At 41.7% G+C, this 288,358-nt stretch overlaps 6 protein-coding genes, 2 non-coding genes and 2 pseudogenes across 11 annotated transcripts; 4 read left to right on the forward strand and 6 right to left on the reverse strand.

Annotated features, from left to right (window-relative positions):
- Nucleotides 1-6,822: 6,822 nt before the first annotated feature.
- Nucleotides 6,823-56,020, forward strand: EGLN1 (egl-9 family hypoxia inducible factor 1). 2 transcript variants are annotated; one of them, XM_004620326.3, is made up of 5 exons: nucleotides 6,823-7,885; nucleotides 44,442-44,561; nucleotides 50,067-50,203; nucleotides 54,314-54,381; nucleotides 55,463-56,020. In XM_004620326.3, exons 1-5 carry the CDS (start codon nucleotides 6,959-6,961, stop codon nucleotides 55,525-55,527), a joined length of 1,317 nt encoding a protein of 438 aa, XP_004620383.2. In that variant the 5' UTR covers nucleotides 6,823-6,958; the 3' UTR covers nucleotides 55,528-56,020. The 2 variants fall into 2 exon arrangements, with proteins under 2 accessions (XP_004620383.2, XP_055002888.1); XM_055146913.1 differs by lacking the exon at nucleotides 54,314-54,381.
- Nucleotides 47,172-47,300, forward strand: LOC129399008 (small nucleolar RNA SNORA72; annotated as a pseudogene).
- Nucleotides 56,021-67,648: 11,628 nt separating the features above from the next.
- SPRTN (SprT-like N-terminal domain) lies at nucleotides 67,649-84,398 on the reverse strand. Of its 2 annotated transcripts, XM_004620325.3 has the most exons (5): nucleotides 83,846-84,398; nucleotides 82,881-82,980; nucleotides 79,727-79,855; nucleotides 71,409-71,676; nucleotides 67,649-69,852 (listed from the first exon to the last, which is right to left on the reverse strand). In XM_004620325.3, exons 1-5 carry the CDS (start codon nucleotides 84,064-84,066, stop codon nucleotides 69,113-69,115), a joined length of 1,458 nt encoding a protein of 485 aa, XP_004620382.3. In that variant the 5' UTR covers nucleotides 84,067-84,398; the 3' UTR covers nucleotides 67,649-69,112. The 2 variants fall into 2 exon arrangements, with proteins under 2 accessions (XP_004620382.3, XP_055002723.1); XM_055146748.1 differs by lacking the exon at nucleotides 79,727-79,855.
- A 144-nt stretch (nucleotides 84,399-84,542) lies between these two features.
- On the forward strand, nucleotides 84,543-89,804 carry EXOC8 (exocyst complex component 8). Its single transcript, XM_004620316.3, has one exon. The coding sequence runs from the start codon at nucleotides 84,669-84,671 to the stop codon at nucleotides 86,847-86,849; it is 2,181 nt and encodes a 726-aa protein (XP_004620373.2). The 5' UTR covers nucleotides 84,543-84,668; the 3' UTR covers nucleotides 86,850-89,804.
- A 2,544-nt stretch (nucleotides 89,805-92,348) lies between these two features.
- GNPAT (glyceronephosphate O-acyltransferase) lies at nucleotides 92,349-132,001 on the reverse strand. Its single transcript, XM_055147093.1, has 16 exons — nucleotides 131,684-132,001; nucleotides 121,169-121,351; nucleotides 112,134-112,310; nucleotides 110,426-110,555; nucleotides 107,114-107,241; nucleotides 106,723-106,798; nucleotides 106,303-106,454; nucleotides 104,365-104,495; nucleotides 102,478-102,701; nucleotides 101,483-101,725; nucleotides 98,468-98,547; nucleotides 96,646-96,786; nucleotides 95,468-95,564; nucleotides 95,289-95,382; nucleotides 93,943-94,004; nucleotides 92,349-92,630 (listed from the first exon to the last, which is right to left on the reverse strand). The coding sequence occupies exons 1-16, from the start codon at nucleotides 131,984-131,986 to the stop codon at nucleotides 92,587-92,589; spliced, it is 2,265 nt and encodes a 754-aa protein (XP_055003068.1). The 5' UTR covers nucleotides 131,987-132,001; the 3' UTR covers nucleotides 92,349-92,586.
- Nucleotides 124,035-124,138, reverse strand: LOC129398989 (U6 spliceosomal RNA). The gene has a single exon (XR_008626844.1). It is a non-coding gene; the product is annotated as a U6 spliceosomal RNA (small nuclear RNA).
- Nucleotides 131,986-159,570, forward strand: C9H1orf131 (chromosome 9 C1orf131 homolog). Its single transcript, XM_055147094.1, has 7 exons — nucleotides 131,986-132,118; nucleotides 141,806-142,155; nucleotides 153,069-153,122; nucleotides 154,582-154,677; nucleotides 154,781-154,867; nucleotides 155,946-155,998; nucleotides 157,015-159,570. The coding sequence occupies exons 1-7, from the start codon at nucleotides 132,037-132,039 to the stop codon at nucleotides 157,145-157,147; spliced, it is 855 nt and encodes a 284-aa protein (XP_055003069.1). The 5' UTR covers nucleotides 131,986-132,036; the 3' UTR covers nucleotides 157,148-159,570.
- Nucleotides 159,571-166,902: 7,332 nt separating this feature from the next.
- LOC129399016 (small nucleolar RNA SNORA15) lies at nucleotides 166,903-167,035 on the reverse strand. Its single transcript, XR_008626864.1, has one exon. It is a non-coding gene; the product is annotated as a small nucleolar RNA SNORA15 (small nucleolar RNA).
- Nucleotides 167,036-167,619: 584 nt separating this feature from the next.
- TRIM67 (tripartite motif containing 67) lies at nucleotides 167,620-232,712 on the reverse strand. Of its 2 annotated transcripts, none has more exons than XM_055147306.1 (10): nucleotides 229,047-232,712; nucleotides 190,272-190,367; nucleotides 188,607-188,729; nucleotides 187,539-187,649; nucleotides 186,241-186,394; nucleotides 183,392-183,537; nucleotides 180,314-180,452; nucleotides 177,687-177,990; nucleotides 174,507-174,669; nucleotides 167,620-173,531 (listed from the first exon to the last, which is right to left on the reverse strand). In XM_055147306.1, exons 1-10 carry the CDS (start codon nucleotides 230,100-230,102, stop codon nucleotides 173,466-173,468), a joined length of 2,358 nt encoding a protein of 785 aa, XP_055003281.1. In that variant the 5' UTR covers nucleotides 230,103-232,712; the 3' UTR covers nucleotides 167,620-173,465. The 2 variants fall into 2 exon arrangements, with proteins under 2 accessions (XP_055003281.1, XP_004620372.1); XM_004620315.2 differs by having other exon boundaries at nucleotides 186,235-186,394.
- On the reverse strand, nucleotides 209,215-214,227 carry LOC105943416 (small ubiquitin-related modifier 1-like; annotated as a pseudogene).
- Nucleotides 232,713-288,358: the final 55,646 nt, after the last annotated feature.

The following is a 288,358-nucleotide window of genomic DNA, read 5'->3' on the forward strand; positions in this document are numbered from 1 at the left end:
ATTAACTAAGCAATTTGTAATAATCATTTCACTTTATCTACATTTCTGTATACTGTTCTATTCTTTTTGAGGGCATGGTTGTAACCAGAAGTGCTCAGGGCCAATTCCTGTGCTGCTGGTGCTGGAGATGGAACCCAGGGCTTCCACATGCAAATCACGCACTCCAGCCCTTTGAGCCATCTCCTTGACACTATGTCATGCTCTTTTTTTGTGTGTGGAGGCATACCCGGTGTTTCTCAGGGCTTACTCCTGGTTCTATGCTCAGAAATCAATCCTGCAGGGTTCAGGGAACTATATGAGGAGCTGTGTATGGAAGCTGGGTAGACTGTGTGCAAGGCAAAGTGCTTATTTTGCATACAGCTGATTACAGTTCAATTTCTGGTACCGTATATGGTCTCCTGAGCCCGGCCCGGAGTGATCCCTGAGCAAAGAGTCAGGAGTAATCCCTAAGCACTACCAGGTATGGCCAAAATCCCCCATCAACGTTATATGTTAGTTATATCTCAATTTTAAAATAATTTTAGAAAGACAGTGAAGAACAAAAGTATAGGAATATTGGTAATTACGAAAGTTGATAATTATCAAACTAATGACAGTTGGATTGATTACATTATTATCTCTATTTAGGGATGTTTACATTTCTTACCAAAAAATGTTACAGAAAAAATTTGCTTAACTGATCTGATCTGGATTGGTGTAAGTTACTTGTTGGGGCTTATTTGGTTCAGGAATAGGGATGTGATTCACCAGTGAGTGTGTGTCTTGCCAAAAATTAAAACAAAAACAAAAATGGTTCAATAGAATATTTTAAGCCATGTTTTTAAATAGTAATTTTTCTGTAATGATAAATAGTTATAAACTACTGTATCTCTTGAAATAAGATGATCAATTTTTAACTGGCTTTAAATCATAAACTGATAATGCTGCATAATAGGTGAATTTTCCTGAATATATAGGAAGTCTATTTAAAAATTTTTTTCCCCTATGGAAACAACCTTAAGTGGTCAGTAAAGTTGGCTCCACGTACTGGGGAAGCACATGGCTCATGTGTGCATCTGGCAGAACCCCCAGTACAAGAAAGAGCAGGTGTTGTTTCCCATTGACACCTACTTGTACATGTCCTAATACTATAGTTAGAAAATGGCTTGGATTTTTAGTTGCTTTTCCCAGAACTCAAAGATCATCTTCCTGTTTATCTTGGTGTGATGCCTATGTTATACTTGCGATTTTCCCCCCCATTCTCTCTTATTAAAATAAGATTGTCACAGATGGGGGAAATAAGAGGCCATTACTTTTTGAACGAGAGATAGGAATATGTGCCTGAAAGCAATTCTGTTCAACTGAGCTTTACTCAAGAATAAACATGGTTCTTTCTAAATTAATTTCCTCATTTAATTTGTCCTCTGCATTTGTTCTCAGACTTGCCACCATTTTTTAGTATCTAAGCAGTTTGCTCTGTTTACTATTTATAATTTAAGCAAATATTGCCAGAGGAGCAAAGGGAAACTAAATTGGAAGTCAGTTAGTTTTGGTCCAAGTTAGTGTGGCATGGAGATGATGGCATTTATATTATTTCACCCTTTTGAAACAGTTGATCTTCACTAGGAAGGAGGCAGGAAAATTAATAATTCCTGGCTTAGGGAGAGGAATTCCTGGCTATGCTTTTGCCTACCCAGAATATTGGCTAACCCACTTAGTACTATGATAGTCTTAAAGATTAGTAGGTAGGAACACTCATTGCATTACCCTTATTTCATCTGTAAATGGGCATTATGATAGTGTTAACTTTAAAGCGTTGTTATGAGGATTTAATTATTTTTTATTTATAAAATTCTCAGAACAAAGATAGGGACATTATAGTAAGCACCATGTAAGTGATTATAAGAAAATTATAAGAAAATTTCTTGCATGAACCATGGACAGGCAAGAGCTTAGGAAATTCATAGCCTTAAAACTAGTTTTACAAGAAGCATTAAAAGAGCTTGTTTAAAGGACAGGACAAACTTCCCAGCAAGTGGCACTAAGTATGGTGGTTATGGTTGCCTTCTAGAAAGGTATGTTTACTCCTAGCTTGCTAAGATATTTAATACATTTTTAAAATTATTTTTTATTTTTAAATTTTATTTTTATAAGGTTGTTCACATTGATTACATTCAATATTTCAACACCACTCCCACCACCATTACACCTTCCCACCACCATGATTTCAAATTTTCCCACCACCTTTCAAGCCTGCCGGCCATAGGCAGATTCTAGATAATATATTTTCTATTGCTTATTATGAATATCATGAGAGGTCCCGTGGCCATGCTCCTGGAATTCTAAATATGTAAATGATTGGGGTCCAGAGACATCTCTGTAGGGAGCTAATCCATTTTAAGATTCATTTGTGAGTCTCTGGATCAAGGCTGGTGGAGCTTAAGTATGGCTGGGAGGCACTTTGTGGGTGTGACAAGTAGGACCTCCAGCCCAACGGGTGGGAGGGGGGACAGGAAGGGAAGAACCAACGTCTCAGCAGCCTTGTGGCCAGTCGTTTCAGACCCTGTTCCCATGTACCTGGGTTTTTTTCTGAAAGTTTGTGACCACCAGGGATTCCCCTGGAGTGGGCAGAGAGAGGACACCCGCTCCACCTGAGGAGCCAGGGTGACATCTGCTCCACTCGGGGTCCAGAGAGACCTCCTGCGAGCTACTGTCTCCTAGGATTCACTTCTGCGTCTCTTTTTAATACATTTTAAATAATGAGTAAACATCTCATTTATATTGAATAGTCTACGCTGTATCAGTTTTCTACATTCATAGAGATTTTTATCATGATCTCTTGCCTGCATTATCAGACACGTAAGCAGTATCTAATATATTTTCTGATACAAATCATTATTTCCTTTCTTTGGATAAAACTCTTTGTACGTTTATAGGCCTATTTTGATTTTCCCTTTAAAGTTTCTTAGTTCTCTTCATTCTTCCTAAATTTTACATTTATAGGCTTTCCCTATTTCAGTGAACTTCAAAATATATTAGCAAGAAATTAAAAGCCTTGTTTTATTAATGACAGGAAAAACAAAAAATGTATATGGAATATTCCCTAATAAAAGGTCTAAAAAGAATTATATTCTACTTAATTAAGTTTGTATTTTATATATAACTTATGTATATAAAAATTTTAAGGGCCAGGTACCTTGCACAAGTTCAAGCCCCATCACTACAAAAACACACACACAAATTGAATAAAAGTTTGACAATTTTATAAGACATATAAGCTGCCTTATATTTTTAAGAATTTATAAGTTAATTTTTGTTCACTGGACTCTTGATTAATGCAAAGAACAGGGAAGGGTACTTACTATGAACTCTATTTGATTTTGAGCGGCTGTAGTGATAGCACAGCAGGTAGAGCACTTGCCTTGCACGCGGCCGACCCGGGTTCGAATGCCAGCATCCCATATGGTCCCCTGAGTACCGCCATGAGTAATTCCTGAGTCCAGAGCCACAGTAACCCCTGTGCATCACCGGGTGTGACCCAAAAAGCAAAAACAAAAAAAACCCAAAACCCTCTATTTGATTTTGACTATTATTTACCCCTACTCTGGCCTGTGCACCTCCTAAGTGTATGTAGTTTGACTAATTCATTTATGAAGCCATGATAATGACTCATAACAAGCTTTAGCACATTTGTGGTGTAGTACTAAATGTACTAGTACAGCCTAGTTAATAATATTTAAATTTTTTTGGTCTTTGATAAAGCTCTGGGGAAACTGGAGACATCAAGGTCTTCTTTACGGAAAATTGAATTTTTAGTTTGGTTTGTAGTTTGAGACTGTGAGATATTAGTATACAAAGGTTAAGACAATTAGTATACTGTCCATTTTCACCAGATTAGTTCTGTAATCTGGTTGCTGTTTATTATATAGCAGGATGCAATGAGAGTTTAAAATTCTGTATTGTTGATGAAGAATTTCTTTGGGTTAAAATTTGGGTTATTTGTTAATTTGTTAATTTGTTTTCCATTGCTGAGAATGAAGAGATATGAGGTCAGGAGGCCGCACTAGCAGCTGCACAGTTTTGGATTTCTGTATTTCAGTATTTTACTAAGTCCAGAGAAATATCTGCCAGAAATAGCAACATTGTGAGCTTGTATCTCTCAGCTACTTTATATTCCACATATGAGTGCAAATTACCAAATGCTTTCTTTTCAGCAATTTTCAAACTAAAAATTCAACTTTCCGTAAAGAAGACCTTGATGTCTCCAGTTTCCCCAGAGCTTTATCAAAGACCAAAAAAATGTCTTTCCCCCCCCCCTAGACCTTAGGGGGGAGGAACTCCAAATCAATGATAGTGAATTTTTTGTTGAAATATTGAATGTAATCAAAGTAAAGTGAAAGTAAATTGAAATTTACCAGTTACACATGCGGGGTGGGGGGCTGGGGAGGTGGGGGGAAGGAGGGAGGTATACCGTGATTCTTGGTGGTGGAATATGTGCACTGGTGAAGGGACGGGTGTTTGAGCATTGTATAACTGAGACTTAAACCTGAAACTTTTGTAACTTTCCACAAAGTGATTCAATAAAAAAATAAAATTAAAAAAAAAGAGAGAAAAAAAAAAAAGAAAAGAAAGTCAATCCTTGGCATCCCACATGGTCCCCTGAGCACCACAAAGAGTGCTGAGTGCAGAGCCGGGAGTGACAAAAAAAATAAATAAATAAATTTGGGTTATTTAATTTTTTTACTTTTGCGGGGGCGGGGAAGGTTGGGCCACACCTGGTGATGCTCTGGGGTTACTCCTGGCTCTGTACTCAGGATACCTGAAGGTGCACAGGGGACCTATGGCTTGCCTGGGATCCAACCCCCGTAGACGTTGTAGAAGGCAAATGCACAAACCATATTGCCCACTGCACTGTCTCTCCAGCCCCATGGATTTGGGTTAATTTTTAAGAAAAATGTCTATAATGTGATTTATTATCATCTTTTTTCCGTCTTCCTCTGATTTCGTGTTGTAAATATGGAAGGATTTCATCGTCAGGACTACTGTAGTCACTTTCAGTCTATAGAAATGGTACATAAACCTACACAGTATTTTCTTTTTCTTTTTTTTTTTTCTTTTTGGGTCACACCTGACGATGCACAGGGGTTACTCCTGGCTTTGCACTCAGGAATCACCCCTGGCGGTGCTTCAGGGGACTATATGGGATGCTGGGAATCGAACCCGGGTCGACCGTGTGCAAGGCAAACGCCCTACCCGCTGTGCTATCGCTCCAGCCCCCCTACACAGTATTTTCTAATAAAGACTGTGAAAATCTGAATTGCTGCTTTTTTAATTCTTAGAATTAATGACGGGGCTGGAGAGATAGCACAGTTGGTAGGGCGCTTGCCTTGCATGCGGCCAACCCAGGCACGATTCCCAGCAACCCACAAGGTCCCCTGAGCACTGCTAGGAGTAATTCCTGAGTGCAAAGCCAGGAGTAACCCCTGTGCATTGCCAAATGTGATCCCCCCCCCAAAAAAAAGAAAGAAAAATTAATAACATATGGAAATGCCCTTAGCTTATTTTTGGCAAGGTGTTTATTAAAAAAAAAAGAAAGTATTCACCTGCTATTTTGCTGTTCTATTTGCTCTGTTCCTCAAATTCTTAAAATAAAAATTTGAAAAAACAAAAAAACAACCAAACCGTAAGTCATTCATTAATGTTCATTTCCCACCAAAATCCAATTCTCGTTAGTTCCATCAGTTTGAAATTTAAGTGCCTGAACGTGGATACAGGAACGAGCATTTGATTACTCAAGTACGGAAATTTTAACTGGGCGGGATTTCACCGGCGTTTCAAAGGTAGAACAAACAAATACTCCACATTTCAGTATGTTTAAATTCGACTCAGAAGCGCAGAGGGCTTTTTTTTTTTTTCTGGATGAACGCCTCCGAGAGTTATTTTTATTTATTTTTTTAACTATTTCAGGCCTTTTCCAAACAAGACGCCGCCTCGACGTGAAGGGGAAGAGCCGACCTGGAACCTGACACTCTGAACTCGGTCCCAGTCCTGCGTGACCTTGGCAAGTCACTCGCCTGAATTTCCCGTGCAGAACCCGGGGACCGCAGAAGCCACCTTGCAACCAGGGCTCGAGCGCCTAAGCAAACAAGGGCCGTGTTGGGGTCCACCACCCCACACCCCCCCCGCGCCCGCTCCGCGCAGCCCTCGCGCCCGGCGCTCCCGGCAGCAGGGGTACACGTCCCCGCCGGCCGCGGCCAGGCGCTCCCCGCCCTTCCGCCGCTCCCGGGCCGGCCCCTCGGCGATCCCGCGCAGGCCGTAGCGGGAGGCGGCCGCGCGCCGACCTCGTCGCGGCTCGGGCCCGCCCAGGGCGGAGCCGGCCTGGAGCCGAGGGGCGGGGGCAGAGCCCCGGCTCGGAGGCCCGGCCCAGTGGAGCGCGAGGAGGCGGCCGCCGTGCCCGCGAGTGTGTGTGCGCGCCCGCCCGCCCGCCGCCCCTTCGGCCCTCCCCCTCGGCCTCCCTCCGCCCCCTCCGCCCTCGCGCACCGCCCGCCCGGGTCGCCGCGGGGCCGTGGTGTACGTGCAGAGCGCGCAGAGCAAGTGGCGCCCGCACGCCCTACGCTCCTCCACAGGCCGGGCCGGGCAGCCCTGGACGCCGAGGCGGCGGCGGCGGCGGGGGGTCGAGAGGGCCGGCCTCGCGCGTCGGGGGCCCCACGGCGGAGCGGAGGAGGCCGTCGTCCGCCGCGAAGGCCGCGCCGCCTCAGCCCGCGGCGGCGATGAAGCTGTGAGGCGGCCGCCGCCGACGCGGCGCGACCGGCCCCGGACGACGAGGCAGCGGCCGGGCTAAGAGCGCCGGCCCCGGCCTCCCTGCGACGAGGGGGAGACGGGTGCATGGCGCAGTGACCGACCCCGGCCGCGCCGCCCGCTCCACGGAACCGGGCGAGGCCCGCAGGCCGCCACCCTCAGCAGCTGGGCCGCCGCCGCCATGGCCAATGACAGCGGCGGGCCCGGCGGGCCGAGCCCGAGCGAGCGAGCGTACTGCGAGCTGTGCGGGAAGATGGAAAACCTGCTGCGCTGCAGCCGCTGCCGCAGTTCTTTCTACTGCAGCAAGGAGCACCAGCGCCAGGACTGGAAGAAGCACAAGCTCGTGTGCCAGAGCGGCGAGGGCGCCCCCGGCCACGGAGCCAGCCAGCCGCCGCCGCCGCCGCAGCCCAGCCCCGCGCCGCCGGCCGCCGCGCAGCCCCGAGCGAGCGGGGCCAGGGCCCGGGAGGCCCGGAAGGCACCGCGGCGCCGGGACAGTGCCGCGGCCGCCGAGGCTGCGGAGGCGCCGGCCCCGGGAGACGCGAGCAAGGCAAAGGCCAAGCCCGCCCCCGCGGCCGAACCCTCGACGGCCGCGACCCAGCCGCGCAAGACGCCCGGCGGCCAGGGCCCGGCGGCGGCGGACTCGGAGGGGAAGGAGGAGCCGCCACCGGGCCGCCCGTCCGTGTACCAGGAGAAGGCGAACTTGTACCCGCCGAGCAACACGCCGGGCGAGGGGCTGAGCCACGGCGGCAGCCTGCGGCCCAACGGGCAGACGAAGCCGCTGCCGGCGCTGAAGCTGGCGCTGGAGTACATCGTGCCGTGCATGAACAAGCACGGCATCTGTGTGGTGGACGACTTCCTGGGCAAGGAGACCGGGCAGCAGATCGGCGACGAGGTGCGCGCCCTGCACGACACGGGCAAGTTCACCGACGGGCAGCTGGTCAGCCAGAAGAGCGACTCGTCCAAGGACATCCGAGGCGATAAGATCACTTGGATCGAGGGCAAGGAGCCCGGCTGCGAAACCATTGGGCTGCTCATGAGCAGCATGGACGACCTGATCCGCCACTGTAACGGGAAGCTGGGCAACTACAAAATCAATGGCCGGACGAAAGTAAGTGTGCGCTGAAGGTTTTGCCGGGACATCCCGTCCTCGGCGGGCAGCCCCGGCCCCGCGACCGGAGCCGCGTCGGGGGAGGAACGCGGCTCCTCGGTTTAAAGCGCTGTCCTTGACCGCCCGCGCCCTGTGAAGTGGAGAGGGCTCGAGCCTCAGCAGCCCGGTTCTCCGTGTCCACTGTGGTCCGCCTCTGCCCGTTCAGACTTTGTCTGAAGTTCTCCCGGCGAAGCTTTAGGCTCCTTTTTTTTTTTTTTCTCTTTTCCTCTCCTCCTTGGCGTTGTGAATTCATTCATTCGGATTTGACCTGCTGGAGTTTAGTCCCCTCCGAGGGGGTGGGGGTGGGGGTGGGGGTGGGGGTGTTAGGGTACTACCCACAGCCAGGAATGTTACCTAAGTATGCAGCAGTCGGCCACCTCTCAGATTCTCACTCAGAAGTTTGCACGTTGTGCCTAGCTGAGCCCCGAAAGGAAAATTGGAAAGAAGCGTTTTGTCTAAAGGATGCCTCATCTTCAGGAAGAGCGCGGCCGCTCCCCTCCCCCCTCGTCAGCTCTTATCCTTCTCCCAGTCCCTACTGTTTTGAAACTCACTACAAAACGGGCTTCCGTTTTCAGACCTCTCAGTGTAGGTACGTTACATTTTTAGCATAGGTTTCCTTTATTTGCTTTGTTAATGTCCTTCTGTTGAAAAAGAACTAGTTTGTAGCTTCCTGGGAAAAACCATGGAATGGGAACAGGAAGGAGGGCTCATTCTAACATCTCAATTTGGCGAAATCTCTTTGTTTTCTCCTTGCTATTGTAGTTGACCCCCAGTGGATTCTTCAGTTCCTACCTACTCTAATCCCTCTTTCCTCTTCTGTGCAGTAAACGCTCGGCTCTCTTAATGCTCTTGCAGTTCTTTTTTCATTTTACTTCCAGATCTTAATCTTTTCTTTGTGTCCAGCTCCCCCCGAGGCCATCCTTCTCCGCCCTCCTAGACCATCAATCTTTGCCTGATTTCGTGGAATTTTAGAGGTTGTCTTAGGAGACATCACACGTGCATGTTTGTACTCACACAGACTCATCCCAGAATTCTTTTGTGTATGTCAAGATTATTTTTTTATAGTCATAATGTGTGACTCACAGACTGAAGGAACATAGTCAATGAGGAAAGTTTTGGACATGAAAATTGGGAGGGAAGAGTACAGTGTCAAGTCTAATTGTCACTTTATTGCTGGATGGAAGAAATGTCTTATCTCAGGGAGCCTCAAACAAAATGAAGAGCTACTTAATGTTAAGATGGAGGGAGGCTGTATTAAACACTAGCTCGATATTTTTTTTTTGGGGGGGTCACGCCCAGCGAGGCACAGGGATTACTCCTGGCTCTGCACTCAGGAATTACTCCTAGCAGTGCTGGGGCGGCCATATGAGATGCCAGGGATCGAACCCGGGTCAGTCTCATGCAAGGCAATGCCCTACTAGCTGTACTGTCGCTCCGGCCCCACACCAGCTCCATCTTAAATGAGATTTTCAATGGAACAGAAGGTTATTTAAGGTGAAGTCATGGAAAAGATAATGTCCAGAATTTTCACCTACTCTTTTGATTTAGCTTTCTAAGTCAAGCTCTTTTCTCTCTCTTTATTTCACTGTTTTGTCTAGTCCTCAGGCAGCCTAGCTTTTAGAGCAGTTGCTTTTCTTAGGATTGATGTTAGAAATTAGACTCTTCCTCAGGAATCCAGTCGCTGATGGAACGCAAGGTTTAAGTCATTTGACTATATTGTATATGATTGTGATGACAGATGAAGGAAGGATGGTTTTAAACTCTTCAGCTTCGTTTTATGCAAACACAGTTTCAGGATCTGTATCTAGTGATCTTAGAAATCAATTTGTTTCATCATGCAATGTTAAGTATTTCTATACACACAACACACACACACACACTGCTTGCTTTTGGAGAATGGGAAGGGGGAAATGATCAGCCACTACATATTAAGCAACCACATTGTGTTAGGTACCAGATTAATTAGACTCAGTGCAAGTGTAGTAAATGATCTTAATCCTATGAGAGATGTAGCATTTTTCTGTTTTCTATTTGAGGACATTATAGCTTGGACTTGGCCATAGCTTACAGCTTTATGATAAACTAGCTAGGATTCAACAAATTTAAGTCATTCAGATACCGTTTTGTGGGTGGGGGTCACCATTTTGTGGGTGAGGCCGGGGGCATGGAGTAGTGGTCAGGATTTACTCCTGGCTCTGTACTCAGGGATCACTTCTGGTGGTGCTGGGAGGACCAGATGTGGTGTCCAGGATCGAATCTACATTGCAGCCTGCAAACCAAACACCTAACTTGCTGTACTGTCAGTCCAGTCTCTCAGATACCACTTTTGCACTATGCTGGTTGTAAGTTAGATATGAAGAGAGGTTACTTAGAACTCTTACGTAATTAAAAATTGATATATGTATTTTGTTGATAGTAATATTAGCCTTATATTTGTGCTTATGATTGTGCTTATATGAACTTTTTATTAGTGACTTAATAACATTTTAGGTAGTGCCCGCTCAAGCAAATCGATGAACAATGGGACAACAGTGCTACAATGCCTAAAAAGCACTTTATAGATTGATATGTATATATAGGTGATTGAATCATACTCATTCCAGTATAACAGAATATGGGTACTATAGGTAACTGCAGAATCTTCAGTTAGAATTTTCTCCAACAGCATAGTGATTAGAAAAGTTGCATGAATGTATATTTTGTCTTAGATTTTTATAGCATCTCTCTGTTAAGTAGTAGATTGGCAGACCTTTGGTATGTTACTCCTATTTATTGATTTAAGAAGTGAGATTCAGGAACACTTACTGGGAGTCATACAGCATGCCAGGATTTAATTTTATTTTTGTGTGTGTGGGGGGTTACACCTGGCAATGCACAGGGGTTACTCCTGCTCATGCACTCAGGAATTACTCCTGGCAGCACTCAGGGACCGTATGGGATGCTGGGAATTGAACCCAGGTCAGCCACGTGCAAGGCAAATGCCCTACCCGCTGTGCTATCACTCCAGCCCCCCCCAGGATTTAATTTTGAAGGTTTTTAAAAAAATTTTTCTTTTGAATTATGTATTCTATAAATTTCTTGTTTGTTTCTGTTTTTATCTTTTGGCCACACCCAGCAATGCTCAGGTGTTACTCCTGGCTCTGCCCTCTGGGATGCTCTGTGAACCCTATGGAGTGCCAGGAACATCCTGAATTGGCTGCATATGTCAAATGCCCTACAGGCAGTACTGTTTGCTCTGGCCCCTACACTATCTATTCTGTATGGTCATTGTGTGTGTTAGGACCTGATAGGTGATATGTAATTGGCTGTGGCTCATTCGAAATAGGCTTTGATTTTACCGCAAATTTATGCTTCAGACTATTTATCTGGCTATTATCTGACCAACTGCTTTAAAAAGCTACTATAAGAGATGGATTAAGTGATAAAGAGAAAAAACAGGAACATGAATGTTGCCACTAATATAATAGCTCCAGTTTCCACTTTCTCTAGCTTTATTTTAGGGACTTCCCCCTCATTTTGTACTAACACTGACCCTTTGATCTATTATCTAACCCTTTTTACTGGCAAAAAGAATTGTAACGATGTCGAACAGGAAGGAATCTGCTACTGATCTGTAAAGAGTAGTATGCATTGTGAGAAATTTTAGGTGCCTTTACTTGGGGATAAAGGAGAAATACAGAGGATTAAAGATCAGGAGGAAGTGTTGAACTTCTTACATAGTTTCTTAGCAAATACGAAGGGAAAAAATTGGTGAGATAAAGATACTAACATCAAATACATATTTTTAGAATTTAATACAAAATGTAAATGTGTTCAGTTAGGCTTGTTAAACTGATCATAAAAGGAGTGATAAAAATGATTGAGAATAAGAAGTTGATTATTTTTCTGAAAATTTTCACTAGAACTCTAGTCAACTCTGGTTGATTAGAAGGAAAATCCTCTTCTTCATCCTCAGTACCGTAGGGGTATGATAATTTTTCAAGTGTTACGAACAAGACCAAATGAAACTTACCTCTCGATCTACTTTCTACTCCTGGTACTTTATATGTGCTCTTGGCACCCAAGATGTACAATTGAAGCATCTTTTATTTTTTATTTTTTTGCTTTTTGGGTCACACCTGGCGATGCACAGGGGTTACTCCTGGCTCTGCACTCAGGAATTACCCCTGGCGGTGCTCAGAGGACCATATGGGATGCTGGGAATCGAACCCGGGTTGGCCGCGTGCAAGGCAAATGCCCTACCCGCTGTGCTATTGCTCCAGCCCCTGAAGCATCTCATTTATCTGTAAGGTATTTAATCATAAAGGAGCTTCATTTTAAATCAAAAGGTTTGTAGAGTTTAAATTTTTAAAAAACCTTGGTTACTTATCTACTTCCTAAAAAAGCCACAAAAAACACAGGACATCTAAATGTAGAAGGATAATGGACTTTTTTTATTTTCACCAAGATACATCGCTTTGGTGTATATCTTAACCTTGACCAGTTACAGTTATTCTGAAGCCCTCAGTTACTGCATTTTAAAAGTGGTATTAAATGGTACTTGTCTTTCTTATGTGTCAGGTTTGTGGTGAAGAGTTTATATATTCATCTTGTAATCTCTGATTCTTGAAGAGTTCTAAGCTTTTCTTTTATTCCCCATCATAAACTGGATGAAGAAAGATGCAGAATGATGACTGAGTTCTGACCCAGTAATCTCCCTCCTGAACCTCCCCCACTCCTTTTCCCACCACAAATACCAAACACAATGCACACATGTTGTAAATAGGAAGTCTCAAAGAGAATAAGTGGTTTCTTCGTGTTATATGTATTTGGTTAATGGAAAAAGCATTGGACTGCACTTTCTTGCTGCACCTTCTCTAAAAATGATACATTTTTAATTAATTTTGGTATATTTCTCACCTTTCTGTTGTGTATAGTGGTAGGGATCAAACCCAGACATGTAAATTGTGTACTCTTACTTACTCTGTTTTGCGATATTCTTGAACCTTTATGATTCTATATCTTTTCTATCTCCTTTTTATACTACTACTGCAAAATTTGGTTTACTGGACATTCTATTTAACTTTTCTTCATTTAGATAACTTTTTATTTTATTCATTCCTGTGCATTTTCTTAGACATTAAGGTCATTTTCTCTGAAGCAGGCCTATTCTATCATTTCTTTGGTAAAAACTTTTCTTACTCTGTGTTCTAGCTTACATATTTATTCTGTTTTCTCTATTTTTTTTCTGACCTGAAATCTATTTTTGTTCATCTTCTCCTATGTCATATGAAGCATGTGCCTTTCAGATAATGCCCTTGGACTCATGCTGTCAGCTCATAGTTTCTGTTTAATTTTTCACTTGAAACATTTATGCCAAATATTTCAGTGTGCTACCTTTTAGTGAGCACAGTCTTGGGTAGTTTCTATAAGATGTGTTTTGTCATTGTTCTTGCAGTTTTCTTGCTGTACCACTATGCCCTGGTTTTTGCATTTGAAACATCGTGACTACAGTATGACCTAAGATTATTATTGAACCATGTTCATAGCTTGTCATTTTGACTTACTCTAGCTGAAACCTTTCTGTTAAAAGTAATAAAAGAGTGTCAGGAGAGATGGTACCAGAGTTAAATGCTTGCCTTGTGTGCAGCCAATCCCAGTTTGATCCTAGCACCACATATGGTGTGCCTGTCTCCGCATCCCGAACCCCTCAAACACCAGGTGTCCCTCCTAAGCCAGATCCAGGAATAACCCCCCTGAGCTCTACAAAGTGTGCCCCTCCCCCCAAAAAAACTGATAGATGGTTAAAGCCTTTCTTGGAATAGATACTTCACACTTGTATTTGTTGATTCTAATCCTGAAATCCTGAAATGTTTTGCCACTGTATTAGAATGCTTTACCCTTGATTATTTCCTTTTCTATTTTTGGTTTTTGCTGGTACTCACTCAGGGGACCATATGGGGTGCTGGGGATTGAACTCGGGTCAGCAGCATGCAAGGCAAGTGCTCTACCTGCTGTACCATTGCTCCAGCCCCTTGATGATCACATTTTTTAGAATCAAGTCACAGTTTTAATTCTGAGAGCTTATGCAGTATCTGTTATCTCTCATTTAAATCACTAGAATTTATTGGTTTGGAATGCTTATTCTCCTTTTCATACCCTAGTCTATGTGACTTTACTAGAGAAAGCTAAGATTACAAAAAATTTAAGAGTTGGCATTGAGACTTTTTTTAACAAAGGTGGACACAAAATTGACAAAGTGCTGGTTGTATTGGATATGTTATTTATGATTACATATGATGAAGATTAGGCCTTCATTGCTGTCACCTCCTCCCTTCTCCCATGGGAGCTTCAGTTTTCCAGTGTGAGCCAGAAAATCTTAAACTTTACCTTCAAGTATACAGCCAGCTACTTCCAGTGTAGCCAAAGCCTTCACCTCTCATTGGCCTCAGTCTCCAGAGATAGCCTGTTAGGAGTAGCACTTGATACTCTGGAGTGATGCCCTCCAGCATCTGGGTGGCCATCATCTTCTAGCTGATCACTTAAGCTCATGGGTAAGGACCGATAGCTGGAAGTCTGTGATTGAGCGTTGTCTGTTTCTGTATAGATGGAGTCAAGAAGGAGAGGGGCTGGAAAGACAGCTTGAAGGGTTGAGTTCATTCTTTGCACGTGGGAGACCAGGGCTTGATCCTCTAAGCACTGCCTGGAGTAGCTCCAGTGCACTGCTTGGTGTAGCACAAATCTCTTCTCTTATCCCCTAAAATAAAAAGAAAGAAGAAGGAGCAAGGACACATGTTCTCACTGCATCCTGTTTTACTCCCAAATCCCATTCTTTTTCACCATGGCAAAATGCATGTACTTATAACTTTTTCTGATTACCTTATTCGATGCTTGTTTTGATGATCCATTCATTCAGCAGATAGGAAGTAATCACAAGTGTGGATACTGTTTTAGAAGCTAGAAATATATGATTGCTAATAGAAAATCTCATTCATATGAAGTTTAAATTCTGCCTGAGGAGTTGAGGACTGGGAGACAAATGTGTAATTCCTGGTAAATATTAAGACAAAAACTATCAGTGACTGGAGGGTGTTCCTTTGACAGGATTAATTAGATGGCTTTTGATTTGGTTTGTTATTTTAATCACATCCTGCAGTGCTCAGGGGCCACTCCTGGCTATGTGTTTAGGGGTGACACCTGGTGCTGCTGGGGGAATCATGTGGGTGAGGATCTAAACTATTGTCACAGCCACATACAAGGCCAGTGCCATAAGCTCTGTACTATCTCTTTGGCCCAAAATTATATAGTTTTAAGATAGAGACTTGAATGATAAGGAACTGGGTTATGCGGATATGTGGGAAAAGAATGTGCCAGTATTAAGTTAAAAGAATACAGCAGCCGTTACATGGAATGTTGTTGGTGTGTTCAGAAAAAAGTAAGGAGGAGGTCATTGTGGTTATGGTGAGGTGAATGAAGGAACATGAAAGAAGATGTGATCAGTAAAGAGTTGGAGTAGGAAATAGGATTTTTGCTGTATATGCCATGGTGAGAGCTCTGGTTTTGATCCTGGGTGATATAGGAGGCTATGAAAAGTTTGTCTTAAAAGATCTTTGTGTCTGTTATGTGGGAGTAGACTAGAAGGAGCAAGAATGAAGTAGGAATATGACTTAGGAAATTTTTTTTTTTGGCATCACACCTGGCGATGCACAGGGGTTACTCCTGGCTTACACACTCAGGAATTACTCCTGGCGATTGAACCCAGATCAGCTGTGCAAGGCAAACACCCTACCAGCTGTGCTATTGCTCCAGCCCCACGGTTAGGAAAATTTGTTTCAACCTTTTAACACCTGCTTATTGGTTAATAGTCTGTAGAGTAGTGGTTGATGCTAGCTGTTTGAACTGTGGATTGTGGCCACATATTAGATTGCACAACTTCATAACAATTTGTTATAAAATAAATTTCTGTATGGGTTATTATCAGTTAATGTTTGATTTGTATGCCTATTTGATATACCTGTGTATCTGAGTTTACATAAAAATTTATTGGGGAAAAAAGAGATTACAGATGGGAGAAGTTTGACAAGTGCTGTTCTTGACAATCGTGGTTTAGATTAGAGTAGTCGCTACAGGAGAACGAACTGTATTTTGGGTGTTTTAAAAGTGAGTCACTTAGACCTGCTAGTGGACCAGATAGGCAAACTGAGAGAAAGAAAGGAGTCAAGAATGATTACAGGAGTTTTGACACGAGCAACTGAAAGGATATATTTTTTCTTTAATCTTTTTGTGGAGAGGGTGTCTCGAGCAATGCTCAGGAGGCCCTTGAGGATACTCCCTGTGATATTTGGTCAGCTGGACCAGACTTAATGCTTGGGCGCTGTGATGCTTTTAGCCCAGTGGTTACAGGGATGACATGGGGGTAGGGGCACTAAGGGCTAGATCTAGAGATGGCCAAGTGCCTCCAGGATTACAGTTGGCAGTGACTGGAACAGCAGGGCATGCAGTGTTGGAGATAGAACTGGTCCCTGTGTATTGGTCATGCAATGCATGACTAACCACAGGAATGGTTATTTTACCTTGCTCTCTTTGTTTTTCTTTTTTGTGCTGTATTTTCTCAGTTCTCATTTATAGTAGCTTCCCCACACTTATTTTGCATAAAGGACTAGAGGAAAAGAAAGTTCTGTATTTTATTTTATCCATATTCCTTCAAATTTGATGTGATTTTATCTACTGTTAATGATCTTATATCCCAGTCCTTTATTCTCTAAAGACTTCTCAGCTTCTTTAAACAGTGTGCTTTCATCAGCTCACCACTAGAACTACCAACAGGAGTTACTACAGGAAATCATATAGCCTCCTTGTGCTGTCAACAACAGTGTCTCTGCTTTCTTGAGCAAGAGCTGCTCAGTTTAGATGTTTTATAGATACAAATCTAAATAATAAGATATGAATAAGTTTTTATTCATATCATATTCAAAGGGCAGGGAATGTTAGAAAATCAACCTGAGAAGTGATCATAAATTAAGGTCTGAAATGAAGAAAATGAAATGCATTTTTGTGAAGGTAAAACTCAAGTCTTGACAAGACAGCATGACTATAAAATAAAAGAAAATAGTTCTGTTGTCATATAAATACAGATGACTGAGGGATAAGGGAGTAAGTTAGTAGTTTAGGGACCACATTTATGAACTGAGAAGATATAAGAGAAATAGGAAATACTTAACCCCCTTGTTATGAAACTGACCCTGAAATCAGAAATAAAAATAACCATCAAATGAAAACTGCTATTATTAGAATTAAAATATAGTAGCCAGGGTACATTATCTATCTTGAAAATTTGCCCACATCTCAACCCGAGATGTTGTCTTTTTTTACTTCTGTAGGTAACTCGCTTTCTCTCCTCTCTCTCTTCTATTTAGGGATTAAAATGCATGATATATGTATATATGTGTAATCTGAGTAAGAATTTGGAGTTAAAAGACTGACCATGCACGAGCATGTTATACATGTATATATATAAAACATAGGTTATTCTTACCTCTAGGCATCTTTTGGTCTTTTATTCTTCCTTTACTGGCATTCATAAACCATACTCCTCTGAAATTAAATATCAGAGTCTCAAAAATTACTTTTTAATTAGAAAGTGTAATTTGAAAACAAATTTTGGGGCACTATTAATCACGCTTCTATGCTGTGCTTAGAGGAACATAGGGTACCAGGGATTGAACCTGGGAATCCTGCGTGCAAAGTATGCACAACAACCTATTGAACTGTCTGGCTCTCCCTAACTCTCTGCTACAATCTTCTTTAGTTTATTAGATAAGCCTGAGCCTTTTTTCAGTTTTACTTTTATTTTTATTTTTTAATTTTTTGCTTTTCGGGTCACACCCGGCAATGCACAGGGATTACTCCTGACTCTGCACTCAGGAATTATTCCTGGCAGTGCTGGGGGACCATATGGGATGCTGGGAATCGAACCTGGGTCAGCCGTGTGCAAGGCAAACGCACTACCCGCTGTGCTATCACTTCAACCCCAAGCCTGAGCCTTTTGATAACTTTTTCTCATTATGTTTTCTTATTTGTCCTTTTTTTCCTCAATTTCCAACAGTTTTCTAACTTCAGTTCTTTTTTTAATTTTTTTAAATTGAATTACTGTGAGATCATTACAAAACTGTTCATGATTGGGTTTCAGTCATACAATGATACAATACCCATCCCTACATCAGTGTACATTTCCCACCACCAGTGTCTCTTATTTCCCTCCCACTGTCCCCCAACAACCCCCTTGCAAACCCTCCCCTCCTTGTCTCTATGGCAGGCACTTTTCTTCTTTCTCTCTGTCTCTCCTTTTGTGCATTATGGTTTGCAATTATAGGTATTAAGAGGTCATTGTATTTGATCAAGGTATTCAGTATTTTATCGGGAAGGTAAGGCTGGAATAGCTTTTTTAACTGGGTGGCAGCTTTGAGGTGTGGATGTGACTTCCAAGACAATACTTGAGTGTCGGGGGAAGAGGGGGAGAGCAGGGGAGGCGGGAGACATTGCCCATCCCAACTCCAAGAAAACTTGGAGATAGCAGTCCCAAAACCTGCATATTCAGATTTTTAACAGTATCTCTCTCAGGTCCTTAGATGGTGGAGTGTGGCTGGGGGCATGGTGCTGATTTTAGATTGTGGGAACAAGTGGCTGCCAGGGGCTCTGCTTGGGAGGGCATCAGGCAGACAGTCCCACTCCCCTGGTCTGTTCAGCCTTGCGTGGGTCTGAGATTAACTGCAGCTGTGATCTCTTTCGAGATTTATTACGGGTCTCTGAAGCGAGACCAATAAATGAGCTTAAATAGCTGTGCCAGATGTGGTATGTGGGCGTGGCTCCCACATACCTAACTTTTGGCCTTTTAATTTCTCAGAAACTTGGTCCTGAGTTGTTGTGGTCCGTCCAGAGGCACAGCACCAATTTTGGGGTATCAGGAAACCTGAAGCTTCTCTCTTTGGCTCTCATACTTTTTGTGCTTTGCTGACTACCTGTGCCATTGTTTTTTTGAGCTCATTAAACATAGTGTCACTGAAGTTGTTCTCTGAGGATTTAAAGAAATGGTTGATGTTTTGGGAAAAAAAAAACTTTTCATTTCTTCTGGACATTTTTCTCCTTAATGCTTCCCCCTCCTCTGAACACATCTGTGAATTCTTTGGTTTGTAATTTTCAGATCCCTGCCCCACAGTTCAAATTATATATTCTGTAGGCTCTGGCTTAACCTAAAGTCTGAACCACCAAAAACTTTATATTTTATTCCTGAACTGTCTTTTCCAGAAAGCTTCCCCCCACTCCTTTTTGTGGGGAAAAGGGCCCTTCTAAGTAGTGCTCAGGGACCCCAAAGGCTCCTCTTCAGTAATTCTAACTGCTAGGTGGCTCAATGTCAGGGCGGGCCTAAGGATTCATTGATGTTAAAACTCCTCCCATGCCATGGATTTCTTGAGCTACCCTTGAGGTACTTGGGGACCTCCCGCACCATATCTGGTATTTCTCGGCCATACACAAGGCACATGCTATACGTAAGTAACTCTTATACCTTTTCTTTGGTCCTTGAATAGCTTTAAGGGCATGGGAACTGTTTTATACTGTCTTGTCCTTATGATTATTCTCCTAGTGATTATTCATGTTAACACTTGGTGAACTGATTGCCTTGAAATTACCTTCTGCCCTGACCCTCACTTCTGTTTTTAAAAATCTCTGAGGATTTTGAACTTGTGGTCAACTCTTTTTTTTTTTTATGCTTAGTATGCTGTTTCTAGACCCTATTTTCCAGATAAAAATAACTCAAGCCAATATGACTTAAATTATTTTTAACTCCAAGCACTGGGAAAAAGGTTTGCTGCGAAGGTAAAATGAAATTGTACAACACTGCTTAGATCTCATTTGATCAGGTTACAGATTGTTGCAGAGCACTTGCATAGCCTTGAATATCAAGGATACCAGCTTGTATATCTTGTATCCCTTCCCCGTCAGTTATATGAGGATCCCAAAAGAACACCTCACTTCCAAACAAAGCAAATAATATTGTTGAAAATGATCTCTTATGTGCTCTTCTATGTGACCTTGAAGAAAAACACTTGTGATTAACAAGCTGACATAAACCTCAACATTCTCAGTAATGTTGCTATAGCATGATTGATGTACAAAATTAAAATTGTCAAGGGAAAAATAATTTTTTTGGCTTTTTAGGCCACACCCAGAAATGTTCAGGGGTTTCTCTTGGCTCTGCACTCAGGAATTACTCCTAGAAGTGCTTGGGGAACTATATGGGTTGCCTGGGATTAAACCTGGGTCGGGCACATGCAAGGCAAATGCCCTCCCTGCTGGATTATTGCTCCAGCACCAAGGAAAAAAATTATTTTGGAGAAAAAATTTTAACTTATAAAATTATCGTAAGTTTGATTTGGGTTTAGAAATATAATTGAAAAATTTCTAGTAACTTTATTTTTGTGTTTATTTTTGAGCCAACAATACTCTGGTTTCTTCTGATTCTGTACTCATAGGTTTTTCCTGGCAATGCCTAAAGGACCATGCAGTCAAAGGAATCAAACCTGAGCCTCTAGCAAGCAAAACATACATTCCAAACTGTGGCACTATCTTGTTAGTCTCTCAGAATTTCAAATAACTTTAAAGGGGGATTTACAGTTACTTGACATAAGAAAGCATGGCTTAAAAAAAGATGAGAAATGCCATATTTTTAAAATTTAAGTATTTAACCCACTGGGAGAAAACTCATTTAACTGCATTGAGGGCACTAATAACCTAGACAGTAGAAACTTGATGCTACCAGATATTTGAATTTGGTCTGAAAATGCATTGTTACATGCTTGGAAAAAATTTTATCTTCCAATTTTGCTTAATTTTGGTATTTAAAAAGTGTTTACATGGGATGGATTGGTAGCTCAAAGGGCTAGTACTTACGCTTTGCATTCTGGAAGCTCTCAGATGCTCCATGCAGCATAGTGGCATAGCATCATGGGAACTAGCACCTGACCACTGCTACCGCCTCCTCCACTCCTCCCCCAAAAGGAGTAAAGGTAAAAATAAGTCAAATATGTGCATTCTCTTTAGGTACAGAGTTTTTAAAGGGACTAGGCTGGAGTGATAGTACAGCAGATAAGGCACTTGTCTTGCATATGGTCAACCAGGGTTCAGTTCTTACCACACCATTATGATCCCTCAAGACCTGCTCGGAATTACCCCTGAGCACAGAACAGGGAGTGTGGCCCCAAAACAAAAAAGGGTAATCACAGTGATTCAGTCTCGAGTATTTTAGAAATAAGTCTCTTGTATAAACAAAATTGTGACTACGTTGGGGCTGGAGAGGTAGTGTACTATATTGTAGTGGATAGAGCACCTAGCCCTACATGCAGTCATCCCAAATTCAATCTCTTGCACCTTATATATTCCCCCAAGTCCCACCAGGAGTGGTCTCTGAGCACAGTCATAAGTAAGCCCTGAGCTTTGCTGGGTATAACCCCAAAACAAAAAATTATGGCTCGAAATTATATGTGATAATAAAATGCCATCTCTCCCACATAATGCAGGTTTTTCATTTAAGACCCCTTTGGCGATCTAACAACTATATACCTTTTTTGTGAATATATAAGCCAGAGAGAGAATTTAGCAGCTGAGCGCTGCTTTGCATGCTGGTGGCCTGGGTTCAGTCCCTGGCACTACATGGGTCATTGAGTGCCGTAGGGTACAGCCTCAGAGAGTTGGGAGTTTCTGATACTGCAAGGTGCCCTCTTCCCCCAAAAAAATCGTATACAGGGTTTTAATTTTTTTTTTTTTATTGAATCACCGTGAGACATAGTTACAAAGTTTTCATGATTCAGTTTCAGTCAGACAAAGATCGAACACCTCCACCAGTGCACATTTCTACCACCAATGTCCCCAGTATCCCCCAGCACATGAGGGAGAAACCGTGAAGCCATCCTCCTAGCCCTTGTCTCATTTGTCTTTGGGTGTTAGTCTCATGTTATGTTATTTTATATTCTATATTCCACAAGTAAGTGCAGTCATTCTATGTCTGTCCCTCTCATTCTGACTCATTTCACTTAGTATAGTATCATTTCACATACTATACTATACTCCATGACCATCTACTTATCAGCAAATTTCATGACTTCATCTTTTCTATCAGGTGTATAGTACTCCATTGTGTAGATGTACCATGGTACCATAGACAAACCAGTTGTCTGTTCTTGGGCACTCAGGTTATTTTCAGATTCGAGCTATTGTGAACAGTGCTGCAATAAACATGTAAGTGCAGATGTCATTTCTACTGTGCTTTTTTTTCATCCCCAGGATATATTCCCAGAAGCAGTATTGCTGGGTCATATGGAAGCTCAATTTCTAGTTTTTGGAGGAATGTCCTTATTGTTTTCCAGAAAGACTGGACCAGACATTTCCATCAGCAGTGAATGAGAGCCCCTTTCTCCCCACATGTGTACCAGCACTGGTGGTTCTTACTCTTTTTGATGTGTGCCAGTCTCCGTGGTATAGGAGGATATCTCTTTGTTGTTTTGATTTACATCTCCCTGATGATTAGCCTTGTAGAGCATTTTTTCTTGTGCCCTTTGGCAATTTGTATTTCCTTTTTGAGGAACTTTCAGTTCATTTCTTTCTCTCCATTTTTTGATGGGGTTGGAGTTTTTTTTCCTTGTAAACTTCTACCAGTGTGTTGTATATCCTAGCTATTAACTCCCTATCTGATGGATATTAGGTAACACATTTTTTTCCTATTCCACAGGCTCTGTCTGCATTTTGGTAACTGTTGCTTTTGAGGTGCAGAAGCTCCTTAGTTTAATGTAGTCCCATTTGTTTATCTTTGTTTCCACTTGCTTGGTCAGTGGTGTTTCATCCTTAAAGATGTCTTTAGCATTATACCACCATTATACCTTCCCACCACCATTATACCTTCCCGCCATCATTATTCTGAATTTCCCACCATCATTCAAACCTGCCGAATAGACAGATGCTAGATAATTTATTTGTATTGCCCACTATGAATAACATAGATGTCGTGTGGCTGCTCTAGCGGCCACACGCTCCTAGAAATTTAAAATTTTAGATAATTAGGGTCAGAAGAAATCTCTGCAGTGAACTGCTCGGTTCCAAGATTCTTTTGTGTGTCTCTGGATCATGGCGGTAAATGAGCTTAAGTAGTTGCTGGAGGCAGCTTGTGGGCCTGACATCCAGGGTCCCATGGGGCAGGGAAGATGGGAAGGGCTGCCCCATACCATGAGGCCTGCAGTTTGCCGTCTCTAATCCTGAGTACATGGACTTTTATTAGGTTCTGGAAGATAGCAACCACCAGGATTCCTAGTGGGCAGGTGGAGGGACAATGCCTGCTCCCCTCTGAGGCATCCCAGTGAAGCCTGGTGCTTCGGAGTCATTTCTGTTCGGAGGATTTCTGCAGCAAGCTTTGTTCCGAGATTCTTTTGTGTGTTCAAGGATGCTCCTTTATAAGCAGTTTCTTTCTTTGATCTTGCTGCTTTCAGAATTTTCTCTCTTATCTGTGGTTTCTGTCATTCTGATTAGGATGTGTCTTAGAGTATTTCTATTTGGATTTCTTCTAGCTGCTACCCTTTGGGACTCCTGAATCTGGGTGCATGTGCTCTTTAGCTCTGGGAACATCCCAGCAATGGTGTCTTTGACAGCTGCTTCTTCATTGGGGTTTTCCTCCTGTCCCTCTAGGACTCCAGTGATTCTTATGTTACTCCTCTTGGCTTCATCCTGATTTTCTCTTGATATCTGTTGGTTTATTTTGAGACTCTTTTCCATCTTCTGCCGCTGTCTGGAGATTATCTGCACCTCATCTTGGAGCTCATTGATTCTGTCCTCAGCAGCTCTTCCTTGCTGCTGAGGATTTCCACTAAGGTTTCATTTCCCCTACCAAATTTTTTAGGTCTAACATTTCTGCTTTTATTTTCATTTGCATTTTTCTCATTTCTGCTCTTTATCCTCTTGTACTTTATCAGCAGTGCATTCCATTTCTTCTTTGAGCTTCTTTTGCATCCTTAACTGCTCCATTTTAAATTCCTTATCTAATAGGTTATATCGTTCATTATTACTGTTTGATTAATCTGGACTAGTGACTTCACTCACAAAGCCTGAGTTTCTGTGCTGTTCAACCATTGTGCATTGTGACCTTTGCATTTTCTAGTTTTTCCCTGTGTGTTGTTGTACGTTTTGGCCTCTGCAGTTGGAATGTCTGGTTTGAGAAGTTAGATCAGCGCATTGGGATCCATGGCTGACAGGGGAGGGCAGGTCCTGGGAGAGATGTTTTGGGAGGTGGAGCTTCCCTTTGGGTGGGGGGTGCCGCCGGGCTTCACACATCGGTTTGAGGAGTTAGGTTGGTGCATTGAGGGTGACAAAATGTATACAGTTTACTTCTGTTAAAATATACATTTTATCAAGAAACCCCTGCTAGAAGAATTTTTTTAATTAAATCATTGTAAATTACAAAGTTACATAAGTAAATTACAAACTTATTCATGGTTAAGTTTTAGTTGTACAACGTTTCAGCACCAATTCCTTTACCAATGCCCACTTCTCTCCACCAATTTCCCATTTCTCTGTTACAACCAAGCTCTACTGTGTAGCAGTCACTTTTCTTCACCACCATTGTCTTACTGTTCCCTTCCCTGACCTATCCCCCCAACTCCTCACCCCAGGGGCAAGTTTTCTACTGAAGACCATTTTCATGTTCTTTATTTCTATTATCTTTGTGCATATGCTATTCTCCTACTGTGCTTCTTTTTATCTTGCATATAACAGATATATTCTGTGTCTGTCCCACTCCCTCAAACTGACTTCCTTCAACATGATACTCTCCAGATCCATCCATGTAGCAGGGAACTTCATGACTTCATCCTTTTGTTTGTTTGTCCGGGTGCCACACCTGGCAGTGCTCAGATGTTACTATTGGCTCTGCCCTCAGGGATCACTCCTGGTGGGCCAGAGAACTGTATGGGGTGCTGGGCTACGAACCCAGGTTGATAATATGCAAGGCAAGTACCTTTCCTGAGCTGGATTAATTTTTTGGCCCCCGCATGCCTTCATCTTTTTATAAGAATTCTGAAGAACAAAAAGGCTTTTAAGACATTTCTTATTTATGGTAAGATAAAATTTCTTTTTTGGCCAATTGTTATTACCCAATGTCTTTAGAACTAGGTTTTGAAGATTTTTTTACACGAAGATAGTTTAGTTTAGAGTTGCACATAAAGGAGTATTTTAATTATAAACTTGTGCAATATGTATGTACAGTTTCTGAAATGAGGCTGTCTTACATAATCTACTATAGAACAAAACAAAGTTAACTGATATGTCAAAAATGGAAACCATGTCTTTAGTGAGATTGTTTTTCCCTGGAAGGCATATTTCCAAGCATATCTCTTAGGTTAATCCTTGCTTTAGAATTCTAGATATGCAGCTTTACAGTAAAAGAACAAGAACCTTTATAACTAGTGATTAAAGCTAGAGTTTGATTCTTTTTTCCTCTTCCACTTCACACTGTCCAGTTCCTGTTTCATGTGTTCATATGTATTTTGCTTTTGATTTTTCAGTTGCAAATGACATTTCTTCAGTAGCACTGTTGTCCCATTGTTGTTCATCAGTTTGCTCGAGTGGGCACCAGTAATGTCTCCATTGTGAGATGACTTGTTACTGTTTTTGGCATATCGAATACGCCACAGGGAGTTTGCCAGGCTCTGCCATGCAGGCAGGATACTCTCGGTAGCTTGCCAAACTCTCCAAGAGGGAAAGAGGAATTGAACCAGGCTTGGCAGGGTGCAAGACAGACGCCCTACCCGCTGTGCTATCGCTCCAGTCCATTTCTTCAGTAAGAGTAGTTAAATTTTTTAAAATATAGGCTGGGGAGATAACTGCAAGGGATGGAGCACATACTCACATGCAAGAGATTCCTGGCTGTGCTGTACTCCCAGCACTCCTGGTGTGACCTTGAATGTTCCTAGCACTTTAAGGCTTTGAGCATCACAAGGAGTTGGATCTTTGAGCACTACTTCGGGTGGCCACTATAAGTCATCATTGTCCCGTTGATCGTCGATTTTCTCGAGCGGTCTCAGTACCATCTTCATTCGCCCAAGCCCTGAGATTTTAGAAGCCTCTTTTTACTTGTCCATCCCAACGGTGCCGTATGGAGGCTCTTTCAGGGTCAGGGAATGAGACCCATCATGTTACTGGTTTTGAAATATGGAACACGGAGCTTTCCGAGCTCTCCCATGTGGGCAGGAAACTCTTGGTAGCTTGCCAGGTTCTCCAAAGGGGAGAATCAGACTATAAAATGTCGAGTCCATGCGCTTCTGGGAGCTTGGTTTTATAGTCTCTGGATGTTGGCTGTTGGTGGGATTACACGGCCCTGGGGGCAGTTTCTGGGTGTGACAGCCTAGCTACTGGAAAATGGGGGGCCTGGGTGGAAGAGGCCCGGTCCCGATCCAAGCGGGCTTGGAGATCTCAGCCCCAGGTCCCACACCTGGGTTCCTTTGCTGATTCCTTCGTGTCTGAGGCTTGTCTGAACATGTGGAGAGGGGCCTTGAGCATGGCTATGGCTGGGTTCCAGAGGTCCTTGACTGCGGGGGCTCTGCTTGGGGTGGGGAGGGAAACTCAACCCACCCCCTCTGAGGGGCCCCAGTGAAGATAGCCAGGCGCGGGGGCAAGAGACTCTGCCACTATTAGTAGTAATAATGAAAGCATTAGGGATAACCATATATCCATGATTGTACGTGTATATGAGACAAGAGTGGGGTGTCCTGACTAACAAAATGAAGCTGGTATAAATATTGATTGTGTTTTGTTTGTATTTTTACATTCAAATACTTCCTGGAATTGTTAGATCTGAAGCATCTCTTTTTGGGCCACATTTGGCAGTGCTCAGGGGTTACTCTTAGCTTTGCATGCAGAGACCACTTCAGGTGTGCTCAGGGAGCCATATGGGATGCCAAATAGATAATTAGGAAATAAATCAGTAAGAGCCAGGTTGTGATTACTATGTGATTTTGATCCATGTAAATAAGAAAATTAAAACCATTTAATATAGTAAAATGCCTATTCTCATTCACATATATACATTTTCAACTCTGGAATCTAAAGTATATTACATTAAGTTTTACTTTATACTTGGATCTCATTATGCTAATAATTATGTCTCACCTGTCATTACTAAAACTTTTAAAGCAATTCTGTGTTAATGTATTTTGGAGTTTATATTGAATAGGTAAGGCCTACATACGTAAATTTCCCCCCTACACTTTATATAAACACTGTGGTTTACAAAGTTATTGATACTCTATTACAGGCATTTAATATTCCAACACCAATCCCATCATTACACCTTTCCTCCACCATTGTCTTCAATTTTCCTAACCACCTCTTAAGCCTACCCTCACAGCAGGTCATCAGTAATTTATTTTATATTGCTTATTAGCAATAATTTGCTAGCAGAATGATAAAAATTGTTTCCTTAGAAGAAAATTTGTGTAAATTATTCTGTCTCACCATGGGAGACTTTAGGTCCTGGTATAAGAGATTACTAAGATATTGTTACAGGTTGCCTTCTGTGTTTGTTTTGTTAATTTAGATTGATTGCCTCCTACATTACATCCCATCCAATCTGGTGTGCTACTATTTGTGTGGTAAAAGTTTGAGATGTTGCACAGCTGCAAGTTCGGCTGGCTTCATGCTTCAGGAATCTAGAATTTTTAACAGGTGGTACAGCTGTAGTTCAGTTTTTAACTAAGTTGCAGTTTGGGGGTTTGTGTGTGTGACTGCCAGAGCTTCTGGAAGTACAGGGAGCAAGTGAGTGAGGTTGGTAAGAGGGGGAAGGTAACCCAACTCTGCTACGCTAAAGCCTGGAGATTTCAGTCACAAAACTCACATGCCCGAATTTTACAGCAGATTAATTTCAGGGTGAGGCTTGGTCTCAAGAGAGTGGAGGCCGGCCAGAGGCATGGCAGTGATTTTGGAGCATGAAAGCAAGTGGCTGCCAGAGCTCTGTTTGAATGGGCCAGGCCAGAGTCCATCTGTCTCCAGGTGCCCTGGACATCTCAGCCATGCGTGGGTCTACAGAGAAATCTTTTGCAGTTTGGTGATCTCTTTTGAGATTTGTTTGTCCTAGTATCTTTATTTTTAAAAAAATATTAGTTATAGTAGTGTTAAAATTCATAGCATTGATACACAAAATAGCTGCACTCCCCCACCAAAGTGCCCACTACCCTTCACTGCTGTCTCTGTGTCACCTCTAGTCTGGTCTTCTTTCCCACCCACCCCCTTCCCTCAATACTTGGTAAGTGATTTAGCATTCCAGTGATGTCTATTTGTCATTGTTAGGTACTGCCTAGTCTCTTGTCTACACATATTCCACAGTTACTAATAGTTCCCCTCCCTTTGATTTATTTGCTTAATATAATGCCCTGCCCATATTGTAGTGAATTGCATGATGTTATCTTTTCTTTTAGCTGCTTAAATACATACTAAAATTTCTTTATCCAGTCATCCATTATTGGACATTTGGTTGTTTCTGCATCCTGGTATTGTATTAAGTGCTGCAATGAGCATAGGTGTGCATCAAAGACGTATGTCTTTTAGTTTTTGTGTTTTGAGAGTAGATGCCAGGAGTGAAATTACTAGGTCATGTGGGAGTTCTTTTCTTTTTTGAGAAAATTTTAAGACTGCTGAGCCAGTGGCATTCCCACTAACAGTGAATGAGAGTTCCTTCTCACTGTCTGCCAAAAGTGATCATTTCCAGGCCTTTGAATAATGCCATATTCATTTTTGTACAGTAATATCTCATTTTGATTTCCATTTTGATAAGGTCATCTTGAGCTGAAATGTGATAGTTGAATTATAATTGATTTCTGAAGAAGAACATTTTTTTCATGTGCCTTTTGGCCATTTGAATTTCTTTTTTGAGAAAGTTTCTGTTCATTTCATCGCTCCATTTTCTGATGGGCTTGGATTTTTTTCTTGTAGAGTTCAACCTGTGCCTTGTATATCTTTGATATTAACCCCTTATCAGAAGGGTTTTGGATGAATAACCTTTCCCATTCTGAAGGCTGTCTTTGTATCTTGGTCACTGTTTTGTTTGAGGTGTAGAAGCTTCTTGGCTTAGTAAAGTCCCATTTGTTTGTCTTTGCTTCTACTTGCTTGATCAGTGGTGTTTCATCTTTGAAGATTCCTTTAGCTTCAGTATTGTGGAGGGTTTTGCCTGTCTTTTCTTCTATGGCCTAAGGGTTCCGGTCTGCTGTTAAGGTTTTCATCTGTTCTGATCTGACTTTTGTGCATGGTGTTAGAGGTCTGAGCCCATTTTTTTGCATGTAGCTGTCTAGTTTTTGTACCACCACTTTGTTAAAGAGGCTTTCCTTGCTCCATGTCATATTTCTTGCTCCTTTGTCAAAGATTAAATGATCACCAATTTGAGGATGTGTGTAAGGATAATCAGCACTATTCCACTGGTCTGCGGGTCTGTCGTTACTCCAAAACGTGCTGTTTTAATGACTGTCGCTTTGTAGTCCAGTTGAAGTTGGGGAAGGTGATGCCTCCCATCCTCTTTTTTCCAAGAATTGCTTTAGCTATTCATGGGGCTTTATCGTTCCATATGAATTTCAGGAGTATTTTACCAATTTCTTTGAAAAATGTCATGGGTATTTCTATAGGGTCCACATTGTATCTGTATAATGCTTTGGGGAGTATTGCCATTTTGACAATGTTAATTCTCCAAATCCATGAGCAAGGGATGTGTCTCCATTCCCTTATCTTCTTTTCTTGAAGTAGTGTTTTTTAGTTTTCTTTGTACACATTCTTTATTTCTTCAGTTAAACTGATTCCAAGGTACTTGATTTTCTGAGTCATGATTGTGAATAGGAGTGTTATTTTCATATCACTTTCTTCTCTTTCATTATTTGCATATAAGAAAACCATGGACTTCCAGGTATTGATTTTGTAGCCTGCCACTCTGCTATACAAATCTATTGTTTCTAGGAGCTTCTTGGAAGAGGCTTTAGAGTTCTCTAAGTATAGCGTCATGTCATCTGCAAATAGTGAGAGCTTGACTTACCAACTTTCCTGTCTGGATGTCCTTAGTATTTTTTTCTTTCATAACATCTATGGTAAGTACTTTCGGTATTACATTGAGTAGAAAGGTTGAGAGTGGGCATCCTTGTCTTGTTCCCAATCTTAGAGTTTTTTCCCTATTGAGAATAATGCTTGCCATGGGCTTGTGGTAGATGGCTTTGACTATATTGAGGCAAGTTCCTTCAATTCCCATTTTGTTTAGTGTTTTCATCATAAACTTGTGCTGGATCTCATCCAATACCTTTTCTGCACTTATGATATGATCATATAGTTTTTATCTTTTTTTTTGTTGGTATGATTAATTATAGCGATACCACAGTGGGTAGAGTATTTGCCTTGCATGCGGTCAACCCGGGTTCGATTCCTCCGTCCCACTCAGAGAGCTCGGCAAGCTACTGAGAGTATCCTGTCCGCACGGCAGAGCCTGGCAAGCTACCTATGGCATATTTGATATGCCAAAAACAGTAACAAGTCTCACAATGGAGACCTTACTGGTGCCCGTCGACAAATCAGTCAACAACAGGATGATAGTGCTGCAGTGACAGTGCTACAGACTTGTGAATGTTAAACCATCCTTGCATCCCCAGGATGAATCCCACTTGGTCATGGCGTATGATCCTTTCGATGAGATGTTGGATACTAATATTTTGTTGAGGATCTTTGCATCTGTGTTCATCAGAGATATTGGCCTATAATTTTCTCTCTCTCTCTTTTTTTTTTTTTTTTTTTTGCTTTTGGTATCGGTGATGTGTGCCTCATAGAAACTGTTAGGGAGTGTTCCTGTTTCTTCTGTTTCCTAGGAAAGCTTGAAAAGGACTGGCAGTAGGTCCTCTTTAAAGGTTTGGAAGAATTCACTAGTGAATCTATCTGGACTTGGGCTTTTGTTTCTGGGGAGACTTTTAGCTACCATTTTAATTTCCTTGATAGCGATGGTCTATTCTGGTATTCCAAATCTTAGTTCTACCTTACTGGAGCAGTAGCACAGTGGTTAAGACGTTTGCCTTGGACATGGCTGAACCGGGTTCGATTCCCCCGTCCCTCTTGGAGAGCCCAGCAAGCTACCGAGACTATCTCGCCCTCACGGCAGAGCCTGGCAAGGTATCCGTAGTGTATTCGATATGCCAAAAACAGTAACAAGTCTCACAATGGAGACTTTACTGGTGCCCGCTCAAGCAAATCAATGAACAACAGGACAGCAGTGCTACAGTGCTACATACAGTTCCACTTTGGTAAGTTATAGGAACCTAGGAATTTATCCATTTCTTCTAGGTTCTCTTGCTTCGTGGCATACAGACTCTCAAAGTAATCTCTGATGATCTTTTGAATTTCTGTGGTTTCTGTTGTGATGCCCCCTTTTTTCATTTCTGATTCAGATTTTATTGAGGTATGTTTTTTGGCCCAGTGTGTGGTCTGGCTTGGAAAATGTTTCATGTGCATTGGAGAAGTGTGTATATCTGGCTGTTGGGGGATGAAAAGCCCTTATATATATACTATCCCTCTCTCTTCCATTTCTTCCTTCAGGGCGAGTACATTAATCTCTTTGATCTATTGAGAGGTGACAAGGCGGTGTTGAAGTCTCCAACCATTATTGTGTTGCTACCAATGTCCTCAGAGAAGTCTATTAACAATTGTTTTAAGTATTTTGCTCACCCATTTTTAGGTGCGTATATGCGTATATGTTTCAGAGCGTAATTTCTTCCTGATGGACATATCTCTTGATTATTAAGAAATGGCCTTTGGTATCCTTTCTAATATTTTTCACCCTGAAATTTTTGTTGTTGGCAACTAGTATGGCCGCTCCAGCATTTTTGGAGGAGTTGTTTGCTTGAAGAATTGTTTTCTGTCCTTTGACTTTGAGTCTGTGTTTGCTACGACTATTCAGATGAATTTCTTGTAGGCAGCAGAATGTTGGATTCAGCTTTTTGATCCATTTTGCCACTCGGTGTCTCTTAATTGGTGCATTTAGACCATTGACATTGAGAGAAATGATTGTTATGGGGTTTTATGCCATCTTTCTGTAAGAGTGTGTTGTGTTTGTAGGTGTTGCCTTGTCTTACAGTAGCCCCTTCAGTCATTCTTTTAAGGTTGGTTTGGATCTGTGAAGCTCCTGAGCTATTGTTTATCCGTAAAGTAATGTATTGTTCCTTTTAGTCAGAGTGAATCTAGCCACCAGGATAGATATTCTTGGTGAGGCATTCATTTCATTGAGATTTTTCACTATATCCCACCGCTGTCTTCAGGCCTGGATGGTTTCGTCTGATAAGTCTGCTGTAAATCTAAAGGATGCTCCTTTGTATGCAATTTCCTTTTTTGACCTTGTAGCTTGCAGGATTGTGTCTCTATCTGTGGTACTCGTAGTTCTGGTTATGGTGTGTCTTGGAGTCTTTTTATTAGGGTCTCTTTTATCTGGTACCCTTTGGGCTTCTTGGATCTGGATGTCTGCATTCTCCAGCTGTGGGATCTTGTCAGCAATGATGACTTTAACTGTTACTTCCTCACTGGAGTTGCCTCCCATCCTTCTGGTACTATGATGATTCTTATGTTGTTCCTCTTGAATTCATCCCATAAGTCAATTTGCTGTTGAGCTATTTTGAAATCTTTTTCCATCTTCTGTTGCTGCCTCTGTCTTTCTGCAGCTCATCTGGAAGCTCACTGATTCTGTCTTTGGCTTGTGTCATTCTACTTTTGAGGGCACCCACTGAGTTTTAAATTTCATCTACCAAATTTATTATTAGTGATACTTCTGTTTGTAGCTTTTTTATTTCTGCGCTCATTTCTTCCTGTTCATTCCACTGTTTCTTTCATGTCCTCCTGTATTTTAGTGGATGTCTACTCCACTGTTTCTTTGATCTCATTGAGTGTCCTCACCATTTCATCTCTGAATTCTTTATCAGAGAGATTGTTTATTTGGGTATTCCCTGTTGAGGCTTTAGGACCTTTTCTTCATTCATTCCTCATGGTGGGGGTCTGTGCCGTTTCCCCATGTTGCTGTAGTAGTATGGAGGTGGAGCCCTGCAGTTGACTTCAGTGTCCCCTTCTGCCAGGGAGGGCTCTGGATGAGTTAAGTCGATGGTTGTCTCCTCTTTCCTCTTCAAGGATATTACCTTCCTCTTCCATGCTCCTGTGTGACTTGTGTGGGGCCTCTAGTGCAGCTTCAGGGACATGTCCTTTTAAATTAGGTATGTACAGATTCTTGTGTTTTCCATTATTTTTGTGAGTTTGGGAGTATTTTGATTGGAATAGGCTAGTGGACCATTTGCCTAGTGTGGTTTGTGTAGCCATCCTGTCCTTGTAAGAGTTCAGTACAGGAGACGGAGATATGAGTCCAGTGCACCATGAAAGGGGAAATTAACTGGCAGTTCCTGGAGGCCCCAAGGGGCCCTATGTTATCACGGATTCTGGTATAGTACCGAGTCCCACATTTAAAAAAAAAAAAACATAATAGTTGTAAGCATCTGGTTTCTTGTCATTTGGAGAAGAAAATAATGTGACTACAAGGATTCTAGAAATATTAAATCTCATTGCTATCTATTTGAGTGGCATTTGCTAATTCAGATGCTAGTAGAAGCATATGCATCTTTGTGAAACAGGGTTACCTAGAAACTCTTTCAGAAGACAGCTTTACTTGAAAAAAACTTACCAGTTTCTTCAAAACCTACTTTGATCTGTTTCACCTATCTCATCTCAGCCTTTTGAATTTCACTAAGTGATGAAAGATATCTTTTTTGGCCACTCTCTCTTTTTAGAGCTGGCCACTCTACATCGATTTTGTTAACACTCCTCTCAGTTACCACCTTATGTACTCTAGGAAGTCTTCCTACCAGCATTCTAATTCTTAAAGTCAAATGTTTTTGTGTACTTTTTGTTAGATCTGTGCTGGGGACATAAAGAGAAGTAAAAAAGTCATCCTTATGATATAGAGTAGAAATTAACAGACTTTTCACAAAAGGCTGAATAGGAAATACTTTAGTTACTATATCTCCATTGTAGTTTTCTTAATTCTAACACTGTATTTTGAAAAGAGCAATTGACAATACATGATTGATTAGGCTTGATTCATTCCATTGAAATCTTATTTACATGGGACCACAGAGATGATGTAGTGGGTAAGGTGCCTGATTCAATTCCCAGTACCATGTGTTCTCCCAGCACCACTGGGTTATGCTCTGGAGACCACCAAGTACCTCCAGATATGGTCCTGGTGGTGCCTGTCCAGGTTGACCAAAAATTCTGTCACTTTACTATACAAATCTATTGTTTCAAGCTTTTTTGTATGTTCTTTCAGATTTTCTAAGTATAGTATCATGTCATCTGCAAATAGTAAAAGCTTGTCTTCTTCCTGTCCTACCTGGATGCCATTGGTATCTTTTTATTGCTTAACTGCTATGGCAAGTACTTCCAGTATTGGATAGCAGCAGGGAGAGTGGGCAAACTTGTCTTGTCCATGGCTCTCATATGTACAAATAATGAAAGGGAAGAAAGAAATACTAGAAAAACAATACCATTCACAATCATACCTCAGAAAATCAAGTACTCAGAATCTGCCTTACTAAAGAGGTGAAGGACCTATACAAAGGAAAGTATACAACATTACTTAAAGAAATAAAAGAGCCAGCTATCACACACAGTTGCAGAATCCAGCCTTGAAAGACCAAGTGAGTCCTTTTCTTCTCAACATCCCACTAAGTTCTGGACCTCTGGGTTTGCTTCTTGAGCTGAAGAGGAAGCAGCAAGGAACATATGCTAGGGGTGAAAACTACATTTCTAGACTATACTAAGAAAGACCTGGTTGACTTCAGTTCTCAGAGAATCAAGTTGAGGTCAAAGGACAAAAAACTTCATTCACCTGAAAGCCTTGACAAGGTGCATCTTGATTACCGAAGAGCAGACTGTATGCTGAAGGTTTGTGATTATTTCCAGAAGCCAGCCAAGGACCATTTTCATCTCAGTTAGTTATCAAGGACTGACTTTCAGACATTATGGCCCATCGTCTGCAGAAACAGGCAACTTGTTCCATTTGTTTGGAAATATTTTCCAATCCCCTTTCTACCGTCTGCGGACACACATTTTGCTCTGCTTGTTGGAATAAATGTGAGGCTAATGTGGACGGTGCAATACCCTGCCCCTTCTGTAGAACATTAAATGGGGGACCAGCAATTGAGGAAAGGCAAATTACAATGTTATCGGTTCTCGTCAAACAACATGGTCCCTTTCTGGAGAGAAAATTGCACATCAAGAGAAGTGAACTCCCAAATTCCCCAAAGGACCTGAAGCTGGATGCAGCTTCCGCCAACTCCCTTCTTGTCCTTTCTGATGACCTAAAAAGTGTCCGGTGTGTGAAGATCCATCAAACAGGGATGAAAAATCCCCAGAGGTTTACCTGCTTGCCCTGCGTCCTGGGTACAGCATCTTTTTCTACTGGCTGCCGTACTGGGAGGTAGAAGTCGGAAAGGGGAAGGGTTGGTCTCTGGGGGTGTGCGAGAGTTCAGTAAACAGAAACAGAAAGAGACTTTCTTCAGAGTGTGGCTTCTGGACCATCACCAAGAATGGAGAAACCTACACCAGTTCTAACCGAGACATCAGTGTTTCTGCAAGTCCTGACCTAATCCATGTTGGGATTTTTCTAGATGTTGAAATGGAAGAAATCAGTTTTTTTGATGTCAGGAGTAATATCCTTATCTGTTCATTCAGTCAGGTCTCCTGTTTGGAGCCATTGCGTCCATTCTTCTGTCCTGAGATGCCTGGAAAAGGAAGCGATCTGGGTGCTCCTTTGACCATCTGTCCAAGAGAAGTTGAGGCTTTACCTTGAACCATTTGGAAAGATAAAGGATAAGAATCATCCTTTGTGCAATTCAGTAATAACTCTATTGTGTAATTGTAAAAGTGCTATGATAGAGACAAGAGGCACAAAAGGTGCCCATAGCTTCAACCAGAGAATGTCAGATTTCTCAGATTCTGAACTTGAAGTTAGTTACAAAGATAGGAAGTGATTTTGGAAGACCAAGTCACTGTGGGATGTTCTGAGATGTGAGAACATTTTCTGGCAGAGCAACCACTTCTGTCATATATTCACTAAAAAATTGTTTTCCAGGTTGCTATGGATATTTATTTACTTATTATTTTGTTTGAGAGCCACACCCAGCAGTGCTCAGGTTTTACTCCTAGCTCTGTGCTCAGGAATCACTCTTGGTGAACTTGGCAGACCATATGAGGTGCCAGGGGTCAAACCCAGGTTGATTGCCTGCAAGGCAAATATTTTTCTTCAAATAATATAATGTGTACACAATACAAATAAATGTGTATTATTTCTTCAGCCCCTGATCTTACCTTTTTAAGTAATAGAAATTTACATGTTATTAAAATTAAATTCATAAAAAAAAAGAAAAGAGGACACGAGGAAATAGAAACACATCCCCTACTCAGGATTGGGGGGATTAACATTTGTCAAAATGGCAATATTCCCCAAAGCATTATACAGATTAAGTGCGGTCCCCATAAGAATACACATGACATTTTTCAGATTCATACAGAACGGTAACCTTCCACAAATAGCTAATAGGATAAAGAAGATGGGAGACATAACTTTCCCCAACTTCAAGTACAACAAAGAAGTGGTAATCAAAACAGCATGATATTGGAATAAAGACAAAACTACAGATCAGTTGAATAGATCAAGAGTTGAATATCCTGACCCAGACCCTCAAGTATATGATTACCTAATCTTTGATAAAGGAGCAAGAAATATGACGTGGAGCAAGGAAAGCCTCTTTAACAGGTGGTGCTGGGAAAACTGGACAGATACATGCAAAAAATGAAGTCAGACCTCTTTCTGGCACCAAGCACAAAAGTCAGATCAAAATGGATTAAAGATCGCAGTATCAGACTTGAATCCATAGATACATGGAAGAAAACATAGGAAGACCCCTCCATGACATTAAAGCTAAAAGCATCTTGATGAAACACCACTGACCAAGTAAGTGGAAGCAAAGATAGACAAATGGGACTACATTAAACTAATAAGCTTCTGCACCTCAAAAGAAAAAAATGACTAAGATACAAAGACAGCCCACAGATTGTGAAAAAAACCCTGATGAGGAATTAATATCCCAGAGATATGTATATATATATACATATGTATATACATATATATGTATATATAGCACTGGTAGAGTTTTTCGGTGGGGAGGAGACACATAGATGACCAAAAATATGCATTGGTAGAGAAAGAGGAGGGAAATATGTTGAAAGAAAGGGAAAAAACAGAACAAAGTTCGTGTTAGAAACCCATGAAAAATTAGAGGTATAAGTGCAAGATGAATAGTGTTGAGACCTTGTAAAGGAGTAATTCTGATTATAACTAAAAGTTATTTATTTTTCATTATAGGGAGGAAAGCTTAATTATTTGTGCAGGGTAATTTCACCAAAGTTATGAAAGCAAAAATCAGAAAGCATTGAGTTGAATATGAATGGTAAGTGAAGATTATGAGCCAAGACTGCTGAAAAGATTGAGTGTTATCTAACAGAGAAAGGTGCCTGCTCGAGCAAATTGATGAACAACGGGACGAGAGTGCTACAGTGGAAATTTTATTTTATTTATTTTTTAAATTTTTTATTAGTGAATCACCATGAGATACAGTTACAGACTTAGAACCTTCCGTGCTTACATTTCAGCCATACAATGATCGATTACCCATGCCTCCACCAGTGCCCATTTTCCACCACCAATGGTCCCAGCATCCCTCTCACTACTCCCACCCCGTCCCCTCCACCCCACCCCGACTCTGTGGCAGGGCATTCTCTCTCTCTCTCTCTCTCTCTCTCTCTCTCTCTCTCTCTCTCTCTCTCTCTCTCTCTCTCTCTCTCTCTCTCTCTCTCTCTCTCGCTCTCGCTCTGTCTCTGTGTGTCTGTGTCTTTCTCAGTCTCTGTCTTTCTGTGTGTCTCTGTCTTTCTCTGTCTCTGTCTCTCTCATTAGAATGGAAGAGAATATGGTAGGGCACTTGGCTTGCAGGCATGAAGCCTCAAATTCAGTCCTAGGAGCTCAGTGTCATAATAAGTTCCTATCTCTGGCAGATGACAACCAAAATTGTGTGTGTACCACAACAAAGTGTTTTGACTTCTAGTCATCACAGTGACCAGAAAGGAAAGGAAGACAGGTATGTTATGTTTTGAGGGAGGGAACAGCTATAAAGAGTGGCAGATGTTGAATATATGGGAGTTAAAGATTCAGGTTTATTATTTAATTATTTATTTTTATTGAATCACCGTGAGCTACACTTACAAAACTTTCAAGTTTAAGTTTCAGTAATCGAATACCCATCCCTCCACCAGTGTACATTTTCTACCACCAGTGTCCCCAGTATCCCTACCCCTTCTCCCCCTCCTATTTGCAGTCTTCCCCCGTCCCAGTGGTAGATAGTTTCTCTCTTAATCTTTCTCTGCTTATGGGCATTATGGTTTGCAATACAGTGAGAGGCCATTATATTTGGTCCTTTATCTACTTTCAGCACACATCTCCCATCCTGAGTGATCCTTCCAACCATCATTGACTAGTGATTCCTTTTCTATCCCAGCTGCCTTCAAAGCCCCAGCTCATAAGGCAGGCTTCCAGATGTGGAGCAATCTTCTTGGCCCTGTCTGTACTCTCCTTCGGTATTAGTCTCATATTATGATATTTTATATTCCACAAATGAGTGCAGTCATTCTATATCTGTCTCTCTCTCTCTCTTTCTGACTCATTTTACTTAGCATGATACTCTCCATGACCATTCACTTAGAAGCAAATTTCATGACTTCATCTTTCCTAACCGCTGTATAGTATTCCATTTTGTAGATGTACTAAAATTTCTTTAACCAGTTGTCTGCTCTCGGGTGCTCGTGTTGTTTCCAGATTCTGGCTATTGTGAACAGTGCTGCAATGAACATACAGGTGCAGATGTCATTTCTACTGTGTTTTTTTGCACCCTTGGGACATATTTTTAGAAGTGGTATTGTGGGGTTATATGGAAGTTCAATTTCTAGTTTTTTAAGGAATGCCCATATTGTTTTTCAAAAAGACTGGACCAGTCAGCATTCCCACCAACAATTAAAGAGAGTCCCTTTCTCCCCACATCCGTGCAGGCACTGGTTGTTCTTGTTCTTTTTTGATGTATGCTAGTCTCTGTGGTATGAGATGATATCTCATTGTTGTTTCGATTTGCATCTCTCTGATGATTAAAGATGTAGAGCATTTTTTCATGTGCCTTTTGGCCATTTGTATTTTTTTTTTTTTTTTTTTTTGCTTTTTGGGTCATACCTGGCGATGCACAGGCATTACTCCTGGCTCTGCACTCAGGAATTACTCCTGACGGTGCTCGGAGGACTATATGGGATGCTGGGAATTAAACCTGGGTTGGCCGTATGCAAGGCAAATGCCCTACTCACTGTGTTATGATTCCAGTCCCCCACTGTATTTCTTTTTTCATGAAGCTTCTGTTCATTTCTTTTCTCCATTTTTTGATGGGGTTGGAAGTTTTTATCTTGTACAATTCTACTAGTGTCTTATATATTGTAGATATTAGCCCCTTATCAGATGGGTATTGGATAAATATTCTTTCCCATTCCATGGGATCTTTGTATTTTGGTCACTGTTTCATTTGAGGTGTAGAAGCTTCTTAGTTTAATGTAGTCCCATGTGTTTATGTTTGTTTCCACTTGCTTGGTCAGTGGAGTTTCATCCTTACAGATGCTTTTTGCTTCAATGTCATGGAGGGTTCTTCCTACATTTTCCTGCACATCTAGAGGTATAGGTTTAGAGTAAACAGTCACAGAAGTGAGACAAGATGGAATTTAGATTCTACTGTTTTAAAGTTTTACCCAAATAGAATTGATTTGTTGGAAGGAATGTAGACTCTTATGGCCCTCTATAAGTATTCATACTAAGCCAGAATATGAACTCCAGTAAGATGCCCAGAGATTTGCATGTCTGTTAAAATTTAAGAAAAAGGGTAGAGTGCCATGGAAGTGGAGAAGTGAAGCCACAAGGGAGAATGAGATGAGAAAAGGGAGGAGGCAGGTTTAAGAAAATTACAGGTCTTGGTCTGGAAAGATAGTATAGCAAATAGGGAGCTTACCTTGCACGTCGCCATTCCAGGTTTGATCTCTGGCACCCTCTGTGGTCCCCCAAGCCCACCAGCAGTGATCCCTGAGCACAGCTGAATGTGACCCCAAATGTATGGGCCACTTGTCTTGCATGTGACTGATCATGTTTGATTCCTGGCAGGGTTCTCTAAGCCTGTCAGGAGTGATCCCTGGGCACAAAGCCAAGAGTAATCCCTGACTGCTGCTGGGTGTGGTCAAAAAAACAATAAATAAAATAAAAGATTTAAGGTCTTGAAACCAATGAAGAGGATATTCCAAATGAATATCTGGAACTGAAGGAGTCCAGCTCTTATCCACCAGGAAGAGAAAAACTTCACTGACAGGCTGCAGGACATTAGCAGTCCTTAATGACTGATTAGCTAACAAGAAAAAAGTCTTGTCCTAGGATTCAGGGATATTTAACATTGCTTAGAACACACCTCTCTCTTGATCCCCCGCTCCCCAGCCCCCAGTAGGTGTCATACCGAGTGGAGGTGGGTGGGAGGATTGGGTGACTGGGAATGGTTGACCAGTTTGGACTGCAAATTTGGCTCAGGGAAATTACCAATCTTGGAATTTGTAGAGAGACATAACTAAACAACCAGTGGTGTTTAGGGGTTCTACCAAACACAAGTATTATGGATAGAGGCCATGCAGTGTTGGGGATTAAATTCAGGGCCTCAAACATATTAAGCATATACTCTACCACTTGAACTGTCTCCCTAGCCTGAGGACACATTATTAAATTGTGATTTCTAGTATGGTAGTTTTTTGGTTTAAGAAGGGAGGTATGGAAAGAAGCAGGACAAGGTGATGTTCAGAAATGCAGAATTTGAGCTCAAATAGGGAGCTGTGTAAGTAGCAATGTGGAAATACTGGGTAGAATGTATTAACATGAAAATTTAAAACAGATCAGGTATAAAAATTGATTCAGGAATCAGTGATACATAGCTTTTAGTAATTGTTCATCCAGTTTTAGGTGAAACAGTAATTTATATACATTATCACATGTATTCCTCATCAACCCTTTGATGCAGGGATCAAACTATTCTGTAGATGAGCAAGTAGAGTTAAAGAAATTGCCCACAGTCTCACAGACAGTATGTGATAAAATGAAGATTAGAAGCCTGAGCTCTCTAATTCCAAATCTTTGCTTTCAGTCTTATGTTCTACTACCTCTTTGATCTAGAACTTCTGGAAATTATTGGTAACAGGTGTGCCTCACATACAACTGATGAAACAAATGAAAAAAAAACTGCAATGGTTAAGAAGGCCAAAAGCAAAATTTATTGTTCCCTGTTACTATATAGGTCAAGTGTTTGATCTGGTAGAGTTGGAACCAAGTGTTCAACGGTTATCTTCAGATTTTGATCTCAGGACCAGAAGTTTGCTCTGACGTAGAGGACCTATTTTGCAGGCATGCTGTACAGAGTGTGATTCTGGTGGCACTGCTCTTTGGTATTCTCCAGCATTACAACAAAGTGCAACTTTTGCTGTAACCCAAATAACTATTATTCTTTGTTAACAGCACAACTATTGGGCAAGCACTGCCGCCAAGTATGTGCAAACCTCTCCATTTTCATTGCAGCAAGAACAACAACAAAGGGAAGAGGGGGGATCATAGAAAAATGCCTCAACTATCTCCTCAGTCTCTGTAAATCAGGACAAAATTTTCAAGATGTAGTTTTCAAGATTAATTATTATTATTTTTTTGGTAGGGCTAGGGATCTCATACTCTGCCACTGAACTACATCTCTTGCCTGATTTTTTTCAGGATTTAAAAAAATTACATATGTTTGGTTCTTCCTCCAAATAAAATTTAAAAACTAATATACTTTAAGTTTTGGAGATAGAGAAATACAACAGTGGGTAGGGTACCCTTGCATGCAGCCAATCAGGGTTCAGTTGCTGGCACAGCATATGGTCCCCAAGCCCTGCCAGTTTTGATCTCTTGAATATAGAGCCTGGAGTAAGCCTTGAGCACAATGTATGTGGCCCCAAGACAAAAATAAACTTGACCTCGAGGCCCTTGCATTGAACCTCCTCTTGCCCTGTTCACTGAGAATAGCTGGTACCCGCTCCCAGTGGTTTTTTTTTTTTAATTTTAATCAATCACTGTGAGATACAGTTACAGAGTTACAAACTTTCATGATTTATGTTTCAGTTATACAGTGTTCAAGTACACATCCTTCCACCAGTGCCCATTTTCCACCACCAGTGTTCTCAGTATCTCTCCTGACACACCCATCCCTTCTCACCCACTGCCTCTGTGGAAGGCACATTCCCTCTGACTCTCTCTCTTTGGGTGTTAATGGTTTGTAATACAGGTACTACGCAGCCATCATGTTTGGTCCACAGTCTACTTTCAGCATACATCTACCATCCCGAGTGAACCCTCCAACCATCATTTACTTAGTGATCCCTTCTCAGTCCCAGCTGCCTTTCTCCTCACCACGTGAGACTGGCTTCCAAGCCAGGAAGCAATCCTCCTGACCCTTATCTCTACTGTGCTTAGTTGTTAGTCTCCTATTATGTTACTTTATAATCACAAATAAGTGCAGTCATTCTGTGTCTGTTCCTCGCCCTTCTGATGTTTAAAGGTAAAATTGATATACTTAAAATTTTCCTAAATTGTATACAAAATGGTGTCTCATGTTTGATACTCCACATTAATAATTCCTATAACATTCTCTTCAAATTAGATCCAGGACTGTAGTGATAACGCAGCGGGTAGGGCATTTGCCTTGCACCTGGCCGACCTAGGTTCGATTCCTCTGTCCCTCTCAGAGAGCCAGGCAAGCTACCGAGAGTATCCCGCCTGCACGGCAGAGCCTGGCAAGCTACCTGTATTTGATATGCCAAAAACAGTAACAAGTCTCACAATGGAGACTTTACTGGTGCCCACTCGAGCCAGAGATATACATCAGCAATAGAGCACTAGCCTGTGTTCAATCTGGGTTCAACCTCTAGCATCTGTTATATACACATAGTATATGTATTGTATTTATCATGATTGTCTCAATCATGATTCAAGGCCTGCTACATATGACTTTCTTGAGTAAGTCATGACAAAAGAATTGAACTTGGGGAATTTTTTTGTTTGTTTTAGGGGAGTTTTAGGAGCTATTTCCAGCTTGAGAGTTATATCCAGCAATGCTCAGAGGACAGTGTGGTGCCTGGATCGAATGAGGGGCTCCTACTTGCAGTCTATGATTCAGATCTTTATTCTATCTTTCCAGCTCTGGGTCTGTCCATTACTGAGTTATTAAATCTGTCATTCAAGTCTAAAATCAGGAAAAATAGACATGAAATGATGACCACAAATTCTAATTTTGATGTAATAGTGTGATGTCTATTAGAATGTAATTTTAAAACAACAAAACTGGGGCTGGAGCAATAGCACAGCGGGTCGGGCTTTTGCCTTGCACGCGGCCGACCCGGGTTCGAATCCCAGCATCCCATATGGTCCCCTGAGCACCGCCAGGAGTAATTCCTGAGTGAAGAGCCAGGAGTAACCCCTGTGCATCGCCGGGTGTGACTCAAAAAAAAAAAAAAATAAAATAAAACAACAAAACTGAAAGATTAAAAAAAAAACCCTTAAAAACAAAGAATAAAGAAAATGTCACTTCAGCTCAAGTTTCCACACAAAATGCTCTGAAGATAGAACACTGGGTAATTTATTTACTATTCAGTTTTCTATACTTGTCTATGAATTTTTTAAAAACAGCATTTGAGGAACCGGGCATAGCTCAGTGGTAGAGTACCTACCTTGCCAGGCACACAGCCATGAGTTCAATCCTTGACATTGTCCCACATTCCAAGTGTAGTCTCAGACACACCCAAGTCTAAAAGTACTATATTCAAATGTGTATTTTTCTTCCTCCCTGTCACTGCCAAACAACCAAAGGGAAAAGAATGAGGGGAATAATATGACTTTCCCTATAAAAGGTCTTAAAACTAAGTCTTACAATCTTTTGACTTGGGGAGGGGTGGGTTGGTTAGGCAGGAACATCTGACTCATGGCAACCAAGAGTTCCTTTCTGATTCTTTGATGCTGGTTCTTCCCATCACTAAAGCAGAATTCACCAGGCCTTGCATTGTTCACAGGCCTGCTTTTAAATTCTTTATAAATATTAGTATGGAATAGCTTCGTGTCTATAAAATACTGATTTTTATAAAAGCATTTAAAGTCAGAAGAGCCAAACATCAGTGATCTTGTTAATAAGCTGTTTTCCCTTTTTTATTCATACATAAACTTCTGAACTCTTTATTATTACTAATCATTACTATTTTATTACAGGCCATGGTTGCTTGCTATCCCGGCAATGGAACAGGTTATGTGCGTCATGTTGATAATCCAAATGGTGATGGAAGATGTGTGACATGTATATATTATCTTAATAAAGACTGGGATGCCAAGGTATGCAACTTGAGTATGTATTATTTTCTCACAGGTATTTTTCTTCTCACAAAGATGAGACTTACTGAACACATGAATAGTTAAAAATTTCTCTCAGATTTGTTTCAGTCTCTGTGGTTCTCTGTAAAGTGAAGTAGACACAAGTACAGCTTAAAGAGTAGGTACTTTTATTTCAAATACTAAAATGTTACTCTAAAAATTTATTTTTAGATACTAAAACATTCTTCTAAAAATTAACTTTAAAACTAGGGAGATAGCTCAGTTGGCTTTGTACATAAGAGACATGATGTTTGATCCCTGACACCACGTGGTCCTCTGAGTACTGCCTGAAGCATCCGCTGTGCACAGAGCGACCAGTTGTGGTTCCTTCCCCCAAATGAACTTCTACAGACGTGTTTCACTGAAATATTTTCCTTTAGGTCATTTTTATTTAATTTATGCCACTGCACTTTTAAAAATTGGGTTTCGTTTTTTTTTTTTTTTTTTTTTTTTTTTTTGAGGTGGGGGTTTCACACCTCAGTGATGCTCAGGTGTTATTCCTGTTTCTACACTCAGGAATTACTCCTGGCAGGGGATCATATGGGGTGCTGGGATCAAACCCTGGTTGGCATTGTACAAGGTAACTGTCCTATTGTACTATCACTCTGTCTCCGCTTTAGGTCATTTTTAAAAGATACTTCCAAGATTATTTTATAATTATTTTTTTATGGAGATTGCATATAATCAATGGGGATTTTTTTGGGTATTGTATTACTATAAATATATGTCATTAAGGTGTTGGATGTTGGGAAGCAGGATTCTTCCTCTGATCCTAAAAAAAAAAAAAGCCAGATTTATTAGTACAAACAAATCTTTTAAGAAGTATCTAAAGCATATATTTAATCTCTTGTTTCAAATACATAAATTTTTAAAAATACGTATTTGTAATTTATAATCTTTAAAATGAGCCTGAGTTTGTCTGGAGAGGGATAGTATAGGGGTTAAGGGGCTTGCCTTGTATTTGAGCTGTCACAGTTCAATTCAGGATACATGTTTTCCTCAAGCACTACCAGGAGTGTTCATCAAGGAACACTGCCAGATCTGGCCCCAAAACAATTCAAAACAAAGTGAATTCGATATACACAACGGGATAGATTTTTACAGTAAATACATTATGTAGCAAGGTTAATATTTTTCAAATCAGCCCTTAAAATACCACACAGTAAACAAAACAGAACAGTACACCACTCCCTACAATACACATAGACATAAAAAAAATTTAAAAAAAAAAACAAAAAACAACCAGGCATTTTAAATTTTGCCACAGAGATTTTGTACAGAGGTTCAGGTGCAAGCTTTGTGTGGCCCAGTCCCCCATTTGATCCCTGCCACCATGTGGTATACACTGCCAGGTAAAGTCCTGAAGACCCTCAGGGTGGTGCAGATAGTCTCTTGGCACTTGCAGGGCTTAAGTGGCACTGTATCCTCAGGCTTCACATTGGATCACTGGCCTACCTCTCTGAGAATGAACAGGAGACCCCAGGCCTCCTGGGGTATACCCCAGGCCTCCAGTGATACTACTGCATCACTGTCATCCTGTTCATTGATTGCAGGAGCAGGCACCAGTAATGTCTTCATTCGCCCAGTCACATTCTAGTGTAGCCCAATGGCAACTGCTCGTGTTACTGTTACTGTTTTTGGCATATTATATATGTCACGGGTAGCTTGCCAGGCTCTGCTGTGCAGGCAGAATATCCTCGGTAGCTTGGTCAGGCTCTCCAAGAGGGACGGAGGCTTTTGGGGCGACTTCCAGTGGTCCTTACGGGTGTTTCCAGTCTACCGAAAGCAAGCTTTTGGTCAGCTAGCATGTTGTAACGATCTGCATGCTGACAAACATGCACATGCCTGCATTTCTGGGCAGCACCTGGGACGTCTGCGGCCACAGAGGTTGTTGAGGTTACTGAGCAGCTGGCAGAGCAGGACCTTATCGAGGAGGGTCTGTGCCAGGTCAAACACCCACGCCAAGACCCAGGTCACCCACTGGCCAGTGGGCAGCACCCTGTAGTGAATGAGCCACTGCACACACCGCTGTCACAACTCCATGCCCGAGGGTGCTGCGACAGTCCCTTTATGCCCTTCCAACACCACTCCATCCAAATCTTAAAAAACAGAGTTCCCTTCCTGGCGTGTTGAGCCGAGGGCTGTCTAAGGCGAGATGGTGAGCTGGTTCGGGCTGCGGAGGCGCCATCTTGGAATGATGGCTGGATACTATTAAATAAGAAAACAAAATAAAAATTGAAGAAAAAGAAAAAAAGTTTTATATTAAAAGTACAGAAAACTTAGTCCTGGTCTAAAAAGAAGAAAAATCGTAAAGTGGAGGCAAGCTAGTAGATTTTGAGGGATTATATCAACAAGCATGATTCTATCAAGGTTAAAATAGAGAAATAAATCTGATAATTCATCTTAAACGCATGGCACAAAATAAATCGTCATAGCTACCCGTGGCGTATTGGATATGCCAAAAACAGTAACAAAAATAATTCTTACAATGAGAGATGTTACTGGTGCCCGCTCGAACAAATCGTTGAGCAACGGGATGACAGTGACAGTGACAGCTTCAGTTATAACTTGATGCAAATACTCTTGCTGTTCTAATTTTATAATAGTCAGGACAGGCTAAACATTTGCTATAATATGATAAAGTATCAGATCTGGTACTTAATCCGTCTAGGTCTGGTCTTTGAAATGCTGGTGATAAATTAAAAAAAATATTTTTTTCTTTTTAAATTTAAAATTTGGGACCAAAGAACATAAAAGTTTAAAACATTTGCCTAACATGTGGCTGATAGCTACAATCCTTGTTTGCATCCTGGCACCACATATGATCCCAGTTTACATCCAGGAAGTGGCTCTGGAGCACAGAACCAGGTGTGCCACCCCTGCTCCCCTAATTTAAAACTGGACTTTTTTCTTCCAGATTTTGTGAATATTTAGAAAACTGGAAATAATTTTCTTGTCCTGATTTCTGTATTTTGTTAGGCTTTTTCTAGACTGATCTGCCTAGCCAAGGTTTATATATTACACATAAGCAGGAAAGTTTGTAGTTTTATCTGTAGAACTAAAAAAATTTAATTGCAAGATTGCACTGAATAGCAGTTTGCAAAACATTATTCTTGGGTACTGTGGAGACACCACAAAAGTAGAAATAGTCTCTGACTCAGCTGAGTCAGCTAATCTATAGTAGAGTGACAGTTACAGTAAGTTCTGCTCAGTGCAGGGCAGATGTGGGAGCATGTAAGGAGAGTCACTAATTTAGAAATCAATGGAGGTTTCCCAAAGGAAGAGGGAAGCTTCAACCATTGCTTTTTGAAATCATTCTTAGTAGATCACCTGTGATATTCCCAGTGACTCCAGTCAAAAGGACTGGGACAGAGGAAGTAAAAAGACATGTTTGGACTTGAGACCAAGTACAATGGGTAAGGAGCTTTCCTTTTACTCAGCCAAACCCAGTTCAATCCCCAGTACCACGTATAGTCCCCCAGAGAACCCCCAAAGTAATTGCTTAACACTGCTAGGTGTGATCCAGAACAGAAAAGAAAAGTGATTAGTCACAGTCTAGAGCAAAAATTGCAGACTTTTTTGGAACCAGTGCCTCATTTTTGGAGAATAAAAACAGTGCCACATTCTACCTTTTAATTTTAAAATTTTTGTGGACTGTGTCTGGCAGTAGTTGGCAGCTATATTCAGAGGACTTACTTTGAGGGAATCAAGCCCAGGCCTCGTGCTGCAAGCATATATTGCCTAGTGAGTTCTCTTTCCAGCCCCAAAGTAATACCTTCTTTAAGCCAACTGAAAGTGTTCCCCATTTGTACCTTAGGTTACTAATACTGTAGCACTGTAGCCCTGTTGTTTATCGATTTGCTCAAGCAGGCACCAGTAATGTCTCATTGTGAGACTTGCTGTTACTGTTTTTGGCACATTGAATATGCCATGGGTAGCTTGTCCAGGCTCTTCTGTGTAGGAAGGATACTCGGTAGCTTGCTGGGCTCTCTGAGAGGGACAGAGGAATTGAACCCGGGCTGGCTGTGTGCACTCCTAGGTTAAGTCCTGCAACCCTGGAGGCCTTGGGAAAACACTGGTCAGAGATTCTTTTTTTTTTGCTTTTTTCTGTTGTTGTTGTTGTTATTGTTGGGTCACACCCAGCGATGCTCAGGGGACCATATGGGATGCTGGGAATCGAACCCGGGTTGGCTGCGTGCAAGGCAAATGCCCTACCCGCTGTGCTATTGCTCCAGCCCCTGGTCAGGGTCTTGAAATGTTTACATAGTGTATCTTAGTAATCTCTCTGAACCACACTAAAACCCAGGAAGTCAGGCCAAGATAACAAGTTGCTTGAATTGAACAGCTTCTCTAGGGAGCCAGGGATGAAGCTCAGCGGTAGCACACTTGCCTTCCTTGTGTAATGCCTAGATTTGATGTTTGGCACTATGAATAAACAAACAGCTCTTCTAACTGTTAAAACTATTTTAGGAATAGGTTTAGTCTCTGGTATGCCATGATATCAGGTATTAATATTCTTTTAGTTTAAGATCTGCTAAGGGATTTCATTTTTTAAAGATTAAGGGCTACTCAGGTGTGTTTCGTTTTGCTTTAATTCTCTCCACATTATGAATATCATAAGGACAAGAACGGTCTACATTATAGATAGTCAGGATTGGAATGAATAGCTGAGTCTAATCTCAGAGAAGGGTGTGTGTGTGTGTGTGTGTGTGTGTGTGTGTGTGAGAGAGAGAGAGAGAGAGAGAGAGAGAGAGAGAGAGAGAGAGAGAGAGAGATCCTTTATGGAGGTTATTCAGTTTATGAACAAGTAATGATTAGTGTTTTCAATGCACTCCGGACGGAGAGGTGACAGCTACAGTTTCTAACAGTGACCACCATGGTGACAATAATAGCAGGGAAAAGGGTGGTAAGTCGTTTTTAATATGGGCCTTGATGATGGTTGGTGCTTTGAATGAAAGATAATACCTCCTACTGACATACTGAATTTTGACTATCCGATTAACTGTTCAGCTTTAAAATAAGAAAACTACCCTACCAGTGCCAGAATGGCCCTGAGCTCACTGGGTGCTTTTTCCCCACTAGAAAATACAATAAGCTAACATATTTAAATTCAGGGTGATTTAAAACTATCCATTTTAAGTGTGGGTTAACCATTAGTGTACAAAAAAAAAACCCATGCATGCTATATCTTAAGATGTAAGTATACATCTTACAGTTTTCAAATTTAGGTAATATTTGTTTTTCAAGTATTCACAGAAACCCCTAAGAAGTGAAATTTTCTATGTATTAGTGGATATACTTAAGAGTCTCAACTCATTTTATATCTTGACATTCAGATATATTTGTAAATAGCACCGTTAAGAATTTTTGGTCATTATAAAGGTTCTTCTCCCAGCCCCCCAGTCCCAATACTTAATTTAGCATTCTTAGTTTCTTATGCTATTATATATTTGGCTCTTTTTTTAGGTAAGTGGAGGTATACTTCGAATTTTTCCAGAAGGCAAGGCCCAGTTTGCTGACATTGAACCCAAATTTGATAGACTGCTGTTTTTCTGGTCTGACCGAAGAAACCCTCACGAAGTACAACCAGCATATGCTACAAGGTAGTATTCCTTTTAAGAAAAAAAAATGGTTTAGTAGAATAGGAGGGGATACATAGGTAAACTTGAAAGCTTTTAAATAAGTTTAAAGGTATCTTGTTCTCCAGATACTTGAAAGCTTTTAAATAAGTTTAAAGGTATCTTGTTCTCCAGATACCTTTGTCTTGTAGTGCTTCATTTATAATAGATTTAATTTGAATCGTTTTTAGGTTTATTTTTAGTCAGTACTAAATGTTGTGACTTTCTTTGTATGGCTGTTTATTGTTTAGATAAGAAATGAAAGTAGATGCCCTCTCATCTTTCCAACCCCATCGTCTTGTTTTGTGAATCTCTTAATTATTATTTGTTCTGATTTTGTGAGGGGAAAATGTGTTGGAGGATTAGAATGGTTATGTAGAGAAGAGAAGGACATATTTTCAGAAGGTAAGGTGGGGGAAAAAGAGAGAGGAATGGTGTAGAGAAAGAGTAGAAAACTGAGGTAACCACAGTAGAAATGAAGAGAAAAGTGAATAAGAAAAAGAAAATAGGAAAAGACATATGTAAGAACCAATGTTAGAAAAATAAGCCTTCATTTTTAATAACAAGTATCTTTAAGCCATATTCTTTGTACATTATATTTTATATCTCAACATTGTGTAAAGGGTATAGTATCATAAACCTATTTATTATTATTTATTATTTGTAATAAATGATTTGTTAAAAAAAATAAGGGTGGCAGAGAGAATACAGAGGTTAAGGCTCTTACCTTGCTTTCAGCCAGTTGGTTCAGTCCCCAGTTCAGTATGATCCCCTGAACATTACAGAATCAGCCACACCCCCAGTTCTTTTTTTTTTTTTTTTTTTTGCTTTAACCAAATATCAGAATATGTTGAGACTATCAAAATGATGACCAGGTTCAAAAGATAGCATAGGGGATAGGGCGCTCACCTTGCCCTCATCTGACCTGGGTTCGATCCCCAGCATCTCATATGTTCCCCCAAGCACCATCAGGAGTAATTCCTGAGTACAGAGCTAGGAATAATCCCTGAACATTGATGGTGTGGGCCAAAATAAATAAATTAATTAAATGACTAACAGTAATAAATAAATTAAAATTTCAGGGTACAGCAAAAAACTGTTACAGTAGATATTATAGACGTTGCTATGACCCCTGAATACAGCCTGGGAGTAAGCTAGCCCCTGAACATCACCAGGTATGGCCCCAAACCAAAACAAATATTTGTAAAAATTAGTACTATTTGTAAATACCCATTTTTTACTATATACAGAATTTGAACATTACAGTGGTGAACTACTAGCACTTAGTTGATTAGATCTGGTGAGAAGTGGCATACTCTTCCTTGCACTTTGAGACAAGTCAGCGTTTGAGCAAACCTTTGATGGAATTCAAATTCTAAAATCTTTTTTGTCATCTCTCCCTTTTTTCTTGTTTCCTTCTGAGCTAATGTTACCTACAGACTAAGTCACAGAGTGGGTAGCAAGCTGAGCTGTTTTGCAGCTAGAGATCACAAGTCATAATTGGAAACCAAAAGAAGGATCACTGTTTATCTGCTGGCTAGCATTACCCATCTCTGCCCCTGATACTTCTTTAAGAACTTTCCTGATTTCAAATCATTAAAGTTTTATTTAAAAGTATTAGAGAACCGGGGATGTGGCTTGGTACCTTGCATGTGTAAAGACCTGGGTTTCATCTCCTGCATTGTAGAAGCAACAACAAAGCAACAGCAACAATAGTAATGAATCTAAATATTACGAGAAAAATTTTTTGATTTAAAAATAACTTCACAAGCCTTTTTTATGGAATCTTGAGAATAGTTTGATTGTACTTTGTTAATGGAGCAATAACACATTTTTAAAATGCAAAATGATTGTATAGAATATGTGCTAAAGGAGTATGAAAGAGAGAGAAAGTGATAAATTAGAAAAGATGTGTGAGGTGTTACAGTGAAGAGGGGGCTTGACTAAATGCAGTAGCAGGGCCAGAGAGATAGTATAATGGGCAGGGCATTTGCCTTGTACACAGCCAACCCTGCTGGGAGTGTCCTGAGCACAGAGCCAGATGTGGCCCCTCCTGCCTCCCCCGCATAAAAATAATAAAAGAATAATAAGTAAGGAGTAAAGCTCTGGGAGCACATGGCAAGATTAATGATTGAGTTTCATATATACTTTTTTTTTTATTTTATTGAATCACCATGTGGAAAGTTACAAAGCTTTCAGGCTTAAGTCTCAGCTATACAATGCTCGAACACCCATCCCTTCACCAGTGCACATATTCCACCACCAAGAACCACAGTAAACCCCCCCCAGTCCCCCGCCCCCCACCCCGCCTGTGTAGCTGACAAATTTCACTTTACTTTCTCTTTACTTTGATTACATTCAATATTTCAACAAAAAACTCACTATTATTGTTTGGAGTTTCCCCCCGCCAAAGTCAGACCTGCTGGAAAAGAAGCATTTGATAATTTGTTTTCCATTGCTGAGAATGAGGAGATATGAGGTTGTGTGGTTACACTAGCAGCTGCGAGATTTTGGATTTCTGTATTTTAGTATTTTAGTAACTAAGTCCAGAGAAATTTCTGCCAGAAGTTGCATCATTGCAAGCTCATACGGTATTCTAGTACCAGTTCTCTAGTTTCCGTCTCACCCCCGAGTCTGCCTCTATAGCAGGCAACTTTTTATTTCCCTTTTAGGCACTGTGATTTATAATATTGATAAGATTTCATTCATAGCACTTTACCTTCTTTTAGTGCCCTGTCCTCCAGAGTCACCACTTCCCTCACCATTGTCATATGATAGAGCTCTGATATCTCAGTAACTAAAAGCTTAGGGCAAAAGTTCCCAAATTGATTTAGCCTCCTCTTCCTTTTCAGGAAAAAAAAAAAAATTACTAACTAGCCCCCTTATTCTAAGAAAAACATACTTCTTTTTTTTTTTCTTTTTTTTGGGTCACACCCGGCAATGCACAGGGGCTACTCCTGCTTATGCACTGAGGAATTACTCCTGGTGGTGCTCAGGGGACCATATCGGATGCTGGGAATCGAACTGGGGTTGGCCATGTGCAAGGCAAATGCCCTACCCGCTGTGCTATTGCTCCAGCCCCGAGAAACATACTTCTCTTAATAAACAGAACAGAAAGAGTTCTCCAGTTGTATCTAAAGCTACACCCTGGATCCGTGGGTTTTGTGGAATGGGGTGAATAGCACCACATATGATCTCAAGTGTGCCACCAAAATACCAGAAGTGATGCATGAACACAGATCCAGCAGTAGGCTATGAGCCCTGCTGGATATGGCCAACACACTCACACACACAAACACACAAATTGCATGATTTAGTTCTGTCACCAGCTCTTCATTTGATCAGTTTTGCTTTCCTCCCATGAACACTGTCCAGGATCTTAATGATAATTTAACTAATTGCTATGTTCTACTAAGGAATCATCTGTAGTGTGCTTCTTACTTCCTACAGTGTATTTATGGTTTTTCCCATTAAACTTCTTTGTAGTTATTAGTAAAACAAAGTTCTCATTTATTCGTGGAATAAAATATCAAAATAAGTGGAATTTTCAGAATAATCAAGTTTGGCTAAAGTTTAAATGTCACAGTTTTTAACTTTTTCTTCATGATACCTGGTTATAAAATGGTAATTATCTATTAGCAGTGATGTCCTCGTAGCTGTTCAGATGTTAACCCTCTTTTTCACTGACGAGCTCTGACCTCGAATTCTTTTCTGTTTCTCTCCTCTTCTTCAGTATTTATGCAATATTGACAGGCTGCTTTTTCTATAACAGCTGTTCTTTCACCTTCTTATTGCCTTTGTCTGATCTGCTATGGGTTTGCAAGTGGGTTAAATAGGTATTAAAAAAAATCATAAAAACACATACGCTTTGAGGCATCAATTTTACCCACACCTGATTCTCTGCTATACTCTTGATTGATCATTGAAGTTACTAGGTGAGTGGTTTGTGACTGCCCTCATTTGTCCTCTGATATCATTCCAATTTAGGCATTATTTTGGCATTACAAGTTTTAATAAACCACTGCAACAGCATACCACGTCTCATCTCCTCCCCCCAATGTGATCATTCTTACCCTATTCTAAATTTTCTTTTAGGTACGCAATAACTGTTTGGTATTTTGATGCAGATGAGAGAGCACGAGCTAAAGTAAAATATCTAACAGGTAAACATTGTTTGGGGCCAGGGTACACTGGAAGGAAAAAGCCCCACAGGCAGGGATGCTTTCAAGTGAGCACAAACACTCTCTTTATTAATGCTGTGAAGACGTGCTCCTTGTTTCTATTCAATTCCTTAGTTCCATTAAGAGAATTTCTCTTAAGTCTTCTTTGCAGATATCTTTAATGAATGAAATAGTCCAAAGATTAAGAAGGTCTGAAATAAGAAAGTCTAGGAAAAGTATAATGTGCAAGCCGAATTTTTCTATGATTCTCCTTTTTAATCACAGGTTGCTGAAGTCTTGGTGACCTTGTCTGGCTTCCTCTTATTCTCCCCTTAGAAAGAAGTTAATATTCTTTCCTTTCTAAACACATATAAATACTCCGGGTCTTCTGTGTTCCATAAAGAAAAATAATACAAGGGAGAGTAATTGAAATGCCAGAACTAGTAAATCAGACAGGCATGTAAAAGTCCTTCTCTGCCAGTGGTGTCCATAGGTCAGCTTATTTGTACCAGGTCCAAAGGTCCTGCAGTGTGCTAGTTCCTCTGCCTCCCCTTAAGGATCATCACCTAGAGCAGGGGGTTTTAGTTCTCCATCAAATGGACCACATACCTGTCTTTCCTTTAAATTCTACTTTATAACTCCCAAAAATCTGTTCAGTGTTCTCATTACTGATTAATTAGCTATATTTTCACGAGCTATTGATAATCCCACATCAGCCTTTAAAAATGTTCAGGCATTTCTGTTTTTTAATGTCATTATTTGTGGCATATCAGACCAGCATCTATTTTTAATGTTGATGAACATTGCTGTTTTAGAGTAAGCCAAACTGCCTTTAAAATAAGGAGACAATCATCTCTGTTTAGTAAATAGTTTTTACCTTTGAATGGTTACTAGCTTCAGATTCTTAATATTCAATAATTTTTAAATAATAAGATGTTAAGGGTTGGGTTGGAGATGCAAGTTTTCACCTGATGAATGGTTTGCAAAGCCCTTAATAAACTATTAAGAACTTAGTAGGAAGCAATAATTGAAACTCTCTAGTGCATGTTGAATAAATGATTGCTTTTTGTTTTTTACCTTGCAGGTGAAAAAGGTGTGAGGGTTGAACTCAATAAACCTTCTGATTCAATCAGTAAAGACATCTTGTAGAGCATTTGATCCAGCAATAACATCACTTCACCTACGATTGTTGACACACTATTGGTTAACTTGTGGGATAAAGAAAAATAGACGACCAGTTGGTATATTAATAAGAAAACAAACAACTTTCATGTGTTGCATCAAGAAGAAGATTTTTGACTCTGTAGCTTTGTCCTGCGTGATTGACTCCAAAACTGTGATTGCTTAATGGAAAGAATGTAAGCTGTCAACTGAAAATGGTATTTACATCTGGACATGAAATAAGTGCCCTAGGGTAGAATTTTTCTCCATTCTTACACTTTGCCAGATCTTTCATCTAGCTGAGTTAATTTCATCTCTCCCTTTTTTATATAGTCAGGTTTGAATTTGAAGTAATTTTTGTATCATCAGGTACAATTTATCAAAACTGAATTGAGAAAAGATTACAGTATTATTCCCCCAAAATAGCATCAATCTATTTTTGTAAACCTCTTCATACTATTAAATTTTGCCCTAAAAGACATCTTATGATTGTTGCCAGTGACTGATGATTAATTTTCTTTGTACTTAAAATAAGCAAAGGAGCACTTTAATTACCAACTGAAAAATCAGATTTTTTGTAGTCCTGCCTTACACTAATTTGAACTTTTAAAGATTGCTGCTGTTGGTTGTTTTGTTTTATTTTTTAGACATTGTTGATAATGAAACATAACAGTAAACCCACCATTTACTACCAGTAACTTTTAGCTCATTTTATAAGAAAAAATAGTAAGAAGGTTTATCTTTTAAGTTAATTAAAAAAAAAAAACCTAAAGTGACTGGCACTAATGAACTTGAGATTATCTTTAGTATCAAGTTCCCAAGATAAGGGCTTTCTAATGCATTTCAGGTGTATTCTGTAGATATAGTAGATAACTTCCTGTTCCTAAGACTTTTCCTTCAGGTTGATTGTACTTAAAATTTTGCTATAATGTTTCTTTTCTATTCTTGTGGTTCAGCTGATCTGCAGATCAGAACTGTTGGATAGCATCTAGGGGAGACTGAACTGTGTCATGTATACATATAGCGAGTGACTCCTCAGACATTGCTGAGGCATTCCTCAACTGTGATGCTGGCCTCTATCAATCCTGGAAACAAATGTTTAGTTTAAAAAAAAAAGAAAAAAGAAAAAACATTATTTTTATGTTTTATGGGTTTCCTTTTTTTTTTTACTTTTGACAAAAAGAGAAATATTGCAAAAATAGTGAAATATCACACAGGACCTCCCAGACTCCTATTATTTAACAAATGAATTGGGGTGGATGTTTTAGACTTCAGTTTCCTAGCCTCTTTACAAAGCCCAGTGGTATCTATATTTTGCATAAATTATCAATGTAAGATCTTGCCCACTTCAGTTTTCTATCTCATTTCTTGATCTTCTCCGCCAAAATAATGTGAGTGTACAGAAGTTATTCTGTATATTTCAACTTATGACCGTTTTAGCATCTGTATAGTTTGTATTCAATTAGAGTCCTTTTCTATGGAAAGCTCAGTAATTTTTATTAAAAGATTGCTATTGTTCATGTAAAACATGAAAAAAAATTGTTTAGTGAAACTGACAGTGTGGACCTAGGGTGAGATTAAATATTCAGTATTAAGATCTCACTTAGAACTTGCAGGAGAAAATTATAGTTTGTTGTTGTTTTTTCCTTGCCTATGTTTAGTTTTGTTCCTCTTGCTCTCTTTGTTCTAGATACTATAAGGTAACATCTTTACAGTAAGTGCCTCTGCCAGCCCTCCTGGGAGTGCAAGTTGTCTTTGCCATCTGGCCCACAGTACATTGTACTGTACAGGCCACAGCTTAAAAGAGCTATCATTGTTAAGTCTTGTAGGAATTGTTACATTGATGGGAGGCTTGTTCGATTGTCAAGGTCTACATAGCAGTGGCCTTTTAATCTGGGAGCCCCTGTGTCATTCAGTTGTGCGTTTATCTGTGCTGTTGTGCAATGGTTCAGATTCTATCTGTGGGTTGTGCCTGCCAGAGAGGTCTTTGTGTTGGGGGGGAGGAAATTGACATAATGTCTTAGAGAACAATATGGAAAAAAAATCAAGACTTTAGGATAGTCATTTCCTTAATACCCATTTAAAATTTCATTTCATGTAAGTGGGACCGTTTGCTTGTCGAAGCTGGATTCTACTTAGAACAAAATGTGAAGGTATTTGTGGCCTACATATATTTTAAACATGGTTAAAGATAAAGCTTCATGATACTGTTTCTCTTCCGTACATTAACCAGCTGTAAAACACAGACCTTTACCAACAGCAGGCAAAGAATACCAGAATTCTTACACTGATAGACTAAAGTCTTGTAATTTGAAAACTGGTGTTTCCATTATGAAAGAGCTCTCGAGATGCTTGTAAAGCTAATCTGATTAAAGAGATGTACAAATGTTCATGAAAAGATACGGTTATTTCCAGCTGTATTTGGTTTTTAATTCATCAACTCTCCTAGTGAACTCTTCTATTATGAAAGAGCTCTCGAGATGCTTGTAAAGCTAATCTAATTAAAGAGATGTACAAATGTTCGTGAAAAGGTATGGTTATTTCCAGCTGTATTTGGTTCTTAATTCTTTATCATTCACTCTTTTAGTGAACTCTTCTATCAGCTAGTGTTTTTCTGTCACATCTTTGTCATGCTTAGACCAGAAGAATGTTCAGTGCTGCTTTTTTCTTTTAATAGGGGTCACACCTGGTAGTGCTCAGGGGGACCCAGGGCCACTCATGGTGATGCACTGCCCTGTGGTACAAGCTCTAACTCAGTAATACAGTAATACAGTGATGCTCTAACTCAGTAATATAGTGCTTGAACCAAGCATTACACAGAGACCAGACACCAGGGCTATGGCTAGCAGTGCTTGAGGTATGCAAATATAGCTTAGGGCCTGGCACATGAGATATTTTCCTGGTCTGACACCCCTTTTTATAAATAATAAGGGAAAGAAAGAGAGTCAGCATAGGCGTTATCAGTTATAAAAACAACTGGACCGTAGTTGGACTGTGTGGGATCCATGAGCTCTGTTATTTGGATTTTCAGCACTTGGATTCTTGGATGTGACTCAGTGGAAGAGCACATGCCTTTATATGTATGAGGCCTGAGATTTAATACCCAGCTCCACAAGGAAAAAAAGAAAATGAATTCTTCCCCTTTTAAAGGGATTTTTAAAATACCTCTGACGTGCATAACTATTGAACATACCTGTACCACCCCTTTGCTGCATGGGTGTTAGGCATTTCTCTCTAATTGTCACAGGTATCCTATTGTATTTAATGAAGTTTGTTTGGTCATGGGCTGAAATACAAGAACTCTTATAATGTGAGGTCAATATACAATTTTCATTATGTATTTAAAAAATTAGTGTGATGGTTTTGTTATCTTCTTTAGGATACTTGAAGAACTTGTACTGAAAGAAGTGAGTAAATCATTTGAGATGAAAACCAACATGTATAATAAAAAGAGCATATCCAGAATTGACAGACTTCTGTTTAATTCTGTCAGACTTTAATTTGATCTTCTAGGCCTTTTTGATTTGAAATTAAACATAGCATTTCCAAACTTACAACATTGTATGTATAATAGTGATTACTTCCCAAGGTGGTCATGTCCAAAATGAGAGCTATAATTTTGGCCTGGATGCAGTGATTGACACTTACACCATATGACCATACACATAATGTCGTTTTATCCTAGAGATGTTTTCAGTTAGCTTGTAAAGATCAGAAATAAATGCCTAACCTCCATTGTTGCAAGGGAGGTTTGTTTTTGTTTCTGTTACCATCTAAGATCAGGAATACAGTTGTCCAGCCTCTGCCTTTGGTTTTAGTGCAGTTCATGCTCACCTTCAAGTAAATTTCACTTGGAAATCGGAGATTCTCAAGGATCTGTACCTTGGACCAATGATACGTTTCATTGAATGAGACCATGCTATTGACATGATCTCATGAGCTGTAAAGAGTTTTCAAGCAGAGAACACTTAAATATAAGCCATTTCATAGAATGAAGAGAACTAAACAGCTAAAGCTCTTTTTTTTATAATCAAATGATGCATTTGATAAATCAGTAATTTTTGAAGAATATCATAAAGATTACTAGATAAAGGAGTTATTGTGTAATGTGTAAGGCTTTCCTTGTCTTCTCCCCTCCTCCCCGTCAGGATTGTTTTTCTGTGTTTTTTTTTTCTTAGAACATACAAAGTAGGCAGAACAAACTTTATTTCCATTTACAGATGAAGTAGTATCAGATAAAATTTTTCTTTGCAGTTATAAAGCTAGTAAAGAAAAAGTCAGGACCTTAACATAGGCTTTCCGTTTCTGGTTGAATTTTTTGTAAGTTGGAGTTCTTGTTCTCTTAAGAGTTCTAAAGCAAAATAATAATTCCTTGTCCTCTTCCTCCAAGAATGAATTTCAACTCTTGTAAGTGATTCTTTGGATATTTGCCCACTTCTAAATAACATCATTATGCCTCTACATCTTGATTTTACAGTATTGGACATTCTCTAATTCTTTTAGTAGGAGATAAGACTATAGACCTTGGGGTCAGAGAGACAACACAGTGGGTAGAAGACTCACCTTGCACATGGCCACGCTGGGTAGGACCCCCAGCATCCAGCCCTTCCCCAACATAATGTACCACACAATTACAAGCATATTTGTCTCCATAACATATATAAGTTGTAACTTTGATTACCTTAACAGTGTTTTCTGTTAGGACAGTTTTATACTATGCAGAGCTGAAACAGTGAATCATCATGATTTTTCTTTTACAAAGTTTGCTTTTTTTAATGTCCTAAATTTTCATTTTCCTCATGGTTTCTAACCTGCAGTTATCTGCAATGGTTGTTTTCCTGCCAGGTTGATACATATCTATCTTCCTTAGATCTCTTAACCATTGTTCTGGACATCCCCTTGATCACTCTCTCTATTGGAGCCAGTATCTTCTTGGCTTGTTTCCTCATTTCTAATAGAACAGGTCCTTCAGCACTTCCTATCACTGTATCACTGTTATCCCATTGTTCATCAATTTGCTTCAGCGGGCACCAGTAATGTCTCTATTCGTCCCAGCCCTGAGATTTTAGCAGCCTCTCCTCACTCATCTTTCCCAGTTTTTGGAGGCTCTTTCAGAGTCAGGAGAATGAGACCTGTTATTGTTACTGAATTTGGCATATCAGATACGCCACGGGGAGCTTGCCAGGCTCTTCTGTGCAATCCACTTAAATAGTCGTAGTCACTTGGCTTCTTACAATATTTCTAGCAATGTCATTTTGTATGAGCACAGTGAGAGAGATAAGCTGAAAGTTTGGTTCTTCCTGGGGACATCTCACTCTTTTTTCCAGACCACAGTCCTCAGGCCAGGTTAGTCTTTCTTAACCCCAGCAGGGTCCTTATTCAGTTACTGCCTTGGGGTCATGACAGTTTGTCCATGACCATGCTTTTTTACTTATAGTTAAGTATTGGGGTGCTTGGCCTGGACCTCACAGCTTGCCTTGGGTCCATTTAGGACCCTGCTATTGGAGTGCTAAGAACTAATGGCATCTGAGGCTTAAGTCAAGTAAATATGGATGCCCAAGAGTAAATGTTATTTTGGAGTCAATTCACTCCCATGTTACATAGCATAGCATCAACTGTCTTCTTGTGCCTATACAAAAAGGACATTGGTAAAGAAACCATACAAATGACATCAAGGAAAGAGAAAAGCAATTTAGGATTCTTAGTGCCTGATGGAATTGGGTGTGCCTCAGATGTGTGCACTGTTACGGGAGTGGCTCAATAAGCCTTAACCTCCCTTTGCATGTAGAAAGGACAATCCAGTGTTACTCAGTATCTCCCCCTCTTCTGTTTACGAAACAAAGAACATTGAAATTTCAACCCACCCCTGAACCCAGAGTATATTTTGTTAGAAAGTTTCCAGTCATGACTCAACAACACGGTTGACAGTAGTCTGCACTGTCCAGTGGTGGTGAGAGTCACTTTGCCATGTTTTGATGAAATCATGTGTCTCGAGAAGGTGAGTCTGGATGACGTTTGAACAGCTGTGAGCTGTTCCGGCAACAGCAGTAGTGGTCACAGCATTGACTGTCTGGAAAGGTTCAACCAGAAGTCTAACACTTTCTGTGAAAAAAGTATTTTGTTGTTAAATTTTCTGAGATCAGTGCTTTAATTACTCTCAGACAATTAGTAATTTGCTTCTCTTTGGTGTTGTAATTTAGAAATCATTTCCATTCAAGTTTTTGAAGATACTGCTTAATTGACCCTAGAGATAAAATTTAAAAAATAAACAAAAACCTTTTTTCTCATATGGCATCTGCTTTTTCTCTATTACAGATGTTACAATTATTCTTTGGGCTCTGGTTTGACTGTGGATTGCTTTCTTTGCTTTTTTTTTTTTTTTTCTGAATTGTGGCCACACCCTGTGTCCAGAACCAGAATTCTGGATCATATGTGGTACCAGGGATCAAATGGATCAGATTGCATGCAAAGCAAGCACTTTACCCATTGTACTATCTCTGGCCCTATTGTGGGTTGCTTTGGACTGTGCCTGTTCTTGGCCAGTATGCTACGATATAAACTGTAAATTACTCTTCTATATTTGGGGACATTTTCTTAAATTATTTATTTCTCTCTTCCTTTTTATGTTCTTCTGAACTTGTATTTACTAGTTTTAGCCTGTCACTTAGAAGTACTATTTGTCTATTTGTCTTTGTCCTCACTTTGAAGTCATTTATCTTCCAGGTTTCTGGAGATTCTCAGGTCTTTAATTTCAAGGACTCTATTTTTCAGATTTAAAAAATATGTAGCTACCTGTTTAATGGATATTAAGTTTATTTAATGGATATTTAGTTTTCATGTTTCATAATAGAAATTTATCTATACAGTTTTTATATAAGGAGGCCCTTGGGCTTTGCATTTTTCAGGCTATATTGGCAGCTGCAGAAATCTGAATTTCTTTCATAATCTTTCCAACATCATAAAGACAAAGAGAACAAAGTTACCTAGTACCCATACTTCTAGCATGACTGAGATATGGGGGGTGGGGGTGGGAAGCAGTGGAGGAGTGGGGGTTAACTTATGCAAAAGCATCATAATTTTAAAAAACTCTTGAAATTAGAGCCAGCATTAGAACTCACACAAAGAGTAAGGTAAAAACTATATGGTAAAGGGACCTGCATGCTTAGTGACATCAGTATACAGGGAAAAACTGACCCACCAGCAGTGATGGAATTATCTGGCAGTAGCACATCAGAGCACTGGCCTTAGGTATCAAGAGGATGAAGTTGATTTGTTTGGGGGTCACACCCTGCTGCCCTCAGGGGACCATATGTGGTTCTGGATATTGAACTTGGATTAGCAAGGCCCAAGAGAATGAAGTCAAAATGAAGTCAAAAATGAAAGTTCATTAGATTGAAGGTTACTGGAGAAAGAAGGCAACATTTCTAAGAAAGGATGAGATGTCTCCTGGAGATTTGATAAGATGAACTAAGGAAGCAAGATATGTATGAATGGAATCTGAAGAGAATCCAGCCCTTTCCTACCTCACAATAGAGTTACTTTTCAGGAATACTGTTTTTCACTTTGTTGACCCTGTAGTATACTCTTGAATCAGAATCTCAATAAGTCACACAAATCCCTTTCTCTGTCAATACATGAATTAAATATCCCCAATTAGGATTTTTCAAAATACACTAATATCAGAAATTAGGCATTGAAAATCTGTGAACAAAATAAAAGAAAAAGTAAAGCTAAGAAGATGGAAGAATAGTTGATGGAAGCAAAAAAAAAAAATGATACTAATCTAAAATTAAAACAATGAAGTATCCAGGATTAAAAAAGAATGGATAGATGCATTGTGATATACTAACACAATGAAATTCTATTCAACTTACTCCTGTACCTCCACACTACATATGGTCACCCTTAACAGCTTGGAGTGACCCCTGAGTACCACATGGGTATTCGTGTTGAATTTGCAAGGAATGCTTGTAACTTGGAATAATTTTTGGTTCTGAGTATTCTAGCTAGAGAACACACTTTGATTTAGTGGGGGGCTGGGGGAGGAAAAATGTAGAAGAGTCAGTGCTCATTAAGGTGTTTTTGCAAAAGCCAGTAACAATCAAACTTGAAAAATGCCTGCTCATTTCATTCACTACCAAAAAATCTAAGAGGAGGGTCTTTGTCAGTGTTCCTGATGAGGGGGAAAGGCACTGTATCATAAGGAAGCTTTCAAACTAGACTGCATGGAGCACAGTGGTAAGTATTAGCTATTCAAAGACATTTCAAAGAAATTGAAAAATAGGTTCTGCAGTGTCTGGAAGACTTCCTTTTGGGATTATGTTTTTTCCATTCCTGGTTACTTGTTTGGAGACTATTACGTGTTCAGAGTGAAAGATAGAATGAGGGGCTGGAGTGACAGGACGGCCGATAGGGCATTTGTTGGGCTTGCAGCTAACCCAGGTTCAATCCCCAGTATTTCATATGGTCCCCCAAGCACCATTAGGAGTACCTCCTGAGTACAGAGCCAGGAATAACCCCTGAGCACCAATGGTGTGTCCCCCACCAGGAAGGAAGGAAAATAAGGGGGAGAGAAGGGAGAGGTGGGAAGTGAAGGAAGGGAAAGGAAGAAGGGAAAGGAGAACTTTGGATTAGGTACCCTATAGATCTTATTTTGAACACGCTCACATTCTCACATTCCTGGTCCGCCTTGATCCCTCTCATAGGACTTGAGACTAACCTATCCTTTTCTATCAGAAAGTGCCAGTTATTGTTTCAGTTGTCAGCAAATCTTTCTGACTTAGCTTCAGTTTTTCAGAAGAAAAAATCGTACCATTTGGTGTTCATGATGGGATATGGGATATCTTGTGGTAGGTTTACCATTAACACCAAAGAAAGAAAAAGCATTTTTTTCTGTATTACTATTATAAAATGGACTGAAGCGATAGCACATCAGGTAGGGTGTTTGCCTTGCCAACCCGGGTTCAATTCCTCCGTCCCTCTTGGAGAGCTCAGCAAGCTACCGAGACTATCCTGCCCAAATGGCAGAGCCTGGCAAGCTACCCATGGCGTATTCAATATGCCAAAAACAGTAACAAGTCTCACAATGGAGACGTTACTGGTGCCCGCTCGAGCAAATTGATGAACAATGGGACGATAGCTAGCTCAAGTGGTAGAGCACATGTCTAGCTTGTTCAAGACCATGATTTGATACTGGGCCTTGCCTGCCATTATCCTTACCCAGTATTGCTGGATATGGCCCTGGTAACTTAACAACACCACAGAGCCCCATCATAAGTAGTAGGAGTATTACTGGGGTTCCATCCCACTGCTGTAGTTATGCTGTGATGAAGCATGTGATCATAGAGCTTTTAATATTCTAGTTGAATGTTAAGGAAAAAAAGCCAGACCTAACCTATTCTTTCCTGTTAATTCCCTAGGCAATTAATTTGCAATAATTGTAAGCCTTGAGTACCCATGGGTGTGACCCCAACCAAGCAAAAAACAATATATATGATCTATGGACATTCTATTATATCTATATATGATATGTGTAATATCATATATAGATATAATAGAAATATATATATATATGAACTGAAGGACAATAACTTTTTTAGTCTGGTTTTGTAAAGCAAGTATTCTACTGCTGAATTACATTACTAGTCACTGGCCCACAATAGTTTGCTGTATTTTCTCACCAATGTTTGAATTTACTTTTTGTTTCTTTGTGAAGCAAGATAGTTGTTTTTTGTTTTTGTGTTTTTATAGAAATTTACTTTGATATGGGGGGAGAGGATATACATGTTCAAGGAAGAATACAGGATTCTCCAGAGTGGAAAAAGCAGACATGAGTCAAGCAAGCAAAATATGAACATGAACTTGAAGACCAAGCCCCAAATGCCTTTTGGGAGCTTTTATAAATTCTCCCAAATTTTTTTCTTGAATTTTGCATGCATAAAAGTTAACTTGGGCATTATCACAGAGAAGCCTTGCACTATTAATAGTGTTTTCATAACCTCATAGATTCTCCTGTAAGTTCTGAGGGGCCCACCCTTTTGGGATGGGGCTTAGATTTATGCATCTGGATGGTGCCTCAGTCTCTCCTCTCCAAAAAACTCAGGACTTGTATTTCAGAGGGATGTGCTCTTCATGCTTTGGGGCTACTTCAGGGCTAGACAATCTGCTAAAATTTTGTTTCCCCAAAATACATGTATACTATGGAGGGGGGCTGTCTGACTGCAATATTCCCCTCATCCCATGTTTGAGTTTCTATTTAAGAAATTTATACTCTGGAAACAAAATGAAATTTTCTTAGGTAATATATAACCATGACTCAAAAGCACCACATTTTAGTAGAAATAAAGAATACTCCAGTGGGGGGAAGTGGGGGATATCAGATACTCCATCCCTGGCACCCCATATAGTCCCCTGAGCCCATCAGGAGTGATCCCTAAGTGCAGAGCCAAGAGTAAGTCCTGAGCATCACCAGGTGTAGCCCAAAAACAAAAAAAAAAAAAAAAAAAGAGAATACTGTACTGTGTAGTACAGGGTAAGGCACTGCTGTGCAAGTGACTGACCCACATTGGATCCCTGTATCCAACACTGCCAGGTCCCTACTAGCACAGGAGCCAGGAGTAAGCTCTTGTACCACCAGGTGTGGCCCCAACCCCTCTTCCCCACAAAAGACTACTTCCTGAACCCATCTCCCTAAATTGAAGGGCAGTAGCAGTAAAAGATTTTCCCAGACTAGCTGTTGCTAGGGTGGAAAAATTTACTTATTTAAAAGAGAAAAAGAACAGCTTTTCAAGTCTGTCTTCTCTTGAACACATTCTTCTGTCCCTTCACATCTCATCTTAATAAGTATTTTGCTTCACTAAATACTTAATAAGTATTTTGCTTCACTAAAAGCTAAACCAGTAACTGTTACAAATGTCAAGATTTTTGAGTAAGTAGAGTTCTTAGGGTGCATTTTTTTGCAATATTTTAACAATTCCAAATTTTAAGTAAGCTTCAATTTTGTCTATTTTCATCTTCCTAAGCCTCATCAGTTTCACCATCTTAAGTATTATTCAAACCCATTCTCTTGCCTCCATTTCTGTCATTACTCTTCCATCTACTGCCAGAGAATTCCAGAGAATTCATCAAAACACTTTGAATGTTTACAAACTTTCCCAGTCTTTTTTTTTTTAAAAAAAAACTTTTCCAGTCTTATGCACAGCTATGTTGTTATTAGAGACTACACAAACTGCCCTCAAAAGTCGTCATACCTTACTTTATATCTATTTGGATCAGCTTGAGTTTCCCAGTAGAATTTGCTAGTTTGTTTCAAATTTTTCATGTTCCATCTCTGCAAGACCTTGGTAAGGGCCTTGAATCACAAAAGATTGAACTCATGTTTTTCCAGGAAACTTTGGGTTGTGCCTTAGTTTCCATTAACATTGCGGAACCCATCGCTGCACTTACTTTGATAAATTTAACCTACTTTTGTCTCTTTCAACTAGACTGGAAAGGTCCTTGAAAGCATAACTGCCTGTCAGAGCCCCAGAATCTTGTACATTAGGCTCAAAAACTGCACAAAATTTGTAATAATGAGTGAAAATCCTCTATGAAACTCTGACAGCACATATTCAATATAGTACATATTTTATAAATTTTGGTTATTTATTATTTATTCAGTTTTTGGGCCACACCTGGCAATTTTCAGGAGTTACTACTAGTTCTACACTCAGGAAACTCCTGGCTGTGCACAGGGACCATACGGGATGCCAGGGATCAAACCTGGGTCAGCCCTGTGCAAGGAAAGTGCCCTAATCACTATACTCTCTCTCTGGCCACAATTTATAAGTACTTTTAGAAGTATTAAAATGGGATTGGAAAGATAGTACATAGGAAGGGCACTTGCCTTGCACATGGCTAACCCAGGTTCTTTGCCCAGCACCCCCTTATGGTCCCCAGGCGCCACCAGTAATGATTCCTGAGTGCAGAGCCAAGAGTAAGCCCTGAGTACTGCCAGGTGTAGCCCCAATACAAAAACATCAAAGCTTGAAAACAATCAGACAGGTTAAAATTAAAAAGTACTGAACAATTACAAAGTTGCTGAACAATTAAAACTCTCATACATTGCTGGTAGGAGTGCAAACTGGCAGTATTTATTAAAGGTAAACAAATACACCTATGACAGCAGTTCCAACTCAAGAGAAACAGTGTTCCAAAGGCATGGATATGGCTCTGCAGTAGAGCCCATGCCTTGCATATGTAAGGTCCTGGTTCAGTCCCCTGCACCATAAAACAAAAAGTAAAACTAACTCCCCACTCCTCCCTCATCCCAGTTTCTAGTAAACAAAAAGGAAAGTTTTAAGCAGCATTATTCATAATAAACAGCCACCTAGAAATAATTCAAATGGTCATTAAAAGAATAGATTGTGAGAGTCACATACTACAAAGCATCAAAAGAGAATGGACTTCGGAAACAAAGATGTGGCATTCAGAAACAAGCTACACTAACCTGTGAATAAAAATATTGCTTCTGAGGATTCTGGGTGGTAAAGGACACCTTCTATGAAAGCCAAAATGTTTTCCATCTTTGATGGGCTAAGTAAAAATTTACCTGGATGCACAACACAATTTGGACAACTTAGGCGTATTCAACTGATATTGCAATAGCTTAAAAAGGCAAGTGAACTAAAGTTTTTGCAAAATACCAATATACTAGATCCATAACCAAGAGACAAAAAGTAACTGATCAAGTTATCTTTGTCCCTCAACTATATTTAATGTTTTTAAAAATAATTTTAAAATGCAAACAGTATCCCTTTTAGTGCAATGGCTTCACTTTGACTCAAGGTTAACAGTTCTAGATGTTTCACTGTTACATAAACTAGGCAACTTTGCTTCGCTATAGAGAAATTGAAGGTATCAAGCAGTCTTACCCACTCTTCTTGCTAAATTTTGAGAAACCAGCTAACGTCTGGTGTATAGGGGCTGTTTGTTACTACTAGTGTGGTCTGAAAGAAATTGATTTTCCTATACTAGACGCACCAATTCAATCTGAAATCTTCCACTTTCCAGCAAACAGTAAATTCTTTAAAATACAGAAAAGGTATTTTAGGTTAAGGTACTTTTTCAGTTTTAAAAACCTGAGTATCCCTAATACAATATACACTTTGTACTCGATTATGATTTCGGTCATTATATTTGATAGTATTAATAGTTCTGGGAATGAATTAATAAAATATGATCAATTTCACCAAATACTTGACAGTATTCCTCACTGAATGTTTTGAGGAAAGTATATAACTAAAATGATTGGCACATTTAAATACCGTTAAGTGCAAGGAACAAAAATCTATAAAAATTAAACATGTATATGCAGAATAGCTACAGTATTTGTAAGGCAAGAGTAAATATAGCACCTTTAGACAAAATATTTTTAATTACACTCTCATAAGCATATATAAAACTGTTTCATATTGGTTATGTGAACTAGATTATAACATACAAACTTAGTACTAGCCAGAAATTCCTGAGGGCTGACACATTACACTAAGTGAGGTAATATATATGTGAAACCCATTATTTTCAAAGTTTTTTTTCAGCTTTTGATTTTGATGCTCTCACTTTCAAGGCACCGATCTAAGTGTTCATTAATTTGAGATTCTAAAACTTCATTCTGACAAACAGGACAATTCACCATTTTGCTCTGACTGGACGAACCACTGGAATTCTGAGTTGCCACTGCAGGATGTAAACTACAGTTTGGATTACCACCACTTGCTAATTGTTCTTTCTTGATAAAAAAATGATCTAAAACAGTTTTATCCTCTAGTCTTTGCCGTTTATGTGGAACTTTATCTTCAGGCCCACTCATGTTCTGAGATGCAGTTACAGATGTCAATTCCATTGCTTTTAAAGAATTTTTAAGAGATATCTTAGAAGATGGTGGCCTTCTTTGAGGAGTAGAGGATTTTTTAGTGATGTCCCCAACTGTTCCACTTTTCATTGGAGATCTATTCACATTTCTGAAAGCCTTTTGATTGGCAACTGATATTTTAGGAAAGTAGTTATTTATACCATTTTGGTGGCTGGAATTACGAACCAGGGAGACTAAAGGAGTTTTTTTACTTGAATCATTCTGTTCAAACTTTGCCTCAGATTTAAAATTAGGTCTTAGAACATTTGCTGAATTGTCTTGACTTAAAATATCTTGGCTATTATCAATGGCATTTAAAGCAATAAATTTCCCAGATGAAGGTGCACTGCTCGTTTCTCCTAGGACATATCCTTTTCCAGTGAAAGGAATTAACAGCTGTGTCTTGGTTCTGTTTGATGTATCTGCAAAGGAAGCATGAGATTTTTATTTGCTGAACTCAAAATTAAAATAACATATTAAGCTAGTGGATAATATTTGTCAAGGTGAAAAAATACTAGTTTATTCTAACTTGGATCCATATTTTACTAATTATTGGGAGGACAACAGTCTTCAGGAGTCAGAGCTTTGGTACTGAGAGAACATTAGATAAGGAGTCCTATTATGCAAAGACCAACAGCAAAATCGCTTTTACTTTGAAGCTTGCTTAGTATCCTTTTAGTTCCAGTAGGGAAAAATCTGCTCACAAATTATCTTTCCTCCAACACTCAAAAACTATATAATCTCTCCTTATAAATTCTTCACCTTACCATTTCAGATTTGGGAAATGAGCTTACATTCTTGGTTCTTATCACATCAAAACAACCTCCCAAGGGAAGCAGCACTAACTTTAGTAACCTGGTTAACCTCTTCAAAAGGTAGAAACTGAACTTTCATAGGAAAAGGAAAAAAAATTGAAGATGAAGTACTACCATAGGCTTGTCATATCCTTTCCCCATTCTTCTCCCAGTGAAAATACATACATCAATAGGAAAAGTCTTTTGGACAGAATCCAACTGATAGGAAGGGGTGTAGTTAAGACTTCCATTCCGGGAATTGTTACTTGAATTATTGTTTTTATTTTGGCAATCATTTTCCCTTCTGTTTCCTAATGACTCATTAAGTCAAGATAGGGAAAGAGGCTGTACTTCAAATATTATCAGTGGTATTTATTTCTACTTTTCCTCCCCTCTATATAGAACAAAGTATATTTTTCTACCATCAATTCATGGACGATCAAAAAATTTTTTATTAAGTACACACTTGAATTTTTTGCCACTAGAAACAATCTGTATAGGCCTAGAAAATGATTCAATAACTAGAGTGCTTGCTTGCTAAGAACAAGGTTTTCAGTTCATATGCCAGTGCCATAGAACATGCTGAGGTGATGAGAACTTTCCTACTATGTGTATGAAAAAGGGCCTGGAAAAAAAAAAATCTTACTGGCTTTGGGGCTGGAGTGACAGTGCAGGGGTAGTGCTCTTGCCTTGCACGCTAACCTGGGTTCGATCTCTGGCATCCCACATATATAGCCCCCTGAGCCAGCCAGATGTGGCCCCTCCCCCCACTCCCCCTCCAAAAAAATCTTAGTGGCTTAAAGCACCTAATAGAAAGGCCACAAGTTCAAACCCTGGTTCTGCCCAGATTTGCTGAGGTGATCCACACAGCCATGCTGTTAAGAGATTTCCAGGGAAAAAGGGATCAGACGATAGCTCAGTGGTTTAGGAAGTGCTCAGGGAAACGTCCTTCAGCTTACCTTAACATCCACCCGATCACTAAAGCAGGGTTTCTCAACTTGGATATCCCAAGGGGGGCACTAGTGGAAATTAGGTAAAAGGGGATCAAAAGGCTAGGGGCCAAACAGTAGGGCAGGAAGGAAATAAAGGGGGTCACAGTCAGAAAAAGGTCGAGAAACACTGCACTAAAGGCTGAAGCTGTCTTTCATCATAGTTATGAAAAAGAAGAAAATACATAAAATTACCTTTAGTCTCTACAGTTGACACTGAGTGGTTTCCTAGTTTTGTCTTTCCTTTGCCTTTCTTTGTGTAGTTCTCTGGTTCTTTGATTTTTATAAAAGTGCCTCCACAGGTTTTCTGGTGTTCAGCCCACCAATAATCATGAGCAGAGGGGGCCCTGTTAGTGGCACGTTTGACATAGCCATAGTAAGGTTTCCTGTGCTGACATGGCCCATCACAGCGCCACCAGTGCCGCCGATACTCATCCACTTCGTCATGGAAAGTATGGTATATCTGCATTGAGAAAACATTTTTAGCTTTAAGTATGTAAACACATTTTTAGGAAAATAAATATGGAAACTTGTTTTTTTCTTTAGCTTTACAATTCCTTAGCTTTCTCAAGTTATGTTTTGGCATACATAACAACGATATTTTAATAGGAAACGGCAGTTAACTTAGTATTTCAAAAACTGTATAAAAAGGGGTTAAAAGAAAAAGAATTTAAAACGTACACACACACACACACAAAGCCCCTTTAATACAATTTCCGAAACCAAATATTAAAATTAGGACCAGAGCGACAATACAGCAGGTAGGTGCTTGCCTTCCATGCAGCTGACCCGGTTTGATTTCCTGCATCACATACGGTCCCCCAAACCCTGCCAGGTACGATCCCTGGAGTAGTCAGGAGTAAGCTTTGAGCACAGCTGGATGTGGGCAAAAACCAAGATTTATGAAAACTCAGAATATAAGATTTTACATAATGTAATAAATATGCATTGTTTTACCATTACACCAAAAACTTCCCCTATAAGCAATAAAGTTTCTGAAAGAGTCTGCAAACGCTGGACTCTAACAACACAAGCTTCTTGTCTGATGTGGCCCCTGCCAACCCTGCTCTCCCCATTCTCACGTCTCTTTACTAGTGTCTTCATGAGAGCCTCATTAGGATGACATTCTGTACAGGAAAAACTCTCGAGGAAACGTGTTTTCATCCTTGTATCCCAGGTGGCTAATACATACATATACATACATGGTGTAGTACAGTTAAAGTTCTCAATGTTTACTGATTGACGAAAAAGTTTTATTCATTGAATGGCTGATACCACAAATACCGCAAGTTATTGATACAGAGAGAAAGAAACCCTTGTTGTTGATACATCATCCTCTTTTGGAAATCAGTAATGAGGTTTCTCAAGATGCTAAAAATAGTTCTACTATGCAACCCATCAATTCTACTCTTAGGTATAGATATCTTATTCAAAGAATATAGAAACATTATTTTGAGGGTTGAGAAATGTATATTACTAGCAGAATATATGCCTTGCATAGACTGTGGCCCTAGCTTTGATCCCAAGCACTATACAGACAAAAAAACCCACTAATGTTTTTTTTTTAATTTTTAATTAGTGAATCACCATGAGGGTACAGTTACAGATTTATACATTTTTGTGCTCATGTTTCCCCCATACAAAGTTTGATAACCCATCCCTTCACCAGTGCCCATTCTCCACCACCAGTAAACCCAGCATCCCTCCCACCCTCCCCAGTTCCCTCTCCCCCCACCCCACACTGCCACTATGGCAGGGTATTCCCTTTTGTTCTCTCTCTCTGATTAGGTGTTGTGGTTTGCAATAAAGGTATTGAGTGGCCACTGTGTTCAGTCTCTAGTCTACATTCGGCACGTGTCACCCCTCTCCCGCATGGCCTCCGACCACATTTTACTTGGTGTTCCCTTCTCTGAGTTGCCCAGAATGAGAGACCAGCCTCCAAGCCATGGAGTCAACCTCCTGGTACTTATTACTACTATTCTTGGGTGTTAGACTCCTAGTCTATTATTCTATATTCCACAGATGAGTGCAGTCTTTCTATGTCTGTCTCTCTCTTTCTGACTCATTTCACTTAGCATGATACTTTTCATGCTGATCCACTTATATGCAAACTTCATGACCTCATTTTTTCTAATAGCTGCATAGTATTCATTCCACTGTATAGATGTACCAAAGTTTCTTCAACCAGTCATCTGTTCTAGGACACTCAAAAACCCACTAATTTTTAAATATCTGTGCACCCTTCTAATAGCACAACAGTGTTGTTTACAATGGCCAAGGTAAGAAAAAACAGTATGAGATAGAAGAGATGTTTTTTATGTGTATGTGTATATACACATAGATATACTGATAGAGGCATATACCCAATGGAATACTACTTGCTACAAGAAAAGATGAAATTTTGATATTTGAGACATGAAGCTGGAGAGTGTTACATTAAGCAAAATAAGCCAGAAATAGTCAAACAACAGCAGCGAGTCCCAGAAGACACCACAGTACCAGACATCTCTGTGGGCCTCATTCCGGGCCAATTTCACCGGGGCACCCCAGATGGAGCAGTTGCAGTCTCCATGACTACTCCAGATGGAATCCTGGTGACCAAGAGCTTCCACAAGCAAGGCCTAGGTATGCAGGTTCCAGGTCTGAAACTCCAGGCCATATGGCAGCAGAGGACCTGGGCTGTCCCTCCCTGCGTCCCAGCGTGCTCAGCTGACTAGTTCTCACACCCACAATTTGCCTTCAGGTGCCATCTTAGTGCTAACAGCCCTGGCCCAGAGACACAGCAGCAAGTCCCAGAAGACACCACAGGACCAGAGATCTCTCTGGGCCCCATACTGGGCCAATTTCACTGGGACACGCCAGATGGAGGTGTGCTCTCCCTGCCTACTTGAGATGGAATCCTGGTGACCAAGAGCTTCCATAAGCAAGCCTCTCCCGACCCCCCGTATGTGGGTCACACCCACAATTTGCCTCCAGATGCCATCTTAGTGCATAAATAGTCCTGGCCCAAAGACTCCCAATTGAATCCAAAATGGATTACTGCCATACAGAGATGTCTCTGGAACCCAACCATTTACAATCTAGAAATTTACATTTATAATCGTGACTGCAAGCTCTCATGATATTCAAAATGAGCAATGGAAAATAAATTATCTAGAGTCTACCCCTGGCAGGTAGTCTTGCATGGTGGTGGGAAATTTCGAGCAAAACACAATGTCCCAAATTAGAGAGTATTGGGGAAATTGTCTGCTGTAGAGGCAGGATGAGGACTGGGATGTGGGCGATGGAAAAGGTGCACTGGTGGAGGGATGGGTGTTTCATCATTGCATGGCTGAATCTCAAATGTGAAAGCTTTGTAACTATCTCAGGGTGATACAATTTAAAAAAAAAAGTAATGTGGAGTTCATGCCAATTCAGTCAGCTTAATGGCTAAACAAATAGCAGTCATAATAATCCTACATTATTTAAAAAATAAAAAACAAATAGTCAAACATCTGATATTATTCTATTAGGATATAAAGAAATATAGCAAGAGAACAGAAAGTAAAAAATCTTTACTGGGGCTGGAGTGATAGCACAGAGGGGAGGGTGTTTGCCTTGCATGCAGCCAACCCAGGTTCGATTCCCAGCATCCCATATGGTCCCCTGAGCACTGCCAGGAGTAATTCCTGAGTGCAAAGCCAGGAGGTAACCCCTGTGCATTGCCGGTGTGACCCAAAAAGAAAAAAAAAAAATCTACCTAATCCTTGGATTTGAACCACAGAACTGAAGTTGCTTAGAGAGGAAGAGAAAAGGGGCACAAATGTTGGAGTAAGTATCACACAGGAGGAATATTGGCTCTTTAACGTTGGTCATGGTGTAACTATCTTTGAAAAGATGTGAAAAAGCCTGAAATATAAGAATGACTTAAACCAATGTTCCCCAACTGAAGGAAAAATTGGGGGTCAGAGAGATAATAGTGGATAAGGTGGATATAGTGAATGATATATTAAATAATACAGTGCCAGAGTTGAATCTAGACACAACCAATGGGCCCCCAAAACCGACCAGAATGATAAAGCCCTATGCATAAAGTCACGAGTAAACCCTAAACAAGTAAGCCTTAGAAATAAAAAAATAATAATTCATACAAAAGGAAAGAGTGTCATTCACTGAGACAATACAACTTCTGCATAGATGTTCTTAAACAGAAGCGTTTGTTTTACCCTATGGGTAAAATCTTACATGGAGTCTGTTAACTCAGAGTTCTAACTAAAGGGAGGGTTATCTTTCTCTAGGCACTCAACACTGAGAAGTGTCATTAAAAAAATCAGCACTCCAAGAGAAGAAATAGAAATACAAGGAATAAGGTGTTTGCCTCACATGCAACTGACCCAGGACCTTGATTCAATCACTGGCACGACATATAATCCTCCAAGCCGGCTAGGAGTGATCCCTGAGTACAGAGTCCGGAGTAACCCCTAAGCACCACTGGATGTAGCCCCCTCAAAAAAAACTGACCCTCCCAAATGACTATGAACTTTTTTCTTCAGTCTTCTCAAAGGAACTTTACTACTTAAATATTGAACCATCTCAGATGCTGTCGGGATAGTGCAGTGAAAAGGGCGTTTGTCTTGCATGCAGCAGACCCAGAATGGTTCTCCAGCACCACATATGGTCCCCCAAGCCCTGCCAGGAGTGGCCCCTGAGCTCAGAGCCAGGAGTAAACCCCAAGCACAGCTGCATGTGGCCGCCAAAACAAAATGATAATAATGAACATATGTTTTCGTGATTTTTAAAATAACATTTTAAAATTCTTGGTGGTAGGGATGGTGGTAGAGAATTTCAGAGATCCAATTCAGAGCCTCATAAAAGCAAAGAGCCTTACTACTAAATACATTCCTGCCCTAAGATAGTTTCGTTTTTGTCACAACAAAGACTTCTGGGCCATAACATCTTTTATGCTAACATTTTTCATTATTTTTCTAATCTTGAAATTATGTGACCGCTGTATTGTTTTGGAGCCACAGTAATCTTTGGGTTGCTCCTAGAAGTATTTAGCACTTATACAATTCTGGGGATAAAACCCAGGTTACCAACTTGTGACTCGTTTTTAATCAAAGCCATTTTCCTGATGCTATTCAATATTTCTTTAAAAAAAAACAAAACTAATAGATAATAATACATTGAAAGTGAGCCTATTTCATTTTTCACTATTTATTGCCGTAAAAAAAAAAAGCATAGGACTAAAGCTAGGCCTCACACATTTAAGATAAAAACACTACCACAAATACACCAAAGAATTTAATACATATGTAGGAATTTATATCCTTTAGGGTTCAATTCAATGTGAGGCCCATGTAGGTCAAAATAAAATCTCAAAAGATTGTAAAACATTAAACACTTGCTGAGGAAGTTCAAAGAGTAAGAAGTTATATCTTAAAGAGGGAGAAGTTACTTCTAATCTATATTAGAAAATACAGATTTTGATCAGAAAAAGAATGGCAGCAGGCATTCAGGAGGGGATATATAAGGAAAGACATGAGGTGAAAAGTTCAGTTAGAAACATGATACAAGCAGAAAAAAGAGAAAGGAATGGGCCAGTGTACAGGGTCCCAGCACCACATACGGTTTCCAAAGCAGAGCCAAGAACAGCTCCTGAGCACTGCAGAGTGGAGCTCAACCCCCACACCCGCTCCCCTAGAAAGACACCTTAAAGGCCAGTGAGATGGCTCAAAGGCCTGCAGCACATGTCTGCTTGCTAGAGACCCAGTTTCTTTTTTTCCCTCCAGTAACTTTATTAAGTCATTAGTTTAGTTACAGACATTAATACTGCAACATCGAACCCCACCACCATTGTACCTTCCCACCACCATCATTTACAATTTTCCCAACCTCCCTTGAGCCTGACCTCATAGCAGGCCCTCAATACTTTACATTGTTTGTTATAAATAATTTGCTTAAAAATGTTCAAAAGTGTTTCCCTAGAAGATAGTGAAGACTGTTGTATCTCACCCTTAAGAGGGCCCTTAAGCCCTTGAATAAGAGATTAGTAAAATGTTGTTACAAATTAAGCCTTCTGTGTTTACATTTTGTTAATCTGTTGTTTTCTACGTTACATCCCATCCAATCTGGTGTGCTACTGCTGGTTTATCAGTGTTAGAGTTTGAGATGTGGGATGCACTCCAGAGTGTCCAAAATTTCTAATGGGGTGATATAGCTGGAGTTGAATTCTCAACTGGCTGGTAGCTTTGGGGGTGTGTGTGTGACTGCTGAGCTTCCAAAGTACAGGGAGATGGGGAGATGTAGCCCATCCCTAACTCTTAAAAAACTTGAAAGCTGGAGATTTCAATCGCTAAACCTGTATACCTGAGTACTTAAATGAATTAATTTCTGAATGAGGCTTATCTGAGCAGTGGGGTCTGGCAGGGAGCATGGCAGCAATTGTGGGATATGGAGGGTTTTGGCTTCTGGGGCTCCGTTTGGACGGGTGTGAGGGTTCATCAGCCTCCCTCTGGGTTGCCCCAGTACAACAACTCTGCCTGGTGCAGGATCCAGGAGAATTCTACTTTTTCTTTGGCATTCTGGGTCACACCCGGAGATGCTCAGGGCTGACTCCTGGCTCTGTAGTCAGAAATCACTCCTGCGGTGCTTGGGGGACCATATGGGATGCTGGGAACCCAGGTCGGCCGCGTGCAAGGCAAATGCCCTACCCGCTGTACTATCGCTCCAGCCCTGAGAATTCTACTTCTTATAGATCTCTTTTGATATTTATTTCTGAGTCTTTGGATCATGGCTGGTGAAAGAGCTTACATGGCATCAAAGGTGCCCCATTCATTCTTACATTAAATTCTGCACCCATCTTCAAACAGAAGACTCGCCAGAATCTTGCATTTATTTTCACATTTTGAAAGAAAATCTGAATCAGTAATTTCTGACAATTCCACGAGAGCCAACTGCCCTCCTTTTCTTCCTCATCCTCAGAGCTGTGGTCTGGCCCCATCGCCACCATGATCACGTCTCCCTCCAAGACCTAGTTTATATCTCCAGCATCACACCCAGTCCCCCAAACATGGAATTGGAAGTAGCTCTGGGGAACTTGCAGGTGCAGCCTAAACCACACCCTCTCAAAATAATTTAAGAAAAAGGAATGTAACTGATAAAATGAATATAATAATAAAAGCAAAAAAGCTCATGATGGAACATGTATTTTTCCTTTAATCTCCACAAGGATCCTCAAAATAGGCAGTTATTATTTTCACTTTTACATGTGAACAAACAGAAGTGCGGGAGAGTTACATATGTCCGACATTTAATAATCAGTGGAGCCAATCAGACTGAACCCAGTCTAATTCCTCCCGCCTTTTTGTTTTTCTTTTCAGTTTTCAGAATCATACCTGCCTTTGTTCAGAATCACTCGTTGTGGTGCTTCGGGCACAACTATATCACTGTCATCCCGTTGCTCATCGATATGCTCGAGCGGGCACCAGTAACGTCTCCATTGTGAGACTTGTTACTGTTTTTGGCATATCAAATACACCACGGGTAGCTTGCCAGGCTCTGGCGTGCGGGTGAGATACTCTTTGGTAGCATGCCGGGCTCTCCGAGAGGGGCGGAGGAACTGAACCCAGGTCGGCCGCATGCAAGGCAAGCTATGTGAATTAAATCTAGGCTTGCCACGTGCAAAGCAAGCACCCTACGCACTGTACTATCTCTCCAACCCTCCTCAAGCCTCCTGTTTGTTTTTGGGCAATACCCAGCGATGCTTGGGGCTTAGTCCTGGCTCTGTGCTCAGGGGTCATTCTGGTGGAGCTCAGGGAACTCTACAGAGTGCCAGGGATCGAACCCAGGTCAGTCACATGCAAGGCAAGAGCCATTGTTACTATGGCTTTGGTCCCTCCTAATGCTTTTTTGACTTCTGATTCTGTTCTACAGTATTAAACAGAAATATGGCACCAAAGGAAATACGAATCAAAATATGAATCAAAATACTTGATACAGAAATAGGTAATACAAGATGGACTGACGGAGAATATAGTCAGGAAACAAAGTTGAGATCATCGAGGAGGGGTACTGCAGGCCTAAATTAACAAAGCATAAAATGTTGCTCTACAACAAAGGCCTTAAGGATTTTGATGGTTCTGCACTAAGCCACTCTATAGTTCTAGAGTCATCCAGCTTCTCAAGACCTCTCGGTTACTATGGAAATCCTTAAAGATAATATTTATTTCTACCCAAAACAAGTATCTGTTTTTAGTGAAGCAAGGTAGTTTTTACTGAATTAAACTTAGAAAGAAGTGAGAGGAAAGGAAGGGAGGTAGTATATGTTCAAGAGTGAACATGGGTTTTTCGAGAGTGGAAAATGAAAGCAAGCAAAGAAACAGAGCCAAGCAATTGAGATACATGTGGACAGAACACAGGATGCTCGACGAGCAAGCATCCCGGGTCTCTGGGTTAATTAAGTACCAGAAATTCCGGGGGAAGAAGGAGGGGGTGGGATACTGAATATCATAAATGTGTATGGTTTCACATACCGTAATATTGGCTCCAGTCAGACGATTGATGCGATGCATATGTTTACAAAACTCTGGACCATGCCCTTCCCGGTCTTTATCATTATTTGTAACAAATAAGTAGGCATGTATCATTTCATGCAATAGTGTCTGAAATTAAAAAAAAAATTAATTCATTTTGGGACTTCTGAAAATAAAAATGTAAAAAATATATTTTCTGACTCTGGATTCTTAACCTTCCCAGGCACCTCTCAGAAGTTGATGAAAGAACCATCCTTATAGAAAAAATAGATAAGCACAACTCACATAATTTTGAGGATGTGTCTCAATAGCAAAGTGGGTTCAATACCTGGGTTCAATCCCTGGTACCACAAAAATCAAAAACAAAGACAGAACTGGGAAGATGGTTCATTAGGCTCAAGCTTTGCATGAAGGGAACAAAGTCCCCAAAGAACTCCCTGTTCCAGGAAAGACTTCTTCATTTATAGTCAAGTACAGTAGAAAGATAAAATATTAAAAATATTCAACTTTACAACCTTTAACAACACGCTAGTGATCTCTTATAGAAGGGTTTAATGGCTCCTGGGTGAAATACAACAACCTCCACACTCTTTCATTTTTTTTTTTTTTGCTTTTTGGGTCACACCCAGCGATGCTCAGGGGTTATTCCTGGCTCTGCACTCAGGAATTACTCCTGGCGGTGCTTGGGGGACCATATGGGATGCCGGGGATCGAACCTGGGTCGGCCGCGTGCAAGGCAAACACCCTACCCGCTGTGCTATCGCTCCGGCCCCAACACACTCTTTCTTTTAAGGATACTTTTTTGCAGCATTTTCAGCGGTTTTTCATTTCATAACAAACGGCAGAGCCTGGCAAGCTACCCTTGTGTATTGGATATGCCAAAAACAGTAATAATAAGTCTCTCAATGAGAGACGTTACTGGTGCCCACTCAAACAAATCAATGAGCAATGGGATGACAGTGAACAAACAACACAAAACATTTATTTTGGTTCTGCTTTGGGGCAAGGATTGGGCTTTGGGATGGAAACATCTGAAATATGGTGGTGTGAAGGTGTAATGGTGGTGGGATTGGTGTTTTAATATTAAATCACTGTCTCTGTCACTGTCACCCCGTTGCTCGAATGGCCACCAGTAATGTCTCCATTGTGAGATTTGCTGTTACTGTTTTTGGCATATCGAATACGCCACAGGGAGCTTGCCAGATTTGTTAACTACTTTATAAAATAAAAAAAAAATTAAATATTCAGCTTTATAAAAAATAAGCATATCAGTTACTAGTAATTGTGCATCAAAATTAATAAAATCACTAAAGTTCAGTGCCCTTAGTAATAAGAAAACAGTTAAAAATTCCCTTTTCTCACTGGCAAAATGATAGAACTATGAACTGAACCATGGGTCCTCATAATGGAATTCCAGTCAAATTCAGAATGAAAAAGATTATTATTCAATGATTTGGAAAACCAGAGTATACTGTTTGTTTCTTGGGGGCAGATGTTAGAGTTTTGGGCCATACCCCATCCAGGAAATAACCCTGGTGCTCAAGGGGTATTCCTGGTTCTGTGATCAGGAATTACTCCTGGTGGTGCTCGGGAGATAACAGAGGATGCTGGGGATCAAATCCGGGTTGACTGTATGCAAGGTAAGCACCCACCTGCTGTGCTATCTCTGGCCATAGAGTATATTATCTTAATAAAAATGTCAAGGTAATAGATATACACAGTATTATGTGGTGGAGAGGAAAAATTAAAGTAGCTACAAAACATCTGTAATATAGAAAATGAAAGACAACAACAGTATCCTAGGTGTAAAGTTCAGAATAGAAAACTGAAGTGGAACATTTCTGTGTATAGTTCTGTAACTACAGATTTTGAAATGATGTTAGATTTGAAGAGGTAAGGGAGGTGTGCACACCCTTTGGTGTTCAGGGCTTAGTCCTGGCTCAGGGATAACTCTTGGCATGGCTCAGGGGAGGTGCCAGGGATCACACTCTGGTCAGCTGTATACAAGGCAAGGGCTCTCCCCACTGTATTATTTTTCCAGCCTACATGTACAACTTTATGTATATACTTATTTTTGATTTGGAGGCTGTATCAGTAATGCTCAGGACTTACTCCTAACTGTGTACTCAAGCATCACTCCTGGAAGAGCTCAGGAGACCATATGGGGTACCTGGGATCAAAGTGTCCTGCCCACTTATTATCTCTCTGCCCCCCACCATGTATCATTTTTTTCTCTTTTTGGGTCACACCCAGCGATATTCGGGGGTTACTCCTGGCTCTGCACTCAGGAATTACTCCTGGCAGTGCTTCAGGGACCATATGGGATGCCAGGGATTGAACCCGGGTTGGCCACATGCAAAGCAAACGCCCTACCCGCTGTACTATCGCTCCAGCCCCCCATATACCATTTTAAAACAGAAAAAAAGCCTAATGCTCATTTCATACTTGAGATATATACGTTTCTCAACCAGAGGCATATAACCCTCATGGCTCCCAGTCCTAGGTGGGGGATCAAAGGGTGCTATCAGTGAATCAGTAAAGTGGGGGTCCAATGCAGGAGTCTAGGGAACAAACCCATGGGGTGGGGGCGGGGGTGCCCACAAGAAGGAAACAAGGTCAGAAAGGGATCATAGTTGGGATAAAAATTGAAAGCACAGCTTTAAACTACATGGAGTCTAAATTTATAGAAGCAAAAAGAAATAATCCAGGAACCCTGCTTAGGATTCCTCCTCTCATACCCTCTCATACTAGAGGATTCTTAAGTACCTTAAACAAAATCTCTTGTGAACTCAGTAAAAAACAAAAACAAACAAAAAAGGCTTACTCTTCAAGCCCATGTTTTCCCTTGAAAAAGTATTTCTCTTGCTTATCTGTTTCTTTGCTTATTTCCACTCTGGAGAAAACTGTGTTCTCTCTTGAACACATTTCATTTTCTCTCCCCTTACATTGAAGTTTCAATAAAAACTATCTTGCTTCACCAAAAAAAACCCCTCTATAATCATAGCTGCAGATGTTTTACATGACACTCTTGGTAACCCAAGGAACAAGTAGGAAAAAAAGGAACAGGATCAGCTAAATAAAACATCCAAGGAGTCCTAAATGAGACAGCAGTTGCTAAATGAATACTTAATGCTGGATTAAATGCTAAAAATACCTCTACAAGATCTTTTCTTGGTCTCAACTTCAGAAGGGGCTCACTGAGGCGGATGGAACACATTCCACCTCTTCCTTCATAGCTGCATATGCCAGCACACCTGAAATACAATCATCATAAAAATGTGTTGTTTAGGATGATCTCACCTGTGATATATAAATAATTGGACAAGTACAAGGGAGATGTAGTAAAAGGAAGATGCCTAAATCGCCCTTGACCCTGGAGTACAGGGAGAAGTACAGAGAAGGAAAGAAATCAAGGGTGGGGAGGGGAAGGTGAGAAAGGGAAAAAAATGTGTAACAAGGATCAGGCGCCTCGGGTGCACCGGTTAGGTGGGGGAGTGGTACAGATATATCCAAAACACAGACTCAACAACACTGCGAACATGAGATCCAAATTACAACCACCAAACAATAAAACGTGCCTGTCAAGATGGGGGCTGGGGGAGGGAACTCTGGAACACTGGTAGAGCCAAGCTGACACTGGTGGTGGGATTGATACTAGAACATTATGTCTAAAACTCAATTATCAATAACTTCTTTAAATATGCTAATTTATGCAAAAAGGGTCAGAAAGATAAAAGAGCAAACTCTAGAGCAAACTCTTACATACTCTTTCGCAGTTCACGCTGGGAGAACTCTTTGTACGCTTCACAATTAGGTAATTAATACATTTCAACGCACTCAGGGAAGACACTCAACAGGCTTCACCTGCAGAGTCGCCGTGCGGTAAGTCAGATGTGTAGTAATTTAGTTTCAAGTAAGGTCCCTTATCACCCTAAGGTGGGGGGGGGCGCGCATCCTGTCTGAGCGGAAGACGCACAGTGATGATGGGAGAAATAGGCCAGAGGAGGGGCTGCCAGACCCACAACCCAAAGAATGAGGACAAAGACCAGGAGCATCGGGGGACGGGCGGCCGAAAAGCTACCAGCCCGGCTTTTTCCCCCAATGCGGCTCGAGACTCACAGGGTCATTCGCGCGCTCCACTTCACTTCGACTGCCTCCAGCTGGCCCCAGAAGAACTGATCATTGAACTGCATAAACAGGGCCTGCAAATCCGGGGTGGGATCCACCAACTCCCAAGACGCGTCCACCAGCGACAAGGGCTCCTGAGCGTGAGGGCGCTCCGCCAGCTGCAAGTTCCACTCCTCTTGAAGCCGCAGTGCCAAAACCAAGTCCTCATCCATCGCGGCTAGAATTCCAGAGGCTGTCGGCGCTCAGCTCACTTTAGGGTAAGGCCCAGTCGAGCTCCTAGGAGGTACCGGCTCTCAAGTCAGTTCTCGAGTCCGTCTGCAGATATCGCGAGAACTCTCGAAAAAACTAGCTGGAGAACGAGAACCGAGTTTGCCTAAAACACTGAAATCAAGGTTCTGGGGCTTAGAAAAGAACTCGGTGTAACATCTCCAAATGGGCACAAACCTTGGGCTCTCCGTGCTCTGGCCCGAGCAAGTCTCCGGAAGTAAGTTACCATCTCACTGATAACAAAAATACGAACGTCACGCTCAGCACATGCGCACTACGATCCCCTCGCTGCCTACCCCTCCACTTACTTCCTATAGAGCGCCTCCAGCACATGCGCTCTAAGACACCGGCGTTCTTGCGCACGCGCCTTCTGCGCTCCACGCCGTGCGCAGGCGCAATATCTGCCGTCCAGGCCCGGGCGCAGGCGCGCTCGTCTCTTCCAGCCCGCTTCCTCAACTCTGGAGCATAGCCGGGATTCCGTGAGCTCTCATAGCGGCGGCACCGGCGGCGGCGACAGTGACAGGGACTGCTTCATACCCGAACTGGGATGGCGATGACGATGTCGGACAGCGGGGCGAACCGCCTGCGGCGGCAGTTAGAATCGGGAGGCTTTGAAGCGCGATTGTACGTGAAGCAGCTCTCGCAGCAGTCAGACGGGGACCGGGACCTGCAGGAACACCGGCAGCGCATCCAAGCGCTAGCGGAGGAGACGGCGCAGAACCTGAAGCGCAACGTCTACCAAAACTACCGGCAGTTTATAGAGACGGCCCGCGAGATCTCCTACTTGGAGAGCGAGATGTACCAGCTCAGCCATCTGCTGACCGAGCAGAAGAGCAGCCTGGAGAGCATCCCGCTAACACTGTTGCCAGCTGCCGCCGCCGCCGCCGCGGGGGCCGCCGCGGCCTCTGGAGGGGAGGAAGGAGGAGGTGGTGCGGGGGGTCGAGACCACCGTCGGGGCCAGGCCGGCTTTTTTCCGACCCCGGGTGTCGCCTCCCGCGACAGTTCCGGTCCCGGCGAAGAAGGGAAGCAGCGTACTCTAACCACCTTGCTCGAGAAGGTGGAAGGCTGTAGGCACCTGCTGGAGACGCCGGGACAGTACTTGGTGTACAACGGAGACCTGGTGGAATACGAGGCCGACCACATGGCCCAGCTGCAGCGAGTGCACGGCTTTCTTATGAATGATTGCTTGCTGGTGGCCACCTGGCTGCCACAGCGGCGGGGGATGTATCGGTACAACGCCCTCTATCCGTTAGATGGTTTGGCTGTGGTCAATGTCAAGGACAACCCACCCATGAAGGACATGTTCAAGCTGCTCATGTTTCCTGAGAGTCGTATTTTTCAGGCAGAAAATGCTAAAATCAAACGCGAGTGGCTGGAAGTTTTGGAGGAAACGAAAAGGGCCCTTAGCGAGAAGAGAAGAAGGGAGCAGGAGGAGGCGGCGGCCCCTCGAGCGCCACCCCAGGTGCCTGTCAAGACCAGTAATCCATTCGAGGAAGAAGATGATGAACCCGCTGTTCCTGAGGTAGAAGAAGAGAAGGTTGACCTCTCCATGGAATGGATCCAAGAGTTGCCTGAAGACCTGGATGTCTGTATTGCCCAGAGGGACTTTGAAGGGGCAGTCGACCTGCTGGATAAATTGAACCATTACCTGGAAGATAAGCCCAGTCCACCACCTGTGAAAGAACTAAGGGCTAAAGTGGATGAGCGTGTCCGACAGCTCACAGAAGTACTGGTTTTTGAGCTTTCCCCAGATCGTTCTCTCAGAGGTGGTCCCAAGGCAACTCGAAGGGCAGTTTCTCAGCTCATCCGCCTTGGCCAGTGCACAAAGGCTTGTGAGCTATTTTTGAGAAATAGAGCAGCAGCCGTGCACACTGCTATCCGTCAGCTTCGCATTGAAGGTGCCACTTTGCTCTACATTCATAAGTTGTGTCATGTCTTCTTTACTAGCCTGCTTGAGACGGCGCGGGAATTTGAGACCGATTTTGCAGGTACTGACAGTGGATGCTACTCGGCCTTTGTGGTCTGGGCAAGATCAGCCATGGGCATGTTTGTAGATGCTTTTAGCAAGCAAGTGTTTGATAGTAAGGAAAGTCTCTCTACAGCTGCTGAATGTGTGAAAGTGGCAAAAGAGCATTGTCAGCAGCTGGGTGATATTGGACTAGACCTCACTTTCATCATCCATGCCCTTCTGGTGAAAGACATCCAAGGGGCTTTGCACAGTTACAAAGAAATCATAATTGAAGCCACTAAACATCGTAATTCTGAGGAAATGTGGAGGAGGATGAACCTGATGACTCCAGAGGCCCTGGGTAAACTTAAAGAGGAGATGAAGAGCTGTGGGGTGAGTAATTTTGAGCAATACACAGGGGATGACTGCTGGGTGAACCTAAGTTATACAGTGGTTGCTTTCACCAAACAGACTATGGGCTTCTTGGAAGAGGCACTGAAGCTGTATTTCCCAGAGTTACACATGGTACTTCTGGAAAGTCTGGTAGAAATCATTTTGGTTGCTGTTCAACATGTGGATTACAGTCTTCGGTGTGAACAGGATCCAGAGAAGAAAGCTTTTATCAGACAGAATGCATCCTTTCTGTATGAAACAGTCCTCCCTGTGGTTGAGAAAAGGTTTGAAGAAGGTGTGGGGAAACCTGCGAAGCAACTCCAAGATCTGAGGAATGCATCTAGACTTATTCGTGTAAATCCTGAGAGTACAATGTCAGTGGTCTGATGCTTGGGCTTGTGTGTGTGTGTGTGTGTGTGTGTGTGTGTGTGTATTTATATTAAGTTGCATTAGTATATTCTTTATACTTTCACACACAGTGTACTTAAAGTTAACCTCTCAGAAATCCAAAATGAAGAAAAAGCTTATATTGAGGCCAAACAGTTTTGAAACATTTTTTTAAGTGATGCTGTCTATAATGAATGTATTGTCAAACTATAGCATTTCAGCTTAATTCAGAGTTGTAATGTACTTTTGTCACAGTATACATGTACAAGAGAGCTGTAACTTTTAATACAACACTTAAGGTACATTGTGGAATGTCTCCTAATTACTCAAATGCTAAGTTTCTTAAAATCATAGAAAGTACCTTGTTTCGTTACATTTCACCACTTTGAAATGTAACAATTTGTGGAAAAGAAAGAATTAAAAAAGTTGGTCTTAGAATTGATAATAGTCAAAAACATTTGAAACAGCTAATGTGTAAAGTCCAATACTTTGGTCCTTTTAAAGTAAGAGGGGGACCAGAGTGATAGTACTGTGCGTAGGGTGTTTGCCTTAGCATGCAAGGCATACAACCTCATCAACTGAGGTTCGATTGCCGGCATCCCAAATGGTCCTATGAGCCCTGCCTGAACTGATTTCTGACTGCAGAACCAGAGTAACCCCTGAGCATCGCTGGATCTGACCCAAAAACTATAAATTTTTTTTTAAAAAATTAAGAAGCTTTCATAAAAACAGTACTATAAATTTAATACCTAGACTTTAGCTGCTCTGTAATACTGGACTTGGGATTGTTTATTTAAAGACTGGTAAATTTTTCAGCATATTCCTTAATTGCGTGAATTTCTATCTGAACCTTTGTCATGGTTTTTTGTTGTTGTTTTGGGCCATACCAACAATGCTCAGGGGTTATTCATGGTTCTACACTCAGGAATTACTCCTCGTGCTGCTGGGCAACCACACGGGATGCCAGGGATCAAACCCGAGTAGGCAAGGGCTCTATCCACTATACTATCTCTCCAGCCCCTATCATAATTTAATGATTTTTTTAAAATGGGACATGTAGGATCTGGCAACAGCCAGTGATTTTAGCTATCCTCTTCCACTTTCAGTGTAAATTAAATAGTGGCTCAATGGGAATGAGAGCCAAATAGGAGAAAAGTATGTATTAAGATTTCAGGGTATGGGAGGATGGGAAATTAGAGAAATCATATGCAACCCCCATCCAGTTCTCATTCTTTATTCCTGTGAGCAGGGATTTATTTGAGGGTTGAATTTAATTTGTTTGAGGGTTGGGGTGGGTGGTGGGAGATTGTAATAAAGTAGAGAACAGAAAGTTGAAATATGCCCCAAACACAGAAAATGATGCTTTGACAAATGCTAAGATGCTCTGCATTGTTATTGTTGTTTTAGCCTTTATTTTTCTTGTTTTTTTAGAAGTGCACAAAGCACTTAATATTTAATAAAATTAAAGAAGTGTGGGCTTCCCAAGAGTTTTAAAACTGTTGCTTCTATTTGTATTGATTATATACTTTGAGGGAAATTGTGTCCACCAATGTCTATTTTCCCCTTATTTTTAGTTGGATTTTTGTTCAGAAGTGTCATTTCTGATCCTCATGACTTCAAAAGATTGTTTCTTTTATCTGAATAAAAATAGTGGCATTAAGACTGAGGAAATGATGTAAAACAAAATAACTTCTTAGTGGCTTTGGGTTTGTAAAGCTACTTGATTAACATATGCTTGATGAACCCTTTTGTTTTTATTTATATGTAGTTAAAAGGTTAAAAATTATCAAAGCTACAAATTGACTAATTTTTTTCACAAACTTTAGGTTTTCTGTATAACAACTTCAACCTCAAATTGAACAAAAGCAGTTAATAATTTTGTCTTTAAGATCACTGGAAACTTGAATTTGATAAAAAAAATTTTTTTGATACTTTTTTGCCACTCACAGTGTTTCAAAGTATGTTGTATTAGATGTATTTGTAAATACATAATTCTGGGTTCTTGAAATCAAAACAAGACATGAAGTTGTAAAACCTTAAAAGTGTATACTCATTTAAATGGACTGGAGCCATAGCACATTGGGTAGGCCTTGCACACGGCCGACCCAGGTTCAATTCCTCCATCCCTCTCGGAGAGCCCAACAAGCTACCGAGAATATCCCACCTACACGGCAGTGCCTGGCAAGCTACCTGTGGTGTATTTGACATGCCCAAAACAGTAACAACAAGTCTCACAATGGAGACGTTACTGGTGCCTGCTCCAGCAAATCGATGAACAATGGGACGACAGTGCTACAGTGCTACTCATTTAAATGGTTGTTGTTTCATATCTTTTTAATACTGGAACTGTAGACATTTTTTCTGTTAAATTTTGTGTGTTCTTTAATCAAATTATAGCTGAATACATTTTTGGTGAATCAGTTTGTGAGGAAGTCAATTTAAAAACCACCAATATTATTAATGTATTCTAATGCCAAGACAGCAATTAGCACTACCTTCTTCAAAAAGATTCATTTTTTTTCCTCTAATTCTTGTTTCATTAAATTCCAAGTTCTAAAACTTGAATGCTATTAGAAATTGTCCAGAAATGTAGTGCATATTGTAATGTACCACTTAGGAGTTAATTGCCTTTCCTTACTTGCTGCAAACAACACTAATGTTTGAGCTTGAAATCACAGACTTGATTTAATTAATGATGAAAAACTACACCCTGTGGAATTAAGTCTTTCTTGATTAAAGCTTCATTTCACTTATGTGCTGAATACTTTTTTTATTTAAAATACTACCTATAGTTATCAGCACTTATATTTTGCAACTCACCTATGACAGAATTTTGGACTTGACGTGTAGTATAAAAAATAGTATGTGTACATTGCTATTGATATGCTGTGACGAAAGAGTCTGAAATGTTTTGTCAAAATAAAGCTTAAAATTTTTTACACTGGATAAAATTGATATTAGTGTTTCATTTCTTTTAAATAAGAATGTACTGTTCTGTGTTCTTGTTATAGAAATAGTTTGAAAAGTATTGGGTTTTGTTTTATGTAGGACTGATAGGAAGTTGTTAGTTGACTGGAATGTGTTAACTATCAGAATTGAGAATAAATCAGATCTCATTTTTTATACTATCTGAAATGTGAATTTTCTCCATAAAGTAGGATTTATGCCATCTGTACGCCTCTTAATGATTTAGTACATATAACCTAAGCCAGTAAGATTAAAAAATACAAGGATCTGTTTTGTCAACTTTGGGATCACACCTATCAGTGCTCAGGGATCATTCCTGGTGGGACTCTGGGGACCATTTGAGTGCGAGATCAAACCCAGGCTGGCCTATGCAAGGCAACTGCCCAATCCACTGTACGGTCTGTCCAGCCCCAGGATGTTTTGTTGGGGGGGGCCACAACTGGTGGTGCTCAGGGCTACTCCTGGCTTCTTGCTTGGGATCACTCCTGGTGGTGGGTTCAAAAGACTATATGAGGTGCCAGACATAGAACCCAGGTCTGCCATATGCAAGGAAAATGATTTACCTGCTAGCCCCAGGATGTTTTGAAAAAGCAATTCGTGGATAGAATTGTCATATAGTTGGTTTAAAGATACTTGTTACAAACAGGGATGTACCTAAGTTAGAGTTCCTGCTACATATGTGTGAGATTCTGGGTTCCCTCTGTGGCACCACAAATAAAACTAAAGTGTGTGACTGCTAGTAAGCAGCACTACAAGCAAGTGTAAGGGATGAAGGTGGGGGTCAAGTATTGAGTTCTAGGCCTCAAATTAACTAATGTGGGTGGGCAGGACAATACACATTTTCTTAAGATTTTTAAAAATGGAAAAAATAATTAAATGCATACTTTGTAAATGAAGGGGGGGCAAATGTGTTACAGTACTATGGAGAATCTGAGAAGAGTTGTTTCTTAGAGTGTGAAAAATCTTAATGGTTTTTTCCTCCCCCCTTTTGCTCTTTTTTTCAACAAATATTACACAATCTACCAGGATAAAAATGAGTGTGTGTGCACACGTGAGTGGCTGGGCCAGAGAGACAGTAAAGAGGTTTGCTCCCCATCATTCCATATACCATATGCTGATGTCCCCTAACCACTGCCAAGAGTAATTTCGTAAGTGCAGAGCCAAGAATAAGCACTGAGCACGGCTGGATGTGTCTCCCCCTAAAAACAAAACAAAACAAAAGTGTGGGGGTCACAACCAGAAGCCCTTGGGGGTTGCACCTACTCAGGACCATGTAGTAGTGGGAACTAAACCTGGAGCCCTGTAGGCAGAGCTATCTCTCTAGACCCCTGAATGTCTTTTTTTCCAAAGAGTGACCTGCACCGAAACTCCAGTGTCCTTTTCAAGAAAACTTTTTTTTTTTCTTTTTGGGTCACACCCGGCGATGCTCAGGGGTTATTCCTGGCTTTACACTCAGGAATCACTCCTGGCGGTGCTCGTGGGACCACATGGGATGCTGGGAATTGAACCCGGGTTGGCCACGTGCAAGGCAAACACCCTACTCGCTGTGCTATCGCTCCAGCCCACAAGACAACTTTTTAGACACTGAGAGGCAGCAGATTTATGTTCCCCAATATGTACAAACACAAATGAACACACATTGATTGCATTCCCCTACAAGTCCAGAAAAAAGTCTCAAAAGGAAAGCTGCTTTGTTGGCACCCTATCTTAAGACTTCCAATCTGAAACTGAGAAAACAAATTCCTATTGTCTTAGCCACCCATCTGCAACTTTATTTTTAAAGTTTTGCTTTTCTGGTCATACCCGGTTGTGCTCAGGTGTTACTCCTGGCTCTGCACTCAGTAATTGCTCCTGGCAGTGCTCAGATGACCATGTGGGGTGCTAGGGATTGAACCCATGTCAGCTATGTGTAAGGTAAGTGCCCCACCTGGCTGCACTACCCACCCCACCCCCTCACCCCCCCCCCCCCGCCCTGCTATCTGCAACTCCTGCTATCATAAAGGCCTCTCAGGTCTCCAGAACCAATATCAGAATATTCCAATTATTCTTCTCTGTACAAACACTCTCTGTCCTCTTCTGTGTCAAAACAACATCTTTAAAGTTGATTCCTTTTCATCCTAATTCTCAGCTTAAATGTTCTTCCAGAGGTGACTATTTGGGAAGAGTTTAGGTATTCACAAATTTCAAACTTTTCTTTCTTTAAATTTTATTTATGCTATATTCATAATTTCTTTGGTGCACATATTCTCTAACCCAGTTTTATTAGTTTAAGGTTTAGATGGCAACATTTAATGTAAGGTAGCTAATTTGTTATATATCTGAGAAACTTGTACTGTTTGATGCAACTTTAATTAAAGAAAATCCTACCAGGAAAAAAAAAAATTAAAATCCCAAGAAATGTAACATATACCCATTGAATAGCTTTTTTTTCTTTTTCTTTTAAAGTCAGCCTTTGGTGTTCATGTTGCACACTTTAATCCCAACAACAGTATAAAAGCTTAATAGATGTGAGTTGGGTCCTGTTACTCCAAACATGTTTTCAAAAGACTTTTATTTTAAAACACACTGAATTGATACAAATGCCTTATAAACCACTGTGGTGGTGAGTACAGACTGACTAAATTGATCACTTCTTCTCTACATTTTCAAAATCTTATGAAGAATGAGAAGACAGGTCGCTTCCTTTACTTGGCTATCTTGTTGTGATTCATGATGAATCGTGAGTTCATGTATGACAGCGCTTATATAATCACACCTCCATAACTGATCATTAAAGTTTTGCAGTTGTTTGTTTTCCTACTGGGATCTTACCACCTAATTTACAAAAAAAGAAAAGACAGTTTATGAAATCACATATCATTTTCTCGGTCTCATACAATTGGTTAAGTCACTGACAAGAAAGAGAAACATCCAACATTGCACAGCATTTTTCAGGCACATAAACACCAAACCCATTTACAGCAGAAACAGCAGATCTTAAAGATGTTGGAGGGGCAAGATAGCAACCACCTTAAGGCGTAGAGCCAGGATTTGAATCTACTCATGTTTACTGAACAAACGACAGACACAACAGAACACTAAGATTTCAACCATACTATTTTCTTGAACATAAAACCAGCACTTTCACCTTTCTATTTCAACCATTCCTTTGCCATTCTCTTTTTTCTTCAGCAGTTTTTTTAGCATATGCCTCATCCTGGTATGACCTTAATTTCAAAAGCAAATGGTTTTTCCATGCATGTTTGACAAATGTGCTGTATTAGGATTAAGTACGATATTACTTTTAAGAATATCCATCCAACGATCTAGTGTTCACTAATATCTACGTTCTACTTTGCCTCCCTTGTAAAGTTACCCCAGATCTTTCCTAGAGAAGAATTCTTTTATATGTCTATATCAATAGATAGACAGATAGATAGATAGATAGATAGATAGATAGATAGATAGGTAGATAGATAGATAGATAGATAGATAGATATAAAATATTCCTCCCCCCAGCCCACCCCCCATTTAGGGTATAGAAAAGAATCAAGAAAGTTAATTCTTACTGTGTACTATAAACAACCCTGCCTTTGGGGGAATGGCCTATTTCTTTATAAGCTTACAAAAGATATGAGAATATTAAAGGTTGGATTATTCCCCCAATCTCTGTTTTCAGAAAATCTATGTGATACTAACCCAGACCCTTCATCTGGAAAAAAGGAAAGAAAATGAGAAAGAATAAAATTAAAGGTATTTCTCATTCATTGTCCCTCAAGATTACATGTGAAGGGTGTAGATCTCAAACCCCTATTAGTTATATAGGAATATACATGATGCTTCTCCTTGTTCACTGCACTTTCTCCTTGGATTCCTTGGGAAAATTCTAGATGATATCATTATCTGTTTATATTAAAACTCTACTATTCACCCTCCTATCTAATTCCAAACTAGATCTTATTTAAGAGAACAAAGAAAGAAAAAGGGCAGGTAGCTTCCCACAGTATGAAACGGGGTCTCCTAAGAAGATTCCTCTATTATTCATTTTGATAAAGTATTTTCTGTCTTATAGTATAGTTTCTTGCTTTACTACAAAGTTAATCATTACAACGTGAAAACCCATTATATTTTATTGAACTGTACTTACCAAGCATTGCTTCTAATTTGGACATGGCAGGTTCATTCACATTAAAAACACATTCATTATTCCTATGAGAAAAAGTAATACGTTTTCTTTATTGTATAAAGTGAGCAGACAATTTTCATTATGTAGTAGACTACTTCTCTGTTTGATTTTGGGCCACACCTAGCATTGTGCAGGGGTTATTTCTGGCTTTATGCTCAAGAGCTGACACCTGGTTTTGCTCAGGAGACCATATGTGATGCCAGGGATCTGAACCAGGGCTGTGGCCGATGCAGCTGCCTTCAAGGCAAGTATCTTCCATATTATTTCTCCAGCACAATAGTAAGACATTTTAAAAATCACCATCCTCAGGGCTGGAGTGGTAGGTAGTACAGCAGGCAGTGTTCTTGCCTTGCATATGGCTGACCCAGGTTCAATCCCTGGCATCTGGTATGGTCTCCAGCGCCCATCAGGAGTGATCCCTGAGCACAGAACAAGGAGTAAGTCCTGAGCACTGCTGGGTTGAGACCCCAAACGAAACAGAAACTAAACAGTCAGCATCCTCAAAAGCTACTTAAACCTAGTTGAAATATCTCTTTTATTAGGTTTGCTTTTTGGGTACACCCATCGATGCTCTCCATTTACTTCTGGCACGGCACTCAGGGATCACTCCTGGCAGGACTCAGGGGACCAAATTGAGTGCTGGGAATTGTATCTGACTCTGCTGTGGGCAAGACAGATGCCCTGCTCACTGTGCTACTGCTCTGGCCCCAGTTGCTCTTGGTCCTTTGTTTGTATGTTTATGTTTCATTCCTTTGTTTGTATGTTTGTTTCGGCCACACACTTTAAGCTTTATTACTCAGTTTTTTTTAACCCAATGGTATAAATATACATCTGTATGTATATTTATGTGAGTGTACACACACACACTATACTATATTCCCCCATTTAATAATCTATAAATTTCAATATTAGATCAAAGCTAAATGGTAGCCAAAAGTACTTTATCTCTTTGCTTCTTATATAACTTATGGTTTTTGGACCACACCTCAGGGCTTGCTCCTGACTCAGTGCTCAGGGATCACTCCTCACAGTGCTTGAGGACACAGGGCACTGGGGATCAAACTTGGATCAGACATGTGCCTTGCCTGCTATATTATCCCTCTGACCCCTACATAGTTTTTATCCAGGATGACATAAAATTTACATGTAAATTTATTCAACAGAAGATGGAAAGAAGAGAAAACAAATAAACACTATAAAATTTTTACTTGTTTACATGTCTACCATCTCTCTCTGGATTCTGTGCTCAACTGTCATTTGCCATTATTGTCTCTTTGGGGCCCAGAGGAGACCTGCCCAGTACTTACATCTTAGTCCTCTCCAACGCACCTAACCTCACAAAAGTTGTTAAGGCATTTTTCTGAACATCAGAAGATAAAACATCATAACACTGCGTGGTACCTAAAAGAGAGGAGCAGGATGCTTTAAGTGGGCTACTTTCTGTTCTTAACTAAATGAAATTATTCAGTTCAGAAGTATGACTAACCTTGATCGAGAAGTTGATAAACAAAATTTCTAACTTCAGTGAAGTACTGTTTCTCGGTGAAGTAGTCATCTCCCTTCAGGATGTATCTGCAAATGATCTGATTGGAAAGATCAAAGAAAAAGAAAGGGCATCAAACACAATACAACAGTAAATATTTTACACCTCCTCTCTTGAAGAAATATATTAAAGCAGAATAGCTAGAAAGGATACGTAATTTTTAGGAGATTGCTCAAGTTTGTATCACTGTTTACAACTAGGAAAAAAAGTTTATAGTATTGATATTCTTAATTTAATGGGTTTCAAATAATTACTATTAGGAAACTTTTTTCCCCTCTAAAACCACCTAAGATTATGCTGTGCTCTTTAGTATTTGATTACATATGCATATATGTATTTATTTTGCAGTGTTAGGACTGAACCTAGGTCACCTGCATATAAGGAATGCATTTAGCACAGGCCATATCCTCTGGCCCGTTTGATTTCTACCATTAAAAAAATGCTTAAATATAGAAGTAGTACTTATTAAATACCTATGAAGTTCTGGATTTTGTGGAAAGAGGCTGTCACAAATTATTTGTTTTGACCACACCTTAAATTTGCTAGGAAGCTGGTACTAGGGCCTCTAGTGCACAGCTAAATTAATTAATGTCCTCATCTCTCAAACATGCACAAGGCCCTGACTCTCCCTGTATGCTGGCACAATTTTCCCTGAGCAGACAAACCTTTCTTTAAATTTTTAAACTCCTCAGATATAAGCATAAAACACTCTTTCCTTTCTGACATTAACATCTAGCAATATAGATACAGACTTTGTGCATTATTCAAATTTTGCATTTATTAAGTATCTAATATAAATAAATACCTTGCCACATGTGATGAACAAAAGATGTAAGAAATAGCATGACAATGCTTGGATATATTGTGATTGTGGAATACTGTGCTCATGGCATCATTATGTTGTTATTTCCCTTGGGTCAGTAATGGACCAAGTGTCTTGATTCAAGGAGCAAGGTCTCACTTAGAGGTTAAATCATTCATCCTATTAATCAACCTCTCTAGTTCGATCATTCACCTGGGCAAGAAACCTGTTCTCTAGATTAGAAATAATTACAGGGTGGAAGAGTCTTAATTAAATATGGTATGGAAAGATGTGGGATAATTTGAAAATATTTACATACCTGATAACATTCCAGAAAATGTTTAAAGAGCCCTGTTAAAAATTCTACCACTTCATCCCCTTTCTTTGTAACTATGATGTCTTTTGTGGTTATTTGTATGGCCTCAATTTTACAAAGCAGACAACAGCCTTCTTCAAAGTCCTAGATGAAGGGAGATAACAGATGAGCCTTTCAATTTAGGTTAGCAGGTTCACTGCTGAGCACAGTATGTAGAGCCAGCTATTTGCCCTCAGAACAGGATAATTCTAGTTATGTCCACAACCCTTCCCCAATGGCCATTAGACAACAGTCAGAGAGATATACTTATGCTAATACTTAAGGTATTAAGTCTTAGGATTGGGGAGGTAATATAAAGATTAAGGCACTTGCCTTGCACATGACGCACTCTGCTTTGAATCTTACCACTGAGCACGGTCCTAGAGCATCACCCCTGTCCCCCCAATAAAAAACTGAATCTTAAACATAGTAAACATACAACTTATCAACCTTAGATATTAGGACTTGGGTATAGATTTTTCTCTCCCTTTGCATAACCATACTCCTTAAATTTAAATAAAAGGTACATGTAAGTCCTGAAAATACTCAAAATAATACTTAAGCTAAAAATCCACTACTCTCCTCTAGTGAGTAAAATCTTTTAAGCATGGTAGACAGAGATCGACCCTGCTTTCTATCCTGTCTATCCTCCTTCCCCAGAAAACCAGCAGCCTAGTCCTGAGAGCCTACTCTTTCATGTCTGGTGTTTAAACCACCAGACAAGACCAATACTCTCTAATTTACAAACACAAGACGCAATTTTCTTCAACAAGTTTCTAGCAGGAAAGTGTGTTGGCTTTTTTTTTTTATTAAAAAAAAACAGAGTTGGTTCATTTATAGTGGTTGCCCTAATGTTTTAAAAAATGACTCACTCTATTATTCTTCAATTACTGATTAAAATAAGAATTTAAGTAGTTTGCTGGCTATAAATGTTCAAGATTCTATTTAATTCTGTTATGCATAGAACTAAAGAAAGGAGAAACAGATCTGTAATCCACACCAAACATTTTCAGAACTCACTTGCTTTTTGGTGATAAGGATTTACTTTTATAAAGGGATATTCTTGATAACCTTTCAGTATCAATATTGCAAACCACAATGCCCAAAAGGACAGAGAGTGAGAGAGGGAGAGAGAGAAGGAAGAAAAGCGCCTGCCATAGAGGCAGGCAGGGGGTTGGGGGTTGGGAGTGATGGTAGAGAACCTGGGGACACTGGTGCTGGGAAATGTACACTAGCAAAGGGATGGGTGGTAGAATACTGTACGACTGAAATCTAATCACGAACAGCTTCGTAAGGGCCTATCACAGTGATTCAACTAAAAAGTTTTATTATTGACAGTTGAGACATAATTATTACCATAATAGATCCAAGTATAGAATAAAGTTTAATGTAATATAATTTTGATTTCAAAGTTGAAAGTTTATAATGTAAATGAGAAAATGAGAATAGGCAAGGACTGAATGATAGCACAGCGGGTAGGGTGTTTGCCTTGCATGCAGCTGACCCAGGTTCAATTCCTCCATCCCTCTCGGAGAGCCCAGCAAGCTACCGAGAGTATTCCGTCCGCACTGGCAAACTACCCATGGCGTATTCGATATGCCAAAAACAGTAACAAGAAGTCTCACAATGGAGACATTACTGGTGCCTGCTCAAGTAAATTCACGAGATTTACTCATGAATTTACTCAAAAACAGGATGACAGTGCTACAGTGCTATTAAATGGTTTTAATTTTCTTATTTCCATAGGTAAAAATTATACAGTAATCACACACACAAAAAAAATTACCTTTAATCCGTTTCCTTGAAGGAAGATGAACTCATCTGAAAAAACATTACGTAGGAAGCAAAAGCAGTTGTACACATCCTCTGGAAAGAAATTCATAAATACAATTACAACAGTGTCTTTTAATCTTTCAGGCAGAAATGCATTCCAAAATGCAGTGTTTCAAAGGCATATTATTCACATATCAGAGACATAAATTAAAGCCCCTTGGGTTGAGGAGATGGCTCAAAAGGTTGGATTATGCCTTATATTTACAAAGTCCCCAGGTTCAATCTCTGCTACCACAAGATCCTGGTAGACACCAGCACTGCTGGGGAGGCTCCTACAACACCCCTCATGCAAAACACTTCCCTATAGCACAGTCTAGCATGGGGGGAGGGAGGTGTGTGTGTGTGTGTGTGTGTGTGTTCGCCCCATGACTGGCAGTTCTCAGGAGCTACTTCCAGACTTGTGTTCATGCACTGCCCAAAACAGAATCCAAGGTTTCATGTGTGCAATATAAATGAAATCCTTGCCCCTAATGTAGCAGTTTTTTTCCTCGCTTTGTTTTATTTTTGAGCCACACACAGTGGTCCTCAGGAGTTACTCCAGGCTCTACACTCAGGAATTACTCCTGGGGGGGGCATGGGGGACAATATGGGATGCCAGGTTTGCTGAAAGGCAAGATAAATGCCCTCCCAACTGAACTATCTCTCCAGCCCCTACGTAGAGCAAAGTTGAACTAAATTAATAGTCCTCTAATCAATGCGCCTGATGAGGTGGGGCAGAGAGATAATACAGCTGGTAATACTGCATGCAGCTAACTAGTTTTGACCCCTGAACAGTCCTTTGAGTCTGTCTAGTAGTGATCCTTTAGTGCAGAGCCAGGAATAAGCCCTCAGTGCTGCTGCAGCACGTGGAGCATGATTCCTCCCCCAGCACCAAAGCAGTCTAATTGTGGGAGTCATACACCTAACAAAAGCCAACTCCTAACCCCACATTCTCCTAGGCAGAACAGTGGAGGGCTTAGAAAACAAATGGGCAGCAAAAATGCACACAGGAAGGAATAGAATCCATTAAAGAAAAGCAAAACTGCATCCGGAAAGATTAAACTAAAACAATCTTCTGGACGTAGAGGACAACACAGGCTAAAATAAAATTGGAAACTGTTAAGACTCTATACTTTAAAGGGTGTCTGCTGACTGGCCATGTGAAATATCCCAGTCTCTGTTCTTAATGTACCCACTAAATTTTGATGTGCTTACTATTCTTAATGTGTCTGTCAACTTAAACAGTAACTCACGTTTTGGGGATCAGGGTCGGGAGTGATGCTGTACTGAATAAATCCATATGGGTACCCAAGTACCCTAATGCTTAGGGAGTCTGTGTGTGTTTGTCTCATTCTGCAAGAGATCCTTGCTAGACAAAGGTTCAATGTGTCAATCCAACTGGGTTCAGATATTGATAAATGAGCAAGATTCCACAATCCTTAAAAATCAGGTATTTCATTTTCCCCAACCCACAGTACAGAAGGTCAGGAATGGATTTTTTTTTTTTTTTTTTTTTTTTTTTTTTTTTTTTTGCTTTTTGGGTCACACCTGGCAATGCACAGGGGTTACTCCTGGCTCTGCACTCAGGAATTACTCCTGGCAGTGCTAGGGGACCATATGGGATGCTGAGAATCAAACCCGGGTTGGCCGAGTGCAAGGCAAACGCCCTACCCGCTGTGCTATCACTCCAGCCCCAGGAATGGATATTTTTAATTCCTGTCTAGACTCATATACAAAATGGTGACTCAATTTCAGGGTGTTGGCAACACCCTCGAAGATCATGTCTGTGCCCCTTAGTTGCAGAAGAATTCCAATACAGAAAGAACACAGATAAAGATTTAAGTTTTTTCTGTCCTAAACCAGTTTCTTTCAAACTTTTTTTGTCCATGGCATCCTCTGACCTATATCCTTCTGAAAATTCCCTGTCCTATCAGCTAACGCCCCCAGTTTTAACTTGCTGTGGTCCCCCATATATGCAATTTTCACTATGGCTCTGGAGAAGAAATACTGTCCAAAACAAAATAATCCGAGAGCCATGGATCCTGGTTTCCTCATTCACTAAATGAGAACATGAACACAGGACCTGAGGTTCCTTCTAAGTGTGCGGGTGAGTTCAGTACCTCTCAACTTGGTTTTTCCCTCAGATTTACCTACAGAGTTTTGGAAAAAGAAGATAAAAATTCCATGTCTGGATAGTACTACAGGTCAACCAAATCAGAAACTGGGGGATAGGGTTCATTCTCCAGCTTTTCACTCTGGAGTCTGGATAGAAAAGATATTTTTCAGGCCTTTATTTATTTTTGCACTCCTCACTGCACCTCAAATGCTACTGTGCGTCAATTAAGAACTGGGATACTGCTAGACTACTTCTTTCAGGTAAGAGACCTGCTGTAGTAGAAAAGAGCATCCGTGACTTGGGATGTAGCTCAATGGCAAAGCACCTGTTTCACATGCCTGAAACCTAAGTTCAAGCCTCATTACTGCTAATAAGACAAAAAAGCAAAGGTTAAGCACTTGCTTTGCATACCATCAATCCAGCTTTCAATTCCTATTTCCACATACCATCTCCTGAGCACTTCCAGAGGTGACTCATGAGCCCAGACCCATGAACAGCCCCTGAGGATCACGGGATATGCCCCAGAAACCCAAACTCAAACAAACAAACAACAAAAAAAAGTGCATCAGACCAGGAAATGGAGAATTGTGCTTTCTAGCACAGAAGGAAATTCTAGATCCTTCCATAGTGCAACTTTTAAGCAAAATTGTTCTTATTTACAAAAGGAGTTGATTTCTTAAATCCCTTTCAATTGCCAAAACAAATCCTCATCTACTTAGAGGGAAAACAACCAACTTTTTTAGCACGCAGGCCCCATTTCTTGTTAGGGTCTGGACTAATAAGGGTGGGTTGTAGAAAGCTCCAAATGTTGTGCACTACATGGAATTACATGGCCACGTTTCTTCCAAAATTCAAGACATTTCCCAAAGTTACCTTTCCTGCACCCAGATATCATCTGCAATGCCATAGCTATGAAGGAAGGACGAACAAAAATGTTGAGCAACTGGTTCCTATAGGCTGAAAATGTGAGAAGAGTAATGTGCCGGAACATAAGTCCATGGACCATTTCTGAGTCGTCAGAGTCCACTTTCAGAATCACTTGGTCGTTAGCAAGGTTGACAACATTGGAATGCAGTGCAATGCTGGACTGGATAATTTCTTCCGCAGATTCATTATCTACACATAAAAATAATAGTTTTAGGCAAATGACAGAGAAATGGGATGAGTCATTATTGGGAGTTTTGAGTCTTTTCTGAATCAATTGTGTTCATTCTGAGTTATTTACTTTGAGTATCAGGTATTTGTTTTAAGTTCTTCTAAACAGTATCATGATAGCACCCACGAAGGTTATTTTTTAAGGTACTATTTCCATATATTAAATCTAAAGACATGTAACATACTTTCTTATCTGCCATAAATCTATCAGCCATTCTGAAATGTGTATCAATTTCCACTTTGGAAATCAATATATAATGTAATTTTTTAAAAGGTAAGTATAACAGGAGTACTAGAAGATTATTTTCAAGGCCGGAGAGAGAGAACAGGGATTTTTCTTCTTGCATTCCACTGACCCTGAATAGCACTGCCACGAGCACTTCCAGGGGTGAGCCCTGGGCAGAGAGCCAAAGCCCTTCAAGACTACTCTATGTGGTCCCAAACCCTCAAAATAAATAAATAAAAACAAACAAAGATAAATTACATTCCGCTCTGCTAGTTGTCAAAGAGATGGGACTTTTTTCATCCAGATATTCCAAATCTTGTAGGGGAGATGACAGGCAAACAACCATTATCAAATAATCAACAGTGTCTTTCAGTAAGGAAAAAGGTTGGGTTTTCATCTCTGAGCACTACGCTACTCCCATGAAGTTTCTATACTGCGACGTTAACATAAAACAAGTATTCTCATTAAACACACGCCGCATACATACCCGGCCAAATGAGAAGCCCCCCGAAGGCCTGGGTTATGGCTTTCAGCCAGAGAGTCTTCTCTACGAGAGCATCAATTTCCATAGATGGCTGGTTCTGAAGCAGAACAGCAACTGCCAGGACCCATGGGCTCAGAGCCAGATTCTGAATTTGCGTAAGCTGTATTTTACAGGCAACTTCAGTGACAAAGGCGTGCATGTCGTCTGATTGTTTCTGAGGAATATATCTGAAAAGAAGAATACAGAAGAACAAATTACAGCCCTACTACCTAGAAGAATGTGAACAAAGCAGAGACAACAGAGATGACAGGGGATGGGTGATGAAAGATTCTCTAGAAGGCTTCCCATGTATTCTGCAAACTGAATTCTCTAAAGTCACATTCTAAGATTATACCTTAAGGGGCCAGAGAGATAGTACAATGGGTAAAGTACTTGCTTATCCTCTCCACCCTCCATAAAAAGACATACTCTAGAGACAAATAGATTGAAGAATAACAAATTAAAAGGTTGGGCTGGGGTGACAGTATGGAGTCTGGGGTGTGTGCCTTGTGTGAGGCCTACCCATTTTGATCCTCAACACCCCATATGGACCCCCGATATCTGCCAGTAGTGTTTCCTGAGCACAGAGCCAGGAGGTAGCCCTGAGCGTTGCCATGTGTGTCCCCCTCACAAAAAAATAAAAACAAACCAGTATCCAATTTTAGATTCATAAAGACAAAGCCTATGTCATAAAAAGCATAGTCCAGTAAAATTTATTGCCACCAAAGGCATCACTTTATCAGTGTATCACTGTCATCCCGTTGCTCATCGATTTGCTCGAGAGGGCACCAGTAACGTCTTCGTTGTGAGACTTGTTGTTACTGTTTTTGGCATATCAAATACGCCACAGGTAGTTTGTCAGGCTCTGCCGTGTGGGCGAGATACTCTCAGTAACTTGCAGGGCTCTCCGAGAGGGGCAGAAGAATTGAACCTGAATCAGCTGCATGCAAGGCAAATGCCCTACCCGCTGTGCTATTGCTCCAGCATGTCACATAAAAAAGGCACATGACATCTGTAGCAGTTCACCAACCATTTTCTTTCCTCTCTTTTCTTTCTCCTTCCCTCCGCTCCTCCATCTCTCCCTCCCTCCCTCCTCCTTTCCCTTCTTCTTTGCTACATCCAGCACTGTTCCGTGGCTACTTCCTGCTCTGCACTGAAGAATTACTTCTGATGGTGCTCAGGGGACCATATGAAATGCTAGGAATTGGACCTGGGCTGGCTGCCTGGAAGGAAAATGCCCTACCCACTGTAGTATTACTCTGGCCCCCTCACCGACCATTTTCATAGCTAACAAATCTGTTAATGAGGCACACCAGCTCCTATATATGAAATGCTGCACTAATGAGAAATGGTTTCTCTTTCCTTTAAACACAAATATGTACCTGCTCTTGTTTTCTGAAAGAACAGAATACATCCCCTTGAATCCTTATCAATTAAACTATAAACTTCTTGAGAACAGAACTCACTACCATTAGTAGTATACAACCCTTTGTAAGATAAAAATTAAAACAGTACATATTGTATCTGGCTTACTAATAGCGTTCAATAATATATACACACACATATATATGTTTACACACACAACTTGTTCATAATGCCATACTTCTTCCCATTTGTAAGTTAGCAAGATGCTGGTTATCCTATGAAGAATGAGCAATGCCTGATTTCATGTATTTTACAAATACACCCTGAAGCTAATTTTATTTTTTGCAAATGTATTATTTTTCTCTAAACCTTTCTCTTCAATAATGTGTGTCTTAAAAAAACCCAGTTTCAATTATAGAATGAAGAATCACAATTCACTCACATTTTCACGTTTTTATGTCAGTTATGAAAACATAGGCCCTGTACCTTGGAACCAGGTTATACGGGCAGTGAGTCATCCTCCCAGCTGCCAGAGATCGAAGTGACACAGGATCTCCAAAGTATACATGAACACTTCCAAAATTTTCAGAGAGAATCTTCCTGGCTCTCAACAATCCCTAAAGTATCACATCAGGGAACATAAAACAAAGAGGAATAAATTCAAAAATTACTTAATGAGTAAACTAGTAGAACTGTAGCACTGTCCTCCCGTTGTTCATCGATTTGCTCGAGTGAGCACCAGTAACGTCTCCATTGTGAGACTTGTTGTTACTGTTTTTGGCATATCAAATACGCCACAGGGAGCTTGCTAGGCTCTGCCATGCGGGCGGGATACTCTCAGTAGCTTGCAGGACTCTGAGAGGGACAGAGGATTCGAACCCAGGTGGGCTGCGTGCAAGGCAAATGCCCTACCCGCTATGCTATCGCTCCAGTATAATCTATGAAAGACTAAAATTATAATAAAATTAAGAAATTGATTGTGTTTCAAAAAAAGTATAAACTGAATTTCCATTCAAAGTACACATTAATGTAGGACTCTTTTTCAGTATTTAAAGTATATCCTGGTGAGTCTAGTCTTTAACTGGTTAACAGTATCTTTCTTTTTAATCAACACAATGATTTACAGTTAATATATTCACAAAAAGCCTTAACATTTCATATAAATAATTATGTTGATTCTTCAATCTTATTTTCTTTCAATTAGTAAATTACTACCTTTGATATCATGTAATGTCTGCTGATGTTTGCTGATATTTCTGAAATTCATTTTTCTCAATAATCCTATTAAACTCTTTAAAAATTATTCTTTTTAAGTTATTTCCACAATGTGAAAAAAAAAACAATGATCTCATAAACACCAAAATCCAATTTCAGGCTTATTAGTTACTGGAATAACATATCTTATATACACTGTGACTTCAATTATGGTTTCCTCTATTTCCTTCCTCCTAAGTCTAAAGTGTAATGTCTCAGAATAAAGGATATACATACTCTAAAACAGAGGTTCTCAAACTTTCCTTCTTATTTGAATCACCTGGAGAGCTTTTAAATTACTCATGTCTAAGACTCCTTATAACACGGGGCCTGCCATACCACAACGATGACAATTACAGCAGAATTATCACGAGAGTGGGGCCAAGATTTCAGGATATTTGGGTCTATCCAGTTGAGTACAACCTGAGAACCACCACTCCCAACTGTCGTTCTAACTATTCTGGAAAGAGAGCTGACAAGTATTGAATTATACTTGCAAACTTTCCTTCTGTCATCCTGCAAGGGAGCATTGCTTTTTTTTCCTTTTAGGGGGGAAGGGGATTGGGCCACACCTGGCAGTGCTCACGGCTTACTTCTGGCTCTGCACTCCTAGCGGGCTTGGGGGACCATGTGGGGAGCTGGCGATTGAACTCAGGTAGCGCATGTGCTTGGCTAATGGCCACCGGCTATACTACTGCTCTGACCATGGGAACATTCCTTCTTTTTTTTTTTTTTTTTTTTTGCTTTTTGGGTCACACCCAGCAGTGCACAGGGGTTACTCCTGGCTCTGCACTCAGGAATTACTCCTGGCAGTGTTGGGGGACCATACGGGATGCTGGGAATCGAACCTGGGTCGGCCGCGTGCAAGGCAAACTCCCTACCCACTGTGCTATCGCTCCAGCCCCCAACATTCCTTCTTTAAATACATCTATGAAAAAGAATTTTCTCAATTTTTTACTTCAGCATGTTAATATAGTTATCACAGTTAACACCCAAAAAATGAAGCAACTAGAGGGATTTTTAGTATGCCAACACAGAAACAATATGTGAATATGCAACAAAAAGCTATTTCCAGTTGAAATATTTAACAGTTTAATTTTAGAGATCACTGTCACTGTCACTATTTTCCCTAAATTCCAATAAAAACAACACTGGCTATCTTTTACGTACAGTTGTAGATTCTTTTGGCTTAGGAACCCCTAGAAGCTCATTTACGTAAAGATTTTCTTCCAATATCTTGTCATAACTGATGCTAATTGGAACAAGGTAGGTATCAAAAACTTCTCTTTTGAAAAATGGTTCCATCACAATATTCAGAAGACCTATAAACAGAAGTTATTTTTAAAATACATAATGAAGAGTAAAGCAAACATATACATAAATAGGAGTACCTGAGAAGTGTACATCACATAGGAAGCCTATAACAACTAAACTTACAGTTATAGTTACATTTACAAAGAAAAGAATATCCCCCTCTCCCCCCACCACCCCTGGCCAAAAAAAAGTGTCAAGTTTCAATTAGAAGCTATGATGACATCACACCGGAGCCTCTAGATTTTCTAATTTTCTTTCAACCAGGAAGGAACCTACCAAATTTAGGAGTTAGTGTCTTGGAAGTGCGGCTTCTTGTCCCTTCGAGGAAAAATTCAACAGGAGCATAACCATTCTTTAACGAGAAAACAGACAACAAAACAAAACCCATTGTCTACTCTCAAAGTGACAAATGATTTTTTTGATTCCTCTTCCCAACTCCCTCCCAACCCTCTGAACAAACACTGCTGGACTGAAACTTAAATAAGAGATTCACACAGTGTAAATGGGTTGCTGAGGTTTTACACTGGGTGGGCAGGGAGGGGGAGGGAGGAAACAGTCCACTCAGAAGAATATAAATAAGGTCTCATACAGTATTTACTAAACAAAAAGAAGAAGAAAATAAAAAAAAAAACAGAGGCCAGAGTACTTGGTAATTATTTGCTTTTACCCGTAATATAGTTTTTACGTATTCAGAGAACACAGCCCAGTAGAGTCTGTTGCCGCCAAAAGTGCGCCGCATGAAAAAGGCACCTGACATCCGTAGCAGCTCCCCAACCATTTTCATTCCTAGAAAGTCTGAAAAACAGAAGAGTTAATCATTTGCTTGCATATCCTAAAACTTTTTATAAAAATCCAAACTGAAAAAGTTCATGTATGTAAGATACCTCTACAATATTAAACCATTATTTTCTTGGATTAAAGTCCACAAGAATTGCCTACTAGAATTTTAGAAAGAAGAAATTCTATGCTGATGGAGAGGTTACCTCTGCCTTCTCATGCACTTCATGTTCACAACCGGAGCAGTTACAGTTGGGAAATAACAGGCAATATGACAACCTTCATGATATCAGCAAGACTGTGAAGATAGCTCAGAGTGCTAAACAGCCTTGCATGTTTAATCACTGTCACTGTCATCCCGTTGCTCATCAATTTGTTCAAGCGGGCACCAGTAACATCTCATCTGAGTTCAATCACTAGTAATACATAGACACCACTGGAGTGACCTTGGTGGGCTTGGTGAGCATTGCTGGGCCTGCAAAACCTGTTTGCTGTGTGGTACCAAGGCTCTGCTGCAGGCGACTATTCCAAAAGGAAAAATCATCATGCTTATTTCTTCACTCAACATTAATTGCTGACACTGATGACACACCAACACATTTCATATCCATTTTGAAGACTAGTATTTAAAAATATCCAAATGTTGTTGGGCTGAAGCAATAGCACAGTGGGTAGGGCATTTGCTTTGCACAAGGCAGACCCAGGTTCGATTCCTCTGCCCCTCTCGGAGGGCCTGTCAAGCTACCAAGCTTGGCAAGCAACCAGTGTCATATTCGATTGTCGTATGCCAACAACAGTAACAACAAGTCTCACAATGGAGACGTTACTGGTGCCCGCTCAAGCAAATCGATGAGAAAAGGTATGACAGTGACAGTGACAGTGATCCAAATGTTGGTGAAGATGTGAAGAAACTGGAACCTTGTGGACTGTTGGTGGGAATATAAAATGATGTAAGCACTATGGGAAAAATACAGTGCCCCCCTCAAAAAAAAGCATCATGAACCCAGTAATTTTATTTCTGGACACGTATCTAGAAAAAGTAAAAAACAGAAACATGAACATATTTGACACCCACGTGATATTGGCACTATTCACAATAGCCAAAAATTAGAAGCAATCCAAATATGCATTGACAGATTAAGAGATAAACAAAATACACATAGTACAGGGGTTAAGGCATTTGCCTAGCATACCTACCCCGGTATGATTCCCAGGAACTTGGGTAGCCCGTTGAACACTCTAGGACTGCTGCCTGAGCATACAGCTAGTAGTAGCCCCTGAGTACCACTAGGAATAGCCACGAAACCCAATCCACCAAAACAAGTATGGTACATTTACCATGTCATTAATGTTTTGATTAATGACAGACCACATAACCAACATTCAACCTAATAGGCTAAACCATTTAAGTTTATAAAATTATACCTTATCATTATCATACAATGACAAAATTGCCTAATAATACATTTCACAAATGTATCCCTGTCATTAAGCAATATGTGACTGTCTGCATATATACAAGAGAATATAATTCAGTCCTATTCAAATATAAGGAAAAAATTCAGACATCTGCAACAATATAAATATGGAGGCATTATGTTAAATTAAATAATTTAGTAAAGAAGTAAGAAGTAGAACTGGCAGAACTGGCATGATAGTACAGCAAGTAGGGTCCTTATCTTGCACATAGCAGATGTGGTTTCAATCCTTGGCACCACATATCCTCCCTTGAGCATCACCAGATGTGGTCCCTGGGCACAGAACCAGGAGTAAGCAAAATTGGGTGCAGCCCAAAAACCAAAAAAAAAAAAAAAAAAAAGATGAAGAAGAAAGGAAAAGAAAAAAGATAAATATTGTATGATTTTTCTTAGATAAGTATCTAGAGAGATCAAATTTATAAATATAGAATGCATAATGGTGGTGGCCAGGGATAAAGGGGAGAGTAAAAAAAGTGATGAGCACTAGATGGGATATAATCTTATGGCAGCTTTGCAAACTAAAAAGACTCTCTGGATGAAATGTAGTGGTGGTTCTAAAGCAATGGAATATACTTAATGTTACTAAATTATACCCACAAAAATAGTTATGATAGTAAATTTTATGGACTGGAGCTATGGTACAGCGGGTAGGGCATTTGCCTTGCACATGGCCAACCCGGGTTCAATTCCTCCGTCCCTTTTAGAGAGCTCGGCAAGCTACTGAGAGTATCCCACCGGCATGGCAGAGCCTGGCAAGCTACCCATGGCGTATTTGGTATGTCCAAAAACAGTAACAACAAGTCTCACAATGGAGATATTACTGGTGCCTGCTCGGGCAAATAGGTGAACAGCAGGATGCTCGAGCAAATTGATGAACAACGGCACGTCAGTGCTAAAGTGCAGTGCTACAGTAAATTTTATATTTTATCACAGTTAAAAAGAAATCAGAGCTAGACAGATAATACAGTGGGTGGAGTATTTGCCTTGCATCAGGTGACTTGGGCTTGATCCTGGCACTGCATATGGTCCCTTAAACACAGTCAGGAGATATCCTTGAACACAGTGCTATGGGTAGGCCTTACTAAGCACAGCTAGGTGTGGCCCCCAAACCAAAGATGAACAAGCAAACAAACAAAAAACACTTTAGCTAAATTCAAAAGAAAAGTATAAAAATGATATTTATTTAGTTTAGAGTGATAAGAGTAGGTGATGTCTTATCAAATACCAAATGCAAAGGTAGGTAGTAAAATCACATTTTTCAAAGCAAACTACAAACTCTAAGTAGACATATTCTTCTTCATGTCTGTTGAAGTAGAGTATATCACAGCACAGGAAAACAAACAACGAAACGCTGGAATTGGAGGCTGTTTTGGATTCTTGGGAGGCAAAGAGGGGAGGGCTTAGAAGGGTGGGAGGCCTCTTCCCAAGCAGTACTCAGGGACAGTCTTGGCAGTACAAAGTCAACTGAGTTGGACAGTTCAATGCTAAGGTCTGGTGGTGCAGAGGAATACTGGGCCACAGTATTGGGTTACACTCAATGGCCCAAGGATCAAACTTGGGGCCTTACACATGCAAGGCATGTTCCCCTAATCTGTGACTCATCTCCCAACTCCCAAAAAAAGCTATTTTCATCATCTTCCTCAAATACCTTGGTATTGCTAAAATCATGGTAGTGAATATTTTAAGTTTTATAATTTTTTAAAAAGTAGAAAAACATTACATACCCATCCCTGCTGCTATGACTGGTAAAGGTAGATCATAATTGTAGAAAAGAAAAGACAACATCAGAAAGTCAATGTAACTTCGATGACTAGGCAGCAGAACAACTGGATACTCCTGGATGGCTCGTTGTAACTTTAAAATATAAATGTTATATTTTGAATAACTTCATATTTTATTAAAGTCATACATCAGAAAATTAAAGAATCTAAGTATGTATAATGGCAAAATTAAATTGTCTTCTTGACTCTATTATGTACACAAAACTTGAGTTCTAGCTGAATTATATCATAAAATGCAAGACTCCTAAAAGAATAATTTTGTGAATAATAATGATGATGATCATTAACATATTAGTTGTACACCATATTAAGCATTTCACACATATTATTTAATATTACATATTTATATACAAAGACTAAACCTCATCTTCCTCATGTTCATGTATCTAATAAACAACAGAACCCGAAATAGAGATGAAGTCAGTATGAATTACAAGTAAACTTGTTAACTGATGCACTATACTGGTTGTCTGTTTTGAGAGAAAAAGCTTCTCTTGGGAGATTCTTAAATCTAAAACTTCTGAAAAAGAATAATGTAGAATAATGTACAAAGAATGTTATGTTACACACATACACACACACACACACAATAAAGTATAAAGACAGTTTCTGAACTGCGTGCAATGTAATACGATGCAAGTTTCCTTAAGGGAACAAAATCAGTCACTTGAATAAATATTTTTTCTAATTCTCTTTTAAAAATTTAAGTGCCCTACATCTGATGCACTGAAGTATTCCTGATAAATATACACAACCTGACTACTACTGAGAAAAATCACCTAAATGAATGCTATAATGGAATGCTATAAACTAAATGTACTACTATTACTACTATTATTATTATTTTTAAATTACACCATGAACCATAAAGACTAAGCAATTCTAAATTAAGAGTGTAGAGCAAGGACTATGGCTCAAGAGGCAGAGTATACACTTTGTATGTGTGAGGCCCTAGGTTCAATGTCCCACAACCCACAGCTCCCAAGCATTGCTGTGTGTGTGGCCCTTATGCACTGAGTCCCGCTGCCAGCAGCCCTGCAACATCAAAAGTCTAAAGAGAGATGGAAATAATGTAACACCTGATGTAGAATTTATCTTTGCTCTGAAAGATGTAACTGGGACAATTAGTAATATGCTATAAATATTATATTATTACTATTGTGACAATTAATTTGCTTATTTTTAAAATTTGCACCATAGACAAAAAACATCCTTGTGTATATCTGAAAGGCTAAAGGAAAATAACAAAAGGATATAGTGAGATGTAGTTGAAACATATACAGAAATTATTTCACTTTTTCTAATTTTCTAAACATTTCACACTAGATTGGTCTGCAAGTCTTACCTGATGAAGTTAGTTTAGCCTGGAGTCTGAAGGTAAAAGGGCAAAAGAATACTTTCCAGGAGCAGAACCTTTGCCTATACTGGAGGCCTTATGACCAAATGATCATTTCAAGCAAAGTGAGATGGTTTTCAGCTGACTAAACTGTAAGGGACTGAAGATGTTACTTTATATAAATATTATTATTATTATTATTATTATTATTAATATAACATCGTTCAATCTAGATCCTGACATATGTATGGCATTTACCCCAGTCTTGTCCCTGGTAGAAAAAAGAAGGTTCTTTGTTTAACACTCAATACTTACTTTCTGAATACCTTCTTCATTTACACACACTTTAGAGAAAATTTGTTTAAAAATTTTGCTCAGGGCAAAGGCAAAAACACGGATGGCTCCCAGACGCAACTTGTGGCTCATTTCATCTAAGATCTCACAAACTTCCCCTTGGATCACATCAACAGGTTTCTGGGATTCCACGGAAAGCTGAAAGGAGAGCAGGAATAAATTTCTGCATGGGTGTGGAGAGAAAAGGAGGCCACCTAGAATCATTAGGAGTGTCCCCATTCCAGCACAGAGCCACAGAACTGAACGAAGTCTCTGAGCAGTAGTACTGGGGATAGCCCATCTCACCTTCCACCCCCACCAGAACGCTTCTCCTCAAATCAGCATTTGAGTAAAAGGGACTAGACTTAAATAGACCAATATAATATACCCCAAAATGGTATCTCTTAACTTAAAAGAACAAGTTACTTTTCAAAAAAGGTAATAAGTGATCCTATTTACACAACTTTAAAGACTAGAAAATCAAAGAGAATTAGCTTTCTAGGATGGACTAAAGAAATCATCTCATGTTTTCATTTGAATTGTCAATAAACTTAGCACAAATTTCCAAAATAAATCCCTGCCCACCATCTAGACAGTGGGTGATACTGCCTCCTGGGTGGCTCTAGAATGATAACAGCCTTGGATACAATGGGTGTGCGGGGGCACTTTCTGTTTGCTGGCTTAATGGTAGATTTTAAGGTGGAGCAGAGGGATTTTTTTTTTCCCCCTGAAAATGGGGCAGTCGGCCAGATTTCAGAGTCTCTAATCTAGAACATTTAAGAGCTTCTTTTAGATTGTGGCAACACTTCAGCTCACACTACATACAAGGTCATACCGAGGGGCTGGAGCAATAGTACAGTGGTTAAGGTGTTTGTCTTGCAAGTGGCCAACCATGGTTCTATCCCTAGCACCGCATATGGCTCCTAGAGTCCTGCCAGGAGAAAACTCTGAGCTTAGATCCACGAGTAAATCCTGAGCACTACCAAAAACAAAGAACATACTGAAATTGATTGTTGAGATTGCATCAGGTATATAAGACACTACTAAAAATCCCCGAACTATCAGATTTTACAATGTAACTCTATTTTCATGGCATATCAAATTTTTGGTGGAAAACAAAAATCTTCTGTGGCTAGAGATGAAAACAAGTCAGCTTCTGTCTTAGGGGAATTTCGTTTTTACTATTACAATTATCATTATTTTGATTTTTGGGCCATATCTGGTAGTGCTCAGGCTTGCTCCTGGCACTGTACTCGGGGATCACTACTGGTGGTGCTCAAGGCTTTCTCCTGGCACAGTGCTCAGGGATAACTGTGCATTCAGGAGATTTTTTTTTTAATTTTTTAAATTTTATTGAATCACCGTGAGATAGTTACAAGCTTTCATGTTTGGGTTACAATCTCACAATGATCAAACACCCATCCCTCCACCAGTGCACATTCCCCACCACCAATATACCAGATATACCCCCCCTTCCCACCCTCCCCCTGCCTCCATGGCAGACAATATTCCCCATACTCTCTCTCTACTTTTGGGCATTATAGCTTGCAACACAGACACTGAGAGGTCATCATGCTTGGTCCATTATCTACTTTCGGCACGCATCTCCCATCCCAACTGGTCCCTCCAGCCATCATTTTCTTAGTGATCCCTTCTCTATTCCAGCTGCCTTCTCCCCTCCACTCATGTAGCAGTCTTCCAGCTATGGGGCAATCCCCCTGGCCCTCGTACCTACCGTCCTTGGGTGTCAGCCTCATGTGATGTTACCCTACACTCCACAAATGAATGCAGTCCCTCTATGTGTGTCCCTCTCTTTTGAAATCAGGAGATCTTATAGGATGCGAAGAATCAAACCTCAGTAACTGTGTGAAGGCAAGTACCCCATATCCCCCATATCCTCAATCTTCCGAGCCTGTTCAAGGGAAATTTAATTTGATCCTTTTAACTTTCCCTTCAACAAGCATGCTGAAAATAATGCTATGTTTCATGAAGAAAAATGCTCTGTAAATGGTTTTTTTTTTGGGTCACACCCAGTGTTGTTCAGAGGTTACTCCTGGCTCTGCACTGAGGAATTACTCTTGGTGGTGCTTGGGTGACCATATGGGATGCTGGGAATTGAACCCAGGTCGGCCACATGCAAGGCAAACACCCTACCTGATATCACTCTGGCCCCTGCTCTGTAGATTTTTTTTTTAATTTTTGTTTTTGTTTCAGGGCCACAACCAGCAGTGCTCAGTGCTAGGATCTAATTATCTGATAGAATGGCATAGAAAGATATATCAGAACAGGAATCTGAAGATGATTTCCAAATTTTTTCATTATCCCAGAGAAAACACATGGCTGTTTGTGAAGAGCAAAAGGGGTAGGGTCAAATAAAAACTTAAGATAGCACACAGATTTGGTGGAGTTGAGAAGTTACGAGGAAGCAGCAATAGAAGAGGGCCTGGCAAATGAAAGGATCCTGAGTTTGTCTAATACTGATCCATTTTCTGGCAGAGCTGGAGACAGAAATAGGACCAAGAGGTTTTGCCGAAACACTGGAGAAAAGATGGACTCTGCTATTTGTTTATGGTCCCATTGGCTGGAGAAATGATGTAGGGCTTTGGGTTCAAATTCAGCCTTACCTTAGCCAAGCCTCCTAAGCTCCCGGGACTGAGGGGGTGCACAGCATGAAGTACCTATTTGATCCAGTGGGTGTGAAGATGTCTGCATGTCTGTTTGGGGTGGGAAGAAGCTTGTGTGTCTTGATGTGTGTGGGTTCAATTCCCAGGACTCTCCCCTGAGGAGGGGCGGTGCATATTAGCAAAGAAGGTAGCCGGGGTATCTTCTTGTCAGGCTTTTGAGGCTTTCAGTCTCCCTTTCTTCACTTCCACCCCCTGCTCACCAGTCTCCACAGCTCTGGCCACACATTTATTTAATTTCACAAAGGAGAAAGAATGACCAGGGTGGCTGGTCTACCCATCCTTCAAAGGACATCCTGGTTACAGGAATGTATTACAGAGTATAGAATGTATCCTGGTTAAAGAGAAGGCATGGGGATGGATTTAGGGCTGCCTTTTCTCTGGGATGGGAAGTGTTAAAAGCAGACCAGAGAGCAGAGATTATAGAATGTTGGCGAAATAACTTCAGATAACCCTACAGACACTGAATAGGAATAAAGAACAAAAAGACAGGACTAGATAAAATGGAGTCTATAAAGGATTTGGTGGGAAATATTTAGCGGGGAAAAAAAAACAAGGAAAAGGATACATTTGGAAAATGAATAAAATAGTGTAGGTCAGTGTAGAATAAAATAGTGTAGATACAGTGATGGATGAGCCTGGAGCGAGCAGATGCCATCGGGCTACACTAGCACAAGACAGGGACAAATGAAGATGTTACTGGTGCCCACTCGAGCAAATCGATGAACAACGGGATGACAGTGATACAGTGACAGTGTAGGTCAGAGACAAAAAAGCATAAATAAAGATAACAATTGGTTCTGAAGAGAAAGGAAGGGGTAGAGCAATGCTCAGTTCTGCTCTAGGCAACAAAAGGGATGGTAAGGTCATCCTAGGAAACAGGGAACCTGAGCAGGAATAGAAACTAGTACAGTGCAGTACTAGTGAGAAGACAGTACACTGATTCTGAGATTCTTGTGAAACATGTAAACTAGACACTGAACAGATAATGATAAAAAACCTAAACGTTTTTAGGCAGAAAGACAGTTCAAGTCATAGAACCACACACCTGACACGTGTGAGATCCTGAGTTTGATTCTTGGTATCGAATGACCCTTCCCCACCCAGCATCATAGCAGTGGACTTGGGCACCTCAAGTACTACTGGGTGAGGCCTCTATTTTTATTTTATTTATTTTAAAAGAATAAATTTATTTATTTGTTGGCTTTTTGGACCACACCAAGCGATGTCCAGTGGTTACTCCTGACTCTGCACTCAGGAATTACTCAGGCAGTGCTCAGGGCACCATATGGGATGCTGGGAATCGAACGCGGGTCAGCCACATGCAAGGCAAATGCACTCCCCACTGTATTATCGCTCTGATGGCCTCTATTTTTTAAAAAGTCTAAACCCCAACAATATAGTCAAGATTAAAGTTATTAGTTGAGCATCATTAGACTAAAGATGGAAACCGAGATTGTGAGAATGGATAAAATGTATCAGGGAGGCTACAGAGAGGAAAAGAAAGCTGGACCAAAGTTCAACTTTGAACCAAAGTTCAACTTTGAGAACATTACATAGCAGACAATTTATAAAACAGATTATAACAAGAATATCTAGGAAAAATAAGTGATGTTATACACGTAAAGGTCAGAGATAAAACAGTAAGAAAACTCAACAACAATAAAAGGTCAAGACAAAGGTTCCTTTGGAGGTTCACAGTAATCTTAACTGCATTAATTTTAGCAACCTGCTGAAAGTGGAACACAAATGGGAAAGGGTAGTCTACAACAGTGAGGAGTTGGATGAGAAGGGAAAAGAGACATGGAGCATTAAAAAGAATACATGGCTGAGAGGGAAAAGGTGTATGCTAGACAGTCAGCAGAGTGAAAGAGGAGACAAAACAATTCTGGGGATCTGAGAGAACAGCTGAAGAAACGAATGAACAGGTAGGTTCATTCAGAGGACACTTTATTGTCGGAGGGAAACAGAGAAGCAGAGACTACACTACTATTTACTTATTCCCCACTCACCCTCCTCCCTGCCCTTTGGACCACACCTGGCAGTGCTCGCTGATATGTGGACCTAGGGATTAGATCTGCATCGGCAGCACGCAAGACAAACATCTTACTTGCTCTACTATTTCTCAGCTTCCACCTAACATTTTCTTCTTTTATTCTTTGTAACTGAATATCTTACCCTCCCAACAAATATGTCTGTCCCTTCAGAGTCCTCTTCCTACAAACCAACCATATTTAACCACATTATCATTTCTGCCACATAGTTGTTGCATCCTGTTTTTAAGTTAATACCAGAGTGTTTTTTAAAACTCACAAAACAGTTGCACACCCCACTTCTCCCTTTCCCCCCACTTTATTTAAACACCGTGGTTTACAAAGATACGTTACAGGCTTTCAATATTACAACACCAATTCCAACACCAGTGTCAACTTCCCTCCACCACTGGGACCGGAGAGATAGTACAGCAGGTAGGGTGCTTGCCTGGCACACAGCTGACCTGGGTTCAAATCCAGCATCTCATATGGTCTCTCAAACACTGCCAGGAGTAATTCCTGAGTACAGAGCCAAAGTAACCCCTGAGCACTGCTGGGTATGCCCCCAAAACAAAAACAAAACAAAACCCTCTCTCCACTACTGTCTCCATTTTCCCAACCACCCCTCAATCCTAGCCCCATAGCAGGCCCACAGTAATTTGTTTTACAATGCTTGTTACCATTAAATGGCCAATGGAGTGATCAAAAAATATTTCTGTAAGAAGAAAATTTGTGAAAATTGTTGTTTCTCACCATGGGGACATTAAATCCTTATCTGAGGGTTTACTTTGCTGTTGTTGCAAGTTAAGCCTTCTGTGTTAATATGTTAATGTTAATGATCAGCTGGGTTCTGCATTACATTCCCCTAATCTGGTGTTCTACTACTGAGATGTGTTATAGGTTTTGGAGATGTCATGCAACTGCAAATGCAACAACATTCTACAGAAAACACAGAATATTTGATTGGGCAGTCCAGCTGGAGGCATGGGGGTGGCTTTGGGGTGTGGGAAATGTGGCAATACTTCAAAAGCAGTAGTAATAACTCCACTATCCCCAGTCTTGTCCCTCTTTTTTATAAGGTGGGGGCAAGGGTTGGACTGCATGCAAGCTAAGCGGGCACTTTTTGGACCATGCCCTAAACCTCTGATGTGCACTTTCTCAGTTTATTCTCGGTATCACAAACCTGAATGGCCTTTTACTTTGGATACTTTTTGGGGGGTGGGGGTGCGGATGGGCACCTGGCAGTGCTGGGGCTACTCCTGGCTCTGTGCATGGGAGATAATACTATACTGGGGATTCAACAGCGGTCAGACCTTAATCCTGTCTTATCTCTCACATGGTCCTTTAAACTCAGAAGGTCTTTCCTTGGCTAGACCTCTTAGATGGCTGCTACTGTGTTTTGTGAGCTAAAGGCAGCCTGAGTTAGAGGAATAGCATGAGGTGGAAAGAAACTGATTTAGGAGAACAGACCAGTAACTAAGTGACAGATGGTATATGAAAGAAAATCAAGAAGTTGATGAGGGCATCCAGATTTTTTTTTCCATTTTGAGCAACTAGCATATGGAAAAGATATTCTTGGAGACAGAGAAAACTAGGTGGGTGTGTAAATGCACATAGTAAGGGATGTGGATGGAAGGGTCAGAGGTTGATTTAGGTATCTTAAATTTGAAGTACTTTAGAGAGACAGGGGAGATAAGGTGAAAGGGGAAGAGAGTGGAATGGAAGAGGATATATGCCAGGATTTATCATAGATCAATTAAATCAGTTTCTATTAATAGGACAAAAACATTTTTAAAAAGTACTAAGCCAGCAAATAGATTTTTTGAATGTATGTTATATGCTAGAATACAGCAATAAAGAAAATCCTTCCTTAAGGAAGTTTGTGTACTAATGGATAACGAGAGTTATATGTTTTTTCAGACTAGAGCGATAGCACAACGGGTAGGGTGTTTGCCTTGCACGAGGCCAACCTGGGTTTGATTCCTCCGTCCCTCTCGGAGAGCCCGGCAAGCTACAAAGAATATTTTGCATGGCAGAGCCTGGCAAGCTATGCATGGTGTATTCTATATGCCAAAAACAGTAACAAGTCTCACAATGGAGACGATACTGGTGCCCACTCGAGCAAATCAATGAACAGGATGACAGTGCTACAGTGCTACATGTTTTTTCAAGAGTTCTCAAAGTCATTATAACAAAGAGCCACTATTGAAAACTACTGTGTAGCTTCTAGTTGATACAACTTGACTGCACATATGAAATAGATCCATACAGAAAAGACAGTCTTAGATAGATCATGATGGATTAAAACAAAACAATTATGAGCATAGGTTACATATGCCCATATTAGAAGAGAGATAAAGAAATTTCCTGAGGCCAAAAGCCTGCCTAAACCCTGGTTAAAAGTCAAAGAAATAGATAGATGTTCACAGCTGAACCTCAAAGCATAAGCTGCATGGAGGGCCAGCCACCAGGGAGCTCTCATTCTACTTACTGGATATTTTGATGTCTTCAAATGGCATACCCAAAATAGAATTCAGCTTCTGTCTCAAACACATTTCCAGTTCTAAGTTCCCTATTTCACTAGACTAGCCCTATTATCTTTATATTTCCATTCCCTCATTTCATTTACCTGATTGGTCATTAAAGAAGGCCATTCCACTCCTCAAATTTCTTAAATCTATTTCTCTGTTTCTACAATCACTTACCAGTCCTGGAAAATATAATTGCATAGAGATATCATTGCAAGAACATCATAAGACAGATTTCATGTTTCCTTTTTTCGCAGTATAAATCCTCTAAACCATAAACTGATCATGTCATACTCAAACAATACCTTTCAATGGCTTTGTATAGCTTTCAATGGTTGTGTGTAGGAGAAAACTGAAAAATCCCTTCATAACAGAGCTCATGCTTACTTTCCATGTCTCAATTATGGTTTTGTTTTTGGTATTTGAACTGTGCTGGGGATTAGAACTGAGGCCAGTAGTGTGCCAGGCAAGTGCTTTATATTCTGTACTACTTAATGGTCCCTCCAGTCTTAATTCTTATTATTATCCTATATGTACTCTCTTTCATTTGGTTATAGTGAATTGCTTTTAGGATCATACATTTGCATGTTCTCTAGTCCTTAAAAATAATCTGGCGGGGGAGCCAGAGCAATAGTATTGCTTGCCTTGCACGTGGCAGACCCGAGTTTGATACCTGGCATCACATATGGACCCCTGAGTACTGCCAGGTGTAATTCCTGAGTGCAAAGCCAGGAGGAAGCCCTGAGCACCACCACGCGGCTGACCTCGGTTCGATTTGTCTGTTCCTCTCGGAGAGCCCGCCAAGCTACCGAGAGTATCTTGCATGGCAGAGCCTGGCAAGCTACCTGTGGTGTATTCAATATGCCAAAAACAGTAACAACAAGTCTCAAAAAAAAAAATAAAAATGGAGACTTTACTGGTGCCCACTTGAGCAAATCAATGAGCAATGGGATGACAGTGACAGTGACTCTTAAACCTCATAATAAACACATTATGAATATGGTGAATATGCTAAGATACATAAAAGTATATTAATTTATTTCTATTATCTTTATCAAATAAATTATTCACAAAAATTTAATTGTATTTTATAATTTATAATTTTTCATAAGAAAAACTACCCCCAGTTATTGCAACAAAATAAACAAAGGAAAGGGAAATGGGCAAATAAAAAGAGAAAGATAATGAACAAATCTAACAAATTATAACAAAATAATTTTTTAAATTAAATAAACATTTTATTTTTTATAAAATAATTAAGATAGAAAATAAAATCAGGAAAAAAGAGTTCCTAAAGTCAAGAAGAGAAAGAACAGAACTGAGTGACAACTCAGTAGGTAAAGTGGCTGCCTTGCGAGTGTGAAGTCATGAGCTTGATCCCTGATACCATGGCATGTACAATCCTAGCAGCTCTCTGAGGTCTGTGCCTGGCAGCCCTGATGACATAGATCCACAGCTTCAGAAGCAATTTTCAGCCATACTGTAGCCAGGTGTATGCAAATACTGCAAACAATGTGATTCCTGTCAAACTCTGCAACTAGAAGATGTGAAACACTGTGTCAATGAGTGTGAGGTTTGGGGAAACATGGGTGAGCAACAAGGAAAGAGTGTAACCCCAGTGAGCACCACAACTAAAAGGTGTGCACAATACAAGGAGTATGTGTGACCTCCAGTCACTACAACAAAATCAACAAAAGGACAAAATGGGCAAATAAAAGGAGAAAGAACTTGTTGATAATGAACAAATCTGTCCCTGCTTGAAGAAGAAATCTTACCTGCTTAATGATATAATTAACCTCTTCAGAATTGAGAACAGAACTTCTAATATCCTGTGGTTTGCAAGGAAGAATTCCTTTGTACACAAGAGGTGTGAAGCATTTCATTGCAAATTTAAAGTCACTGCCATGCCTCCTTTCTTCTAACATATCTTCAAATTCATCCCATTTTTTAAGCTCCTTCTGTGGATATAAAGCAAATAAAATAATGTACACACTATAACACATATTAGGACCAGGAAGAGACTGTATTGGTAAGGGTTCATTTTTATGCCAAAACTTTTATTCTTTGACATATAAACAAGTGCAGAACGTTCTGATGTCAAATGTTTGTGTGTTTAGAAAAAAGGGATCTGGAAGATGGACCCACAGTTTAGGGCTGCTCTGGGCAAGGGTGAGGTCATAGTGGGCTGGAGCAATAGTACATCAGATAGAGCTTTTCTTTGTACAATTTATTGATCCTGGATTTAATCCCTGGGACCCAACTGGGTCTACTGTGGACCACCAGGAGTGAGCCCTGAAAGCAGAGCCAAGAGTAAGCCATGAGCACTGCTGGGTATAACACCCCCCTCTAATAACTCTGCATCTCTGTAACTATGTATTTATTTCCACTATACCTTCTCATTACAATTCAGCTTCTATTCTACTGATCCTTGAAACTGATGTTTATCAATTTGCCAATGACTTAATTCTTAAATATCTTTTGAGAGATAGTACTGGGGTTATGGTGCTCGCCATGCACATGGTGGATCCTGGATCAAATCCCAAGACTTCATACGATTCCCTAAGCTCCAATAGGAATGATCCCTGAGCACCGCCAGTGTGGCCCAATCCCCCACTGTAGCACTGTAGCACTGTCATCCCATTATTCATCGATTTGCTTGAGCGGGCACCAGTAACGTCTCCATTGTGAGACTTATTGTTACTGTTTTTGGTATACTGAATACACCATGGATAGCTTGCCAGGCTCTGCCATGCAGGCAGGATATTCTTGGTAGCTTGCTGGGGTCTCCAAGAGGGACGGAGGAATCGAACCCGGGTCGGCCTCGTGCAAAGCAAATGTCCTACCCGCTGTGCTATTGCTCCAGCCCCAGCAAAGTTTTTTTTTTAAGTAGCAAAGTAATATATGTTCAATATAAAAATTTTGAAGATACATTAGAGACTCAGAAAGGAAAATTAAATCATCTGTCAGGTTATACTGGTGATATGAGTGAGTGGTATAGCCAGCCATATATCACAAATTCAGCAACACTGACAACATGAGATCTAAACTGCAACTACTGGAACTTTGTAATGTGCCTGTCAAGTTGACAAGCAGGGATAGGGTATAGGGTGGGGTGTGGGGTAGGAAAGGAATAAGGGAACGAGTGGAGGGAAGCTGATACTGGTGGTGGGATAGGTGTTGAAATATTATATGCCTAAAACTCAACTATCAAAAACTGGAAATCAGGGGCTTGAGCAATAGTACAGCAGGTAGGGCGTTTGCCTTGCATGCGGCCAACCTGGGTTCGATTCCCAGCATCCCATATGGTCCCCCGAGCACTGCCAGGAATAACCCCTGTGCATCGCTGGGTGTGACCCAAAAAGAAAGAAAGAAAAACTGGAAATCAGGTTTTTTTCCTTTTTTTGGCCACACAACTGGTGCTCCCCTTACTCCAGGCTCTGCACTCAGGAATTACAACTGAATATTCTCAGGGTACCATATGTGATGCTGGGGATCGAACCAGGGTCAGCTGCATGCAAAGCAAACACCTTACCTCTCCATTGCCCACAGTTCTTTAATAAAAAAAAAAATCACCTGTCAGGGACTGGTCAAATAGTGCATCAGCTTGCCTGGCACATGGTCAACATGGGTAAGATCCCAGGAGTACAGAGCCATAAGCCCTGAGCAATACTGAGTGTGCCCCCCCCGAAAAAAAAAAGCAAAAATTGTTATTCCACAAGCCAGAGCATTTTTAATTTACTTTTAATCAAGATTTTGTGGTTTACAATACTGTTAACAATGGTTTCTTATGCATATGATTCCAAAACCATACCCATCACATTCCTTTTCCAAGAATCCTAATACCTCCCTCTGAATCTCCTCCACCTCCCTCCCCCCCCCAACTAAACTGTGTGTCACCATACATTTTGGGGGTTTTGTGGTTTGGGTTTTTTTTTTTTTCCAGTTCTTGAGTCACACCAGGCTGTGCTCATGGATTGAGCCTGGTGGACTGAGGGGACCATATGTGGTGCTAAGGATTGAACCCAGGTTGGCTCCCTGCAAGACAAGTGCTCTACCTGCTGTAGAGTTACTCTGGCCCCAGCCACTACACATTTCGGTATCACTTTATTTAGTTAATGTTACATACTCTCCTCTGTGCCACGAGTTTCTTCTATAACATCAGTTTTTTAATGTTTTGTATTTGGATTACTTTTCATTTATCGCTATTACAAATAGTGCAACAAACATTTACTTTTCCACATCGGTTAATTCTCATGACTCCCTGTCACAATGAAAAATTCATTTCTTTAATAAAAATACCTCTCAATCTGGGAAAAATTTCCCCACTAAAGTTCATAAATATGTCTTTTTTCCTACTTTCCTCAATGTTAATATTGCCAACATTTTTTTCTTTACTGCATACACTATGCTGAGTATTTTCACAATTAATTAAAAATACTAATTACATATGCTTCTGATTCTCTTGCCCATCTGAGTATGCAATATACAAAGTTAGTTGCAAACACTTCATACTTGGCCTTTTCAAAACATAACTCATCTCTCCCTGTCACACTCTTACTACCTGATTATTTTCCTTAAATCTCAATCAATAATTGCCACACTATATCCCTTTACATCATTTTAGATCCTCCCTCACTTTTCAAACATAAGGAATGTATCAATTTTTATGTCCTCTGTGTGCAGGGGCCATACAAATCTTGTCTATAACCTTTCAATTCTCATATATGTGTTGCAGAAGTAGACACTTTCCACCCTGTCTGTCTTCTACTACTTCTCTTCTTCTAATAGTCTAGTTATACAAAGACTAGGATAGCTCCCTAAAAACTCTATGCTAACTCATAGAATTCCACATCTTTGCTTAATTTTCTACCTCTTAGCATCCAGTATCAAATATTTGAGCACCACTTATGATTACATGTGATTGGTATTATTTTTTTGCAGGGTTAGATTGGCAATCCATACAGACACTCTCCTTTATGAGTTACCAGGTGTTTCGTGGTACCAGTTACTGAGAGGGCATTCACTAACGGCCCTTCCTCACTGATCACTTGTAAAATACTTTGTCACCAACCCCAGCTCCTGTTCAACCTCCTCTGTGACCATTTACTGACTCTTCCCTAAAGATGACTAAATTGATCATGTTCTCCTACTTTTAACACATTTTCATGAGACCCTCTAATAGACTTCATTAAACATGTATTTGGTGTCTCCCACATAAGATGTGAATATTTAGTCTGGGTAGGTTATGTGTCAAACATAGTAATATTTCCAGTTTCTTATAGGAACATAATCATTCGAGAATGAAAAAGTAGGGGCTAAAGTGATAGTACAGTAGGTAAGGTGCTTGCCTTGCATGTGGGTGACCTGGGTTCGATTCCCCATATTCCATATGGTCCTCCTGAGTACCTCCAGGAGTAATTCCTGAATGTAGAGCCAGGAGTAAGCCATTAAGCATCATCGAGTGTAGTCCCAAAACTAAAATAAATTAAGTAAATGAAATCATTTCTCGATCCCTACTGATGATACCTCCCTAGTAGCCACAGAATAAATTACAAACTTACAACCCAATGTTTAATTTAGTGGTTTTAAATTTAGGAAATACTTTCAAATAAAATGGGCACTTTATAAATACAGTGAGCAGGATACCCTAGATTCTTTTCTTTGGTGGTGCTGGGGATCAAACCCAGGGCCTCACTTGTGTGAAGCAGATAGTTCACCGTTACTTAAGTAACTACATCCCTGGTCCTCTACAATCTTGATTAATGTGATCTATGAGTGGTACCTAGGCATCAGAAATATTTTTTAAAGTATTACAAATAATTGCTACATGGAGTCAGGGTTGGGGGTTATTGCTCATTAAATGGTCTTCCTACCATGCAGAAGTACCCAATATAGATTAAATATATTTAGATGGCCTAAGTAAAATTTCACTCTCACTCTTTGTTCCCTGCATCTTGTTGTGTTTTGATTTTGGGGTCACATCTGATAATACTTGGGGGGGTAGTCCTAGTTTTGCACTCAGGGACCATAAGGAGTGCCTGGGATCAACCAATCCTGGGTTGGCTGAATGCAAGACAAAAGCCCTACGCACTGTACTGTTGCTCTGGCTCCTGTTCCCCCATCTGAACTTACATAGCAGGCTACTCCTTGTTGATAGCTAAATAAACAGACCTCTTCTTGTACCTCTATGTCAACTATGCCAGGGAATCCATTCATTCAATAAGCTACTGAGATGCCCACAATTGTACCAGGCACTGTTTTAAAAAAAAAGGCTGAGAATACAGCATGAATAAGGAAGACCAGGACTATACACTGAGGGAGCTTACATCCCTTAAAAAATATAACAAATGAAAAAACTAAATCACTCAGGGATTCCACCAATAATATGCCAGTAAATGTTGATAGGAGAACCCTAATTTACAGTGTTAGTAAATTTCTGTGATGTATGTATCCCACAGTGACAGATTTTAAGCAACTGTTATGACATCATGAAACACAAAATTGGGAAGACATGCACAAAAGATATTATAAGATTTTCATCATACTGTATGATTGTCATAAGCACCTCAAAAGTATAAGTAAGAATTAGTAAGATTATTAGAATTAGACTTAGTAATTAGAAAATGCTGAATTTTATTTTAACAGACTTTAATTGTAAATTTATATAACTTCATTTTAAATTTTAATAATGGCTCTTTCAGAAAAAATAAACTGTCAGCTTTGAAAACTTCAAAAGCTTAATATAAGATTGCTGTAGTACAAAACTAGAAAGAGAATATAGAGAAAATAAAATGAGGAAAAATGATTGGAGAACTGCTTTTTTTTTCTTTTTTGCTTTTTGCTTTTTGGGTCACACCTGGCGATGCTCAGAGGTCACTCCTGGCAGTGCTTGAGGGACCATATGGGATGCTGGGAATTGAATCCAGGTCGGCTGCGTGCAAAGCAAACGCCCTACCTGCTGTACTATCACTCCAGCCCTGGAGAACTGCTTTAGATTGAGAAAGGCCTCTCTGAGGAGGTAGCATTTGAGACACAACCTCAATAATAATGCAAATTTCTGGGGAAACAATATGACACACAGAGGGGACTGTGAACACATTGAGAGGACAGGCTTACAGTCTGAGAAATAGGCCAGTATATTTCTCCCTGCTGCAGTCTAGTGAGCAAGATCAGGAAAATAAAAATGGTAGCAGCTACCTGATTATGTAAACATAAGACATTTTAAGGTGTCCAGATTTTTAAGAGTCAGGGGCTAGAGCGAAAGTACAGTGGGTAGGGAGCTTGCTTTGCATATAGCCAACCTTGGTTTGATCCCTAGTACTCAAATAATACCCCAAGCTCCACCAGGAGTGATATCTGAATGAAGAGCCAGGAGTAAAGCCCTGGGCACTGCAAGATATGCTCAATTTTTTATTTTAAGAAAAGGTTTCCATACTGCAATGGGAAGCCATAATTTGGATTATAAACAGTCTAAGGACTGATTTCCAGCTTTCATTTCATTTTTTAGTCTATTTGAAAGATTCCAAGACCCCTACAGTCCAAATATAACTTACTTGCAAGTGATTTCTAAATCTATATATTTAGGACAGATATTCCTCTTTTGCTGTGGTATCAAAAAGCAATATATGTATGTATACATATATATATGTGTGTGTAGCACAGCGGGTAGGGCATTTGCCTTGCACGTGGCCGACCCGGGTTCGATTCCTCCATCTCTCTCGGAGAGCCCGGGAAGCTACCAAGACTATCCAACCCACACGGCAGAGCCTGGCAAGCTACCCGTGGCGTATTCGATAGGCCAAAACAGTAACAAGCCTCACAATGGAGATATTACTGGTGCCCGCTTGAGCAAATCACTGAACAATGGGACAACAGTGCTAGAGTGCTTCCAAATTTCTAACTATATTTGGATAGTCCCCAAACACCTTGTAATATAGCAGATATATAAATACAATAATCTACAGCTTAAAAGTTGTCTCTCATATCTCAAGCTGAATGCACTGAAACTGAAATTATCATATTACCCGACTAAACCTGCTCCTCTTCACATATGTTCTATCAGTGAAAGACATCATTATACACTCAGTTGCCACATCACAGAAACCTGTCAGCTTCACATAGCCTCTCTTTCCTTAGCTGACACATCCAAATACACAGTGGAGCATGTGTACTGACCATCACATAACTCACTTCTCTCCAGACTTTACTATCACTGCCTTCCTTCAGCCCTTCTATGTTTACTACACACTTTATGGCAGCTGATTTCTTGCCCAATCAGGTACCCTTACTGTAGTTGCTACTTAGGTAAGAGATGTTATCCTAAACGAACAACCACTCCAGGAACTTAATAGTTGTCTTTGTGTGTGTGTGTGTGTGTGTGTGTGTGTGTGTGTGTGTGTGTGTGTGTGTGTCTGTCTGTCTGTCTGTCTGTCTGAACCACACTCAGCAGTGTTCAGGACTTACTTCTGGTTCTGCACTCAGGGTCACTCTTGGCGGGCTCATGAGACACTCCTGGCAGGCTCAGGGGACCATACGGGGAGCCAGGGATCAAACCCATGTAGGCCATGTACAAGGCTAATGTCCTACCCCCTGTACTATTGCTCTGACCCCCCCCCCCAGTAGTTGTCTTCTTACGAAATTAGTTTTATTTTGGGGGTCACACCTGGCTGTGCTCAGGTAACACATCTAGCACTGAGCTTAGAAAGAGGGCTGGGGCCCTTCTGCGGTGCTAGGGATCCATTCGTGGTCAGCAGCATGCAAGGCAACTGCTTTGCCTGCTGAAGTATGTATTATCTCAGGCCCCTTTTAAAACTTTAAAAACTCAAGTATGATAATCCTTAAGCAGTCTGTAAAGATTTTGTCCTAAAGGGTATAAAAGATAATATGTAGAAAATTTCTTTAGGAAATACCCACTGCCTGCTTCTTAAATCTCATTCCCCGTGTCCTTTCAAAGTACTCAAAATCTCTTCAGAGTACTCCTATCTATTGTGATTCCTCAAACACGCAAGGGAGTGGCTTTCTCACATAAGGGTTAGGACAGTTTCTTATCTCCCATTCATATCTTAAAAATTCAGCTGTGGTGTGACCTTCTCTTAAGATGCCTCATTGACTTCCCAAACAGGTCAGGCACTCCTCATTACTCCCACAGTGCCCTAACATCACTTTACTCACTGATATTATGGAAATTAATTGTGATTGTTTTTTATAACTACTTTTTGAAATCCACAAATATAAGAACTGAGTTTTCTTTAAAAAAAAAAAAAAACTACGTTTTTAGCTTCCATATCTTGGACCTTGAGAACAATGACCAGAAGGATGTTTTAAGAACTTTTTTTGCAATGCATGTTGCAATCAGAAGTATTTAAATATCTGTAAGAGTAGTTAGATATTAGCTACTTCAAATTAACTAAGTATTTATTGCACAACAGAAAGGTGACTGAAAAAAATAAGAACAGCCTCAGAGTAAAAACCTCCAGGTTAATCTTTGGAAAAACTTCACAGTCACAGAATAGAAAGGTTTGCTGTACAGCTTTATAAGGAGAAACAGTTTAAATAAGACCATTTTGTCCTTTCAGGTTAAAAAAAGTTAATAAAAGTCTTATCAACAATCATTTGGTGAATGTGGAAGTAAAAAAAAAAATCAAACAGGTCCTTTAAAGATGAGGGAAAGTACAGTCAATTTCAGCTTAGGGCTGAAAAAAATATTTATGACAAGTCAGACCGACATAGAAACCCCACTTCCCCACTTCCCTGGCCCAGAGCAGCTCTGAAAATAGGGTAATATTCCTATATTCCCAAAATAGAGCTGTGAGGTGAGGAGGTCAATGATGACAGAGATTAAAATGACAGGCTTTACACTGGTTGAACTCTACAAGAAGAAAAAAATCCAACCCCATCAAAAAATGGGGCGAAGAAATGAACAGAAACTTTACCAAGGAAGAAATACGAATAGCCAAAAGGCACATGAAAAAGTGCTCTGCATCACTAATCATCAGAGAGATGCAGATCAAAACAACCATGAGATACCACCTCACACCACAGAGACTAGCACACATCCAAAAGAACAAAAGCAACCGCTGTTGGAGAGGATGTGGGGAGAAAGGGACCCTTCTTCACTGCTGGTGGGAATACCGACTGGTTCAGCCCTTCTGGAAAACAATTTGGACGATTCTCAAAAAATTAGATATTGAATTCCCATTTGACCCAGCAATACCACTGCTGGGAATATATCCCAGAGAGGCAAAAAAATACAATCGAAACAACATCTGCACATGTATTTTCATCGCAGCACTGTTTACAATAGCCAGAATCTGGAAAAAACCCGAATGCCCCAAAACGGATGACTGGTTGAGGAAACTTTGGTACATCTATACAATGGAATACTATGCAGCTGTTAGAAAAAAGGAAGTCAAGAATTTTGTAGTTAAGTGGATGGGCATGAAAAGTTTCATGCTGAGTGAAATGAGTCAGAAAGAGAGAGACAGACATAGAAAGACTGCACTCATCTATGGTATATAGAATATCAGAGTGGGAGACTAATACCCAAGAACTGTAGAAATAAGTACCAGGAGGTTGACCCCATGGCTTCGAGGCTGGCCTCACGTTCCGGGGAAAGGGCAACTCAGAGAAGCGATCACCAACTACATTGTAGTCGAAGGCCATGTGGGGGAAGGGAGTTGCGGGCTGAATGAGGGCTAGAGACTGAGCACAGCGGCCACTCAACACCTTTATTGCAAACCACAAGAGCTAATTAGAGAGAGAGAACAGAAGGGAATGCCCTGCCACAGTGGCAGGGTGGGTTGGGGGGGAGATGGGATTGGGGAGGGTGGGAGGGACGCTGGGTTTACGGGTGGTGGAGAATGGGCACTGGTGAAGGGATGGGTTCCCGAACTTTGTATGAGGGAAGTATAAGCACAAAAGTGTATAAATCTGTAACTGTACCCTCACGGTGATTCTCTAATTAAAAATAAATAAATTATTTTAAAAAAAAATGACAGGCTTTAGAGAAAAGGTCAGTCACAGCAATTACAATTCCAGAGAATGGACAGTAAGGGAACAGAAGTGTCCCATATTTCAAAAAATATTTCTGTACCAACTTGAAGTTCTCCAGATAACTCGTTCGAAAAACTGAGTTTTAGCGTATCTTGCTCTTAGCGTGTTTCTCGTAGTAAGACCTTCCTACACAATTACCATTAAAATCAGAAAACTGCTACTAACCACCAGGCACTCGTTAACTTGCTTTTTTTTTTTTTTTTTTTTTTTGCTTTTTGGGTCACACCCGCAATGCACAAGGGGTCACTCCTGGCTCTGCACTCAGGGGACCATATGGGATGCTGGGAATTGAACCTGGGTCGGCCCCTTGCAAGGCAAACGCCCTACCCGCTGTGCTATCGCTCCAGCCCCTCGTTAACTTGCTTTTTAAAAGTCATTCATTTCCTCTGAAAATAGATAAAAATGCAGTCTCTAAACACACACACACACACACACACACACACACACACACACACACACACACACACACACACACACACACGTTGCCCGAGTTCGGCAATCCAGAACTACAAAACTTCCCCTTCATAATTTCTTCATGAACATTGTGACCAATATTCTCTTAGTTGAAAAAAAAAGGGGGGGGTTGGGGGGCTGGTTAAAATCAGAAGAGGTAAAAATTCTAGTCCAGCTGGAGAGACGCCGGGCTACATTAGCTGTCTTCCAAAAGGTGGGGGAAAGGACAACGGTTGACGGAAGAGGAGCGCGCAAAAAGGAATGACCGCGGAAACGGCGATCCTCCCAAGATTTACACGAAACGTTTTCCAACCCCCGACGCCCACGCAGGAGGCAAACACATTCCTCCTGGGAATCTACCAGCAGCGGGGAAAGGCGGGGCGCGGCGCCCACGGCGGGCTCGGCGGAGCCGGGTCCCTGCAGGTCTCCCGGGCTGGCCCCAAAGGGCGCCTGACACCCTCTCGGCTCTCCGGAAAGGACAGACACGCCGATCCTCTCGCCCCCTCGTCCCCGTGTCACGGCCCTCTCGGGGCCCGGCGCTGGGTGGCGAGAAAGAAGAAACTAGCGAAGAGGAGGCAAGCGGCATCACCCGCGGGAGAAACTTCTCCCGAGCACACGCGGCCCCATCCCCGTTGCCTCGGAAACCAAGTCAGCCACCTGATCCCTCCACCGGGGGCCATTCCTTCGGGGCCGGGGTGGGTGGTGGCCCGAAGGGAGCCGTGAGCACCCAGGGGGGGGTTTCCTCTCGCGGTCCCGCCCTGGGCCTCGGTCCCCGGGACGCCTACCGAGTAGAGAAGCACGACCGGGCTGGGACCCGCGGAGCCGACGGACAAGCTAGAGTTAGAGCTGCAGGAATCCATGGTGCAGCTGCCGTCCGGGGCGGGGCCTGCGAGTCTTTTTCTAAGCGCTGGTGGTGGTGCTGCTGCTGGGGGCGGTTCTTTCGCGGGGGGCAGCCCAACCTCGCCTAGGGCGGCGGCACCCGCTAAGGTCGCTCCACCGGAGCACGGGTGCCGCCATCTTAACCGGGACGGAAGCCGCGCTGGGACGAGAGGCGGAACCCGGAAGTGAGGGCGCCGCTCGGCTCGCATCGGGGCTGGCTCGGGGGCGCGGGGCGGGGGAGGGGGACGCCGACTGAAGCATGGCGCTGAGTCAAGAGTCGTCTGCGCCTCCCGGCTCACAGACACTCCTGGACAACCTGCTCCAGAACCTTTATGACTTCGGTAAGTGCCCGGCTTCGGAGGCCACGTGGGTACGGACTTGAGCATCTGCTGTGCTTTCGCAACTCGGCCACTTCCGCTTTCGGCTTGCACTAGCCACGCACCGGGTCCCGAGATCACCCTTGTCCCGGCTCCTGGGTCAACTCCCTGGCCTTGTCTCTATGCATCAACCTCCCAAATGGCCCCAGGATGTGAGGACCAACCCACTTGCTTGTCGGAAATCTACGGAGGGGTGGTGCACACAGGACAAGGGGCTTCCTAAATAACCCTTCTGTTACTTTTCCGGGACCTTTGACAAGCACCCACACCTTTCCCCATGCCGGACCCCGCAACCTCACTGTCCCTGGTGCGCAACCTCACTGTCCCTGGTGCGTTGGTGCTACCTTGTCACTTTGGCGGGGGGGGGGGGGGGGGTCTCATCAGTTTGTCCGTTAGCAAGGACTGTAGAGGATGTTTTCACAACTTTTTTCACAAGTTCACCTCCATAAATTGGCCAGATTATGCTCTTTTTGCTCTATGTCAGTTGGGGAAAGGAAACTTTAAAAACTTAATATAGAAAACAGGATGAACCTCACCAGAGAGCGGACCTGCAGGAAAACCCTGATATGTGGGAACCGGTGACTGAGATCTCCAAGCCCGCTTGGATCAGGACTGGGCCTCCTTCCCCCTAGGTCCCCGGTTTTCCAGAAGCTTGGCAGTCACACCTACAAACTGCCCCTGGCGCCATGTAACCTCCTCAATGGCCAAGACCCAGACTAGAAACTAAAGCTCTGGGAAGAGAATGACACAGAATTTCCTGGACGTTATATTCTATCCATGACAAGCAATACAAAACAAATCATCTAATATTGCCTTTTTGGCAGGTTTGAGTGGTGGTGAGACTGGTGTCGAAAAACCAAATGTAACCAAAGTAGAGAGTATGGGGGAAATTGCCACACAAGCAGGGGAAGGGTTGGGGGTGAGGTGGGGTGGGAATACTGGGGATTTTGGTGGTAGAAAGTGTGCACTGGTGAAGAGATGGGTGTTTGATGATTATCTGACTGAAGCTCAAACATGAAAGCTTTGTAGCTGTATCTCACAGTGAATCAAAAAAAAGGGGGGGAATAATAAAGTTAACATTGAGACTAGAATTTTTAAAAAGTAATGTGGAGTTCATGCCCAATTCAATCAGCTTAGTCAATGGCTGAATGAATAGCAGTACTCCTACATTATTTTTTTTAAAAAAACTTAATAAAGGGGCTGGAGTGATAGCACAGTGGGTAGAGCGTTTGCCTTGCATGCAGCCAACCCAGGTTCGATTCCCAGCATCCCATATGGTCCCTTGAGCACCGCCAGGGGTAATTCCTGAGTGCAGAGCCAGGAGTGATCGCCAGGTGTGACCCAAAAAAGCAAAAAAAAAAAAAAAACTTAATAAAGATTGGCACTAAAGCAGTTCATGTTCTGCAGAACTTGCCCCAGGGAAGGTTAAATGCACCTTCTTGATGTACCAAAGATAAGCGTGAGGGAGGCATCAGTTCATGGAATGACCAAACATGTATCTTAAATCTGTACTGTTATGTTGCAAGAATGAACAAATTAATTTGAAATCAATTTTAAGTTTATTTCAAACATCTGAGATAAATTTCAGAGTTTTTGCTCAAACCTCTGAGTTTGGTTGAACAGTAAAAACAATAGATAAAAAGTACTGAAGATTTACTGTACACCCTGTGCTTTGTATGTATTTTTTCACTTAATTTTCTCAACAAACCTGTGAAATAGTTGTTAAACCCGTTGTTTAAAATGTCGGCAAAAACTAAACATAAGAGTTTGATGTTCACTGGGCTTCCGTCTGTACTGTTTGGAGTCCAGTCTCCATATTAAATCCCACCACTTATATTGACTTGAACTGTGGACAGAGCTTTTTCTGCTCTTGGAAATACTGATGGATAGAGATCTCAGGCCTTGAGAAGTGTACACTCTAGTGGAAAGACTTTTACAGAAATAAATGTAGGGCCTGGAGAGATAGCACAGCCAGTAGGGCTTTTGCCTTGCATATGGCCGACCCTGGTTCAATTCCCAGCATCCCATATGGTCCCCCGAGCACTGCCAGAAGTAATTCCTGAGTGCAAAGCCAGGAGTAACCCCTGAGCATCACCAGGTCTGACCCAAAAAGCAAAAATATTTTTTAAAAATGTGATTTGTCAGCATAGATTGAAAATTATGCTTGAGCTTGAAGGCACAGACTGGGTCTATTCATTTTTATGTTCCCAGTGTTGAAGCAGGGGTTCCCAAATAAACTGGCCTACTGCCCCCCAGCCCCTGTTTAGAAAAAAAAAAAGAAGAAGAAAATCAAGTTGTGCTCTTCTGCAAATCTTTAAGGGAACAAACAAAAAGTACTCCCGATTGTATCCAACTGCCCCCCACCCCCGCCTCGCCCAACTACAGTCTTTCCCGCATTCTGCATTACATTCTATTGCCCACTTTGGGAAACACTGTTAACGTTTAATTAACAACATGTTAATAGATTAAGCAAGTTGAAGCAAACCTAAGTGACAGTTGAACTTGAAACATTTGTACAGTAGGTGAGTAGAGAGACCTAGCATTTAAAAACAAAAATTATTGAATCACCATGAGATACAATATACAAAATCCCCCTCCCCCCAATTCTAACCTTCCCCCTGCCTCTGTGGCAGAAAATTTTCCCCATACTCTCTCTCTACTTTGGGGCATTATGGTTTGCAATATAGATACTGAGAGGCCATCATGTTTGGTCCTTTACTTTCAGCACACATCTCCCATCCTGAGCAATCCCTCCAACCATCATTGACTTAGTGATCCTTTCTGTATTCCACCTGCCTTCTCCCACAGCTCATGAAGCAGGCAATATTCCTGGCCCCTGTCTCCACAGTCCTTGGGTATCAGCCTCATATTATGTTATTTTGTATTCCACAAATGAGTGCAATCATTCTATGTCTGTCCCTCTCTTTCTGACTCATTTCACTTAGCATGATACTCTCCATGATCATCCACTTATAAGCAAATTTCATGACTTCTTCTTTCCTAACAGTTGCATAATATTCCATTGTGTAGATGCACCAAAGTTTCTTTAATCAGTCGTCTGTTCTCAGGCACTTAGGTTGTTTCCAGATTCTGACTTTTGTGAACAATGCTGCAATGAACAAACAGGTGCAAATGTCATTTCTACTGTCCTTTTTTGTACCCTTGGGGCATATTCCCAGAAGTGGTATTGCTGGGTCTTATGGAAGTTGAATTCCTAGTGTTTTTTTTTTTTTTTTTTTTTTTTTGGTTTTTGGGTCACACCCAGCGATGCACAGGGGTTACTCCTGGCTCTTCACTCAGGAATTACTCCTGGCGGTGCTCAGGTGACCATATGGGATGCTGGGATTAGAACCGGGGTCAGCCGAGTGCAAGGCAAACGCCCTACCCGCTGTGCTATCGCTCCAGCCCCGAATTCCTAGTTTTTGAAGGAATGCCCATATTGTTTTCAAAAATGGTTCAAAAAAAAGTCAGCATTCCCACCGACAACGAAAGAGAGTCCCTTTCTCCCCACATCCATGCCAGCACTGGTTGTTCTTGTTCTTTTTGATGTGTGCCAGTCTCTGTGATGTGAAATGATTTCTCATTGTTGTTTGATTTGTGTATCCCTGATGATTAGCAACCTAGAACTTTTTTTTTAATGTGCCTTTTGGTCATTTGCATTTCTTTTTTGAGGAAGCTCCTGTTCATTTCTTCTCCCCATTTTTTAATGGAGTTGGAGTTTTTTTTCTTGTACAATTCTGCTAGTGTCTTGTATATCCTGGGTATTAACCCCTTATCAGATAGGTATTGGGTAAATATTCTTTCACATTCCTTGGGCTCTATATTTTGGTCACTGTTTCTTTTGAGATACAGAAGCTTCTCAGTTTAATATAATCCCATTTGTTTATATTTGTTTCCACTTGCTTGGTCAGTGGTGTTTCATCCTTAAAGATGCTTTTAGCTTCAGTGTCATGGAGGGTTCTGCCTACGTTTTCCTCCCGGTACCTTATGGATTCAGGGTCTGATATAGAGGTCTTTTAATCTACTTTGATCTGACTTTTGTGCCTGGCTTCAGCAGAGGTTAGAGTTCATTTTTTTGCAGGTAGCTGTTCAGTTTTCCCAGCACCACTTGTTGAAGAAGTTTTCCTTGTTCCACTTCACATTTCTTGCTCCTTTATTAAAGATTAAGTGATCATATATTTGAGAGTCTGTGACAAAATATTCAACTTTTTCCTTGGTCAGCGGGTCTGTTTCTAGTCAATACCATGCTGTTTTAATTAGTACTGCTTTATAGTAAATTTTGGAGTTGGGGAAGGTGATGCCCCCTATCTCCTTTTCCCCAAGGATTGCTTTAGCTATTTGTGGGGGGTTATTTTTCCATATGAATTCTAGGAGTGTTTTGTCTATTTCTTTGAAGAATGTTACAGGTATCCTTATAGGGACCGCATTAAGTCTGTGTAGTGCTTTGGGCAGTATTGCCATTTTGATAATGTTAATTCTCCCTCTCCAGGAGCAGGGGATGTGTCTCCATTTCCTAGTGTCCTCTTTGATTTCTTGAAGTAGTGTTTTGTAATTTTCTTTGTGTAGGTCCTTCACCCTTTAGTTTAGGTGATTCTGAGGCACTTAATTTTCTGAGGCACTATTGTGAATGGGATTTTTTTTTTAAATATCTCTTTCTTCTCTTTCATTTGTATACAGGAAAGCAGTGGACTTGTGGGTGTTGATTTTGTAGCCTGCCACTTACTCTACAAACCTATTGTTTCTAGGAGCTTTTTTGTAGAGTCTTTAGGGTTTTCTAAGTATAGTGTCATATCATCCGCAAATAGTAATAGCTTGACCTTTTCCTTTCCTATCTGTATGCACTTGATATCTTTTTCTTGCCAGTGTTTCCCATTTCTATGGTAAGTACTTCTGATACCATATTGATTGTTTTTTGGGCCACACTTGGATGTTCATGGATCACTCCTGGTGTGGCTCAGAGGATCGAATGGAGTGAAGGGCTTGAACCTGGGTCGGCTGCATATAGGTAAATGACCCACTCACTGTACCATTGCTCAGGTCCCACCAATACTATATTGTATACTAGTGGTAACAATAGGTGACCTTGCCTTGTGCCAGATCTTTGAGGGCGCCACACCCAGTGATTCTTAGGGATTACTCCTGGCTCTTCACCCATGAATTACTCCTGGTGGCACTCAGGGAACCACATGGAATGCTGGGGTTTGAGTCCAGGTCATCTGTGGACAAGACAATGCCCTACCCACTGTACTATCTCCATCTCCAAGGAAAAACTTTGAGTTTTTCATCATTGAGTATGATTTTTGCTGTGGGGTTAATGGTAAATGGTTTTGACCATGATGAGTAAAATTACTTCAGCTCTCATTTTATTGAGAGTTTTTATTATGAATGGTCATTGGATCTTGTCAAATGCTTTTCCTGTATATACTGCTATGGATATGTGGTTTTTATTTTTTCTTGTATTGATATAGTGTATTATGATGATCTACTTGTGTGTTATACCATCATTGCATTCCAAGGATGGGTCCAACACTAAGTGGCATGTGCCCTTTTTGATGAATTGTTGGATTCAATCTAATATTTTGTTGATGATCTTTGCATCTATGTTTTTCAGGAATATTAGTCAGTAATTTTCTTTTTTTAGTGCTGTACCTGTCAGCTTTTGGTATCAGGCTAATGTTTGCCTCATAGAAACTTTTTACGAGGTGTAGGATAACATTGGTTTGTCCTTTCTCTCTTGCCACAGGGAGTTTAGGTTTATAGGGTTACACCCATCACAGTGCTCCCGAGTCACTTCCATTCCTGTGTTTTTATCTGTAAACTCTTCTTTGTGCTTTCTTCTCCAACCAGTCTGTCACCTTTTCCCCCTAATCAGACTCTGTTAACTGGAAGGTCAGATCCTTCTAAGGACACTTGACTTGTATTCATGAGTGAAATATTGCCTTTTTCCTCTCCTTATGTCTTTTGCATAGCTTACTTTAAAGCAATGTCCTTTTCGTACAGACACTGGACGACAATTAATATTATGCATTTGTAACTTGGGAGTTAATTGACTCCAAATTATATTAATTTCCGGGCATCTGCTTTCTTGACTTAAGCCTCAGTTGCCCTTAGTTCCTAGCACCCCAAAAGCAAGGTCCTGATGAAGGACTGAATTGACCCAGGGCAAGCTGTGAGCTACCCTCACAACTTGGGTAGCTCGAACTGTGAAGTGGGCCAGGCCAAAGCGCCACAATACTTAACTATAAGTTAAGAGCATAGTCATGGAAAAATGTTGTAATGGTCTAAAGTAACGATGAGATTAGGACCCTGATAGGGTTAGGAAGTCAGTAAATACTTACTAGATATAGCAACAAATATATCTAGTAATATATTTAGTGGTACTTAGATACATTTACTGTGTAGTCTTTATATTACTAGGACTGGAGCAATAGCACCAGTAGAGCATTTGCCTTGCATGCGGCTGACCCAGGTTCAATTCGTCTGTCCCTCTCAGAGAGCCCAGCAAGCTACCGAGAGTATCCCGCCCACACAGCAGAGCCTGGCAAGCTTCCCATGGCATATTCGATATGCCAAAATCAGTAACAACAAGTCTCAGAATGGAGGTATTACTGGTGCCCGCTCAAGCAAATCAATGAACAACGGGACAACAGTGCAGTGCTACAGGGTTAGGAAGGACTAATCTGGTCTGAGCACTGTAGTCTGAGATCTATAGTGAGATGGCCCCAGGAGAGCAATCCTGTAAACTTAATTTATCTCTTACTTTGTCCATACAAAATGATTCATCATCATCATCATCGCCATCATCGCGTTGATCATCAATTTTCTACAGCGGAGCGGTCTTAGTAACGGCTCCATTCGTCCTAGCCCTGAGATTTTAGAAGCCTCTCTTTACTCGTCCTTCCCAATGGTGCCACATTGGAGGCTCTTTCAGGGTCAGGGGAATGGGACCCATCATTGTTACTGGTTTTGGCATATGAATACACCACGGGGAGCTTGCCAGGCTCTCCGAGAGAGAGAACTAGGTTCAAGATGTCTATAAGCTTCTGAGAGCTTGGTTTTATAGTCTCTGAATGTTGGCCATTGATGGGATTACATGGGGGCCAGGGGCAGTTTCTGGGTGTGACCGCCTAGCTACTGGAACATGGGGGATCTGGGACTTCACCTATGTTGGTTGTGACCACACCTATGTGTAAGCCCCAATTCCTCATGCTTTGGGAGTTAACTAGGCTGTAAGAGAGGGCTGGGGGAGCCAGAAGGAGAATGAGGTAGTGGGGGAGGCAGAAGCAGGAAAGAGAAGTATGAAGGAGCAGGACCCAAGAGGAGGATGAGGGGGATTGGAAGAGGCAGAAGCAAAAGGAGAATCAGAGGAGAATGAAGATGAGATTGGAATAAACTGCAGCTGACACCAACCAGCCTGGCCCTCGTTCCCTCCTTCATCCTCCCTTCGCCATTGGTCACCCCGGGGTAGGGGAATCCACACAAAACCACCGAACACAGGAGAGAGAAAAAGCTGTTGTGGCCTTTTGTAATTTATTTTTTTAATTACAGGGAAGGTTTCTGTTTATTTAATTTTCTGAAGAAATTGGCAATAGCTCTTTAAATTTTTTTTTTTTCTTTTTGGGTCACACCCGGCGATGCACAGGGATTACTCCTGGCTCTGCACTCAGGAATTCCCCCTGGCAGTGCTCAGGGGACCATATGGGATGCTGGGAATCAAACCCGGGTCGGCGGCGTGCAAGGCAAATGCCCTACCATCTGTGCTATCGCTCCAGCCCCGCTCTTTAAATTTTTGAAAGAATTCACTTAGGAACCTAGTGACTTTTGTTTTGGGGGAAACTTTTGATTATCAATTCATTTTCCTTATTAGTAATCTGTTCAGATGTACTGTGTCAGTGGCTCAGCCTTGAGAGGCTTCAGGAGTTCGGGAATTTATCTTTTTTTTTTTTTTTTCTAAATTCCTTTTGTAGCATAAAGATTTTCAAAATAATTCCTGATGATTCTTTGAATTTCTGTGATATCTATTGTATCTGTGACATTATCTCTTTCCTTTCTAATTCAGTTTGTTCAGGTTCTCTTTATTTATAAATCTTTCCGGTGGTTTGTTGATCTTATTTACATATTTATCTTGGAAGAAACAGTTCTTGTTTTCATTAATCTTTTGGTTTCAAATTCTTTAATTTCTGCACGAAGTCTTATTACTTCCTTCCTCCCCTGCTTCAAAGCATTTTGTTCAAACTCATTTTGTTGGTCTTTCCCCAGTTTCTTAAGTTGTGCAGTTATGATTTATGGGGCCCATTCTTGTGAATGCTTGTGTAACTTTGAACTTTCTTTTAAAACCCATTATGCTGTGTCCCACAGGTTCTACTAACTCATGTCCTAATTCACACTCGTTTCCAGGAGCTTTTTCCCTCTTTGACCCACTGGTTCAGTAGTGGGCTAATTTCCAGGTGTTCAAGTTATTTCTTCACTTCACCCTGTTTGTGATTAACTTATTGGTGCATCATGATACCTAGCTTCCTAACAACCTCAAGTGACTGTTTAGAGTTTAAATAGGTGAACAAGAGAGAAAATTAAGTAGAAAATACAGGCCTTTGAGTTATCTAGTTGTCATAACTTTTATTTCACAGCTGCAAGAAAATAGGAAAACTGTAAAACCTAGCTAGGATCCTACAAAATGTTTTAAAGAAACATTGGCTGCAACAATGAACATTTTTAGTGTAAAGCATGAACTTAGTGGAATTCCTTCGGCCTGGCCTGTTGCTTTGTTCGTACTTTATTTAAGACCATGGTGAGGATTGAAGTACTAGTTAGTAAAAGTTACAGACATAAATGGAGTTACTTTTTCACCCAAGAATAGTAGAGATAAGTATCAGGAGGATTACTCCACAGCTTAGAAGCCAGCCTCGAATGCTGGGGGGAAAGGCAGCTCAGATAGAGAAGGGACCACCAAGTAAAGGGTGCTAGGAGGGCCCGCTCAGAATGGGAGACGAGGGCTGAAAGTAAGATGTAGACCGAACATGACGGCCACTTAATACCTCTATTGCAAACCACAACACCCCAAAGGAGAGAGAGCAAAAGGGAATACCCAGCCACAGGGGGGGCAGGGGTGGGAGGGATGCTGGGGCCATTGGTGGTGGAAAATGGGCACTGGTGGAGGAATGGGTACTCGATCATTGTATGACTGAAACACAAGCATGAAAGTTTGTAAGTCTGAAACTGTACCTCACGGTGATTCACTAATAAAAAAACTTTTTTTAAAAAAAGGTTACTTTGAGGGGCCGGAGCGATAGCACAGCGGGTAGGGCGTTTGCCTTGCACGCGGCCGACCCGGGTTCGATCCCCGGCATCCCATATGGTCCCCCAAGCACCGCCAGGAGTAATTCCTGAGTGCACAGCCAGGAGGAACCCCTAAGCATCGCTGGGTGTGACCCAAAAAGAAAAAAAAAAGGTTACTTTGAAAGAGATAACCTTTTTTAAAAAAAATTTATAAATGTGCACATACAGTTCTATTGATGAAAAATGTAAATTTATACATTTCTGGGTGCTAACATCTGTGGCATATATATAACTACTTTCAAATCATTTTGATATTGGTAACATTTGATATCACCAAAGAGTATTATTTTTCCTTTTTTGTGTTTGAACAAATAGGGGAGCTGGAAGATGAAGCAGAACAGAAAAGATTGAGAAAGAAAAACGAAAACAAAAAGAGAGATACAGAGGCTTCAGCGACCGTGGCAGCAGAGGCTGGCCCTCCGCGGGAGTGTCCTGCTAGAGGCCAGCGGAAGAGCGCCTCCAGCTTCTTTCAGGAACTCAGAGAAGAGATGCAATGTGCTTCCGCTGAAGGAAACGCGAGTGATTTTCCTTCAGGACTCAAAGCCTCTTCTGTTATAGGATCCTTTCCCTCCAGGAAGAACAAAGGGGAACAAGTAGAAGTGGTAGAATTTCACAGCAGAAATAAAAAAAGGAAACTGAAGCTAGATCAAGATGAGAACACCAAGGTAATTGCTGAATCTCTGTGTGTGTGAGTGTGTGTGTGAGTGTGTGTGTGTGTGTGTGTGTGTGTGTAAAGATACTGTAAATTGGCAAAGGGGAAAAGGAAACAGAAGCTAGATCAAGATGAGAACACCAAGGTAATTGCTGAATCTGTGTGTGTGTGTGAGTGTGTGTGTGTGTGTGTGTGTGTGTGTGTGTGTGTGTGTGTGTAAAGATACTATAAATTGGCAAAGGGGAAAAGGAAACAGAAGCTAGATCAAGATGAGAACACCAAGGTAATTGCTGAATCTGTGTGTGTGTGTGTGTGTGTGTGTGTGTGTGTGTGTGTGTGTGTGTGTGTGTGTAAAGATACTATAAATTGGCAAAGGGGAAAAGGAAACAGAAGCTAGATCAAGATGAGAACACCAAGGTAATTGCTGAATCTGTGTGTGTGTGTGTGTGTGTGTGTGTGTGTGTGTGTGTGTGTGTGTGTAAAGATACTGTAAATTGGCAAAGGGGAAAAGGAAACAGAAGCTAGATCAAGATGAGAACACCAAGGTAATTGCTGAATCTCTCGTGTGCTCGTGTGTGTGTGTGTGTGTGTGTGTGTGTGTGTGTGTGTGTGTGTGTGTGTGTGTGAGAGAGAGAGAGAGAGAAGTCCCTGATACTGTGGCATTTGAGGCATGTCCATCGTTTACCAGCGTTTTTACAGCAGAAAGATATTGTAAATTGGCAAAGGGGAAAAGCTTATGGGCCAAAGTCTAGAGCGGTGTTTCCTAAAGTGGAAGATACCGTTCCCCCTTCCCTGCAAGGGAGCACTCAAATAACCCAGACATGTCGCATAGCCTCTGTATAAAGGGAAGGTACTCTCTGTTTGTGTGCTTTAAGAAGGTAGATTTCCAGGGGAGGTATACCAAATAATTTTTGATCTGGAAAGGGGGTATTTAGACCGATTAAGTTTGGTGGTGGCCTCTCTGGGGTAAAGCTTTGTTTCTCAACCTTTTTCCAACTGGACCTTCGTCCGACCTGATCCTTCCCATGGCCCTCCGTGTCATAACCACTTAGTCTCCTAGTCTCACACTGTGCTCACTCACACCTCCCCCGTTCATGCAGTTTTCACCTGTGCTCCCCATGGAACTTCCTGACGGACCATATAATCCTTGCTTGAGAAACTGGTCTAGAGGGAGCGAAGGACAAGCAGGCAAATGTCCTCTTAGGGGAGTTGCACTGGAAGTGATTTGTTTCCCCAGCCAAGGTGTATGGTAATATTTGTGAGGTGTTTCTGACCTTTTAGGGATACTCACTTCAGTCAGCCCTGGGTGGGGGCATCTTTCATGCTGGCCAAAGACTGGCCTTATATATTCAAGCTGTAGACCAGTGTTTTTCAACCATTTTCTATTTGTGGCCCCCTTCTGACTGTTCTTCCTTCCTATATGCTCCCCAACCTGTCCTGGCTTGCCCCCAATTTTGTGGTGTGGTTTCCATTTACAGGATATTTATCTGTGGGTCCCTTAGAATATTCTGGGGCCTACACGGGGAGTATGTGCCCCCTTTTGAGAAACATTATTCTAGACCTTTAGAGAAAAGGCAGATCTACACGCACACACACACTGATAATATAAGCTCTCTGGGCAAACTCAGTAACGCATGGCTCAACCCCTCAGAATGCAGGATAATTGTTTTCATTTGTTGTGGTGGTGCTCAGGCTCCACTCTGGGCTCAGTGCCGGTATTCTCTCCTGGTGGTACCAATGCCAAGGATGGTACCCAGATCTACTGCATGCAAAGCATGTGCTCCAGCCCTTCAGCTCTCTCTCTCCAGCCTGCAAAGTCATTATTCTGTGTATGTGTGTGTGAAACTCAGGGGCTCTCCTGGTTGAGGGGATGAAAGGTCACCTCCATAGTGAGGATCGTGTTGTGCAGGGCGCTGAATATAGGTTTCCTGCTGGCAGAGCATCTGTTCCAGCCCTTTTGTAATTAATTTGCTACAGTAGAGCCAGTCAGATTGGCATCATTGACCTCTTTGAGAAAGAGGGGCCAGAGTTCTTTCTGTACAGTAGGTGGAGTGCTTGCCTTGCACGTAGCTGGCCCAAGTAGTATCCCTGGACTCTTATGGTTCCCCTAGTATTGCCATTAATAATTCCGGTGTGTAGTGCTTGGAGCAGTCTCTGAGCATCACAAGGTATAGCCCCCAAACAAAAAAACAAAACAGAAGGAATAAGGCAGACAGACTGTGTGGCTTGTTAAGGATGCACAGTAGCCTCCGGAGCCTTGAACGTTTATTGGGCACAGATTCTGCTCCCACACCCTGGCTCCTTGACTTTAGACATGTTAGGCACTTTTTTCTACTAGCAGGTACATTGAGAGCAAAGGCTGGGTAATTACATAGCTGTTACCATAGGGGGATACACAGTCAGCACCTTAAGTTACAGAATTTAAGTCTTGGGTGTTGGGGCGGTTTTGATCCCTGAGCCACCCCCCCCCCCCCAGAATGATCTCTGAGTTCAGAGCAGGAATAAGCCGTGATCCCTGATGGGTGTGGTCCCTTCAAAACAAACAAGTCAAGAAATTAAGTCCTGGTAATTTCCTATTCTGTTCTTGTCTGGGAGCACACTTGCTGCCCTCATTGTAAACTAAAATAGAATCAAGGGACTATCCCAATGACCTGAGGGTTATCATTAAGGGAAAAGTTTCCCAAATCCTTTGAGCTTTCTCCCAGTTCCACAAAATTTTATCACACAGAATTGTTTGGTAAGTTCTTAGGAGCCAGCTGGTGTAATTTTCCATATCTCGATGTAGATTTCATAACCATTGCAGATTTTATGCCAAAATTTTTGCAGAAAAGTGGGCTATAATCATTATATGAAAGGTTTTTTTTTAAAAAAAAAAAAAAAAAAACTTCTGGTATTTTTATTTGGGGGTTATAACCAGCTACACTCAGGATGACTCTTGGCACTGCTTCGGGGTCCTGTGGTGCTGGGGATCAGACACAGGGCTACTGTGTGCAAGACATGCCTTAATCACATGTCTTGATTAAGAAAGTCTATATATGTCTTTCTGGCCCCTGTATTTCTATTACTTAAAAACAAGGTGTCATGTTTAGTACAGTGGCAGTGACTATGCTGTGAACTGTGGTTCTTGGGAATGTACAGACTTTGATAACCCAGGCCTGCTGATTTAAACGTTTCCTGCCCATAAACTTTCTGTTTGTTAGTGCTCAGACAAAACCAAATCAGCAATACTTCTGCTCTTTAAGTAGTTTCGTTTTATTGAGCAGTAGTATCGTTTAGACTGAATTTGCAAATCTGACTCAAATTTAGTCAGGAGAGAGGTGTGGTTGCTGATCTAGACTTTCCTCGGGGGGTCAGAGACATAGTCCTAGGGCTGAGGTGCTCGCCTTGCATGCCGTGGACCCTGGTTTAGTGGTCAGCACGGCTTCTGGCTCTCCAGCACCAGGAGTAGCCCCTGAGCACCTGTGAGTATGGGTCCAAAGCCCTGAAGAAAAACCAAAAATCCCACCTTTTTTAATAAGAATATATTAATACTTTTTTTTGGTCAAATTTATGCTAAAATCCAGTTGTTCTCTATCTGCTAGCATATTTCATATCTATAAACTTTTGTCTATTATAAAAGGGAAAAAAGGATTCCTTAAACTGCGGTACAGAAATTTATTTGCTTCTTTTTATTCATTTATTTATTTATTTATTGCTTTTTGGGTCACACCCAGCAGTGCACAGGGGTCACTCCTGGCTCTGCACTCAGGAACTACCCCTCGCAGTGCTCAGGGGACCATATGGATGCTGGGAATCGAACCCAGGTCGGCCGTGTGCAAGGCAAACGCCCTACCCGCTGTGCTATCGCTCCAGCCCCTTATTTTTTTATTTTATTATATTTTATTTTAATTTTTGGTTTGGGATCACACCTAAACCTCAATCCCCGTGCTCAGGAGTGACAGCTGGCGGTGCTCAGGCGTCGCTATGTGGTGCTAGGCACTCAGACCCAGGAAGTCTGGAGCCAAAGCCATACTATAGCAGATAGGGTGCTTCCCTTCCACGTGGCTGCCACAGCTTCCATCCTTGGCTTCCTCTAGGTTCCCTGAGCACTGCCTGGACTAATTCCTGAGTGCAGAGCCACGAGGAAATCCTGAGCACAGCTGCATGTGGTTTCCCGTCCTCCTCCCCCTGCCTCTCTCAGCTGCTCCCTGCCAGAAAATCAAACCTGGATTGGCAGAACACAAGACAAGCAGTTTAACCTTTGTACTATCTGGCCCTTTTTTCACAGTTACGAGGTCCGAAATACAAAGATGTCGTCTGGGCCATATTCCTTTCTAAAAGGTGCAGCCCTGTTGGAGTGCCAGTAAGGGGCAGTCAAACAAGAGACAAGGTCCCGAGAAAGAGCCTTATTGGCAGCACTGTAGGTTAGAAGATGGTCCTTAAAGCAGCCACCTCCCCTGCACAGTCGTTAGACGGGTTTGTGAAAAGTGAATACACAATTTATTAAACATTCAACTTCATTAAGACATGTGCAATGTGCTAATTTTACCGGGAGTTTCCTCCAACTAAGATATGATTGCTGCTGCAGCTTAGCAACAAGGTCCAGTTCACACTTAGCACTAATTATTTTATTGAATAGATATATATAACACCAGAACAGAATACATTTCCGTGCTGAAAAGGGTTTGTCTTTTAAGCTAGGAAAGAACAGGGGAGGGAAGGTGAACTGCAGACTGGTAGAATCCAGAACAAACAGTGAATTCCTGAAGCACACTTTAATCTACAGACCTAAACAAAGGAACGGGAAAACCAAGAAGTTGTCCTAATCTAAAGGCTTTTGGACAGGAGGGAAAATAAGACAGAGGCAGAAGCATACTTGTCTACCAGTTCGCTGTTCCTAAGTTCTTTGGGCCTGTTTCAAAGGGAGATCCTTTCTTACCTTCTCCTGGCTTCTGGTGGCTGTTGTGCCAACACTAAGAAATGTATGTATGCCCTTGCCTGCTGGAAAGGGAATTTTCAGAGCCTTGAAACTGACTAGACTGGGAAGCCTACAGTTATTACTGTATCACAATAGTGCCCCACTCTACTGTACAAATAATAGTATTTTCTATGTCTGCCATGATTTGTATAGGATTGGAAAGCACTGATTTTATAGTTCTGTATTTGGAAAAATTACTGACAAAATTGGTACGGCCCTTTCTTATTTCTTCAAAAGTCTTCAGTTTCCTCTCATGCTTTTGTGTGTTGTGTGAACGTTCGTGCGGTCGGAGGCCCTGAGACAAGGAACGCAGAAGAAATGTATTTCATGGACGGTCTAGGTTCTCTCTGACTCTTAGACAAAGGTAGAGAGCCCTGTAGTCTTCTTTTATTGATCATGGTACCTCTAAAGGGCACAATACAGTGACGTCACCAAAGGCATCAAAAGAAGTTACAGGAAGAACATTGAGGCAGTAGAATATGTTGTTTCCTTGTACCTGCAGGCTTGTAGCCTGGGAAAAAAGATACAAAGCCAAAACCCGAAACCTTTCTTGGGCTACAGGCACTTGGATTTATATCCCAAAGACAAGGCTGGGCGGCCACCTAAAATCTGCACTTCAAATACAAACTGGGCAGGCACCTGAAATCTACATCCCAAGACTAGGCTGGGCCAGAGCCTACAAAGGTCAGGCCTGGCTAACACCTGAGATCTGCATGTCAAAGACCAGCCAGGCTTCTGTGAGAGAAGGAAAACTGCTCTTTTCAATATACTGAAATTATTTTCTGAAAGGCAGCTTGAAGGGGGAAAATGTTCCTGTCTGTAGCACAGTCTATGTGGGCTCGCCCTGATAGCTCAGTCCATCCCCAACACTCCTGTTACTCTTTCTAAAGTGTGTGAAAACCCCTTACCGCTTGGAGCTGTGTAAACTCATTCACTCGGGGCTCACACATTAAAGGATGCTCCGGGGCTCTCTTTCACTGCCCGCTTTGGTGCTCTCAAACCGCTTCCCCACCCCAGACTGTTGCCTTGGACAGATGAAGGAGGAACAGGAGCCAAGCTAGTTGCTGATTAGTTGCATTTATTCAATCTCTCGTCTCTCCTAGCTCTCCAACACTCTCCAACTCCTTCCATCTCCTCTAACTCTCTCTCCTGCAACCTTCTGTCCTCTTCTGTCTCTGTCTCACTCAAACCTTCTTCAGTCTTTCTTGTCCCTCTCGAAACTGTCTATCTTCCTGTCTAGTTCCCAGCTGCTCTTTTTTCTTCTTCCTCTCTTTTTTCTTCTTCCTCTCACCACACCTCCCCACGGGAAGCGCAATCAAAATGTTTTTCCGGTCTTCCCGACCACCTGCAGCCCACAGGGGCAAAACAGCCCTTAACGTGTGTTTCTCCTCTCCTTAGACCTGCAATTTGAATAACATCTTTAATTCTCCTTTCTAATATTTACCATTCTGTATGGACACAGTAATAGACACTTTTAGGCTTGTAAAAGTGACTCTCCTGGGGACATCTCACCACAGACTCAGGCTACAGTGCTCAGGCTGGATCAATCATTCCTAACCCCAGCGGGGTCCAAATCTAGTTATTACGTTTTGGACCATGACAGAATTTGTCCATGACCAAGCTCTTAACATATATAGTTAAGCATTATGGCACTTTGGCCAGGCCCATTTCGATGCCAGGGTAGCTAACTCACCGCTTGCCCTGGGTCCATCCAGTCCCTCTTTGGGACCCTGTTTTTGAGGATCTAAGAAGTAAGGGCAACTGAGGCTTAAGTCAAGAGAGCAGATGTCTAAGAGGAGATATTATCTGGAGTCAATCAACTCCCAAGCCACAAGTTTGTCTTTTTAACTGTCTTCCTGTGTCCACACAAAAAGCAATTGCTCTGAAATAACTAACCATGCAAAGGACAGTAAGGAGAAGAGAAAGACAATACTTACAAGTCAGCAGAGTCTGATCAGGAGGCAAGGGTAATAGATGTGTTGAGGGGCAATCAATAAACACAAGCTCCCAGCAGCCAGGGAGAAAGGGCGAACCAATATTACCCTACAAAAGTAGAACTTTTATTTTTTAATAAAAAGACAAAAATGTTGGCATTGAATGAATCTGTATTTCTGTATTAGTAAAATACCTACAGTGGGGTGTTGAATTGTGTTTACCTTTGCTCTAGTAAGCCCTTTTGATTATAGAATTGATTTTTCTCAGAAAACTCAGCTCATGCTACATTTGTACTTCCTGAAATTAATAAAAAATGTTCAGTTGTCTTTGTTACTCTCCCCTTGCCACCTTTAAGAAATTTATCCTCAGCCAAAGAGCTCAACAGGCTGAGCAAATGCTTTGCATGCAGGAGGTCTGGGTTTGATTGCTGGCACCATGTAGTCTAAGCATTGAGCTGGGAGTAGCTCCCGAGACCTGCCAGGTGTGGACCCAAAACAAAACAAAAATTCGTCATTTGAAAATGTGAATGTCTGCATAAGGAGGCAGAATATAAACACAGTAAAATCACATGTGCCCATCAAATAAATATTATACAAGTTATTATGGCATATCTTGGACATAGGAACTGCAGGTAAAATATGTATCATTTAGACAGGCTTAATCCTTTGCATTTCATCTGGTATATGTTGTGAATATGTTGAATACTATATACCATTTCAGACACAGTTCAGGGGACTAGAGAGATAGTACAGTGGGTAGGACACTTAGCTTGCAACCAACCCAGATTTGATCACTAGTATCCCATGTGGTCACCCCAAGTCCTGCCAGGAGTGATCCCTGATCCCTAAGCATGACCTGATGTGGCTCCAAAACAAATAAGCAACTACGCTACCACCACCACCACCAAATAGGGCTCTAGTTAGCAGCCTATTATTAGGAACATTTCTATTTCTACATAACATAATCTGCCAAATGGAACAAACAAAAGTAATTATTAATCCTTCTAGTAGTTCAGGTCAATCTTGCTATCAAATAAATTTGTACCAAGCTTTAAAACAGAAGAACCATTAGGCATTAATCTCATCTGTAAATTCATTATGAAGATTTAATGAGACTAGTTTGCAAATATTATAAAAATCACTTTTAGGGAAAGAAGGATAGCTCAACAGGCTGAAGTGCATGCTTTGTATATAGGAGGCCAGGTTCAGTCCCTGGCACATCATGGTCCCCAGAGTACCACTAGGAGTGACCTCAAGCATTGCCAGTGTGCCCAAAAGTAAAAATACTACCTTTTACACATAGTAGCACTGTCGTCCCATTCATCAGTTTTCTCAAGTGGGCACCAGTAGCGTCTCCATTGTGAGACTTGTTGCTGTTTTTGGCATATCGAATACACCATAGGTAGCTTGCCAGGCTCTCCAAGAGGGATGGAGGAGTCGAACCCAGGTTGGCCATGTGCAAGGCAAATGCCCTAGCTGCTGTGCTATTGCTCCAGTCCTTTATACATAGTAACCATTCCAAATATTAGCTGTTGAAATGATTAGTAAAATATTAGTAAAAACTTGGTACATGCTCAGAAACAAGTATACATGTACTTAAATCCAAGCCACGGGATCTTAAAATCCCTTCTTATAGTACAGTGTCCTATTTATCTTTCTTATCATTTTAAAAATAGACTATGAGGCTGTAGTTCATGAAACAATCACAATAATGTGTGTGAAGATGAAGCAGTGCTAAAGGTGAGAAATAATAACAGTGATAAGGCATACCTATGAGGGTAAACACTTATATTATCACAAGGCTGGTTTTTTTTGTTTTTTTTTTTAGGCAGGGTTGATCCCAACGGTCCTCAGGAGGCTTAGAATACCCTCCCAGTGATTCTCGGCCAGTGGAACTGAAGGTTCTGCTTGATTCATGGTGGCCAAACCTAACAATGTTCAGGGATATATAAACATATATATATATATGATATGCTTTTATGAGTATTATGGTAGAGATAGATCATAATATGCTCATAAGAGCACTCAAAATGTTCCTTTAAAAATAGGAATCAAAGCATCTCGTGGCCTTACCTGAAATTCTTTGGGGTTTCCCACATATCTTTGAACTGTAACCTGAAGGTCAATATCAGTCAAGAGCTATTCTCAGCCTCTCTCCCACCATGGTGCACACCATTGTCCCCTCTGCCCTACTCCCACTAGTCCTCCAACCTTGGAGCGCAATAATTAAATGCTGCTCAGAGTCTCTGCCTGGATTTTTTGTCCCTGCTTCCTTCAGGAAATCCCTTTAACAAGAGCTGTGTCACCTCCTCAGAGACTTGCTGACCATTTTATTTAAAAGAAGTCTGTCTGTCTGTTACTCCCATATGCTATTCCTTTCTATTAGAACATCTTAGAACTTTTTTAATTATATTAACTCATTTGGGTTTAGTCTGAGTCTACTAGTACATAATCCTTGAAGACAAAGCATTATATTTGTTGGCTCTCTGGAATCGGGCAAATAATAAGCATCCAATTATTTGTGGAATAAATGAATAAGTAATCTCTTACCTTCCATCTCTTCTCAAACTGTTTCTATAGTTACTACTTTATAAATAGGACTAGGACAGGACCAGGAAGTGTATTTATAGGTCACAATAAGTAATGGCTAAATCAGCAGATACGGCCATTAAAATAAACATTCCAGGTCGGATCTTGTGGGGGGCTTGGTGGGTTGGGGGATAACTACATAAGCAATAAGCAATGCTCTCATACCAGTTGAGAGTTTTACAACTCAACTCAATTTTGACACTCCTTTCCCAGAGATAATACAAGACCCCATAGATGAATGGTCCGTTCCTGTGAGACTGTCCTCTTGCAATGCCAATTGCAAGTCCAGTTTGTTGCCAGTGCTTTTTACCAATTGGCTAGAACCACTCAATCTCCTCCATTAGAGTAATTTGCCAGAATGACTCACAGAACTCAGGAAGCCCATTGACCTCTATATTTCATAAATTTAATTTATAGGTATATTGATTTTGAGTTAGGATATAATTATCAAATGATATCACTAAGAAACACCCAGATGGGAGAAATACAGTGCATGGAGATATATACAGGACATAAAGCTTCCAAGTCAGTGGAGTCACCATGCCTAGGCACCTCCAGAACATTCTCATTTTGTCAGTTGGAGGTTTTATTACATAGGCATACCTAGCGAACACATTGGCCATGGGTAACTGACCCAGCCTCCATTCCCTCTCCTGTCATTGGAGGAATGAGTGATCCTTCTAGATCTCCAAAGGTCACTCCAATAACATGACAAAAGCTGTTGTTCTCATCCCTTCGGAAATTCCCAAGGTTCTGGAAACTACCAGAAATAGAACAAAAAACAAATCTATATTGTATAATATAAAGCACCATGTCATACCCATGAAAATTTGTTTTAATACACAATGTAGTTTAATAACAGTATTTAGAGAATAAACCGAAATTTTGAATAAAGTAGATAATTTTCTGGATCAGACAGGCCCGCTGAATGCTACCTATCTCACCAGTATGTTTTCATTTGTCAAGTATGTGTGTGTGTGTGTGTGTGTGTGTGTGTGTGTGTGTGTGTGTGTGTGTTGGGGTGTGGGGGTTACATGCAGCTGTGCTCAGGCCTTACTCCTGGCTCTGTGCTCAAGAAATCATATGTTGTGTTATTGTGCTATGAATCAAACTTGGGCGGTCTGCACACAAGGCAAGCACCTTACCCATTACTCTCCAACCCCCTCAAGTTTTCTTTGGAGATAACAAGCTGATTCTATGATTGTTCAATATAGGCTATCGTTGTTATATTATATTTGGTGTGGGGAGGAGGCTGATTCCATGGCTTTATCTCACAGGCTCTAACTGATACTTGGGTGAAGGTGGGGCGGGGGAGCGTGCAGCTTGCTTCTGTTAAGGCATCTGATCCCGTTTCAGAGCTTTTAAAAACATGTCTACCCTGTTAGTGGTAGGTAACAGAGATATGTTAATAGATATTCGTAAAAGTTCTTCTATTTTTCTTTTCAGGCCAAAACCAGTATTGAGAAAGATGTGGATATACAAGAATTTAACTTAGAAAAGGTATGTTTTGAAATCACTGATATTTTTGGTTACAATTTTTTTTAAAGAATGTTTTTATGTACAATGATTAGAGAAATTATTAAGCAAGTCACACATCTTTCACTTGATTGAATATTGTATATATAAATATTGTACATACTGTGGTATATCTTGAAACCACTGTATCACTGTGGCCCAAAACCACGGTTTTAAATCACTGTACAGTGGTGTGTGTGTGTGTGTGTGTGTGTGTGTGTGTGTGTGTGTGTGTGTGTGTGTGTGTATAAAATCACAGAATGGGGCTGGAGCAATAGTAAGCGGGTAGGGCATTTACCTTGCATGCAACTGACCCGGGTTTGATTCCCAGCATCCCATATGGTCCCCTGAGCACTGTCAGGAGTAATTCCAGAATGCAAAGCCAGGAATAACCACTGTGCATCAGCTGGGTGTGACCCAAAAAGCAAAAAATAAAAATAAAAATATCACGGAATGTATGTTTTATACTCACACACATTCTGTGATTATAAACTAGTTTTCTTGCTTGTTTTTTAAGAAAAAATACATCTGTGTTTGAAGCACCTACAATGAATGTCTTATCAGTGTGGCTAGGTATGTTTAGAATGACCTTTATGATAATCTTGTTTTAGAGAACATTCTAAAGGACTTCAGAGCTCTGTATTTAATCCTAGTTTAATTGCTGATTTATACAGAAAAGTCTTTGCTTCAGTTGTCCTCATTAAACATTAAATGCCTCCAGAGGACTGCTTAAACCATACCATAGCAATATAATTTTTGCTGATCTGTAGTCCCTGCAGGTTGTGATACATCACTGTATCACTGTCATCCCATTGTTCGTTGATTTACTCAAGCGGGCACTGGTAACATTTGTATTCCTCCCAACCCTGAGATTTTAGCAGCCTCTCCTTACTTTCCCAACAATTGGAGGCTCTTTCAGGGTCAGGGGAATAAGAAAGACCTATCTTTACTGTTTTGGGCATATCAAATATGCCACAGGTAGCTTGCCAGGCTCTGCCCGAGTGGCGGTGGCTGGTCAGTGGAGGTCGGCTGCCGGGGCTGGGTCCCTTGGGGCAGGGAGGGCTCTCACCTGCCCGCCTCTGGGGTGCCCTGAGTGAAAACAGCCTGGTGTGGAGTCCCTTGTGATATATAAAATAATTTAATTTGATAGCACCTAGTATCCAGAATACATTTTTCTCCAAGGAAGATATTTCTGTGGGATTTTTTATTTATTTATTTATTTATTTTTGCTTTTTGGGTCACACCCAGTGATGCTCAGGGGTTACTCCTGGCTTTGCACTCAGGAATTACTCCTGGCAGTGCTTGGGGGACCATATGGGATGCCGGGGATCGAACCCAGGTCGGCCGCGTGCAAGGCAAACGCCCTACCCGCTGTGCTATCGCTCCGGCCCCTCTGTGGGATTTTTGGAATATACCTGGATCTGATTCTACTTTGTGTTTGTAGGCTCGTTTGGAAGTCCATCGATTTGGGATCACTGGTTATGGAAAAGGAAAGGAAAGAGTTCTGGAGCAGGAACGTGCCATTATGCTGGGTGCTAAGGTGAGGTGCTTCTTAGAGTTCATGGCAAGTAAGACCAGGGGATTACTGGGAAATTTTTACAAATCAAAAAATGATGACGTGCATCCCTTTTCTTTCATTTCAGGCTCCCAAAAAGAGTTATGTAAATTATAAGGTTTTGCAGGAGCAAATCAGAGAGAAAAAGGCAGCCAAGGAAGAAGAAAAGAGAACGGTAGGTGCTTTTTTAAAAAAAATTTATTAAACTGATTTAGAAAGATGGTAGCAGTTTGCCACAGTCAATTTTGCTATTTGGAAAGCAATCTAGACTCTAAAGTTAGAAGATCAAATTTTCTCCATTTTTTTTTTCTCAAATCAGCTATGTTTTGTAGTACCAGCCAAGTAGTCTGGCATATTTTTCTTGAAAGTTTGCTTTGAAAATTCTGTTCAGGGCTGGAGAGAGCTCAACAAAGTGAAAGCACGGAGGAGGCCTGGGCTTGATTACCTTGTGATCCCTTGAGCACCTTTGGGCGCAACCCCCAAGATCTGAATCAGGAGTAGCTCTTGAGCACTACTAGGTGAAGCTCAGAAAACAAAAGGAAAAAGAAAGGAGGATAGATTAGGGAAGGAAGAAGAGGGAAGAGAGGAAGTAAGAGAGAAGGAAGTCCTATTCAGATTATATATGCTTCTTTGATTTTTTTTTTTTTTTTTTGCTTTTTGGGTCACACCTGGCAATGCACAGGGGTTATTCCTGGCTCATGCACTCAGGAATTACTCCTGGCGGTGCTCAGGGAATCATATGGGATGCTGGGATTCGAACCCGGGTCGGCTGTGTGCAAGGCAAACGCCCTACCCGCTGTGCTATCACTCCAGCCCCTGCTTTGATTTTTTTTATCCTAGACTAGTCATACTTTTGCATTTTATGTTTTTACAAAACAGTGGTTTTCAGTCTTTGTGTATCCTTACACTAGTGTTTAAACAGCAACAACTTATTTTTTTGGGGTTTGTTACTGGTGTAGACTGGCCACTGAGAATCATATAGGGTACAAGGACATATGAAAACCACAAGGGGAATATGTATATAGTTCATTCCTTGCACCTAAGATGGAGGAATTGACAGTTCTACTGTCAGTCTTTCATATTTCACATTCCTGAAAGGGTTTTAATGAGTCTGTTTTGATTACTATGCCCAACTTGAAACGAATATTTAAAAACAAATGTTGTCCCAGTGGGTTTTTTTAGGGGGGTCAGAGACATCTTGCTTTTATTTTGAATTATGTCTTACTGATTTATCTCTTAAATTCTGTATTCAGACCAAGGACACAGATATTTTCAAGAAAAAGAAGAGGAAAGGGCAGGAAGACAGGTGAGTGATATCATTAGACTCTAGAATAGAAATACCTGATAAACCTATTGGTTAGTTTTGAAATTAACACCAGAGCTTATGTGGATGTTAGAGTCCTTCAGTACCTCTTATGTACCTTCATCAAACCCTTTAAGAGGAAGATGCAGTTTAGTAAATTGTCTAATATCAAGCAACTGCCTCACAATTTAGTTAGAAATCTCCAGTCTCCCATTTTCAAAGACCAGGTACTTCAAGTCACAAGTAGAAGGGTGAGATAGATATTTCCGACAAAAAAAAATTATGTTTTCTGCTACCGGAGCCTGTTAATATCCATAGCACTATCTGGGTCAGAGTCACAGACTTAGGTAGTATCGATATACCATGACTTAAGGTTAGAGCACTATGATATGAGTAAGAACATTGATTTTGTTGTTTTTATAACTGTTTCTTAGCTTTTGTTCTAGTATCTTTTTCAAAAGGTTAGTGTTTGAAAAATGTATTCCTCCTATCTTTGAAAGCTTGCACATGCTGTCAGGTGGTTATTTATATTTTTTGGGGGGGGCAGGTCATTTCTGTTCCTGGCACATAGGTGTCTTAAGTGTTGATAATAGACCCAGAACAGGGAGGGTATCCTGCTCTCAAGGAGTGAGGGAGAGGCAGTAACAAGCAGTCAGATAAACGAGGGGCTAGCAGGTACCTGGCAAGCTTCATGAAGGGGTGAATAGATTATTGGGAGAGAATATGGTGGAGAGGATATTGTGGTGGGCTATGAGGTCATTTCAAGAAGGTAACATCAGAATTGAGAACTGAATACATAAGAAAGGACAATAAGAAAGATCTGGTAGCAGGGGAAAAAAGGCATTGCAAAGGCCCTGGGCAGGAAGGCAGGTGGCATGATTCTGGACCCACAAGAAGGCCAGTGTAGGCACTGCAGTGGGCAGGGAATGGGTGTCTGGACTGGGACCGGGAGTTTGGTTCTGTCTGTAAGCACTTCTTCACAGGATTGACTGAAATCTCTTTGTCTTCTTTAAATATAGGAAGTCCAAAAAGAAGAAATCAGCTCCTAGTATTTTGTCAAATGTTGGACAGGTTGGAAAATTCAAAAATGGAACGTTGATTCTAAGTCAAGTTGACATCAAGAAAATTAATTCTTCTAGAGTGGCAAAATAAAGTACTTTATACAATAAAGAGTAGAATGGGAAGACTATACAAAAACTTGGACCCTCTACAAGGTTCCACAGTTCTTATTTTATACTTCATAGACTCTTCTTCATTTTACAAAAAAATGTCAAATGGAAGAAAACTTTCTGGTTACTAAAATGTTTTATGGTAACTATGTTGAGCCAGCTGCAGTGTGAAAGGAACCTGTTGAAAAGAATGTTTAATTAACTGCTGCAAGACTCACTCAAGTTTCACGCTTGTGATAAGATTTCCATCATTATGTTAATAGCTTTAAATTGTCTGTTTATTTTCTAAAAAAATAATCTAATAATACAGTATCGTGAAAGAACTAAGGATGTAATAATTTTTCAGTTTCATGTTATAAGTAGTTTAATTTTTTACACTACCAGTTGTATAAAATCTACTTTGTAAGAAGCTTTGTAAATGAAATACAACTTTCTATTTTGTATGACTGACAAAAAAAAAACTACAACAGCATTTAACTCATTTATTTTTTAAAAATTTGAATGGGAAATGCCAGGTACACCTGTCTTCAGGCCAAGAACTCTGGGGTCTTCTCATTACAGACTCACAATTGAATCTTGAAAGAAATCATCTAGCTGCAAAAATTCACGTACAATTATCTCCCAGCTGAAAACCCTGGGGTACCCTCTGTCTCCGGCTAAAAAGTCTGGGGTGCCTTAAAAAGGGGTAGGCGCCCAGCTCTTTGCTCTGCCACGGCCCAGGCAGCCACACTCATACCCCACGGCTGCCTCATGACCACAGCCGGACTCCACTGCCTCTCATCTGATCTTCACTGTCACTGTCTCCCATTGCTCATCGGTTTGTTCGAGCGGGCACCAGTAACTTCTCTCATTGAGAGACTTATTGTTACTGTTTTTGGCATATCCGGTACGCACGGGTAGCTTGCCAGGCTCTGCCGTTTGTTATGAAATGAAAACCCGCTGAAAATGCTGCATAAAAGTATCCTTAAAAGAAAGAGTGTGGAGGTTGTTGTATTTCACCCAGGAGCCATTAAACCCTTCTATAAGAGATCACTAACATGTTGTTAAAGGTTGTAAAGTTGAATTTTTTTTTTTTTTTTTTTTTTTTTTTTTGCTTTTTGGGTCACACCCGGCAATGCACAGGGGTCATTCCTGGCTCATGCACTCAGGAATTACTCCTGGCGGTGCTCAGGGGACCAATGGAATGCTGGGATTCGAACCCGGGTTGGCCGCGTGCAAGGCAAACGCCCTACCCGCTGTACTATCACTCCAGCCCCAAGTTGAATATTTTTAATATTTTATCTTTCTACTGTACTTGACTATAGTTGAAGAAGTCTTTCCTGGGACAGGGAGTTCTTTGGGGACTTTATTCCCTTCAAGCTTGCCAGGCCCTGACGTGGGGGCTCGATACTGTTGGTAGCTTGCCGGGCTCTCCATGAGGGGCAAAGGAATCAAACTCAGGTCGGCCGCGTGAAAGGCTAATGCACAACCGCTGGGTGATGTCAAGTTGCCAAAAATTCCAGGTATACTGGACTTCTAACAACTCTGGAGTGTTACTGGAGTGGGGGCAGACAGCCTAACCCATTCCCCGTACTTCCTAAAGCCCAGCAGCCATGCCTACTTCCTACAGTTTCTACCATGTAAACTCATGGCCCAGTTAAATATCTTGGAGTTTCTGTGTTAGTGCAGTCACTTTGGCGGCCGTGCAATACCTCCAAATTCTACAACACTAACATCCCAGTAGGAACACACCAGATTCGATGGGAAAGTAACATGGAAGTCATCTAAACTCAATAAACAAAAACATTAATACAGAAGGCTCAACTAGCAACAATGACTAAGTAAACCCTCAGACAGGGCTTAATGAATGCATGGTGAAATAAAACAATTTTCTTCTACTGAAGTATTTTTTAATAATTGCATTAGCCATTTAGTTGTAACAAGCAAAATTATTTTGTGCCTGCGAAGGGGGCGGACTTGGAGGACGATTGGGGAAACGGGGACAGTGGTGGAGGGAAGGTCACATTGGGGGTAGGACTGGTGCTGGAATATTGAATGTCTGTAAAAAAGTACATCGTAAATAACTTTGTAAAATATGATGTTCAAATAAAAGGAAAAAGATCTTTAAAAAAAAATGAATGGGACAGGGGACTCTTACCAACTGCATCACTGATTCAATACACAAGGTTTGTCATGCCAGGAATTACCTGGTCCATCCCCACGGTGCTCAGGGCCTCCAGGGTTACCCCAGGTGATGCTTGGGGGACTATGTGATTAATGTATCTGGATTTCTTAATGTTTATAGCAAAGTTAAAAGTACAGTTTTAAAAAAAGAGAGAGAGAGAGATACTCTCACTAGCTTGCTGGGCTCTCCGAGAGGGGCGGAAGGAAATAAATAATTTTTTTTAATAAAATTTTTTTTTAAAAGTAATGATGTTTGTCAACTGGTTTTTTTCCATTGCCAAAAATTCAGAGCCCAATAGTAGATAAGTTTTAATTCCCAGTATAAAAATGGCTTTATATGACTCCAGAAGACTCCCAATTGAGGATCTCAAAAAATGTTCTAAATCATGCAAAATTGAAATTTTATTAGAGGGGTGTGTGTGTGTGTGTGTGTGTGTGTGTGTGTGTGTGTGTGTGTGTGTGTGTGTAGAGAGAGAGAGGAGGGGAGAGAGGCACATTTTACAAATAATTTTTTAAAGAATGATATAAGAGACCTTAAATATCACAAAGCACTTGGAAAATTCAGGGGCTCAAAGTAACCCTTTAGGATGTGTAGTGGATCATTTTTTTGTTGGTCATGTTTTGTTTTGGGGCCACACCCAGCACTGCTCAAGGGTTACTCCTGGCTCTGCACTCAAATCACTCCTGCAGGGCTCCAGTAGCTTTATAGGATGCTGGGAATCGAACCTGGCTTGGCCTTGTGCAAGGCAAGCACTCGACCCACTGTACTATCTCCCTGGCCCTGAATACTGGATCATTTAGCAGCCATTGACAACAGAGCTGAGAGACTCAGGAGGCCCCGCATTGTCCCTACTTCCAGGAACCAAATTGTGCGTTAGGGGATTAGAGCCCTAGTCTAATCTATTCTAGAAAAGTGTGCAAATTGCAAGCATAAATTAACTTGCAATTATTTGTTATAATTTAATGAGTTTTTCCAAATAGAAATCTTTCTTTACATTTTGGCACTGTAATTTATGAAGGAGTCCATGATAGTTTTAGAGTTTTAGTCATATAGAATTCTAGCAGTCCATCAACACTGTCAATTTACCTCCACCAATGTCCCCGGTTCCCTCCTAACCCCTAACTGCTTCCTTAACAGACACACTTTTAGAGGTTCATTACTGGGATTTGATTTGCATGCTTACAGTATTGATTTCTCTGTGGTTTAGATTTATACATATACTACACCTCTACTCCACTGATGTTTCCAATAACCCTGATCCTTGCCCCTGTTACCTCCAGACTACCTCTTTTTACTTCCCCCATCCGTTGTTTTTTTTTCTTTTCTTTTCTTTCCCTGCTCTTTCCGTATCTGTAGCCTAGGGACCAAGAGTTTGTCAACTTTTCTCTTGTTCAATTCTTCTGTATGTATAGATATGTGACATTATCCAAAATTTGATCTTTTGGGGGAGTGGGGAAGGCACACCTGACTGCTCAATGCTCAATGCACACTGCTGAGTCAGAGTCCTGACTCTGCTCTCAGGGATCACTCCTTTGGGGCTCGAGGGACCTTATGAGGTGCCCGGGATTGAATCCAGGTTGACCACGTGTGTACTATTGCTCCAGCCTAGACTTTCTGATTTAACATAAAATCCTGAGTTCCATCCAAGTTGCAGCAAACTGCATGATTTCATCTTTTGAAGCTGCATGGTATTCCATTCTGTATATATACTGTAGCACCGTAGCACTGTCCTCCCATGTTCATTGATTTGTTCAAGCGGGCAACAGTAACATCTCCATTGTGAGACTTGTTACTGTTTCTGGCATATCGAAATCACCATGGGTAACTTGCCAGGCTCTGCCATATGGGCGGGATACTCTCGATAGCTTGCCGGGCTCTCCAAGAGGGACGGAGGTATCGAACCTGGGTCGGTCGCGTGCAAGGCAAACGCCCTACCTGCTGTGCTATCGCTCCAATCCTGTATAGATATATAACACCTTAGTTATCAGTTCTGCTGCTCCTGGACACCTGGGTTGATTCCATACAGCTGCTGTGTTAAGTGTTGTAGTGAACAGTGGTGTGCACGTATGTTCTTTTTAATGACTGTTTTTGTGTCTTGGGAATAGATAATTGAGAAGCATAATTGCCAACTTGCATGGAATTTGCTGAGTACTTAAATGCAGTTTTATGACCACAGGATGTTGTGGAAATAGCAGTTTAGGGGCTATAAATAAAGTAGCCGATTCCTTAAGAACCAAAGAGCAAACTTAAAATTATACTTTTAATTTCTTCATTGATAAAATTACTTCTAGCATGGTTAACAGCAGAAAGAAGCAATTACAAAGGAACAATCCAAAGGAATATGACTTTCTAACAGTTTCCACGAGGAAGAGACTTGAGCCTTGGTGTGGTAAGTAGTTTATGTACCAATCTTCCATATTTTTCTGAAGTGTTTTTCCCCAGTTGCACCCACATCTGTATGGATGGGTTTCCATACAACATTCTTGGGTACTGTTACTTCCAGTAACACTTAGTGAACTGTGGTTCTCAAACCCACAACTCTTGACCCCATGGACCCAAGAGCAGCGGAAGAGAACACAATATGCAACCACTTGAACCCAGGCTGTTACCTGGGAAGAAGAACCACCATCTTTCAGGGGTGATTAAGCCTGACCCTCAAGCGGAGGTAAAGCAGCTATCACCAGGAAGGTAGGGAGGAATCTGTTTGAACCCATGTATTCCTGTCTGGCAAATCACTCATTTGCCCAATTTTGTTGGTTTGTTTTTGGCCACACCAAGTGATGCTCTGGGCTTACTCCTGGCTCTGTGCTCAGGGGACCACATGGGGTGACAGGGACTGAGCCTGGATTGGCTACCTGCAAGGCAAGTACCCTACCCTCTGTACTAATGTCCAGCACTATGTTTGCCCAGTTTTTTGTTTTGGTTTGTATTTTTGCTTTTTGGGTCACACCCGGTGATGCACAGGGGTTACTCCTGGCTCATGAACTCAGGAATTACTCCCAGCAGTGCTCGAGGGACCATATGGGATGCTGGGAATCGAACCTGGGTTGGCCACATGCAAGGAAAATGCCCTACCCACTGTGCTATCGCTCCAGTCCAAGTTTGCCTAGTTGTTTTTGTTTGTTTGTTTGTTTGCTTGCTTTTTGGGTCACACCTGGCTATGCACAGGGGTTACTCCTGGCTCATGCACACTCAGGAATTACTCTTGGTGGTGCTCAGGTGACCATATGGGATGCTGGGAATCGAACCCACATCGGACACGTGCAAATCAAACGCCATACCTGCTGTGCTATCGCTCCAGCCCCGGTTTGCCCAGTTTTGATGGTAAATAATGTGTTACCATTGAACCGAGAAAATTTTAGTGATCTAGAGTCAGACTCCACAGAGATGAAAGTCTGGATCACAATCAACAGAGGACCTAGGTGAGTACCCTACAGTGTATAGGGACGGAGATAGTAATATCCATTGCATCTCTAAGAGAATTGTAATGACAGGAAATGCACTAACCTATCTGTTACCTAGGAGAGCATTTTCCCAACCGGACATCCCTCTCAGATCCCCTTTCAGGAGTAGGGCCTTTCATATAGTTCTTAGCTCTCTTCAGGGACTGCTCATCCCCTTTCAGTTGAACAATTCTTTCTACTATCAAAAAAATTATTAGCTTTGCACTGGTGAAGGGACAGGTGTTTGAGCATTGTATAACTGACTTAAACCTGAAAGCTTTGTAACTTTCCACATGGTGAATTAATAAAAGAAAAAATAAATAAATAAAGACAAAAAAATTATTAGCTTGAGGTCATTAAAATGCAATTCTCTTGTCCCAACTTGGGGACAGCTCCCCAGTAGAGATGGTCATGGCCTTTGCTGGTACTACCATTCAGTCCGCTTGTCATGCTTCTTCCCTTTTTATCCAGAAAAAAAATTAAAAGTAAGTAATTTATACTTGGAATTTTGATGCTTTCCAGAATTGACTAACCTGGGGTTCTAGTCCCCTAATTCTCATTTGTCTGAATCCTGGAAGCAGGGCTGAGGTGAGGCCTCCCATCTTCCAGAGCCAGTATCCACTCTAATGGATTACTTTTTAAAAGAAAAATTGTAAAAAAAATTGAGTGCTTTTTAATGAAACACCGTGTGGTGCTCAGAGGTTACTCTTGGCTCTGTGTTCAGAAATTCAGTGTTCTAAAACTATATGGGTTGCAGGGGATCAAACCCTGATAAGCTGTGTGCAAGGCCAGTGCATTACCCACTGTACTACCTCTCTAACCCCTAAGGGGTTACATTTTTTTCTAGTGCTTTATCATGCTTAGTGTCTTGTACATATTTAATTTAAGATGTACATATTTTTAATTGCTTGTAAAATCTGCCAGCATAGATTTTTTTTTAAAATAAATCCCAACTTGCAGAATAAATATGGGAAATTAATTTTTCTGGAATTCAGAATACTTTTTGCAATCTTCACTTGGCCATGACTTTTTAGTCACATTAAAAAGTCAGCCAGAATCTGCAATAGAGAAGGGATCACTAAGAAAATGATGGTTGGAGGGATCCGTCCGGATGGAAGATGTGTGCTGAAAGTAGATAAAGGACCAAACATGATAATTTCTCTGTATCTGCATTGCAGACCATAATGCCCAAAAGTAGAGAGAGAGTATGGGGGGAACTGTCTGCCCTGGAGGCAGGGGGAGGATGGGAAAGGGGGTATACTGGGGACATTGGTGGTGGGGAATGTGCACTGGTGGAGGGATGGGTGTTTGATCACTGTATGAATGTAATTTAAACATGAAAGCTTGTTAACTGTCTGATGGTGATTCAATAAAATTTTTTAAAAAACACATTTTAAAAAGTCAGCCAGAGTCTCATATTAAGGGTTCCTGGAGGGAGGCAGGTGAGCTTATCAACTGCCCAAACAGAGCCTCATCCAGCAGTAGAAAACTTCCAATGGCCGCCGTGCTCACAGCCAGACTCCACAGGCTCTAATGAGCCTCATCCAGGAATAAATCTGTTGAAAAACTCAGGTATGCGGGTTTTGTGACCGAAATTTCCAGGCTTTCACTGAGTTGGGCTTGGGCGATCTTCTACTATCTCTCTGTTCTTCCGGGAGCCTGGCAGTCATGCCCATATAAACTCATCAACCCGCAGTGATCCAGAGACTCGTAAATAAAATCTCAAAAGAGATCAGCTGGGGCTAGAGTGACAGCACAGTGGGTGGGGCCGACCCAGGTTCCCAGCATCCCATATGGTCCCCCGAGCACCGCCAGGAGTAATTCCTGAGTGCATGAGCCAGGAGTAACCCCTGTGCATCGCCAGGTGTGACCCAAAAAGCCAAAAAAAAAGAGAGAGAGCGAGAGAGATCGGCAAGCTGCAAAGATGCTTCTGCACCCCAAAATCACCATCCAGATAAAAATTTGACACCAGCTATATCTCCCCATCAAAATTTTAGAATTCCTGGAATGCACAACTGCAACTGCAACATCTCATACTCTACAGCACTGATAAACCGGGAGTAGCACACCACATTGGATGGGATGTAAAGTAGAAGGCAACCAATATCGACTAAGAAAATATTAACACACAAGGCTTAACCTTTAATAACATGTTAGTAATCTCTTATTCAAGAGCTTAATGGCTCCAGGGTGAGATACAACAATCTCTTCACACACTTCCTTCTAAGGAGATCTTTTGTGATAATTTTTAGCAAATTATTTATAACAAGCAATACGTATAAATCATTTAGGGCCTGCTGTTGGGCAGGCTTGGGTAGTGGTTGGGAAAATTGGATATAATGGTGGTGGGAAGGTGTAATGGTGGTGGGATTGGTGTCAGAATATTGAATGTAATAAATCAATGTGAACAATTAAAAAAAAAACTCAGCTAAAACTAAGGATATGGGTCAAAAGGGTGGAGCACATGCCTGTCACCTTCAAGGCTCTGAGTTCGATTCCCAGCACCTCCCACTGCGGGGCTGAATATTACTGGGAGTGAGGCCATTTCATACCCCTTTCTTGGCTAAGACTTCTAGTTTTGAATCCAAATTTGGGGGCAATGAACAAAAAAATTCAGAGCTGACCACCATTATTAAATATTTTCTGGGTCACGATCAGTTCCCACCGATACTTGACCAAACAGCTAAGTGACTCACTTTCTGGGGCTTGAGGATGCAGGAGGACCACCAATGGCTATACCAGACAGTATTGAGGTGAAGTGGGTGCTTCCAGGGCAACTCCTAGAAGTGCTTGGGAAAGGCATTAGGGCCACACCTACTAATGTTGAAAGGTGTATGTGTGTTGGGGGGGGACACTCCAGGGCTATGCCAGTGGGGGGCTATGGGGATTGTTTGGGGGTGTGGGATAATTTCTATGGCTAGAACTTAGATCGAAGGCCTAAGTTCTTGGTCTTGATCTTGATCCCTGGTATTGTGTGTATGCATATATACATAATATGTACATATATATGCGCATATATATATATCTGTCACTTTCATCCCATTGCTCATCGATTTGTTCAGGCGGGCACCAGTAACATCTCTCATTGTGAGACTTATTGTTACTATTTTTGGTATATCCAATATGCCATGGGCAGCTTGCCAGGCTCTGCCATGCGGGCATGATACTCTCAGTAGCTTGCCGGGCTCTCCGAGAGGGGTGGAGGAATCGAACGTGGGTCAGCTGCGTGAAAGGCAAACACCCTACCACTGTGCTATCGCTCCAGCCCATATATATATATATATCTATATCTATCTATCTATCTATCTATCTATCTATCTATCTATCTATATATATATATATTTACATGCACACACATTTGAGCAGAATAAGCCCTGAGTACAGCCTGGTATGGTGTGCTCAAGGGATGATATGGGATGCTGGAGATCAAACCAGCATTGACCATATGCAAGGCAAACACCCTGTCGCGGCACTATCTCTTTAATAGGGTAGCTCTCCTGCCCCTACAGGTTTTTTTGGGGGAAAATGCAAACAAACTTTGAGAAGTTCCAGATACTTTGGGGAAGAACAATATTATTTAAATATTTATGTGAAGCTGCCCAAGGTAATGACTTTGAAAGGGATAAGTTTCCTTCCTTCTAATTTCAGTGTAACTACCCCCATACTAAGCTGTTCAGTAATCTGCCATAACTTGAAGGGTGAGGTGAAGTCTCAAGATGGTCAGTAGAGTATGAAATAACTGCTCCTAAGGATTTTTTTCTGTAGGGAGCCATCTTACAGAGCTTGGCTCTTATCGTCTAGTCAAGCGGAGGCTGCTTGGGATTCCTGTGATCTTATCATTTCACCACTTGTCTCAGTAGCCAACGGCCATGCCTGATCAACATTTTACTATTGTTCCTGTGGGGGTCCAAGCATGCATACCACCCCCTCCCACCAAGAGGTATAAGTATTGTAACTGCTGTGAATAAACTCTCTCTCTCTCTCCTCCTCCTTCTGGCTCTGTGTCTGTTCATTCGGTTACGTCCCCTCCTTAGCCCCACGAAGGGTCCTCCCTGCGGGACAGGATGGGACCCCACATTTTTCTTTCTCTTTCTCTTATTCTTTTTTCCTTCCTTCCCCTCCCCCTTTCTTTTCTGTAACGACTTTTAATGATATGCCACAAAAAGCAGCATACCATCAAAAGCCATTTGAAGGGAAAACTTTACTTTTGCATGGTTTCTGGCATGCAAAATATTGATAAAAAGAACACAGTATTCAGCCATGCTTGCTCCTAAGGATCTTGATTTCACAAAAGCAACAAGGAACAGATTTATCAGATACACCCAAGTTCTATTGCTACATATAACTTTTTTTTTTTGTTAGTTTCTGGGTCACACCGGATGATACTCAGGAGTTTCTTCTCACTCTGCATACAGGAATTACTCCTGGCAGTGCTTGGGGTGCCATATGGGATGCCGGGGTTGAATCTGGGTTGGGTGAGTGCACATGCAAGCGCCTTACCATCTGTACTATCTCCAGCCCCCTATTGTCACATGTAATTTGTGATCAGCTGTTAATGAGTTATCTTAATCATGTTAAATGTCATTAGATTTTATGCTTATTACTTTTTGTAGAAATGGACTCTATTAACTCAGTGCTGTTTGGGGTTTGGTAGTTTATCCTTTAAAATCATATGCAGTATCTTCAAGATTTCTGGAGCACATGCAGCAAAGTCACACTGACCCTGACTCCTGATAGCCCACGGGCAGCGCCTTCCTGCTCCATCTGCCTGTTCAGCTGGTGATCACGTCCGGTTTGGAGGAAGGCAGGTTCTCGCTGCTGAGCAGAAATTACAGGCCATACTGTGTCTTCGGTTGTTGGCAGTGTCAAAAGAATTTATTTCAAATCTGCTTAAGACGGTGGTAAAACTCAGATTTTCCAAAAGGCAATACACAAAATTTAGTCAACCCCCAAAGACCAGGAAACACAGTGTTTGCCATTTAAAAAATACAAACGCTTGTGAATACCAATACAAAAATTATTAAAAAGTTGCTTTCCTTCCCCTTCTTCCTCCCTCCGTATTTCCAGTGGAACATGAACACCAATTGGACCAAGAGCTGCCACCAAATAACAACAAGCAGTGACAGTGGATATGATGGGAGGGGTGAGGGAAGGGAGAAAATAGGTAAAGAAAGGCAGGAAAATGAAGGTCTGTCACAGCCAAAACAATGACACAAAGCTTTTTGTTACTTTTAAAATTCCTTTGCCAACATTCAACAGACTTCATGCTTAATACAACAGTTTAGCGTGAAATTCGCAATTCTACATCATGCATTTAACTTTTTCTGCTTCGCTCACTCTCCACTTCCTCTTGGGGTAGGGAAGTCTGAGGCTTGAGATGTGCAGTCAGCAAGTGTGACAGGACATGGGAAGACCCTCCCCAGGCAGGAAAGCTTCCCCCCTAGCCCCAAAGAACCCCGGACTCTGCTTGCAAGGCCACAAGCAGTCACGTTTCCAAACTTGGATCTTTTGTGAGGGGCAGACCGAACAAGCAGTGTCCTTGCCTGCCCCTCAAAGACTAGATTGGGCAGTTTATACCCCTCCAAGACCTGTGTCCTTTAAGGAAATATCAGTGTCTCCAGATGAGACTTTCTTGTTAATTTCCACACCCAACTCCTAACTGAAGTCAATGTCAATCATCGGGAAAGGCAGGAGTTTCCTCTTGATGGAATCTCTGCCAGCAGTGTGATGACCACCGATCCCTTTGGCCTTCAGTCCACCCACCCAGCCTTCTCAAAGGCCATTTAGTTGTTTCTCACCTTAGTCTTAGACATTGGTTTCCAAAACTGCCGACGTCTTTGGAAACAAAGGAGACACGATGGGTTGGCGGGGCCCATTAGCAACTAAGACTGAAAATAAGGAGGCAAAAAAGGTGGATTCGTTTCTTTCCAGGATTTAAGGGCCCTCTGCACACAGATGCCTTTGGAACTGAAATGAGAATGCTGACACGGAGCCTGTTTACAGCCCTTCTTACAAATTTAAACAGTCCTTGTTGAGAATGGGAATTTGGAGGGCTATTGTCATAGGGAGCCTGTTTTAAATGTGAATTATATCCCCTCCAAGCCAGGCAGCTGTGACATAAAAACACATTCTCATTTTTCAAAGGCTTGAATGGAAGACACTATGGTCAGAGGAGATTAGGGAAAGTTATGCTTCCAGCTCTGATTCGATGAGTGAACCGATAGGCCAGGCTCAATCAGTAAAATAGACATTTTCTTTAAAAAGTGTTACTTTGTAGTCCTCACAGTAACCAGAGGAGGTAGGTTAGTATGATTAGTCCTCTCTTCTGGTGGGGTATGAGGCACAGAAGATTTAAGATATTTGCCCCCACCCATGTCCTAAACCAAAATCAAAGCCAGGTTAAAGGAGAGGCATTTCCAAGACTGAACTTGAGGTCTGATCAATATGTTTGTCCAAATGCATCCTTACTTATTTTTACAGTCCACTTGAAATGAAAGCTTCTGGGTCCTTTCTTGGGAGTGGGAGGGTTACTACTAAGGAATGTGATCAATAAAAAGAGCTCACTGGGTAAAGAGAAGTCCTGAGATGACCCAGGATCAGCATAGAGTTTGGCTGCCTTCTAATGATGTCTGATTCTAATTTCTGGCAACCTATGGCTTACAGTCAGAAGTAGCCAAGGAAAATGGAAGTAAGAAATTTTGCTCTCTCGGAGAGGAGTGGAGAGTGGGGCTGCAAGGACCTGACAACTTGGCTTCGACTCTAGGCTCACCCCTTTCCTCTCCACCCCCCAGCTGCAGAATATAAGAGACTTGGAAAATTCTCATCTTGACTATTGAGACAAAGGCCTGTGTGAAGTGGATGCCTCACATATCACTCTGCCTAATAACACATAACAAACCACTTGTATAACCTAGTGGTCTCTAACAGGAGTGCCCCTTGGGGGACCTTTGGCAATATTTATAGCCACTTTTCCTTGTTATCACAAATTTGGGGGTTGCCACTGGCATCTAGTGGGTGGAGGCCAGAGTTACTGCTGAATCTCCCTACAGTGCCCTGGACAACCCTCCCCTTTCTGCCTCCCAAATCAGAGCATTATCCCCAAATGTCAAAAGCTGAGAAACCCTGACATTATCCAGGGGTGTTTCAGCATCCCCATGGCTAATGACCCCAAGGATCTTATCCCCCTGCACCACCTCAACCACAAGAAGTATTTCTGGTTCCACAAGTACCTTCATCTATGAGCCATGTGCCCACTTGTGCTACAAAATGCCTCCTCAGGGGACCAACCCTTTCATGAACATTTAGAATTAAGGCTTAAATGCAAATAGCCCTGGAAGAAATACACGTTGATCCTGTATTCTGATCATTTCCTGAGAGGACTGTGATAGGTAGAAGGGCAATGGCACCATAAGGAGCAAATCTGAGCAACAAGAGCAAGAAGAATTGGCCTGTCCTATTGCTCTGGGTGAGCCTGTTTTTCTCAGGTTTACTAGGCAAAATCTTTCCCTATGACCTTGATGGGTCATGGGATACCTTAGAGCACTGTCTAAATGGCAAGTACACAGGGCTGATAATGGAACCGAGAGCTATGTACAGTTGCATAATTTTCAGGTTAGTTACTCTGTGGGCCAAGATGACCGATAACCACTTCATTTAGCATCATTTTCCAAACAGGAGAGAGAGGAGGGAAAAATAGGGCTATGTGCAATGCCTTACCTTGCTTTGAATTATGGGTTATAATGTTACGCAGTGAGGTTTTATTGGATAACTTCTAAAGATATTACTTCTCAAAGGAAAGGCATAAATTTCGACAAAACTCACTAGCAAAGAACAAATAGCAGAACTACATTTAGACGCATTATTTACAATGCAATGGAACTTGTCATTTCAAATTACTTTGAATTCCTCTTACCAAAACTGCTTAGTTTACAAATTACACCTCAGCCACCCCAACATGTAACAGCACCGTGATACAATTTTTATGTACAAAAAAGTGTTACCATGTTTTGAAGTAAAGGGAATTTGATGGCCAGTGATACTCCCAGGTTAACCCCAGGGCTTCTGGGATGGTGACAAAAGGCCATGAGAAGTTGGGTTCTTCCTTGTTGCTGATCCCTCAGAGATGTGTTTTGCTCAGACTTCCCTGCTCCCTTAGGTTCAGTCTTGTTCCTGAAGGCATTTTGTGCTGAAGATGGAAGAAACAGTAGGGCAGCCTGACAAGTTGACAAGGTCCCTGGGATTAGTGGTATTGCAACTGGACTCCTGGGGAAGTTGAAAAACAAAACCTTGCTTGCTCTCCACCCACAGGGCTTCCCACAGGTGGATAAGATGGAGGACATGGTCTTGGTCATTTCTCTGAACTTCAGGTAATTATCTTCTTAAGAGAATGGTCATTGCTCTAAATTTCAGGAAACTATCTTCTTAAAGAAACTGCCTGAACTTGTGGACTTTTGCCTTCTCCAGTTCTCACATCTCTCCTTACCAAAGTTACTGGCTCTCCAGAGGGTGACTTCCAACCCAGGATGACCTTGCTTGCTCCTCTTCAAAGATTCAGAGCTGAGGCAGAGTGGGGTCCCGGGTTTGGAGGATTCAGGAGCTGTCCAACCTTTCAAGATCCTGCTTGGTCATGAATGAACTTTAGGTGTCTGCCCTGCTGTCCCAGCTGAGCTAAGGCAAAGGAGCCAAGCTGAAACCATGTGAAAGAAAAGAGAGGAGGCTGCTACCCACATATGACTGCACGGGGTCATGCACAGCTAGGACAGGACAGGCCACCCCTCTTTAAGAAAGGTGCCCCTGGATACCATTTGGTGTGATAAAAACAGAGGCCCAACCCTGACATGCTCTAAGCAGTTGACTGCCAAGATCTCAGGAGTGGCAGAGGCTGAAATAGAAACACCTAAACATGTGTCCAGCTGGTCACATCTGTACACACAGCTGGACAAGGCCACCCTGTGGGCCGAGAGCATGAGCTTTGAGGTAGGATTGTCAGATCTGCTGAATGAGGGAAGGGCTGCACAGCCTTGACCGGTGACACAACAAGTGCCGTAGCTACACGCACAGGTGAACCCAAGTAAACACAGTTGGTGTCAGTTTACAGACTGGGATTTTATAAAAATCCAATCCAGCAAATAGACAAGTTACTCCTCAACCTAAAAAATAAATTGCTCGATAAAATATATTCTTAGAAAAAGGAGCAAGAAAGGCTTACTACCAGGTGGAGAGGGAGGTGGCAGGCACTCAGGAAGAAGAGAGTGGGGGAGAAGTGGCAAACAACTCTGGGGACCCGGGCAGGCTCAGAACTGGCTCAGAACTGCCAGAAAAGAAATGGAAATGACTCAACACAGCTCTCAAGGGATAAGGTCAATGTTTCCACCAAGGAGAGGAGAACTCTCTCCCCGTTGCCGTGCCCTGTCACCCAGGCACCCAGACTCACACTGGAAAGCTGAGGGACAGAGAACACCATATTGCTATCCACTCCATGCCTTTCTCTGAGTTTGCACCCACCAGGCCCTGGCTGAACCCCTGCTGCTTTGGGGGCATTTCTTGCTTTTATGACAGTAGGAAAGTAGACCTATGCCAGGGGGCTTCCCAAGGGCCTCCAGTCTTATGCGTATAGGAGTCTGCAAGTGCACAGCTGCAGAATGACTCAAGTTTGCAGTTAGCCTCTTGGGAAGTAGTTGCAGAAAACTGTTTTCACCAAGTGAAAACTTGCCACATGGTCTTTACATTTCTAATGTTTTTTTTTTTGGGGGGCCTGAGAGAGCTCAAGGGGTTAAGCATGTATTTTGTACATAAGAGGCCCCTGGCTCGATCTCTGGCATCTCATGATATCTCAAGCATAGCTGGGAGTGGTCACAAAGCACAGAGCTGGGAGTGATCCCAGAGTAGCCCCAAACAAATAAAAAGCCAAATTCCAGCATTTTGTGTTTAAAAAATGAATAAATTTTAGCAAACCATTGTGTGTATGTATGTATGTATTTATGTATGTGGAGAGAGAGAGAGAGAGAGAGAGAGAGAGGAAAGGTGAGGAAAATCATTCTAATCATGAATGATTAGAATGGTCTCTAAAGGGTCTTCCTTTAGAGAAGGACCCCTGGAAACCATTCTAAAAGGAGCAACAGAGGCAAAGAGCAAGAATCATGGTTAATATCCATCATGTCTTAGATCTGCATAAGACATAATACACTGAAGGCCCCAGGACCTCAAAACTAAATGTTGTCTTCCTGATAAAGATAGGGACACACAACCTGAGTTTCTGAAGGAGTGGCATCCCAGCCACGGGATGACACAGGGGACATGGGATTCCAAAGACTCTCTCTGCCTCCTATTCTCAGGATACAGGTCTCTGGGTCTATCTTCCTCTCCTCTCCTCCTAGAAATCAGACTTTGTAGATAGATGACAGGAAAAGTCATTGTAAATACTGATTGCTTTCTCACTCCCACAAGAAAAGTCCCTTTTTGTAGCTGTAGCTTCCAGGTGGATCAAAGTGAGACACACACCCAACGTTCACCCTTGAGAGTCATCTCCACAAATCCAAGCTGCAGACCCTGTCTGCACCCTCCCCGGCCTCCACACACACAGACAAGAAACATGTCTCAGATACAAGTGGCCGCTGGGTTGCACCCATGATTGGGTTCTGCCCTCGTGAGTTGTTTGAGTTGCAGCAAGGGATGGCAGGGCTGAAGCTGGGAGGCTAGTTACCGGAGAGTTTTGGCCTCCCCAGACTCGTTGGCACGTCCAATCCTGTGTGCAGGGTTACCTAGAAAATAAGCCAGGATCAGTGAGGGTAGGACAGTTGCCACACAGACCCCAAACACCCAGAGTCCTGGGGTTACAAGTGATGCACTGTTTGCTGGGGTGGGGTGTTCTTGCACTGTAGAGTCTGCTCTTCATCTCATTGCTCAGGGTCACTAATTCATGTTTGCTCCTTCTTCCTCCTAATAAGTGCAACATAGTTGCCTGCCTTATCCACCTGGCCCCCAAACACCGGTGAGGCTGACACTGTTGCAGTAACTGAACTTCTTCTCAGGTCTATATACATAGACCCTCGACCAAGACAGGTTTGAACTGCATGGACCCTCTCACATATACAGATATTTCTTCAATAACTATATCGGAAAAATTTAGAATTTATGACAACTTGAAAGAAACTCATTAAGGAAGCATGTAGTCTGCAAATATTGAAAAATTTAAGGTTTGTCACAAACGCATAGAAGATATGTAGACAAAAGTCTGTTGTATAATTTGCTATCATAAAACATACACATATCTATTATAAAAAGTAGCTATTATGTTGCATCAAAATGTAGTAGATGGTACAGATACAGATGGTACCATTTACAGTCAAGAACATGTAAACAAACATTATCTCTGAGGCTTCAAGCAACACTTGACTTAATTAGTGGTTATATTTGGGAGTTCTGTATTAGGAATGTTGCCCATCCAAGGGGATTGATACACACCTTGAATTGCTCAAATCATATATTAGTTTCTGTTTCCTTTTTAAAGCCCACTTTCCTTTCCTACCTCTGTCCTGTTTGCTCTGGACCAACAGCCTGCACACTCACGGCCCTTTTGTGAGTGACTGGACACAGGAATCAGAGAGAGATGCAGATTCTTACTATTCTGTTACAGTGAGCTCTGCAACTAGTCGGCTTCTTCTATATCATCCACTTTGACCAAGTGCCCTTTGGGGTTTTCCTGAGGACAGGCTGGCGAGAGGGGTGAGAGGTACCTGCACGTTTCTGTTGAGGCTGAGAGCCGGCATGAAGACCCCGTCCACGTGGCTGAAAGCTGTTGGGCCCTGCTGCTGCCCGTTGATGAAGAAGGTCAGTGTGTGCTTATTCAGGTCCAGCAGCACACCCACAGTTGCCCCCTTGCACACTCCACCTTCTGTCCTAGAAGAAAAGCACCAAGAAGCCCCCTCAGCACCCGGCATGGGATGGCTCAGAAGATGCACTTCAAGGTGCAGAAAAAAAGCCTTGTGCTAAAAACAAAACCCTCCTCCCCACCCCCTTGCCCCTGGGGCAGTTCTTGGGAGCTGTTCTCTGAGGTCAATTAGTCTTCCTGATATGTTAAGGAGTCAGTCACCCAGAGAGGCCTCACACTTCCTGTAAGATTCCCTATACTAGAGGAGTTGGTTATTCAATACCTTCTTTTCTATGGCACCTGAAATTTGGACACTCCTGAGAGGAGCAGGGGGCAAACATTTGGGGGCCCATCCTAGCCAATCGGACCAGGTGGTTCAAAGCCCATATCCTACAATACAGAGCTGCTCAAATACAGAGCTGGCCTCGAGGGCAACCCTGGTGATACTTGGGAGTCATGTGATGCCAGGGCAAACAGGTAAATGTCCCTGACCACTGAGTGGTCTCCGCAGGCCAGGAAACTCAGTGTTTGATGAGCAGATTGCTCCTGAGAAGTGTATGTAAGGGAAGATTCCTTGAGCTTCCAAGGACAGGAACCAGCTTGGTATCTTTAATTTGAGCCAAGTGATGACATTTACACTGTCAAAGAGGTTGATATCTGGCCATTTGGGGAGTTTGAAAGGCCCAATCTCTACTAACTTACACTATCTCAAGGTCTGTTGAAAGGGAGTGCAGGCTGTGGGATGGAGACTGAATCTGAACTCGGAAATCAAGTCTCCTGTCTGAGTTACTGAGTTCATGACTTCTAACACTGAAGCTTTGAGCAAGTAAATTGGGAATACCTCAGTAAACACTGGGCAAAGACCTCAACCATCCGTGATCAGTCCATCATACTCTCCCTTCCCTTAGCTGATCACTGGGGTCATAGCTTGTCATCACCTCTGCTGGGCAGTTCTGGTTAAGATAACTATTTTTATACTTTAATGAGCTAATCAGCTAGCAGTTGGTCATGTGGGGCTGAGAGCACAGGTAAGTGATGACGAAGATTTGATGTGCCAATCAGAAGAGTGTTGCTTAGGAGGTGAGGATTTGGGAGCCCAAGGCAGGATCCCACAAGTGGAAAATGGGAACTGGGGTGCTGATCCTATTTTGACAGTGACCACTGGGTGACAGTAATCTGATGAGTGAGCAGGAATGTGAGCTTCAAGTCAGGCTTCAAGTCTGACCTCTGTCAAGGTCAGAGCTAGGGGGTCACACACAGAGCAGGAGAGATCCTAGCAGCGCGACGACTAATTAGTCCTGTGACTTTGACCATAGTACAATTCTTCTTCATCCTAATCTTTAGAGTGGCAATAACAGCAATACCGACTAAATGGCATCATACAAATGAGGTGCTTCCTGCAGTCACTAACACAAAATAAACACTCAATAAGTGCCTTCTGATTTACTCCTTCACAGACAGTGAATCTGGGTGCTGGTTTTCTGCAGGAGAAATGAGGCTGGGGAGCCTAGGTTCAGTTTACCTTTCTTTATGGTTTTGGGGTTATATCTTCTTGTGCTCAAGGCCTACTTTGTGTTCAAAGATCACTCATGGCAGGGCTCAGGAGACCATACGGGGTGTTAAAGATCCAACCTACCCATGTCCGCTTTATGCAAGGCAAGTGCCTTACCTGCTGCATTATCTCTCTAACCCATAGACTAAACTTCTTTGTGGTCTCTGAGCACAAGGTTGGAGTGTCCAGCACATAGGATCAGATTAGTCTAGCACCTGGTCACCCTGGGGCATCTGTCCGGCCTACTGGGCCAGGTAAATCTGCAGGACTTGGTTGGTGAGCACATTGGGTCTGGACAACACCTAAAACATGGTGGGTCGGTAGATCTGGTCAAAGTGCAGGGCTTAGCTAGGATATAGGCCTAGGCAGAGAGTTCAAAGGGACAGCGCTACCTTCCCCTCTCTCCTGCCCCTCTAACCTGTCTTTGGATATAGGGGACAATGCCAGTAGGAAGGCAGTGGAGAGGGCACTGAGATGTACTTTATGCTCTTCTGGGAACTGCAGTCAAGTCCCAGCCCCAAACCAAGACTTTGGTACTATCTGGGGATGAACTCTGAGCGCTGAGAGCCCCCAGAGCCAACTTTGCTTGGAACTGGGGCCCTGCCTGTCCAGCACCGTAGGACTCCTGGCTTTTCTCCTGATAGACCTGGAAGGAGACTCCACAGAGAGACTTTGCCTCCTAGTGACCACAGCTCTGCATTTCTGGGTTTCTTTAAAGGCCAGTACTGCCTTGAGAATTTTCCACACTCCCGTGGCCCTCTTCCTACTGGCCAGGATGAACACAGAAACCTTACGAGGAGGGAGAAGAGGAGGAAAATGAGGAGGACACGGAAGAGGAGGAAGAAGAACATGAAGAAAAAGAGAAAACCTAACTATGGTGTAAGGGCCCCATCTTTATTCATCTTTATTGTGACTAAGGAGAGATAGCAAGGAACCCCAACTCCCTGGAGGAACCCAAATATGAGGCACACCTTTCTCGGTGCAGCCTCAGAAGACCGGACTGCACAGGACCTGAATCTATCCTAGTCAGGGGCCGACTTGGGACAAAACAGTTCTGGGGGCCTTTGACAGAGCCATCTCTAGTAAATAGTAAACATCATTTGTTACTCTAGCCTCTATTGTATACTCTCATTTTTTGCTGCAGTAAAAAGACCACTTCTAGCAGGTCACTTCTACCTTGAGGGCTGGGGTTGTGGGATGTGACTCAATTGGCAGAGCACATGGTTTTCACCTACAGAGTCTTGGTCTATCCCCAGAATTGTCTTGCTTCTGAGAAATATTGGGTGGCACCCTGGAGGCACCTGAGTCCTACTTGGAGTGACTCCCAAGACTTTTTAACCTCCTGCACCCATAAAATGAATGACTGTGTGTGAAAAATACCTCTCTCCACTTTCCTGAATTTTGGAATAGAAAAAGGGACTCTATTCCCACAGGACCCTCATCTCCAGATCCCCTCCCCCTGTTTAAAGTGACCAGAAGGGACCCACAGCGCACCTGTTGGTGTGGGAGTTGCAGTGCATGAACCAGCTGCGGTTGTTGTCCACATACATGGCCCAGGCCTTGTCATCCTTGCCCAGCATCATGTCCTTGACTACGCTGGCTCGGGCCACCCCGAAGGCAGGGTCTGGGTGGTTGTCGTACCGATCCACGTGCAACTCCCAATAATGCACGCCCTTGGAGAATGCAGCTGTGCCGAGCACAACCCGGTCATCATAGCTGCTGCACGTGGCTGTCTGGTTGTCATTGGATAAAATGATGTCCCGGTGCCCAGAGTTGGGGTCAAATGTGAACCAGGCCACTATAAAGGAGGGATAAGGAGAAAGGTCAGAGGATGGAATTCACCAACTGCCTCTAAGGGGCACAGCAACACAGACTCGCATATATTAGAAAGTGGGGCATGATGTGTGGGTGTGTTTACATGCATACAGATGCGCACACACTTTCTGTTGTCATCATCCCGTCCTTTATCCAATTCCAACTTTGCTAAGGAAGACAGACATGCAGGCATCTAAGCCCCAAGCTGAAATGCCTTTTGTGTAGTCCTTGGTTTGTCAAACCCTGCCAGAATTTGTTCACTAACATGAGTAACAAAGAAAGTTCATATCCACACCCCACACTGTGGGTGGAAAACTTGATACCCAGAGACGTGAGGCAAAATAATCAAACTGCAAAGTTCAATTCTCCCTTTCACATCCCATTGGTGGGGCATCCTTTTCCCTCTGAAGTCCTTTAAAAACTTTTCTCAGAGAAAATAATGGGGTATAAGGCCCTGACTCTAAAATGATGGCCACAGTATGCAGGGAAAGAATTCTTGGCCAGAAGGTCCTTCAGGGAAGAAAGCAAGGAAATGAAATGTAAAAACCTATAAAACTGTAGCACAGTAGCACTGTTGTCCCATTGTTCATCGATTTGCTCGAGTGGGTACCAGTAATGTCTCCATTGTGAGACTTGTTACTGTTTTTGGCATATTGAATACGGCACGGGTAGCTTGCCAGGGTCTGCCATGCAGACGGAATATTCTCAGTAGCTTGATGGGCTCTCCAAGAGGGACAGAGGAATCGAATCTGGGTCGGCCGAGTGCAAGGCAAACACCCTACCGGCAGTGCTATCGCTCCAGCCTGAAAAACCTATAAAACTAGGTTTATAAAATGACTCTGATAGACACTTTTTTCTTCAGGCAATGATAAACTGGGTTAAACGGTGACAAAGAAACACAGGGTTGAGCTGCAAATGAGCTAAACGCATGGTTTGTATGCAGAAGCCTCAGGTTTGATCCTTAATTGTTGGGTTTGTTTTTTTTTCCTTTTTGGTTCACACCTGACGATGCATAGGGGTTACTCCTGGCTCTGCACTTCTCAGGAATTACTCCTGGCAGTGCTCAGGAGACCATTTGGGATGCTGGGAATTGAACCTGGGTCAGCCGTATGCAAGGCAAATGCCCTACCTGCTGTGCTATTGCTCCAGCCCCCTTGATCCCTAGTTTTACATGTCCTCTGAACATGCTAGGAATCATCCCTGAGCAGTGAACAAGAAATAGCACTGATGAGTGTGGAAAGAGCAAGAGTGAAAAGAGAGAGACCAAGAAAGAGAGGTGAGGGGACTGGGGAGTTGAGTTTTGGGGCCACACCTAGTGGTTCTTGAGGTCTACTCCTAGTCCTGTGCTTGGGGACTGCTCTTGACAGTTCAGGGGAATTATGTGGTACTAGGAATCAAAGCCCAGCCTTCAGCATGCAAAACATGCAGTCCAGCTCATTGAGCAATCTCTCCAGTCTCAGGCAATGAAAAGTTTGTTCTTGGTCTATAGGGACAAAAGTTGGAGTTGGGGTGGTCAATGGGTATATAAATAAGTGTTTTTCATCACTTATCTCCAGAAAAATGCAATTTAAAATGGCAGTGAGATATCAGCTCACTCCATAAGATTGGCAGGGATGAAAAAAAAAGTAGAAATAACCAGTGTTGGTTGGGGACATGGTGAAAAAGAAACCCTCATCCACTATTTGTGGGAAGATAGCCTGGGTTAGCCTCTATGGAAAACAGTATCAAGGCTACTCAAAAAAAATTTTTTTAAATTGAGAATCCATATGACTCAGAAATTCCACTTCTTGACATCTACCCCAAGTGCCTAAAAACTTTTTGAAAATACATTTTCACTGTCATGTTTATTGAAATGCTTCTCATAATAGTAAAGTTCTGCAAGTAACCCAAATACCCAGGAACAAATAAGTGGATGGAATCCTGATCAGATGTAAGAAAAGATGAAATTCTGTCTACCCTTGCTATGTGGACTAAATTGAAGAATGTCATGCTGAATGTAGCGATCGAATAAGAGAAGAACAAACACTGAAGGATCTCTCACATAGGTGAAGTAGGAAGAAACATAGGAAGGAAATAAACAATGATGTTAGGCCTTGAGAGTCAGCCTATAAAACTAAAGGGCAGGGGACTCTAAGACAGTGGCGGAGGGCACTGACATTGGTGGTGGTTGCAGTGTTGCAACATAGTATACCTGAAAATTACTATTAACCTATAGGGTGTTGAGCCTGGAGCCCCATTTTTCTCCCCCTAAAGCTCAATCACCCTGTGGGAATGTGTTTCTTCCTCCGAGACACCCCAGGGCTCACCGTCAGATGTCTGCAGGACGACAGTTTTACTATAGGGTCCAACTCCAGACGAGTTGAAAGCCTTGACCCTGGCATTGTAGGTGCTGTTGAAATGCAGCCCGTCAATGGTGCAGAGCGTCTCCTTGCCAACGTACACTTCCTACAAGAAAGCCAAGACTGCTCACTGGGTGCCTCTGTTATGTGAAAACACTCTTCACATCTGGCTCCCAAACAACCTGGTATTTTTGGTTATTGTTGTTGTTTGTTTTCTTGGCCATGCCTGGCAACGCTCAGGGGTTACTCCTGGCTCTGCACTCAGGATTCACTCTTGGTGGGGCTCAGGGGATCATATGAGATGCCAGGGATTGAACCCGGTTCGGCTACCTGCTTTACCATCTCTCCGGCTCCAGACACATGCTGAAAGATTCAATGTTCTCTACCACAAGAGAATAATAAAAATATGAACTGGAGTGAATAGGGTCACAGACCACATCCATCGTGGGTACAAATTCTGACTATTAATCAACTGGGCCCTCCCTCTGAGAAGCTCTGAGGAATGATAGGGACCTTAGGTGGCTGGGAGGGACTCCAGATTTGCTGGTCAGCCTGTCAGGCTGAATCCTAGAGTCTGGGGACAATGCCTTTTCCCTGGACCAGTGGAAAGTTATCTGTTTCCAAAGTGGGAGTTTCAGTTACAAAACATGAGCCAAATATCTAAATTAACAAAATAATCAAAACATTGTTTCATTGCTTTGCAGTGTCAGGAATTGAACCCAGGCTTCACCCATGCAAGACTAACACTTTGTTATAGAGTTATATGCCCATAAAAATATTTTTTAACAGAAGATCATTGCACATAATGAAAATGAATAGATAGAAGAAGACCATGACAGACACTAGGATTTGAGTTTATTGGAGCTGGAATCACTTCTGCAGGGTCCTCCCACCTCTCTCTCCCACCCAAAAGGTTTGTGTCTTTCACTTATTGTCATTTTCCCTCCTCCCTCACCTATACCTGTGGCCTTCTGAATATGACATTTCGGCATCAGCTCTCAGTGATCCTTTTCTAGGAACTTAGTTTGTTCCTTATGTACTTCAAGCTTACAGATTAACTGCCCCAAGTGCAAAATACATTCCTATGTCATTAAATTCTGTTTAGGTTGTCTATAACATCTTTTTAAAACCTAATTTAAATGGGAGTTTACGTTTAATTTTTCTTCCTAGTTACAACTACTACTAATAGGTGTGTGCCATGTATAGAAGATATTTTATTCTTCACATATAGCTGGGATATTGCTATTATTATCTGTATTTTACTCACAAGGTAGAACTTGGCTCAAGATCAGTTAACCTGTTTGAAATGTGGGGTGCAAATCTAAGTATGTCTGTGTTCAAATTCCACTTTTCCCACCATGACATATAGTTTTTCACAGAGCAGGAATTTATTTTATTTTTCAGTTAGAAGTCGTCTCAGAAGGAAGAGGCTATTTTTTGAGGTCACACCGAACAGGGCTTGGGAGACCACAACATACTAGGGATTAAGTCCCCAGTTCCTGATGTGGGAAAAGCTATATTTCTTTGAGCTTGGTCCCCCGTGTTAAATTAATAAGAAGGCTGTTTTGAGATAGCCTTTTACATTTTATTAATTTAAAAACAGAGCCTCATTTTCTGAATTTTAGTGTAGGCTATCCTTCTGTTCTAAGCTCATTTGCAAGGCCAGAATGACTAGGATTCCAAAAAAAAAAAGAATACTATTCATGGTTCGAACTAACTCATCATCTCACTTTTCCTAACTGCTCATATTCACAAGGGACTCAATAATTCCCAAGGGAATGCTGCTTTTTTTTTTTTTTGGTCTAACTCATTCTTGCAGAATATCTTTCAAATGAAATAACACAGTTAAGTTTCTTTGAAAAAAACAAAAACAATCATCTTTGTGACTTCCAATAGTGACCTTAAGAAAGATGTATTTTGTGGGTGCAACTCCACAGGAGAAGAACTGTAGGAGAAAACTGGAGGAATAGCTCAGTGGCTTAGAAAACCTGTCTTGCAATTGTATGTCTGCAAGTTTAAATCTCTGGTGCTGCCACATGTGCAGTTCGATCCTAGTAAGTCTGCTATTTGAGCCTGGAAGCTATGACGTTCTCTGATACCTGGTGACACAATCAATTTCCTGCCACACCACAGTCAAGTGTGTGCAAGTGTTAGAGGATATAGATAAGGCAGAATAGAAGATAGGCAAGCAAAACATTACTAACGCAATGCCTAAGTTGTGTCATAACAAGACGATCAGTGGAACAAATCACATTGGTCTGATCATGACGGGGAAATCTTGGAATATCCAATACAAAGAGGAGATAGCCTACAATATGTTCTGACAACTCTCAGAGACATCCAGGTCCAAAAACACACATGTGACATCCAGTAAGAAAAACAGTCATTGCTCTATGTGGATTAATCAAAACTGATTGGAGAGGAGGCAGGCCAGATGTTCAAGGACATAACAAGCTCTAGCAAGCCCCACATCTCCATGTAGAGAGCAATTATACAGCATGCCCTTGCCCTACTGCTCTCTTCTTTAGTGCTCCCTCTTGTTTTTTGAGGACTATGCTTTGAATAGTTCTTCCATTAAATGACAGGTATGTCTAAAACTCAACTCTAAATTATTCTGTAAATCATCACAGAGCCTTAATAAAAATATATAAAAGAAGTATAGGGCTTGTTATGATTTATAATTGTGATTTATGATGTAATTCATCAAGAGTCCTCTACGTGCAGTGCCCCTTGCCAGGTAAAATAATGAACCAGAAAGGCAAAGTTTTGACAGAATGTTGAGGGTTGGGGAGCTGCGACACTCCTGAAGCCTACCTCAGCTTCAGATCTGTAAGTCTGTCTGGGACACTCATCCTGAATTCCATTGGTGTGGCCACCTCTGCTTTCCCAGCCTGCCTAGTCCCCGCCCTCTGCAGAAAAGTCCCATCTCCCCTGAGCCCAGACCCACCAGCAGTCTGTCCTTGAGCCCTATGACCTCGAGAGGACTGAAAGCACCTCCATAAACTGCACTAGGGTCACCCCCTTAAACAAGCTGCAGGGTCTTACCCGGAACTGCCCCCCATCGCCGTCATCAAGCTCCAGGATGTAGCCGTCCACAGGGCTGTGGGTGAAAGGCGGCATCCTCCAGGCCAGCGTGACACTGTTATTCCGTGTGCAGCATTTCTCCAGCTGCAGCAGGGGGCCCGGTGGCACTGTGACAGGGACCCAATGGTTTAGTCCACCCTGTGTAGGATGCCAGGATGTCTGCATAGTTCCCTGCCCCATCCCAGAAGCCTCTAGCCCCCTTAAGTAAAGGGGCGCTGCAGCTCCATATGGGCCATCCCCAGATGACACGCAACCTCAGTTTGGGAGTCTCACAGTCAAGGTGGCTGTGGGGAGGGCAACATAGAGCACTCAGCATTACTCCACCTGACAGGATGTCTGGAATCTGGAGGAAGACCTGGCACGTACCTTCAGCTCCTAGCCACTTCCCACTGAAAACCACTGGTTTGAACTCTCAGATCTGGGCAGAGTTCAGTGAAATTCTAAGAACAATGTTCCATCCTTTGACCTCCTAAATAGACCTGTTGTTTGGGCCCAGAATGCAGCCTACACCTGAGCTTGGAAAGGTGTGGATGCTGGGGTGTGCAAAATGCAGAGACACACACTTAAACCTATGACTGGAAACACCAAAAGGTCCAGGGAACCAGACCCAGGAGAAAAAAAAAAAGGTAATCTTACAGTATCAAACAGTCAACTCCCCATATGGTCCCCCAGCATTGCCAGGAGTAATTCCTGAGTGCAGAGCCAGGAGTAACCCCTGTGCATCGCTGGGTGTGACTCAAAAAGCAGAAAAAAAAAAACAACAGTCAACTCATGTAATTAGGGATATAAGTAAAACTTAAGTTAATATAATATAAGTATCATGAATATAATATAAGTATCATGAACTTAATATAAGTATCATGAATTTTACAAAGTGAGAATAGGAGAATGTTTTCATTTTCTAGAAGTGTTCAGGCTCAAGTGGCTTTAGAAGTAAGATACACACTGACATTTTTTGAGGGGAAAGGCATCCTCTCAAGTATTCTCTGGGGAACTGGGGGTCATTCCTCGTGATATTCTACCAATCAGCCTTTGGGGGCTTTCAGGGCTACACCTGGCGATGATGGGTGGCATGTAGTGCTGGAGATCCAAGTGGAGTTAAGCAACCCTGACCCCTCTGCTATTTCTCTGGACCTACTGACATTGGCAGTGGGATGGACCATACCAAGCAGTACTCAGGAGATACTCTTGGCTCTGCCCTAAGAGCTTACTCTGGTGGTGTTTGAAGGATCATATTGCCCAGGGCACTAATGTCAGCCACATTGAAGACTTAATCCCCTGAACTATCTCTTTGGCCCCACATCCTTTTTTTTTTTGCCTTTTGGGTCACACCCAGCGATGCTTAGGGGTTCCTCCTGGCTCTGCACTCAGGAATTACTCTTGGCGGTGCTCGAGGGACCATATGGGATGCCCGGGGAACAAACCCGGGTCGGCCGGGTGCAAGGCAAACACTCTACCCGCTGTCCTATCACTCCGCTTCCAACAATCCTAACATTTTTTTAAAAGAGAAAATTGAGACTCCAGTCTGGTCACTGTCACTGTCACTGCCATCCCATTGCTCATTGATTTGCTCAAGTGGGCACTTGTAACGTCTCCATCGTGAGACTTATTACTCCAGTCTGGTAAAAACAATAAATACTATTTTGTTGGCAGATGAGCTGGATGCAGCTCCTGTCTTGATTAGGATGGACTGCCTCCTTAAAGAGGCTCTAGATCTCCCCTCTGCTGGCTCTGCTGTTTGCTCTCTGACTTCCTCTACAAATCTCCCTGAGCATCCAGTCTAGAGCACCTGGAGCAGCATCTGCCTCTCACTCAGTCTCTCACTTGCCTGAGCAGCCCCCGCCTTCCACAGCAGCGGCCTCCCTGCCTTCACCTCCTTTCCTGCTTGTCTACACCTCGAGTCACTCACACTTAGGACAGGTGGCACTGCCCAACCTCATAGGTGCAAGCTGAGTGTGAGAGTGAACCTGGAGACGTGCAAGAAACTTGTATTTTCTTGAGTCTAAAATGAACCACAGTTTTTGCAGCTAAGTCTTTTCTTGAATTCTCTAAGTATGATACTCAAGCCTTTGATAGTTAAAAAAAAAAAACAGCAACCCAGATTTTTTTTTAATCTCTACTGCATATGCCCTTTTGAGAGGCAGCCTTTGGAACAGAGCTCAGGGTCTCACCATCTCTTGCTCATTTTGTAACCTGGGACCAGTCACGCAACCTTGTTCACCGAACTTGTTCCACGAACTTAGCTCTTCCCACCCTTCACCTGCTCATTCTGACCTTCTATTGCCAACACTTTGCTCCCTGGAAAGTAGTTTTCTGTGATTGCACTTCTCTCCTTCACACCTCAAGATACCCACTGGAAAACTATGGCTTCCTCTTTCCCAAAACCATAGAGCACCTTGTCACTCTCAAACACAGTATTACAGATTTGTTAGTGCATTGTCTATTTCCTTGTCTAGAATATCAGCTTGATCTGAGGAAGGAGTTTGTAACTTGTTCAACATTGTGTCTTGAGCACTTAAAATAGTGCCTTAATACATGGCAGACACTCAGTAAGGTTCTGAATGAAGACAGGATCCTCTTTTACAAATGGGACAGTTCAGGCTCAGACTGGAGTTTTACCCACCCCAGCTTACACAGCTAACGGGTAGCTTTGTGAGCTGGGACCTGAATCCACAACTGTGGTAACAGCATCTCCCCTCCCTCCTCTGTCCACTGCCAAGACTTCCAAAGATCCTAAGCTGCCATCTCAGAGTAGTGCCTCTTCAGAAAGAAGCATGGACCGAATCGGGCCAACCGCGGCTCACCCCTACATTTCATCTGAATGAAGTCCAGTTGGTGGATTGCCTGAAGCAACGGCTCGCTGTCCAAGGTCAGGTCAAACTCTGCAGATACTTTGGGCTCCAGGGCACCTTTGACCCACTGCTCCTGAGACACCTGGACACGCTTGATCAGAGCATCCGAGATCTTAAAGGGAAACACAGAGGTTAGGGATTCAATTTACCAAGAAAAAAAAAATTCTGTGAAGAGTGGTGAGGATGGGTGAAGGGGGTTGTGAATGGAAAGGGGCCAGATGGGAAAGGAAGGCTAAGAAGGGCCAGCTCTCAAGTCCTGTGAAATGATCCCTGCTAGTCTGACAGTACACAAAGAAAAATTCAGTCTATTGTTTACGTCGTATTTTCAAAAGTGTAATTATAGTGAAAGTAAAGAACACTTGATGTCTAAAGAAATTGGGTCGAGACTTTTTGGGAAGCAAATGATGCTTTAGAAGTATACAACAGCATACTTCATTATACCTCTCTGGCTGAATCTAGCACTTTGTAAATTGAAGCACATGTTTGTCCCAGGATTTGAAGAAAGCATTTTCTATACCCCTGAAATGAATATATATTTTCCATAGAAAATATTCGTGTCCACATAGTTTCCTTCAACTTGTTCTTCAGTTTCTGCTCCAAACCTTTATTGCATGACCCACAGCTCTTTTCCTGTTGGGAAGTCCTGCCTGTTTAGACATTTGCACTTGTATAAGAATGATGATTCTAAGTGCCCTTCTTGGGGACCAAGAGAACTCATAGTTTCGCTATAGATGGAGAACTGAGCACCCATCTGTGCACCCATCTGTTCCTGAAGTATGCTTATGACATCCAGCCAGCCCGGCCTCTTGGCAGGCCTCCCACTGACCCTGCAGGCATAAGTCACCTGCCCAGTCCTACAGGACTCTGCACACTGGGTAATGGGTCACACAGGCTTGGCTAACTCCCTCTTCCCCCTTCCAGCTTGTTGACAAACACTGTCCTTTCCTATTAGTTGGGGAATGATTGAATTTAGGTCCCTGGAAGTCCAAACATAAAGTCACAGGATTTGTGCCTTATAGATGATGCTATTTGACTTTCTTTGATTATGCTATTTGACACAGACCAAGTTCACAACTCCTGAGAGGCAGAGATGAGATGAAACCCTCTGTCTTCTGGAATAACCGAGCAAAGGAGAATATACTCGACTTCAAGGGACTGAAAAAGATGTTCCTAAAAACATTGACTGATTTGGGGGAGTGAGAGTAGAATTCGAGTAAGGAAGCCAAGCTTGCCTCCTGTCCTGGGGAGCCTCTCACCTGTAGAAATCCAGAGGGATCATTTTCCTTGATCACCTCCAGACAGTACTCCATCAGTCCTGTCGACTGGCGCAGCTTCAATGTGCAGTGATTGATCTGGTCCCAAACCATCTGTGGTGAAAAAATAAAAAATCCCCAGTAATCATCTCATTAGAGAAAAGCAACCAAACTGCATGGTCAGAAAAATAACATGGAGAAAGCTGTGGAAGAGACAGCACTGGTCTTGACTGTCTTGTACCCTGGCTGCCCTGCTCCTGTACTCCCTGTGTGCTCAACACTGGGAATCAAAAGGATCATTATCCAACAGGCAAGGCCACTATGCCTAACAGAGCAAACGTCCATCACTCTGGAGAGCTAAATGGAGGCAGTGCCTAACCAGGAATTCCTTATGACTGTACACAAATTTCTTGTCTCCCTCCCGCTTGGCAGATCATGAATAAGCTGCTTTGCTTTGTGAATTAGGGGTTGTTCCCAGCATTCGTTCCTTCTTTTCTTGAGAGCAGTATTTTCTGATTCGGTAGGGAGTCTTTGTGAAACAGATTTTGTCACCTGAACAATGAATCAGCCATTCTCAATGTGGTGTGTTCATAGGGGCCCTGGATGCACTTAATGTCAAATGAGGGAAGATACCTCTTATCTGTGATGAATATTGATAATTTTATTATCATTTAGAAATAATATTGGGTGGATGAAATATCATAGAGAGCCTGAAGAAGAAGGCAGAACTGGAGACCTGAACAGAGCCAAGTTTATCACCAGCATTGGTGACTCCAGGTCTGCAAAGTGAGAACATACGTCTCTTAGATGGAAAAACTGGTAGTGTGTGCAGACTGAAGACAGCAGGACTCAGCTTGTCTTCTGCTTTAGAGAGAGAACATGGGTTTTTATGGGCTTCAGAGGTGGTCACCTGAGTGTAAGTAGGTCTAGAGCAGCTGTGTCATTCCTTCCTTTGTCTCATTCATTCACTTGTTCGCCTAATATTGACCCCATGCCTACTGTGTGCTCCACCTCACTCTAAGGACAGAGACAGAGATGGCGATTGAACCCATCAATCACCAGAGTAACTACCTTCAGCTTGTGTTCCCTCTCTTTAGTAACCTTGGTAAGCAGCTTGGCTTTCTGTCGAGTTAAAGCATCCACCAGTGCGTCACACTGAGCCACCAAGCAGGCTTCATAGTCTAGTCCATTTTCCTGGGGGAAGCAAAAAGCATTAGGGAGAAGACACGCTAAAAGCTGGTGAATGTTTAAGACAAAGACAGTTCACAAAAGCTCAGCACAGATTTAGATACAAATTTATTTAGCTGGAAACTAGTAAACATGAGCTATGGGAGGGGTACCATGAACCTCAAGGCAACTGTAGTCATTGAAACCTTGTTCAATTAAATATTTAACAATCTTGGAAGTGCTCATGAGAGGCAGTTAAGAAGAACATAAGCCAGTTTCAAGTTGTGTACAGCAAAATCCCATTCATACTGTACGTATGTGTTTGTGTCTAAAGTAATGAAAAATATGTTAAGATGGTGATTTGATTTGCTTGAGAAAGTAGCAGAGAAATATGAGTGAACTTTTTCTTAGTTTTGTCTGTTATTCTTTACTTACTAAAATTTCTGTAACACATACTTTTGCTTTAGTAATCAGAAAACAGTTCTTTAAAAAAGAACAGTATTCTTGTGGTAGGGTTTTTCTTTCTCAGAATTAAGAGAGATTCCTTCTAAGTTAAGGACTCAGAATAAGGATTAGCATGGGTTCAGACTTCAATTAGGGGCTGAACTGTGTCGCCTCCAAATTCATACTTTCAAGTCATGATCCTCAGTACCTCCGCATGTGACTATATTTGGAGAAAAGGCTGTTCAAGAGGTAACTGAGATTGAATAAGATTATTGAGATAGGTCCCACTCCAATATCACTGGCATCTTTAAAGATTAGGACACAAACATACAATGGGAAGACCGTGTAAGGACATAGATTGAAGACAGCATGCAAGAGAGAGCAAGCAAGAGAGAAGGGTCTCAAAAGAAAATAACACCTTGATCATGGACTTGCCACCTCCAGAACTGCAAGAAAATTAATTTATGTAGTTTACCCACCTCACCTGTGGTAACTGGTTATATCTGCTCCAGTGTCTGAGACATAAAAAATATAACTTTAAAATGCCTTGTAGCTGAATTCTACACTTAATCCTTCTGGAAAGGATATTTTTACTAGACTTATCAAGAATTCAGAGCCCTCTGAACTTTCGTTCATGCAGAATTTAAATCCTTTAAGCCACCAACTGTTTATTTGATCAACAGTTCCTCTGTAGGTGCACATTCATAGAGACTCTCCCCTATAAACAGATCTCCTTAAGATTAGTGTGTACTTTACTAATCTGGGTCGAGCTCAGTATGTGGCAGAATTGGGGCATGGTGAAAACTTTTTTAGTAAATGGTGCACTTCTACACTGATGTATTGATGACGTGGGTACAAAAGCACCATACGCCAGTACCACATAGGATGATAGGGTCATGCTGGTGCTACATTATTTCTCCCCAGATCTCTTTCCATAATTCTCTCTGAGTTTATCCTCTCTCCTATCAGGTGTCACCCATGGGGATTGAGTGTGGTCCTCCTCCAACATATGAACTGTGCAATTCTATTATTGCTCAACCCGGACCATATGCTTTCCATTTCTTCAAGATTCCTCTTATATACCTCCTATCCGAGCTACCTCCCCAATTCTGGAGCTATACTTACCTGGATCTGCTGCAGAATGTTCTTAAGCTGAACCAGAAACTCCTTTGCTTCTTTTGCCTTATCAGATACTCCATTCAAGGCCTGAGATAATTGGGCCTAAAAAGATATCAAAGGTTGGAAAGGAAAATTAAAGGAATACCGTTTGCATTTTAGTCAGAAGAACTTGTGTTTCCAAGAAGGATCTCAATTATAAGTTATCCTTATGTATAAAGAGGCCTCTATTGAGTTATAGTCCCTAAAGTGGCCAATAATGAATCAATGATTGATTGTTGCTTAACCTACATATTTTCATCTGGATTTCAAAGTTTTCATAGAAGTAAGGATTGTTTGTAAATTGGTTAAGACAGGATACCCTTGATACTGCAGAATCCAGGACAAGAAGATAAAGAGTTCTTATGGTCTGGGTCTGAAACCTCTTCTCTTTCATGACAGTTTTATCTCTCATCAACAGTACCCTTGAATGCTTCTATGCATGACCCAAGAGGTCAGAATCCAGGTTTTCCCCACCTACCTCTTCACAGTTACCTGTGGTCTTGGGTGATGAAGATAGACTAACTGATTATGTTGCAAACCATCATGCCTAAAATGAGAGAGGGAGAGATAAAGAGAGAGAAGTAGAGAGAGAGAGAGAAGAGAAGTGTCTGTCATAGAGACAAGTGGGGGTGGGGTGACTTGGAGGGGTTCGAGGGAAACTGGGGACACTGGTGCTGGAAATTACACTGGTGGAGGGATGGGTGTTGGAACATTGTATGACTGAAATCCAATCATGAACAGCTTTGTAATGCTCTATCTCACGGTGATTCAATTTAAAAAAACTAAGTGCCTCTCCGAGAGGCCAACTGGAAGGAAGGGTGCAAATGGATTTGAATGGGGGGGTAACGTTGGTGAAGGGAATTGGACACTGAGGGAGACATTGGCATTGAACTGCTGTATGCCTGAAACCAAATCCTGAATAACATTGCAATTTCACAGAGCTAAAATTTATGAAAATAAAAAAATAAAATGGAGCCATGTCTTTGGGTCTAATATAAAAGAAAAAAGGAAGTGGGCTAATCGGCTATAGTTCTGGGAATTATGTCATTGACCTTAAGGGGATATAGACTTCTGATGATAGCCCCATTCACCCAGCAGATTCCCCACCCTACAGAGAGGGCTTTAATGGAGATAAGACACAAAGGGAATTCAGTAGGTAAGACCCAAAGGTGGAACAAGCTAAAACCAAGTCTATGACTTTTGTACCAAAATGCATATATACATGACTGCATTTGTCTTTGAAAACTGACTTATGGCCTTGATTTTCAACAAGATCTTTCATTTTCCAAGTTAAAAAACCCGAGGGCAGAGCAAAATAGGAACAGAAAGGAGAGGGTCATCTTCTGCTTCCCACCGGATCCTGGATCCTCACGCCACTTCCCACCCCATCCCCCACTCCCACACTCACACACACTTTAGGTCTCTGCTGCTCAGATATTAGCTTTCCAATAAGCCCTTTATTGTGATGTTGTAAAAAAAAAATTACCCTCTCCCCTTATCTTGCTTATTCTTTATAACCTTTATCACTATTTGCCATTGGTGTGTTCTCAGTCTCTATGCCCCTCTATAATGAAATTTTAAAGTAGGGACCTTGTTTGGCTTGTTCAGAGTTAGAAAGAGCCCCTGGTACTTTTTTCACTTGATACTTTTGCAGCATTAAGCAAATGAAGAAATGAATCAATGACTGTGATTCTATACTAATGGTTCTTAAAGTGTGGTTCCCAGACCAATAGCATCAGTATCACTTGGGAATTTGTAACAAACACATTCTTTGGGCTCACTGATTAAAAAAAAATCTGGGCAAGTTCAGAAATGCAGAAATGTGCCTTTTATTTTTGGAGAGGGGTAGTCACACCTAGTAGTGCTCAGGGCTTCCTTCCGGCTCTCTGCTCAGGAATCACTCCTGACAGACTTGGGGACCCACACAGGGTGCCAGATATTAAACCTGGGTCAAAGCATGCGTGGCAAATAACTTTGGCAAATACTTCAGGAATGCACATTACTCCCAGGAATTTTGATATGGTTTGAGATTTCCTGGAACACAGAGACACAACAAAAGTAGAAATCTCTAAGGAAGCTGGTAAAGGAAGTAGAAAGGAAACAGGGAGTGCTGTAGAAGAGAAGGAAGACACCTGGGGCATTTTCAAGCAATCAAGTGAATCTGAATTTTGTTCTGCTCTGAGAGTCAGGAGTTTCCATTTGTGGTTCAAGTAGGATGCAGCTCCTGGGAGGAACTTATTTTTTTATCTTGCTTTTTTTTTGTTGTTTGTTTTTAAAAAGGAAGTAGGCAGATACATTTTCTTATTTACATTTTTGTTTGGGAGCCACATACAATGATACTCAGGGGTTACTCCTGGTACCATACTCAGGAATTATGCATGGCAGTGCTTTAGGGGACCATGTGGGATGCTAGGGATCGAACCTGGGTCAGCCTTATCTGCTGTACTATTGCTCTGGTCCCAAAGAAAGATAGTTTTTATTGAATTAAACTTACTTAAAAAGATGTGATCAGGAAAGAAGGAAAGGCATACAAACTCAAGAGAGAATAGGAGCTTGAAAGAGAAAGCAAGCAGGTAAAGACACAGATGAATATGTAATCAAGGGAGAACAAAGGCTTGAAGTGTAAACTTACTTGGTTTTCTGGTGGGGGGGCAATAGGGAAAGGGTTGGGGGTTGGGAGTACATCTAGCAATGCTCAGGAACTACTTCTTTTTTTTTTTTTTTTTGCTTTTTGGGTCACACCCGGCGATGCACAGGGGTTACTCCTGGCTCTGCACTCAGGAATCACCCCTGGCGGTGCTCAGGGGACCATATGGGATGCTGGGAATCGAACTGGGGTTGGCTGCGTGCAAGGCAAACACCCTACCCACTGTGCTATTGCTCCAGCCCCCACAGGAACTACTTCTGGCTCTGTGCTTGGGAGTATCTCCCAGTGGTGCTTTGGGGACCATGTTGTGCCAGGAATCGAACTTGGGCGTCCTGCTTTCAAAGAATGCACTCAGACCATTGAACTCTTTCTGGCCCCTCTTCTGTTCTCTTCTCTTTTTGGGCATATCTTAAGGGCTACTGTAGGCCCTTGCTCAGGGGACCACATGACTCTGGGAATCCAGTGAATGTGCTCCAGTTCATTGAGTTATCCTTCCTCTTGTCTGGAACTAGCCTAATTACTCCTACTCCCATCGCTGACTGAGGTCCCGCCTCCCATGGTTCACCCATTCTATACCACTATTACAATGATCTGTGCGGGAGGAATATTCCATGGGTCTTACTGGAATGACAGAAGGGTTCTACGTCTGCTTTGACCAACAAGACAGTCACTAGCCCTACATAGCTCTTAGTCTTCTAAAGTGGGAACTGGGTTTTAAAATTTTATTTACTTTGTTTTGCAAGTCCTCCCCCATATGCAAGTTGTTACTGTTCTGGTCTCCAGAGATCTTTATATCCATCCTTGGAGGGGTTCAGATCTCAGGTCAACACAGCCTACCCCCAGACAGCTGCTCTTGGAAGGAGATTGCAATGACAGGGTGGTTCTTCTGTGCCGTGGAATATCTTTAAAGCATGAATTTTCAACTGAAGTATATATGTTACCACAATGAAAGTATCACACTCCCTCCTGCCACCCTTACCCACATAACCCACAGCACAGGGCCAGGTGAGGATGAACCTTTTTCCTCTGTAAGAAGGAGAGACCTCCCACTGACCTAAATGTTTTAGATGGCAGGACTTTTTTTTTGCATTTCTGGACAGCACCTCAGCAGCAAAGCAGGGACTGCAGAAATGCTTCCTAGCTCACTAAAAAGCAAGATGATCTTGTGACCAGAGAAGTATGGGAAGACAGGACAAAGCCTTGTGCACCCTTGGCACTCTCAGCACCCTGTGCCAGCTTGAAGCCCTGAGAGACTCTTTAAAGCCACCATGGTTCAGTCCCAGCCAGCTCTGGCCACTCAATCTCTACCCCAGGACCGCCTTCTGGTTGGCAAGTCGACTAGCAGCTTGGCAGGGAGCTCAAGAACAGAGAGTTTGAGGACACAGCAACCTTAGAGAAATTTTCACTGACAGGGCAATGATTTCATAATTCAGTAAGTACAGCCTCCAGGCCCACAAGATTTGGCAGTTGATTTTTTCCTGTTTCTTCTCACCTGAAGAGGTCACTCAAGTACATCGAGTACACAACATTCCAGTGCCTTGCACTGTGCTCAACAATAAGGTCCCTGAGCCCTGTCTGCTGGCTTCTGAAGTAGCTGGGACCACATGGGTATCATTGTAGCACTGTCATCCCATTGCTCATCAATTTGCTCGAGCGGGCACCAGTAATATCTCCATTGTGAGACTTGTTACTGTTTTTGGCATATCGAATACTCCATGGGTAGCTTGCCAGGCTCTGCCATGCGGGCGAGATACTCTCGGCAGCTTGCCGGGATCTCCAACAGGGACAGAGGAATCAAACCCGGGTTGGCCATGTGTAAGGCAAATGCCCTACCCGCTGTGCTATCACTCCAGCCCAACCATGTGGGTACTGGTTATCATTAAGGGATATACCCATAAGCACACATTGATACTTTTATTGACCTTTGTTCCTTCATGTGTGAAATGGTCACAAGTCACTCCTTGCTAAGGGGACAGATTCGGAGAGAGCTTTGGAGAAACTGAACCTAGCTATTCTAAAAGAAACAGGGGTAAAGATAGAAATAATTTCTCAAGGTAAAATTGTTTTACTTAGCAAATTTATTACTAGAAATTTCCAATATATTGCATTTAGTTTTAGTTTATTGACAGGCATTTCTTTTCTGGAGTGCTGAAGGAGAACACTTAAATTGTTCTTCTCTGATCTGGAACAAGGGCCTGCAGTCTGAGAAGTGAGAATGAATTATTTCATTTCTGTGAATGTTATTAGCATTAAACTCTTGTAAAGATTTTTAACATATTGTTGAATGGATGTTTACATAAATCATAGTTGTGTTTTATATTTGCCCACACTCATCTCGCAAATGGTTAATGTCCAAGATATATAAAGCACTGATAGAACTTAACAAGAAAAAAAAATCAACCCCGTAAAAAATGGGGGGAAAATTGAATAGAAATTTCCTCAAAGAAGACATACAAATGTCCAACAGAAATATGAAAAAATGGCTCACTTATCAGGGAAATGCAAAGTAAAACAATCATATCAGTAAAATTGACACATATCCTGAAGAATAAAAGCAACAAGTGTGGGCATGGTTGTGGGGAAAAATGAACCTTTATCTACTGCTGACAGGAATGTCAACAGGTCCAATCTTGGAAAACAATTTGGACATGTTATAAATCACTATCACTGTCATCCCATAGTTCATCGATTTACTTGATAGAAATAAATTTCCATATCAATCTATCAATTTCCCTTCTTGGCATTTATACCAATAGTCAAAAAACCCTTGTATTTAGAAAAGACATTTACGCTCCTATGTTCATTGCAACACTATCCACAATAGTCAAAATCTGGAAACAACCCAGGTGTCTGAGAACAGAAGACTGGATAAAGAAATTATGGTATATACACACAATTAAATACTACTTAGTTATAAGAAAAGACAAAATCAGGGGACTGGAGTGATAGTAGAGTGGTTAGGACATTTGCCTTGCACATGGACAATCAAGATTCACTCCTCAGCATCCCATATGGTCCAAGAGACTCCTTGAGCACCACCAGAAGTAACTCCTGAGCACAAAGTCAGGAGTAATCGCTGAGCATTGCTAGGTGTGGCCCAAAAATTTTTTTAGAAAAAGCAAAGACAAAATCATGCAATTTGCTGCTACATGGATGGATCTGGAGAGTATCATGTTGAATGAAGTAATCAGGAGAATAGGACCTCATACAGAATAATTTCTCTTATATGTGGGACATAAAGAAATACAGTAAGGAAATAATTAATGCCAGAAGGCAACAGAAACTTATAACTGGTCTTTAGTAGGAAGTTTACTATGATGGGGGGAAGTGGAGAGATAGCAGTGGTGGGGCACTGGGACAATGATGGAGGGACATGGACACTCTGGTAGAGAGTGTGGTGCTGGTATGTTTCACATATGAAACCTCAGTATTATAAATAATGGTAAATAATAATATAAATAAATAATCAATACTATAAATAATAGTACCTAAAATAAAGTTTATTTTTAAAAATTTGCATTGTATATCTTTCTACTCCTTTAAGATTAGAATAATGTTCCTGTGAGTCTCCGGGTTAGAAGTTTTTTATTTTAGGTCAAAACATCTTTCTACAAGATTGCACTCATCTGTGGAATATAAAATAACAGAGTAGGAGACTAATATCCAAGAATAGTAGAAATCAGTCCCAGGAGGTTGGCTCCATGGCTTGGAAGCTAATCTCACATGCTGGGGGGAAAGGCATCTCAGATAGAGAAGGGAACACCAAGTAAAATGTGGTTGGAGATCCCGCGCGGGATAGGAGATGCGTGCTGAAAGTAGACTAGAGACTGAACACAATGGCCACTCAATACCCCTATTGCAAACTACAACACCCAGTTGGAGAGAGAGAGTTCAAAAGGGAATACCCTGCAACAGAGGCAGAGTGGGGTGGGGGGAGATAGGATTGGGGGGTGTGAGGGATACTAGGTTTATTGGTGGTGGAGAATGGGCACTGGTGGAGGGATGTGTTTGTGAACATTGTATGAGGGGGAAAAAAGCTTGAAAATGTGTAAATTTGTATCTGTACCCTCATGGTGACTCACTAATTAAATAAATAAATAAATAAATAAATAAATAAATAAAATGTGTAAATTTTTTTTTAAAAAAATCTTTCTACTTAGTCTAATATCAGTTCTAAGTCTAGTCTCCTGGTGGCATAGGGTGGTTTTCTGCCACATTCTGGATGGTCTCACATATATTATAATACAGCTTATAATATATAATATTAAAATAATTTTATACAAGAATGGTCAAAGAAAAGTCAAGGCTCCATGTAGAGTAATTATAATGATAATCATTAGGGCTCCAGATCAGTTAAGTTTATATTATGGTTCTGTTGCTCATCAGCTTGTGTTGGAGAACGATACTTCATCTCTATCTCCACTGTGAAATGTGGTATGTGACATCTGTACTGTGACATGGGAATGGCAATCACAATCCCTCCTTCAGAGTTCAATAGAACACAAGCAGTACCTAAATCCTTTTGAATCATTCAATTGGTGACTATCTTACATGAATAGAGTTATAGGTCTGTCATATACAAGTTGTTATAGATGGAATGTTTGTGTCTACCCCAAATATTTTTGTTGAAGCCATAATCTCCATGTGACAGTTTGGAAACAAGGTCTTTGGGAAGCAATTTGGACATGAGGGTGAAAATCCCATGAAAGCATCAATCCTCTCCTAAGAAACAAATGAGAAAGATATTAAAAATCTTTTCCCTTACACTTACACTGATTTTTAAAAAAACGGCCATGAGATGACAGAGCAAGAAGTCACTATCTGCAGAGCAGGGGCGAGCTTTCACTAGGAACTGAGTAGTTTTTACCTTTATTTGTATTTCCACCCTTCAGAAATATGGAAAATAAATCTCTGTTGTTCATAGAACATAGTCTATGGGTTTTGTTGTTTTTAGGGGGCAGGGGTCACAATAGCCTGGATGGACTAAGACATGAACTAATTAAAATAATCTATATTGGATCTATTTATAGCATCATTTCATTAGCCTCTGAGATAATTCTCATATTTTTCTTTTTTGCTTTTTGGGTCACACCTAGCGTTGCTCAGGGGTTATTCCTGGCTTTTGCACTCAGGAATTACTCCTGGCGGTGCTTGGGGGACCATATGGGATGCCGGGGGTCGAACCCAGGTAAGCCGAGTGCAAGGCAAACGCCCTACCCGCTGTGCTATCGCTCCGGCCCCAATTCTCATATTTTTGCCACACTCTTTGTGAAGAGTCACTAAATTGCATTCTGGCTCCTTGTTCCCTACCACTGGAATTACTAGATATAAGTGCATAAGAATATATACCAAGGAATGGTATATAACGGTACAGTACACCCTCTCACTTTATACACAAAGAAACTGTAATGTAGCAGACAAGTGCATATTAGTGTATTAATATTAATGGTATCATATGAAAAGTATGGGTATTACACCTGTAAAACTTATTAAATGTTTCTTTCTGTGAAATTATCTCAGATAATGTAACTAATGAAAGGTCATTCTTACTTAAACATAAAGGCCTAAAACCTAGATGCTCCTTTCAAAGGAACTATTATTCGAACCAGGTTTGAAGTGGATGCCAAAAGACCCCATTACATGAAGACCCTTGTTGTAATGTCTACTTGTATGTTGTTAACACCATCTGCTAATGTTTAGAGAACATATCTCACTTGAGTTAGTGAATCCTTCCCTTGGGCACTACAGATACTGTAGATAAAGGAGAAAAGTCAATATTCCTTGTAGAACTAGCAGTTTCAGTCAATTGGAATACAGTATGAGTTCAATGTAGCCTACCTTGGGAGCAATGTCTGATGACTTTGAAGATCACCAGTTCATTCGTGAAAACTAAATTAGCACTGTACACATGGTTTCTATCAAGCTATATTTGTCCACCCCTGATTTTCCCTCCTCTCCTGCTTGGCTCTTGTGGTCCGTTCTGCCTAGTGTTTTCTCCTCCTCCTTCCTGATGTGTCCTGTTGACATCCATCATCTTTAGAGATAGTTCCCAAAGGCCAGCCACCCCCTAAATCTTTTGTTATACTTCCCCAATGAGGCATGCCCTTGAACTCCTAAGATGTATTCACTGTTTTCAGATGGAACCACTAGTTTTCCAGTCTTATTCACTGACCTCAGCCCCCACCTGCAGGTCCTGTATACTTATCTTGTGCATCTCTATGTGGGCACCATAGTTCCTCACGTGCAGAATTTGCCTCATGAATATCTATGTCAGTGAAGAGACTTTGTTCTAGATTTTTGTCTTTACTCCCCCTGAGCTATTCAAGTATCAATTCTCCTGCATACCAGTCTTAATTTGAATGGCACGTGGCCACTGAAACATTCTTTTCCAGGGCACAGAGCACATATGGTCCTGCCACTGGCAGTCTGAACCAACTCCGCAGACCAAGATACTTTGCATGCTTTCTGGGGGTTAACTATTTCTGGGCAACTGCCAACTCCAAATTTGGCCCATATAACACTGCTGCACTCTTCCCTTGCCCTGCCTCTGCTCGAAGACTAGAGGTTTCTCCCACCCAACTCTGATTTTATATGAGCAGACCCCAACCCTGAAAAAGCTCTGCCGTGTACCAGAGAGAGACTTTATGCTATAGTCTTCTCTCAGCTGTCAGGCACAAGCTACAAAAGAACAGAAAACTAATGACTGTAATCATCCTAATGGTCAATCTAAATTGATGCTTGGGACAAAGAGGAAATATTTACCTTCTCTTCTATTTTATTCCCAATTACAGCCTTATCATTGCCTATTTATGAAATAGTTATGTATCCACTTGCCTGTGTCCCTCACAGGACTGGAATTTTAAGAATCATAAGTTGACTTATCTTTGTATCCTCAGCACTATCCCTGTACAGAACAGGAATTGATCAGTGGTGTTTTTTTGTTTTTTTTTTTTTTTGCTTTTTGGGTCATACCCGGCGATGCACAGGGGTTACTCCTGGTTCTACACTCAGGAATTACTCCTGGCAGTGCTCAGGGGACCATATGGGATGCTGGGATTCGAACCCGGGTTGGCCGAGTACAAGGCAAACGCCCTACCCGCTGTGCTATCACTCCAGCCCCAATCAGTGGTGTTTTTAGAACTGATAATACTTATGTTGTTTTGAAAAATTGCCATTTTCCACATACTAAAATCAGGTGGTTGAAATCAAGATCCCAGAACCACTGCTTGTTCCTCTTAGTGGGTAAGAATTTGCCTCTTGTAGACCATTCCTGCAGATTTTGCTGTAACACTTAAAATGTAGACTATCTGGGTTTGAATTTTGACTCACATCCTCAGTGCCTCCAGGCAAATCGGTTGCTTTTTCCTTGCCACTACTGTATGATGGAGGATGATGGCAGTAGGCACAATCTAGTGCTGTGGGGTTAAATAACTTACTAAATGGTAACACTGAGCAGAAACTGGCACATACACAACTGGAATATGTACATGATTTGGCTAGTGCCAAGGTTCCTAGATCTGTATGTAGAAAACAGTATAATTTTCCCAATAAATTCTCTCTCTGATATCAGAGTTAGTGTCTGTAGGATAACATTGCTTTGTCCTTTCTCCTCCACCCTTTCTCCCTTGCCCCCTTGCCTCAAGGAGTTTAGGTTTATTGGGTTATACCCATCGCAGTACTCCCAACGCACTCCCATTCCTTTGTGTTTATCTTTAACTTCTCCTCTGTGTTCTGCTTCCCCTACCTGTTGATCACTTGTATCCCAAAATCAGATTCTGTGACTTGTAAGATTGGATACTTCTAAGGACTCTGATTTTGTATTTGTAAGTGAAATATTGTTTTTCTCTTTCCCTTATGTCCTTGACATAGTTTACTTTAGAGCAATGCCCTTTTTGTGTAGACACAAGAAGACAGCTAATGTTATGCTTTTGTAACTTGGAAGTTAATTGAATAACAGTTACTCCTGGGCATCTGTCATATTTACTTGATGTAAGCCTCAGTTGCCTTAATTCCTAGCACCCCAAATGGAGGGTCCCCATGAAAGGACTTGGATGGGCCCAGGGCAAGCTGTAAGCTACCCTGGCTTTGAAACGGGACAGGCCAAGTGCCATAAAACTTAACAATAAGTTAAGAGCAGTCATGAACAAATCCTGTCATGATCCAAAGAAAAAAGACTGGATAAGGACCCTGCTGGGGTTAGGTAGTGCTAATCTTGCCTGAGGACTGGGATCTGTAGTGAGATGTCCCCAGGAAAGCCACCCTTTAAACTTCATATATCTCTTACTGTGTCCACACAAAATGACTAATATTATTATTATTGTTATTTTGCTTTTTGGGTCACACCCGGCGATGCACAGGGGTTATCCTGGTTCTACACTCAGGAATTACTCCTAGCGGTGCTCAGGGGACCATATGGGATGCTGGGATTCGAACCCTGGTTGGCCTCGTGCAAGGCAAACGCCCTACCCGCTGTGCTCCAGCCCAAAATGACTAATATTATTAAGAAATAAATTTAAGAGGACTGTTGACATGTATAAGGACTAAGGAAAGGAAAACGATGCCCTTAGATGGTATTTCGCCCTTACGTGGATTTTCTAGCAGGATGAGATCATTGTCTTCCCTGGAAGGAAGAGCTTTACATATGTTGATTGTGCTATCTGGCCTATGTGAAGTTGCTATCCCCAACTTGGGAGGTTGGGCTCTTGAGTGAGGTTGTGAGACTGGCCAGAGTGAGACTAGCATGGGGAAAGGAGGAGACAGGAGTGAGGAGCAGTGGGAGACTGGATTGGAGCATTTAACGAGATTGGAATAGGCAGGCAGGGAGAATGGAATAAATGGTGGGACAGTTATTAGAATAAATGGAGACTGATCACCCATCAGACTGGCCCCCATTTCCTCCTTCTTTTTTCCATCCCCGTTGGCCATCTGGGCTGGGAAAGTGGCCTGACCACTGAACGCACATGGACAGCACCCCTACACATTTTGGGAACACACAGTCTCTTTTGCTCAAAACACAGAACTCTGATTTAGTGGTCAGGAGGCAAAACAAACCCAAAGTAGCTGTGATATGATCGGTGATTCTTGCTTTACTTGATAAATTCAGTCCCTCTGGGGATAAAAATGGCAAAAGTGGCTTTCTCTCAATCATTACTTGACTTCGATATGATTCCCCAAAGGATGACAGCTTAGATTTCTCAGCATCTGCTTACAGGCATGTATGGAAAAGTCCTGTTTATTAACACTAAACTTCCCTGGCTAGGTGTTTAATCCAAACTAAAGCCTAAGCAATAAGTCCAGGATATCGGCAAGTAAAGAAATATATCCTAGGGGATAATGGTAAAAATTAAAAAATTAAAAATGAATCAAAAAATAATTATAAATATGGGTCTACAAGAGAACAATGCTAAATTTTAAATGTTTTTTATTTTTATGCAGCTAAATTAAAGGATAAATATTTTGACAAATACCAGGGGCAAGCTCAGAAGAGGGAGGCACTATAAGGAAATGTATATGATTGTATGGAACAGCTGAAGCAGTAGTAACAACAACACCCCCCCACACATTTTGGGAACACACAGTCTCTTTTGCTCCAGGAAAGGTTTTAAACAACAAAGCTCCTTGTTCAAACTGAATTCCCAGAGCAGGGCATAGGTATAGGTAGTTCTGTCACTTTGTTTCAGGATCCAGACAAGGACAAGGAAGATATCCCACATCCTAGAGACCCTAACCTTGATCAGAAGTAATGGAGTTACAGTAGAAACATACACAGTTGCTCTCTCTATCGAGTTATAAATTTATTTTAAAACTGCCTTACATGCAGTTATGTGACCCCCTTTGGAGTTATTACCCACAGACACATAACCCAAAGTTCTCTTAAAGCTTCCATTGGGATATGGCACTTCTATTTTCTATTCCCAGTTCACTTGCCCCAGCAAGTTACAAGGCTGAGTCTCATATCCATGGATCAAGAACTGTAACTATCCCACAAGGAGAGCGGAAAAGATATTTCACACACAATAAAATCTTATAAAAGCAAAACGAATGTCTGGAGTTTGGTTTTCCTAACCATGTGTCACCATGTATTTCTAACTATATGTAACTGGGAATGATAAGGATTTCTTTCTTTGGAGTAGGGGAAGCCCACACCCAGTGGGAGTCAGGGCTCATTCCTGCCTCTGCACTCTGGAATTAGTCCTGGCAGGATTGGAGGACCAAATGTGTTGCTGGACTTGAACCAAGATTGGCTATGTGCAAAGCAAGAGCCCTTTTCTAGCAGGATGAGATCATTTCATATTTCAATAGCCTTTTCATATTTTACTATAGAGCCATGTTCTTTGCTTAAACACAGAAAGACCTGAATGCTATGCTCCTAATATTTGAGAGTTGATTGATTCTGAAATATATCTACTCCTGGACATCTGTCATAATTATTTGATTCAGGCTCTGGTTGCTGTAGTTCCTAACACCCCAAAAGGGAGGTTCCACCATGGCACTGGGATGGACCTGGGGCGAGTGGCAAAGCTATCCCAGTATTGAAATGAGACAGTCTAAAAAACATAAATGCATGGTCTTGATGCAAGCTGTTATGACTTAAGATACGAGATCCCCATGGGGAAGGACAAGCTGAACTGGCCTGAGGACTTAGTCTGGGACTTACGATAAAAGTTTCGCTTGCTCTCAGAGCCTCAGAGCCTGGAGAACTAAGTTTTGGAATCCTTATCTCTTACTGTGTTTATCCAAATGACTCCAAGTATTGGTAAGAAGTAGTATTAATTGTTTGACTAATAATTTGATTTAATTGTTATATATACATGACTAGAGGGAAAGAGAAAAGCAATATAGATATCCCTTGGAGACAGCATTTCTGAGAGTTTATCTCCTCTGTGAACTCACAGTGGGGTCATAATTTCTGATTGAAATTATATGATGACTGTGAGTGCCCTTTAAATATTTTCTCTCAAAAAGGGTAGCTTTAAATGGAACCAAAGTGGTGCCCGTTGCAGAGTACCAGTCAGAGCGGGGCTCATGAAGATGGTGGCAGTACCTGCGCAGGCTCTGAAGCTGACGGTGCTACCACAACTCAGCGCTATGAACAGCTGGTGGCTATGTGGCAGAAGTTTTGCGTGAATGAGTGGAGCTCTTTAGGTCCAACTTGCCACTACTGAGGAGTACAAGTCCCGGAGTTGAGGGGGTGCCCGGTTTTCACCATGGCAGCTTGCTGATGACAAAGAGTCCCACCATTTCTTTTTTTGGACCACCCAATGCTCCTAGTGCTGCTCACAGTATATTATGGAGAAGGGCCTCCCTGAGCATCAACAGTCTGAAGATCAAGGATGGGGATATGTGACCCTGGACAGGTTCTGCCAGACTGGTGTCTACGGCCCACCTAGAGTGCCTGACCTGCAAAAGGTAGCAGCCCTGGCTTCTGTCCTGGTCCCTGCTGGGGCTGTAACTGCCTCTGCCACTGGGGCTCAGAAGATGCTGTGCCACTGGTGGGTCAATCTGGACACAAGGTAAGGGCATCAGCAACTTGATGGTGCAATAGTCCTACCTGACATCCCCAAATCGCCAGTTTGCCTCTGTTTTCACTCCAACAACTCAGGACCAAGATTTCCAAGAAATGAATCCACCAAAAGTTAGGTATGTGGGAGTCACACCTACAAACCTCTGGCTCAGCCCTTTTATCAGTCTTGCTCCAGAGACCCATAAATAAATCTTGAAAGATATCAAAACCCACAGGTAATCTTGGACACAAAAGGCTGAACAGACTGGGTAGATAGCAGGGAGTCAGGTTTGCCTAGTGCCTGCCTAGCAGAGCCCCTGGCAGCTGCTTGCTCCCACAATCCAAATCACTGCCATGCCCCTCACAGACTCCAATGTCTTCCGACAGACCTCACTGAAATATTAAACTGCTGAAAATTCAGGTATGAGGGTTTTGTGACTGAAATCTTTAGGCTTTCTCAGGGTCAGGATAGGCTACCTCCTCCCATCTCCCTGTACTTCCGGAAGCCCCAGGCCCTTTTCCAATATGAATGATCAAATGATCAATGTATCATTGTATCACTGTCATCCTGTTGTTCATCGATTTGCTTGAGCAGGTGCCATTCATCCTAGCCCTGAGATTTTAGCAGCCTCTTTTTTCTCGTCCTTCCCAACAGTGCCACATTGGAGGCTCTTTCAGGGTCAGGGGAATGAGACCCATCATTGTTACTGTTTTTGACATATTGAATACGCCACAGAGAGCTTGCCAGGCTCTGCCATGCGATCAGAGTCTCCTGCCCCAGCACTTAGCTGTCTTCACTGGGGCCCCTTGGAGGGGGGTAGGTTGAGTTTCCCTCCCCGCCCCGAGCAGAGCTCCAGCAGCTGAAGACCTCTGGAACCCAGCCACAACCATGCTCAAGGCCACTCTCCACATGCTCGGACAAGCCTCATGTATGAAGGAACCGGCAGAAGAATCCAGATGTATGGGACCTGGGGCTGAGATCTCCAAGCCTGCTTGGATTGAAACTGGGCCTCCTCCACCCAGAGCCCCCATTTTCCAGTGGCCACACGATTTCCTATACCTCAAATAGAGATCACAAATAAACCAAGATTCTAGCCAGTTCCAGGTGTGATTAATAGGAAGTGACCTTAGGTCTTTCTGGCAGTGAGAGGTGGTGTAGGAAAGACAGGGAAGGGCCCAAGAGCTAAGGAGTAGCTGCAACTAGCCAGCTCCTCTTTCAACAGCCACCTTTGCTGGCCTTTGTGACAGGTCACAGGGCAGTGATGAGGGTCTGAGGTTTAATTTCCCAAACTGAAGTCCAGGGCTCACTTGTCTACTGGTAGCCATTCTATTCAGATAGTGTTTTTCTCTACTCCTAAAAGGATTATTCTTTTTTTTGTTTGTTTTAGGGGTCACACTGGGCGATGCACAGGTGCACAGGGTTTATTCCTGGCTCTGCGCTCAGGAATGACTCCTGGTGGTGCTCGGGGGACCATATGAGATGCTGGGAATTGAACCCAGGTCAGCCGCGTACAAGGCAAATGCCCTACCCACTGTACTATCGCTCCATCCCCTAAAAGAATTATTCTTGTTTAAATTCAAAATCCACTAACTGGGTGACTAACACAATTTTTCCCATCTTTCATGAAGTGAGAATCTTCTTTACAATATGGCCTTTTATCCAGAAAAATCCATCAGTACCACCACCTAAAAAACCTAAAAACATCCATGAGGTAAGAAACCATAGACAACCCAAGAAAATAAGCCTCTCTCTCTTTTGTTATTATTTCAGCTTTTCAGAACCAATTGGAGACATTCCTGGGGTGGGGAAGATGAGAGCAGCTTTCTTGGGAAAGAATAAACCTGATCCTTCTGGAAAGAAGTCAGCGAGGGCAGAGTAGGGTTCAGCTCTAGAATTTCTATCCAAAGATAAAACAGTGGATGTCCTGAGAGGCTCCTGGGTATGGTCCCAAATCAGCCACCAAAGACAGAAGAACTTAGAGTTGTACTGTCTGTGGGTTAGCCGTTGGCAGTTGCCTGAACCCAGAACTTCCCAGAAGTAGCCAATAGAGATCACTGATCAGAGACCCTAAGCACTGGCCCCACAAAATAGATCCAAGCAGACAGAGCTCAGCACCCTGAGAACATACATGTTTCTTGAGCAACAGAGCAGGAAGGGAAGGAATCAGCGGAGGTCTCATATTGAACCTCCCACGGTGCTTCTTCTCTAGAAATAAGTTAAAGGGGAGAAAACCACAAAGCTTCTGAGCTAGTGAAAATCCAACTTGTTCATGAACATTGAGAATCCATAGCTAGTCTAGAAAAGGAGCACCGAGAGATGAGTCCCAGAGGCTGTCTTTATGCCTTTTCAAGATCTAACAGAGTCCTCTAAGAGGATCAATAGAAAAACAACCAGGAAATGGTAAAGGTAAGCTGCTGCCACAGAGACACCTGGGGCTACCCCTTCTCTCTGTCCACCGGGATTGGGCTTCTGGTCCACGAAGGTAGTTAGTGACATCCTTCCCCGAGGAAACACAGCCCTAGAAAGGCCTTGGACAGAAAATGGAACTTCAACATATCCCTGATTCCAAGTTCATAGCCAAGCCCAGAGCAGCTTGGAAATTATGCCACCCCGTGGGATGTATGGCTGCAGTGAACCTGTAGTCCTGGCCAAGGAGTTGGGTTTCATATCCAGTGGGAAAAAGTTGTTAAGTTGTTTACCTTTCCTCAGACTCCTTAGGGAGGGTAGAGGCTGCCCTGCTTTTTGTCCCCACAGGATAATATCCTTAGTGAAAATGAAGGTGGAAGCAGTTCTTAAGTGACCGTGCACCCTCATGATATAATGGACCAACACTGACAGGGCTCGGTGGCCTTGAACACTGGTACTAGGTCTCGATGTCGCATTCCCCAAAGTTCTCCCCTGTAGAACAGGTTAGGGGGCCTCTTGGGAAGTGCGGGGCCTTCCTTCACCCTGTGATCCAGCTTCCTGATTTGCAGATTGTAGGGACTGCTCGAAGAACTGGAGGAGGTTTGGGACTGGCTTTAAGTATGCGAAGGTAAGGAATCTTTCTCTGCAGCCCTGTGTGTTCTCAGAGTTTATGGGGAGGGGGTGGGGGGCCACAGGATCCCAGGGACAAAGATAGCCTGCAGCTGACCTGGAGGAAGAGCCCTGGGGACAGGGTGGCTCAGCACTGGGGTGAGGACGTCAGGCGCATTGTGAAGGGAAGTCAGTGAGGGTCTCTGGAGGGCAGTGGGCTGCAGGCGCCCCCATAGCCTGCCCGCACTCCGGGGCTCCTGTAGCCCTGTCTGACACTGGTGCCTTCAGTCTTTCACAGACACTTTACGGAAGCACGCAAAAAGGAAAACACTCCTTCTGGCACTGTCGGAACCCTGGATAATAGACAGGGTCTATGACAGCCACCTCGACTCACTCCATCTCTGTCTCCACGCTTTCCTGATGGAACTCTCTGGCCCTCCCACTGGCCAACATCCCAAATGGCTCTTCTCCATGCTCACAAGGTCTCTGGCCACCTCAGGCCTCGGCCACTCAAACACTCTTGGATGAGTCTGTCTTGGTGGGAGATGAAGACCAAGACCCTGAGCTTTCCGTCTTTGTCACCTCTTAGTCTAGGAGAAGCAGATTTTCCATGTCTCACCAGAAACACCCCCCCCACACACACAGAGAGCCAATGAACCAAAAGGCAGAGGCTGGTGGACTGTCTTTCATCAACCCTGACTTCCAGCAGTTTCTGGAGATACTCATCAACAAGAACGTGGAGCTGAGTGCCTGGAAAAGGGGAAGAAGAGGTGAGCTTTGCCATGGCCCATTGAATTCTTTGAGGAAGTTGTTTATATCGGTGAGCAGTACTTGACAGTTTCCAGTCCTCCAGGAGTGTGAGACACAGATCAGAGCAACTTTTGGACCCGGAGAAGTCCCCACACCCAGTTGACTGGAGGGTCTGCTTAACACAGACATTTATGCAACTCTCCTGGGTTCTCCCCATTCTACAATGTGAGTCCCCAGGGCCTCCTGTCAGGTTTGCTAACATTGGGATACAACGTCCATCTATCATATTGAACCCACTTGTTCATGTCACAGCAAACCAGATTCAAAAAGCAGCACCTTCTCACTTGGCACCATCACAGGCCTTACCCGATGCAGCAGCCCACCCTCAGCCTATGACTGCAGCCAGGTCACCATGCCAGAGTCAGATCCAGGTGGAGGGTGAGGTCCGTTCCATATTCACACGACTTTCTGTACCATCAGGAAAGACAAAACTTTTCTGAAAGCTCAAAGTACGCAGATTCTTCTCTCCTAAGTCTCTTACAAAACTCATTTGTCACCATTGAAGACAAAGCTAGTAAGTGAAAGGGGCTTATCACTGGTTCCAAAATCTCAACAAATCCTTGGTCAAAGCACTCCAGACCACACCAGTACTCTGAGGTCTCCCAGGCACACTGGCTAGTGTCTGTCCTCCCTAAGGTTTTGAACAATCCTGAACTACGGGAGAAAATGCAAGGACGGTTTCAGAAAAGCTCCTTGTATCACCAAGAGGAAAGGAATTTCCAACTAGCCCTAAAACAGATTCAAACTCTGAGGGAACTCAATGTGAACTATAAGGCATAGGACAGTCACAAGACCTCAAAATTCTCTGCTTTTATGGACCAAAGCAACATACAGGAAAATATGATTCAAATGGGATTCAAATGAACAAAAAATGCATTAAAAATAAGCTGGGGCAAGATCTAGGGCACAGGGTGGGTCAGATGTCTTTATGGTCTCAGCCACTTTCCTGATAGACTGTGAACGCAAAACCTATGATACCAAAAAGAGAATTTCTGAAATTCAACAATGGACCTGTAGCACTGTGGCACTGTCATCCCACTGTTCATCAATTTGCTCGAGCGGGCACTAGTAACGTCTCTGTGAGACTGAGCCCTGCAAGCTACCAAGAATATCCTGCCCGCACGGCAGAGCCTGACAAGGTACCCGCGGCGTATTTGTTATGCCAAAACAATGGACCTACAGAAGAAAAATCTAGAAAATTTTCTCAAAGAAAATATGAATGATAGTTTTCTAAGAAGGAGAAGCTGGGCTCAGAAGCACATACATAAGGGTGAAGCCTGAAAAATGCAGTTATGTACCTGCAAGTCAATGAACTACCTGAAACAAACAGACTGGAACTGACCCTTCCAGAGTCTTTGGAGAGAGCAGGACCCTACTTACACCCTCAAATCAGACTTCTGTTCTCTAGAACTGTAAGAGAATAAACTTTGAAATCACCTAATTGGTAATAATTTGTCAATAAATTAAGACTAGTTAGTCCTTAATTTAGGAGAGAGAGAATCACAGTGGTGTTGGAATACCAGGCAGTGCCAGGGACCAAACCAAGGTCTCTCACATGAAAAACATTCCCTCTTTCACCAACCAGGTTCCCTGCCCACGCGGGTGCAGAGGCTCTTCTCAACATCAAACATTTCTAGTTTGGCTGCAGGAGGGTTCTGTGCCTGGTTATTCTGGCTAGACTTCCCGGTGATGTGGGACTGTGGGCACTGTTTAGTAGGAAAGCAGGCCCCACCTTACAAAAAATTTTAGAAATTTTGTTCTTAACTGTTATGCATACTTCAAAAAAATGTTGTCATTTATCTGTTTACTTTGGAAAACAAAATAAGAAAAGAAAAACTTCTCCTCCACCCAAGTATGGTCTTTTCTTTTATTCCCCCTAATTTTAATGTGTTCCCCCCTCCCCCACAACATAATCCACATATTTGCTAAGTGGAGTCACTACCTGGACTCTTTTTCAACACCACATATATATATGTATATATCTGTATAGATACATATATACTCATATATATGATGCTACTTTTCCAGGTTTTCATACCTTCAGAAAAAAAAATAGAGGCTTCAACAAGCTGATTTCCCCACCTCTCCCCCTTCCCGACCAATACAATAGTACCTTCACTTTGTCTCCTACCATTTTCCCCACCTAGCAATATTCAGGGTTTACTCCTGACTTTGGCTCAGGGACCACTCTTGGTGGGGCTTGGGGGACCATATGGGAGTTCTGGGAATCAAACTCAGGTCAACCCTGTGTAAGGCAAGCACCATCTCTGCTGTAGTATCTCTTGGCCCCCTATCTCCTTCCATTTTCTCACAGATATTTCACATGCAAAGAAACAGGCTGAGAGGTAATAAGGAGAGGGGCACATACAGAATGACCTCTTTCAGCTGTGAGATATAAAGAAACATATTAAGGGAACAATACATGGCCAAAGGCAACAACAAAACATGAGAACTACTTTATGGAAGTGAACTTACTGTGTTGGGAGTGGAGGGAGAGTGGGTAGAGGAGGGGAAACTGAGATAACGGTGGAAGAAAGAGACATTCTGGTGGAGGGTGGAGGGTGTGCTGTTGGAATGCTGCATGCACGAAATTTCACTGTAACAGTTTAAGTCACAAAATAATGGTTTGAAAAATAATAAAAATAAATATAAAAAGAAAAATATTCAAAGACTTTAAATTAAACCTTGATATTTCTATTTCAATTCAAATAACTTTATTTCCGTCAATGTTCCATTAAAAGTCCAGACTTCCGGCAATCCAGGGATGGCTCTAACAACCATTAAAAGTGATTTCATCAGTGACATAATGAGCAAATGCTGCTTTTCAGTCTGAACACAAGAGGGCTCTTGTGCACAACCCCAGGCCCTGAAACAGGTTCTTTGACCCAGACACAATAATGTTGATGGTAATAATGGCTTTCCTTTGTTGAGCACTTACTGTGTGGTGCATACTGCATTATTCTTCAAATGCATTGTTTCATTAATGACCATTCCATAATGGCCATTTCACTAATGATAGAAGTGGTAGAGCCCCACCTTACAAGATTTTAGGACTGTCATGGCTTGGAAGCTGGCCTCACATTCTGGGGAGAGGACAACTCTGATAGAGAAGGGAACACCAAGTAAAATGTAGTTGGAGGCCACGCAGGGGAAGGGTGATACGTGCTGAATGTAGACTAGAGACTGAACACAATGGCCACTCAACACCCTCATTGCAAACCACAACACCTAATCAGAGAGAGAGAACAAAAGGGAATACCCTGCCACAGTGGCAGGGTGGGGTGGGAGGGATGCTGGGTTTATTTGTGGTGGAGAATGGGCACTGGTGAAGGATGGGTTCTTGAACTTTGTATGAGAGAAACATGAGCACGAAAATGTATAAATCTGTAACTGTACCCTCACTGTGACTCACTAATAAATAAATTTTTTTTAAAAAGTTTAATTAAAAAAATGATTTTAGGATTGTCCCCACAGTGTATTGTCTTCTAATACTCTGCTGCCTCTGTAACACTAAAGATTTCATAGTGTCAGTTTGGTAAACTAATACTCAACTTCTTTGGACAAGACAGTGTTGATATCTAGGTAAGTCACACAACCACTTCTAACTACCTTCTACCAACAGACCAACTGCCCGAGAGCACTCTCCCATATGATGAGGGAGGGGAGTACTATGCTAATGAGCCCAGATTTGTAAAGGGGGTAGGATGCTGCATCATTTCTCTTCCCCTCATTTTCCATACTGTTCTCTGGAAAGTGCCCCCCTTTCGTGAATTACTTTGTTTCATGGTTCATCATAAACTTCACAGGAATGGCTCTGGAATAGTCATTTAATGACTTAATTATTAGAAAGCATTTTAGCATTAAGTCTACATAAACCAAATAAGTATTTCTGGTGATCTAATGGATATGAGTTGTACTGCTCAGTTCTACAGTACAAACATAAATAAGAAACTCTTTTCTGTTAAGATATTGAAAATATAGTGTTATTTGTGAAATGTGTAAGTTTGGCTAATAAAGAGATATCCTGTAATCCTCTGTTAGCTATAAGAGACCACCAGCTTGTATGAATAAGAAGAGTATAGAGGCTGTAGAGATTTTATAGAGGCTAAGGTGCTTGCCTGGCATGGAACCCATCCTGGTTCAATTTCTGGCACCCCATATAGTCTCCTGAGCACTACCAGGCATGATCTCTGAGCACAGAGCCAGGAATAACCCCTGAGAACTGCCAGGTTCTAACAAAATGAGATAATAATAATAATTATTATTATTATTATAGACTAGGGCTGGAGTGATAGCACAGCAGTTGGGCTTTCGCCTTTCACGCGACCAACCCGGGTTCAATTCCTCCGCCCCTCTCGGAGAGCCCGGCAAGCTACTGAGAGTATCGAGCCTTCGCGGCAGAGCCTGGCAAGTTACCAGTGTGTATTGGATGTGCCAAAAATAGTAACAATAAGTCTCTCAATGAGAGACGTTACTGGTGCCCGCTCGAACAAATCGATGAGCAACGGGATGACAGTGACAGTGATTATTATAGACCATACGGGAGTATGGTATTATTATTATTATTATTATTATTATTTATTTGGTTAGGGGATGCATCTACCAGCACTCAGGGTATGAACCTGGGTTGATGTTTGGGAATCCCTCTTGGTAGTGGTCAGGGACCGTACATCATTCCAGAGATTGACCCAGGGCTCCTGCATACAAAGCATGCACTCTAGCACATTGAGTTTCAATTCAGATCCAAGATGGGATTTTATTTTTATTTTTATGGTTTTTAGAATTTTTAAAATTTTAGTAAAGTTGTTAAGACAATGTCCATTTAAAACTCATATCCCAAGACAGAAAGTAATAGGGGGTAAAATTTGCTTTTTGGGTCACACCCGGCGATGCACAGGGATTATTCCTGACTCTGCACTCAGGAATTACCCCTGGCGATGCTCAAGGGACCATATGGGATGCTGAGAATTGAATCTGGGTTGGCCGCGTGCAAGGCATTTGCCCTACATACTATGCTCTTGCTCCGGGAAAAAAAATTTTAAAGCAATGTTATGTTGTGAAACTGATAATGAAAGGACTTTTCTGGGATCATCTGATAAAATTTCCTATTAATCTTTAAATGCTTTCTAAGGATATTTTTGGAATTAGTCATTACTCTCTTCAACATCTCCAATTTGATACTCTTTTGAGAGTCTATAATCTAGACCCTCAAGATTTTAGAAGTAGCTTCAAGTTTAGGATAAGGCCATTTTCCCACAGTTCAGTTCTGAAAAACTCCTACATCTTTTGGAAAGTCCAGGAGTTAAGCAGTCATATTGCAGGAAAGTCATCATGGCACTTGCCTTGGTTGATCTATTTATCACAAGCCTGAAAATGCAGAGCCCCGAAAAATGCGGCTTTTCTGTGCACACACGTCCTTTTCTAACAGGAGAGAAGAATATGAAGAGGCTGAGGAATGATCACCCCAAATCAGCAAAATGAAAACAAATGATAATGAATCATGGTCACTGAAATGCAAATTACCAGATGTTTTAAAGAATCAGGGTGCTTGTTTTCGCTTCTTTTTGAACATCACATTACAAAAGAACTATTTTCAAAAATGGAAAATGATTTAGGGAAAAGTGAAAAATAAATGACTATTTGAACCCTTGAATGACCTCCTGTTTGTTCCTGACAAACTTCAATCACATTTTCTTCCTCCATTCCCAGTTTTTTGGAGTGTGATTGTCAGCAATTCTCTGATCTTCAAAGAGTAACCTCAGTGAATTCACTGACTAAAAGAGTCTTTGAGGTTCTTTAGATGTACAGTCATTTTCACTCTAAAGTAAATCTCACTGCTATCCTATACAATAACTTTGTATTTTACATATTCTTCCTTTCTATCCCTCAAAACCTCAGTTGAAGATTTTATCTCCTGATCTAATGTGGTAATGGTGGCTTCACCCATGATCTCCACCCATCAGTGGCCCGGGGTAGGTAGGACCTTGCTTTGGGCTTTACACATTCACCTCCCTACTCTACAACACAACAATGTGGCTGAGTTTTATTGATTGATTGATTGAATTGGTGTTCAGCTCTGGTGGAGCTCTGAGGATTATACGAAGTGCCAGGGATCAAACTGAGATTGGCCATGTGCATGGCAAGCATTTTAACCCCTATTCTATCTCTTTGGCTAGACCTGGGATTTTACTAAATTAAGTACCACTGTATCACTGTCGTCCTGTTGCTCATCGATTTGCTTGAGCGGGCGCCAGCAACATCTTCATTTGTCCCTGTTGCATTCAGAGTCAGGGGAATGAGGCCCATTATTGTTACTGTTTTTGGCATATTGAATGCACCACGGGTAGCTTGCCAGGCTTTTGCCATGCAAGATTCTGCATCGCTCTCTTCCGGGAGCTTTGTTTTATAGTCTCTGGATCTTGGCCGCTGATGAGAGTATATGGCGCTGGGGGCAGTTTGTGGGTGTGACTTCCAAGCTACTGGAAAACTGGGGATCTGGGTGGAGGAGGCCCAGTCCCAATCCAAGCAGGCTTGGAGATCTCAGCCATGGGTCCCCCATACCTGGGATCCTCTGTCGGTTCCTTCATGGGTGAGGCTCATCCAAGGGTGTAGAGAATGGCCCTGAGCATGGCTGGGGCTGGGTTCTGGAGGTTTTTGGCTGCTAGGGCTCTACTTGGGGTGGGGAGGGAAACTCAACCCGCCCCCTCCGAAAGGGCCCCTGGTGAAGACAGCCTGGTGTGGGGGCAGGAGTACTAAATTAAGTAACAATTTATTTAAACAGGGTTTTGGATCAAACCAATTGTTGCTCAGGGTATTCTCTTGGCTTTGTGCTCAGGAGTGAGCCTGGCAGTGCTTGGAGGATCATAGGCAGGGATGGAAGGAACATCTTTGTGCTTTCAAGGCAAGAACCTTAAGCCCCCATACTATTTCTTCACTCTACTCCCCCATTTTATTTTATTTATTTATTTTTTTTTTTTTTTTTGCTTCTTGGGTCACACCCGGCGATGCACAGGGGTTACTCCTGGCTCTGCACTCAGGAATTACTCCTGGCGGTGCTCAGGGGACCATATGGGATGCTGGGATTCGAACCCGGGTCGGCCGCGTGCAAGGCAAACACCCTACCCGCTGTGCTATCACTCCAGCCCCAACCCATTTTATTTTTTGTTGTTGTTGATGATTTATTTATTTTTTGGTTTGGAGGCTCAGGTGTTACTCCTGGCTCTACACTCAGGAGTCACTCCCAGAGGACTCAGGGGACCCATGGGATGTAGGAGATTGAGTCCAGGTTGGCTGTGAGCAAGGCAAATGCCCTACCAGCTGTGTACTACCTCACTTCCTATTTTATTTTTAAGTCCCATATTTTATTTATTTATTTTGGCTTTTGGGCCAACCAGGTGTGCTCAGGGCTCTTACTTTGGAAGCCCTGGCAGGTTTGGTGGACCATATGGAATGCCGAGATGGAACTTTGATTGGTCATGAGCAAGACAAAGGGCCTATCTGCTGTACTCTTGTTCAGGCCCCAAATCCCACATTTTAAATAGTTGTCTAGAAATTATATAGAGACACTGATAATAACTTAAATTGTCAGAAAAGTAAAAGTGGTCAGAGTATGGAGAAAGGCCAGAGAAGAAAGTAATTCAGATCAAGCTCCAATGTTACTATAGGAAAGGTGTGCAGGTCTTCAAATGTCTCCAGACAAAACAGATGTGCCAAAGTCACTCTCTGAACAAATCCAGGTGAGATTCTTTATTATTTGATAATTAAAACTGCTTCTTCATTAGGATCATGTTCTGTCACTGGTAACTGTAGTAAAATTGTTTTTGTGACAAACATATCTGATAAGAATTTGCTTAATCTGAATCCATAAAGCACGCAGAGGAAAACATAGGCAGAATACTCCATGACATTGAAGCTAAAGGCATCCTCAAAGATGAAACACCGCTGACCAAGCAAGTGGAGGCAAAGATAAACAAATGGGGTTACATTAAAAAGAAGCTCTTTAGTTTTAGTGACCAAGGTATAAAGACAGAAAATGGAATGGGGAAAAATACTTACCCAATACCTATCTGAAAAGGGGTTAATATCAAAGATACATAAAGCACTGGTAGAACTTTACAAGAAAAACATCTAACTCCATCAAAAAATGGGAAGAAGAAATGAACAAAAACTTCCTCAAAGAAGAAATAAAAAGGACCAAAAAGAAAAAGAAAAATTGCTCTACACTAGCAATCATCAGAGAGATTAAAATCAAACAATGAGATATCATCTCCCCACAGAGACTGGCACACATCAAAAAGAACAAGAACAACCAGTGCCAGCACGGATGCCGGGAGAGAGGGACTCCCCTCATTGTTGGTAGGAACGCTGACTGGTTCAGGTTTGGGGGGAAACAATGTGGTCATTCCTCAAAAACCTAGAAATTGAGCTTCCATATGACACAGCAATACCATTTCTAAAATATGCCATGGGGGCCCCAAAATGCATAACAGAAACACCATCTGCTCTTGTATGTTCATTGCAGCAGTGTTCACCATAGCCAGAATCTAGAAACAACCTGAATGCCCAAGAACAGGTGACTGGATAAAGAAACTATGGTACATCTACAAAATGGAAGAAAGAAGAGGGGGAACTAAAATATATATATATGTATATATATATAGAAAATAATATACATATATAATTAAAAATAAATAGAAAAAAGAGGAATGGATTTAATGGTCAAAAAGAATATATTGGGGCTGAAGCAATAGCACAGTGGGTAGGGCAAATGCATGCAACTGACCTGGGTTCAATTCCCAGCATCCCATATGGTCCCCTGAGTAATTCCTGAGTGCATAAGTCAGGAGTAACCCCTGTGCAATGCCGGGTGTGACCCAAAAAAACAAAAAACTTGTCAAGGAAATTTAGTGAGGACTTGCCACTCTTTCAAGTCACTGCTCAGTAACCCCTGTTCATCGCCGATGTGACCCAAAGAGGGAAAAAAAGAATATATCAACTTTTAGGTGTTCATAAGTGCTAAAGATTGATTTTCCTTATGTGGGTACATAGTCTAGCTGATAAATCAACTACAGGCAATTTATAATTTATTGAGGACAAGTCTCCATTTAAAGTTTTGATTATTTATATTTCATTGTTTTTGTTCTATATATGTAACCAAGCATCAAAATATAATGAAGATTGGAAGGACAGATAAACACACTTTCTTAAACTTTCTAACACAGCTTTGACCTTTTTGGGGGGAATGACATACCTGGCTGTGCTCAACAGCCATGTCTGACAGTGCTTAAGAAACCATTCAGGGTACCAAGATTCAAACCAGGATCATGCCTTAGCCACTGTCACTGTCACTGTCATCCTGTTGCTCATAGATTTGCTCGAAGGGGCACCAGTAATGTCTCCTTTGTGAGACTTGCTGTTATTGTTTTTGGCATATCGAATACGCCACGGGTAGCTTGCCAGGGCGAGATACTCTTGGGAGCTTGCCAGGCTCTCCGAGAGGGGCAGAGGAATGGAACCTGGGTCGGCTGTGTGCAAGGCAAGTGCCCTACTGCTGTGCTATCATTCCAGTCTTAGCCACAGGCTATAAAAATTTCTTATCCCCTCTCCTCATCCTTTCCCCGACTTTTAAAATTATGCACTGGTTGGACGATATTTTAGATGATATTTGGTCAAGATTCAGCTGCTTTTTCTGGAGTGAATACTGCATGTCTGTTATATCTGACCTCTTCCACATTCTCACAAGCCTCGTTTTTCTGTCCCTATCCCTGTTGATCCTTTCCTGCTCTCTCTTTCCTTAAACACCCTGTCTTTCTTCTGTAGTTACACATATATTGATCTATTTGATCTCTTAAATTCTCTCCAGCTATTACATTTTTCAATTTGTTTAAAACTGGACACTTTTTCTCTTAACCATTTTCTTTTCATTTTCTGCTGAGAGAGGGGTTGTATAACCTGCCCACCTCATCTCCAGATGAGGGGAGGGAGTGTTTGGCCCACACACAGTAATACTCTTGGCTCTGTGCTCAGGGATCACTCTTGGTGGTGCTTGAGGGAAAACATGTGTTTCTTGGAATCAAACCAAGGTCACCTGCATGCAAGACAAGAGCCTTAACCTGCTCTACTATCTCACTGGACCTCAGCCCCACTGTTTTTTTCTTTTTTTTGGGTCACACCTGGCGATGCACAGGGGTTACTCCTGGCTTTGCACTCAGGAATTACCCCTGGCGGTGTTCAGGGGACCATATGGGATGCTGGAATTCGAACCCAGGTCGGCCGGGTGCAAGGCAAACGCCCTACCCACTGTGCTATTGCCCCAGCCCCTCAGCCCCACTTTTTAGTATAGGTATCAGCAACCCCTTTTCCCACTCGTAATTACTCTTTTGGTGATGCTCTATGCATCTGTTTTTGTTAAATTACACACATAGTATTCTGTTAAATTTTTATAGTGAATCAAAATGTACAATGAGAACACTTAAAAGACCTTTTTATAGTCACTTCCCAATTCACTCTGTAACTGGCAAGTCTCTTTCGCCTCCGGTTCCTCATCTGCGAAATAAAGAGGCTGGAGTTTACATTATCTGTTAGGAAGCCGCCTACCCTAAGAAATGAAAATAACTAACTGCTTTCCAACAAAGCGTTTGCTTTTCAAGAGAAAATTTCAAGGAGGGGTGGATTTACAAGCTCCTCTTCCAAAGGCCTGTCTGGATCTTCTGCTCCTTCCAACTCCACAATTTTTTTTAATTTTTTAAAAATTTCTACATGAATCACCGTGAGGTACAGTTACAGACTTACAAACTTTCGTGCTTATGTTTCAGTCATACAGTGATTGAGTACCCATCCCTCCACCAGTGCCCATTCTCCACCACCAATGATCCCAATATCCCTCCTACCACCACCACCACCCCTTCCCCCGACCCCACCCCGCCTCTGTGGCAAGGCATTCCCTTTTGCTCTCTCTCTCCTTTTGGGTATTGTGATTTGCAATATAGGTATTGCCAGCTCCACAGTGTTAATAGGGACAACCTCTACCCTTCTCAGGCAGCCCCCTTCAAAGCTGCCTAGAGTGGATAAAGCACTGTCTTTGCTTCTTTATAGAATAACTAAGATGCAAACCAGAAGGAAATCAAGAGATAGACATACAGTAAATACAATGCTGTTCAGTCCCAGAAAAGCAATAAAGATTATTTGTCTGTAATTTCATTTTGAGACCCCAAGGCTCTTGGTCATAAGAAGTAGACAGCTTTGCACACCTTTCCACCCCTCAGAGAATCTTACATTTTTTTGGCCCAAATGGCCTTTAAAGCATTATATTATCTCTCAATATTTTTTGCTTTTTTGGGGGAGGAGGGAAGAATCACACCTGGCAATGCTCAGGTATCACTCCTGGTGGTGCTCAGGGGGCCATATGGGATGCTGGGAATTGAGCCTGGGTCAGCCTTGTACAAAGCAAACGCCCTACCCTCTGTGCTATTGCTCCAGCCTCTCTCAATATTTCTTGAACCTAAAGGTTATGTTGGGTGTCCAGAGTAATTAAGACTCCGGTTCAATGCAGTACATCTCAGACCCACACATGAATGAACAATCCGGGCAAATTGGAGAGGGCGGGTTAGCCTGGTGCTCACCCAAACAGAGCCTGCAGCAGCCACTTGCTCCCACAATCCAAAATCACAGCCATGTCCCCAGTTGGACCCTACCCTCTTGACATGAACCTCACTGACAAATTACCCTGCTGAAAGTTCAGGTATGTGAATTTTGTGACTGAAATCTCCAGGCTTTCTTGGAGTCAAGATTGGGTTGCCTCCTTCCACTTCCTTATATTCCTGGAAGCCCTGGCAGTCAACCCCACAAACCAACTCCAGTGCTGCCGTGTAAGCTCTTCCACCAGTCTTGCTTCAAAGACCCATAAATAAATCTTGAAAGAGATTAAAGCCACAGTAAATCTTGGACCCTTGCATGGCTGAATAATCCAGGGCACATCAGAGTGGGACAGGTTAGCCTGGTGCCCACCCAAACAGATCCCCTGACAGCCACATACTCCCACAATCCAAAATCGCTGCCATGTCCCTGGATGGACTCCACCATCTCTAGATGGACCTCACAGAGAAATTAATCTTTGAAAATTTGGGTATGCAGGTTTTGTGACTGAAATCTCCAGGCTTCTCTTGGAGTTAGGATGGGCTACTCCCCCTCATCTCTCTGTACTTCTGGAAGCCCCAGCAGTCACATCCACATCCCAAAGCTGCCACGCAGTGTATTCTTTCTTTCTTTTTTTTCTTTTTGGGTCACACCCGGAGACACACAGGGGTTATTCCTGGCTCATGCACTCAGGAATTACTCCTGGTGGTGCTTGGGGGACCATATGGGATGCTGGGAATCGAACCTAGGTTGGCTACGTGCAAGGAAAATGCCCTACCCGCTGTGCTATCATTACAGCTCCCTGCCAGCAGTTTAAAAAACTACTCAAACTATATCTGTCAGGTAAAAATACAGAACTCCCTGAACAAACATGATGAGCTGTTACTTGTTTTACAAATCATAATGCACAAAAGGAGTGAGAGAGAAAAAGAAGAAAAGTGTTTGCTGTAGAGGCAGGCTGGTGGGATGGGATGGTAGGAGCAAAACTGGGGACATTGGTGGTGGGAAATATACACTGGTGGAGGGATGGATATACAGTCATGAACATGGCTGAAACCCAAACATGAACAGCTTTGTAAAGGTCTATCTCACTGCAATTCAATTTAAAAAAGGACTCTGGTTTCAACCTCTCAGACTATCCTAAATTCACTTACTGAGAATCATTTTCAGGCCTGAGACTCACATCACTTCTCAGTTGATATGCATGGTGCCCTGGATCACCCTTCTACCCTCAAAAGCATTTTCATCATGCTTTCTAAACTATTTTAGTAAATACAAATAAACTTGAGATACTGCTAAAATTAAAATCTGAAGTCACTCAATTTCAAAACTTGTGTGACAAGTATATCAAGACATTGCATTTTCAACGATATCTTGGGTATCTGCTACTCTGCAGACCACACTTTGAGTTGTAAGAGTCTAGAGTAGCAGTCAACACATTTTTCTCCTCATAAAGGACAAGGTAGTAAATATGTTCAGCTTTGTAGGCCACAGATTCGTGTTGCAACTACTAAAATATTTTTGTAGGAGCACACTGTATGTATTTAGTGCTTATTCATCACTCTGCATTCAAGGGTCACTCTTGGTAGTGCTCAAAGTACCATGTTAGGTGCCAAAGATTGAACTTGGGTCAGTTGCATGCAAGGCAAGTGTACTATCTTTGTGTACAATGCAATGTACCACTGTACTACGTTTGGTCCAACTATTCAAATCTTCCAAAACAGCACCGTGTCAATACATTAACATAGTCGTGTTCCAATAATATTTTGTTTACAAAAACAGTTGTGAGCCAGTTTTAGATCCTTTTCATGTTCTTCCTCTGAAATTGAGAGATTACTCTCCTCTAAAACATTCCACTGTTGACACGGGGATATTCTCTTTATCATGAATGTCTACCCAGATTAAGGAGTTCCCACCATAGTCTAAAAATACAATAGTATCTTTGCCAAAAAAAGTGAGCACCAAGCATGTAACATGAAATGCCATGTAATATCAATACCAACAGAAAATTGCCTTTTTTCATGCGGGGGAGGGGTGACGCATGCCGAATGTAGACTAGAGACTGAACACAATGGCCGCTCAACACCTTTATTGCAAACCATAACACCTAATCAGAGAGAGAGAACAAAAGGGAATACCCTGCCATAGTGGCAGTTTGGGGTGGGGGAAGACGGGACTGGGGAGGGTGGGAGGGACACTGGGTTTACTGGTGGTGGAGAATGGGCACTGGTGAAGGGATGGGTTCTTGAACTTTGTATGGGGGAAACATGAGCACAAAAATGTATAAATCTATAACTGTACCCTCACGGTGATTCACTAATTAAAAATAAAAAAATAAAAAAATAAAAAATAATTTAAAAAAATAAAAAAGAAAGAAAGAAGAAAGAAAGAAAGAAAGAAAGAAAGAAAGAAAGAAAGAAAGAAAGAAAGAAAGAAAGAGAAAAAAAGAAAAGAAAATTGCCTTTTTATAAACTTTGAGGTGATTCTTAATTCTGAAGTCCTTTATCTCTAGTCTTCAAATAGAAGTTAAAAGCAATTAAAATTTATGTATTATGCTTTTCTTTGCTTAAACACACATTTTGTTTTCCAGAAGAATGGTGTGATAAGGAAAGCATGTATCTCAAAGGTTGTAACATAAGGGCTCTTTCTAAAAGTTACTCCTTTTACTGATTTCCTTGGAATTAAATCAATCCAGATTGCTTTGAAGACAGTGGTGCTAATCTAAAGGGTGGTTTGAGAAGTTGAAACAGTCTCTACTTAGTGGAGTTGGCTCATGCCCCAAGAAAATCAGATTTGCCTTTGGTTCCTAGCCAGCATGAGGCAGAAGGAACAGAAGTCAGCCTACGCACTTCATCTTCCTGAACTTCAGAACTAGTAAAAGATTCATCTTCTCAAAGATCCAGGCTTTCACTCAGATTGTGAAGATTTCCATGCCACAAGTTGTGTGGCCCTCACAGATTTCTCTTCAGTAGCATTTGGCTTAGCATCTGGAGCTAGAATCAGCTATGGAGTTGCAGATTTTAGACATTTCAGATTTTTTTTCTAGGCGTTTCTTCACTTCTCTTTCCCCTAACCCAAAAAGTGTTCTGAAACCTTGATCATTTCATGGGGTTTAAAACTCAGTGGGATTCTGGGAAAATAACCATACAGGTTTAGCCAATTCTTTATGGGAAACAGATTCTTAATTAGCAATTAAATATATGACAGTCAGATCTAATGCTTCCTTTTCAGCAGGTCTGACTTTAGGGGAGAGACTCTCCAAACAATAATAGTGAGTTTTGTTGAAATATTGTATGCAATCAAAGTGAAAGTAAAGTGAAATTTATTAGTTACACAGGCGGGGGGGGCTAAGGGTGGGGGGGCTTAGGGGCTTGGGGGGGTTAGGGGTGTGGGGGGGCGGGGTGGAGCTATACTGGGATTCTTGGTGGTGGAATATGAGCACTGGTGAAGGGATGGGTATTCAAGCATTGTATAACTGGGATTTAAACCTGAAAACTTTGTAACTTTCCACATGGTGACTCAATAAAAAATTAAAAATATATATATGACAGTCAGATACTGTGATCTCTTGGAAAATAGTTCTAACCTCAGGTCACAGGCCAGAAATTACTAAAGTGGGCTGAAAAGTCTAGAGGACTGGGGTAGAGTTGGATATTGGTCTTTGGGTCATTGATATGGGATAGTTTCATTGCAACCTCCAAATATAAATATTTACATATTTGTAAACTGTATAACTGTATCACTGGCATCCCTATGCTCATCGATTTGCTCGAGTGGACACCAGTAACACCTCCATTATAAGGCTTGTTGTTATTGTTTTCGGTATATTGAATACAACATGGGTAGCTTGCCAGGCTCTGCATATTTTTAAACTAATAAAATAAATTAAAAACTTATTTAACTTTAAAGGAAAAACAGTTCTGGCAGCATTGAATCAAAATAACAGATGATAATAACTAGAAACAGTCCACCTTTGCATTTTCCTCCGTAGTTTACTTGAGTTTTTTACTATTTACATACTTTTCCTGTTGGGATTAAAGTAAGTATAAATTCCTGGGGGAAAAAATATAACAACATAACTCGTTGTTTCAAAGACCAATTTGTGTGTGGGGTGTGTGGGGTGGGTTACACCTGACTGCTCAGGGCTTACTCCTGGGTCTGCACTCAGGGATCACTCCTGGTGGTGGTGCTCAGGGAAACATATGGGGTGCTGGGATTGAACACTGGTTGGCCATGTGCAAGGCAAGTCCCCTACCCACTGTACTATTGCTCCAGCCCTGCCAGATCTCTTTTGGTATCAAATGGAAAATCCATATTTAGATATTTGTTTATTTATTTTTCGAAATTTAGAAATTTAATCTACACAAATAGTTAAGGATGCAGAGAGCTGGAGTAATAGTACAGCAGGTAGGGTGTTTGCGTTACCACGTGTCTTACTCAGGTTCCATCCCTGGTATTCTATATGGTCCCCTAAGCACTATAGAAGTGGTTCCTGAGTACAGAGCCAGGAGTAAGTCTTGAGCCCAGCCAGGTGTGACCTAAAAACAAACAAAGAAAATCTTAAGGACGCAGGCATAAATTTAACTAGAAAAACATTTATAGCAGCAGAAGACTCAGCCGGCATTAAGATGTTAATCAAATAAAATACAAGTCCTTGTGGTAGGTTTGCCATATAAAATAATACACATTAGTTAACTGAAAAGATTTTAATTTATATTAACAGAGAAAAAATGCCATTTTTCTAATTTTATTCTAATAAGTTTAAGATGTAAGTATAGCTATGATTATATGCTCCACCTTGTCATTTATGTGGATTTCCTTTAATGCAGACCTTTCTCTGGGGCTTTAAAGATCTTATTTTTCATAAAATAGGGAAAACCAGAATGGTGAGAAGCCAGGTGACTTTTGTCAGCCTCAAGACCTGAAAGTAATTTGAAGTTCCATCTTTCCTGAAATTTCTAGTCTTATCATTTCCTTTGCCCTTGTGAAGTGCTACTTCATTGGGAATAGTCATCCTGGGATATTAGTGAAATTGTTTTATTCTGCTCCTATTTTCCATGGTTCTCCAAAGACTAGTGAATAAATCAAGGGCTTATTTAGCATTCCATACATCAGTTCAGAAATCAACTTGTGCCCATTTGAAAATATAGTTGATTTAAAATCATTCTCTTCACCCAACAGGTGATATTATGTGGCTTAATACACTAGGAAAGAGATGTACTACCTCATATTTTCTGCAACTTTAGAAACATTAAATTCCAGGTTGTCAAAAGTATCTTAGTTCTTATCTAAAGCTTCCCTTTCTTGTCCTATCTTTCACAGCATATACTTTCTTCACATGAGATGTCATTTGAAATGAAGTTCTCTCCTGGAATAATGATCTAAAAATGTGTTTAGCTATAACCTAAAATTTTTACACTGTTTTAAAAAAAGTGATAATATATCTAATTTTAAAATAGATTTCAGTGCCACTTATATATCTCTTTACCTAAGAATCACAAGTTAGATGAAAACTCTAGTCACACCCAAGAGAAATTAAAATGAGGCATAGATGAAGGCTTGTCTAATGAAAGGACTGTTCAGGAAATATTCTTGTCCCAATCCTTTGTCAAAACTCTTGGAATTTTTTTTATTATTAGTGAATCACCATGAGGTACAGTAACAAACTTACAAACTTTCGTGTTTGTATTTCAGTCATATAATGCTCGAGTACCCATCCCTCCACCAGTGCCCATTCTCCGCCACCAATGATCCCAGTATTCCTCCCACCTCCTCATCCCCCCACCCCACCCCACCTCTGTGTCAGGGCGTTCCCTTTATCTGAATAAGCTTGGAGAAGGGTCACCACCATCGACCAAGTTTATTCATAATCTCTTGGGATTTTTTAATGAATTAAACAGACACAATACTTAGGGACTTTAAGCTTTGCTAAAGAGTTTAAACTGCCACACCCAGAATGAGAGAATCTTCTTCTCTATCTTTCACTTCACAGATTATCCACCTCTACCAGGGCTTCCTCTTATTTTTTCTTTTGTATTCCAGTCCCTAGTTGAAATGCTCATAATAAGCATTCAGTGCTTATTTTTGTGGAAAAACAGAACTAGCTGAAAAAGATGCAGAACTTTTCTTCATTGTTAGACACAAGTTTTCACAAAATTGCCTTCCGATCTTCCTTCTGGAGTTAGGGGAATGTCTTTGTTCTCTGAGATAGTGGTTTTAGATATACAATTGATTCAGTATAGTCATGTTTCTCACAGGCAACTATCCCAATCTATTGAACTAATATACTGCTCTCTATATTTCTTTATAACTAGTTGGTTGAGGTTAGAAATTCTATAAATAGGCTGCTGATACCAATTCAAGGATGGTCAAAGATTTTTCTAGTCTTGATTTTTGAAACCATAGTTTGTTATGTAGCTCACTTTCTCTTTAATCTATTTTAGAACTTAAAATAGTTTAATCAGGGGCTGGGGGCTATAGCACAGAGGTAGGGCGTTTGCCTTGCATGAACCCGACCTGAGTTCCATTCCCAGCATTCCATATGGTCCCCCAGCACTGCCAGGAGTGATTCCTGAGTGCAGACTCAGGAGTAACCCCTGTGCATCGCTGGATGCGACTCAAAAAGCAATATATATATATATATATATATATATATACATATGTGTGTATATATATATTAATCAATTTAGAATAGTTCCATTTATTTTAGAATTTCAAACCTCAATTCATTTTTAAGTTCACTCCACTAAATCTAAGCAATGCCCAGGTTTAGGTTGTGAAAATTTAACCACTTATGAAATATCAGTGTAAGCCTATATTTCCTGGCCTGGAAAGACATCACAATCTCTTTACAAAATATATTTACATTTGTAAAATTATATCTATCCTCTTGAAAGATGAAATAAGAAAAGCATTTCAAATTACTACGAAACACTATGCCACTAAATGTGATATAGATGATAATTAACTCATCAGGGTAAAAGTAGACATTTTCATTTATCTCAAAGAAATTTTAGAACTCAAAATAATCCAAACCCAAAGTTACCAGTTCCAGATAACTGACTGAGGCCAAATGAGCAATTTTTGCTAATGCTTCCTTGTAGCTTTCTGAAATCTACTGGTATTAAGTATTTGGACTAAAGAAATCATAAACAATATCTATTAGTTACTGTAGGCAGTTACCATGGTAGAAGCTAATCCAACACTACTACACTTTATTATTTTTTTTCAGCTTTTTGGGTCACACCTGGCTATGCTCAGGGCTGACTCCTGGCTCTGCAGTCTGGAATCACTCCTGGTGGTGCTCAGGGGAACATATGGGATGCTGGGAATCGAACCTGGGTTGGCCGCATGCAAGGCAAACGCCCTATCCACTGTGCTATGACTCCAGCCCCTACACCTTATTCTTACAATGACCATTATAGACACTTTTACTTAATGGGTTTCAAGTTACCTTTGATTACTTATAGTAAGTGATTTTAAAAGCCTGAGGTTTGTATTCAGGTTCCTATAACTTAAAGCAGGGTTTCCAAGAAGAGACAATATTGAGATTTGGGGCTGTATAATGTTTTGGAGAGTTTCCCTAAGCATTGTCAAATGTCTATCAGCCTCTCTGGCTTTGACTTACTGCATGCCAACAGCACTCCCTAGGTAGAACAACCAAAAATGTCTCCAAACATTGTAAAATGATTGAGGGAGAGCAAAATTTTCACAAATGACAACCACTCTTCTAGAGTTAGAGTTAGAAATTTGACTCTAATTGTTTTTCCCCTGATCTACTAAACAAAATTCTTTACCAGGGTAAAAATTCTAAACTTCTTATTTGTTTTCTAAATTTTTATTTAAAATGTTAAATTAAAATAAAATATGTATGTGAAAATCTATGTCACAACTAAATATATAATAAATCTCTATAGGAAGAATGGTTAGTTCCTTCTCTCATTTTTGCTCTCTTTTTGTCCATTTCCTGTTGTTTGGTAAAAAATAGTCATGGAAAATTTCAGTCCACTTTTTGGTGATGAGAGTTTATAGGAAAGAGGACACTGAAAGATAGGGTGTTCAAACGTGCAGAAGCATTTTTGGGTCTTTGAATGAGAGATTCTCATTTTGTCAAGGCTGACTCTAACTTTAGGCACATTTTGGCCTTGTTTGGGAAACTAAGGCAAATATTCATTAAAAGAACTGACCTCATTTTACCTGAGAGCCTGACCTGATTTTGAAGAATTTTTGTTTTTTCTCCCTGGGACACATATTGGCAGTTACACATTTTCTGAGTTGCCTTCATAGGATGTTTCCTTTCTACTTGGAAGATGGCATATCCAGGCAAACTGTGTGTTGGCGACTGGGGGGGGGGTGAGGTGGGTGGGGGAGGCTTACAGCTGTCTGAAGATGAAGAAAGTGTGCCTCATTGTCTTATTAACTTACTCTGTGACCTCAGCATACATCCTCTGCTACAAGTGGTTACAAGTAAGGTTTCTGGGTAAACGATGCTCCCTTCCTAAAAGGCACACGCCTAAAATCTCCAATAAGGCCTTTGAGGAAGTTCCATCTCCCTCTAGGCTGAACAGCACTGGGGCTGGAAAGTGCTGAATACTAGTTGAGTTTGGGGAAATTTCTTTTCTGAAAGCCGATGGAATCTCTGTTCTGGATGAAACTGTATTCCCTCACTCAAGGCTGGGATAGAGTACTCCTGCCTGTATACAAGACGGACCAAGTGCAGGAACCAATGTGATAATTTCCTGAGTGCAATTGGTAACACTTTATTTAAAAGAAACAAAAATAACGTGTTTGTCGAAGGAAGGAGTCGGACCGACATCAATCCTGTAGGGCCTTTAGCTTGGGAGTGAAGAGCCCTGCTTCTGGGTTCTGAGTGTCCTAAAATCTCAGGCAGACACTAAGTATGCCATCTTTCCATATTCTTTCTATCACCAAGACCCAGAGTACCTGATGTTCATTTTCCTATTTGCCTAATGATGGAGAGAGGGAGGGAGGCAAGAAAGGAAAGTTGAAAGGAAGGGAGAATAGAAGAAATTCCTCCTGCACACTTGGGCAAATCTCAGGAAAGAGGCCGAGACCTTTCTCCTGGCACCCTCTTTGCACCCTTGCTCGCAGGCCTGCCCAGCAAGCTCTCACCTTGTGCTGTTTCCACATGGCCCCCAGCGGCTTCACCTCGTGCTTGCCGTGTCGACCCTCCTCCAGGCACACATAGCAGACTGGGGTTCTGCAGCTCACGCAATACATGCTGTAGTTCTCCATCTCATGTTCGGGGCATGAAGGAAACTTGCGGGGTGAACTAGCCCCCGTCGCGCTGGCCCCCGCGCCCCCGGGGCTTTTGCAGCCGCTGCTTCCGCTTGGGGCGCCCTGGGCAGCACCAGGGGACACAGAGGCGGCCTCAGCAGGCGCGGGCGGCGGCGGCGGCGGCTGCACCAGGCGATGCTTAGCGAAGGGCCCCCGGGACGGATGGCACTTTAGCTGGCAAGCAGCGCAGTAGAGCACATCGCACTGCTCACAGAGTGTGGCAGCCGGCTCGGGTGGGGTTCGGTCGCACAACTGACAGATGGCTACTGCGACCGCAGCCGATGCCCCCTGCACGGCCCCGCGGCCCTGCTGGTACCGCTGCACGATGGCCTCGAGAAGCCGGTTGCGCTGGAAGCCACGCAGGCCGCGGTGGTCCAGCGAGGCGCTGCGGTGACACTGCGGGCACGTGATGGAGCTTGAGGAGGACGACAACAGTGAGGAGCAGGCGGCACCCCGAGCCGCGGCGGCCGAGGAGCCCGGTGGCGCGGGCACCATGGGCAACACGCGGACTCCGTTGGGGGACTTGAGACTCGGAGTGTAGGAGCCGTAACCGCTGTCTGTCTCGCTGTATAGACTCAGCTTGTCGACGTGATCCCCACCACCTCCCGCAGTACTGCCCAGGCCGCCAGCTGAGCTCGCGACCCCTCCGCTGCAGGAAGGGGCAGCAACCGCGTCGTGGTCAAGAGGGGGTGCGGCGGCGGCGGCGGCGGCGGCGCCCGTTTGCAGCCCAGACACCCGGGAATGCAGGAGCGGCTGAGGCAAATGCTCACTGTCCGGGGTCTGCACTGCGATGGTGCGAGCGCAAGGCAGGCAGACATTGTGGGAACAGGGCAGGATGATGGGTTCCCGAAACAGAGAGCCACACACCGGGCACTTCAGCTCTTCCTCCATCTCGACGCGGGCAGTCCAAGCTGCTCAGGACGCAGGGTGGAATGGCACAAGCTCCGGAGACAAGCGGAGAATCAGCTCGCACGGGTGGAAGGGAAGGGAGAGTCATCACATGGGCAGGACTATTTCATCGCAACCCAGGGGCACGCCCCTCTCTGTCTGGAGGCTACAGCCCTAAGAAGATCGGGGGGTGGGGGGGCCAGAAACGGGAGGGAGTCCTCACCTTCTGCCCGCAAGCCTCCTGCACCAGCGGCTTCAACTTGCGGCTACGGTCCGAGGCCGGTCGGCTGCCCTCGCGATGGCCTGCGAGGCGCTTTGGGTGATGAATCAGCACGAGCGCCGCCGCTGGCTGCAGCGCGCGCGCCTCCTCTTCACATCCGAACCTGCGGACGGGCTGCTGTTCGCCAGCTCTCGGGTTTTAACCCGTGTCCTAGACTGAGCAACTGCCCATTTTAGGCCCTGCCCCGCCCTGATCGGGGCGAGCGACGGTGAAAAGGCGGATGTGCAGGCCGCTTGGCTCCAGGGCGGGGTATCAGCACCGCGAGGCGGCGGACAGCGCCCGTGGGGCGGACGGTGGACGAGCCCGGGGCTCCCCTGGTTGCTCGCAGTTGCGCCGCCACCTGCCGGGCCCGGGTGCTCGCGACTCGTCGGGCCGGAATGCGCCTGCTTGGAGACCCTCGCTCGCCCCCCTCCCCCGGCAGCTGTTGTCTTAGGGCCGATGGCGCCCTGGGGCTCTCTTCACGAGGTCGGGATGGATCCGATTCCTCTGTTGAGCAGCTACTGCTCGGGCGGGCGCCGCTGACCTTGGCCGCGCGACGCTGCAGCCGGCTGGCGGAGGGCAAAGCGCCGGGCTGGCTCGGGAATCCCCTCCCGGCCTCCCTCCTTCCTCCCGTCCCCGCCTCCCGGCTCCCGGCGCCGCGGAGTTGTAATTTCCAGAGCAGAGAGTAGTGGGGCGGGCGGGGGAGGCGGCGACAGCTCAGCGAATAAGGGCTCGCCGCTTGCTGCTAGGGGAGTCAAGGGGCAATTTTAAGCGCTTCGCAGAGGATCATTGTTAATAACAATTGATTATTTCGAAGGCGACTGCGTCTTGAATTAGTGCAATACCAAACCCCCCCCCCCGCTCCGCCCTTCCTGCCGCTGCTTCCCCTGCCCCCTCCCGCGCCCCCACCCACCACTATAAAACCGGCAGCCTAAAATACCGCTTGTTTATAAACGGACGGATAGTATGATTTGACAGCTCCTCCCTAATTCTATGATAGAACCCAAAAAAGAATTAAAAACGGGAGTCACAAAATGTCGGACAGCCTGAAGTCAAAGGGTGAGGTTTTATTTGTGGATTGAACCACGGGCCATTTTGATTCTTCATTTCAAACAAGAGGGTTCCTGAGCACCGATGCCAGTCTGTGTGAAGACTCCCTGGAGAAGCGTCGAGAAAACCAGCGACCTGGGCCCCCTTGCCCGCCCGGGAACCGAGCACCCGGGTCCCACGCGGTTGGGCTGTGTGGGGAGTCCGCGGGCAGGGATGCTAATTTTTATGAATGGGAAAAATCTTCACGTTCTGCAACGCCAGCCACGAGCGGTGGAACAACCTCCCACCCGCGGCCCTGGCTGTTTTGTCTGCTCGGCTGCTCTGTCTGGGCTTGGAGGGAAGGATGGTGGGAGTCAGGCCCGGGCACGGTGGGTGGGAGACAGCAGAAAGAAAGGCGCAGCGCTGAGGGCTTTGCTAACGGAAGTTTCACGCTGCATGAAATAGATACATATTAGGAAATCGTTTGTTTTAAAACCTTACTAATACAGTCAGCGGCCCCCCTCCTTCGTTCTCAGGCTCAGCGGTGTTGCAAACAAAGACGCGACGGGCGCCACCGCTCAAGGGGAGACACTGCGGCTGTCAGTCATCGCGGCCAGCGCAGGCAGGGCAAGCGAAGAGCAGAAAAGCGGCAGCCGGGCAGAGGGGTCTGGGACTGAGGGACAGAGAGCGCCCGCAGGCCGCCCTCGACAGGCTGGAGAGGTGGAGGGGCGGGCGTTGGCGGGGCGGAGGAGGGGGCAGAAAGAACGTGGTGAGGCACTCCCACACCTCAAAACTTTCCTAAGGGTGGTCTCAGCTCTTTCATTCATCAATTAGTAATTGTCCTTGTCCTTAGTAATTGCTTTGTTTTCCTAGTTCTCTTTTTGTTAAATGACTGGGAAAATAATAGGAATGAGTGAGAACTAAGTTAAGCAATGTAGATACACTTACGTCCAAACACATATATGTACACACATGCACATACACATATACATATACAGGCCGGAGAAGTGTTGGGCCGCGCGCGCTGTGCCCAGGACTTACTCCTGACTGTGCTCAGGAGTACTCGAGAGAACATTAGGAATTGCTGGGGATGGAACCAGAACGGGCTCTGTGCAAGCCAAGCACCCATATTTTAAACTGTTCTCAAATGCTACATCTCTTTAATTCAGCACAGCTTTTTTTTTTAATTGAATCACCATGAGATACAGTTACGAAACTTTCATGTCTGAGTTTCAGTCATACAATGATCGAACACCCATCCCTCCACCAGTGCACATTCTCCACCACCAACCAATGTCCCCAGTACACACCTGCCTTCAACCCTCCCCCTGCCTCTATGGCAGACAATTTTCCCCATTCTCTCTCTCTCTCTCTCTCTCTCTCTCTCTCTCTCTCTCTCTCTCTCTCTCTTTCTCTGCTTTTGCGTATTATGGTTTGCAATATAGATACTGAGAGGCTATCATATTTGGTCCTTTATCTACTTTCAGCATCCATCTCCCATCCTGAATGATTCCTCCAATCATCATTGACTTAGTGATCCTCTCTCTATTCCAGCTGCCTTCTCCCCCAGCTCATGAGGCAAGCTTCCAACTGTGGATCAATATTCCTGGCCCTTGTGTCTACTGTCCTTGGGTGCCAGTCTCATGTTATTTTATATTCCACAAATGAGTGCAGTCCTTCTGTGTCTGTCCCTGTCTTTCTGACTCTTTTCACTTAGCATGATACTCTCCATGACCATCCACTTATAATCAAATTTCATTACTTCATCTTTCCTAACTGCTCAGCACAGCTTTTCATTCACTAGTTTACTTTATAATTTGTCTTAAGGTTGAACAGCAGGCCAACCTAATGCCTGGTAGCATCATAGAGTTGAGATCTAATTCTGTGTATCATCAGCTTCTGGGAACTTACAGAATGCTTCAGAGTGTGGAGGTGGGAAGTGGTGTCAATTCTCCTGTTGTGTCTCTAGATAAAACCACAATAAGCAGTATCCTGCCCATAACACTTTGGTAAGCCTTCAAGAAAATTGATACAGTGTCATGTCATGTTAGAGATCCTGAAACATGGGAAAGGAAAGGTCTATGATGGGGTATTTGATGATGATGATGATGATGATGGTGATGATGATGATGATGATTATTCTAGTGCGGTCATCACCTTTCCTATCCCAAGTCAGTCTCCAGGTGACTGTAAGGAAAGTAACAACCACTTATGGTTGTTATTATGATTACATAGTATATGGTTACATATATAGTTACATATATGATTCTACTATGAATAAGCTTACCCATGACTAGCAGTTATGTGCCCGAGACCCACATTGTTTTATCATCTTCAGATACAAAAATGACTTGGGTGAATATGGGAAAGGCATATGTATTCTCCATATATGCAGAGACTCTAACAGTTCCTGCAGCTGTTACAGCTATGAACTTGGAATCGTGGAATTATTTTATTATTTCCAATTTATAGATAAGAAAATTGCAAGGAGGAAATTCAAGGTGTTGCATCGTATAATGCTGGCTGCTGGACCTAGAACCTGTTTGCTTTCGAATTCAAAACTTTTTGGTTGAGGAAAAGGAGAGAGAGAGAGAGCAAGAAGGAAAGTGCCTCCCATAGAGGGAGGCTGGAGGTGGGGATGGGGTGTTGGGGGATGGTGGTAGGGAAACAGGGGACATTGGAGATGGGAAATGTACACTGGTGGAGGAATGGGTGCTGGATCATTGTATGACTGAAGCCCAATTATGAACAGCTTTGGTCTATCTCAGATATTCAATTAAAACATTTTTAAAAAAACAAAAAAAAGGTTTGTTTGTTTTTTTAGGTCACACCTGGCAATGTGCAGGAGGTTTTCCTGGCTCTGCACTCAGGATTTACTCTTGGCAGTACTTGGGGGACTGTTTGAGAGACCATAGAGCAAATTCAGGTCAACGGAGTCTAAGGCAAGCACCATACTAACTTACTGTTACTCCGGCCCCACAAAGCATTTTTTTAAGCCACTGTTAGCAGTGGAGATTTTCTTCTAGCTTGAAAATACAGAGAGTTTGTGGAGAGAATCTCAGGAATGCAAATAATCTGTGTTTTCAGTCTTTACCTATGATTGTTGAACATGTGGGTCCCTTCCTTCCAGGATTACACCATTCCCAAAGTTCTGTGCACATCTAATATGTTGCTAGATCACCCTGTATTATTATTTTATGGTTCCACCATCTCCTATCAGTCCTGGTTGTTATTATGGAAATGTATGTGTGTATCTTTGATTTAAAATTGATTTATAACAGGTACTCTTACAGATCATTTTGTTTGTGGGTAGAAAAATTTAAAGATGGTTGTCCTGGGGTTGGAGCAATAGCACAGCGGGTAGGGTGTTTGCCTTGCCTGCGGCTGACCTGGGTTCGATTCCTAGCATCCCATATGGTCCCCCGAGCACCACCAGGAGTAATTCCTGAGTGCAGAGCCAGGAGTAACCCCTGAGAATTGCTGGGTGTGACCCAAAAAGCAAAAAAAAAAAAAAAGATGGTCACCCTGTCTGCACTTGGGATAAATGTCCCTATTTTAAGCTAAAAAAGATGCTGATTATAGTAAACTTCCTAGAACCACAATGATAAGGTAGTATGAGGGGCATGTGCCCCCGCATTGCTTGAGCATGAAGCAAAGTAATGATGAGTTTTCATCATTAAAAAAACAGGCTCTTGGACCCCTGAGCTGTGTTTAAGCTGTCGGCTGCTTTGTCTAGCCTAGATACACTTGTCTGGTAAACCTGTGTAAATAAAAGACTTCTTTGTTCTCCTGCCATAGAATTTCTTGGTGTGCTTGATTAAACAAACACAACAACTTATATATCTTCTCTAGACAAGAAGCTCAAGTATATGGATGATGTGTCTTATTACTCATGTTGTATTTCTTCTACAAATGCTATCAGTTACCAATTGCCTATCTTTGGTAGACATCAATGGACTAGTTATCCTATAACCTTTTTTGAAAATTGATTTTTGGGGAAATACTTTATTTTCTGTAGAAGATAACAAATCTGAATAAAATTTTTCTCTTTATTTAACCCTCAAGATCAAATAGGTTCTTTTTAAACTTTTTTCTTTAATTTTCTTTTTTAAATAACAGTGAGATACACAATTGCAAAACTTTCATAATTGGATTTAAGTAGGTTCTTATATTTTTGTTCGTATATGTGTTTGTCTCCCTGCGTGTGGTTCATTCCTCCTTTACATAGTATCTCAGAAACACCGATGATGACTCTGCTTTGGAAAAAGGCACCAATGCCTTTTTTAAGTTTATTTGCTTAAATTAACACAGCAAGTTGAAGGTAAAACCACTAATCTTGTTTGCCATTTTAATTTTAAGTAGGAAGTAGAATGGAATTAAAGGTTTTTGTCATTGAGATTAGATACTATAACCTCAAAGTATAAAATAGTCAAAGAGGGACTCGAGACATGGGCTGAATTCATGCTTTGTCTATGGAATGTCTGAGTTTAAGTTCTGGCACCACAAGATTCCCAGAGCACTGCTAGGAGTGACTCCTGAACACAAAGCCAGGAATAGTCTGCTATATGTTACAACTAAGGATACATGGGATATATGTACAACCAAATAAACAAGCAGATATTTAAAACAACATTTTAAGCAAATGTATATGTTTTCCGGATAGCCTTTGTTTATTGTATTGTAAAAGGATTCAGGGAATTTGATAAAAGTCTATAGCCTAGCAGTCATACAGTCTAAAGCAGTTTTCCTTTTACTAGAAAACAGTTGCATATCCATTTATATAAACCATTCATCAAAATCTTTTTGTGACAATAAAAACAATGATCACAGCAACACAAATCATCTTCTCTAGGGTGTAGAGTTTACTCTTCCTTCATCCCCCAAAGAAGATAGAGTCCATAGAATCTTAAAATACAGCCAATTTCTATTCAAAATATTGTTTAGTATTTACCAATCTATTTTCAACATTTTAAATTTCAAATCAGGACCAAATTTTATTTGACCAGCAATCTTCCTCCCCACCCCTAATTTTGATACTTTTACTTACCAATCAGGGGGCATCGCCTGGGAAGGTCTACCTTTTTTTTACTCCATTCATTGCAAGCATAAGAGTTTAGAACTAAATTTAAGATGAAACAAATTAATTGCAATTTACAGGACTCTGTATATTTATATCTATATCTAGTTAATAGAGAGACAGAGAGAGGCAGAGGGAAAGAAGGAAAAAGAGAACATTTCTTTTTTCTCATTCTTCCATTCTTTGAAAGAGTATATTTCTAATGCTAATGTAATGAGCATGAAAACAAATTGCACCTTAAATAATTTCATAATTACAAATTTCAGCCTTGAGAATTATAATGACAATATATGGTAATTTTCCATAGATCTAATTGTATTATCATCTAAATCTTATAGCAATATAAATTTTCCTAAGATATGAAATAACTCTGGTCCACATAGTAAGTTCTAACTAGCTATTCATAGACACAATTCTTTGAGTTCAAAGGTAACACATGACCAGGATGGGTCAATCAGAATGTTTTCTTTCTGATATTATAATCCAAAGAAAGAATTTGGATGAATCTGGAACACCTCAGTGAAGGAGCTATTATATTCCTAGGAAATGCAAAAGAAACAGAAATTGGAGCTAGAGCAATAGCACAACATGTAGGGTGTTTGCCTTGCACGCGGCAAACCCGGGTTTGATTCCTAGCATCCCATATGGTTCCCTAAGCACCACCAAGAGAAATTCCTGAGTGAAGAGCCAGGAGTAACCCCTGTGAATCGCTGGGTGTGGCCCAAAAAGCAAATAAAGCAGAAAAGCAGAGACAGAGATAACCTTATAAGGGTCCTATAACCTTGCATGTTCCTGAGATCCAGTTTTACCTGACCCTTGCATTCTATAAAACATCTCTTTACCCTCATGATATCATGATACTTCTATTTTCCCTGAAGAAAAGTGAAGATTTCATAAAGAATTCATAATGTTAAGACGTGATTGACTCATCAACCTGAAATGACTAGGTAATGTCCTCATTTAGTTGAATACTTTGTCACTTATTCCTGGAGGTTGAATTTTTCTTCTCTCAATCTGCTTCTATCGGATACTGGTTTTGACTGTTAGTCTTATTACTCATTTCCTTGAATATTTCTTTAGTCTTATTATTCATTTACTTGAATATTTTCTTTTAGGCTTTAAAAAAAATCTCTGTCTCAGTGTTTTCTTTCACCATAACCACCAGCTTTAATAGATTAATTAATTTCCTTTGTTGGACTCCTTGCTTCCACCTCCCTGACAACAGCAGAGCCATGGCTCCATGACATCTTCATACCTTCCACTCCATACTATCTTATTTTATTTATTTATTTTTAGTTTTATCTTTTTGCTTTTTGGGTCACACCCGGCGATGCACAGGGGTTACTCCTGGCTTTGCACTTGGGAATTACTCCTGGTGGGAATTACTTAGGGGACAATGTGGGATGCTGGGAATCAAACCCGGGTTGGCCACATGCAAGGCAAATGCCCTACCAGCTGTGCTGTTGCTCCAGCCCCTCCATTTAGACAGGAAGTCAACAATATATAAAATGCACTTGGTAATATCTACCAATGTTTAAAAAGGGAAAACCGCTAAGGCTTGTAAAATGCTATATATATGAAATAAATTTACAAGGTTTGTAAAACACATAGTGATGTTATAGGAAATCTGTTTCTTGGGGAAAATAAGAGAGATCAGAGACAAAAATTGTGTAGTAATATACAGAAGAGCTTTCAAATTGTGATAGTTTTATTTACTCATCTACCCTGAAAATATATACTGCATATGTATAATATACATATTTGTATATATATAACCCCAGTTTGGTCCCCAGAACCACATGGACAACATGGTCCTCTAAACACAATTGGAGCAAACCACCAGCACAGAGTTGTGGAAGTAGCCCCAAGGGACCAGGATTTGTCCCTTCCCAGAATGAATACAAAGATCAACCAGGGCATTTTATCTATTCAAAGTGCTAAAAATAAAAACCCACCCAAAATCATGTCACTATACAATTTGATAGCCAAAAATTTTACGTTAGGGGCCAGAGTGAAAGTACAGCGACTAGGGCATTTTCCTTGCATGCAGCAGACTGGGGTTCAATGCCTGACACACCATACGGTCCCTCAAGTCAGCCAGGAGTAATCCCTGAGTGCAGATCCAGGAGTAAGCCCTGAGAACCTCTGGGTGTGGTCCATAAAAAAAATCTATTTTCCCACATGGAAGTTACTACCCATTCAGATAAGGTTCTGTTTTCTTTTAAATATGTCTGTATGTATCTATCTTTTAAATCAAATTTTATTGATTTATCAAAGGTTTATGGTACTATTAACTTATGGAATATAACGTTACACCTTTCTAAGTGTATAAGCTTCATTGCATTGATAACAAATCTTCCAGAGTTACCACACTATCAAAATGAATTTCTCTACTCATTCCCTCACTTCTTTCTTTATCACTAGTCATCACCATATTTTCTCAGAGTCCAAGGCTTACCCTATGAAAATGATAATTGGAAATAATCACTCTGAACAAAAACTGAGTGCTGAAAAAGGTTAAACGATATGCATAACACCCTTTCAGTAACAGTATTGCAAACCACAGTGCCTAAAAGAAAAATAAGAGAGAGTGGGAAAGAAGGAAAGAGACAGGCTGTGAAGGTGGGGCAGGGAGAGGTGGGTGGCCGGGAAACTGGGACATTGGTGGTGAGAAAAGTGCACAGGTGAAGGAATGAGTGTTGGAACATTGTATGACTGAAACTCAATTATAAACAACTTTGTACTGTATTTCTCATGCTAACTCAATAAAAACAAAAATGCCTAAGGTTTGGGGCTGGAGCGATAACACAGCGGGTAGGGCATTTGCCTTGCACGCAGCCGACCCAGGTTCAATTCCCAACATCCCATATGGTCCCCTGAGCACTGCCAGGAGTAATTCCTGAGTGCAGAGCCAGGAATAGCCTCTGCGCATTGCCAGGTGTGACCCAAAAAGCAAAAAGTAAAATGTCTAAGGTTTATTTTTGTTGAGTTTCATCAGTTTGTTTGCTTTAGTTATTCATAGCCCACATATGAATGAAAATACCTGGTTATTATCTTTATTTCTTGATTTATTTCATATAACATAATCACATATGCCCATTTGTGTTATAATAAAAGGCTCAATTTCTTTTTTTTTTTCTTTCTGGTGGGAGCCACACCTGGCGATGCTCATGAACTACTCCTGGCTCTGCACTCAGGAATTACTCTTGGAGATGCTTGGGAGATACTATGTATTACTGGGGATCAAATCCGGGTCAGCTGCATAAAGACAGTTGCACTACCAGCTGTACTATCTAGCCACAACATTTTTCTTTTTCAATCTGAGAAATATTTCACTGAATATATATAACACAAATTCTTTATTATCCACTCATCTTCCAGTGGCTATTTATTTCATATTTTTGCTATTGTGAACAATGCTGCTCTGAGCATTAAGGTGTGAATTAAGGATGTGAATTAGTGCTTTCATATCATCTTAATAAAAATGCCTAGGAATAATATTACTGTATCTGTGGAATTTCCATTTTTACTGTTCGTTTGCTTTTTGGGTCATGTCTGGCAGTTCTCAGAGCTGACTCACGACTCTGTGCTTAGTGACCACTCCTGGCAATGATAAAGGGACCATAAGCAGTGCCAAGAATAGAAACCCTGTTAAATCATGTGCAAGGCAAGCCCTGTGTTTTTTACTATCTCTCCAGTCCCCCAAGTGGAATTTTTATATCACTCTATAGAGTCTGCACCAACTCATATTCCAATCAACAGCATGTAAACATTTCTCTTCTCATCCTTGTTAATGCTTGTTGGAAAGGACTGGAGAGATAGTACATGGATTTAGGCACTTGCCTTGCTTATGGCCAATTCCTGGCTCCAGCCTCTGTTTCCCGAGCACCAGGTTCTCTCGGGTCACTCACGAGGGCAGAGCCAGGAATTAGCCCCTGAGCACCACGAGGAGTAGCTCTCCAAACAAAACGACTAAACACTTACTGGCAGCACAGAGCAGCAATAATGGTTTCTTGACTTCTTCTATAGGCCATTCTCTGATGTGAGATGATATTCCACAGTTGTTTTAATTTCCATTTTTCTCTTCTCTCTCTCTCTCTCTCTCTCTCTCTCTCTCTCTCTCTCTCTCTCTCTCTCTCTCTCTCTCTCTCTCTCTCTCTCTTGCTGTACCTGGCAGTACTCAAGACATACTTATTTCTGGATCTACCATTTATTCCTGGTGAGGCTCAGAGGAACACTTTTGGCGCCAGGGATTGAACTTAGGTTGGCCACATATATACCAATGTATACCAATATACACATGTATACCAATACAGGTACTGCCTTACCCACTATACTATTGCTGGAGTATAATTTCCATTTATTCTAATGAGTGATATTGAACATATTTTCATGTTGTGACTGACAACTGTGTCTTCTTTTTTTTGTTTGTTTTTGCTTTTTGGGTCACACCCAGCGATGCTCAGGGGTTACTCCTGGCTTTGCACTCAGGAATTACTCCTGGCAGTGCTTGGGGGACCATATGGGATGCCGTGGATCGAACCTGGGTTGGCCGCGTGCAAGGCAAACGCCCTACCCACTGTGCTATCGCTCCAGCCCCAACTGTGTCTTCTTTATGTAACTCTATTCAAGTCTTTCACCCATTTAAAAAATTATTTACATTTTAGTAAGGGCTGGAGCGATAGCACAGCGGGTAGGGCGTTTGCTTTGCACGCGGCTGACCCGGGTTTGACTCCTCTGCCCCTCTCGGAGAGGCCGGCAAGCTACTGAGAATATCCCGCCCGTATGGCAGAGCCTGGCAAGCTATCCGTGGCATATTCGATATGCCAAAAACAGTAACAAGTCTCATAATGGAGGCGTTACTGGTGCCTGCTCGAGCAAATAGATGAACAATTGGACAACAGTGCTACAGTGCTACTTTTTTTTTATTAAATCACCATGAGAAACAGTTACAAAGCATTTGTGATTTGGTTTCATTGATGCAATGTTCCAACACCTATTGCTCCACCAGTGTACATTTCCCACCACCTATATTCCCTGTATCCTTCCAGGCTCCCCACACCCAGCTTGCCTCTATGGCAGGCACTTTTCTTCTCTCTTCCTCTCTCTCCTTTTCTCCCTCACTCTCTCCCTCTCCCTCTCTCTCCTACTCTCCCTCTCTTTCCTTCTCTCTTAATTTCTTTCTCTCCCTATCTCCCTCTATCTTACTCTCTCTCTCTTCGCTTAAAACCATTTGGGCGTTATGGTTTGCAATACAGGTACCGAGAGGTTATCATGTTTATTACTTTATCTATTTATACACACAGTTCCAACCAGAGTGATCATTTCCAACTATCTTTGTCATGGCGGTCCCTTCTCTAGCCTAACTGTCCTCTCCCCCTCCCCCTACTCCTGTCAGGCAGCTTCCAACCGTGAACCATTTGTGTTGGCCCTTGCTTCTATTGTCCTTGGGTGTTAGTCTCATGGGTCTGGAGCAATAACACAGTGGGTAGGGTGTTTGCCTTGCACACAGCTGACTGGGGAGCCCAGCAAGCTACCAAGAGTAGCCCGCCACATGGCAGAGCCCAGCAAGCTCCCCCCTGGTGTATTTGGTATGCCAAAAACAGTAACAACAAATCTCACAATGGAGACGTTACTGGTGCCTGCTCGAGCAAATTGATGAACAACGGGACCACAGTGCAGTTCGACAGTTAGTCTCATACTACTTCCCCCCCCCTTATATCCCACAAATGAGTGCAGTCATTCTGTGTCTGTCCTCCTCTAACTTATTTCACTCAGCATGCTACTCTCCATTTATCAGTGAATTCCATGACTTCATTTTTTCTAACATCTGTATAGTATTTCATCATGCAGTTGTTCCATAGTTTCTTTAATTATGGAACAACTCTTCTGGGTGCTCGGGTTGTTTCCAGATTCTGGCTATTGTGAACATTCTGCAATGAACATACAAGTGAAGATGTCATTTCTGCTGTGTGTTTTTGCAACCTGGGAGTATATTCCCAGAAGTGGTATTGCTGTATTATAAGAAAGCTCAATTTCTAGTTTTTTAAGGAATGTCCATATTGTTTTCCAAAAAGGTTGGACCAGTTGGAATTCCCACCAACAATGAAGGAAAGTTCCTTTCTCTCCACATCTGGTTATTCTTATTCTTTTGGTGTGTGCCAGCCTCTAAGGTGATATCTCATTATTTTGATTTGCACCTCCTTGATGATTAGCCATATAGAACATTTTTTTCATGCCATTTGCATTTTTTTAAAAAAAGTTTCTGTTAAGAAACTTTACCAAGGAAGAAATACGAATGGCCAAAAGGCACATGAAAAAGTGCTCTACATCACTAATCATCAGAGAGATGCAGATCAAAACAACCACGAGATATCACCTCACACCACAGAGACTAGCACACATCCAAAAGAACAAAAGCAACCGCTGTTGGAGAGGATGTGGGGAGAAAGGGACCCTTCTACACTGCTGGTGGGAATGCCGACTGGTTCAGCCCTTCTGGAAAACAATATGGACGACTCTCAAAAAATTAGAGGTTGAGCTCCCATTTGACCCAGCAATACCACTGCTGGGAATATATCCCAGAGAGGCAAAAAAGTATAATCGAAACAACATCTGCACATGTATGTTCATTGCAGCACTATTTACAATAGCCAGAATCTGGAAAAAACCCGAATGCCCTAGAACGGATGACTGGTTGAGGAAACTTTGGTACATCTATACAATGGAATACTATGTAGCTGTCAGAAAAAAGGAGGTCATGAATTTTGTATTTAAGTGGATGGGCATGAAAAGTTTCATGCTGAGTGAAATAAGTCAGAAAGAGAGAGACAGACATAGAAAGATTGCACTCATCTAGGGTATATAGAATAACAGAGTGGGAGACTAACACCCAAGAATTGTAGAAATAAGTACTAGGAGGTTGACTCCATGGCTTGGAGGCTGGCCTCACATTCTGGGGAAAGGGCAACTCAGAGAAGGGATCACCAACTATAATGTAGTCGAAGGCCATGTGGGGGAAGGGAGTTGCGGGCTGAATGAGGGCTAGAGACTGAGCACAGTGGCCACTCAACACCTTTATTGCAAACCACAACAGCTAATTAGAGAGAGAGAACAGAAGGGAATGCCCTGCCACAGTGGCAGGGCGGGGTGGGGGGAGATGGGATTGGGGAGGGTGGGAGGGATGCTGGGTTTACTGGTGGTGGAGAATGGGCACTGGTGAAGGGATGGGTTCCCGAACTTTGTATGAGGGAAGCATAAGCACAAAAGTGTATAAATCTGTAAATGTGCCCTCATGGTGATTCACGAATTAAAAATAAATAAATTAATTTTAAAAAAAAGAAATAATTAAGTAAACATTTTTGCAAATTTAAAAAAAAAGTTTCTGTTAATTTCTTCTCCCCCATTTTTTGAATTGGGTTGGAGAGTTTTTTCTTGTAAAGTTCTACCACTGCCTTATATATCTTGGATATTAACCCCTTCTCAGATGGGTCACTGTCACTGTCACTGTTGTTGTCACTGTCACTGTCACTGTTGTTCATCGATTTGCTGAAGCAGGCACCAGTAATGTCTCCATTGTGAGACTGTTTTTGGCATATCAAATATGCCACGGATAGCTTGCCAGGCTCTGCCGTGTGGGCAAGATACTCTCAGTAGCTTGCCAGGTTCTCCGAGAGGGGTGGAGGAATCGAACCCGGGTCAGCCATGTGCAAGGCAAATGCCCTACCACTGTGCTATCGTTCCAGCCCCTCAGATGGGTATTGGGTAAATAATTTTTCTCATTCCGTGGGCTATCTCTGTATCTTGATCACCATTTCTTTTGAGATGCAGAAGCTTCCTAGCTTAATGTAGTCCTATTTGTTTATCCTCCCTTCCACTTGCTTGGTCAGTGGTTTTTCATCTTTGAAGATGCCTTTAGCTTCAATGTCATGGAGGGTTCTGCCCACATTTTCCTCCATATGGCTTATGAGTTCAGGTCTGATATGGAGGTCTTTAATCAATTTTGATCTGACTTTTGTGGTTAGCATTAGAAAGAGGTCTGAATTTATAGTTTTGCATATAACTGCCCACTTTTCCCAGCACCACTTGTTGAAGAGGTTTCCTTGCTCCACTTTATATTTCTTGGTCCTTTATCAAAGATTAGGTAATCATATATTTGAGGGTTTGTGTCAGGATATTCAACTCTGTTCCATTGATCTGAAAGTATGTGTTTACTACTACTGCTTTGTAGTACAATTTGAAGTTGGGGAAGATAACGCTTCCACCTTCTTTTTCTGAAGTTGCTTTAGCTATTCACAGGGGCTTGTTGTCCATATGAATTTTAGGGATGTTTGATTATTTCTTTGAAAAGTGTCATGTTTATTCTTATAGAGACTGCATTGAATCTGTACCAAGCTTTGAGGGAATATTGCCATTTTGACAATGTTAATCCTCCAATTCATGAGCAGAGGATATGCTTCCATTTTCTCATGTGTCCTGTTTTATTTCTTGAAATAATCTTTTGTAGCTTTCTTTGCATAGGTCTTAGTTAAACTGATTCTGAGGTACTTGATTTTCTGTGGCATGATTGTGAATAGTATTTTTGTAAAAAAAAATCTTTCTTTTCTCTTTCATTATTTGCTCATAGGACAAATATTTCATTATTTGTTTATAGCCATGGATGGACTTTAGGGTATTGACTTTGTAACCTGCCACTCGACCATACAAATCTATTGCTTCTTTCTTTTTCCAATGTAGGAGTACTGCTATTTATTCACCTATTAATTAAGCTGATTAAATTGGGCATGAACTCACATTACTTTTTTTAAAATTCAGAATTAATTTTATTATTATTAATCACCATGAGATACAGTTACAAAGCTTTCGTGTTTGAGTTTAAGTCACATGATGACCGATCACCCAACACTCCACCAGTGCACATCTTCCACCACCAAGGTCCCCAGTATCCCCCCCATCCCACCCCTCCCCCTGCCTCTATGGCAGACAATCTCCCCCATACTCTCTTTTGTATTGATTGTTATGAATAGCATAAGATGTCGTGCAGCTGTGATAGTGGCTGAGTGTTCCTGGAATTCTAAGATTTTAAATAATTAGGATCTGGAGAAATCTCTGCAGTTTCTTGGTTCTGAGATTCTTCTGTGTGCCTCTGTATCATGGCCATTAAGGAGCTTAAGTAGCAGCCATAGGCAGTTTGTGGGCATGACATACAGGGTCCCATGGGGACAGGGCGGGAGGGAAGGGGGAAGTGGGGAATGAGAAGGATTGGCCTATCCCTTGAGGCTGCAGTTTGCCATCACTGAACCTGCATACTTTCACTTCTCACTGGGTTCTGTAAGTTGGCGGCCACTGGAGTTTTTAGGGGACAGGTGGAGGGACAAAACCTGACCCTATTTGAGGCACCCTATTGAAGTTGGCCTGGCTTAAAGTCCGGAGGCATCTCTGCAGTGAATTGCTCGGTTCAGAGATTCTTTTGTGTGTGTCTGGATCATGGTCCTTGTTTCCATCTTTTCCAGAGAAATAGACTATTGGTATATGCCCTGCCTGGCGTACTTGCTCACCCATAGCATACCACACTACCAGCCCTAACTGTAGCTTTTGATCTCTTTCCAGATTTATGGGTCTCTGAAATAAGGTCAATAAATGAGCTTATATAGCTGAGCCAGAGGTGGTGTGTGGGCATGGCTCCCACATTCCTAACTTTTGGCCGTTTAATTTATTGGTAAACTTAGCCCCAAGTTGTTGGGGTCCAGCCAAAGGCACAGTGGCAATTTTTGTGTATCAGAAAGTCTGAAGGCACCATCAGGCTGCTGATGCACTCAACCTGAAGATACAGGTTGACCTGCTGGCGGCACCATACCTGAACAAATGTATTGTCTCTAGGAGTGTTTTTGTGGAGTCTTTAGGATTCTCTACATATAGTATCATGTCATCTCCAAATAGTAAGAGCTTGACTTCTTCCTCTCCTATCTGAATGCTCTTAACATCTTTTTCTTCCCTAATTACCATGGCGAGTACTTCCAGTATTATATTGAATAGAAGTGGCTAGAGTGGGCAACCTTGTCTTGTTCCTGATCTTAGATGGGAGGCTTTTAGTTTTTCCCTATTGAGGTTGATGCTTCTAAAGCTTGTGGTAGATGTCTTTGACTATATTGAGGAAAGTTCTTTCAACCCCCACCTTGTTGAGAGTTTTTATCATGAACTGGTGCTAAATGTCAAATGCTTTTCCTGCATCTATTGATAGGCTCATAAGGTTTTTTTTATCTTTTCTTTTATTGCATTATGTTTATTGACTTGTGATTGTTAAACCATCCTTGCATCCCCAAGATGAATCCTACTTGGTGTATGAACTTTTGATGAGTTGTTGGATTCTATTTGCTATATTTTGTTGGGGGTCTTTGTATCTGGGTTCATCAGGGATTTGGTCTGTAATTTTCTTTTTTTTTTTTGGTGTCTATGTCTCCTTTGGGTATCAGGGTGGTATTCACCTCATAGAAATTGTTCAGGAGTGTTTCTGCTTCTTCAATTTCCTGGAGAAGTTTGAAGAGAATTGGAATTAAGTCCTCTTTAAAGATTTGAAAGAATTCTCTAGTGAATCAATCTGTGTTGGATAACATTGGTTTGGTCCTTTATCCTCCACTGCAAGGAACTTAGGTTTATTGAATAACACCCATAACAATGCTCCCCAAGCACTCCCATTTCCTCAGCATTCATCTTTAACTTTTTTGTGCTGCTTCTCCTGTTAACTCTCATTTCCCCTAATCAGAACTTGTGACTTGTAAAGTCAGATTATTCAGAGATCTCTAGAGTTTGTACTTGTAACTGAAATATTGCTTTTCTCTTTCCTTTATGTCCTTTGCAGTTTTAGAGCAATGTCCTTTTTGTATAGACACAGGAAGACAGTTGATGCTTTGCTCCTGTTACTTGAGTCTTAATTGACTCTGAGTAATATTTACTCCTGGACAACTGTCATATTTACTTGACTTAAGCCTCAGTTGCTTAAGTCAACTGAGTTTCTAGCATCCCAAAAGGAGGGTCTCTATGGGGTACTTGGATGGACCCAGGGCAAGATAAAAGCTACCCTGGTATCAAAAATGATAGGCCAAGTGCCATAAAATTTATAATAAGTTAAGAGCATGGTCACGGACAAAATCTGTCATGACCCAAAAAGAAGTAACTGGATAAGGATTCTGCTTGGGTTAGGAAAGACTAAGCTGACCTGAGGACTGTGGTCTGGGATATATAATGAGATGTCCCCAGGAGAGCCACTCTTTTTTTGTCATATTCTTTTATTTGTTTATTTATTTATTTTTAAATTTTTTATTAGTGAATCACCGTGAAGTGCAGTAGTTAGAAACTTACGAACTTTCATGTTTGCATTTCAGTCATACAATGATATTGTTTACATCCCTCTACCAGTGCCCATTCTCCTCCACCAATCTTCCCAATATCCCTCCCACCACCCCCACCCCAACCCCCACCACCCCACCCTGCTTCTGCCGCAGGGCATTCCCTTTTGTTCTCTCCTTTTGGGTGTTGTAGTTTGCAATAGAGGTATTGAGTGGCCATCATGTTCGGTATATAGTCTATTTTCGGCATGCATCTTTCAACCCGAATGGGTCCTCCCAACATCCTTTACTTGGTGTTCCCTTCTCTATATGAGCTGCGTTTTCCCCTAGCATGTGAGGCCAGTTTCCAAGTCATGGAGCAGACCTCCTGGACCTTATCTCTACTACTCTTGGGTGTTAGTCTCCCATTCTGTTACTTTGTGTTCCACAGATGCATGCGATCTTTTTACGTCTGTCTTTCTCTTTCTGATTCATTTCACTTAACATGATACTTTCCATGTTGATCCACTTATATGTAAATTTCATGACTTCATCTTTTCTAACAGCTACATAGTATTCCATTGTGTAGGTGTACAAAATTTTCTTTAACCAGTCATCTGTTTTTGGGCACTCTGGTGTTTTCCAGATTTTGGCTATTGTAAACAGTACTACAAAGAACATACAAATGCAGATGTCATTTCTACTATACCTTTTTGCCTCTCCAGGATATATTCCCAGGAGTGGTCTTGCTGGGTCAAATGTAAGATCAATTTCTAATTTTTTTAGAATTGTACAGATTGTTTTTCCAAAAGGGCTGAACCAGTCAGCATTCCCACCAGCAGTGAAGGAGAGTCCCTTTCTCCCCACATCCGTGCCAACATAGGTTGCTTTTGTTCTTTTGGATGTGGGCCAGTCTCTCTGGTGTGAAATGATATCTCATTGTTGTTTTGGTCTGCATCTCCCTGATGTTAGTGATGTAGAGCATTTTCTCATGTGCCTTTTAGCCATTCGAATTTCTTTGTTGAGAAAATTTCTGTTCATTTCATCCCCCCATTTTCTGATGGGAATGGATGTTTTCTTCTTGTAGAGTTCAACTAGTGCCTTGTATATCCTTGATATCAACCCCTTATCATATGGGTATTGGGTGAATATCCTTTCCCATTCTGTAGACTGTCTTTGTATTTTGTCACTGTATCTTTTGGGATGCAGAAGCTTCTTAGTTTAAGACAGTCCTATTTGTTTATCTCTATTTTCACTTGCTTGGCCAGTGGTATGTCATCTTTGAAGATACCTTTAGCTTCAATGTTGTGCAGGGTTTTGTCAACCTTGTCTTCCATGTACCTTATGGATTCTGGTCTGATGTTGAGGTCTTTAATCCACTTTGACCTGACTTTTATACATGGTGTTAGGTAGAGATCTGAGCCCATTTTTTTTGCATATAGCTCTCCAGTTTTGCCAGACCATTTGTTAAAGAGGTTTTCCTTGCTCCACTTCCTACCATGTGCCATATAATGGATCACATACGATGGTATTCCTACAGACTATGCCATATAGTCTAGGCACATGGCAAGCTATACTAGTTACATTTGTGTAAATAGCATACTATAAAATTTGTATAATAATGGCAAATATCCTCTAAAATATGCATTTATCACAATACATATCATTAACAACACATGACTACACATATAAAAATAAGTATTATTCTACCTTAAAAGCAAAAGAATTTTGACATATATTTCAGTACGGGTGAATCAAGGACAACTTGATAAGTGATATAACACTCACAAAAGGACACAAGTAAAAAAACAATCACAAAAGGACAAAAACTATTTTTTTCTACTTATGTGAGGTATCTAGAGGAGTCAAAATTACAGAAAAAAAAGAAAGTAGTATGATACTTGTAAAGGGTATACAAGAGAAATGAATAGAGTGTTTGATGAATATGGAGTTACAGTTTGGGGTGGTGAAAGAATATCTGGAGAGGACTGGTAGTGATCGCTGAACATGAATGTACATAAGACTACAGAGCTTAAAATGGTTAAAAATAGATAAGATGGTAAGTTTTTGTTTTTTATGTTTTTGAGTAACCCCTCAGAGGTTACTCCTGCCTCTGTATTCAGAAATAACTTCTGTTGAGCTTGAGGGACCATATAGGATGCTTGGGGCCAAGCTGGGTTCAAAAAAGAGGACACTATCTGTTGTACTGCCACTCTGCCCTAAAATGGTAACTTTTTTGGGGGGGTCACACCCGGCAATGCACAGGGGTTACTCCTGGCTCTGCACTCAGGAATTACCCCTGGTGGTGCTCAGGGGACCATATGGGATACTGGGAATAGAACCTGGGTCAGCCGCATGCAAGGCAAAGGCCCTACCCACTGTGCTATCACTCCAGCCCCCTAAAATGGTAAATTTTTAAATGTACATTTTATCATGATTAAACCAATAATCAAAATTTATCAAATTATTACTTTAATTAATTGATATTTAATTCACTGTATCACTGTCATCCCGTTGCTCATCAATTTGCTGAAGTGGGCACCAGTAACATCTCCATTGTAAGACTTATTGTTGCTGTTTTTGGCATATCAAATACGCCACGGGTAGCTTGCCAGCCTCTGCCGTGCAGGTGAGATACTCTCAGTAGCTTGCCTGGCTTTCCAAGAGGGTGGAGGAATCGAACCCAAGTGCAACCCAAGGCAAACGCCCTACCCGCTGTGCTATCGGGCCTAACACCCTAATATCGGGCCTAACATGAATGAGCATTCAGGACATGCTACGTTTCATTCCTTTCTTTTAGTAGTGAACATAAGACTCACTTGAAGTCCATTTTCTCAGCAAGAAAATTCAAGAAAGAAAGATGTTTTCATCATTATTTTCTTTGGGAGTTTCCCCATGTAGCCCACGTTGTCTCAATACAGCTTCCACACTTGAGGAACACTAGAAAGTGCAGATGACAGTCGAAGCTTTTACAGTGCATTCTCCATGCATGGAAATTGAATGACACTACCAGGCAGGAAAAATCTGTCTCTGGAATGAGAGATAAGTTGGTAGAATCCTAGCCATCTTTGGTTTCTCAGCCAAAGCTGAACTGAGAGACTGAAAGTCCCCAGAGAGAAAATCGAAGTGAACAAGTTATGTTATGGGAGACAGAATTTCCTACCCACTGTATAATCTCTCCAACTCTTGTTTTTCAGTTCCTTTTTGTTCATTTCTTTTTACTTTCTATTTGATGGTTTTATTTTTCATTTTCATTTTTTATTCTAGTTTAGGTGACCCTCGGATAGAAGCTCCTGCTGGGTATGGTGAATGTTGGAAGATGAGGCTGCAGGAACGCTACCTCTCATCTAATGGAATAGTTATTATCTTGGCACAACGACAGGGTTTGCATAAAACCAGCAGAGGTAATGTGATACCCGTGGAAAAGGCTGTGACTGTGCATTATGTTGATTGCAGTCCCCAAGTCCCTATAGTCTGAGAAACCCTGTTCTCAGACACCTGAGTTCAGCAGACACTGAAGGATCATCTAGAATGGTGTTTCTGAAGAATGATGGGATAGGTCCACGCTCCCCACAAACCTTCTTCAGGCAATAGAAGACTCTTATGAGCATGCTTAAAAATTTTCATATACCAGGGGATAGTTATGTCCTCATTAAATCGGCATTTCTTGACAGCTATGTAAATGGCTTTATGATGCTGATGTAGAAATGGCTGACTTCTTGTTAGTCAGTACATTAAGGGAAGCACATTAGTCATTATTACAGTCTGGGTCTCTGGGCTACAGCCAGAAGAGGAAATATGGGTTTTAGAAATGAAAAATTATTTCTTTCTGCAGGAAGTACTCCAAGACCTTCTGTTTCCTCACATTCACATAATTCCTCCATCTGGTTGTTACCTTGTCATAATATTTGAATCAGCATGGTTCAAAATGGTACGAAAGTACACAAAATGGAAGCCTCTCTGGAACTGGAAGACCGATGCTGGGGTTGGTAAATAACATCCCAATTCCCACTTTTATTTCTGAGAACCAGTCCTCTGCAGACACATTTGTCCTGATCCTGGCATTCCTCAGCATCAACTCCCTGCAGCCCTGATTCCAGCTCTGCTTTTTTGGGAATGAAAGGTTGAGTTTCTCTTTCTTTGACTGTAAAAGGCTTCCTTGGGGAAATACCCTTTATGGACCTAAGGTCTCTGACAATGAAAGGGAGCAGCAACATTGGCAGCTGATCTCTAAGGTAGACTCAGAGGGAAATGGAGCCATTTATGTTGGGGTCAACAGGAGCTATGTAGTCATAGACAAAAATCTTTAGTTGTATACAAAACCCAAGTTGTTTTTTTTCTTCTGGTGTTTTCTCCTCAGGGCTCTTTTCCTCAGTTAATGTCCATTGCTTGGAGTAATGACCTAATGAAAGAGACTCTCCAATCCGTGCTTCATCTTGCAGAAATCATGCTTGCCCATTCCTTATACTCAAATTATAATGTTTTAAATGTTTAGAACTATCTTTCTAAAATGCAAATCAGATCTTGCCCCACAGGGTTTGACACCTGATTTGTGTGTATATGCCTTCCTCAACAATTTTACTATACCTTACTAAAATCCTGGCTCATGTGAATTTAGTCAAGAAAGGGACTGACCTTCTACACATTTTACAATCCTGACACATGAAGAATGCATGAAATATGGTTAGTCCTTCACAAAGAATTATTAAATGAAGAAATGACTAAATAAATGAGTATATGAATGTTTCATGATTGTTTCATTCTGAAGGAAGTTCAGTGTGATTTCACTTGCCTATTTCCCAAGTGTTCCTACATAAAAGAACTCAGCTAAACTCAGTAACTATTTCTAGGATACTGTTTTTACTTCCCTCTCCTTTCTTTCATTGATGTTTTTATCACAACGGCCAGTAGATAAACACATGTTTGACTGTGATGTTCAGTTATGGTGTCCTCGAACATGCTGTGTTGTAGTGCTCACAAGGGACTTAGGTAGTGCTCATGTATGTGCTCACTAAGGGTTACACTTCTCAGACATAGTGCTTATACATCTCTTTTTAGTTGTTGTACTTTCTGGGGATTACACCCTCACATAGACTTGGCTGTGATATGAAAAATTTCTTGCAGCATCAGGGATTGCAGTCAGCAGAACTTCCAGGAACATGTTTTTTTGCATGTGGCAGCACCAGGGATTAAACTTGTGGCCTTGCACTTGCCCATACATGACCTTGAAACCACTAAGCTACCCCCAGTTTCTTATAAGTTATCCTTCTAGTGTGCAAGTCCAGGTTAAAAGCGCAATGCCAGGCATCTTCGCATAGCTACTTACCTTAAATATGGGGCTGCCAACTGTCCTGTCAATATTAATATGTACTAAAATAGATTTACAACAGATCAGGTCAGTTTTTTTACTAAGGGGTTCAGTTCAGGTCAATGTCTTTGGCTAAATGTGTTATGGAGACAGCAGCTAACCTTTAGCAGGCCATTTTCCAGGACTAAAAAACATATCTGAGTTTAATAATGCATTTGTGTTGTCCCACCCACAGATAAATCAGAGCAAAATGACCCTGGGACCAATACAGAGGGTGATATGGCCAGAAGGAACTGAGGAGGGTTGGTGGAGAGAGGAAACTTGTGAAACTAGTTTCTGCTATAACTTAGAGTAAGTATTAGAAAACACACTTGAAAAGTCTCTCAAAAAAGAATGCTGGTAAAATTAAAGGGACCGTCAAAGCCTCCAGATCCACCAAGAGTGCCACAAGGAAGATAACCCCTAATATCAACCAGTCATTGTCCAAAGTACATGCTTGTGACATGGGCAGCGCAGTGGGAATTGAGAGGCCTGGGGTACTCCCCCAGCATCTCAAAGATTATGTGAAATGAAGAGACATTGACTAGAAAGTGTTTGTTTTGTTGTCATTTACACAACTCCTTTGGAACTAGCAGAAGTTTTTGTAAAGTTGGGTTTAATAGGAAGATAGGAAAATAGACTAGTCGGTTGTTTTCAATAAATTAGTGGTATATTTGTCTCCGTTGTTTTAAAAAATTATTTAAAATTTTAATTTAGGCATCATGATCTACAAAGTAAGTATAAAGGGGCTGGAGTAAGTACAAAGGTTGGGCGTTCACCTTTCACGTGGGCCGACCTGAGTTCGATTCCTCCTCCCCTCTTGGACAGCCAGGCAAGCTACCAAGAGTATCGAGCCTGGAAAGCTACCCATGCGTATTGGATATGCCAAAAACAGTAACAATAAGTCTCTCAATGAGAGATGTTACTGGTGCCCACACGAACAAATCGATGAGCAATGGGATGACAGTGACAGTGATCTACAAAGCTTTTAATGACAGGGTCTCAGGAATGCAATGTTCCAACTTCAAGCTCACCACAAGTGTCAGCATATTTTCATCAAGGTGTGTTTCATTGTTGTCACCTGCCATCATTTCTTTCAGTCACAAAGATCAGGAAAGAAAATAAATCATCTTAGGAGAATCAGGCATAAAATAAGTTCCTGTTGGAACATTTAGTCCCAGTTGTGAAAGTGAGCAAAGGTGAGACCCAATATGTGGTCTAAACATGTGATGGAAACTCCTTGCTTGTTCCCCATCTCAACATGTTCTGACAGAACAAGTACACATATGATGAATGAGAGAAACAGAGCCAGGGAAATGTAGTGAGGGAGGAGGGAAGGAGGAGGGAGGAGGAGAAAGAAAGAAGGAGGAGGAAAAAGACTAGAAAGCAAAGAAGGGAATGGGTGGGGAGTGAGAAGGAAAAGGAGGGAGGAAGGGAGAGAGAGTTAGGGGAGGGAGCCTGGGAAAATAAAGGAGGAATGAAGGAGGAAAAGGGAAAAGGGAGTGAGGAATAATAGGAAATCTAAGAGAATTGAAGAACAGACAAACCAACAGAGGCAGAGAAAGAGAACAGCAAGGAACTCTTTCAAGCCTGGTGTGACTGTGACGTTACATCACCGTCATCCTAAAGAGACCAAATTTGAAATAAACTAACAAAAAAATGGCAAAGTCTCAAGGAGAATAAGTTGTAGAGACCCTGGAATGACCTAATTAAGAAACTGGTCTGGGGCTGGAGCGGTAGCTCAGCAGGTAGGGCGTTTGCCTTGCACGTAGCCAACCTAGGTTCGATTCCCAGCATCCCATATGGTCCTCTGAGCACCGCCAGGAGTAATTCCTAAGTGCAGAGCCAGGAGTAACCCCTGTGCATCACTGGATGTGACCCAAAAAGCAAAAAAAAAAAAAAAACTGGTCTATCTGCCGCCATGTTCTATTAGTAGCTGAAATATGAGCACTGCTAGCAGGAAATATAAATTATTGGCTAAGAATTTTAAGGCAATAGGTACAGGTTTGCTTAATAAACCATGTCTATGATCTTGCAGTTGGATATTTTTATTCATATAAATCTTCTATTTTGGTGAAATTATTTGTTTTTTCTGCATGAGATCATATTCCTTGAACCTATTCAGAGTTGGAGGTGAGAGAAAGGAATGAATTATTTTGGGTAAAACCCTTTTCTACATACATATGAACCTTGTATATGTATAACATTGCCCGAAATATACCCTAATGCTTGTTTACAATGTTATTTTTCCACATTAACATGAAGAATTGAAAGCCTTATACTAAATGCAAAAACAGCAGAATACTTATTGAGTAAGTAATCAAGCCCATATTTTCTTTTTTTTTTAATTTTATTTTTTTCTTTTTTCTTTTTTTTTTTTTATTTTATCACCATGTGGAAAGTTACAGAGTTCTCAGGTTTATGTCTCAGTTATACCGTATTCAAACACCATCCGTTCACCAGTGCCCATATTCCACCACCAAAATCCCCGGTATACCCCCGCCCCCCACCCCAACTGTATAACTGATGAATTTCACTTCATTTTCTCTTCACCTTGATTATGTTTTATATTTCAACACAAAACTCACTATTGTTGTGGGAGTTATACCCCTAAACAAGATAACCCTATTAAGGAGGCATTTGATAATTAGTTTTCCATTAAAAGATTGTATGTTTCCAGGTTTTAGAAAAGGTCGCGCAGCCGCATTAGCGGCCACTTGGCTCGGATGTGTCCCAGTCCCGAATCCCGGAGCCGTGTTAGTTTCTGCTCATTGTCGCCAGGGCTCCATCTGGAGAAGGTGTGCTGGCTGCACCTCCTCCTTCCGGCTCCCCGGTGTTGTTGGCCCCAATTCGGGTCTGGAGCATTTTCCGAGCCGCGTTGCTCACCAGAATGCCTGCCTCTTCTCTGTTGATTGTGGCAAGATGGCGCTGAGGGTGAGTCGAGGGAGTGACTTCCGGCAGCTGGGACCACTTGGAGTTTTGGGCTGTCAAGCCCATATTATCTAAACCTCCATCATTAAGAACAGAATAGAAATGTCAGAAAGTTCTTCCACTGTTCTAGAAGCAGCAAGATTAATCTTTTGTGGAAGTTTACCGTTTAGTTTTTCTTTTTAAAATTTTAATTGTTATAGTTTAGGTCACATGTTTACAATGGTGTTAACATTTATGGTTTTAATATGTGCGTTTCACAAAATGTGGGTGCATGCTGCGTGCATTCAGTGGTCATGAGCTACTTTCCCACCCTGACCAGCTGACGGATAGGGCCACCAAGCTGGTTGGTGATCATTCATCATTTACTCTGATCTCCATCCCGCCGTTTATTCCATTCTCTCTGTGAGCCAATTCCAGTCTCACTGCACGCCCCATATCAGTTTCCCCTGTCCCTCATTCCCATTTCCTACTGTTCCTCATGCTAGTCTCCCTGTCCCCAGAATAATCACCAAGAGTATCATAAATTTTATGGCACTTGGCCTGTCCCATTTCACTTCCAGGCCAACTTATAGCTTGCCCTGGGTCCATCATCAGGACCCTCCTTTTGGGGTGCTAGGAACTAAAGGGCAACTGAAGCTTAAATCGAGTAAATATGACATTCCTAGGAGTAAATATTATCCAGAGTCAATTAACTCCCAAGTTACAAAAACGTAGCATTAGCTGTCTTTCTGTGTCTATACAAAAAGGACATTTGTCTAAAGTAAACTATGCAAAGGACATAAAGGAAAGAGAAAAGCAATATTTCACTTACAAATACAAAATCCAGAGTCCTTGGAAGAATCTGACCTTACAAGTCACAAGGTCTGAGATTGCACAACCTTCTCTCCAGGAAGGGAGCATAACATGACGATTTCCATAACCATGCCACCGAACCCCACGCCAGGTTGTTACATTCGGGACACCCCTGAGGGCTGTGGGTGAGACCCCTCCCCGTCTCAACAGACCCAGCCCTGGCAGCCAAAATCCTCCAGAATCCAGCCTCCACCATACTTACAGCCACTCTCCACACTCTCAGGCAGAGCCTCACCCATGAGTGAATCTCTGAAAAAACCCAGGCATGCGGGACTTTGTGTCTGAGAACTCTGGGTTCCACAGGATGGGGAACAGAGATCGTCCACCAGTACCCCCCTGTCTCTGGGGACTCAGCAGTCACACCCATAAGCCACCCCTGGCTGGCACCAAAAAATCTTCTGGTGGTCATCGGCCACCATCTAGATTACACGTCCTTCTCTCCTGGAAGGGAGCATAACATGACACTCACTATAACCATGCCACTGGATCCCACGCCAGGCTATTACACTCAGGGCACCCCAAAGGGGGCAGGTGAGACCCCTCCCCACCCCAAGGGACCCAGTCCCGGCAGCCGAAAACCTCCAGAACCCAGTGCTGCCATGCCCACAACCACTCCACACGCTTGAGCAGTGCATCACCCACAAGTGAATTTACTCCTGCAATACTTCAAACCACACACCCTACTCATACTCCAAGATTACCACACCACATTTGATAGGGTTAAAAGCAGGAGGCAACCAACCTTAGAGGGAAATACACATTTTTTACATATATATGTATATATATATATATATTCTTGGTGCAAAAATCCAAAATCAATCATATAATGAATCTAAGATATTTCTGATAGTGCTCATCAATATTGAATTCTTTAAAACATTTTTTTAAAAAAATCACTGAGACAGAACATTACAAAGCTATTCATGATTTGGTTTCAGTCATACAGTGTTCCAACACCAGTGTACAATGTCCCCAGTTTCCTTCCCACCACCCCCCAACTCCCCACGTCATCCCAGCCTGCCTTTATGACAAATATCTCTCCTCTCCTCTTTCCCTCCCCCCTCCCATTTTGGGCATTATAATGTTGAATTCTTGACCAACAAAAAGAGGTCAAGAGTAGAAGAAGTTTAAGGAACTCTGGTCTGATAGCATCATGGACTGGGAGAAGTTTGCTTTGTGTCCATATCTTTTACTACTCCTAAAGAAATGCCAGGGGTCCAGGAGATAGCTTAAAGGCATGGAGTACATACCTGCAGTTGAAGTCCCAATATTGATTGCCTCCAAAGTACCAGATATTTCCTCCCCCTCAACCCCTCAGTGCCAGCACCACAGGTAGAACCCTGGGGCATGACTGGGACCAGCACTAAGCAGTTTCAAACATTGGCAAAATAGTGCAGACAGTGGCTCTTGGGCCATCAAAAAAGGAAAATAATAAGTGTGGCACAAAACCCCCACCCAAAGAAAATAAGAAAGAAAAAATTGGGTGAGAAAAAATGAAAAGAAATTATCAGACAACTTGCCTTTAAAATAGCTCCTTCGGACAAATACCTAAACAGGTTAGCCCATTTCTTGTGGCTATGTCTGATGGCAAATTAATTTATCACTTGTTGAAAGTACAGACAGTCATTTTTTTGAAAGACTGCCTTCGTTTTGGCAATCTAGTTCGTTCCTGAGATTTTATCAGCCTCTCCTTGCTCATCCTTCTTAACGCTGCCATATTGGGGGCTCTTTCAGTGTCAGGTGAATGAGGCCCATTGTTGTTACTGTTTTTTTGCATATTGAATACACCACGGGTAGCTTGTCAGGCTCTGCCGTGCAGGCAGGGTACTCTCGATAGCTTGCTGGGCTCTACGAGAAGGATGGAGGGTTTTAGGGCGGCCTCTAATTACCCTTACAGGTGTTCCCATGGTTCACGCCATATTTAAACCCCATCAAATATGGTATGGTAATTATGTAAAATTAATTTATTAACTATATAACAAAGGTGTTAATTCTAGAGAGTTTTTAATCATGCTGTCTTTGTCTACAGGTCTTATTCATGGGATAACTCAGGGCAAAGACAGGATTAGATTCTATGATATTCTATCACGTGAAATGGTCCTTTTTGTACTTGCCTGGAAGGCTCCAGCATAGCAATGAGTTTCTCAAATTTGAAGCACTGAGAACATCCTGAAAATTGCTACCCTGCTTCCTTTGAACGAGTATTTGATCTGAAGTAATATTACAGTGCCTGAAGTGTGTTTTAGACATGAAAAGGCCTGGATCAGATTTCAATTATAAGCTGAAGGATGTGGAATTTTTATTTCCTACATTTGGAGATTCCCAAATTAACCTAAAATTAGTTTTATTCCATTAATTCCAGCAGACATTTTACTGAGGAGTGACTTTTGGGTGTGTGTATGTGCGCACACAAACACACACAGACTCACAAAGCCATAATAATTTTCCAAAACTGCATTTCCCTAGAAACCACGCTTTTAAAGATTTCATGCAGACTCACGTCAATGAAAATGTCAGAGAGCAGTTGGGCCAATTCAACCTTACATAATACCATCTAGAAAGTCCTATCTTCTATGAGAGGCATTGAATGGAACTTTGTGCCTGAATAGGGGGTCCAAGCCTATGGGAAGCCTGAGGTCAGCAACCTGCTGAGCATCATGGAAACAGGCGGAGCAGCCCCACCTGCAGGAAGCTGAGCGAGCCTGACAGAGGGAAACAGGGAAGGAAGGAAAGAAGAGTAGGGGTTTGTAAGGCTACAAGGATGTTTTTCCCTTATATTTTTTTTAATTGAATCACCATGTGAAAAGTTACAAAGCTTTCAGGTTTAAGTCTCAGTCATACAATGATCAAACACCCATCCCTTCACCAGTGCACATGCTCCACCACCAAGAACCCCAGTATACCTCCTATCACCCTCACCACCCGCCTGTGTGGCTGATGATTTTCACTTGACTCTCTCTTTTCTTTGATTATATTCAATATCGCAACAGAAAGCTCACTATTGTTATTTGGAATTTCCCCCCAACAATCAGGCCTGCCGAAAAGGCTTCATTTGACAATTTGCTTTCCACTGTTGAGAATGAAGAGCATATGAGGTCGCACAGCCGCGACAGTGGCCACGCGGTTTTGGATTTCTGATATTTTAGTAATTATGAGAAATTCGTGCCAGAAGTCATGTCACTACAAGCTCATACCTCTGTTTAGTGGGCTCTACAAGATGACGGTCGCCATGCCACTGCTGCTACTGCCAAAAGGAAAGGCCAAGAGAGAAAAACCTTTCCCCCCGGGGCAGCATGGGGCCGTAGCTCAGTTCACAGTCTAGAAGCATTTCTGCAAGAAGCTGCTGGGTTCTGAAATTAGTTAGCGGGCCTCTGGAATCATGGTCGTTCAGGAGCAAAGGAGCGGTGTGGGGCCGCTCAGGGTCTCGTCTGGGTGGAGAAGGATTTTTTTTTTTTATTTGCTTTTTGGGTCACACCTGGCGATGCACAGGGGTTACGCCTGGCTCTGAACTCAGGAATTACTGCTGGCGGTGCTCAGGGAACCATATGGGATGCTGGGAATCGAACCTGGGTTGGCCGCGTGTAAGGCAAACGCCCTACAGGCTGTGCTATTGCTCCAGCCCCCAGGATTTATTTTTTTAATTGAACTGTTTTCTCATTTATGTTTTCACCTTTATAGTGGAGACAGATGTCAACATTGGCTACTCCAGTGTAAGTTACTCTCAACATTACCCACCTGGCTGCCCTTTACTGTGGATCTGGAGGTCAGATACCCAGTTAGGAGATCTTACTGAGAGGTGAAGGAAATCATGTAATAGTGAGTGCTTTCATTTATGTAACACTTCCCTTTCAGCACCAAGAATGGAGCAAAGAGTGCCCCGCAGTTCCTCTGGAAAGAACCCACAGACCTTATATTAGCAAGTGTCCGGAAGTTCGTCTGTGGAATAATGTATTTACTTGTTTTCATTTATTTATCTATTTATTTTGGTTTGGGGGGTCATACCCGGTGATGCTCTGGGCATACTTCTGGGTTTGCATTCAGGAATTATTTCTGGTGGTGCTTGAGGGACCATATGGGATTCTGGGATCAAACCTGGGTCTGTCACATGCAAAACTAGAGTCCTTCCCACTGTATTATCTCTCCAGCACCATTTTTATTATGAAGGTGACAAGATAGCCAGGAAATTTAATTTCCAACCTTTTTAGAAACACTCCATTTTCAGTCTATACATTGTAACCTAAATTAGACTTTGTAAATGAAAGAGTTGTTAATAGAAGAAATGTGCTCAAGAAATAAAGAAATTTCCCTCAGTCATTTAATGTTCTTTATTTTGACAGCTCAATTTAGAGTGCTTATGGCAGTCTATACTACATAACTGTTTCTGTCTAAACCATTGAATGGCTGCTAAACAACATTGGGTATATCTTCTGTAATTTCCACAACTACAAATTCACTGTATCACTGTCATCCTGTTGCTCATCGATTTGCTTGAGTGGGTGCCAGTAACATCTCCATTCATTCCTGGCACGTTCAGAGTCAGGGGAATGAGGCCCATTATTGTTACTGTTTTTGGCATATTGAATACGCCACAGGTAGCTTGCCAGGCTTTGCCATGCAAGATTCTGCCTCAGTCTCTTCCAGGAGCTTTTTTTAATGGTCTCTGTATCTTGGCCATTGATGAGATTACATGGCACAGGCGGCGGCGGGCAGGGGGGAGGAGGGTGGGGGTCTGGTTGTGGGTGTGGCTGCCAAGCTACTGGAAAACGGGGGATGTGGGTGAAAGAAGCCCAGTCCCAATCTGAGTAGGCTTGAAGTTCTCAGCCACGGGTCCCACATACCTTAACTACAAATTAAGAAGTATCATTTCCTCTCCAAGCACAGTTGACCCAAAACCCTGCCCCCAAAAGAATTCCTATTTCCATTTTATAGGTGGGGGTAGCAAGGCACTTAATGAATGGGGAAAAGCAGGAAGCAATTCAATAAGAGTAATTTATAAAGTAGTGACAAAGAAAGAAAGACAGCATGTCTTATCTACATGCCATGTGTACAAAATCCGCAAAGTCTATTTTCCATGTAACTGGCTTCACTCATACTTACACTCTATCTCAATTGAAATAAGATGGTTTGTGATCTCAGATAAGTGGAAAAATAAGTTTCAGCTCTCCCACAATAGCAAACAGAACAGTCTTTGTTGCAGAGGAAAGGCATTGGCTTGGAATTTTGCACTCTGACCACAGAGACCATGAGGACACACTCATCTTCTCTTTGTAGCCTGAAATCCGAGCAGGCTGTGCTGACAGCAACCTTTTCCTGCTGCTGTGAGCACAGATCTTGCAGATAAACACAAAGACTCTCCTTGCACCAGAAAGAAAAGTAGCAATTTCCCCCATCCCGGTCTAGGACAACCGGACATTCAGCCAGGTCCAGACTGCACTCTGACCCTCCAAGGCCCTCATTAGTGAAAGTCTCAAGGACAAGACTCCTCTCATGCTATTGTTCATGCAGGACAAAGGCTCAGAGACAGATCCCAGAATCCTCACTTTGTTCTGTAGAATCTGTGCACAGTTAATCAATCTTTCTCAGCTGCCATCCTCCTGCCTCCTTGTGTGGGTATGAGGACTGTGTGAAATAATGAGTTTCAGTGTAGTGCTGGAAATCCAATCAGAACTCTGTAACTAAGGAAGATTCTTAGCAAAAGCAGCAATTTAGGGGCCAGAGGGATAACTCAAAGGATTAGAGTATCATGCCTGGAGTTTTCACCCTTAGCCCCCCAAGATTGGCACTGCTATGTGTGGCCCCCAAACAAAACAAAAGCCAAAAAATCAGCTCAAAACACACTTGACTTTTCTCCTGGAGGAAGAGAGAAATGACCATAACCAAGCCCTCGCTGTATGTGTGGTTATCTTGAGGAAAACGTGGAAAACAAACTATTGGAAAACAAACTATTCTCACCTGTCCCATTTCCTAAACTCTATGTCTCTGTCTCAGTGATCTCAGGAAAAGTTACAGTTACTTTTATGTGAAACTCATAATCAATATACAGGTAGATTATAGGGTCCCTCTATTTTCTAAGTTCCCATGAAAAATCATTCCTTAAAGTAATAAAAGTTTCTAGCTAAGATGACAATTTCCTAGAACCCATCTTCAAACCTGGCATTTTCTCTACATTAATATTATGAAATAATTCATTCCTAATGGGATGATATAGCAAGAAGAGGCATTAGTTATGTTTCCAGTTTATCTAAAAGAAATATAACTATTTTGGCTGGAATGAATTTATATATAATATCTGGAGATGTAAATGAATATAATTTTAATACTGACTGCTGAATTTTCTTTGCTAATTCAACTTTTTGCAGCTTGATTTCATGAGTGAGAACTCTGTTGCAGTCTTTGCCTGTATTATCTTTACCTAATTACTTATTAGTGATTACTAATTATTCATTACTTATCTTTAGTAACCTCATAATATGGATTGAGAAATGTTCCCTGCTTTTCTCTGTAAAATTGAAATGTCTGTCCTTATGTGTTCAGTGACATTTGCTTTCTATTCCTTTTTTGAGTCTTGCTTGATAATTTTTATTTTTCTTTACATTTTCCCATTTCATCTGTTTTCAAACTTATTATAAAATTACCATTAGGTAATTAGGTGGCGTATTCGATATGCCAAGAACATTACTGGTGCCCGCTCAAGCAAATCAATGAGCATTGGGATGATAGTGATACAGTGATTATAAAATTATTCAAATTATTATTTAAATCTCTGATGCATTTAAGAAGTCAAAGCCCTTTTTACTATTAATATTTATCTGCACTTTTCTCCTTATTTTCTTGAGAAATAGTGCCATTTTGGTCTATTATAGTCATATTTGAAGAAACAAACAGTGGTGCTCAGGGGCTATTCCTGGCTCTGTGTGCAAAAGTGACCACTGGCAGTGCTCAAGGGATGGATCATTTCTTTTTTTTTTTTATTAGTTTATTTTTAATTAGAGAGTGATCGTGAGGGTACAGTTACAGATCCATACATCTTTGTGCTCATGTTTCCCCCATACAAAGTTCGATAACCCATCCCTTCACCAGTGCCCATTCTCCACCACCAGTAAACCCAACATCCCTCCCCGCCTCCCCAGTCCCGTCTTCCCCCACCCCACCCTGCCACTATGGCAGGGAATTCCCTTTTGTTCTCTCTCTCTGATTAGGTGTTGTGGTTTGCAATAAAGGTGTTGAGTGGCCATTGTGTTCAGTCTCTAGTCTGTATTCGGCCCGCATCACCCTTCCCCCACATGACCTCCAACCACATTTTACTTGGTGGTCCCTTCCCTGAGTTACCCAGAATGAGAGACCAGCCTCCAAGCCATAGAAACAATCTCCTGGTACTTATTTCTACTATTCTTGGGCGTTAGTCTTATAGTCTATTATTCTATATTCCACAGATGAGTGCAATCTTTCTATGTCTGTCTCTCTCTGACTCATTTCACTTAGCATGATACTTTCCATGTTGATCCACTTATATGCAAATGTCATGACCTCATTTTTTCTAACAGCTGCATAGTATTCCATTGTATAGATGTACCAGAGTTTCTTCAACCAGTCATCTGTTCTAGGGCACTCGGGTTTTTTCCAGATTCTGCCTATTGTAAACAGTGCTGCGGTGAACATATAAGTGCATATGTCACTTCGACTATACTTTTTGGCTTTTCTGGGATATATTCCCAGCAGTGGTATTGCTGGGTCAAATGGGAGCTCAACCTCTAGTTTTTTGAGAATCGTCCATACTGTTTTCCAAAAGGGCTGAACTAGCCGGCATTCCCACTAGCAGTGTAGAAGGGTCCCTTTCTCCCCACATCCTCTCCAACAGCGGTTGCTTTTGTTCTTTTGGATGTGTGCTAGTCTCTGTGGTGTGAGGTGGTATCTCATGGTTGTTTTGATCTGCATCTCTCTGACGATTAGTGATGTAGAGCACTTTTTCATGTGCCTTTTGGCCATTCGTATTTCTTCCTTGGTAAAGTTTCTGTTCATTTCTTCGCCCCAGTTTTTGATGGGGTTGGATGTTTTCTTCTTGTAGAGTTCAACCAGTGCTTTATATACCATTGATATTAACCCCTTATCTGATGGGTATTGTGTAAATAGGGATGGATCATTTCTGGTGCTGGAGATTTGAACCAGAATCTTGGTGGGATACAAGATGATAAAAGCCTTAACCCCTGAACAATCTCTCTGGCCCCTTAGAGTATAAATTCTTGATTTTGTGATCCTTTCATTTATGTGATTGCTACAAGCATCCCATATAGTTCTCCGAGCACCACCAGGAGTAATTTCTGAGTGCAAAGCCAGGAGTAACCCCTGAGCATTGCCAGGAAATGAAAAGAAGAATTAAAAAGAAAACAAACAGCAATCTAAAACTACAAACGATATAGAGAAGAAAATACGTTAAAATTCAGAGAACCATAAGTGTATGTCTTTTTTTTCTCAAAATCAACTCAGTAAGTATTTTTTTTCTATGAAAAAAATACAAAGACAGAAAAAAATTAAAATTTCTTCCTGTTGATTTCTTAAAGGGTCTTAATCTCAGAAGACAAACAGAATTCTCTTTCAGCAAAAACTGATTTGAGTAATTGCATCTTTTTCAAAGGCCTATGGACAGGGCTGGCAGTAAGCACCGAAGGCTTCATCCACCATCCTGCTCCCCTCCGCTTCTGGTTCCCCACATGTCTTGGATGACTGCCTTTTCCTATTGAAAGCAATTGCTTATAATGGCACAGTGAGATTGTACCAAGTTACCGAATTGTGACTAAAGAAAATCCAAGCGAACCTGGAGTTGTAGCACAGAGGGTAGAGCACTTGCCTTGCACGCAGCCAACCCTGGTTTGATTCCCAGCATCCCATATGGTCCCACCACCTCCCACCCCCGCCCTGCCCTGAACACTGCCCAGGGTAATTCCTGAGTGCAGAGACAGTAGTAAATCCTGTGCAGCATCGCCAGGTGTGACCCAAACAGCGTAAAAAAAAAAAGAAAAAGAAAAAGAAAATCCAAGCAAGCCAGACATATTGCAGACATCGATGACTTTATTTTAATGTTCCCATTTCCTCTCTTCCATTGAAAGCAGCTTTGCCTTTTTCATGGACTGAAGTGTTGTATATTTTTGGTATTCACACAAAGATTTACAGTCATTTTTTTTTTTGCTTTTTTGGGTCACACCCGGCAATGCACAGGGGTCACTCCCGGCTCATGCACTCAGGAATCACCCCTGGCGGTGCTCAGGGGACCATATGGGATGCTGGGATTCGAACCCGGGTCGGCCGCGTGCAAGGCAAACGCCCTACCCGCTGTGCTATCGCTCCAGCCCCGATTTACAGTAATTTCTACAGTCATTTCTACTTTTATGGCTCATGCCATGAAAATGTTGCAAGTCAGAATTCTCTACTCATGTAATCATTGTGTTGGCTTATAATCATGTAGAGAGAAATATATTGGTTGTTTGGTCTATTAGCTTACTAGCACTACCATAACAAGGTGTTACCAACGTTGGACACGGAGCGGGGCAGGAACAACTCCATCATGCCTGGTTCCTGCTTCACGTTTTGTTTTACTTAAACCTTTTTGTTTTTCTTAAGACCCCGCTTCTCCCCCCTGGCCATCTGCAAGGGAAGGACAACTGGGCTGAAAACTCAGCCTTGGCAAATCATTTCATAACCACTACTCACTATCTACAGAAGTCACAGACACAAGCAGGGTGGATAGTTGCCAGAATGTTCTGAAAACATGTCTAGATCACCTATCTGTAACTGCTTGTTTGTACTATTTGAAAGTATGTTTTCTTCTGAATTATGAAACTTGCATTGTCACTTATGTTTTTGTTAAAATTCATAAGTGCAGGCTATGATATAAGCACTGACTATAAAATTTGTGGCTTTTCCCTTGTTTGGGGTCTTGCTTCGGCCTGCGTGCCTAAAAGCTTGACCCCAGCTGTCTGGCTTAATAAACTCTGCTTGTGTATTACATTACTGGCTGAACTCTTTGTGCAGGTTCGGAAAGGGGGAAATTATTGACACCAGACCCTAACACCAAGTAATTTAAACAATGGGTGTTTATTTCTTCACAGCATTGGAAGCTAGGATTTCTAGATCAAGGTGTTGACAGGGTTCATCTCTACTGACTCGTCTCTTCTTGGCTTGTAGAAATTCATCTCTGAATATTCACTTTCTCTATCTGTTTTGTGCCTGTGCCCAAATTTCCTCTTCTTGTAGGATTAGGTTATATTGTACTAGGTCTTTTCCAATGATCTAATTTAAAATTAATTTTACCTTTAAAGACCAAAATCCATTTAGATCCTAAGGACTTTTGCATAGCCCTACTTCCTCAAATTCAACATACGAATTTTAGAGGATATATTTGGTAAAAATTGCACTGTCTCTTCTAGTTTAGCCCATGTTTTCCCAAGTGCGTGATGCTTCTCCAGGGAAAGCATTGAAAGTCGTCTTTGGTGCAACTGTGGACATTTTCTGTTCCTGTGCTTAAAGAAGACAGATTTCCAGCATGGCCCTGAGTAGTTTTTTTCCTGTGGAGGGGCAGTACATCAACTAAATTTGGAAAGTTTTGAGTCCACTCTGTTGTAAAGAATATCAGAGACTTCTGGGAACTATTTTAGCTTATGCCAGTTGAGAATTATTTGGCCTGTTTAACAGAAACTTGCTACCTTAAATATCTTATTACGAGAAACTCTGTGGTAATAAGATTCATTTTATCATGAATCTTATTATGTGCTTACTTAATGACTTCATAGGACTTCATAAATTAATAATCAGGTGTGATGAATAAATGATAAGTAGATTCCTTAAGCATTCAAGATTTCTGTTAATAGAAACACATGAATAAGATGATTTAATAATGTTCTGGAATCAAAAGTTGCTATCTAGGGGTTTAAATCAAATACCTTTCTTTAAGCATCATTTTCTCCCATTTTAGAGGCTGTAATTTTTTTGTTTTCTAATGAGACTTCTTTATGTACGTTTATACAACCTTACAAACAAAGATAGGGTCTTAGGAGGCTGGAGCGATAGTACAGTGGGTAGGGCGTTTGCCTTGCATGTGACCGACCCGGGTTCAATTACCAGCATCCCACATGGTAACCTGAGCACCTCCAGGAGTAATTCCTGAGTACAGAGCCAGGAGTTAACCCCTGTGCATCACTGGGTGTGACCCAAAAAGCAAAAAAGCAAACAAACAAACACAAAAACAAAGATAGGGTCATAGATGGCATTATGATTATCTGTTATGACATCATAATTTGTGCAACTTGTTGAATAAAAAATTACCAATTTTATTTTAAAAAGACATGAATTATCATCACTAACTAGCTAGTAGAAATTCCTTAAATCAAGAATCAATAAAGCCAAATGCTTCTGCATTGGCAGAATCCTTGATTGTCACTAAATTTCTCTTCTCATTCAACAAAGCCCACCTGACTTTGTAGCCCTCATCCATTCTTACATCTCCCACATCTAATTCTCTAGCGGATATCTATCTTCTATGCTTAAACCCCAGAGACTTCTGAGTATTATACTTTTCAACTCTGTCGTTTCATAGGCAACTTGAGGTCAACATGACTAAAAAAGAAATGATTAACTTTCTCCAAAGCTTACTTATTTTTCTCCCTCCCATTTAGTCCTTGTTTGGTCAAATGATACCATTCACCTTGCTGCTCTCACATTCTCTTGTCTATTTTCTTAGGACCTCTTGGATTTTTGGATACAAGCACTGCAAGTAAATGAGTGAAACTCGTACGCACCATGGCTGAGTGATGCAAACACTACAATCGGATATGTGAACCTGGAAAGTACCACGACCAATTGAGTGTGACCCTCCAGTCATTGCAGCAACAGCAGCAACAAAAGGAAAGGAAGGGAGGATATTTTTAAATTTTATACTCTGTCTTAAGAAATTCCTTAGTCAAGGCAAAGAGCAATATTTAAAAAATGCTATCTTTTAAAAAATCCCTTCATCAGTAAACTTCATCTTTTATTCTTACTATTTCTCTTTCCCCATTTTATGTTCTTTTATCATCTTCTGCTCTACTTTTGTCTCCTTTCTTTCCCACCTTCCCACCTGAACAGTTCTAAAGCTTCAAAGTTCAATTCTTTTCCACACTAAACTCTCCTCAGAACAGGAAAAAAAAAACCTCTTACAGTTGCTGTTAAGCTCTGTTCTTGCCCTGAACTGTTTGTTAGCTATTATCAAAGTCTTACTAGAGCTGGAGAAATTAGATAGGATGGAGAGAAATTCACAGCAGAGATTAGAATAGTTTTGGGATCTGTAATACAATACTTGCAATATTACTTTTTCTTATGTTAGTAGGACCTTCTGCTGCAAAAATTAATTGGGCTAAAATGTGAGGATACAAAGACTTAAGGATGACTTAAAATGTCAGAGGAAACCAAAGGGATTTAGGAAAGCTCCAGACATTCAACAAGATTTCTCTCCAGATATTTTTTATGGGGACAGATTGGGCTCTTATACAGTCTTACAAAGAAATGACAAGACCATTGGAGATTATAGGACTCGGCTCTTTTTCTACCTTACAAGCATTCAGAAGTAGGTCTTAAGCAGTTGTGGCCTCAGGTCTCTTCATTTTTTTCTAGAATAATCCAGATATAGGGGATTTAACATCAAAACTAAAACTAAATTGGGAAGAACCCTGTTGCCAGATCTCCAGTTCCTCAGTGGACACTTTAAAAGATAAAAATAGTTGAGATTGAGGGATGTAAATTCAGGGAACAGCTTTTGTTTTGGGAGAGGGGAGGGAAGGAGTCTGCCTTGCAAGCTGAGATCAGAAATATGTTCTTCAATTTCATGTAAAAAGCACGGTGAGTAGGGTGTTTGCCTTGCACGCGGCTGACCCGGGTTCAATTCCCAGCATCCCATATGGTCCCCTGAGCACCGCCAGGGGTAATTCCTGATTGCAGAACCAGGAGTGACCCCTGTGTATCACCGGGTGTGATCTAAAAAGAAAAAAAAAGCATGGTCCCAGCTTTGCTGTTTGGGACCCTTGATGCTGCAAGTCAGTGATCTCCAGCTATCCATAGCCATCTCAAAGCACATGTGTGTGAACACTGTATGTAGCAACCTCACCAAATACCACAAACAGAATGTGTGTGAAGACCACACTGTAGGATAACATTGGTTTGTCCTTTCTCCCTGATGGCAGGGAGTTTAGTTTTATTGGGCTACACCCATCACAGTGCTCATGAGGCACTCTCATTCCTCTGTTTTTATTTTTAACCTCTTCTCTGTGCTCTGCTTCCCAAACAAGTTACTGTGACTTGTAAAATCAAGTTCCTCAGAAATCTCTGATATTGCTTTTCTCCTTCCCCTATGTCCTTTTGAATAGTTTACTTCAGACCACTGTCCTTTTTGTATAGACACAGGAAGACATGCTATGCTTTTGATTTTGGGAGTCAGTTGACTCCGAATAATATTCATTCCTGAGCATCTTTTTTCTCAACTTATGCCTCAGCTGCCTTTACTTCCTAGCACCCCTAAAACAGGGTCCCGACAAGGGACTGGATGAACCCAGGGCAAGCTGTGAGCTACTCTGGCATTGAAATGGGCTAGGTCAAGCACCATAATACTTAACTATAAGTTAAGAGCATGGTCATGGACAAATTCTGCCATGATCCAGAGTAAAAATGGGATTAGGACCTTGCTAGGGTTAGGAAAGACTAATCTGGCCTGAGTATTGTAGTCTGGGATCTATAGCAAGATGTCCCCAGAAGAGCTTAATGAATCTCTATGGTGTCCATACAAAATGACTAGAAAGATAGATTATTTAGAAGTAAGTAAATCTAAGATGGTTGTTGGGCTAAGGAAAGGAGAAACACACCCCTAGGTGGTATTTCACCCTTGAGCAACTGCTCAAGGGAATCGTCTTCCCTCGGAAGGAAGGACACTTTCTTTTTCTTTTTCTTTTTCTTTTTTTTCTTTTTTTTTGCTTTTTGGATCACACCCAGTGATGCACAGGGGTTCCTCCTGGCTCATGAATTCAGGAATTACTCCTGGGGACCATATGGGATGCTGGGAATCAAACCTGGGTCGGTCACGTACAAGGCAAATGCCCTTCCTTCTTTGCTATCACTCCAGCCCCAAGGACTTTCATATGTTGACTGTGCTACCTCACCTGGGTGTAGTTGCTACTGCCAAGGCTTGGAGTTGTGTGTGAGACCAAGGCTGGGAGACGGAGCGTGGAGAGACTAGCATGAGGGACAGGAGGAGACAGGAATGAGAGGCAGTGTGAGACTGGAATAGAGCACTTAGTGAAACTGGAACAGGCACGTGGGGAGGAGAATCAAGACGAGATTGGAATGAACTGCAACTGATCACCAACCAGCCTGGCCCTCATTGCCTCCTTCATCCACCCATTGCCTTCGGGGTGGGGGAAGAGACCCAAGACCACTGAACACAGGCAGTGAGAGAGTGCCGTGTTTAGTATTTATTTTTGAATACACACACAACTAAGTGTGCAACCTCTGAAGAGCATGATAATCAAGTGTGTTTGTGACTCGTGGTTATTGAAATAATATCAAAGGGAAAAGTAAAAATAAATGAATGAATGCATGAATAAATACAAAAAAAGACAGAATAAATTCAAGATCTTACAAAACTTTCAGTAATCTACATCCATAGTTCAAAAGTGCCCTTCCACCTGTTTTTGTAAACAAAGTTCTGTTTAATTACTACAGTCCTCACTCATATTATCTTTTTTAAGTTAAGTTTTATTTTGTTTTTATGCCTATCAAACCCTTTTAAAAAATGGGTGGTTTTTTTTTTTACCTTTTTATTGAATCAGTGTGAGATAGAGCCTAACAAAGCTGTTCATGGTTGCAATGTTGGTGGGCACACAGGTGGCTTCTGTGAAATGGGGAGGAGAATGATGGCCACTTTCTCCCCATCCCCCTCTGCCTCCTGGGACCCAGGGTTACTGGGCTCTTGTCTCACCGCATAGAAAAGAATTTCAGGAGTAGATGAAATAAACTCCTTACTTACTTCAGCAGTGAAGTAAAACATATTTATTTGGAGGGTTTTGAAGGTGTGGAGAGAAAGAGAGAAACACACAAGAGAGTTATCCCAGTATTAGATATGAATTCATGAAAGTACACATATCAAGATGGGAGATGCAGGTAACACATGTACTCAGGCACCACTTGTGCTCAGTCACAAGTGGGCACAATCAGCACATGGGCTCAGGCAGAAAATGCGCACCCTTCCTTTGTTCAAGGTGGCTTTTATAGGGTTTCTCCAACCTGCCTTCATATGAAGCTCCTAGCTAAGTAAAAGTCCGTTGCTAATGAGATTGCCAGACAGGGTAGAGTTTGGAGTGGTAATGGTCTTCTTTGAAATTTCATTCCTGACCATTTGTTTCTGCTAGAGTTTCTCTGGGAGGGGGCTCCAGCCTTCTCTGGGTCTGTTCTTTACTCCAGGTGGCCTGGTGAGGGTCTTATCAGGCCATAGTTCTGTTTTCTGCAAAGTTGGCTTTCGCAACTTCAGGGCTATTACTTCCCAGGAAGTTTACTGTCATTGCCTTGGAAAGGGGCCTTCCCTCTCTGCCTGCCTGCCTGCCTACATCAATTAGATGTCAGTCATACAGTATTCCAATATCCATCCCTTCAACAGTGTACATTTCCAGCTCCGGTATCCCCAGGTTCCCTCCCATCACCCTCCATCCCCTAACCCCTGCCTGCCTCTATAGCCAGCCCTTTTATCTTTGAGTGCTTTTCAACAGAGAGGTTATGCCTGCAAAGTGTGCCCTTGAACCAACCCTGTATTAAGGATGCTAGATACGTTCCTACTCATTAACATCTGAAGGAGGGATTCTCTTGCAAAAGACTTCTGGAAAGAACAACAGAAAAACAATGATCTACTGAAATGCTCCAACATGAAATTAAGCACCTAATTTTCTGTCTTACCCTTCAGAAAAACAAATTTCCTTAAGAAACCATTTTACAAAATTGTAATTAATTTAGAACCCTACCATTTTCTTGGAATCAACAAACCAGTCAGATGATGGTTATTTCTAACAATTTTCACACATTCTCAATACCAGTAACAATCACCTCAGACCTTTAAGAAAGATTCTTTCCTCCTCGTGACAGAATGGCTTTATCTCGATAGGGAAGAGTTTACTTTACAAATAAAAAGGCCAGGGGGCCAGAGCAATAGCACAGTGGGTAAGGCATTTGCCTTTGCACACGGCTGACCCGGGTTCGATCCCGGCATCCCATATGGTCCCCCAAGCACTTACTGAGTGCAAAACCAGAAGTAACCCCTGAGCATCGCTGGATGTGACCCCCCCCACAAAAAAAGCAAAAAACAAATAAAAAGGTCAGATTAAATGTTCTCGAAAAGGTCTTTGAAATCCCTGGAGACACTTCTATCACAATGAGATTTGAACTAATTTATATGTTGACTTACCTACCCAAGAATCCGAATGAAGGCAAGAATGGAGATATCAGGGGGATGTAATTTATATAGATAGATAAATAGATATAGGTATCTATAGATATATAGATATACACACATATACACAGGTAGCAGCTATATCAATTAAGGTTTAGAGTAATCTAAATTTCTATCAACTGCAAAACTTATTATTGCAAAACTTATTAATCATGGCTTATACTAGTGCATGTTATGCTACCATCCTCGTGGACAGAGTGCAATAGGTGGAGATATGTATGTACTCAGAACTTCAGGGTATTGAGTATGATGGACATTCCTTGCTTCCCTGTAACACCAAAGCAAATATAGTCTCACATTGGTGTCTCTTCACTGTCACTGTATCACTGTCATCCTGTTGTTCATCAATTTGCTCAAGTGGGCACCAGTAACGTCTTCGTTTGTTCTAACCCTGAGATTTTAGCAGCCTCTCTTTACTCATCCTTCCCAACGGTGCTGCATTGGAGGCTCTTTCAGGGTCAGGGGAATGAGACCCATCATTATTACTGTTTTTGGCATATTGAGTATGCCAAGGAACATCCTAGGCTCTGCCATGTGGGCAGGATATTCTCAGTAGCTTGCCAGGTTCTCTGAAAGAGAGAACTAGGCTATAAGAGGCACACGAATGCATCCACGTGCTTCCAGGAGCTTTGTTTTATAGTTTCTGAATCTTGACCATTGATGGGATTACATGGTGCCGAGGGCAGTTTGTGGGTGTGACTGTCTAGCTACTGAAAAATGGGGAATCTGGGTGGAAGAGGCCCAGTCCTGATCCGAGCAGGCTTGGAGATCTCAGCCCCGGGTCCCACACACTTGGGTTCCTCTGCTGCTTCCTTCATGCGCGAGGCTCGTCCGAGCATGTGGAGAGTGGCCTTGAGCATCGCTGTGGCCGGGTTCCAGAGGTCTTCGGCTGCCAGGTCTCTGGTTGGGGCAGGGAGGGAAACTCAACCTGCCCCCCTCCGAGGGGCCCCAATGAAGACAGCCAGCGTGGAGGGCAAGAGACCCTGCCATTGGTGCCTCTTAGAGCTACGTATTTCACTGTTATATATTTGCATTTCCTTCTTCAGTGTTCCTTTAGCTCCAAATAGTCAATACTTACAGTCCCTTGGGCAGTTAACAATAGGCTAAAACATTAGCCTCCTCTTGAAAGACTACAGGAACTAACATTAGGGACTCCATTTCAGCAACAGTTCCATATTAAACAAGATATCTGGGTTTATCTTTAACTTAGCTGACACAATCACTGGCAGATATCAGGATAACATAAAGGCAGAAGAATAAGGAAAGGTGCAGGACCATATGAGGCAAGACAAAGAATAAAGCCTACAAAGGGAATAGAATTAAAATTGGGCAATCCGAGTTAGCAGGTGAGAGCAGCAAGGAAGTAATAAGGCAATCAAGAAAAAACACAACCCTGGGTCCAGGGAGGGAGCCAATCCAGGGCCAGAAGGTCCGAATCTGAGTGAGAAGATAAAAGGGGACGCTTACAGTGAGACGGGGATCATCCTCTGTGCAGGGGACCCTGGTCGACCAGTTTACGTGTGCTTGGCACGAATGAAGGATTTCTTTGCTCGCATTTTTTACTCTGTTCCTTGGATTACAGACCCTAACACTCTTACTTTTCACAAGTCTTTATCCAGATTTCAAGGCTGTTCTATTTCCCTATGGTTTTATATATATAAAGAGTACTATAATAGGGACAATGAATATTTATATTATGTAAGCTTATGTGTATATACATACATGGTGACTTTTCCTTGGGAACCTTTACCCTCTCTGAGCACTGCAATGAATGGAATCTGTCTTAGAGCTTCATCTTTAAAACACAAGAAGTTGTGGGTCCCCCCCCTGGCTTTTGGCTTTTTGGGTCATACCCAACAGACTAAGGGGTTACTCCTGGCTCTGCACTCCGGAATTACTCCTGGTAGCGCTCGGAGGCACACATGAGATACCAAGGAAAGAACCCAGGTCAGCCGCCTGCAAGGCAAATGCCCTTCTTGCTGTACTATCGCTCCAGCCTATCCCCCTAGAGACTTATTATCATAAATATGGTCCACCTATTTTTACATGAGACTTAATTTACCTGGGGTTTATCAGAGATTAATAATTTACCTAATTATCTCCTGAAAACAGAAATAGATATTGAGATAGACATAACATATATTACAGATATACATGTGCTATGTATAACATCCTATTCCACCTACCCCCAACCTTTATTTTTCTATAATTTGGATATTTTACATTACTGGAATTGTTATAGCATATCTGACTTTCTTCTAGTGGACAGTGAATAAGATTAGCACACCAACCACCAGATTTCTTCAGTGTTACACTCTTTATTTTACAGTTCATGTAAAAATATCTCTGTGGGAGTAGGAGACTAACACCCAAGAATAGTAGAAATAAGTACCAGGAGGTTGACTCCATGGTTTGGAGGTTGGCCTCACATTCTGGGGAGAGGGCAACTCAGAGAAGGGATCACCAAGTATAATGCGGAAGGAGGCCATGCGGGGGAAGGGTGATGCGGGCTGAATGTGGGTTAGAGACTGAACACAGTGGCCACTCAACACCTTTATTGCAAACCACAACAGCTAATTAGAGAGAGAGAACAGAAGGGAATGCCCTGCCACAGTGGCAGGGTGGAGTGGGGGGAGATGGGATCGGGGAGGGTGGGAGGGATGCTGGGTTTACTGGTGGTGGAGAATGGGCACTGGTGAAGGGATGGGTTCTCAAACTTTGTATGAGGGAAACATGAGCACAAAAATGTATGAATCTGTAACTGTACCCTCACGGTGATTCACTAATTAAAAATAAATAAATTTAAAAAATCTCTGTGGAATAATCGTTCCACATATACTTCAGCTGCAGTTTCTCCTTGCTGTCCATTCCTCACTTCCTCATTGTCCTTCTGTACCATCTGTTCTTGCCCATCTCTCGGTATAGGTCTGCTCTTCTCTTCCTAGTTGTCTGTCATACTCTTTTCCTTGCTCTCTACCATCCTCTGTCCTATGCCGTGACCTGTGTTTATTATATATATGTACATATTTATATATGTATATGTATATGTATACATTTTACCTGCTACTATAATTGGAATAGTAATGCCCATTTGTAGTACCGAACATCAAATCTGGGTTGGCCAAGTGCAAGGTAAGTGCCACACTCCTGTCTCCGGTGGCAAAGCTGTTTTAAACTAATTTAAATATTTATAAAATATTTATCCTAAATATTTAATAGTTTAGTTTGGTTTTGTTTTTCTTTTTGGGTCACACCCTGTGACGCACAAGAGTTACTCCTGGCTCTGCACTCAGAAATTACTCCCAGTGGTGCTCAGGGGACCATATGGGATGCTGAGAATCGAACCCAGGTTGGCCATGTGCAAGGCAAATGCCCTACCTGCTGTGCTATCACTCCAGCCCAAGCTGTTTAGTTTTGATAAAGTACAATTTATTTTTTCTTTCATTTCCTATACTTTTCCATTGTGCCTAAGATCTTGTTGTCAAATCCGAGGTCATGATGACAATATTTACTTTCCCCAAGAGTTTTATAATTTTAGCTTTAAAATTTTTTTAAATCCACTTATTATTTTGTTTGATTCATCTTGGGTTAATTTTAATATCCGTGTGATAAGGGCCTAACTTAATTCTCTTGCGAGTACAGGTTTCTGTTATTGAGGAGATTGTTCTATCTTCATTGAAAGGTCTTGACACCCTGTGGAAAATAAACTGACCATGGATGTCAGAATTTCTAAGCTTTCAATTTTATGACTTTAGTTTAGAAAGTTTTTGGGGTGGTGGGTGAAAAGGGCCATCCTCTGGAGGTCCCAGGGCCCCACCAGAGATTTCCAGGCAAGTGGGTGTGTGGTGTTGTTCCATGATATTGGGAGTGCTTGGGGACCTCCAGGAACACGATGCTTGGGGCTTCCAGGATTAGATACAGGGATGCCTGTGTGGTACAAAAGATTGAACCAGGGGCTGGAGCAATAGTACAGTGGGGTAGGGCGTTTGCCTTGCACATGGCTGACCCGGGTTCAATTCCCAGCCTCCCATATGGTCCCCCGAGCACCACTGCCAAGAGTAATTCCTGAGTGCATGAGCCAGGAGTAACCCCTGAGCATCGTTGAGTGTGACCCAAAAAGCAAAAAAAAAAAAAAAAAGATTTAACCAGCGCTGGCCATATGCAATACATACACCTTAAATCTGTACTATTTTTTTTCATTCATAGTTTGATAAGCTTTAAATTTGAGAAGTGTATGTCTTCCCAAGTTTGCTCTTCCTACCTGTTTTTAGGGTCTTCTTTAAGTTTGATGGTCACTAATGCAGAATAATCTTGACTATTCATTGGAAATATTAAAAATATTACAAACATCTCAGTAATAATTCTTGCTTCCTATTAAACCCTGTTACATTCTCTTTTATATATATTCCCATTGATTACTGTCACACCTTAGATACTGGTGCTCTTTTTCATTTACCTGAAGTTGGGGGAACTCCCTCCTTGGTTGGTGGACTATATCTTCAGGTTGAAAATAGTATATTACAAACTCATTTTACTTCTATAACAAGATTTATATGACAATAACAAAATCTGTCTAGGAGGCCAAATTCATTGTACTCACCTGGGCTTACTTGATAGCTGTAGATAAGAGGGTTGACATACAGGAAGAGTAAATATGCATTTTGGGTAGTTCATGATTTGGGAATGCCACAGAAATAGAGGTATATTTATTTCAGCTGAAATTCAACTAAGGATGGGGGAACATGATCAGAGAAAAACAAGAATGAGGCATGGTGATCTTGAACCACCATGGAAATTACCTGCACTGTTCAAGCATTTGTGATCCATCCTCTTCCTTCCTTCCTTCCTTCCTTCCTTCCTTCCTTCCTTCCTTCCTTCCTTCCTTCCTTCCTTCCTTCCTTCCTTCCTTCCTTCCTTCCTTCCTTCCTTCCTTCCTTCCTTCCTTCCTTCCTTCCTTTTTTCTTTCTTCTCTTACTTTCTTAAAAAATGTTTATTTTAAAGTTTTTAAAAAAGGTTTATTTTGGGGGAAAGGGGGATCATGTCCAGTGATGCTCAGAGGTTACTCCTGGCTCTGCACTAAGAATTACTCCTGGTGGTGCTCAGAGGACCATCTGGGATGCCAAAGATTGAACCCAGATTGACCACATGCAAAGCAAATGCCCTACCTGCTGTACTATTGCTCCAACCCCATTTCTTCCTACCTTCCTTCCTTCATTCCTTTCTCTCTTTCTCTCTTTCTTTCTTTCTTTCTTTCTTTCTCTCTTTCTTTCTTTCTTTCTTTCTTTCTTTCTTTCTTTCTTTCTTTCTTTCTTTCTTTCTTTCTTTCTTTCTTTCTTTCTTTCTTTCCTTCTCTTTCTTTCTTCCTTTCTCTCTTCCTTTCTTTCTCTCTTCCCTTTTAATGTAGGAATAGTACTGTAGCACTGTCATCCCATTGTTCAATGATTTGCTTGAGCAGGCACCAGTAACATCTCCATTGTGAGACTTGTTGTTACTGTTTTTTGGCATATCGAATATACCACGGGTAACTTTCCAGGCTCTGCCGTGCAGGTGGGATACTGTCAGTAGCTTGCCTGGCTCTCTGAAAGGGATGGAGGAATCAAACCCGGGTCAGCCGCATGCAAGGCAAATGCCCTACCTGCTGTGCTATCACTCCAGTCCAATGTAAGAGTGCTCATATGTATTCAGCCACTAATTAATCTGACTGAAGTGGGCATGAACTCCACATTACTTTCTAAAATTTTTTTAATTGAATGTTCTGAGATAGACTATTACAAAGCTGTTCACAATTTGGTTTCAGTCATACAATGACCCATACTTCCACCAGTGTACATTTTCCACCACCAATGTCTCCTATTTCACTCCCACCACCCCCTAGCATCCCACCCTCCACCTCCAGCCTCCCTCTATGGAAGGCACTTTCTTTCTTACTCTCTCTCTCTGCTTTTCCTTTTGTGTATTATGATTTTCAATACAGGTACTAGTGTCATCATGTTTGTTCAGGGCATTCAGTATTTTTATTGGGATGGTAAGGCTGGAGTAGCTTTTTAACTGGGTGGTAGCTTTGGGGTGTGGATATGACTTTCTTTTTTTTTGTAATGGCAATATTTTAAAGATTAGTTAAGAATAAAACAGTATCATCCTAAAGATGTTTTATCTCTAATAATTTTGGATCATATTGCACATTTATTTGAAATAAGGTATATTACGAAACATGCTAAGTGATTACATTCTAATTTCACTTGCCATCTTTTCTTTTCTTTTTATGTGTTATAGTTGCTTTAATTATATCCATAGCATTTTTACTATGAAATTATTCCATCTCAAGAAACCACTTTCTTTGCTCATCCATAAGAAGGACTTCTCACCCATTAGTTTTATGAGACTGCAACACTTCAATCTTCAGACTAATTCTTCTTTCAGTTCTCTTGCTGTTTTCACCACATCTGCAGTTAATTCTCCCTCTGATGTTTTAGAGCCCCTGTAAGTCCACAAATTCTCCAAGGGATGGAGTGAATTTTTTCAAACACCTATTAATCTTAGTACTTGACCTTCTCCCACAGATCATGATTTTTCTTAATGACATCTAGAAGAGTGAATCCTTTCCAGAAGGTTTTTTTTAATTAATTTTTTTAAATTAGTGAGTCACCATGAGGGTACAGTTACTAATTTACCCATTTTCGTGATACACCGGAGAAACAAAAAAGTATAGTCAAAATGAAATCTGCACTTACATGTTCATCGTGGCACTGTTTACAATAGCTAGAACCTGGAAAAAACCTGAGTGCCCGAGAACAGATGACTTGTTAAAGAAACTTTGGTACATCTATACAATGGAATACTATGTAGCTGTTAGAAAAGATGAAGTCATGAACTTTGCATATAAGTGGATCAACATGGTAAGTATCATGCTAAGTGAAATGAGTCAGAAAGAGAGGGACAGACATAGAAAGATTGCACTCATCTGTGGAATATGAAATAACAGAGTAGGAGACTAACACCCAAGAATAGTAGAATATAATACCAGGAGGTTGGCTCCATGGCTTAGAAGCTGGCCTCACATGCTGGGGGAAAGGCAGCCCAGATAGAGAAGGGAACACCAAGTAAAATGTGGTTGGAGATCCGGAGCGGGAAGGGAGATGCGTGCTGAAAGTAGACTAGAGACTGAACATGATGGCCACTCAAAACCCCTATTGCAAACCACAAAATGGAATACCCTGGATATGACTTTCAAGGCTTCTGGATATACAGAGAGGTGGGAGGAAGGTAGCCCATCCCAGTCCCGAGAAAGCCTGCAGATTTCAGACACAAAACCCCACATACCATAATTTTCAGCAGATTGTGCCTTGCTGAGGTACGTCCTGAGATGGCGGGGTCAGGCCAGGGGTATGGCAGTGATTTTGGATTGTGGAAACAGCAGCTGCTGGGGACTCTGCTTGGGCAGGCACTGGCTGACCTACCCCCTCTGACTTACCTTGATCTGTTCAGCCATTTTTGGGTCTGAGATTAACTACGATTTTTGAGCTCTTTTGAGATTTATTTACGGGTCTCTGAAGCAAGGCTGGCAGAAGAGCTTACATGATAGTGCTGGAGTTGGTTCGTAGGGTGACTGCTGGTGCTTCTAAGAATATAGGGAAGCAGAGGAAGGTAGCCCATCCTAACTCTGAGAAAGCCTGGAGATTTCAGTTACAGAACCTGCATACCCAAATTTTCAACAAATCACCAGGTTAATATCTCCATGAGGTCTGTCCTGAGACAGTGGAGTCTGGCGGAGGGCATGTGGCAATTTTGGATTTTGGGGAGCAAGTGGCTGCTAGGGACTCTGTTTGGGTAGGCACCAGGCTAACCCACCATGTTCCAATTTACCCTGGTCTCTTCAGCCATGTATGGTTCCAAGATTAACTGTGGCTTTGGATCTCTTTCGAGATTTGTTTATGGGTCTCTGAAATAAAGCCAGTAAATAAGCTTGTATAGCTGAGCCAGAGGTGGTTTGTGGGCATGGCTCCCACACACCTAACTTTTGGCAATTTAATTTCTTGGGAAACTTGGTCCCAAGTTGTTGGGGTCCGGTCAAAGGAACAGCTGCAATTTTGGGGTATCAGGAAGCCTGAAGGCACCATTAAGCTGCTAATGCACTTACTCCACAGGTACAGGTTGGCCTGCTGGCAGCACCATACTCTCCTATTTCTTTCTTTAGATGTTAACATTGGACTTAGTGAAATCTGCTGGCCATTTGTTGTTGTTGCTGTTGTTTAAGAAAAATATTTCTTTTAAAACAGAGATGGCAAATGGAATAAGAACAAAACCTATGACAAAACTTTTTGCTTACTGTGCAAATTTGACCTCATCTACTACTAAATAATTATGTCTGATAAGATCACCAGTAACGCAAGAAAGTGTTTTTAGTTTTAAGCCAAAAAAAGACAGTCAGACTCTTGAAATTTCTTTGCTCCTTTTTTTTCAAGGTTGGTGCAAGGTTGGGCCACATCTGGCTGTGTTCCGGGTTTATTCCTGGCTCTGTGCTTCTGGTGATGCTTGGGGGACCATATCTGATTCCAGGGATTGAACTTGTGTCAGCTGTGTGCAAGGCAATCATTTAAACTCCTGCACTGTCTCTCCAGTACCCCACCCCATTTTGATTTCAAAGGCAAGGAAGGTTAAAATATAATTGAAAGAGTTATGCAGAAAATTCTAGAAAAGTGGGAAATTATACATAGACTTATTAAATTAGACTATTAAATTATTATATTATTAAATTAGACTCACAAAATTTAAATATTAAACCTCATTCTTTCCCACTTCTACATACTCATACACAAGGTTTATTCACTTTAATCATTTCAGTATAATTCTTGACCAGGAAAGTCTTGCTCTCTTAACAATTTAATTTGAAATCTAGCTGGTCAGATTTTTATTGGTATATAAATGAAGATGCCCTCTTCTTATGCTTAGAAATCTATTTCCCAAAAGTGAAATGAAACCTAGCATCTTTCTTTGACTCTTTTTTCCCTTTAACTGCTTCTTTATGTGTTTCTTTGCTATTCTGAAAGTCTTTACTATGTAAGCTTAAAAAGTTGATTTGCTGGTTACAGTTGTACTGTTTTCTTTACTTTTTTTCTACCTTAATGTAAAAACCAAGTGAAGACTGGAGAGCAGTTATTTGAGAACCACAGCTCCCAGGTCTGATAGCATCACAATTAGAATATCTGGGCCCAAATCTTGCTTCTGGCCATTAAGCTATATGTCCTTGTCAGACAAGTCACTTAATTTCACTCGTAAAATGTGGCTAATAATATGCAGTCAGTCTGCTTAATCAGTTTTTGTGATGACCAAAGGAGATAATATATGAGAAAGTGCTCTTTTAAAAGGACACATTACACATAACAAATGGTTATCTGTGTATGTGGGATCATAGACCACATAGACAGTTTTTACTTCCTTCCTTGTGTTATCTATAATTTAGACCTTAAAAATGATATTTAATTTTTATTAAATGTTATATGTTTTAAAAGGAAAATGTCGTGCTTTACAAATAGATTGCTAAAATTAATCTCTAACAATAAATACTAATTAAAAAATTTTCCTAATAAAATACATAAATTGCTAACTTTAAGTCTCCAAATGATGGTATCAGATATCTCAGGGGCAGCTCAAGTGTGGGAGGAGGGCAGTAGGCAGAAATCTGAGCACATAAAACATAACTCAACTATGCATTTAAACATTAAGAAAAAATATACATAATTTGTACCAGGGATGAAGTGGCTCAGTGGCAGATCATGTCTCCAATGTGTTAGGCCCTAGATTCAATTCCTGACACTGCTATATATATATATATATATATATATATATATATATATATATAGAGAGAGAGAGAGAGAGAGAGAGAGAGAGAGAGCATGGTAGCACTGTTGCTCATTGTTCACCGATTTGCTCGAGCGGGCACCAGTAACGTCTCCATTGTGAGACTTGTTACTGTTTTTAAATTTTTTTTTCTTTTTGGGTCACACGCAACAATGCACAGGGGTTACTCCTGGCTCTGCACTCAGGAATTCCTCCTGGCGGTGCTCAGGGGACCATATGGCATGCTGGGAATTGAACATGGGTCGGCCTCGTGCAAGGCAAATGCCCTACCCACTGTGCTATTGCTCCAGCCCATATATGTATATATGGGCTGGAGCAATATATATAAAAATAAATATATATATAAATATATATACATACACATGTATGTATATATACATACATATATTGGCTTACTACATATATATGAAGTAGTAAGCCAATTCTTAGAGAATCCATTAGTTTAAATACAACAAATGCCTACAACTAGAGCTAGTACAGCCCTATTGCTAGGAAATTGATCTGTTCCGCCAACTCTGCTGGATGTTCACCAGGTCTCGTCCCTCTGGTAAGTCAGAGCTCAATGTCTGCCAACCCTTGTGAGAGCCCTGACAAGACTTCTGCCACTAACTCCTTGGGGTTCCTCCACATTGTACCCAGATATACACAGCAGGTATTCAGCAAAGACACAAGGGTAGCCCCAACAGATTTCTTGCTCTCCAAACATTTCTTGTTCTTGAGTCTTTTCCTCTCTCTATGCACACTGTTAACCAGCACCCCTAAAATTGACATCCTTTATTAATCTCTAGAAGAAATTACTCATATTCTAAATTAAAAATTTAGTAAATGTGGAATTGATGCATATTTTTGTTTGTGTCTCTTGTAAAACATGAGAGAATTACAGAGAAAAATCAAGGGCCAACTCATTCAACAATAATTAGTGAGTACCAGGTTTTATCTGGTCCCGGGGATATAGAAGGGAACAAGACATCAAAGTCCCTGCTCCATGAAGTTAGTAGTGACTAGAAGGTACAAAATATTTTTAGCACTGCACTGGACTGGAGCGATAGCATAGCACACTTGCATGTGGCCAACCCAGGTTCAATTCCTTCGTCCCTCTCAGAGAGCCTGACATGCTACCGAGAGTATTCCGCCTGCATGGCAGAGCCTGGCAAGGTACCCATGGCGTATTCAATATACCAAAAACAGTAACAATAAGTCTCACAATGGAAACATTACTGGTGCCCACTCAAGCAAATCGATGAACAATGGGATGACAGTGCTACAGTGCTACCACCCTTTAAAACAAAAAGAAAATCCTGCTTGTCACCCAAGCATTCTTTTACCACTCTGACTGCCATGACATTCCCTTTCCTTTTTAACCATCCCCAAGTTCACTTTTTTGTTGTTGTTTTTGCTTTTTGGTTCACACCCGGCCTTGCACAGGGGTTACACCTGGCTCTGCCTCAGGAATTACTCCAGCTGTGTTTGGGGAACCATATGGAATGATGGGAATCTAACCCGGGTCGACCGCGTGCAAGGCGAACGCCCTACCTGCTGAGCTATCACTCCAGATCCTAGGTTCACTTTTAAGATTGATTCTACATCAAATACCCAGGAATCAGCTTAACTACAAATCACCACTTAAAGAAATGAAAGAGGACACGAGGAAATGGAAATATATCTCTTGTTTGTAGATGGAAAGACTCAAGATTGTTAAAATGACCATCTTGCCTGAAGCATTATACAGCTTCACTGTAGTCCCCTTAAAAAGCACAGAACACTTTTAAAGACATAAATTCTTTATAAATTCATATGAAATAATAACCTCCTGCCCCCTGAACAGGCAAAGCAATCCTAGGAAAGAAGATGGGAGGTTTCTGGGACTGAACTAAAGTACAGTCAATTGTGTGGTTTGCCTTGCATGCAGTCGATCTTGGCTTGATCCCTGGTTGGTTCTCCAAGCCAGCCAGGAGTAATTCCTGAGTGCAGAGCCAGAAGTAAGCCCTGAACATTGCTGGGTGTGGACCATCTTAAAAAGGAAAAAAGGATGGGAAGTTTTTCTTTCCTCAACTTTAAAACTCTATCGTAAAACTGTGGTAAACAAAACAGTGTGGCTCTGGTATAGGACAGACTCTCAGGTCAATGAAATAGAAATTATTGTTCAGAAACAGATCCTTGAGGGACTGGAGCAATAGCACATTAGGCAGGACATTTGCCTTGCACGCGGCTGACCCGGGTTCGATTCCCAGCATCCCATATGGTCCTCCAAGCACGGCCAGGAGTAATTTCTGAGTGCATGAGCCAGGAGTAACCCCTGTGCAATGAGGGAGGTGACCCAAAAATTAAAAAAAAGAAAAAAACAGATCATTGAGTATATGAACAATTAAATAGTTGATAAAGAAGCAAAAAGTATGAAGCAGAGCAAGGAAAGCCTTCTCAACAAATGGTTGGAATAACTGGTCAGTCACATGTTAAAAAATGAATGCAGACACCTCACACCATAACAAAATACAAACAAAAATGAATTAAAGACTGCTGTGACAAATGCCTCATTGGCAATAGGACTGTCTTTTTCTTTTTGGGGGGAAACCCCAGCAACGGTAGTGAGTTGTGTGTTGAAACATGGAATGTAATCGAGATAAGCGCAAATGAAGTGAAACCTATCACGTATAAGGGTGGGGACTAGGGAGGTGGGAGGGGGCGGCAGATAGACTGGGGGGGTTGGGAATGTAAGATGGGCACTGGTGAAGGAAGGGGTATTTGAATATTGTATAACTGACATAATCCTGAGAACTTTGTAACCCTCCACTTGGTGATTCAATAAAAAAAAAAAAAAAGACTGCTGTGAGTTTCCAAGAAAAAGGGTGGGGGTACTCAAGGGACTCGATGCGTTTGGTGGCCAAGAACCGTTCCCCTGGCTAGCCCATAATGGCAACAGATGGGCGAAGGACCAGGGGAATGGAAAACCAGGGCCCAGGCTGGTTGGGAGACAGTTTATTTCTCTCTTCTCCCCAGTGTAGTCCAATCTCTCCCTTTAGTGCATGATCATAGTCATAGTTTAGTCGTAGTCCCAGTCATAGTAGTTCCATCATCCTAATCTCCTCATAGACTGCAAAGTCCTCTACTTCGTTATATCATCTTCCTTGTCTCATCATAGTTTCATAGTCCTCTACTTGCAGTCGTCGTCATCATCTAGTCGTCCTTCTAGTCCCCTATATATCAACAATACAAGATAAATTATTTTAGTACTGCTTTGGGGAAGGGGTTGGCATTAGGGATGGATACATCTGAAATATGGTGGTGGGAAGGTGTAATGGTGGTGGGATTGGTGTTCGAATATTAAATGTAATCAAATGTTGTGATGAACTCCTTTATGAAGATAAAATTAAATTTAAAAAAGAATCATGCTATATAATGAGAAATCACCAAAAGGGAAAGTTCCAAGAATAAGAAAACACTGACAGGGTTTTTTATATTTCATAGTTTTACTAGGAGTTTCACTTTACTCTATAATCAGAGAGCCAGAGGCAGTCATGACTTTCTTAATTTCTTGGCCCAGATAGTCACCCACTACTGGAATTCTGACTGAAACCTCTCTCATTGCCTCAAAACTCAGTGCATATGCAACCGACACTGTCTCTTTTGAAGACTCTTCTCTATGATCCTTTCCTGGGGAAATATCAGCTGAATGGTATATCGTTCTTGCCTGAAACAGAAACCATTCCTTCCTTCTCTCTCTTCTTTCATACTTAAGTATCTATCTGACACTTCCTTTCCAGTCACAGTATGATCCTCAGTGAAGAAGCATTGCCTTGTGCTTTGTTATATCTCTCTGTATAATAATATGTGTCCAAGAAATAGTTAATAAATTTTAAAAAACTACATCCTACTTTTTTTTAACTTAAAAAAATTTTAAATGTGAGGCTGGAGTGATAGCACAGCGGGTAGGGCATTTGCCTTGCTCGTGGCCGACCCGGGTTCGATTCCCAGCATCCCACTTGGTCCCCTGAACACCGCCAGGGGGAATTCCTGAGTGCATGAGCCAGGAGTAACCCCTGTGCATTGCCGGGTGTGACCCAAAAAGCAAAAAAATAAATAAATAAAAGTAAAAATTTTAAATGTATCACCGTGAGGTACAGTTACACTTAACAAACTTTCGTGCTTGCGTTTCAGTCATACAGTGATTAAGTATGCATCACTCCACCAGTGCCCATTCTCCACCAGTGATCCCAGTATCCCTCCCACCAGCTCCACCCCACCCTCCACCCACGCCTCTGTTGGCAGGCGCATTCCCTTCTGCTCTCTCTCTCCTTTTGGGTGTTGCAGTTTGCAGTACAGTCATTAAGTGACCATCATGTTCAGTCTATAGTCTACTTTCAGCACACATCTCCCATCCCGAACTGGCTCTCCAAGCATCCTTTATTTGGTGGTCCCTTCTCTATCTCAGCTGCCTTTTCCCCCAGCATGTGAAGCTGGCTCCCAAGCCATGGAGCAATCCTCCTGGTCCTTATTTCTGAGATAGTTAATAAATGAATGAACGAATGGGTGGATTCTCACTGATTTACCTTGTCCTACATTCTCATCTTTTCATATGAATTACTATGATAGTCTAATCACATTTAAGAACAGAAACCAACAAACCCTTCAACCCATGACCACATTTCTGCTGTAGGAATTTAATAAGCTAAAATAAACTCAGTTCTTTTTATTCATGGTAACATTCTACCATGTAAACCATTCAGTGTTTACACAAACACTGAATTAGCATATATTGAACCTTTGCTTTCAGGCAAAATACAGGATTAATTTCCTGAGACCTTTTGGTCAAAATATCAACTATTCACATATAATTTTTTAAAATGTATGCTTCTATTTAAAGATACTGTATTTAATGCATGTTTCTGATTCATTGACACTGAACTCACTTCCAACAGTGTGAGTTCACAAAGTGTGGGGGTTGCTGTGTGACATGTGTGTTCGGTCCACCCTAGGTCTCCCCAGCAGAGAAACAGAGATGGGGAAGCACAGCCTGATGGTGAAAATGGCCCATTTAATGCAGAGCTGCTAGCACACTTATAGAACATCTGAAG

Source organism: Sorex araneus, chromosome 9, assembly GCF_027595985.1.
Source record: "Sorex araneus isolate mSorAra2 chromosome 9, mSorAra2.pri, whole genome shotgun sequence".
In the NCBI taxonomy this organism is placed as follows: domain Eukaryota; kingdom Metazoa; phylum Chordata; class Mammalia; order Eulipotyphla; family Soricidae; genus Sorex; species Sorex araneus.

Coding starts and splice junctions, on each gene's coding strand:
- EGLN1 (XM_004620326.3), top strand. CDS start 6,959: ATGGCCAATGACAGCGGCGGGCCCGGCGGGCCGAGCCCGAGCGAGCGA. Junction 7,886..44,441: donor AAATCAATGGCCGGACGAAA/GTAAGTGTGCGC, acceptor ATTTTATTACAG/GCCATGGTTGCTTGCTATCC. Junction 44,562..50,066: donor ATAAAGACTGGGATGCCAAG/GTATGCAACTTG, acceptor CTCTTTTTTTAG/GTAAGTGGAGGTATACTTCG.
- SPRTN (XM_004620325.3), bottom strand. CDS start 84,066: ATGGATGAGGACTTGGTTTTGGCACTGCGGCTTCAAGAGGAGTGGAAC. Junction 71,677..79,726: donor TGACTGGAGCCAATATTACG/GTATGTGAAACC, acceptor TTCTCAATGCAG/ATATACCATACTTTCCATGA. Junction 69,853..71,408: donor GTCAACTGTAGAGACTAAAG/GTAATTTTATGT, acceptor CTTCCTTTGCAG/ATACATCAAACAGAACCAAG.
- EXOC8 (XM_004620316.3), top strand. CDS start 84,669: ATGGCGATGACGATGTCGGACAGCGGGGCGAACCGCCTGCGGCGGCAG.
- GNPAT (XM_055147093.1), bottom strand. CDS start 131,986: ATGCGAGCCGAGCGGCGCCCTCACTTCCGGGTTCCGCCTCTCGTCCCA. Junction 107,242..110,425: donor AGTCATAGCAGCAGGGATGG/GTATGTAATGTT, acceptor TCTGTTTTTCAG/ACTTTCTAGGAATGAAAATG. Junction 106,799..107,113: donor ACGTAAAAACTATATTACGG/GTAAAAGCAAAT, acceptor TTCTCGTTAAAG/AATGGTTATGCTCCTGTTGA.
- C9H1orf131 (XM_055147094.1), top strand. CDS start 132,037: ATGGCGCTGAGTCAAGAGTCGTCTGCGCCTCCCGGCTCACAGACACTC. Junction 153,123..154,581: donor AAGAATTTAACTTAGAAAAG/GTATGTTTTGAA, acceptor TTGTGTTTGTAG/GCTCGTTTGGAAGTCCATCG. Junction 154,868..155,945: donor AGGAAGAAGAAAAGAGAACG/GTAGGTGCTTTT, acceptor TTCTGTATTCAG/ACCAAGGACACAGATATTTT.
- TRIM67 (XM_004620315.2), bottom strand. CDS start 230,102: ATGGAGGAAGAGCTGAAGTGCCCGGTGTGTGGCTCTCTGTTTCGGGAA. Junction 190,368..229,046: donor CCATGTGGAAACAGCACAAG/GTGAGAGCTTGC, acceptor ATATCTTTTTAG/GCCCAATTATCTCAGGCCTT. Junction 174,670..177,686: donor TGCAACTCCCACACCAACAG/GTGCGCTGTGGG, acceptor CTTTTCTTCTAG/GACAGAAGGTGGAGTGTGCA.